Source organism: Ictidomys tridecemlineatus, chromosome 7 (assembly GCF_052094955.1).
Source record: "Ictidomys tridecemlineatus isolate mIctTri1 chromosome 7, mIctTri1.hap1, whole genome shotgun sequence".
Taxonomy (NCBI): Eukaryota; Metazoa; Chordata; class Mammalia; order Rodentia; family Sciuridae; genus Ictidomys; species Ictidomys tridecemlineatus.
Genome location: NC_135483.1, coordinates 142,883,557 through 143,154,979, shown reverse-complemented (window position 1 = coordinate 143,154,979; position 271,423 = coordinate 142,883,557). Strand labels below are relative to the sequence as shown.

Below are 271,423 nucleotides of genomic sequence, written 5' to 3'. Positions count from 1 at the left end.
CAGTCTTCTTTTTAAAATACCATGACCAGGGGTTAGGAGTGTAGCTCTGCTTGTCTATGTGAGATGCTGAGTTCAATTCCCTATATTGCCAGAGGGGTAGAGGAGGAGAAGCCATGACCAAATCTCTGTGTGCTACTAATCTCAAATAAGATTTGAGACTATTCATAATTTAAATATCAGTAAGTCTTTCATACCAAGAACAGATGTTGTCAAATAATTCTTGAAATAAATAGGTAGTAATTTTGTACTGTACAATACCATTGCTAACAAGTGTTTCTTATACTCAATAAGCTTCAGAAGCTATGTTCTCCATTTGAATGAAATACAAACACTCTTTTGGACAGAGAAAAGATATTGATCCAAAATTACATCATAATCCTGAAGGACAAACCAAAATAGAACCAATTTTAGCATCTTCAAAATATACCAGAACTTCTTTTAAATATTGTATTATTCTAAATGGGATATCTCTGAGGAAAATTAGAAGAAAGGCCATAGGTAGCATTTTTTTAAAAAAAGCGTAAGAGCTTAGGTCAGATCTACATAATAGCAAATCCATATATCATCTTTCTAATCTTGATGAATAACAAGCAGATTACCCTAGCCACTAAGACATTCACTTCCAAGATACTGTATGAGAACCCAGTGAATATTATGCAAGCATTGAAATCATGACTTATTTTCTAAGACAACTATGGAAAAAGATGCACAAAATAAGATGTATAAATATAATTTAAAAGAAAAATAAAACAAGTGCTTCTGCCTTCCCAGGGATTTGATTCAATATTTAGTTTGGGAACATTGGAATTCTCTTTCTGGAAGTTTAGGAAAACTTAAGAAAAATAGCAGATAGAGTTAATGAGGAATGCAAAGGGGTTGCTGTATGTAATGATCAAAATGTTTGCATACATAGATGAGCCATAAAGCAACAAAGGAGGTATTATATGAAAAATAATAATGTCCATAATAGAGTTGTATTTGAAGGTAGATGCCCTTTGGAATTCCCTTGACCGTAAAGCCAGACATTGTTGTGGGGCAGGTACTGGGAATTGAACCCAAGGGTACTCTACTGATGCCCTAGCCCTTTTTAGTTTTTACCTGTCCTTGAATTTGTAATCCTCCTGCTTCAGTCTTCTGAGTGGCTAGGATTACAGACATTTACTATGCCTTTTAATATGCCTTACAGTCAGACAAGGAGAGGTGGCAAAGCTACAAATGAGAGGATGCTCCTGAACTCCCATAAGGCTAGAACCAGGAAAGAGTGACCCAATGACATTCCAATCACTGTACAGGCACTTAACCACATGCCTTACCAGAAATATATCTATTCCAGGTGAGAGATGGCCTTGTCTGGAATAATTCATCTTCCTAACGAGCAAAAATATTGAGCACCTCTCTTCCCACACCAAACATACTCTTTTGCTCTAAGGAAGAAAGAGCAAAGCCCAATGAGTTACTTCATGTCTTAGTCAGTTTTGTTGCTACAACAGAATACCTTATAAGAAAATAAGTTGACTTGTCTCATGATTGTGGTAGCAGGAAAATCCAAACAGCATAGCACTGATGTCTTCCCCCTGTCTGCATCACAACATGGCAAAGAATTAAAAGGGTGAAAGTAGCATGCAAACAGACTAAGGGGAAGTGCCAGACTTGCTTTCTCTCAACCCACTTTGAAGGTAGCCCACAAGTCCCACAAGAATAAGAACTGGCTCCTAAGAGTACCAATCACTCTTAAAAACCCCAGTACCTCTCCAAGGTACTACCTCCAAATCCTACCATATTGAGGACCAAGTCTCAACATGATTTGATAGGGACAAATCACATTCAACCCATGACACTGCATCTAGCTCAGTCTGGTGAGGAAGACTAAAGACACCTCTCTATCAATGCTGGACACGACCCATTGTAACCTACTGATACACAAACTAATGGGCGTGTTATCTTCCCTTGAACTCCACAGTGTTCCCACTATACCATCACAGATCAAGGTCAGGAAAACTGCAATAGAAACTTCCCTTCTGATAAAGGACTGTTGGGGGACACATAGCAATTATTTGTCAGTAGCAGGTATAAAATCTGATGGGTCAGGCATTGTGAGAGTCCTCTTTTCTGCAATTGAGATTTCCATTGATCAGACCTGCTTCCACTCATTGGTGAGATTCCTCTTTCTTTGTGGCCTTTCTGGTGGTCTTCCATGTTTCTTACCCTCCTTAGCTACACTTATGATGGGGATTTTGCCCTTGTGGAGGACCTTAAGTCTTCACAGCCTACTTCCTGTCTATGCAAGTTTGGGGGCCAAGGACTATTGGTTTGTTAAAGGCTTATAGTTTCTTCTGCAATGTACCTTTCTCAAGATCTCAAGGATTTATAACCTATTTGTTTCAAATCAGTTCATAAGCCAGGAGGTATGCCAACATTCATTCTTAGACACATCTCTCCAAACATATCAAGTCAGGTTTAGTACATTAGAGTCTCACTCCTGGGACTCTTTCTCTCTAACCAATGACAGCTTGAAGTCATCAGACTTAAATGAGAAGATTTAATTCTTTGCTGCAGGGTTTTGTCTTGGTTGGCTTTTGGCATTCAAATCTTAATGCCTACTATAATTTGGATCTGAAATGTCCCCCAAAGACCCATATGTGAAAGGCCTGGTCCCCAACCTATGTTACTGTTGGGATATGGTGGAACCTTTAAAAGATGGGGCTAGTAGGGGGCTCTCCAAGGTAGATACTGGGTTCCTAGTCACTTCCTGTCTTTCTCTTTTACGTCCTGGCCACTTGGTAAATGGCTCCCTCTGCTGCCATGATATACTGCCTCACCACAAGCCCAAAAGTGACAGGGCCAATTGATCAATTGATCATGGACTGAAACTTCTGAAACCATGAGCCAGATATCCTTCTTCCTTTTTTTTTTTTTCTTTATCTTAGGTATTTTGTTACTATGATGGACAGCTGACGAATCCAATGTCTCTGTTATTCCTCTAGTTTAGTAGCAGTTGGCTTCTCTAACCCTGCTACTCTAGTCCCCTCAGAATAAGAGAAGCTGCTTCCCTGAGTCTCACACTTCAGAGGGTTCCTTTATCACTCCAGATCTGGTGCTCCGTACTTCTACAACATAACCCTGACACTGACAGAAGTAACTTATACCATCCAGGCCTCCGGGAAATACTTTTCTACATCGGTTTCACGTGCCATCAAAAGGAAAAGTAACTGCATGAACTTCAACCCATGAAATTTTGTGGGCTGTGTCACTGCCGAGGTCAGAGATGAACACAAGTAGTTCAGAAAGATTCGAGTCGTGGCAGTGTCTGGACGAGAAAACATATGTTAACTTGTGAAATCTTTTCTCTTGACGTAAATGCATCAGATCCTTGCACAGCTAAGTATCATTTCCCAGTTAAGTCAAATGTCCATTTTCTTCTTTTGCTGTTCCAATTTGTAGTATTGTCAAAAAACTCACTTGGTGTCTGAGAAATATTTTGCAATACTACCAATTCATTTTACTCTTAAAAGTTGGATACTTCAGCTGTAGTTGCATGAATGAAGCAATACCAACTCCCTTAATATTGGCAACTAGATGGACATTGAACCCTAGATTGTAATAAAAATTAAAAATGTTAATAGGATGTATGTAACTAAAATTTCAAAATAATATTTAATATAATTTTATTTTACCTTTCCATAGATTATTTTAAAATGCAAAAAAAGTTTTTTAGAAATTTAATTTTTTAATTTTTCACTTATTAAATTTACATTTTGATGAAAATATGTTTACATTGGTATGTTTTGATTAATTACTTAGTTTTAAATCTATATCACTACTATGAAGAGAACAGAATTATATAAAAATTGTTATAGCATAATTAGTGATTTGTTGAAATGAAGGCAAGAAAGTGTATCAAATATCATAAAATTTGTCTTAATTTTTTCTTACTCATGTAAGAAATTTATTGGTCCATTAAAATAACATCCAAAATATATGTAATAGTTATTAAACATAGTCATCTTTGTAGGGTTAGGGTTGTGTCTCAGTGGTAGAGCGCTCTCTTAGCATGTGCAAAGCCCAGGGTTTGATCACATAAAAATAAATAAATAAAATAAAGGTATTGTGTCCAACTATAACTAAAAAATAAATATTTTTTAAAAACCACAAGCTTTATAGAAATATAGTCATCTTTGATATTTTGCTGATTCTTTTTTTAAAAATTTTTTTTGTAATTATAGACAGACAGAATGTCTTTATTTTATTTGTTTGTATGTGGTGCTCAGGATCGAACCCAGTGTTTCACACATGCTAGGCAAATGCTCTGCCACTGAGCCCTAGCCCCAGCCCTGATTCTTAATCATAAAAAATATAGTTTTTATATGGTTTAACATTTTGTCATTATAGAAATACATTTGTCAAAGTAGAAGGGTAGAACATACTTTAATAGTTTGTTAGTGTGGTTTATAACATTTAAATATTGAGAAAATGGTATACAGGCCACCTTTCGTATTCCAACCCTAGACCTCACAGTCATCTGGACAAGCCTACCTAAAAGGCCTCAGAGTCCTAGGTGCTCCTGTGCTCCTGCCTGTTTGCACACAAGGTGACTAATGCTTCTTTTGAATATTGCTTGTCCTTATCCTAAGGTGGTGGAGGCAGGAGGGAGAGAAAAGAGAACTCTTTAGGGTCCCGAACGTCATTACTATACACAACTAAGAACTGGTCGTATGACTTTCCGTGAACACAAAGGGATCAGAGAATGCTTGCTCAGTACAGTTGTTATACTGTTTCCCCATCTTATAATTTGAGTTTGGGTAAACAGGGTCACATGGTTACACAGCCAACAGAATCAGAAGCTGAACACAGGCAGCTGGGGGGAGAGGCTGTCCTCTATGCTACACAAACCCTCCAGGAATGTGAAGAAATCTTGGGAAGTGCTCTAAACATGTGCCAGACATGAAATCAGCTTCAAGTTGATCTTAAGCAGTCTTCATGGACACAAGAAACCCAAGTGAGCATGTAAGAGTAAAGTTTGCAGTGTTCTGACTCAAGAACTCCATACCCACTCAAATGATCCTTTATTTGTTAGCACAAACATTACTGAGGAGATGAAAACCCACATGGCTCTGGAGATTCGTTTCCTCACCTCTGAGCAAGACACTCATTCAGAAGGTCTACGTTAGCTAAGTAGAAGAGGAAATGGATACCAGGTGCTGAGCTCGGGAAGCATTTTATTTCTTCATCATTGTCCTAAACTAGGAAGCCTCACATTTTATGTGAGATCACTCCTCCTTGGAATAATGAGAGCTAAGGGCACAGCGCCCTGTCCTACTGCTCTTAAGTTTTTCTCAATGAAATAATTTTAATTCTACATTACATAGCACTGGTGCATATGTACCCATTCACTACAATACACATTTTGAACACAAGTATATCTTTTCTTAAGAGAGCTGGGGTTATAGCTCAGTGAGAAAGCACTTGCTTAACATGGGCGAGACACTGGGTTCGATCCTCAGCACCACATAAAAAACAAATAAATAAAAAATAAAAAAGGTTAACTTCTTGGGCTGGGGTTGCCGCTCAGTGGTGGAGCACTTGCCTAGCACATGTGAGGCACTGGGTTTGATCCTCAGCACCACATAAAAGAATAAATAAAGGTACTGTGTCCATCTACAACTAAAAATATGTTTTTAAAAATAAAGGATAACTTCTTTAAAAACAAAACCAAAAAGCCCACAGACAAAAAGCCCAAGGAAGAAAAATGAATCAGAATAAATAACTCAGGAGTCAGGAAGATACCAGAACAAATGTGAAAAATAAAACCGGTTAAATGTATAGTTAAGTCTGAGTAATTATTATTGCAGGACTTTACTTGTGAGTTTAAATGGAACTGTTTAAAGAAGTCTTAAAATGGGGTAGACATAAAGTCTAAAAATTAATGATCTGAAACAAAAGCTCAAGATGGTTTCAACAAACCTTGAAAGATATGGTGTGGTGTGGGGGGAGGGTGAAATCATACTAAAATTCTTACTCTGTTCTGAAGACCGGTGGCTGTCCCCAGCATGCATTCTTCCTTTCTTGAAATAGCAGAGTTTTTAGTGGCTCGTGGCCACCCAGCTACCAACATGTGGCATGCGGGTAGGGTCCATGCAGGAAAACAAACAATGCAGAATATCTTAATATGGGAAGTTAGTTTAATAGATGTTTGAAGACTGAAAAACCAAAGGAGGAATGTTGACATAAAACATCAGAAGTTATATGCTAGAGGTAGCTACAATTCCTGGGGCTGGGGGAACAAAGAGAGAGAAGTTACAGAACCAAGAGGCTCAGAGGAAGGATCTGACTGAGCAGATGAGGGCGATGAGCCTGGTTCTCTAAGTGCTAAAAGAAGTTGGAGACAAGTACCAACTGATGCTACTAGGGAAATGAAAGGTATAACCAGCAAATGTAGAAGAAGGAAGTCCCTGCTTTCCTCCTCCTTCCTTCCAGTTTCCCTCTAGTGCCCTCTGTTGGTGGAAATGATAACAAAGTCAACTGATAGAGGAGAAATGTGGTTTGTAGAGCCCCAATCTCAGCATCAGAATCCAGTATAGTCTGATGTGGTGACACATGCCTGTAATCCTGGCGACTTGGGAGGCTGAGGCAGGAAGAAAAAAGTTTGAGGCCAGCTGAGCCAATTTAGCAAGACCCTGTCTCAAAATAATAAGTAAAAAGGGCTGGGATGTGGCTCAGTAGTACAGCATTCCTGGGTTCAATTCCCGTTAACGACAGCAACAAAACCAGTAGAAAGGTGAAAATGCATGGGAGAAACAATCACTTAATAACTGACACAACTACATTTCCCAGCCTCGCTGTCACTGGTACCCACAGGGCTCTTAACCTAGTGGTCTTCTTTATTGCGGCCCATAGGATCTAGAAGTACATCTCTCCCAGCTGTCTCCATGCCTCAAATCCCAGCCTAGCTGTGTCCAACCCTTATCTGTCACTCACTCCAACCCAGAACCTCGTTTTGAGCACCCAGACTGAACTGTTCCCAGGATGACCAGCAGTGGATATAGCCCTTTCCAGGGAAAACACGTTCCCCTTACAAAGGCCCATTGAATTAATAATGTGGAATTCTTGGGATATGTTCTTAAGGAAATAGTATTCAGATCATCATCTCTTTATAAAAGATGCATATAAAACAAAAAGAAAGTTGAAATACTAAAAAAGATACCCTAGGAAAATGCAGTGTAATAAAATTGGGGGTTTGAGCAATATTAATATCAGGAAAAGTAGCATAACCTAAGATAGTAAATGAGGCAAAAATACATATATTACCAGAGTAAAAATTGATTAAAAAATATAGGGGCTGGGGATGTGGCTCAAGCGGTAGCGCGCTCGCCTAGTGTGCGTGCGGCCCGGGTTCGATCCTCAGCACCACATACAAACAAAAAGATGTTGTGTCCGCCGAGAACTAAGAAGAAATAAATAAATGTTAAAATTCTCTCTCTCTCTCTATCCCCCTCTCTCTCACTCTCTCTTTAAAAAAAAAAAAAATATAAATGAACCTTTACATTATGACAACATATCACTAAAACATCTTGTAAGAAAGTGAAACAGATAAACTGGATCCCAAGACTTAAATTCTTGGAGACGGAAAAAATAATTAGACTTAGCTTGTCACATAACACAATTTCAATTCAACTTTTGATGATTCAAACATTAAAGTAACCCAGATTTTGAGGAACACGTTAGTAATTATTAGATGGTTATCTAAGTCTTGAAAGCCTTTGTTAGGGGAACGGATTTTCCCTTGAGACCTGAGCATTCCCTCTGCCAGTCAGTCTGGGAACAATTTAGTCTAGTTCCCACTCCATCCTGCCCCGAAAAAGGCTTTGGGTTGGGGTAAGTGACAGACAAATGTCACACAGAGGTAGGCTGGGACTTCAGGCATGGAGACCCCTGGGGATGAGCTACTCCTAGCTCCAGTGGGCTGAGAGTGAGGAAGGCCACCAGTTTATGAGTCTTGGAAGGGCTGACTATAAAGGTAAGGTTATTCCTGTTATTGGGTTTGTTGTTGTTGAGGAGTTGCTTGGTCAGGATCTGAATTGTTCTTGCTTTTGATTTTTGTGTGTGTGTGTGTGTGTTTTTTTTCCTGTATGATACTCTCTTCCTACCTTCACACCTACCCCCTTTATCCCAGGACCTTCAAGAAGGTCTCATTAGGTCTTTTCTAATGTTCCCCCCTGACTTCAGCTCCCACTGAGGACAAAGTGGGTACAGGGAAGGCAGCCACATCCTGAGAACAGAGCCCATCACCAGGAGGCTGTGGAGCCAGGGGCACTCAGAGGGGTTTTGTGGCTCTTAACTCCCACATGTATCTCCTCATGCTCTCTTTGGACTCCGGAACCAGCTAGGTGGTCAGGTCTGCCGTCTCTAAGGTTGCCTGACCAAAGAGCCTCCTGGGGTAGGCCTTACTACCAGTCCACCTCCTGCCCCAGGAAGGGGCCCAAGTTCAAGTGCCCTGAACTTGAGGGCACTCTGGGGTTAGGGTTTCTTTCTACAGCCAGAGTTAGTTCTTTGCTCATCTTTTAAGAGGTGGTATTGGTGTTGGTACTCTATCACTGACTTAGAAGAGCTCTTTGTATAACACGTCTGTGGGTACACAGGAGGAAAAGTCTCCACCAAGCTGTGGTCTCATCAAGGAAGCCCTGGAGACAAAAGTTTCCTGCTCAGAGTCTTGGCTGTTTCTTGCCAGCTGCTCCCAACCTGTCCACCCCTCCAGCTTCTGGGGATGGGAGGGGTAGAGTTAGGGAAGGGTAGTGTACATGTGGAGTGCAGTAGGTGATTTTGTGACTTTGCTGATTCTAACGGAATTCCTAAGGTTTCCCAAGGGTCAGAAGATGAGACAGTTTTGTCTCATGGGATCCAAGAAGGGACTGGGTGAAGTCTACTGAACTCTCAGGACTACTCCAATCAGCAACGGTAGGAACTGGAGAGTTGGGTGGCTTGAGATGACAGAGGAGGGAGTTCACTTGATAGAGAAACCGGCTTTCAGAGACAACAAAGATGGCTGTTGGCCAGGCGGGATGCTTGGGTCGCTGGCTTGTGTCATCCCCACATGTCAGCTAAGTCATTGATCATCATAAAATGTTGAATGCATTCAGAATTCTTCAGAAAAAAGAGAAGGGGTGGAGCTTCTGGGTTTGGTCCCCAGCTGAACCAAGAAGATCTAGATTTTGTAGCAGCAAAAAGAAACAGGAGAATGTAGTGGGTGGAATTAGTGAAGGATTTTGAACTCACCCAGATCCTGAAACATGTTCAGGCCAAATTTCACCAAGATTTCTGGAGGAGCATAGAAGCCCTGAGAAATGAGTAGCCATATATCTTGCAATGGCCTGCAAATTAGCTTAATGCCTGGGTCACGGGACCCAGCAGAAAAAAGATTACACACTTAAATTAATGAGTCCACCCTTTTTGTTTTGCTTCTTTTGCTTATGCCCACTTCCCTTCTACTTTCTACCATGAGTTGAAGCAGAGTGAGGCCCTCACCAGAGGCAGCTACCAGATTTTGGGCTTCCCAGCCTCCAGAATCTTGAGCCAAAATAAACATCTTTCCTTTATAAATTACCTATTCTCAGGTATTCTGTTACAGCAACAGAAAATGGACTAAAACAGTAGCAGAATTAGGGTTCAAAACCAGGTTGAAAGGAGGTCTTTGGGTTAATTTGTAAAATCCTGATTTGCAAAGGTATGATGGTACACTCCTGTGATCCCAGATATCTGAGAGGATGAGGCAAGAGAATAGAAAGTTAGAGTCCAGTCAAGCAATTTAGTGAGACCCTGTCTCAAAGGAAAAAAAAAATCAAAAAGAACTGGGGATATAGCTCAGTGGTAGAGTACTTGATCACCATGTGCAAGGACCTGGGTTCAATCCCCAATACTGCCAAAAATAAAAAATACAAATAAATTCTATCTTATACCTGTAATAAGAGAAAACATTCATTTTATTAAAATAATTGTTGGATTAACTGAGAGTGCTTTCCTAAGTGATCCATAATTGGGCAATTTGGTTTTTAATGAAGGACTTTTAATAATGAACTTACAGAAGACTTAACATATCTAGCCTAGGAATGATAGAAACTATTAAGTAAAGAGATAAAGTCTATTGAGTATCTTTGTTTCTAAAAAATAATTGTATTTTTGAAAGCATGAAATTAGTATTTGAAAGAATTATACATTCAGGCTGGGATTGTGGCTCAGTGGTAGAGTGCTCGCCTAGCATGCACGAGGCACTGGGTTCCGTCCTCAGCAACACATAAATGTAAAATAAAGATATTGTGTCCATCTAAAACTTAAGAATAAATATTTTAAAAGAATTATAAATTCAAAATGATTTCTCAAGCAGGTGAATATTCATACTTCTGTCTTATGTGACACTTGTTTCCTGAATCATAACCATTTCCCTGATATTTTTGAAGGGACAACAAACAAACAAACAAAACAAAATCCACTCATTTCCCTTTCACTAGCAGACAAACAATACACGGTGTAACAATCATTCTATGTTTTCATTTATACTGTAACTGCTCTAGAAAATTGGAACTAGCCAGAAAATAAATGTTAGGACCAAAATGCACTGATAGCTTTTACTTTTCAGTATATTCCTTTTTGAAATAGAAATCAGAGGACAATTTTACTGTTGAGTTTATTGAACATAACACCACCTAGTGGTAGTTGAAAATTCTTTAACCATGAAGAGCACATTCATTTCTTTTAGAAATTCTGGAACCAATTCACTCTCAGTTTATCTTACCAAGCCACCGTGCTTTAATATCAAAATATTAGAGGGCTTTGGGTTGTTTAGTTTGTTGGTTTGGTGTTTCGCCTATCATTGTAAACAGCTGGGCAGTTGAAATCCTGAGCACGGTTTATAACCAATGGGAGGGGATATATATATATAGGCTCTTGGAGGCCCCCCAAAATATTCTTCCCGGATTTCAAATTTCTTATTTTTGCAATCAAAATATTATGATAATTTGCTTTATTTGGTATATCCTGAAGTCCCTCAGAGCCCTTCTCTGTACAGCCCCAGTAGTCGCCGCCACTCTTCTCAAACCTTTATCCTTGTTTCCATCTCCTGCAGGAGATGGTTCTGTTTATTACCTCACAGAAAAAAGATAAGTGACCATACGGATCTCACTCAACTTTCCACCACTAAATCTGTACACTAACTCGTGAGCAGACCCAATTCATCTCCTCCCCTCTTGTAAGGATAGAAGAGGTGTTTTCTTCTGTTGAAGCTAGAGCCTAGTGCTTCCTTATAAGTCTGGGCACCCCTCCTCAGCCCTCATCAGGATATTGCACCACCTACCAACTCCAGGTCCCTCCACCCACCGCCTTTCCTCCCTACTGACTCATTTCTAACATGGCTATATCTCCTATCTTAGAAGTAGACAAACCTCAAACTTATTCATGGTTCCCTCTAGCTTTAGCCCTATTGTCCCTCTTAACAGCCAATCTTCTTTAAAACACTTGTCTGCACTTGCTGTCCCCAATTCTGTCATTCATTCCTTAACCCAACGGAATCTGTGCTCTGAAGGATTCTCTGCAGCATTTTTCCAAGAGTGTCTGTCTGTTCTTTACTGAAGTGATTCTGTCCCTTTTCTTTTGATCCACACTCTCCTGGATTCCCCTACTGCTCTCGCCTCCTTTGAAGTTTCTCTGCTCGCCCTTTAAATGTTGGTATGCATTGGAGATGGCCTTCAACTCTGGTACATTCTTCTTGGATATTTAATTCCCCCTCCCCTTACTGGGTTGTCTGAAAGAGTCTACATGCTATTAGTGATTGCCACGTGTACAATCACCTCATTGTTATTCAAAATATTTACATCCTTTTAACGGTTTATTTATACTCTACCTTATTGCAAAATGGAATCTGTGTGCCTTCAAAACCAAGAACTATGAGTTCTGTGTTACCCTGAACACTTTATATGAATTATCTCATTTAATCTTCACGAGATCACAAAGCAGGTTCTACTGAATTTTTTTTTCTATTTTGTAAATGAAAACTGAGTTCCTGAACAAATAAATAATTCTCTCCAGGTTACATAATTGGAAAGTAACAGAGCTATGGTTCCAAAATGGGGTAATACTTTGATTAAATTATGTACTATTCATTTCATTACTCTATTCTCCCCACCCAGATCATCAAGCAGTAATAGTTTTCTAGGTGAATGACCCTCAGAGGAACGTTGGAAACAGTCTAGAACAAAGAAGTTATTGATCAACTTTGACTTTCAAAGCAGACATTTTGAAGCCCATGGTAGGAACAACAACAACAAAAAAAAAAACCGGTAATGAGAAGCTGACTTTCTACTGCAAGAATGAAGCCTTTAAATGAGACAAGAGTTTTTACTGTGTCTCCGAACACTGAGAAATAAGCTGGAAATTAATCATAGAGAAATGAGGCACTGAGAAGAGAAACTGCAGATGTGACATGCAGGTTATACTTTCTGGCTGTGGGGAGCTTGCAGAGTTTTGGGTGAATGTATATTGGATACTCATGAAGGCCTGTTCCTTGCCCGCCTCCACTGGGGCCAACATTCTAATGCAAGGACTGACTATGCCTAGCAGATAGATTTGAAGAAACAATCACATGGGTTGTTTCCTCTTTCCCAGTTTATGGGCAGGCCAGGATGTGGTGAGAAGATTGCAAACCTCCTGTATTTGGGAGATCCCCTGTATTTGGGATGGTGTCGGAACATCATGAGCCCAGGAGGCAGATCTGCAGTGGAGAAGAGCACTGTTGAGTTTGGACAGGCCCAGGACAGGTTCATTGAAGCCAAGACTCTCCAGAATGAGAAAGAGTGTGGGTCAGAGACTCTGCACTCCACAGGAGGGGCACAAAAGTGCTGACTTAGGAGCCTGCAAGACCCGTATGGTCAGGACATTGGGGCCTCAGGGAATCTGGAACTCATAACCTGATACTTGGACAAGATCCACCAAGAGCAGCACAGAGATCCATGTACAGTGATCAGAGGCCAGATGACTCCAGTCCATCTGGGAAAAGTCCATCACGGGAAAGACCTTGAGGGATTCCAGCAAGGATGAGATGACCAACTTGGGGGCTGGGCCATCCTTTCCCCATTGCTATTATATTGTTTGAGATTCCCTTTCAGTCAGAATGTCACTTGGGAAGAAAAGCAGGTGGGAAATAGAGCAAATCCTATGGAAGATGGAACTCTTGTGCCAAAGAAACGTCGTAAACAGCAGAGACCAGCACTTAGGAGTTTAGGAAAGAAGGAATTAAGACACCAGGCATGGAAATGACAAGCCATCGGAAAGTCTCCAATGTCACATGTCTTCTTGAGCCATTTTTTTGTCTTTCTGCTTTGTCCCTTGGAGTGACCGACCAGTCACCATAATCCTGTAGCCAACTGTCCTGAGCATATTTGGAATGGGACCCTCACCCACTGCTGTTCGTTATGTTTTTGTCTTTTCCTCATTTTACCCCTTGTTTGGAGACTGAGGGTAAGAATACATTTTGGGGAGTAAGCAAGTAAAGAAATAAGTTTATTTCCAAGAAAAATAGAAAGTAAATACTTTTCAGGTACTAAGAAGTAAAGTTAGTCTCATTAAATTTGGAACGTTGGTTGTGAGAGTTCGTCTTTGCTGCTCATTTCTAGGTATAATCAATCAACTCAGGGTTAAAGTAGGACTAATCCTTGTCTGAGGGCCCATTGAGTAGTTCTGCCCTAAAATACAAAGTTCCTCATCCAGCGTATGTTTCAAGGTATCTTTATGGAGTTTTGCATCAATAGAAGTAAACCATGTGCGTGCCTCATGTTCCGAAGTTTTTGGTTGATAAGAACAGTGCAGACACCAGCAGCCTGAGCTTGTGGTAAGGCTGAGACCCCCCCCAGGCTGTCGGCCCACACTGCAGGCCTGCCCCTGGCTTCCCCTCCCTTCTCCTTGTTCATTCAGGCCTGACTTTGTTCAAGAATCAGGCCTTGTGTACTTCAGGGAACCTACCTAAGCCTATCATTGTCATCCCAACCCCTTTGCGAGGAATTATTAGTTTAGTCATGGGCTAAAATAAATTCTGCCCAATGATACATAAAGCGACAGCTGTCAGGGGTTCCTGGGAGAGTTCTGGAACAGTTGTCTACATTTGTTTGCTGGGGCTGCTGGGAGGCTGAAGCAATAGAAATTTCTTGTCTCACAGTTCTGGGGTCTGGAAGTCTGACATGAGGGTGTTTGCAGGGCTGGTTCTTTCTGAGGGCTGTGAAGGAATGATCAGTTCTAGGCTTTTCTCTTTGCCTTGTAGATGGCTATCTTCGGGTTCACATGGTGTTCTCCCTCTCTGCATGACTGTGTCCCAATTTTCCCATTTAGGGACCAACCCCACTGAATTAGAACCACTCCTAATGATCTCATTTTAACTTAATTACCTCTATAAAGATTCCATCCCCAAATAAGACTACATTCCGAAGGACTGAGAGTGAGGACTTTAATATATGGACTTAAGGGAGACACAATTCAACCCATAACTCTATCTGTTCCAGCCTTTGGACCAGGTTGAGTCTGAATGTACCAGGTTGCCCTGCCTTTTTTTTTTAAATGTCCCTGAGCAAGACATGGAGGTATCTCCTGTCTCTCTGACCCAAAAGTGTAGTCTGATAACAGGGGGACTTACCATCATTCTGAACTCAGACTATCCTTCCAAGACCAGACTGTGGGCCATCAGCATCCAAAATTGCCTATTTGGAACCTCTGTGTTCAAGCATAGCTCTCTCTGGCCCTAAACTCTTATCCTTCTTGTGCTTCTCTAATCACTCTAACCACAGGGGAACCCCTTACTTATTTCCTATCAGAGTCTCTCCTCCTTTACCCTCTCTATCTGCTCTATTCAAATAAGGTGTCATGGTGTCGTCACTTCGGTCACCTCTTTCCACAATTCTAAGTACCTTATCAAATTTTTACTTAGCAGAACCTGCCCCCTTCATTGTATTTGCCCGCCCACATCCTTGTACCTGAAGGGTACAACCAGAGGATTCTCATGGAAAGAAGGTTGGCGCTCCTGTGACATCCTGAACACCAATTTAGCTGGCCACTTAAAACCATCTTTTGGCCTTCTTCCTATAATTATTCAAATCATTCCTATTCTCTCTTTGCATAAACAGAAGTCTTCCACATGCGTCCCTGTTTAGCTACCATCCTATTTACTCTGCCCCTTCTTAGGCAAGCAATTTTCAAGTGATTTACTCTCTTCCATTCTCCTCTTTTCCACTCATGAACCCACCCTGAGTCTGGCTGTAACCCACACCCTTTCACTGAATCTGCCATTGCCAAGATTTCCTACAGCCTTTGTGTTGTCAAATCTAATGAACATTTTCCCTTCTTTATTGCCCTCGGCCTACGGGAATATTCCATACCACTGGCCTTTCCTTCTCAGACAATCTCTTCTTTTGACTCTAGGTCACTGAAGTCCCCTGGTTTTCCTTCTGCTCCTTTAGCCTCCTTGATTGCTTAAATTATTGTACTTCCAAAGTCACTGCTATAAGCTCTTTCTTTCCACCACTTGCAGTGGTACACACCTGTAATCCCAGTGGTTGGGAGGCTGAGACAGAAGAATCACAAGTTCAAAAACAGCCTTAGCAAGTTAGTGAGACTGTCTCAGAAAAAAAAAAAAAAAAAAAAAGGCTGGGGATGTGGCTCAGTGGCTAAGCATCTCCTGGTTTCAATCCCTGGTAAAAAAAAAAAAAAAAAAAAAAAAAAAAAGATGATTCCTGCATCTTGATTCCTATCCTAGATCTCTCTCCTGAGCTCCAGACTCAGGTGCTGCTGCCTGACGAATATCTCCACTTGAGTATTGTCCTGTTCATCAACTGAACCCCTCATAAAACCTGCTCCTCCTCTGTTTCTCCTGTCCCCTGGGAGTAATGACTCTGGTGGCAGACTATTTAAGCTGGTGGCCCAATTCCACTGGAAGATACTTCGACAAGTTAATTAATTTCTTTGTGTTTTAGTCCCCAAATTTCTAAAATGTAAATAATAATACTTCCTCTATCAGGGAATTGTGGTGAGTTTAAATGGGAGAATACACCTAAAAATCTAAGAATAGTTCCTGGCATATATTGTATTCTTAGTAAGTTTTAGTTGTTGATATAATTGACTAAGTAAGATTCCTAGGACTCAATGTTGATTTTCATATCTAATAAATGATGAAATTGTTTTGATTTTTTCTCCTTAATGTTCATCTGTCTCCTTCACCTCCTCTCCTTCAATCTTGGGGGATTGAGCTGAGTGATGGTCTACCACTAAGCTATATCCCCAGTCCTTTATATTTTATTTATTTTTTTTATTTTAGTGGTGCTGGGAATTGAACCCAGGGCCTCATGCATGCCAGGAAAGCACTCTATATTTTTAAGACAGGTTTCACTAAGTTGCCGAGGCTGGCCTCAAACTTGTCATTCTCCTGCCTTAGCCTCCCAAAAGATCTGGGTTTGCATGTGTGAACCCCCACACTCACCTACTCCTTAATATCTCTTGAAGCTGCTCATGAGAACTGAAAGGAGGGATTATGAGAAGTGAGGATGAACAGGCCCTCACTGATGCACCTTCATTGAGGCCACAGTTAGCTCTCAGCTGGGCAAATGTAACCACTTCTTCATCTAAGCGCTCTTGTTTAGATGTCACTTTCTCCAGAAAGTCTTCCTTGACTAGATCTTGCAATGCACAGGTCTAGGGGTGCTTTTCACAAAACTTTGATGTGCAGTGCTCAACCTGCAGAACCATTTATGGCAGCCTTTGTCCATGTGAGGCCATCTTGAAAGCCTCTTGACAGTTCCCATAGCACCCTAAACACATGTCCATCATCACCCTGTTTTAATCCTGTCCCTTCCGTTAGACTGTAAGCTCTTCAAAGGCATGGAATATCCCCATCCACATCCCACACGGGTGGTGAGAATGGTGTTCCCCTCCGTGGAATGGGCTGGCTGAGAAATAAAAGCTGGGAAAAATAGAACAGTAATAAAACCACAGAGCACAGAAAAGTTCAAAACTTTTGGAAAAGAACATTCTATAGAATCTCTTTGATGTCTCCTGATATAAATAAAGCAGGTGCAGGCTCCATTTTGTCAGAAGCTTGTTTTGTCTGGTCAGCTTGCCTGTCCTGCCCCCTCTTTTGAAACTTTTTATAATATATAACATAATATGTGATTTTAATCAATTCTACATAGTGATTAAAAATGTCCATCTTTAGGAGTTGAAATATTGGTTCCCAAAAATTTCTATTGAGAGTATATGGTTCCTGCCATGTTGGTCCTATTTATAAGTCAGAATCTGAGCAATGGGTTCATAGTTATCCTCTTCTAACAACTTTTTAAGAGAGTCTATACATCGGGATACACATGGTTTTCTGCTTATGATTTTTTTTAAGAGAGAGAGAATTTTTTAATATTTATTTTTCAGTTTTCGGTGGACACAACATCTTTGTTTGTATGTGGTGCTGAGGATTGAACCCAGGCCGCATGCATGCCAGGCGAGCGCGCTACTGCTTGAGCCACATCCCCAGCCCCTGATCATGATTTTTTAACATCTCTAACTAACTTCTTTCTGCCACATATCTAACAGGGAGAAGGCTTCCCTTCCAGTATCCCCCGTGGTTCAAATATGTGTCCCCTTCACACATGTACTGCTCTTATAGCAAAGCCTCATTGTCATTAGTATACAACCATTATTGATTTTATCCCCGAAATGAAAATAAACCCAGAATAAAACTCATCTTCATTTCCTCTACTATAAAATTATATTACCAACTACACAGCACATAATTCTGGGTAGATATAAATGTGAGATGACTGCAGCTGTGCTTACTGATCAGACTTCAGATTGGCCTTGGATCCTCGCCCAGTTATTGCAGAGTGATGTCAGATTACAACACAGTCTCCTTAAAATCCTTTAATACCTCAGTTATGAGATTAAATCCACTCAGATTTTTTTTTCATTTTCAAAATTGTTTTTAGGTATAGATGAACACAATACCTTTATTTTATTTATTCTTATGTGGTGCTGAGGATTGAACCCAGTGCCTCACACATGCTGGGCAAGCGCTCTAACATTGAGCTACCCCAGCCCACTCAATGCTTCTTAATGATAAAGTATCATCATTATAATTACCATTTTCATGTAGTAACATACAGTTACTTTTATCAAAGTTGGAAAGGTAGAAACCATCTAGAATATACTGAAAAACTAGGAAGAGAGCAGGTGTCTGTATAGCCATAAAAAAATAGAATGCACTTTAACCAGAATTCTGGTTAATAAGTCAATACCAGATTCTGAACAGCGATTATAAGGTCAGATCAAGACTGATTCAGACACACAGTAGGAAGGCACCTTGTAAATTTAAAAAAAAATAAAAAAGAGAAAGAGACAAGAGCAAGCATCTGCCCACTTAATGAAAAAAGAAACATGAAAATATAAAGCCAACACAAAAATTTAAGCAGCAGAGGACACTAGGGCTTTTTGGCACCCAGACAATCCCCTTTACACCTTTCAGTAGACCAAGGGGACATTCACTCCATCCTGCTGCAGTATGACCCTTGATGTTTCCTGTGACCTGGGCCTCAAAGAAACAGCTACATGATACTCAGCATCTTTGGTTCATGATATGGGGGATACATCTTAGAAGAGTATATATTCAATATAGAAGCCACAGATAAACATTATTTTTGACTTTTAAAATGGGGAAAAGAAGGGTTTTTAAATCTTTTTTTTTTTAGTCTACCAAATAGAATGCAAAATCCACAAAATCACAACTTTACAATAAAAGTGAATGAGTATCATTGTAGAGATTGTCCCACTATGTCAGATACCTTCACCAGAAGTATTTAGATAGTTGAACCTAAAACAGTTTTTCTCAACCAAAAGTAATTTTCCCCCTAAAGGATAGGTGGCAATATCTAAAGACATTTTGGGTTGTCACACCGTCGGAACCACTAAGTGTCATAACGTAGATAGAAGTCAGAATCTCATGCAAGAGGTCATGCTAGACCTGTTAGACCTCGTGAAATGCACAGGACACTCCCCCACCCTGGAATTATCCAGCCCAATAGAAACTGAAAAACTCATGTCTAAAGAGGTTGTTAGGGATTGGGGGGTGGGGTGGTATGTGATTGGGAAAAGACACAGGACCTAAGTGGAGACTATATATTTCTGTTAGATTTTCTATAAACTGGCACTGTGGACTCATTAAAGGAATTTTCTTTACCTTAAAATCAATGTGTGGCCAGGCACAGTGGTACACACAGATAATCCCAGTGGCTCAGGAGGCTGAGGCAGGAGGATTGTGAGTTCAAAGCCAGCCTCAGCAAATTAGCAAATTGCTAAGCAATTTAAGGAGACCCTGTTTCTAAATAAAATACAAAATAGCGCTGGGGATGAGGCTCCGTTAAGGTCTGTAGACAAGTCAAAATAACACGTGGTATTTTTGCCAGAGAAATGTTAGAGTTCATAAACAAGTCTGATTGGTGCCTGGCAAAATGCCAGAGGGAGTGGTTTGAGAAGTAACAAAAGCGAGCCTTAAGTGTAGAGATTCCTTATTGGTTGACTGATGTATCTAGTTTATGCTAATTAAGATAAGCTGTGCAAAATGTATAAATAGCTCTGTTGCCCTACAATAAAGGGCTCCTATTCCTGCTGTATCAAAGTACAGAAGTTGTTCGTCACCCCCCCCTGGCTATTCTGCTGCACCCCCCGGCTAGTCTGCTGCAGCTGGACCCCGGCAAGGCTCAGTGGTCAAGCGCCCCTGAATTCAAGCCCCAGTACTCCCCCCCAAAAAATCAGTGTGGATATGATCAATTATTAATCATGCTTTTGGCCTCCTGAAACTAATGGAGTTTTAGGGTTGGGTCAAGACTAAGAACAGACTCTTGCCCTTCTTCAAAGGGGTTATTGAGTGAGGAGGGCCCATTTTTTTAAAAAAAGAAAATTTTAGTTGTACACGGACACAATGCCTTTATTTTATTTATTTACGCTTCATGCATGCTAGGCAAGCACTCTACCACTGAGCTACAACCCCAGCCCAGGAGGGCCCATTTTGAAAAAAGACTTTCTCCCCTGATGCAATTAGATATCTATCCAATGGGGAAGGCTGAAGGGACAAAAGTATGGGGATGGATTTAAATAACAAGTCAAAAGAATTGTGTTGAAAATGAAAATATGTAAATAGTACTCATACTGTTGTCCCATAAAGCTTGCCTTCATTGAGATGAGGGTCCTGCCATGGGTCAACATTCTATTATTTCTGTTTTGTGGGTTAGCCCTCAGGATTAAATTTACACTATCTACTTGCTAGATAAGTAAAAAATGTAAAGCAGAAAGAATATAGCTAGATGATCACACAGTATCTTGCTGTAGGAAAATCGTGTGCTGTCTATGCATAACTTGAATCACTTAGGAATTTTTTGACTTTTAAAATGGGGAAAAGAAGGGTTTTTAAATTTTTTTTTTAGTTATAGATGGACACAATACCTTTATTTTATATTTTTTGGGTGGGGAGTACTGAGGATTAAACTCAGGGGCACTCAACCACTAAGCCAAATCCCCAGCCCTTTTTGTGTTTTTGAGACAGGGTCTCACTGAGTTGCTTAGCACGCACCATTGCTGAAGCTGGCTTTGAACTCATGATCCTTTTGATTTAGCCTCCAGAGCCACTGGGACTATAGGCAGGCACCACTGTGCCCAGGCTAAAATAAATTTTTTAATGAGGAATTGTTTTGAGGATTGACAAGTTAAGATAATTAAAATTGCACATGGTACATAGTAACTATAACATTGAGTACCTATTATGTGGTAAGGACTTACCAAACATAGATTACCAAAAGGAGACTAGAAAAAGAGTTTCTTTTACAAAGTAATCAATTTTATTAAGATTCTAGAAGTTGCACTGACTTCTCTATTTTCAGAAATTTTACATATTCAGTTTATAGAAGCCCTTCTCTTTTTTTCACTCAGAGTACTGAAAGAAGGATCTTATTATTTTTAAGTCTTTTCTTCTCCTCTGGATCAAGTCCCTCCTCTCCCCCAGGTACAAGGACTTGAACCCAGGGGTGCTTAACAACTGAGCCACATCCCCAACTCTTTTTTTAATATTTTAGTTTGAGACAGAGTCCCGCTGAGTTGCTTAGGGCCTCGCTAAATGGCTGAGGCTGGCTTTGAACTCACAGTCCTCCTGCCTCAGCCTCCCAAGCCACTGGGGTTGCAGGCATGCACCACTCCTCCTGGCTGGGTTAAGTTTTTAAAGCACACTTCTTTTCTTTAGTGAATCAATGGCTTAAGAATAAAAGACAAAGTATTTTAAACAATTCTAATGATCTACATTGGGAGCTTTACTGAAAAGGAAGGCAAACTTATTGGACCTGTTGCCATTTGATACGATACTTCTCAGGCAGACTGAAAACAGAGGAATACAGAATCAGATCTAGTCTACAATTGAGAGACAAAAATGAGAATTTGGGACAGAGAACTAAGGCAAATTACCATCATGCTGAAACTTTCTAGGAAGTTCCAAAAACCATAATCAAAAGAGATTGCAGCTAGGAAGCTCTTGCCCTTGAACACCTACTTTCCAACCACCAGATTCTGCGCCCTTATCTCTGCAAATAACTTCTCATTGGTGCTCTTATCTTTACATTATTGCTGAAGGATTAAAGTAATCCCACCAACTCAAGAAGCTGAGACAGGAGAATTGCAAGTCTATGAAACCCTGCCTCAAGATAAAATATAAAGAGTTGAGGATGTGGCTCAGTGGTAAAGCAAAGCAGCTCTGGGTTCAATCCCCAGTGCATTAAAAAAAAAAAAAAAAAAAAAAAAAAAGGTCCCAATGGCAGCATCTCATTGGCTGGGCCCAGGCCAAATCTCCCCGTGTGAACTCCCCAGGTATGGAGTAAGATCATCTGTCCCCTTCAGATTCTGTAGTGGGAGGGAGGTCTTACCCACCAAGACTCACAAAACATAGAAATAAAATTTGGATGCTGAGTAGTCAAAGGAACTAAGAAGCATCCATCATAGTGAAACTAGAGATTAAAGCATCAGAAAAAAAAAAAACTGAGTAAGAACAGGACAACAAACCTCTAGACTGCTTCCCCACTTGAAATGACCTGAGAAATGAAGGGAATTTTCACTGATTCAGAAAAGAATAATTTCAAATGTGTTTCCATTTCCACTGGGCAGAGTGGGATTGGAAAATACTTTGTAAGGTATATAGAGGGAAGAAAGGTCACATTTCACATAACTCACAAGGCCAAGGGAAAGCAGAAGCAACTCTAAGGACTTCTGTCTGGGAGGAGCTGCCAGCCCTTGTGCACATGAGCAGGGTATAGTTTGGACTCTGGGTCCACCTGCTGGTGCAGTTTTTCTTCAATTCTTTCTTGCTGTGTGTGTCTCATATTTCCCAGCAGTGTAGCAATCAACAAATTGGGTCCAGATGCAAAGCCTAAGTGGGTTCTCAGAGAAAGAACAGAGGAGGGGGTTGTTGATTGATTATGAAGGCATTTCTTGGTGGGTCAGGATGGGAGGCTGGAAGCTGGGTGAGTTGGTTTTTCTTTCTTTCTTTTTTGTGGTGCTGGGGATGGAATTCAGGACTTTGCACGTGCTAGGCAGACCCCACCACTGAACTGTATCTCTGTCCTCCATGTATTTTCATTTGGTAAGAACACATGAGACCCCCCCCCCATGCTGAAGTAGAGAGATTCTGTGGTTCTGAGACTAGGTGCCCAGTTGACACCAGGGTGATCAGGGGCCTTTACTTCACCCTTATGACCAAGGCAGTGAACAGATGCCTGATAGAATTGTGATCCTGCAACCTTTTGGCCTACATGTTCTTTCTCTGGACCCGCCTCTGGATCATGCCTGCAGAGGAGAGTCTTCTCACTGATTTTCTCTCTCACGGCCTGTGGCATTGCTTCTCAGTTGCCTGGGGCTTGTATGTAGTGTCCAGTCAGCTGAGTTTAATCTTTGCTTCCTAAATTCTTCATGCATCCCTTTCTCCAATTTAAAGAGCCAGTACTTCCTCCTACCTGCCTCTTTTAGTATCACATTAGGGCTTCCTGTGGCCGTGTGCCATGACTCAGAGATATGCTTAGGGAGATGTCAAACAAGTTGAGGTGTTGCTTGGGATTCACTCAGTGCTAAACAGCATCAATAAATCCCTTTGGGATTGAGTCTTTGGCTGTCAGTGCCATGGAAAGGCACATTTGGCCAGTTAGAGATTGCTGGGCAGAGAGTGGTGCTGCCATGACCAATCCCCTGGGTCTAACCACCTTCATTCAAAGGGACAATATGAGCCCCAACCAAACTCCTCAGATATTTATCTTGGCTGTGATTTTCTAAAACATAAATCCAGTTGTAATTAAATCCAGTAAAATGCATAGATCCTAAGGGTGGAAGAGGATTTTAAAGGGTATGTATAGTTATTTCCTGGCTCTAGATACACTGCATGTATAACTGGAGTTCAAGTGAGTCTGATTAGAGCCAATTCCCATGTTCAGTGGGGAAGCACCTGAGACAGTGATCTTTGAAATTTAGTGTGTTTCAGAATCAACTAGAGGGCTTGTTAAGGGCAGATTGCTGGGCCTAGGAGATGTTGATGCTGTTGGTTCAGGGACCACACTGAGCAAACCCCTGGGCTCAGGACTGCAGAAGTTTTAGGTAAGCTACCTCGTATTGATAATCATATAAAGAGCCAGGCACAGAGGTACCCAGGAAGCTGGGGCAGGAGGATTGTCTGAGGCCAGGCTGAGTAGCATAGTGAGACCCATCTCTAAAATATAAAGAAACACAATTTTAAAGAAGGAGAGTCCATTAGCAGAACACTTTTTTCTTTCTTTTTTAGAGAGAGAGAGAGAGAGAGAGAGAGAGAATTTTAATATGTATTTCTTAGCTTTTGGCGGACACAACATCTCTGTTTGTATGTGGTGCTGAGGATCAAACCCGGGCCGCACGCATGCCAGGCGAACATGCTACCGCTTGAGCCACATCCCCAGCCCTAGCAGAACAATTTTAATTAAATTGAATTTACCACATACTTGACTGAAGATCTTTAAGTTCTAGCCTTCTGGTATCTGATCCAGAATCCTTTATCCCCATATTGTTACTACATTGGATCAACTGCTTGTGTGAGACTTTTTTTCCAGTGGATTGATCAGGGCTGAGGACCTGAAGCACTTGAAAGGATCAGCCTGCTTTTAAAGACCAGAAACCTCTCCAGACCCTTCTTACATCTAAAGAAGGGTTATTGGTAGACTTCTCTGAGCCCCTGAGAAGGAGAGTTAATAGCTAGTACTTTGCATTAAAGCATTTGAAACATCTTAAAAGTAACACATTTAATAATGTGAAATTGAGCTGGGCATGGTGGTGCACGCCTGTAATCCCAGTTGCTCTGAAGGCTGAGGCAAGAGGATCTCAGTTCAAAGCCAGCCTCAGCAACTTAGCCAGGTCCTAAGCAACTTAGCAAGACCTTGTCTCAAAATAAAAAAGAAAAAGGACTGGAGATGTGGCTCAGTAGTTAAGTACCCGTGGGTTCAGTCTCTGATACCAATATGAATAATAATATAAAAATTGATCACCTAATATGTGCATTTTTGGTTTTATATTCATCTTTTTTAAAAAAATCTTTTTTAGTTTTCAATGGATCTTTTATTTTATTTATTTATATGTGGTGCTGAGGATTGAACCCAGGGCCTCACACATGCCATTGGCAAGTGCTCTACCACTGAGCCACAAATCCAGCCCCTTTATATTCATCTTTTTGACTCTAGAAAGTTTCATAATTTTCCAACAATGGCCATATATACCTTTTAAAACAGAAGAAACAAAGCTCAAAACAAACGAAAAAAAAAAATACTAGGGTGACTTTCTTGCTGCTTCCCTTTGACTAAATAAGCTATGTTTAATTAAAAATTTCTGCATTACAAGGTATTTACTTCCCCCTCCCTACAAACATGCATATATCAAAATGTCCATGGGCTGTTTTTCACTACTATGTGAATCTACAATATATAAGAAACAAATTTTCTAATAGTCATTTAATATACTATCTTCCTAGATATACATCTGTGTGTCCCTATGTGTGTGTGTGTGTGTGTGTGTGTGTGTCTATACACACACACACACACACACACACACACACATATATAATTTGCAGAACAGTTGAGGGCCTTCAGAATGCTACTTCTGAGTATATATATATATATATATATATATATATATATATTCATTTTTTAAAAGTACCATGGAGGTGGGGTAGCATTTGAGAATGAAGTTTTGTTTTGCTTTGTCTTTTAAAGGAAAAAATAGGGGCTGAGGCTGAACAAAATCACTCTCACTTCATTTTAATTCTTTTGTGTCTACTTAGCACAGGCTCATCTAGCCAGTAGTTGTTCTGTGAACAGTCTGGAAACTCTTTCTTCAGAAAGAAAATGCTCTTGCAGGTAGAATTTGCATCATCAGCTCTGTCTTATGTGTCTCCAGGGTGGAGGGGAAAGACAGAAATGAAAAGCACAACCAGGTGCATTTCACAGGCCTAATCTTAACATCCAGAGGTATCTGACATATCAGCAGAGGTTGCAGAAGTAATAGCAATTGTAAAAGTAGACTCAACTCTAACCTTGTGGTCTGATGGAAAAGTTGAGGTTAATTTTAGCCAGACCCTAAATAACTTAGCAAGACCCTGTCTCAAAATAAAAGAGAAAAAGAACTGGAAAAAATAAAAGCAGCTATCACTCCTTCCATTCCCATGGAGACTTCAGGGCAAAAGGCAGCTGCTTCTACCTTTTTTTTTTTTTTTTTTTTTGCATTGGCCTAGTGTTTGGTTATACGCTTTTAAATCTAAACAAAAATCTCCAAACAACAACAACAACAAAACCACACTGAGTCACACATATTTAGAATGTAAAAGGATAGGGAGCAGTCCTGTATGATCCATCTGTTCCCCTATGATGCTCTTCATCACCCACAGCTGTGCTGGGGAAGGGCTGGTCCTCACCCTGAGCTCCAGTCTGCAAGTCTGTGACAGGCCTTCTGTCCAGACTTCGGGGCGCAAGACAGGGGAAGTCCCTTTCCTCCTCCATGGGCTGGAGCTTCAATTATCTGAAAGCTGTTATTTTGTTTGCTCTCTGTCTCTTGTTACTCAAAAGCGGCATTCCGAAGGCCCTCAACTGTTCTTCAAATTATATGGTTGCTATATTGCTCGCTTTCTTCTCACATCCTCAGAGCGTCTCCAGCCTATCAAAGTGCTGGACATGTACTCTTCCCTTGATAAGCACTGAGCAAAGGATGAAAGGATTGTAATCTTTCTTAAATAAGACACATTAGATGTCGCATGCCTATAATCTCAGCTCCTTGGGAGCCTAAGGCAGTATGATGGCAAGTTCAAGGCTAATCTCAGTAACTCAGTGAGACCCTATCTCAAAGTAAAATTTTGAAAGGGGTTAGGGGAAGTAGCTTTAGTGGTACAGTGATTCTGGGTTCAAGCCCCAGTACTACATACAACAAAAAAGGTCCCCAGTGAAGAAGTGGAAAAGAAACCAGGTACCACTGTTTTGTTGTTGTTTATTTTGGTTTTTGGTGCCTGGGATTGAACCCAGCTGCATTCAACCACGGAGCCACATCCCCATCTCTTTTTATATTTCATTTAGAGACAGGGTCTCACTGAGTTGCTCAGAGACTCACTAAGTTGCTGAGGCTGATTTTAAACTCACATTCCTCCTGCTTCAGCCTCCTGAGCCTCTGGGATTATACACATGTGCCACCACACCCAGCTTGATCTGTTTTTGCTGTGTTTTTTAATTTGTAAAGAACAACAAAATGTATAACCAAAGGGAAATTCTGGCAATCAGGTAAGCATTATTTAAATAGCAATAGCTGTCAAAGAATCTTAATCTAAGAAAAAGACATCTGTTTCATTTCAATTGCAATTTGGGCGCAAGTTCAAAGGTTTTTTCCATCAAATCTTTGGGACAATTGACTCACCTTTTGTGATAAAATATAAAAGAGAGTTCTAAATTTCTAAAAATTGCTTTCAGAGGTATAAAAAGTCTAAAGCCTAAACACATTGAATTAAATATAAATGAATTCAGATTATATTCTTTTATGGCTCAACTGATGTTCCCTTGGAGAATAGCCTTTCTCAAGATGAGCCCCTTGTATCCTCTGATTCCCACACTGCCTGGCCATAGCTCCTTGACCCAGAGTCAGCCACTCTACAAACTGGTCTGAGAAAATCAGCTTCTCTTCACCCCAAACTGAAATGGGGCACAGAGCTACTAGCCCACTTGTCACTGGTGCTAACACTGGAGCAGCCACATGGGAGCCGTGTGTTGGAATAGACAACTTGTTATGGTCTAGATGTAGTGTCCCCCGAAAGCTTTAGTGTGAGACAGTGCAAGAAGGTTTGGAGGAGAAATTATGGTGTTAGAGTCTTAACCTAATCAGTAAATTACTCCCTGATGGGATTAACTGGGAAATAACTGGAGACCATGGGGTGTGGCTAGAGGAAGTGGTTAATTGGGGGCTTGGCTATAGGGTATATATTTGTCAAGTGGAGTCTCTCTGCTTCCTGATCACCATGTGAGCTGCTTCCCTCTGCCACACTCTTCCACCATGATGTTTTGCCTCACCTTGACCCCTGAGGAACGGAGCCAGGCTTCTGTGGACTAAGACTTCTGAAACCATGAGCCTTCATATAAATATTTCCTCCTCTATAGTTGTTCTGGTCAGGTCTTTTAGGCACAGCAGCGAAAAAGCTGACTGAAACACAACTTATCAGAAAAGAGGGGAGAAGAATGAAGCAGTTTCTCAGGAAGGAGCAGAGAGAAGAGGGCTGACAAGCTCAGAGAGATGGATAAAGAAGGCTCTGTGATTCCAGACGAGGTTTCAGATGCTGGTTGTGGTATGTCCTGTGCTCTGCCTCAATCTTCTTCCTCTGGGTGCAGTTTAAACCCCCTGTACTTAAGGAATTTCTCTGTAATGAAGCTACCTTCTTCTTTCAATGTAGACTGAAACAATCACCTTACAAGTACTTTGAATAATGCAAACAGAATTCCTAAAGAAAAATTGTTAAAAAAAAAATCCATCTTGGGGTTGGGGTTGTGGCTCAGTGGTACAACACTCACCTCACATGTGTGAGGCCCTGGGTTTGATCCTCAGCACCACATAAAAAAATAAATAAATAAAAGATTGTGTTTAACCACCATCAAAATACAAATATTTCAAAGAATCTACCTCCATAATAATTAAAAATTTTTCTATCCAAAAAATGTACAAGCAACATCAAAAGAATAACCTGAAACCGAGTGTGGTGGGGGCACATCTGCAATCCCAGTGACTCAGGAGGCTGAGACAAAAGGATTGCAAGTTCAAGGCCAAACTGGGCAATTTAGCAAGACCCTGTCTCAAAAATAAGAAGTTCTTCTGGGCACTGTGGTGCATGCCTGTAATCCCAGTGGCTCAGGAGGCTGAGGCAGGAGAATCATGAATTCAAAATATAGCCTCAGCAACATAGCAAGGCCCTAAGAAATGGACGAGACCCTGTGTCTAAACAAAATACAAAAATGGGCTGAGGATGTGGCTCAGTGGTTAAGTGCCCCTGGGTTCAATCCCTGGTTCTAAATAATAATATTAATAATAAATACATAAAAATAATAAGGTCTGGGGAATGTAGCTCAGTGTTTGAGCTTCAGGTCCATACTACTGGGGTAAAACAAAATAAAACCTTAGAAAATATATGTGTGGGGCTGGGGATTTGGCTCAAGCCATAGCACGCTCACCTGACATGCGTGCAGCCTGGGTTCGATCCTCAGCACCACATACAAACAAAGATGTTGTGTCCGCCAAGAACTAAAAAATAAATATTGAAATTCTCTCTTTTAAAAAAAAAGAAAATATATATGTGTATGACAAAGAACTACATTCCTTTTTTTAAGAACTAAATCCATAGAAAATGTAAATATTCTAATAGAAAAATCAGCGAAGATCTTAAATAATTCATTCTCAGTAGAAGAAATATAGATAACCAATTTATTGATATGATGTTCAAGTACAAAATAAACAATTGCTATTTTTTTCTTCTAGCAGATAGTCAAAGTCTACTACTATTCTCCAGCTTCAATTTTACTTTCACCTTACTCTTTTCTTAACATAACAGCCAGGGAGCATCTTTGAAATCACACGTGGCTATATATCACTACTCAAATCCCTCCAATGGGGACAATGAATCATGGGTTGGAACCTCTAAAACTGTGAGCTTTCTTGTCTGTCTTACCTAAAATCCAAGCAAGCTCCATGAGGCTATAGATTAATCTGCAGTCCTTAGCTTATAGCCAGGTATATGAAGGACACTCAATAAATATTTGTTGAAAGAATGAGTAGAAAAGGAAAATGTCAGTATTGGGCAGAGTCTGGGAAATGGTTTCTTTCATATAACATAGATGAGAATGTTAATTTCAATTGACATCAAGGATCAAAAATCTTTTTTGTGGGGGAGGGTATCAGGGATTGAACTCAGGGTCACTCAAACACTGAGCCACATCCCCAGCCCTATTTTTTATATTTTATATAGAGACAGGGTGTCACTGAGTTTTTTACCATCTCACTTTTGCTGAGGCTTTGAACTCGAGATCCTCCTGCCTCAGCCTCCTGAGTCCCTGGGATTATAGGCCTGCTCCACTGCGCCCAGGAAGGATAAAAAATTTTTTAAATGTATAACAGCCATTTTACTTTGAGAAATTTATCACAAGCAAATAATAAATTAGAACCCTTTGGACTGCAAATGACAAGAAGCCACTTGTGCTGGCTGAGGTAATAAAGGTAGAGTGATTTATTATGACACATTATATGACACATTAGGAAGGGAAAGTGGATTATGTCAGACATTGGGACAGCTTTGCCACACCAACTGTCTTGAGTCTGTCTTCCCAGCAAACAAATGGAGACAGATTTGCATGTAAAAAGTTTACTGAGCAGTGCTCTTTGAATCGATATCTTTAAGGGAGTAAGGGAAGCAAGACTGGGCAAGAGGTAAAGTTAAAATGGGATGCAATTGCAACCAATGCCATGGTCAATCCCTGAGAACTCCCTGAGAGTTTTTTTCTGTTGAGAAAAGGGACCCAGGCCTTTATATCTACATATCAACCAATCATTAGATATCGGCTGCCTGTGTTAGTCAGCTTCTCCTCACTGTGACAAAATGCCTGAGAAAAATGAACTTAAAAGGAAGAAAGGTTTATTTGTCCCATGGTTTCAGAGGTCCATGGTTGGCCCAGTTCTTTTGGGGCCTATGGTATGGCAGAACATCATGGGGGTGGGAATGTGTGGAAGAGGAGGCCACTCAGGAAGCAAAGAGAACAAGAGAGGAATGACTAGGGACAAAAATATACCTTTCAGAGGCACACATCCAATGAGGTACTGCCCCCTCATATTCTACCACCTTCCAATAGCCTATGAATTTATAAACCCATACATAACTTAATCCATTGATGAGGGCAGAGCCCTTATGTCCCAATCACCTCCAAAGACTCTACCTCTAAACACTGCTGCATTGGGCACTGAACCTTCAACACATGAGTTTTGGGGAAACATTTGAGATCCAAACCATACAACTGCTCCTAGAGAAGGTATGTGTCTTTAGTCCAAGCAGCTTCCTTCATGCAAGGCAAGTTCTGGGAAATGAATCGGTTATGAGGCATCAGGAACTGACATTCCTAGGGGAATGGGAACCTGGGTCTTGATTTGGGGTGGGGGCAGCACAGGGCCGCATCTGCTCTACTTACAGAAGGGGCCTTAGAATAATTGGAACCAAACACTTGGATGTGAAGACTCTCATCTGATTCTCTCCGTGCATCTCTTTAACTGTGAACTGTTTTCCCAGTTTCTTATTCCACATGGTTGAAGATTATTTCCAGCAGCCCCTGATTTAAATATTTTACTTCATCTTCAGAAAGAAGGTAACTGAATAGTCCAGCTGGAGTCACTGACCCTCAATGATCCTACCAAACAGGTATTGTAGAGGGTAGGGTTCCATGGTACTAACAAGGGGCACCTCCTGCAATCATTGGGATTCAAGCAGATAAAGGAACAGAGGTATGATTGCATGTATCACGCTGTAGAATCAGAGAAAAATGTCTCAAAGAATATAAGCTAAAATGTGAACAGTGGATTTTTTTTTTTGTAGTGAAATTAACAATAGTTTCTCTTTCCTCTTTTTCATTTTGCATATATATCATTGTAATTGTTGTCTATGGAACAATATTTTAGTGCTTGCAAGTAGTTTTAAAAAGGAAAAAGGAGGAACTGTTTCTGGCCTTCTACATAAAAGGGGCCACCAGTTATAGGTTACAGAAAGACTATTCATATTAAGGAATATTTTCTGGAAACTGGTGAGAAAAAAAAAATCTCGCTTGACTTTTCAGAGCTTATTCCACTGAACTGCAAACAAACTGAACAGGGAAAAAGCCAGACACTCAGCATGTATAATTAACCTTCTCACATCCTGGTGTGCCTTCATCCTCTATCATGCCACCATGCGGTAAGACTAAACTTTAAACAAAACTCTCCATTTTGCTTCTGCCAAAATGTAGACTGGGCAATGTAAACCACTGAGCAGAGTGATCCTTTGGCATGCTCCTCACTAGGGAATTCAGCCCCTTGAAATCACCATATTAACTTTCATAATTACCTCAGTGTATTCATCAATTCATTCAACTGATGTTTGCCAAGCACCCATGGACTGGGAAATGGAAAGAAAAACAACAACAGAACGCTGCTTTTAATGAGCTAAGTAAGAATCCAGGAGGTAGAAAGATAGAATGTATGTGTGTCCGTGTGTATATGAAATATATTTGAATATATACTTAAATAATTATAATAAAATGCACACAATGTAAAATGTGTAATAAATGTGTAATAAAATGCACCAAGACTATTTAAGTCAGTTTTGTTTTGTTTTGTTTTCCACTGTGACCAAAAAACTCGACAAGAATAATGTAGAGGAGGAAAAGTTTGTTTGGGGCTTATGGTTTCAGAGATCTCTGTCCATAGACAGCCAACTCCATTGCTCTGGGCCTGAGGTAAAGCAGAACCTCAAGGCGGAAGGGCTTGGTGCAGGAAGGAAGCTCAGGACTTAACAAGGAAGAAGAGGGAAGGTTTCACTTGTCAGGTCAAAATATAAACCCCAGAGGCACTCCCTAGTGGCCTATCTCCTCTAGCCACACCTACTTGCCTATAGTTACTGCCCAGTTAATTGCTATTAGTGGATTAATGCACTGATTAGGTTAAGGCTCTCCTAACCCAGTCATATCACCTTTAACCTTTCTTGCACTGTCTCATTTACAAGCTTCTTGGGGACACCTCATATCTAAACTATAACAAAGACTCATACTTGATTCACCAGGAGTTCAAAGAAAAATGAGCTACTTCTGGGTGGGGTGGCTTCCTGGGGAATTTCAGATTCAATGGATGTTTTGGGATCTCAGCTGAACAGCATCCATCTGCATATTTATATCTATATTTGATTTATGTTAACCAAGCGTCTGCATCAGCACATCCCCTCGACTGCCAAGGGCTGCACAGTCTTGAAAGTGAAACATTCTTTGAAGAACTGGTATCAAATATTTTCAAATAAATAAAAGTCTAGCTCGTGACTTAGGAGTGGAATCTTCAGGCCCTGAGGTTCTGGGAGAGTGGAAGGACTGTCCAGACTGACTCCCTCACTGCAAGGGATGTCTGGGTCTGGCTCTGGTTACTGTAAGCCAAGCAAACACCAGCTCTTCCCTAAAGGTATTGCACAAAGAGATAAGCAGGAGAAATGAATTAGCTGTTCCATTAAGTAATGGGATAAAAATGAATTTTGAATGGTAACAGCATAATGTTTCCCGTCATAGTTGGCAGGGGTGGCTTTGAGGATTATAGGAGCTTCAGCTTCCATGTGGAGGGACAAACTCAGACTCATGCACCAAGGACAGGAAAGGGGTGGAGGACACAGACATGAGTGTGCTGAATGAAGAGCAGACAGGAGGAGATTTTTCTCACTTGGGTATCTTCTTCTTTGGGTTGGGACGAGCACATTATGTCACCCTGTCTCTGGAGGTTATCTTTCTCCAAATTGCATTGTTTCTCAGAAGAAACACAGGAAACACAGGAAGACTGGTCCTATGACAGCCAGTTTCCCTTCACAGCTCAAGAGGTACCAGGCACTTAAACATTCCTGAAGCCTAAGAATCAGTCCGACCCAAGCTCAGAAAGAAAGGAAAATTAATGAAGTCACTCATGGGTAAAATAAGCACTCAACGGGATCTTATTTGTTCTACCTTAGAGTGGAATTTTAAAATCTTACTTCTCAGCAAAACAAATTTCATCCTGTCACTCATCCTATTATCTTTGACCTCTTGAAATTCCTGGGCAAGCAATGTCTGGGCATTCTAGAGGGACTGATGGTCCGATCAGCTGCAGACTCCTTTCCCTTCTTCCTCTCCCACTCTCCACTGCTTGGCCAGCTGTCTCTCACCAGTCACCATTGTCCAGAGAGATCTGAGGACAAGAGCTGCAGGTAGACCCTCCCCCAGAATTAAAAAAAAAAAATTTTAGCCCTACTCCAATTATATAACATTTCTTTTCATTGATCTGCCCAAAACGTGTAAAAATTTTCTGTTAGAATACTTTGCAAAATATTGAGTTCATAACAGATGCTTTGTAAGTACAGGTGGTTGGCTTTATTACTTGAATTTCCTCTTGTATGTTTGGACTTCTAGTTCATTATCACCAGCAATAAATGTTTTATCAAGTGAGTAAATGTTTAATGTCAGAATTAATTTTTAAAGTCATTTTTACAGCAAAATATTAGTTTAAGGAAAGAATACTCCAATGATCTGTAATCCCAGCAGCTCAGGAGGTTGAGATTGGAGGATCTTGTGTTCAAAGCCAGTCTCAGCAAAAGCGAGGTACTAAGCAACTCAGTGAGACCCTGTCTCTAAATAAAATACAAAATAGGGCTGGGGATATAAATCAGTGGTCGAGTGCCCCTGAGTTCAAACCCTAGTACCAAAAAAAAAAAAAAAAAATACTACAATGAACAAAATATATCAATGCATATGAATATGCTAGTGATAAATATTTGTCAGGGACTAGACCCTTTTATATAGAAAATTGTTCTCTCTAGTTAACCAAGAAGGGGAGCTCTGAGTTGTAAATTTTGAATTACCAGATCCACCCTATGCAGTTTCTGTGAGGTTCAAATGAAAAAAATATATGCAAAGCACATCATATGATTTCTGGCAATAATTAAGTTGGGGACAAAATTTATTAGAATTTTGTCTGGGTCATCTTTCTTACCACTTCACTCTTTTATTAATGAAAGTCAGCTGTTTATTTTGGATATAGAATGGAGATACTGAGCAGAGAGAGACTAGAACAAGAGACAGAGGGTAGAGAGGAAGATTCTTGCTTGGCCAGTTCTCAGCTCCCTTCCATAGTGAAGAATTTAGTAATAAATGAAGGTTAAGAAAGCAAACAAAACCCACAGACTAACCAACCAAATAACAAATAGGTAGGGTAGAAAAAGAGGACAGGGGAGGACAAAGGCAGGTGGGGAGTGAAATTAATCAAATTATGTGCTTATAGGAATATGCCACAATTAAAAACTCTGTTCTGCATAATTAATATAGACCAATTTAAAAAAAAGAATAGGGATGGTGCATTACAGAAAAGGCACATAGGCTGAGGTGTGGAGAGAATTTGAGGGTTGGAGCATGGTCTGCTCCAGAATGGCTGTGGACTATGGTAGAAAAAAAGGGAGAGAGGGAGCTTCAATGAGCTCATTGCAGTATAACCTGGATACCCTATTATATTCTTTGTCAAATGCCAGCGAAATCTACACTTGTTTTAATTACTCTTGCCAGATGGACGCTTACTCATTATACGAACTCTGTGCAGAGATGAAGCCACTTGAAGACCCAGAAACTATTCATTTTATGACAAACTCCATAGTTACAAGCCTGTTATTGACATCATACTTGCCCATCCCTGTGTATCAATTTTTTAAGCTCCTGTGAAGCTTCACATATGAGTTCATCACAATCATACTTGCAGTCCCAACTGAGGCTCAGCTGGACATAATAAAATACATAGGAGGTAATTTTCCTGATGTTGAATCAAGTACATTTTTGAAAAAGATTTTAATTATTTCGAAATTGAAAAAACATGACAAAACAAATGCCTGATTAAATGAAAAGAAATCCAACTGTTGTTTTGGCCTTGCACAGTAGACAAACACACCCTATAAAATAATTGAGGCCAGGTGTGGTAGCACACACCTGGAATTCCAGCAACTCAGGAGGCTGAGGCAGGAAGATCACAAGTTTAAGGACAGTCTCAGCCAATTAGCAAGGCCCAGACCTGAAATAAAAAATAAAAAGGACTGGGATGTAGCTCAGTGGTAAAGCACACCTGAGTTAAATCCAAAATATCACAAATAAAGAAAGAAGAAACAAACAATGAAAGAGGTTGTACAACACAACAGGTTGTGTTGCTCTATCACTATAACTGCCCACAGTCTTAGAAGCAAGTATCTGTGAGGTAAAAGAGGAGGGCATTGCTCTTGTGTGAGAAGAGATTTTTTTTTGTAAGGAGAGGACTTGGGTCCCTATCTTCAGAGAAAAAATCGGCTTTTATTGAATACTGTGGAAGATAATCCACATGGAAGAAGAAACACATTAAGTAATCAATCTTGCTTTACTTAATTCTAAGAATGACTCTAAAAGGCAGATGTGTTTGTAGCCTGTCCCGTCCCTTTTCTCTCCCTCAAGTTCTGTGGGTTTTCTGTGAAGGATTCACTTTATCCACAATGTTTGAGAGGACTGATAACTCATGTTAACCTGTGAATGTCTTGTGTTCACTTCTTGCCCCAGCCACAGTGATGATTCATGGACAGGCACCTAACTAAATTCAGGCCAACAAGTAAAAGAGATTCCAGAATCTGTGCAAGACTCTTTTGATGGAGAGGTGACACTCAGAAGTGTTGAGAGCCATAGCCAAGTCGGGATGGCACCTGGCATTTTGCCAGAAGGAGTGGTTGAGAGGTGATGCCATCAAGCCATTAAGATGATGATAATTAAGTTAAGCTGTGTATAATTGCTGTGACTGGATGATGCTGGATTGAAACAGGCTGTGTATTCAGTTGTATATGGACCCCTGCTGTCCGGGCTCCTGCTACTTTTGAGTTCTCGGGAACCGGTGGAGGTTGGAGAGAGTTCCTGTGTAGTGCCGGTGGGAGTTTGGGTAATAAAGTAGTTCCTGTTTGAACCTACAAGTGCCTTGGGGCAGCTCGGTTATTTTGTGCCCAGCCAGACTGCGGCATAGAAGCTCTGATGCCATCTTACAACCACAGGATAGAATTTGGAGATGCCATGATGAGGAGCAGGGTGTATGAAGATAGTCACTAGAGAAATAGAGAAGCTAGGTTCTTCAGGGACTTTCTTTGCACTGCTGAATCAGTTTTCCCTGAAATTCACCCTGAATGTAGGATTTTCCTTTCCGGAGACAATAAAATCTCTGTGTTTCCTTAAGACAATTTGAACTTCCTGACAATTGCTATCAAAAAGTTGCAAACTGATAAAGAAATGGGAGTCCAAGAAGATTTCAATCTGTCTCAGATCACACAGATAGTGAGAGAGGTGAAGTAAAGAAAGATTCAAATTCAGGTGTTTCTAATTAGGTGTTTTTCAAGATGTACTGTGATGTATAAGAAGTTCTAAGAAGGAAGCAAATAACAGCGAGGAACTTCACCTTGAGGGTGTATTGTTCATTAACTGTGTGTGTATATGTGTGTGTGTGTGTGTGTGTGTGTGTGTGTAATTTGAAAATTTGTTACCAGAGTGACTCTGAGTATGGCAGAGTACTTAATTAGCCTGCACGAGGCCCTGGGATTTGATACCCAACATGGAATACAAATTGTTACTAGAAAATATGTCGATAAATAAGAATTTGAGCCAAGAGGGGTGGTGCATGCCTGTAACCCCAAAGGCTTGGGAGGCTGAGGCAGGACAATCATAAGTTTAAAGTCAGTCTCAGCAACTTAGGGAAGCCCTTAAGCAACTCATCAAGACCCTGTCTCTAAATGAAATATTTAAAAGGGCTGAGGATGTGGCTCAGTGGTTAAGCACCCCTGGGCTTAATCCCCAGGACCAAAAAAAATGGAATTTGAGACTGGAGTTTTACATAATGAATCCAACAGGGTTCAGATAATAACCAGATCTTCTCCATCCATCCCTAACTTTTCTAACTTCCCAAACTTTCCTGCCAGCAATGCTTCTTTCATGATTTCCCAACTGTCACTTTCCTCATGCTCCTCCCTCTGACCTACACTCTATACCTCTCCCTTTCTCTCTTCTGTTTGCATAATTCTTGTTCATATCTCAAAGCACAGCTTCGTTGTTCTTCAAGCCTTCACTCATTTCATCAACTGGAAATAAACTTTCTCTTTTCTGAATTCCAGCATTTAATGCATACCCATCTTGTGGCCCTGTTCATCGTCCTATTTGCAAGTCTTATTCATGCACAAAGACTACAAATATCTTTAGGTCTGAATACATGTTTGATTCATCCTTGACTCTTTTGCCAGAATCTGGCACAATTTCTTGTATATCAAAGGTGCTACGTATATTTTGGACTGATGAAGGGTGATGGATGGATGAATTCAAATTTGTGCATTGTCCCAAATGTGTGATACAAGTCCTGTTTTACAACAGGATACAAAGGAGCTTTTTGAAAACTCTATCACAGAAGTAGACAAGTTTTGTGCCCAGACTGTGATTTTAATCATGGAGATGTACCTCTCCCCTTTTCAATTCCTTTATTTAATTAGATATTATATAATTTTCACCCAGAGTTTATAGCTATTTTGCCAATTTATAACTTACAATGTTGTCAACTTGAATAAGTCATCTTTATTGTGGACACCCACATCAACCAGAAAAACCATGGCCATGTTAGGGCCATTTCATTTGTAGCCAAATCCCCTTATATCCTCTTGAAAAAATCTGGCAGAAATCCAACTGCTCAAGTTAAATAGACATTTAGCCACACTGTGCATTAGATATGCCTGGTAACCTCAGAAAAATACATTTGAATAGAAGTGCTGGCTTAAAGTACTATGATTGTAGTACAGAACAAAAACTTCTACTTGAAAGCAGCCATAATTATTGCATTTTTGTGTAGTGTATATTTGAAATGTATTTTATTTTAAGCCTATGAAAAAATTCTAAAAGATCTGCTATATATTTACTGGGAAATAACTATGCTTTTAAAATATGTATTCACAACAAATTAAAGGCAGACCTCTTTTTACTTCCATTCTCCCCCACCCGCCCTTTTTTTGTGTGTGTATGGGGGGGGGGCACCACTCCAAACCAGTGGCCATTTTGATATTATGTCAAAATAAATTCTTTCACAAAATTTAAAAAATGGACTCTGTGGTTTTTAGAACATTCTAATGTAGGGTTCATGTAATTCCTATACTTTCATTGCCTACTGAACTAACATTTCTTCTTTGTAGTGAGCATTAACAAGGAATTTGTTATCTTGGGTCAAGGACAGAAAACCTTTATTCACTCCAATTTTAAATTCCAATTTCTTCTCCCTTTGCACCTTGACACACATACGCACCTTCTACAGTTTCCTTCTACAGTTTCTTTGAAAGTAATATACTAAGGACTAGCAGTGTTTCCTCGGTATTATGCAAATCCAGGACTGTTCTTAACCACAATAGCCACCTCCCCTTTTAGGATAATTTTGGTGGGAGGATTCTCTGCTACACAAGCAAGTACTGTGTAGGGGAACTGAAAGAGTGTTCAATTCTTAAGGTTTCTTATGTATTTTTCAAATTGAATTTTATTTCTAAGGCCCAACATTACTCCAACAGGTATCATTTAGGCACCCTCTGGTGGTCAATAGAACACAAATGATTCTCCTAAACATTAATTTATTTAAGCTTAATGACCAATTTTACAATTTATGACATAAATATTCTTTTTCTTTTCATAAATAGCTTTATGGTCTAAGTACACATTCAAGGCAAATACTTAGTTTATCAGTATATTTATGGCTTTGTACTTTGAAGGTGCTTTTATAGATCATGGAATGCTATACAAATACCAGGTAAGGTATTAAGCCAGAAAATCTGAGATAAAAGAGGCAAAAACTCACCCAGAGTAAGTGTTTAAGGAAAACATTATTAAAAACAGACCAAATTCACTCTAAACAAATTCACACGATGGAAACAAATACTTCAACTGATAACATAAGTATAGGATAGAGAGAATGTCACATATTATTACTATGTAAATAAATAATTTTAACCTTAATTGGTGTAACTGAGGAATAGAAAATGTTTCTATCACATTAGCAGAAATAAGCTGTGTAATTTCTTCTTCAACAGCAAACTGGTGCACTATTTTGGGAACTGTGCTAATAGCACTGGTATTCCTAGTGTTTAAAGCTGTGTTGACATGATAAAGTGCTATAATTTTAACTTGTTATTGTGAGGCAGAAACTGCCTCATTAATTTCAGCTTCATTCAAAACTGAGGAACAAATCAATGTTTACCAATGGGAATGAAGCTAAATGAGAAACAAAAAGAAAATCTAAAACACTTGTGATAAGTCATTAGCTTAAGATGTAGAAAAACAATTTTAATGGATTGTCTAAGTTCTGTTTAGTCAACAAAATTTAAATAAAAATGAGAAACTGTCTTAGTAAGTTTAAAATGGATTGTTCACTGCATACATTTAATTTAAATCGTGTTAAACCTGAAAACAGTTGCTCTCTATACAATAAATGCAACATTATTAGTACAACATACTGAAGGTGAAACAGCAGTATCAATGCATTAATAAAATATGACTTCTTTATTACTTGGGTATTTATGAACTTTAGATATTCAGCACTCTAAATATACTGAAGATTCAAATAAAAATGTCTTGTTTTGGGGCTGGGGACATGGCTCAAGCGGTAGCGCGCTAGCCTAGCATGCGTGCGGCCCAGGTTCAATCCTCAGCACCACATACAAACAAAGATGTTGTGTCCGCCAAATACTAAAAAATAAATATTAAAATTCTCTCTCTCTCTCCCCCTCTCTCCCTCTCTCTCACTCTTTCTTTTAAAAAAAAAATGTCTTGTTTTATCCGTAATCCAGTTAAATATTTTAAAATATTGCAGAATGGCAGATAAACCTAAAAGGGATGTAAGTAATAACCTAATCCTGTTCTTTTATATTATTAGGGGGAACCAAAAAGAGTAAATTATTTGTTTAAAAATCTAACAACGAGTTAGCAATAGAGCAAACAAATCTGGCCCTTCTAATTACTTTCCTGTTATACACAAAATTAAATCTTTGAATGAAAACATAAATGTTTTGAAAAGTCAATTCATTCTTTGCCAATCCCCTTTTTATAAACAACTGAAGTCTCCACCCATAATAATCACCTCTAAGTAGTTAACGCCCTTCCTCACATTGAATCTGTAGCTGAAAGGGTATTGCTTCATTTCCAGCTAAGTGAATAAAGAAACACCTTCAGATCCTCACTGTGTGGTGCACTATTATAATAAACCAATACTATTTTCAAGACACCACTTTGATCAGGACTGAAAGCAATTTGTTAGACCATCAAACCATTTGGAAGTCAATCAAAAGGCATCTCTTGTGGAAAGCTAGAGGTTCTAAATAGATACATGGCAACATTCACATTATAATGTTCCAGATCATACCCTAAACACAGTTGTGTGTTTTGTATGCGGGAGTACCAAGGACTTCTATAGATAAGAGGAAGGGTGGGGGTCCCCACTTGAGCCCAAGCTGGGTCTATCCCTAAGATTCAGCTTTGGGGGACTGGGGCTGTAGCTCAGTGGCAGAGCACTTGCCTAGCATGTGTGAGGCACTGGGTTCGGTCCTCAGCACCACATAAAAATAAACAAATAAAATAAAGGCATTCTGTTCATCTACAACTACAAAAAAAAAAAAATTAAAAAAGATTCAGCTTTGACCACATTTAGAACCAATGCTTGGCTATACTATGGAGAGGGTAAGTCTAAGCAAAGGATGGTTAATCTCCCCCTACCCCCATCACCCCCAGGACAATTCCCCAAGGAACAGAAAGAATTCCCCAAAAGCTCTAGCACCCAAAACTACAATGCTCTGGCAGCTTTCTAATAGAGCTGAACAAAGAAACAAAGTACTTTTCCCTTATCAACCTGGCTGGACATATAGTTCTGAGCTGAAAAGTATGTAAATAAAGTCTCTTTGGGACAAGATGCAACTTCCCAAACTCTAAGACCCAAACATGTAAAGTGGCTGAGGACAAAATATCCCCCTTGCTACTCTGCTTATAATACTAAACAGATTTTTCCTTTTAAATTCAAACCATGCAAGCTTTAAATTGTTGGGGGATGGAGGGCAGAGAAGCCCAAGATTTTCTTATTAGTTCTGCCATTAAATAGGTACACCCATTTGGGGAAATCTTTTAACCACTGGGCCCTTGTTTTTTTTTAATCTGTAAATCAAGGGAATTTGGTCCTGCCCAGTTCAAAATCCCATGGTTTATTGTGAAAGAGTTTTTTGTTTGTTTGCTAATGGGGATTGAACTCAGGGGTGCTTATCCACTGAGGTGCATCCCCAGCCCCTTTTATGTATTTATTGAAGGCTTTGCTAAATTGCTGAAGATGGCTTTGAACTTGTGATCTCCTGCCTCAGCTTCCCTCATTACTGAGATTACAGGTGTGCGCCACCACTCCTGGCTGTGAAAGTTTTTATAAAACAAATTTTAAAAGGCAAAAACTTTCTGAGATTACAAAGGATAGCTAGGGAATGTAACCTAGGACTCCTGAATAATCCACCTGAAATTGTGCAAGAACTCCTATCCCTCTAGGAAAAGGGATAATATTTCTCAAAGAGAAATTAGGTCCCCCTAAAGGGTTGAAGACCACCAGTAGAGATAGCAAATGGAGCCTTTAACTTCTGATTTATCTGGTTGCACAGCAGATCAGCAGCAATCTTTACATGGTTATAAAATCTATCCTACAAAGCCTTCTTTGGTTTCCATTTATCTTTATGAGCTGTGTGCCATTTTCCACGAGCAAAAAGGCTGTTTAAAATCCAGTCCCTTTTTCTTTAAAGACTTAAAATTCTGGGGAATTAAGATTAATTTTTATAACAGTGGCTAAAGCAAAGTCAATTTACAACTAAAAATTTCAAGCATATAGTATCTTAAACATTTGCCCATTATGCTGAATTATTTTAATATCTTTTTCTTTTCTTTTCTTCTTCTTCTTCTTTTTTTTTTTTTTTTTGAGTTAGCTGACTTGAAACAAAAGACTTGGCCCCTCCTTTCAATCCGCTTTTCTTTTTCTTTAGATGCTTGGGGTTGCTGTGAAATGATGATGAATTAACTGTGGCTCTATTGGAAGTAGTGATTAACATTTTTATAAAGATTTGATTCTCGGGATACATTAACTAAAAGATACTTATATAATATTCTTAAAAGAATTGGGTGAAATTGAAAGAAAGGAGGAAAATGACATTAGGGAACCCGAGGAACTGAAAGAAGGAATATGCATGTAGGAAGAAATAAGAACCAAAGAGAAAATCTATACGATTGAATACCAAAATAGTATCAAGTCCCTAAGGGGGGAAATAAAAAACAACAAGAAAAAAAAAAAGGAATTTCTTAAATAGGGAACAATTATAGTAAGTAAATACTGACTTTTGAAGACATTAAATGGAAACATTAAATGAAAACATGATAAGAGAGCTTTTCAGGGACATCTTTTGGCTGATAATCTCAAGGCGTTATACCGCTCGTCGTTATTTAAGGCAAAGACAGGCGAGAAAACATCGTAGAAAAAAAAAAGATGTTGCCAGTGATTATCAGATAAATAACAAAAGCTCGGGGGAACACTCTTTTGTGGCAGAGGAGTGCCAATCGTAAGGAATGCTAATTTTTCTTTAGACATTATCAAAGAGGTATAATGTAGAAAGAAGAAAATTAGCTTTAAACATCTGCCTCTTAAATTATTTTAGGTAATCCCAGATGCTTTAAAAGCGACTCCCGTTTCCCCACGTATGACAATCTGATCACAACTACTCCTGGCGGTTCCCAAATCCTAACGTGGAGGAAAGTAACGTTCAGAGCCTTGGTCCGCGCCCGGCTGCCTTCTCCCGGGCTGCAGCTGGAGGTCTGTTAACCCTGGGGGCGCCAGAAGACACTATCCTCAAACGAACCCGGTCCCCAGACGACCCTGCCTGGGTGCTTGGTCTTCACCAAGCATCCTCCAGTGACTTCTGCTTTCGAGTAACAGTTCATCTTTTCTCTTCTCCGCGCCTCCTCAAATCCCATTCAAGAAAAAGCCTGGGATTTCAGCTCAAACGCACTCCGCCCCTCCCCACCCCGGCTCCCGGCTGCCGCCTCTAGGGGGGCGCGGGCGGGTCCTCCCAACCCGGGAGAGGAGGGCGCGCCCCCGCGCCCCGCGCGCGCCCGTTGTCATGGGAACGCACTCGGCCCGGCCGCCCGAGGGGCAGGCGGGAGGCGGCGAAGCGGCCGAGCTCGTGGGAGCCGCTATCGCAAGATGGCGTCTGCGAGGCCGCGGGATGCGGAGTGAGCGCGCCCCGCCGGGGGCTCTGCGAGGCTGCTCCGCTCCCCGCCGCCGCCACTGCGGCGCCGCCTCTTTGCCTGCTACTGCGCCGTGGCCCAGCCTCTCCGCCTCGCAGGTATCGCCGCCAGCGCGCTCGCCCGGCGTAGTAGTCGGATGGCAGCGACAAGTGCCGGCTCGTCCAGGGCTAGCGGGGCTCCTTTGGTCCGGGTGCGCCCAACAATAACGCGTGCATAACTTTTTCTTGCAGCGGCCCCCAGCGTCCGGGCCTGCAGATTCTCCTACCACGCCCCTCGGCCACCCGCTCCCTCCGAGGTGTGAGCGCGTCAGGCCGATGCCGTGATCTCTGGCCCGCCAGGGAGGAGCGCGTGGACTGGAGGGCTGAGGCGAGCAGGCGGCGAGCGCCCTTACAATGGCCCTGACCCTGTTTGGTAAGTGCGGTCTTCTACCTTCCCGCGCCGCCGCAGGTGGGCCGCGCCCCACGGCTGGGGGCCCCGCGCCCGGGGAGGGGCGCAGCGCACAGTGTTGGGCGCGGGCCGGGGCAGCGGAGTTGCGGCTCCCGGAGCGCGGGGCTGGCTCCCTCGCGCCTCTCCCATTGTTTCCTCTCCAGGCAGGGCCGATGGGCGTGTGCTCCCCTGGCCAATTCTGGTCTGGGAGGCTCTGAGGTCCTGGGTATTTTGTAAATGCACCGTACTAAGATGCCAACTTGGGAGCGAAGTTGTCTAGTTGTTTCCAGACCTACCTGTCCCAAGTCGGTAAATAAAGATCCTGGAAAGTTTATTTATTATGAACAAGATGTCTGAGCATCCCCAACCTCCCCAGAATTACCCAATGCATGTGTTGCTTCCTGTTGGATTGTTGGGGGATTTTTTTTGGATTTGGTATATTACATTGGGAAACAATGATTTGTGAATTTATTATTGGTTAAAATGGGAGATGGTTGCTCAAACGAATGAGATCAGACAGAAGAAAGTTGATTGTTGGTAGATAAACTGTAGTCAAGAGAATATTTTTGAGTATTCATTAGGAAAGAAATGTTATTCTTGTGATGTAATTACTGCAACACTATTGTTTCAGTGGCTGACTTTAAGGTGTTTTTTCCCTCATAATTTGCAGTGACAATAGGTTGGGAAGAATTAAGAAGATACATTGTTTCCTTTATAAAAACAGACTGCATTACCTTACTTCAAGAAAACTCAGTATGTGAAAATTTATAGACAAAGTATTAAATCTTGCTTCTTTGGAAAGCTTAATGAAATGCAATTGTAGCTACAAGGACACAGTCTTAGTTATTCACAGTATCAAGTTTCTAGTTAGGTTTTGATTATGTCATTTGACCAGGCAGATTAGAGGTGTCACATACCTTAAATGCTTTTTGATGTAAGTACTTCAAAGTGAATTAAGCTGCTTGTATCAGTTACTTTTATTTTCTCTTAACAACAGTAAGATTTTATTTTTCTTATCTGATACCTTGTATCTAATCTGTATTATTTAGTAGAAGTGATTCCTTAATTGTGGGCTTTTGTGTACAAAAGTTAAAATGATGGCTTTATTCATAGTTGATATTTTATTTATGAGGAGCTGTTGTAGCTAACAACTGTTGTAGAGTAAGATTTCCAGTGGATTTCTCTTTGAAACTATTTCTAATTCATTTTTCTTCCTGAAGAGAGATTCTGTATTGTCAAGCTTTGTTTTCAAGAAAGTAAGGTTTACAAGTCAAGCACATTTAGAATGCTGACATCCCTGATGAATGAAACAGATAAATTGGGGAAGATAATGCTCTTTTTAAAAGTAAATTTCAAGCTTTTGCCCAGGTGGAGATGAGGAAAGAAAGCACATGGAATTTGACCTCTTGAAGAAAGTATAAGAACCTGCTCCCATCCTTCTAAATGAATAAACCATCTTAAAAATTCTAACGTCCCCTTATGGAAAATAGAATTTCATTTAAAAAATTTACTTGGTTACAATGAGAACATGTCTGTTATGAAGCACAGTACACTTGTGAACAGAAGCTGTTAGAGCCACAGCTGTTTTTAAGTGCAGTTGTAGATCACTCATCATTCATCCGGATGTCTGTTATTAAAAACTTAAATTCCTTTGCCCAAAGACCCAAGGAAGGGCATTTTGTTTCTCTTATATATCCTCACATTTGAGAATATTGAATTAAAGACAAATATTAGAGGATTTGATTCAACTTGCCCAACTCAATGTTGTTATTTTGGGGGTTTTTGTGTGTATGTGAAGAGAAATACACAAGGGTGAGAAGAAATGGATTTGATTTTAGGTTTTTCAACCTTTTAACCAGTTGGTCTTAAGTCAGAAGCACTTCATATCCCTTTATAATTATTTTGTATTGGGGGGGAGGGGCACTGGACCTTTATATTTACTTTTAATCACCAGTGTAGAGGAGCAGTGAGATGATAAAAGTTATGTGAGATGGTGACAAGAAGCTAGATGGATGTGATCTGTCAGCCATGAAGTCACAGCTCAACAGTTTCCACCTATGGCTCCCTGCCAGGTTATCTTGCATATCTTGGTTCTATTAAGTAGCACAGGGCAACAATAGACTATAGTCTAGTTCCCTGCTTTGTGTTTGACATTTCCATTTAGCCTTTTTTATCAATGTAAGGAATGGTCTTTTGTAGGAAGTTAGTGAAAGTTAACTTTGTTTTAAAAAGTGAGAGCCTCTAAAATTTCCTAATTCATATACATTCAATTGTTTTTACTTGATAAGTACAAAACCTCAAAGATTTGTTAAGTTGAAGAGTTTAGACCATTTGTCAGCCTCACTATTAATCATCTTTATTGTTTAACACACTACTTAAACATTTTTTTTGTTGTTGTTGTCAATGGACCTTTATTTTACTTATTTGTATGTGGTGCTGAGAATTGAACCCAGTGCCTCTCACATGCTAGGCAAGTGTGCTACCACTGAGGCGCAGCCCTAGCCCAACATAATATTTTTTAGTGCAAATTTTATGTTTTATTCTTTAATGGGAGAACCAGTCTTGAGTCTTTCATGATTTTATGGTCTTATTTGGGTATTGAAAATGTGCATCTTTGAAAGTTCAAAGATTTGAAACCATTTTTGTTCACCTCTCAAGTGAACTTATCTCTGAGTATCATTTTTGATATAATTTTTAAATCACTGTATTTCAAAACATTTCCAAATGTAGTTCAGACTTCGCTTACTCATTTTGCTTTTTTATCAACAAACTTCTATTTGCAGGAGACATGTTCCTTATTTAATGCTAAATAGTGATGGTACTCCATAGTTTTCCCCAGAACTATAGCAGATGCACCTAATTCAGTACCTGATTCCATACAGTTGATGGTGCTAACTCCCTAACTCCATGTGGGCTTTGTTGAAACTCCCCAAGTAGGGAGCAGGGAAGTACCTGATCCCAAGTAATTACTGGGATGATAGAAAAGTCTGTGTTTGTCTAATTTAGATTTTTTTAGCTGATGTACCTGACAGAGGTCCTGAATGGCCGTACCAATAGAACCTTAGCTGGCAGAGTTTGGTGAATAAGCATTTTTCCAGTCATCCCTTGGCGAGAATTTCTGTCATGAAGCTGTGGTTTATAGCCCTGACCAACTGATGAGATTGCGAACTGAGTAAGATCTCCAGGCTAACTGAACCTTGAATAATACTCTTCTCTTTCTGAGTAGAGTTAGTTCTGGCACTGCACACCCTACCCCTGCTTCTTTCCTTCTTATTACTATTTAGTCACCATCATTACTATTTTGGTTCAATTCTAATATTTATGTTTTTTTAAAAATATTTTCCTATCTTTTCTCAGACCCGCTGCCATAAAAGCCTTTTCATTATCTTTATTTAGCATTTATCACTACCCTGGCACAACTACCTGTAGATGTCCTTTATAAAGATCCTTTGTAGCAATTAGATGGCAGTGGCACATTTTCTGCGAGAGTTAGGTAATTTTCTGATTTCCCATATAACTGTACCGAAATTAAAATTTATTTTCAAAGAGACAAGTCAGCTGAACATTTTCAGTTTGATTTATTTGACCAAAAGCTAATATTAAAGGAAACTCCACTTGACTACTCTCTGCTGACATTTTTATTTTTTAGTCCAAAGAATATGAGAAGGTGGCCCAGTGGTGAGAGCCCATCTGCCTTTCTCTGAATGTTCTGTCTTTTCAGCTGTCATCAAAATCACTGTTCTGCAGGTGCACACCTATAATCTCAGCTACTTGGGAGGCTGATCCAGACCAACCTCAGCAATTTATCCAGACCCTGTCCCAAAATAAAAAAAAAAAAAAAAATTAAAAAGGTTTGGGTATGTAGCTCAGTGGTAAAGTGCCCCTGGATACAATCTTTAGTACCAGTAAATAAGTAAATTGATTAATTAAAAAAATCAAAAGGACTGGGGATGCATCTCAGTGATAAAGCACCCCTAGGTTTAGTCCTCAGTACAAAAGAAAAGAAAAACAAAGCCAAAAAAAAAAAAAAACCACTATCCTTAATTGAATACTTGTCTGCGTTTCTTCTCTTAACCAGTATAGTCAAAAACTTAATATGTCAGCTTTAATTTCTTTTAATGTGTGGAGATCTGGTACCATGGAAGAGTGATGATGTGATAAGGAATATTGGTGATGAAGTTTTTTGAGTCACTTCTGTCTCTGCAGATTACCATAGTGTAAGTAGCCTAATATTTGAAGAGAGAAGATAGGGATATGCATAATTATAAAAATTTGATATTTTTAAAGAGTTTTAACTTTCTTTTAGATTAGTTTTATTTGTCTTTCTTAAAAAAAAATTACCCTCAGCCTTTTAGGGTTGTTCTCTCCATGAAAATTTAATACCAGAGATATTATACTGTATATCTGCATATAGACTGGATGTATATCTGCTGTATGCATAAAAGGAGTAAGGTTTTTGACTTCCAGGTTTTTGACTCCATCGTTTTACACTAATTTAAAACAACCATAAGAATATTGGGCAGAAAATTACTGTTTGGTCATGCTTTATATATCATAATAACAGTTCTAAAGGAATGACATTAGTAAAATGTTATACGTTTTTTCTTATCAGATCAGTTCAACTTATGAATCAATAGTTTGCTATTATCAGGAGAGCAGTCATTAGTAAAGAGGATGGAGGTATAGTTATTTTTTCAATAAACTGCAATATGTAAGCTGAATGAACTCACTGAACATTCTGTGCAAATTTAACTCAAGTCCTTAAGCCTGGCCTAACTGATTTATCAGCCATAATCATTCTTACATAGAATATGATTTTCATAAGCTTCAAAACAAGACAGGAAGAAACTTAGAAGATAGGAGAGTGTGACCATGTTTTACATTTAGTCACGTTGAATTAAAAAATCAGTTCTGACAAAGTTATAAATTTATATTGCTAGTTTGGAACCTTATTTTTATAAAAGTGAATATATTAAAAACCACTGCATTTTACACTTTAAAAGGGTGAATTTTGTAGTATGTGAATCATGTCTCAATTAAGCTATAATTAGTAGAAAACTCATCTGAGCTTTAAAAAAGAAACAGTTTAAAGAAACATATTTAAAAAAGAAAGAGGGCTGGGGATGTGGCTCAAGCGGTAGCGTGCTCGCCTGGCATGCGTGCGGCCCAGGTTCGGTCCTCAGCATCACATACCAACAAAGATGTTGTGTCCTCCGCCGAGAACTAAAAAATAAATATTAAAAATTCTCTCTCTCTCTCTCTCTCTCTCTCTCTCTCTCTCTCTCTCTCTCTCTCTCTCCTTCCTCTCTCACTCTCTCTTAAAAAAAAAAAAGAAAGAAAAGAATTCTAGTTTTAAAAGAATAGCTTTATATCCAAGAATCTTTTAGAGCATTTTGGGTTTTAAGAAAGTTTTTTTTCCCCCTCTTTCTTCACTGAAGAGCAAAAAACATAATTAAAAACTGATAGTTAAAAATATTCCTACCTGTTTTCCGGGTGTTTTCAATTGAGAAAAGTAAGTACTTCTTGGGAAGAGTTAATGCTGGCAATTGAGTTATTTGTGGGAGAAGGGAAGATGAGTCAGGCCAGGCCTGTTGCCAGCTGCTTAGTGGCGGTGGCTTTAGGCCACCTCATTGTTTTAAATTCAGCTCCACTGAAAGTTGTTCCTTTCTTTTTCCACTTTTTACCTTTCAGTTTCACTGGGCTGCATGCATTTTATGGTGTAAGGCGAGCTGAAAAAGGATACAGTCCAAGAAACATCTCTACTTGACATCTCTACTCATCTCTTTTATGACCACAAATTTGGCATTTCATCAAGCTGCATCGTCTTCTAGGCTCTTTAAATGGCTAATCCTTCCTAATTTTCTCATGTCCTCCATTAGCACATATCTTCAGTTCATACTGTATGTTCTTTTTTTTTTTTTTTTTTTAATGTAGAACTTTGTCACTGTTTCCTAGCTCCTTAATGGCTGGGAAATTACTTTGGTAGAGATGACTTTAAGATTTGAGTAGCTTTTGCTATACAGGACACACAGCAGATGAGTGCTGTAGATGTCCATTTGAGGAATGCTTGACTGAAATAGTTTCCCCCGCAAAACTTCCATGGTTAATGAGTCTTACAACATTAAAGTTAAAACCTGATTTTTGGCATGTACCCATGAAGAATACCATGCTAGATATAGATAGAAATCTTCATACAACATGAAACAATTTCTCTACTGAAGATCTGAAAGAGGTAAGACATAGGGCGAGCATTTTGATTGAGGGAGTTATGCTGTAAACAAAAAGAAAGTTGAATTTTTGTTTAGAGGTGGGGCATTACTAAGAAGGGCTTATAGGAGGTGGTATAAAAAGCAAAACAGTATGAAAAAGCACAGGACATTCTGGGTTGGGGAGGAAATGGACGATACCAGTGAGAGAAAGGGACCCATGCATAGTGCTGTTTAATATTTTTGCTGAGGAGTAGCTCTGAAGCCTGGAATGTGCTTTCCTGTTTTGTGATTTGTTCACTCGTCCATTTGATGGATATTTATTAAGTGCCTAATATGTGCAATGTATGTATTAGTTCCTGCCTTCAAGGGAGATATATTTCCAGTAGAGGGGAGATAGAGATTTAAAAATTCATATAATGTGAGAGGTAGCAAGTGCTGTGAAGAAAAATAAAGAGTGAGAGTTATGGAGTTCCTCTGTCCATAGGGGTCAGGGAAAGCAAAAGCAGCAGATGAGGACAGAGAGGCAAATGGGGGAGAACCTCAGAGGTTCTCTAGGACTCTGAATCATGGTTAAGTTGTTTAGATTTTGCTCTGAGGTGGGAAACTTATGCAGGACAATCCTTCTATAGGTGACAATATAGGGGAAAGAGCTTGGATTTTGGACTAAGCTACACTTAATCCTTTCTCTGCTGAGTGTCAACTATATATATGTTCTCATCTCAGTTTTTTATGTGTAAACAGGGCTATTAATTCCCTTCTGTTTGTGTAGAAGTAAATGAGATTGTGTATTTAAGGTTCTTAGCACAGTGGTTGAAAACACATAGTTAATTTTGTCACCAATATGATTGTTACTATAAATATAAACAAAGCTCCAAGATACTTCATTTATTTGTTTGTTGCTTTATGCAGTGCTGGGGATGGAACCTTGGGCCCTGAGCATACTGGGCAAGGCTCTACTACTGAGCCACATTCCCAGTCCCTCTCCATTTTTTTTTTTAAACATCAGAAATTTATTAGTTGCTCAAAACATTACATTGATCTTGACATATCATATATCATACATTTGTTTCAAATAGGTTATGAATTCTTATTATTCCCACCTGTACAGATTACAGGATCACATTGGTTATATAGCCACATTTATACATACTGCCATAATAGTGTCTGTTGTATTCTGCTGCCCTTCCTATCCCCTTCCTATGCTCCCTCCCCTCCATTTGTTTTTAACAAGTCTGTTGATCATCTTGAAAAAAGTGGTTCTGCAATATTTCTGGGTATGTGCGCGACTAAAGATCTGCCATGTGATATTGCAATATTGTCTGAGAATACTTTGGTGGAGACAAGGTTCAGGCTGCTCACAGCAAAGATCAGACTTCCATGGTAGTGGCTAGCCACTCTGATGCTTTTGTTGTCCTTCTTTGGGAGGTAATCCAGACCAGATGCATGACTTTCCTTCTTGACACATAAATATGCAAATAACTTAAGTTCAATATCTGACACATAATAGGTGCTCAATCCAAGTTTTTTGAGTGAATAAATGGATGAACAAAGAATAAACACATAACAGTGGTGTATCATTCTGTACTTATAATCTGTGAACAACCTTGAATAAACTTAAATATTTGCTTTCACTTATCTTTTTTCCTTTATTCCTTTATTTTCCTTATTCTTTATTATTTTATGTTTTTCTTGATTAGAGTCCTCAGTTGAACCCTATTATGGTTTAGGTATGAGGTGCCCCCACAAAAGCTTCTGTGTGAGAATACAAGAGCATTCAGAGATGAAATGATTGGGTTACAGCCTTAATCTAATTAATGAATTACTCCAGTTGAATGGATTAACTGGATGGTAACTGTAGGCAGGTGGGTGTGTGCCTTTGTGGCTTATATTTTGTCCTTGTGTTGTGGAGCGCTCTCTGCTTCTCGATTCTCAAGTCCTGAGCTGCTCTCCTCTGCCATGCCCCTATGCCATGGTGTTTTATACCACCTTGTGCCCAGAGCAATGGAGCTGGCTGTTTGTGGACTGAGACCTCTGAAACTCTGAGTGCCAAATAAACTTTTCCTTCTCTAAAATTGTTCTTGTCAGCTCTTGTGGTCATGGCAGCAAAAAAACGAACTAAAACAGGCACTTAAACCTACCTCTTGCCAGGCGTCATGTTGCACACCTGTAATCCCAGTGGTTGGGAAGCTGAGGCAGAAGGATCACAAGTTCAAAGCCAGCCTCAGCAATTTGGTGAGGCCCTAAGTAACTCAGTGAGACCTTGTCTCTAAAAAGAAAAAAGGGCACCCCCTGGGTTCAATCCCCAGTACCAAAAACCCACACAAAAAAAACAAACCTAACTCTTAGAAATGGTTAATCGAACAATTAACTTCCCTACTTAAAATCCACTAGTGGTCCCATTCCATTCCATTAAGTCCATATTCCCTAGTTTGCCTGTAAGTTGTCAAGATACGATCCCTTCTTACCCACCTGTCTGGCTTTAACTCTCACCATTTCCTCCTTGAAGGCTGTTTATTAGCCATACTGAATTACTTGAAGTTTCCAGAAACAGTTTGCTCAGTGTGCCTTGGGTAGCATCATTTCCCTAGCTCTTCTTTGCCCTCCCTTGTTCTACACATCTTTCAACACTAGGCATGGATAGTCATCTCTTCAGAGTAGCCTTCCTTTGTGAGTTACCCCTTTTCTCCGTCCATAGTGCCCTATATACATCTCTGCCCTAGCTTCTATCAAGTGGAAACATAATGGATAGTTTAAAATTTTCTGTTTCCTGGATTAGATGAAGTTTTCTTGTGAGAAACTGTGCATTCCTTCTTTATCCTTACCACCAAGGTCTGATGATACCAGTTACTCAATAAATATTTGAGTGAATGGTGGAAATTATGGAGTCTACTATAGCTCTTATATTTGGGAGTTAATTATCAGGCCCAAATCTTATGATATACACCCTGTATTTTCTTTTCATCTTCTTTTTTTTTCATTTTGTTATTTGATTCAGTAATATGCCATTCTGTCATCCTGTGGTTCCATACTCCACTATGTATTCCTCAACTGCAAGTTCAATGCCTTGAATAGAATAGAAATCTCTCTGGGATCATATTCTTTGAGGTCTAAATGTAGTATTCCTAACAACCTGCAGATGTTTCTAAATTATTTGTCATAATTATATAACAAATTTCACTTCATTAAACTATTGTTCATTTTCATTTTAGTAAAGAAATTACACATAAATTTGGTTGGTTGGTTCATGTTTTACCCTGACCTTAGGGAACTTAATCAGATTGAGTAGGTATTTGGTATGAAAATGACTAACTTAACATTTTAGAGGTCTGAAAATTAAAAACAGGATAATCTTTAATGATAATAAATTTGTGTGCTACATGGACATTCCCACTAGTTTTCATTTTGTTTGCCAGAAGAGCATATATAAACAACTGTTTAAACATTGATACTTATAAGTGGGTTCAAAAAGAGTTATGCCTCTTGTTATTCTTGTAGGATACAGTGTAAAAAGATGGAAAATAATTAATGTGAGAATTTGTTTTTCTCGGTCTTGATAGTTTTATCTTCTCCCCTGGATCCTTTCTCTCTAATTACAACTATGCCTTGCTATTCCATGTGATAAACCCTTTCCTCAACTTTTTGGTATCACTATAAACATCATCATGAATTATTAATGTCTTTCCCATTGCCAAGGATTATTGAAAGACCAGTCTGTATGTCCCACCACCATTTTCTACATGTTTGTTTATTCTTTAACCTTTGTCTTCCGTCTCTTTCCAACCACAGTGCCACAGAGACATAAAATTGTTTTATCATAATTACTTATGGGTGTTTTGTGAATGTCATTCATCCCTAGTGACAAGATAAGTTGACAGCTGTTAAAGAGAAAATGTTGTTATTTGTTAAAATAGCAAGGAAGATTTTATTGAAGATGATCATGATAAGTGTTAATGCTGTTGTAAAAAGAGGGGAGAGAGAGAGAGAGATTGAGATTGACTACAACATACAGTAACAAAGCAATTTGAGGGGGTAGTAGATGGAGACATCAAAGGCTGGGGGAATTCTTGCTAACCTCACCTAACAGTATTCTTGTTGAGGGGAGGCCAGGGTGATCACATATTAGTGGTGGGGTAGGAGGAATTATATTAGATATCAAGCCCGGCACAGCAACTCACACCTGTAATCCCAGCTACTCAAGAAACAGGCTGGGGCTGGGGATGTGGCTCAAGCGGTAGCACACTTGCCTGGCATGTGTGCGGCCCGGGTTCGATCCTCAGCACCACATACCAACAATCAAAGATGTTGTGTCCGCCGAGAACTAAAAAATAAATATTAAAAATTCTCTCTCTCTCTCTCTCTCTCTCTCTCTCTCTCTCTCTCTCTCTCTCTCTCTCTCCTCTCTTAAAAAAAAAAAAAAGAAAAAAAAAAGAAACTGAGGCTGGAGGCTAGCCTCAGCAACTTAGTGAGACCCTGTCTCAAAGTAGAAAATAAAAAGGGCAGGATGTCACCGAGTGTTAGAGCACCCTGGGTTCCATCCCGGTACTGCTGCAGGAGCATAGAGGGAGGAAGATTAGACAACAAGAGTGATCAGCTATCAGAGGTGGGGGGATTTAGTAGGTGTGTAGCAGCCTTCTTGTAAAAACTAGGCTATACAGGCCTGGCAAGGACCAGGGTCAAGGTTGAGGCCTGTTTGAGAAGAGGACCCAGAGGAACCTGACTAAAGTTTGGTCAGAAGAGTACCTTGTCATAACTGTCACCTTATATTTTGCTTCTGTTCAACTGGAAGTGCTTTGTCAATTAATAGCCAACATCCAGTGGTGCTTTCTTAATTCTCATATTTAATCTTTCTGCACTCTTTGTTATTTTTGAAGTCTCTTTCTTCTTGAAATTTTTGTTTTCCTCTTTTTTCAAGTTGTTGTGTTCTGCTGCCACCCCTTTTCTTCCCTTCATCATTTCTTTGTTTCCTCTGTTGCCCTGAATGACTTCTCTCTTGCAAGTACATAAGCTTCAACAGTGAGTGCAGTGTGAATGCTCCCACCTCCATCTCCAGCCCCATTCTTCATAGGCTCCAAGTCTGTATCTGGATTGCCTGTGGACACTTTAGCACTAAAGCCTTACTGTTCATTTTTCTGTCTTTTGCTTGCCTCTGATAATTGATCAGCTGCTAACTCTTGGAGGACTGTGCAAGACTTTCACACCTATTTCTTTCTCTATTTTAACTTTATAGCTCTGCCCTTCCTTTCTGTATCCTCATGCCTTTCTCCACCCCCTGCCACTTATCAGAAAGAATCCCTTCATCTTCTGAGTTATCATTTATATCTGTAATGCGTTTTATTTGTAATGCATTCTATTCATAGTAGTTATATCTTGTCATATCTTTTCTGGGCTGATGGCTTCTCTAAGGTAAGGTCTATGTCTTTCACATTTCTGTAGCCCATTTAATGCTTGAACTTGGCACAGTGATTCACACACAGTAATGTTCAAAAAATATTTGTTAAGTGAATAAAATAGCTCTTAAACTATGGTAGTTCTGTAGTTTGTATCCAGAGTAAAAATGTTAACTATTTTTTAGATTTTTTTATTATCATTCCTTTGTAATGCTTTAACTGAGTTAGCAATAGTTTATATCTTAAAATGTCTCACATATTGTTTTTGTTGCCCAGTTATCTTATTTTCAGTCCTTAAGAGAAGTGCATAGATTCTATTACTGTGGGCTTTGTTGCTCTTGTCAGCATAATTTTTTTTCCCCAAAAGTTTGTGGTGAAATTATGGTAGCTTTATACTGTTTTATGTCTTACAAAAACCTCTTTAGACTTTCAAAGCAGAGAAGGGACAATGAACAGTATCTGTATACACAGGATTTGTTAATCCAGGTTGACAGGCTTGTTCCTTTAATGTTGCCAAGTGTCTGGTATTCAACTGGCTATAAACCTCCTTCTGGAGAGAACTTGCTGAAGGTAAAAATGATGAAAGCTTCTGGTTTGATAACTGTTCTCTGTTCTTTTAGAATTTTCAGGTCATTAACAGGAAGATGGTGAAGGGAAACACTTTCTGTTCAAGTCTCCCCTGTGTTTTTGTTTGTTCATTTTTTTGTAATACTGGGGCTTAAATCTAGGGCCTTGCACATGGTAGGCAGGCCCTGTGCCCTTGAGCTGTATCTCCAGTCTTTTTATTTTATTTTGAGATAGGATCTCACCAGGTTGCTCAGGCTGACCTCCAACTTGTGATCCTTTGCCTCAGCCTCTTAAATAACTGGAATGATTCCCATGTACCACCTGCTGGTTTTTCCATAGTCTTCCTTTCAGACATCAGTAGGTTAGCTAAGTTCATAGGATATTTGCAGATTAGTCCTGTGCTTAAAAATTGTCTTTTAAGTGTTCTTTTGTTGTTATCTCCACATTTTTTATTGGTGCATTATACATAATGGTGGAATTTGTTGTTACATATTCATACACACACACAATGTAACAATATAATTTTGCCAGTATCACTCTCCAGCACTTTCTCCCTCCCTCCTCTTCTCCTACCCCTGGTTCCTTTCCTCTATTCTACTGATTTCCCTTAGATTTTCATGAAGTTGACCCCCTTCACCCTTCTTTCCCTTTTTTTCTCTCCAGCTTCCACATATAAGAGAAAACATATGATCTTTGACCTTCTGAATTTGGCTTACTTAACATAATGTTAAAGTTCCATTCATTTTCCTGCAAATGATATAATTTCATTCTTCTCTGTGGTTGAATGAAACTCCATTTTCTTTATCCATTCATCCATTGGTGGACACCTAGGCTGGTTTCACAGTTTGGCTATTGTGAATGTGCTGCTATAACATGGTTATTCGTGTATTGCTGTAGTATGCTGACTTTAATTCTCCCATTGGTATAGCAGGGTCATATGGTGGTTTCGTTCTTTTGAGGAAGCTGCATACTGATTTCCATAGTGGTTGTTATTTGCAATCCCACAAACAGTGTAAAAGTGTTCCTTTTTCTCCACATCTTTTCCAGCATTTATTATTACTTATATTCTTGATGACTGCCATTTCAACTGATATGAGATGCAATGTTAGTGTGATTTTGTTTTGCATTTCCCTAATTGCTAGTTATTTTGAACATTTTTTCATTTATTTGTTGGACACTTAAAAAAATTTTAGTTGTAGATGGACACAATACCTTTTTTTTATGTGGTGCTGAGGATCGAACTCAGTGCCTCATACATTCTAGGCACTGAGCTGCAAACACAGCCCTTGTTGGCCATTTTTATTTCTTTTGAGAAGTGTCTTTTTTCTTTTTCTTTCTTTTTTGTTTGTTTGTTTGTTACCAGAGATTGAACCCTGTGGTGCTTAACTGGTGAGCTACATCCTCAATCCTTTTTTATATTTTATTTAGAGACAGGGTCTCACTGAGTTGCTTTAGGGCCTCTAAATTACTGAGGCTGCCTTTGATCTCTAATCCTCCTGCCTCAGCCTCCTGAGCCTCTGGGATTACAGGTGTGTGCCCCTGTACCCCGTGAGAAGTATCTGTTTAATTCATCTGCCCATTTGTTAATCTGTTTTTTTTTTAATTTTATTTTTGGTGTTGAGTAAATTGAGTTCTTTATATATTCTAGATATTCTCTGTTAGGAGAGCAGCTATCGAAGATTTTCTCCCATTCTGTAGGTTCTCTATTCAGATTCTTAATTGTTTCCTTTGCTGTGCAGAAGCTTTTTAACTTGATGTCATCTCATTTATTAACTCTGGGCATTATTTCCTGAGATTTAGAGGTCCTATTTGAGAAAGTCATTGCCTGTGCCTATAATGCTAGTAGTTGATACTATGTTTTCTTCTAGGAGTTGCCTCGTTTCTGGTCTAATTCCTAGGTCTAATTTTGATCCATTTTGAGTTGATTTTTAAAAAGTGTTCTTAATTTTGCTGAATAAAAGTTACTAAGCAAGGGACCAAAGAGCTCACATTGACTTTTTTTTTTCCAGGATGTGCTGGAATATGTTAAACTATGACCTCTGAAGAATGTAAACTCAGTGGTTTATAGGACATTTCACATATTTCTTATAATATTTCATTGAATTGTGAAAAAATTTTGATGAATTCACTTTGCTACTTCTATAAGTTGTTTTTGTTCATAATTGCCTTTTTAATCTTAGGATGGCATTTTTTAGTTTTCTCAGATTAGGGTGTTATAAAGAATGTTCATTATGTGTACAGAATATGTAGTTAAAGATGAGAGCCATTAAAATATAACTTATGTGATTTTTTTCTTAATCATAATGTTTATATAACTTAAAAGTTATATTCTTTGAATGAGAAATGATCTGAACTTGTTAGTTCATTCTTTTAGTTGAGGTTAAAAGGATAAATTATTTCAAAAGGACAACAAAAGGGAACAAGATAGATTAATTATGTAGCAATTAAGAAATCAGAAAAGGAGGAAACAGACATTGCTGTATAGTAGGAAGACTGGCAGAGCACTTTGGGGCCTGTCATCTTGAATTTTCTAGACGGGTGGAAAAATTCCCTGGTGAACCCCAAGACTTTATTTTGCCACGCCCTCCCCATCTGCTGTTCTTGGGTCTGTCCAGACAGAGGAGCTCTTGCTCTCTTTTTTATAGTTTTTCTCAACCAAGCTCTTTAACTCCCCCTCACCCTCTCCATCAGAGAGAAGACACTCCCCCCCCCCTCCCCGTGTGCGGGCCAAGTGTTCCAGCTTCAGTCAGGTTTCGGGAGGGAGCACTGATTGATTGTATGTTGATTTCCCAGGACTTGTTCCTGTGGGGTCAGACCTCATTCAGTTCAGATGCCTTTTGACTTCTCTCTTTTAATCAAGTCTTTTCTCCTTTTATCTATTTTTCTTTAAGTATAATAATTGACCTTAGGGAGAACAGAAGCATTTGAAAAATTTACAACTATTTAAAAAAATAATTTTAACTAATTAAAAGTTGATAAGGATCTCAAAAGAAAATGTCCAACATTTTCTGATCTTGTAATGAGCTGTTTTCCATTATCAGGGGAAGAAGGAAAATTGATGTATGTTAAGTTTATTAATATTAGATAATTTTTAAAAGATCTGTCCCAAGGTAGTTTTCTCATAAGTAAGGATACATTTGAAATAAATGTGAAATTTTATTAGGTTGTTTGCTATGTATAGCAGCTGTGCCAGTTGCCATAATTAGGTGGCAAGGTACAAGTTTTAAAAATTGGCATTCATCTTTCTGAGGCAGGAGGATTGCAAGTTTGAGGCCAGTCCTGGAAATTCAGCAAGGCCTTGTCTCAAAATAAAAAATAAAGAGGGCTGGTGATGTAACTTACTGATAAAGTGCCCCACATTCAATCCCCAGTATTCCAACCCCTGTCCTCCAAATTGACATCTTTTAAAATTTAGGCTTCCAGTGTTATTAAATTGTATTTAACAAATAATTCCTAGATTGAGAGAAAAAGACTTTATAGTAGGTGAATTTCATCTACTGTTATTGAAAAATTGCAGCAGTTTTTAATAATCACTATTGAGCAGTATTTTTCAAACTTAGGATTTTAAGGCAGACTTAGAAATAACAATGTAAACTGAAATGAATGATGTCTATTATTTTAAACCCTCTCATTCTGCATTTCAAATCTATGTCTCTAATTTTTGGTAGTCTGGAATTTTTTCCTAATTATAAAATTATGCCTTTTTAACGTTGTAAACTTGGATGAACTGGCATATTTATATTATATCACTTTCATACTATTTCTTCTCTAAAAAGCGCAAATCAATGATGACTTTTAATAGGCTTCCCATATGATTCACAGTTCCTGAAAAGGCTGCTACAGGATATTTTCTATCATATTGTTGTAAGGCAATTAAATATATTTGTTACTATATCATAAATAATCAATTAAAAAGCACTAAGAAAAAAATCATTAGTGACACTTGCAAAATGGTATGCTGTATGCTGATTTTATTAAAATGTGGCAGGTTGTGGACAATTAAAAGTGCTATCATATCTTAGACCAACTTAAACTTAGTCAAAATATTGTTCTCCCCCCCATTTCTTCCCAAGTATTTAGTCTTTTTTCCCCTCTTTTCTCCCATAAAAAAATTTCAAACAATAACACAGATCTCAGTTCTTCCAGTAGAGGCAGGAAAAGCAAGAAAAGTCTCTTAAAAGTTTTTCATTTCACAACACAAATTTGAAAAAAAAGTGAATACTTTATAAACCTCCAGGCATTGCTGCATCATCAGTCAATAGTGGAATTGGGATTAAGCACTATTGAAAGAGAAAACTGGGGAAGCCAGGTGTAATGATGCCTGCCTATAATCCCAGTGATTAAGGCAGGAGGATTGCAAGTTTGAGGCCAGCTTCAGCAGTTTAGCATGCCCCTAAGCAAGTTAGTGAAAGAAAAGAAGAGAAAGAGAGAAAGAGAAAGAGAAAGAAAGAGGGAGGGAGAGGAAGGAAGGGGAAGGAAGAAAAGAAAAACAGGGAAAGGACCCCCAAGCACTTATAATGTTTTATGATATAATCTTGGATGCTATTGTGTGGATTCCCTTTTCACCCCCAAAGAAGCGTCTCTGGGAAAAGAGTCCTGAAGAACAAATTAGTGGAGTTAGAAAAACATAAGCTGGGGCCACAAGTCGGATGTTTACACTGGGCAGATAGGTAACATAGACAATAGGGAATGTTCAGGAATTTCCTGAAGTTAAATGTTGGTAATTTGGACCTAGAAAAGCTCTGGGTGGGCCAAAGAAAACACATCTCTTTGGGCGGGCAGTGAGGCAACTACAGGAACCTAGTTGGTAACTCTCCTATTGTGTACTCAACTGATCTGCTATTCATCTTTGGTCAGGGAGGACAGATTATTCTAAAGATGAAGCATGAGTTGGACAGAATAGGAGAAAGGTGGGGAAGCCAGTAAGTTGTAGATTCTATAATTGGGATGCAGTGAGGGTCTGGAGAAGATAGCTGACAATCCATGATATTCTTGCCCTTTTCCTTATGCCCAGTCCTACCTTTTGTGTAGGGAAGCATTCCCATTATTCAGAGAGATACTGCATTTTTCACCTACTCATTTGGTACCACTTCTTATGATCCAGTTTTACTCACCCTCATAAACTCTCATTATTCCTGGCACATTAGTACCCTAGCCTGTGAAAATTTTGGAGAGTTTTTTTGTTGTTGTTGTTCCTGCTCAGTTTAGACTATCATCATGGTAATTAACAGTCACCTCTCCCTTTCTCTAATTCTGGATAAAATAAATTTGTCAGTAACCAGGTCTAAGAAGACAGAACATCAATATGAGACTGCTACCATCTAAATATTTGGTCTTTATAAAACCATCAAAAATTGTCTGATTCCACAGCCTATAAAATAGGATAAAAGCAGTTCTTCTTACCTCTATAAAACAGTGTTATAAAGTAGGGGCAATAAATATAATTTGAGTTTCTAAGTAAATGGCAATGCTGTGTAAATTTTGAATGTTAATATTCCCTCTTTAGTATTATATGAAATAATAAAACCATATCATTTATAAAGTCCAAGGAGAATCATATGTACCTTATGACTCTCAGGATACTTTGTGTTCTTTTGTTTTTCTGTCTTGATGTACTATATACCTTAACTTTTAATTCTGTAAACTTTTGCTTAGTAGACAGGCACACCCAGGGAATCTATGGTATCTATTCAGTAATTCCATTGTATCTTATAATTCTTGAACTTTTTTGGTTTGGTTTTCATGGAAAACAAAATGTCCATTTTTTTTTCATGACATGTTGTTCTGTAGCTTTGTTGCTATACTCTAAAATTAGAATTATTCTAACTTCTTTACTAATTAGATACTTTAAAAAATTCCTTTGGCTATCAGAGTCTCAAGCTTCATTGCATAATCTCCTCTACCCTAATCCCTGAGGATAATGTACAGATCAAATGTGTTGGTGTGACTATAAATATTTCAAGTTATTTAAAAGGATCTTACTCAAATCCACAAATATAGTTCATTACAGTCATTGATATGTTACTACAATTTTAATCAAAAGTTTTGTTTTCTTTGGACCCTAGAAAATTGACACTTTTTGATTTAATTACAGTAACATTTTGATTTGAGACTATTGTAGTGAACATTTCTAATGATTTGCTTCTGGAACTGTACTGAATAGAGTGAAAAGAGTTTCCAGGAAGCCCACAAGATGGCACTTGCCAACTTGTTTCCTCTGGTTTTTTTTTTTTTTTTTTTTTCCGTACTTAAGGAAATTCAGCAAAATGTAAGTAAATATATATAAAATGCTAAGGTTTAGATTTTTAGAAGCTTGAGTCAGAACTCCTTAAAATTGATGAGCTTCAGTTTGACATTGTGAAAAGAATCGGAACTAGATTCTAGAAATTTGTTGATGATCTTAAGGTTATTTCAAAAGTTCATTGGAATCTATATAATGGAAAAGACTGCCTCTCTGTGCTCTCTTTACCTTTTAGATGCTTTTAAAAGAAATACATAACTTTTGAGAAATGTAATCTATATGCAGCTAGTTTCTAGACTTCTTAAAATATTGACATTTACAAGGACACTGGCCATTAGTAATTGTTCTAAAGTATTTGTGTTGTTTTTCTGTTTAAAGCAAGGAATATCATTTGGAATTTCTAATTTTGATCATTAGGAATATATGATTTCAATTATGAATGAGATTTACTGAATAATGAAGGACAATACAAATCTACCAAACATAAATAATGAGTTACATTAACTTCCTTTTTACCCCTGTATATTTAACATTTAATTAATACTGATTTATGTGTTTTCTGTTTACATTAACAGTCTAGTTAGGGAAGGGAAAGGTTCTGAGATTGTCTTGAGATTGGTAGGAAAGTTTTATGTTTATTGCTTTGTGAAATTCTGTCCATATTTGTGTGTGTGTGTGTGTGTGTTTATGTGTGTGAGAGAGAGAGACTCCCCAGTACCTGGGACCTCGAACCTGGTAGGTAAGCACTCTGCCACTGAGCTATATGCCAACCTCTCCCCACCCCTTTTAAAAAAATTTGAAACAGGGTCTCCCTAAATTGTCCAGGCTATCTTTAGACTTTAAATTCTGCCTCCATGTCTTGAGTAGGTGAGATTACAGGTGTGTGCCACCATACCCATCTACTATCAGTAATTTGAATGAGGTAGCTACATGTTCATGGAAGACCAAGGACAGAAAAGTATTATCTAGTACATTTCAGGATCACAGCAGTGCTAATCTGTATCATTCTGATTTTTCTCAGTCTATTATAAAAGTGGTCAAGCTGTAGAAGCAAAGTCATGTTATGAAATAAGAGCAATAATAGGAATTTACTGTTGAAAACTTGAGTCAGACTTGCAAAAATCTAAAGCTTATAATCAAATATTTTAGAGTTGTGAAAGTACTCATTTTTCAACATCTTTTGAAGGTTTGTGAAGAAATCATTCATTGTATATGAATAAAGAGTCCTTAAAGCTTTCCTTTTTAAAACAATTGTTATATGTATTGCTGCTGTGCTTGCATAATGAATGTGTTCTGTGGGCAGGCTGTACATGGAAACTATTCCTTTGTTAGCTTGCCATTTGCTATATCAAGGCTTTAGTGTTCAGTTTCAGGTTGCTGTCACTTACATCATATCTTTTCCCACTGGATCTCTTTTTAAAAGCTTGTAAAACATAATCTCTTTTAAGTTAAAAAATTTTCATTGAGTTTACATAACCATTTAACTTAAATTAATTTCTGAACTGAAACTTCAGAAACATTGGTCAGAGAAATGTAATACAAGAGCACATGGAGGGGATATTTGCATAGCACCTAGGGCTGATTCATGCTCCAACATCTTTGAGTACTAAGATCTTAAGCCTTTATCTTTAAAATGCTTTGATTGCTTTTTCCACTCATTAAATGAAGATTGTGCTTTTATTGTGCCCATTTCCAGTTATTTTCTAATAGCTAAATTCTAAGGAAATTCTAAAACAAACAAAAAAAGAAAATCAAAACATTTTTGTATCAAACAATAGAAATCCTTGTCTTTTTCCCGTCTTTATAGTTCACATTTTTAAAAATAATTATTTCATTTATTTATTTTTTATATAGGGATCAAATCCAGTTCCTCTCACATGGTAGGCAAGCACTCTGCCATTGAGCTACAGCCCAGCCCTTATAGTCCACATTTGAAACCAAGTGAAAATTAAATAACTCAAGTAGGAATCTGTTCTTCCTGGGGCGTTTGCAATATCTCTTCTGAAAATGTACATGTACATGATTATCAAGGAAAGGGTTTGTTTTTTTAATCTGGAAAACTGGCAGACTTGTTTTTTCTGAGTGCATTGGTTTTAACATTTGAATCTATACTCAGATACATTTTGTTCGTTTATTCCTATCTCCTATCATTATTTTTATCTCCTATCACAAAATTATCTGTGAGACCTCTTTGAGTATTTTGGGGACGCAGCAAGCACTATTTGAGATAATTTTCACATCCTCCTCCTCATACGTGGTCCAGTATAACTACTAGAGTTGTACTAAGAACAGTTAAATTGTAAATAGTCATATTAATTTATTCCCCAATGATTTATAAAGAATTTCTTACAGAAAAATAACATGTAAGTGTATTTTAGTAAAGCATACAAATACATTTCAAAATAAGTAAAACACAGAAATAAGTTCAAAGCATTACTTCAAAATGAAACACCTGTGTAAGTACAACTCAAGAAATACGTTACCAGAATCCTAGATAATCCCTCTTGAAACCTCTCCCAATCACTGCCCCTTCTTGCCTTCCCAAAGTTCATCCCTACCCTGATATCTGACAGTAGATAAGTTTTCTGTGTGTATGTTTTAAAAATCTTTTCTTTCCCCTCTTTGGTGGTGGTAGTTGAATGGTTATTTGTTTTGTTTGTGGTACTTGGGATTGAACACAAGATAAGGCCTTGCTCATACTCATACTTGCTTATAAGCAAGCATACTACCATGGAGCAATATCTCCAGCCCACAAAATGTTTTTTAACACTAGAGTCTTTATGAGAATCCAATTTAATTTAGTAAAATGCTTCTGAATTTTATTAGGAGAGAATGCTGTATAGGTAAGGGAACATTGTATTTTAAAATATATTTTGAATTTCAAATTTTAAAATGGATCCAATATTTCTAGCAATGTAACTCTATTTTAAGAAGCCAAAATACTTCAATAACAGGTGAAGGTACTTGCTGTTGCCTACAGAAAAAGTGACCTACAGCAACCTAATGTTACATTTGTTTTCATTACTTATCACCAAAAGCTAAGGAGACTAAATAGATAGGGTTAAAGATTACTGGAAGACATTTCACATTCACAAACTGATATAACCATAAGTGTGGAATTTCATTGAACTAAATGCTATATGTTAAAAACAGTGCAAATTTGATATTCTAATCCATAATTCACCTATTGTTAGTGTACTGTTATTTTATAGCATCAGGAAATATTAACTATTGCTTTCCTAAGTTGATGGACAAAATGTTGATGAATCGAGTGTCATGAAAAACTGCATTAACGAATATTTAGACTCATATCTGTAACACAAATTAGGAGGTTTTTTGTTGTTGTTGTTAGATATGTTCAGGCAGTCATCAGGAAGATACTGAATAGCTTAGACATGCTTCACTTAGTAGGAGTTTTAATAGGTTGGTCATCTGCTGAGAAGTTAAATTGCTTTGTCCCAGAAGACTGAAAGTTGCTTATTCACAAGTTAGCATCTTTTACTGTCTCAAAAAATATTGGTTAAAGGAATGTTTTCAGTGACAAAAGTCATTGGTTCTGATAGTGATACACTGGCTTCTTGGGTACCCAATGGCTTTGATGCTGACAACCTTGCCATAATTTTATCTACCTTCTTTTTAGCCCTAGCCCATGACTTTTTAACTTTATCTCATATCTCTAGGTGATCATCAAGCACTTGCAAAATTACATGTCTGCATATATTAATATACCAAGACCTAATTATAAATATGCAAAAATATAATTAGGATATATTTATACAACTTGAAGTGTAAAAGACAGGTTAGATAACAATCCATTTCTTTATTAGATCTTTGTGCACATTACTAGTTATCATTTGATGATTACTGTCTCTGATTTGGTTTCCTCCTTCTGCCAGGTGTGGGTTAGACTGTATCTATAGAACAAAATTTGGCCAAATTTTACATTTAAGAAGTTTTAAAGAATTTAAATTAGCAAATTAGCTTGAGCTTCTTTTCTTTATTCTTCCTAGGTGATACATATTTTCTGTTTACTTGCAAAATAACTTTGGGGTTTTTCCTTTAAAATTACATGATTACAAATCATTGGGAGAGTGATAAATTCATCCCAGTTTCTATTCAGGTATTTCTTATATATAAAATATTAAGATTATATTCATTTGTAAGCTCAAAACAATTTGCCCATTTAAAAACTTGTATATCTATGCTTTTTTAACTGACTACTGCTAATTATTACTGACTTATTAGTTATGGTCAAATCATAACTAATCAATATTAGGAATCAATATTAGGAAACAAGGCATACTTTCATCCTAATCAATATTAGGAAACAAGGCATACTTTCTTTTTTTTTTTTAAATCATTTGTACTTTTAGTTATAAAGCTTAATTCTTCAAGCTTTGTTTTTAACCAATGATTATATTCCAATTTGAAAAGTTTTTAAATCATAATTTTAAAAAGGCAGGAAAGATAATAAAATTTCACATGTAAAAATAGGACTCTGAGCATATTTGTGTTATGGGGAACTTACAGTGGCAGAGAAGTAGAACTAACATAATGTTTAGAAACCAAATACTTGATCAAATGAAGTTATAGCAGGAAATTGAACTGATATATGTTGAGTTTGTGGTTTTTGGCTTTCAAGTAAAGAAGCAAACAAAAGTGAATACTGGTTCCTAGAGTGAAAACCTTTTTCTTTGCAAATCTTGCTGTTGGGTTGTTCTTCTCTTGATGACTGGAGAGTAGAGGTTGTATTGGTCAGTATTGCTAGCTTCTATTTTTTCTCAGAGCATTAGCTTTTATGGTTCGAGTTAACAAGAATAATATTGTAATAATATAAACACACCAACAGTTTCAGTGGTTGTTGTACAAAACTGTTTCTACTCTTAGGGCTTTTATAGTCTCCATTTCCCCTACAGAAAAGCAAGAGTCAGATAGTGAGTACAAAAATTTCAAAATTTTAAATCATATCATAAAATTACACAGTGTACCATGTTAATCCTGTGTACATTCTTAAGAGTGCTTTGTAGTCTTTGATTATAGATGATCAAAATCTGCCAACAGACAGATTTCCTAGTACAGAAAAATGAATGGAGGACTGAAATTCTGGTTAGACTCATGTTAATAAGTTGATCTTTCATTTTTTTAAAATAAATACTTAATATATAATCCAGAACTCTTTCTACTGTTCACGAATATCTTATAAAAGAAAATAATTATTCTATGTAAAAGTTTTGAGTACATGCATGAGGCCCTGGGTTCAGTCCCAGCATCAGCAGGAAAGAAACAAAACAAATAAGCAAAACGTAAGTTATTATGGTTTATAATAATTATACTTCCTATTTTTCCCATTTTTAATTTTCTTCCTAAGGTACTTTCTCTTTCATTGTTATTCTTCTGGTTCATATGTACAGTATGTTGGGTATTCATCAAATTTAGTAAATGGAAAAGCCTACACTTAAACCTATACTTTACATTAGCTGTCTTTCCTGTATGCATTAGCAAATCTATTCTAGCATCTCTTACACTATACTGTGATTTTTTAAGTGTCTTTCTTGAACCCTAAACTGTGGAATTCTCAAATTCAGGGAGTATGAGATTTTATATATATATATATATATATATATGTAAATAATTTAGCCCTAAGTCTCATTCATAGTTTGCTACTTACTGTATGTTGATAGGTAAACGAATTAGTAAATGTTTGAGATCTTATCTCATTGATGATGATCCAGAGATTTTTTTTTCCTATTGATGAAGTAGAATTTAATGAAGAGGTTTTGATATTGGAAACTTTTTTTTCTTTCTTTTTGATATGGGGTCTCACTTTGTTGCCCAGCTGGTCTGTTTTAGTATTTGGACTCAAGCAATTACCTTTTCAGTAATTGGGATTATAGTGTGAACCTCCATTCCTGGCTACGTCTGGAATCTTGATTTCATTTTGACAATGCACGTGCAAAAAAAGAACCATAAACAATAATAAGCTAAAATCTGTTTTCCATAAGATATATGTACAGTATTTGAAACTTGTAATCGATATTTACAAAATGGACATGTCCCAAGTTTATACATGACAGTGCGTATTTGGGGTATATATCTTAAAAACATAAGACTATGGAATAAAATTTTGACTCATGTTTAATTTTTATTAAAATTTCTAATACATTTTCACTATCCTTTTATTTTTTGTTTGTTTGTTTTAGAGATGAGTTTTGCTATGTTGCCCAGTTTGGCTCTGAATGCATGATCCCTCCAGACTCAACCTCCACAGTATCTGGGATTTCAGGCATGTGCCACCATCACACCTAACTTACCCTTTTATATCTGTAAATTATCCATAAAAGGAATTAAAATTTATATAAAAATTAAAAGGATTCACAGCCCTGGATGGTAATGGTGATGACTTTTTCCCCTAGCATACAGAGGGTTAATGTCATGGGTGTGATAATGTTTTGTGGTTATTAGGAGAATGTTCTTACTTTTAGCAGATCCACACTGAACCAATTCTAGGTTAAGTCCTGCATGTTTGCAACTTACTTGAAATGGTTGTGGCTGGTAACAGAAGAGGGAGGAGACAGTAATGATTGGATAAAATGTTAACAATTAATGAATGTGGATGGAAAACATACTGCTATTATAATCTTTTCAACTGTTTTTGTTGTTAGATATTTTCAAAATAAAAAATTGTGGAAAAAATACAAAAATGAACATTGGCTTGAAACAGGTGAACAGACCCTTCCCTGTTCCTTTTAATGAAAACACTATATCTATTGATTATAGTTTAGCCTGCTTCTGGCTATGTTAGCTTTTTGACTGCTGACCACTAGAGGAATACAATGGTGACATTAATAATATACATGTTTTCCACCAGTGGTTTTCTTAGAACTTCTGATACCTTTAGAAAATACTTCATTTAGCTATAAAAATGCATGCATTATTTTCCTCATTAGGCAAGATTGCTAGAATGGATAACCCCAATGGGTGATCCAGCTTGTGCCAGTGTGCTCTGTGTTGTTCTCATTTCTTATGGCCTGTTCCTATAGAAAGGCAAGAGAATTTTCTTTAAAATTACAGGTACATTTGCTGGGTGTGGTGGTACATACCTGTAGTCCCAGCAACTTGGGACTACAGGTGTGTATGTATTGCAATTGTCCTGCTGAGGCAGGAGAATTGCAAGTTCAAAGCCAGTCTCAGCAATTAATTCAGGCTTTAAGCAACTCAGCCAGACCATGTCTCTAATAAAATATTAAAAAGTGCTGGTAGTTAAGCACCCCTGGGCTCAATATTTGGTACGAAAAAAAAAATTACAGGTATGTATGTATTGAGAACTCTGAAATTTATATATATGTGTGTGTGTGTGTGTGTGTGTGTGTGTGTGTGTATATATATAATGTATATATGTTCATATGTGTATGTACATATGAATATATGTACTGAAAATTCTGAAATTTTATTTCAGAAAACTTGAGTTTTCTGAGAAGTGATATCTTTTTACTATTATTATTATTTTTTAAGTTTTTTGGTGGACACAACATCTTTATTTTATTTTTATGGGGTGCTGAGGATCGAACCCAGCACCCTGCACATGCCAGGCGACCATGCTACCGCTTGAGCCATATCCCCAGTCCTCTTTTTACTATTATTATTTATTTCATATATGTGTACATACATGAAAGAAACCCATCTCTGTGTGTATTGTTGTAATGCAAGAATAAATAAATAAATATTTTTTAAAGATATGAGGGCTGGGATGTGGCTTAAGCTTTAGTGCGCTCGCCTGGCATGCACGGGGTGATGGGTTCGATCCTCAGCACCACTAAAAATAAAATAAAGATGTGTGTCCACTGAAAACTAAAAAATAAATATTAAAAAAATTTAAAAAATTCTCTTTCTCTCTTTAAAAAAATGAATACAATTATTTCACCTTTAATTTTGAACATTTTATTGCTAGAAATCATTTACTATTAACTCATTAATATTAACTTTTAAAAGTATATGTACTTTAAAAATTTATGAGAAACAATTTGATCTAATCATTTGTTATAAACTATACAACTTAATTTATTTTTGTTATATTAATTTAAAGGTCTTATCAATGATAAATAATTCTCTCTTCCAGACTGATAAAGGCACATGAAAATGTTTTTTCTATTGCTGTCATTTCTTGTACTTGATGATTTGAATCAGATAACTCTTTTTTCATTTTTCAATGACAATGACCTTTTGTTTTCCAGTCCCTAGTATTCAGCATCCTGGAAAGCATTCTAACAATGTTAGTGCAGTAAAGCATGCGAACAGTACTTTAAACAAAATGCTTTGTTCACAGCCGCTGTATGACATAAATCATTCAGTCTGCTTTTTTGAATAACAAATAATATTGCTTATTAAAAAGCTTCTAGCTCAGCTTGGAGTTGAACAAAAGAAGACTGTAGATATTTAAGAATAAACTGATGACCCACCTTTTCATTTTGGTAAATCTGTTGGACTACAACATTTCACATGTGAAGTATATTTGGTTTGGTACAGTATTCTAAGTCCCAAAGAAGAAATGGGGGATGCGGAGGCTGGGGGGAGAAGTGATATCTTTTTACTATTTTTGGTACTGGGGATTGAATTCAGGGGCACTTGACCACTGAGCCACATGCCCCAGCCCTATTTTGTATTTTATTTAGAAACAGGGTCTCACTGAGTTGCTTAGCAGCTCTCTTTTGCTTGAGGTTGGCTTTGAACTTACGATCCTCTACCTCAGCCTCCTGAGCCACTGGATTACAGGCATGCACCACTGTGCCCATCATGATATCTTTTAAATAAGGACATTTTTGAAAAGTTCTTTAACATATGATGTCTTGAGAGTCTTCTAGGTTTTTTTGTTTAGGATTGTTACTAATTCCTATTAGCTTGTAGAAGTTTATTGAGTTTTAAGAGACTCCTTGTACTACTTTAACTCCTTCATATGGCTTTAACTAGTACCTTTTTCTCCACTGTGTCCTTGCTTGGTGTTATATTTATCTATCTATCTCTATCTATCTATATATACAGATATATAGATATATATAGATTGTATTTATAAAAATACATGTGTGTATGTATATACACACACATATACGTGTGTGTGTGTGTATGGATATGTTCACGTCCACTTTTGTTAAGTTATTTGCTTTGTTCACCATTCACCCTACATAAAATGCCCAGTAGCTTAGGAAATATTCATTTCAGAATGACAGAACGAAAGTTACTCTGTAATGGTTTAGATTATGGCATCACAAATATTCTAGAGTGGAAGTTAATGTCAGGTACCTCAAGAATCAAGTTACAAAATTTGGGGAGGTGGTAATAACAATTAATATTCATTTGTTCAATTGATATGCCCAATGTCAGACTCAATAAGTGCTAATGGAGAAGGTTTTTCTATCCTTAAAGCCCACACTTTTAACCATTGCCATGCAAACTAGCAGCAGGGAGGCAGCTCCTAGTCATCAATCCTGACACTCATGGGCCTGGTAGAAAATATGTCTCTTGACCTTGTGAGCCACTTCCCAGGAATCCTTTATCTTTACCTCCTTCCCTCCCTGCCACCTCCCCCAACTTGTCTTTTGCTTGTTTTCTTTGTTAGAAATATCCTAGAACTTTCTTTCTTTAGTTTCCCTGATCTTCATGTGTATTTTGTCAGCTTTTGTTCCAGGTTTCTGCCCTTCCTAAGAACAGTGTGTTTTGGGACTAGACTTCTAACAGCCTGAGTGGGTTCACTAAAATCAGCAGGAAGACCACAGTGCTCTGTGGAATCTGAAATACTTAATTATTTTGTTTCTTACGCATGTTTTCTGTTTTCTGATCTAGCAAAATGTTGAGTCACTATAGTTCTGTGTACCATATGTTGAAGTATATAGGCTATGATAGGAAGTAGGCATGAAGATTGGACAGCAGCCCACTCAACTGTGGAAAAGACCAATAGGCATAATCCTTGTGTCAAGCATTTTCTTTCTAATCTTAAACCCTGTGTGAATTGGCTTGTGGTTGAGCAACTGAAGGGTACAAGGCAAAGATAGTGTTAGGGTAATCCTGGATTATTAGCAAATCTGTGAAAACTCCTCTCATAATTTTCTTTTAATATTCATTGATATGAAATGATGATACGCTAGAAAAAAGAAATACAAGTGATCATTTATCATCTTTTGTATATTAGGAACTTTTTAGGGTCTCCCTTACATAAAATTTTACAAATATGCTTATGAGGATTTTTTTGCATTACGACAGATTTTATGCAAACTAAGAGGTTATATTTTTCTATTTCTAGTCCTCCAAATGCATAATTGAGAATTTTAACTGTTCCTCTGCTGGCTTAGTTTACTTTCTTGCCAGATAACCCTTGGCCTCATCACTAGACACAGTATATGTAGGTGAATACTCTAACAAACTGACTTTATGGCTTCCCTCCCTCCTTCCTAGTAGAGTGAGAACAGTCCTAAGATATTCACTTTGCTTTTTTGTCCCAATTTCCAGTTTTTGAAAGCTGCATCACAAAATCCTTGACTACTCCTCTGCCACCCACTTCACCTTTTTTTCCTCCCCATGTTAGATCACTAATTTTTTAATCCTCTCCAACAAAAGTGATTCACAGTTTAAATATTACAGGAAGTCAGAATTTCTAGATTGTGAAAAGTATATCTGCATATTCCAGCAGGAATTTTTAGCTAAGGAGAATTTGAAGTTGGAAAGGGATTGATGTTCTTTACCTCATAGGACTTTTTCATAAAATGCAGATAAGTGCCCTTCTTCAATTTGATAGATTTAATGAAGTAACCATTCTTTTTTAAGCATGGGAACCAGAGAACATCCTAAACATTTCACTGAAGGTTACACTCAAACTTCTGAGGCACAGGGAAACCAATAGCAAGGATACTCTAACAGTATCAGGAATGAACCTAACCACAGCTTGTCTCCACTGTCCTTGGAAGCTGTTCTTGAAGCTAGATGCCTCAGGGTTATTTGTATCCTCCATATTTAGCCTTGTAATAGATCTTTGTGGACTGCCCTGGAAACATTTCCTATACATTAGCTCTGCCTGTGAGGAGTTGTCCTGGCCTTTCTTTTGCTCATATGAACTTAGATTGTCTCTCTTCAGTACCTTGAGTCATTTTTCTTTGTGTTTTGTCTCTTCCTCATTGCCTTAATATTTTTAGAGGTAGTCACTGGACTTTGCAGTTTTCCTTTTTTCTAACCTATAAATCCTTTATTAGAGTATCAATGGAGGTTATGAGCATGAGATCTGGAGCTACATGGTTTCAGTTAAGTTCTGGCTGTGCTGCAGGACACTTTAAAGTGTTTTGTGTCGTGACCTGGAGTACTGGTTTCCTCATCTCTAAAATGGTAGTAGTAGTAATATCTAATTCATAGGGTTGTTTGAGCATAAAGGAAAAAATAAAAGCATTTAACAAAAGCCTGACATATTATGTATTCAATTCAACAAAATTTACTACTGTGTACTATTATTGTTTTAGGCTAATTTTTTAACTCAGGACTAATTTATGCTCTTAAACATTATTGAGAACACTATAGAACTTTTTTGCTATGGGAGTTATATGAATTGCAATTCACTATGTTTAAAATTAGAGTTGAGAAAAAAAATAAGTTACCAATTAAAAATAGCAATAAAAATCCATTATATGTTGGCATAAATAACATTTTATAAAAGGTAACTATTCTATAAAGTAGGAAGAAAACTGTTTTTCTTTTATATTTTTACAAACTCCTTAATGTCTGACTTAAGGAGTTCTCATAATTGCAGCCATCTTTTACAATATATTTTGATTGGTATATAAAGAAAATCTGGCCATATGCAGATTATGTATTTGGAAAAGAGGGAAGTATTTTAAATGCAAATAATTGCAGTTGTTGTTCTCTGATATTACACTAAAACTTGACAAATGGTAGTTCCTAAAGGTCATTTGCAATGCAGACCCTGAAATTAAATCAGTAAATACTTTGTTACCTTAAAGTCTGTTGATCCATTTTGTATTTGACTGTATCTTTTACCATATATGATGCTGTCATGCATTTGTTATTTCAAAAAGAGTATTTCATTGAATTTTGCAAATCTTCTAATGTTAACACATTTCATCATGCAATTTATTTAAAAATCATATTCTTTAATACCACCATGGATCTCATGGAAAAATCTTTGAATACTAACGATCTTGTCAAGTTTTTGATGGTGAATAAAAGTTTCCCCAGACTCTAATTTTCACTTAAAAACTTGAATTTTATGACTGGCAATAAATACTGTCAGTTATTTTCATTGAAGTGACAAGCTCACTTTGTTCATTTTTGAGAAAATATCTATCAAATACCCACGTCTGATTAGTCATAGTTTGTCAGTCATTCTTTCAAGTGAAATGGTGTTTATGAAATTTGCAGTTACTTCAGCTCACAACTCTAATGATCTTACACATGCTTTTCTTCAAAACAACCATCATACTCAGTATGCAACAGATGTGCCTCATGCACACTGCTCATTTTGTCACGTAGAATATTTAACAAGATGCATACTCAAAGGTCAAGTTTTAATAAAATTAATAGTTCTTTTAACTGTTTCATCAAGGACACTCCTAAGTGAACTGGGTTTTTGTTCACAATGAGTGTGGTGATGAAGAAGACAGTGGCAACTGATACAGTTCATTGTTTTGTGCTGCGGCACCAACAGTTGTACCCACCATCACTTTTGCATTCCCAGTGCAAATGTCAATACAGTGGAAAATACTTCTTAGTATTCATATGAAAATAGTTTTGACTTTGTGGACCCCCTGAAAGAGTCTTGGCAACTCACAAGGGTCCACAAACCATGCAGAATTCCTGGGATACAGCAATGTGAAAAACAGACAAAAAAAAAAAACAAAAACAAACAAAAAAAAACCCCCTGCCCTCATCAAGCTTACATTCTAGTGGAGTGAGAGAAACCAAAAACAACATAGATTGTTTAAATGTATGGTATTTAAGATTGTGATAAGTACAAAAGAAGAAAAAGAATGTAAAGTGCCTGGACATTTTGAATTTTTTAGGTAATGATAGGGAAGGTCTCACTGAGTAAAGAACTCAGCAGGCCAGAGAGCAAGCTGTAGAGATACCTGGGGAGAACATTCCAGACTGAGGAAACAGCTAAATGAAAGTGTACCTCATGTGTCTGATGAATGGCAAGGGAACGAGAGCCCGAAGAAGAGTAAGCAAAAGGGAGAGGAGCGAATGAATCATGAAGTGAGGGGCACAGATTATTTCGGAGTTTTGCAGGCGAGTGATTCTGGAAAATCTTTGGGTGTGCACATTGCTTGGTCTTGTGAAAATGCAGATTCCGGTTCACAGATGAGGGTTAGGTCCTATATTCTACATTTCTTTTTTTTCTAATTTTTAAAAATTTGTTATATATGACAATAGAATGCATTACAATTCATATTACATATATAATGCACAATTTTTCATGTCTCTGGTTGTACACAAAGTAGAGTCACACCATTTGTGTCTTCATACGTGTACTTAGTGTAATGATGTCCATCTCATTCCACCGTCTTTCCTACCCCCTCCCCTGCCTCCTCCCCTTTACCCTATCTAGAGTTCATCTAATCCTCCCATGTCCCCCTCCCTAACTGCTTTATGGATCAGCATCCTTAAATCAGAGAAAACATTCAGCATTTGGTTTTTTGGGGTTGGCTAACTTCACTTAGCATTATATTTTCCAACTCCATCCATTTACCTGCAAATGCTATGATTTTATTCTCTTTTAATGCTGAATAATATTCCATTGCATAAATACACCACATTTTCTTTATGCATTCATCTACTGAAGGGTATCTGGGTTTACAGTTTCACTATTGTGAATTTTGCTGCTATAAACATTGATGTGGCTGTGTCCCTGTAGTATGCTGTTTTTAAGTCCTTTGGGTTTACACTGAGGAGTGGGATAGCTGGGTCAAATGGTGGTTCCATTCCTAGTTTTCCAAGGTTTCTCCATACTGCTTTCCATCTCAGAAGAAGATATACAGTTATTGAACATTTTTTCATATATTTGTTCATTATCTCTAGCAATTAGAGAAATGCAAATCAAAACTACTTTAAGATTTCATCTTACTCCAGTCAAAATGGCAGCTATTAAGAATACAGTAAGTGTTGTCGAGTTTGTGGGGAAAAGGCACACTCATACATTGCTGGTGGGACTGCAAATTGATACACTCTGCATTTCTAACAGGTTATCATGTAATGCCAATGTTATGCTTCTCTTTGAATTGCAATCTTTGCAGGCAATTGTAAGGGGGTTGGTTTTTATTTTGAGTTATTCAGAAGCCATTGGAGAGAACCCAGAGTGACATTGTGATGTACGTTTTAACATGATCAGTCATAAATATTAATATCAGTGGTAAATCTATAATCCCTTATCCAAATCCCTAGGGACTGGATGTGTGTTAGAATTCAGAATTTTTCAGACTTTAGTAGTTAATATATTTCATATATGTATGTATAGTATATTTTATAAAACCACCATCAGTATCTGAAGCATTGCTCTAATCACACATTAATAATATTTTTGTAATGAAATGAATGAACAGGCACAATGAGATAAAGACTAAATATTCTAATATCTGTTTACATGAGAATTTTGCTGCCAATGAGTTATAGAGTCTAAAAAGTATAAAAATACTTAAAAATATACTTTCAGGGGCCAGGGATGTGGCTCAAGCGGTAGCGCACTTGCCTGGCATGCGCGCCGCCCGGGTTCGATCCTCAGCACCACATACCAACAAAGATGTTGTGTCCGCCGAGAACTGAAAAATAAATATTAAAAATTCTCTCTCTCTCTCTCTCTCTCCTCTCTCACTCTCTCTTTACAAAAAAATATATATATATATACTTTCAGATTCAGTCAGACCAGGGTTTGCTGTCAAATGAGTTATAAAAGTGCTTTCACGGGCTGGAGCTGGGACTGGGGCTGGGGCTGGGGCTCGGGCTCAGTGGTAGAGCACTTGCCTTGCATGTATGAGATATTGGGTTCGATCCTCAGCACCACATGAAGATGAATAAATAAAGATACGTGTCCATCTATGACTAAAAATATATTTTTAAATAGTGCTTTCATTTTTCAAAGCATTTGTTTTTTATAATTCAGAAAACATGGACTTTTGTTGCTGTTTTACTTCCAGTTAGTTGCTCCTCTTTTTTTTTTGTGGCAGTACTGGGATTGAACCCAGGGCCTCATGCATGCCAGTCAAGCGCTCTACCACTGAGCTACATCTCAACCCTGCAACAACTTTTTCCTTCCTTCCTTCCTTCCTTCCTTCCTCCCTCCCTCCCTTTCTCCCTCCCTCCCCCCCTCTCCCCCCTCCCTCTCTCCCCTCCCTCCCTCCCTCCCTTCCTCCCTTCCTTCCTTCCTCCCTTCCTCCCTTTCTCCCTCCCTCCCCCCCTCTCCCCCCTCCCTCTCTCCCCTCCCTCCCTCCCTCCCTTCCTCCCTTCCTTCCTTCCTCCCTTCCTCCCTCCCTCCTTCCCTTCCTCCCAGGGATTGAACCCAGGGGTGTTTAACCACTGAGCCCCATCCTCAGTTTCTTTTTTATTTTTTGAGACAGGTCTTGCTAAGTTGCTGAGAATCTCCCCGACAAGAACTTCATTAAGACAGTCTAATATGTGTTCATTTTAAGCCTTGTTGAACACAAGTGTCAACGAGAGGCACCACACCCCAAGTCCTTGATGCCTGATTCTCTTCTCAAAGTTAGAAAAATAGGTACCTATCAATTTAAAAGACAAGTTCTCCTTTCCAAAGAGTTTTTACATGTTGATATCCTATACTGTCATGTGTGCAAAGCATAGTTAATTAAAACATGCTGGGCATTTTATTATACTTTGGTACTGTCAGCATGTACTTAGAATTATCCAACTCTGCTCATTTGTGGTTGACATAATATTGCTTCCATATCTGACTTTACTTTCTTGCTTACAGCTGTGTGCAGCCTTATTCCACATTTGGCTCTGTAGCATATAATTTAAAGCAAACTTCTCTGTATTTTTCAGAATACACTTGTTTTCTTCCTTAGTGACTGAGTGATTTTCCCAGAGAGGTTCAGCTGAGCAGAAATGCATTTGGAAACTATCATAAGATTGAGGAATGCTGTGATCTTTTTCTCATCTCCATTACCTGTGATATCAAAGTATTTGTAATAGGAGCTTTTATCTTTTCTTTTACCGTAGATTTTTATGTAAAGGTAGTATATCCTATTTTCTGAGTACTTGTCCTATTGATAAAGCTTGAAGACAATGATGTAAGGGAGACTTTGAAAGGTTGCTTTAAGCTTGCTGGCAAAATGACATATTGAGTCTCATCACTGAGGAGTTATTATCTATGAGTCTGTACTAAAGGATAATGCACAGTCAAATAAGTATGTTATTTTGCCTACTCCTAGCCCATAGAATATGGTGATGGATTCCTTTTCCAAGGGCAAGGGTCCAGGTGGGCCACTGCTACAAAACTGTATTGTAGTGTACAGCAAGCATGGTTTAGAAATAATTTGTCCCAAAGGATAATAATAACAACATTGTGATTTTCCCTTGAAGAAAAGAACAAGGAAGGTATATACTGGGTCTGCTGAAGGAAGTGAGGGCATTTGCAATAACTAAGTTAATAGTCCTTAGCTGACTAGAAAGTCACCAACAAGAGTATAGTTTTTAATCTATTATTTTCCAGAATTTGTATTTATAAAAAATAAAAATTCTGTGGAGTATTCAGTGGATTATGTTTTAGTATTGAAAATTTTAAGTGCTATGAATAGTTAAAATTCTAAGTTGTTTTGTCTGGAAATGTGTTTATCATGTGTGGGTGTATATATACACATATATGTATATATTATTTTAAAATATATGACATCTGGTATATTCTTTTAAGGCTAAATTATAAGAATTTCATAAAAATCAATTTATTGCATTTTAATAATGGACATGGGATGCCAATAAGTAGAGGGTATACTTTTTTGCCAGTGATGAGTTTTGTGTTTTTACTCTTATTTTCTGGGGTGGAGGGCTTCAGGGACTATGATAATTTTACTAAAGGTATAATTTTTTTTTTTTTTTTTTTTTTGTTACCTAACAAAATCCAAATGGGAGCCATTTGGGAATGCTGAGTTTTTATTGAGAGACTTGGCAGGAACTAAATGTCTTATTGAAGTTCCTTTTTAGAAACCCTTTGAGTGAGTAGGTCTATCTGAGGACCTTCTATAAGTATGCCAGCGTGTTAGCATAAACATTATCAGAAATCACTAAATCCTGTAAGGAGAAAACCTCAAAGGTATGACTTGTTGTCTAGAAGTAGAAATAGCTGGTTGGAAAATGACCCCTGTTACCTTGCATTTGAGTCAAATGACCCAATTACTGTGTGTAGCTCTTTGTTTCCAAAAGTATACTGAAAAGATTTGAGTGAGCAGAAGGACTTTGTGTAGTCTGTTTGCTGGGGCTGCCAAGCTGGTGAGAGGAAGCTTTGCTTAGGTCTTTAATTAAAGGCCAAGCCTGAGTTTTGAGAAGGAGAGCGTTCCAAGTTGGCTTCAGTTACATTTAGGAGGTTTTGCTTGCCCAGGCTGTGGGTCGTTGGTGAGAGGTTGAGCATTGCATTTGCAAAATGTTTGCTTCTGGAGATCTCTGATGAATTTACATGTGAACACTGTAGTTGGACCTTCTCAGAAGGAGTTTTCCCTCATGTTTTAATAGTTGTGGATCATTGTTCTCTAAAGCATTAAAAATAATTATCTTTGGTTTTAAGAATAGTTTATTTCCATTACAGTTGAATCATAACACATCAGTTTTCAATCTTATAGCTATTTTAAATGACTTTTTTGCTTCTAAGGGTGAATTTAGCTGACCTGATTTGGTTGTGACTTTGTAGGGTGAATTTTAATTATCTTAGTTGAAATGCTTCTTTCCACATTTTGAAGCATTTTTCTAGGAAAAAAGTTTAGTCAGGATGTGAATGAAGTACCTAGAAATGTAGCATAGCTCATTTTATTTGTTTCCTCCTTAGTTTTGAGTTCTGTGTTATTATAATCCTTTAAATTTTACTGTGAATATGTTTCTAAGAAACATATTCCTTTTGGAGTAAGGAACTTAGCTGTTTTCTTTGTGTCATTCAAATAATAGCATAAACACTTATTTGGAATTTATAGCTTATATGAAGTCCTTGTTTTTTTAAAAATATCACTTATAATAAAAGAGTTTTGTGGTCATAAGCATGTTATCATTTTAGTGTGTCCAAATTTGGTACAGAAACAGAACATCAGCAGGTGGGGATGAATCATTCATGCTTTGCATTTGGGGAATAAAGCAGTTCAGGGACTCTCTTGCCAGGTGGTTGAAAGGTGAGCCTTCATTTGAAGGGAAGATGCTATGTTTGTTGTTAGTGAATATTCTTTTTACAGAAATCAAAATTATTTTTAAAGGTGGATATGCTTTAAAATATAAGTTTTAGAGTGTTAGCCATTAGTCTAAACTTCGTTTAAAATGCATCAGTTCTTTTGAGAAATTCATCATATTTTTTAAAGTCATAAAAGCCTTTGAGTCTAATGCAATAAAGAGCTTGAATTTAACTTTAATTTGTTCTAGAATGAACTACTTATCTTTTAAAATAAAAAGTTAATCAGGCTTAAAGTTCAAGAGTACTTGAACTTTTAGTACTGTTCTAAACCGAAGAATGCTTAAGATATAAATATATAATAGTATAAAAAACTATACATAATAAAAAGAATGAAATAAATTTTTTTATTTTCAAAGATGATTCATTTTAACATCTATCAATGCATTAGATGTAGTAGATAGGATCTAACTGAAGAAACCGTAAGAATTTATTCATTCTGATAATGATTTATTTCTCCCAAATTAGGACCGTTAAGGTATTTATAAATAGATTTAATTCTATCAATAAATGAAACATTTGGGTATCTCCTAAATGGCCCTAATATCATAAAGTTGTAGTATATTAAAGATAATATCCTGTCAGATATGGTGGTGCATGCTTATAATCCCAGTAACTTGGGGAGGTTGAGGCAGGGGGATCACCAGTTTGAGCCAGCATCAAGACCCTGTCTCAAAACAAAAACAAACTGGGGGTATAGTTCAGTGATCCAGTGATCATGGGTTAAATCTTCAGTATCACCAAAAAAGAAAGAAAAAGAAAAAAGAAAAAAAAAATTCTAGTAACTTTCACTAGAAATTTTACATTATTGTTTAAAGCCACAGGTAAATAACTTGAAATTTTTAATATTTAAAGGAAAAATGAATAATCTGTAATATTTAGAGAAGAAATACAAAATATTAAATGTAACACTAAATCTTAAAATCTGTACCTTGCAGTTTTAAAAAGTAAGGAAAATTAGAATTAGTTTTCATAAACGTGATAGAATGTTTAGATAAAATTTCCTTGATTTGAAATTCTACCAGTTAACCAAGAGAGGAAAGAATTTAGTTCCCTTTTCCATAATTCTTGAAATTCAGCCGATTCAGTTACAACAGGGAGCAGAAGACCCACAGAGATCATGAAGGCATGTTCACAGACTTTATTAAGAAGGTGGTGGCCTGGGGCAGTAGCTCAGTTGACAAAGTGCTTGCCTCACATGCACAAGGTCCTGCGTTCAATCCCCCCCCACACACACACACACAAACAAAGAATGTGTTGCTTCATGTTATGTAAGTGTGCAAAAGAGCTGTGGATGATTAAGAACCTCAGACTAGGAAGGTGAGTTTTTGGTGGTGTGTTCATTTCAAGAGTCCACATAAAACAATTAAAGTCCCTAGTGGAACTTATAAAGATATGTGTCCATCTTCAAAAAAAATCTTTTAAAATTATGTAGGCGTTTTTCTAAATCATTAGTAAAGAAGCCTTTCTCCCCCTGGTTTTGGAAGAGAATAATGCCCCAAAGCCATTCAAGAATTTATTAACTTAACATCCGTTGTATGTGATAAGTTAACTCTCATTCTTCTAGAAAGAGGGTTCCCCCCCTTGACATGGGAAAAGTCGAGTCAGGCTTGGTTCTGTTACAGAACTCTCTAATTTTGAATTTCAGGAATAGAAGAGTGGGGTGATATTTCTTTCTTCCCAGCAGGGTTTGGAAAAAATTGGGGTCACTGACTTCAACAACTAATTTTTGCATTATGAAGAGGTTGAGGCAGCTTTCCTAAGCCTCTCCAACTCCCCCTCTCAGTTCCCTACATGTCCTACCTACCCTTTGCCTCCTAAGGGAGTTGTACAAGCAGCTGTTCTCAAGAGAAAGATCCACACAAAGGTATCTAAGGTCTAAGAAAAACTCACAATTTGTAAGCGGTCTACTTCAAATAGCATCTTATTTAACTGCTGGGTTTCTGTTGTCACGACTAAAAGGCTCAGGGGTCACTCTAGTTAAACTGGGCTAACTGGGCTGCACGAAATAACCACACAAGAGACACAAATTATCTTTTTCTTTGGGATCGATGTGAAGGCTCCTCTGACCTTAAGGGTCCGCAGAAAGAGAGAGAGCGCGAGAGCACATGCTGACCCCTTTTATTGAGGAGAAGCTATTCAAATGAGGCAAGGGGTCAGGTTTCAGGGGGCTGAGTCTATCTTCATGATGTCCACTGTCAGCAGGTTGACTGACACCTGGGTAGGCCACACCCAAGGGCACAGTAAGGGAAGGGGACACACACAAGGCACTTCCATGGAAGATTCTATCCTAAACAGGGCAAGGGGTTATATTACAAAGGAACAGGTGAGCATAACTTCACCCATGGGGCTGTAGCAAGACACACTCATGCACAAGACACCGACCCTCGAACCCAAGAAGGGTGGGGAAAGCTCTTCCACATTTCTGTGACTGAGCGCCTCAGCACCCAGCCAGGGATTGTGACTTAGTCATGTGTAAGGTTGGTCTCCCACATTTAACCCTCCCTTGGATATAGACTTTAAAGGCTTATGTTATATATCACCAGGTGCTTCCTAGAGACTTACACTCCACCTTCTACCTCCACCCCAGCAAAAAAGATTGCTAGGAAAAGACTTTGATTTTTGTTTTTATTTTTTGTGGTGTTGGAGATGAAAACCCCTACCACTTAGCCACACCTCTAGTGGAAAAGACTGAGAGAATCCAAATGAGCTCTTAAGTGTCACTAGTAATTAGAATGTTTTAATATTAAAAGAACTCATTAAACTTTTCTCCCAATATAATTTGGCCACATGATTGTGATCTGTAGCATCTTGGAAAATGTCTTCTGTAATGACATAAGTGTATAAGGAAGAACAAAATAGTAAAGAATTCATGACTAAGGTGGTTCACAGTGGCTTGTGGCTGGTGTGGTAATACTGTGTTCTTAAATTCACTGTTGGTGATGGCAAGAGAGGCTACGTATTTATTAATGGTGTCTAGGTGCAAGGTAGTTTTATGCTATATGTAATACCTAACTTAATCCTTATAGTATAGTGGCACACCCTCCTCCACAAAAAATCTTAATTAAGCTTCTCCAGAAATCTTTACCATAATTGATCTTAGGACTCTCAGCACAAGAATCTCTACAAAACAGTTCAGTGTAGTTAAACTTCTTATTTCCTGTTGCTCTATCTTACTTGGCCTGGAAGAGATCAGCCCTCCAGGTGCTGAATGCTCCTTTACTAGTTTTCCACAAATATTTATGGACTATTTAATATAAATAACAACATATATGATAGTTTGTAAAAGTGTGCTTGCAAATGCAGAGTGTGATAAGAAAAACAGATTCTTTTAACTAGGCCCCTGTCCTTGGGATGGAGCTTCACAGAGATGTTTACCTTTCAAAGATAATTGGGCTCCAAAGTAACAGCTGTCAGGGGGAGGGAAGAAAGGGGAGAAGCTCTCCCCTTCTCAGGTACTGTCCTTGAAAGTTTAACTTGTCCAGAACAGTGAAAGAAAAAGCTTCTTTTGTGTGAACTTCTGCAGACTGTAAACTTCTGAGCCCCTCACCTTATATGCTGGGTATAAAGTTCTGAAACTGCCTGAACTCAGGGTTCAGGGGATTGATTACAGAGATAGCAAACCTGTGTTGTTGCTATTCCCATTTTTAAATATTTTTATCCCACTTTCTACGTTAAGAAATAAAGATTCAGAGAGGTAGTAAAATTTTCAAAGTCATACAGCAAGAAAATGTTGGTGTTCTACGAAAGCCCTGTCTTGCACAAAGTACACAGTTTTTGAGTCAGGACTTTGAGAAGTAGTGTGTGTCTGTGTGTGTGTGTCTTTGTCTCTGTGTCTCTGTTTCTTTGTCTCTCTCTGTCTCTAAGTGAAAGTGATCTCCAGGAGGCCCTTACTGCTCATAGGTTCAGGATTTACACAGGGTCTACATAGTGTTAGGGCCAACTACAAAGTTAGAGGGTTCTGTGTCACCAAGATGTCCCTCACTTCTTGCACCAACTGCAAGATGTTGCATTTAGGTTCTCTGATTTTCTAGACTCAACAGAACTCTCTAAACACTCAGATACTGGCAGTCATGATTTGTTTCAGGGAAAGATTGCAGTCAGTTTGGTCAAGAAGCGAAGCATATAGGACAGAGTCCAGGAGAAAAACAAAAGTAGAGCCTTGGCTGTCTTGTCTCCATCCAGTCAGGATGCATACCTTTCACGTATGTGTGTGTGACAGTACAAATGGAGTACTTCAACCACAGGATGTCTCCCAAGCTAGTGCTCAGAGGTTTTATTGAGACTTTATTACATACACCTGGTCGATGGGTTGCCCTTCCATTTGTTCAAATTATACTACCCAAAAACCCTACCCTAAATTATTATTCTATGGCTAGACCCAGGCAAACAGATTATGTGCTGGGAGCCAAGGCAAAGGTCAGATCTTTTCTGTGGCAAGGCTAAATTCTTCACTGTACAAGGTTCCCAGTCTGGTGCAGTGCCAGCTTCCTTCATGGGGTGTCATCCATATGGTGGATCACTTCCTTTTATATTTCAGAGCCTGACAGGGAGGTTGGGACAGACATGAATTATGAATGAGCATTAAGAGAGTGAATTTATATTCTCCTGTTATAAACCCTGGACCAACCACACATCATCCTCCTTAGAATTGGATGACAGTATAATAGCAATTGTTTATCATCAGTGAAATTGTAAAAATTACTGGAATGCTTACCGACAAAATTTTTCTAATTTTGAAAAAACACAAATGAATTACTTATGATTTTCTTATTTGGACAAAGTTCAATATAATTAGTCCCTCCTACATAAATGTACACACACACACCCTAGCAGAGGAAATGTATGTGTGCTTGTCCCCGCATTAAAGTCATGTTTCATTCTGACTTTTTTTTTTTTTTTTTAGTACTAGAGATTGAACCCAAGGGCACACATTTAGCAACATCACCAACCCCCTTTTTATTTTTTATTTTAAGACAGGCTCTTACTAGGTTGCTTACAATTTCCCTGATTTTCTGAGGCTAGCTTCAAATCTGCCATCCTCCTGTCTTAGCCTCCGGAGCCACTAGGATTACAGGCATGCACCATCATTCCCAGCTTCATTCTGATATTCTTTTTTGGGGGGGAGTGGGGGGTACTGGAGATTGAACTCAGGGGCAATCGACCACTGAGTCACGTCCCAGCCCTATTTTGTATTTTACTTAGAGACAGGGTCTCACTTAATTGCTTAGTGCCTCGCTTTTGCTGAGGCTGGCTTTGAACTTGAGATTGTCCTTGCCTCAGCTTCAGAAGCTGCTGGGATTACAGGCATGCACTGCTGCACCTGACTTCCATTTCGACTTTTTATCATCACTGGGCAAGTTCACTTGAAGTAGCATTTTCCCTAAATGATGGCTTAGTATCTACAGTCAATCTTCATTATTCATAAGTTAGGTATTTGTAAATTTGCCTACTCACTAGCATTCACTTGTAACCCTCCAACAAATACTTATGGCATTCTTGTGGTCATCTACAAATATTCACAGAGCTGTAAAAAATCTGAGTGTTTGACTTGCCTGTTCTAAGCTAGGATCAGACAAAATCCATTTCCTTTTTTCAGTTTTCACAGTGCAAAGTATCCTTTTTGTGTTCTGCTTAGTGCCATGAAGTTTGCATTTTTGTGGGTTTTTTTTTTTTTTTTTTTTTTGGGTGGTGGTGGTTGTGATGATTCTGCTGTTTAAAATGACCTCCAAGCATAGTGCTGTGAAGCTGTCTTGTGTTCTTTTTTTTTTTTTTTTTTTTTTTTTTTTTTTTTTTTTTTTTTTTAAAGAGAGAGTGAGAGAGAGGGGGACAGAGAGAGAGAGAGAATTTTAACATTTATTTATTCTTAGTTCTTGGCGGACACAACATCTTTGTTGGTATGTGGTGCTGCTGAGGATCGAACCCGGGCCGCACGCATGCTAGGCGAGCGCGCTACCGCTTGAGCCACATCCCCAGCCCCCTGTCTTGTGTTCTTAAGGGCAAAAAGGCCGTAGTACTTCTCATGGAGAAAAGCTTCTTACAGGCATGAGTTACAGTGGCTGTTGGCTGTGAGGTCAATGTTAATGAATCAACAGCATACACTAAACAAGGTGTCTTTAGAGAAACACACATAAAGCAATGCTGTTATTGATTGGTTAATGAAAATGCTGTGACTAGAGGCACACAGGAACCTAACTCTGTGTTTCCTTTAAGAGCAGTGGTTCAGTGTTTGCTGCTAAATTTAATGTTAGTGGTGATTTATAGAAAATAACTACTACAATAAGTGAGAATAAACTGTATTTGCTGCCATTACTTCATTGTCCATTTATTCATGTAATTTTTTATTTCTTCTTTAAGCAAACATATTTGAACATTTCTGGGCTCCACGTGACAGAATTTTCTCTTTATGTACTTAAATGCCCCCTACTTATAGTCTTGCTGTGTCCCTCTGACTCAGAGTGTTTGTGTGGTTTATGATAACACATCATAAATGAAGTGTGAGGTTACATTTTAAAGCTTGGGAATTGAAGGCTGAATGTTTTGGTTCCATGGCCATTTTGAGCTTCCTGTTCAACCTTCTCAATAAACTTTCTAGAATTTTTCTTGCCTCCTTGGGCAAGATTTGTAGGACCAGATTTGTCAGTGGTTTTGTATTAAATGCCAGCAGAGCCAGGGGATATGACTGGCCTTATCTTTCCACACTAAACACATGATACATCTTCCAGTTTAGTCACATAGTCTCGCAGGTGGGGCTTCTGGCTGGCAGAAAGATTCCTCAGCTAGGTGTTTCTGATGAGAAGTCAGACCACACTGGCTTGTTCCATTTCTCTAATTAATCCATCTCCCTCATGTGTTTTGTCTTCCTTCTCTTCCCACTGTCTTTTAAATCTGTACTCAACCATAATGAGGGAAATGGACTTGAAGAGCAGATGTTCACCTCCTATTCTTTGTGGTTCCCTGGAGAGAGACTCTTCCATGGAGGTGTTTCTCATTTCCTGGCTTTGATTGTCCAGGACATGTTGAATTAGGATCTGTGATACTGCTATTCTTCTCTTTTCATGTTACCAAGACCTATTACACAGGAATCCCCCAAGTGGAACAGGGGTGGGGGAATAGAGAAATACTCAACACTTCTAGAGATTAAAATTATTTGATCAGTTTGACTGAAAAAGAAAAATTCTAATGATTTCAGGGCTCTTTCAGTGAAATAATCATTAAGCCCAAATAAATAATAACTATTGAGTATTATATCACGGTTCTAAGAAATGAGTACCCGGAGTAAAAATCAATGGGTACAGTAAATTTCTTTGAACATTTTTGTAAAACTGTAGTCTAAGAAAGGAAGAACCAAGGCTAAAAAACCTGAATGTTCTTTAGTTCTTAATGCAATGCCTAGACAAATAGAAGTCAACTAATATATATTAAATGAATTAGAAATTAAAACATCTTTTTAAAATATAAATATTCAGTAGTATTAATTTTATATTTATTCTTTCAGATACAGATGAATATAGACCTCCTGTTTGGAAATCTTACTGTAAGTATACAAATAAATTTAATTGTGTGTGATATAGTGTTATAAGTAACATAAGCATATTGGGATCATTAGCTATAAAGACTCATTCTATTATGTACCCATTATTGAAAAATTAATTCACAACAAAGAAATAATTGTGTTACAAGTATTTCCACAAAATCTGTATCCTGTTGGAGTGTGTGAAGTACAACTCCTTGCAGAATTCCATGTCGGAGACCCTGAGATCACTTGCTCAGAATGGCTGATAAGACCAATGCACGGAGGAGCTGAGAATTCAAGCATTCTAACTCTTCTGATCCTCATCCTTTATATGACAAAAGTAATATATACATGATGATAAGCTGAGAAGTTGTGTTAATTAAAAAATGAGTCAAAACATGTAGAAGAAAAGTGATCTTTTTGATAATATTCTCAAAATATGAGAACACAGTTATCCTTCCTTCCTTTTTTATGATGCTGGGCCCTTGAACATGCCAAAATGATGCAGGTGAAAAGGAACCAGCATTGCCGAGAAGCTCAATGGTGGCTGTCATCTATAGCCAGGTTTTTACGATGCTAGGGCCTCACATGTGTTAGGCAAGTGCAAGAGGAACATTAGATTTCTATATTGCTCTTTAAACTTTCCATTAGAATAAATATTTCTTTGAGAGAATGGAGGTTCTTAGTCCTTTATTTTCCTTCTTTACTAGAGAATATCATTTATTAAGCAAGAGAGAGTCCTGATTTTTTAAAGCATAGAAATAAAGTTAATATAATCAAAGTAGTTTTTTAAAAACCTATGATTTTACTATTATAGAAACAGTACTGGTTTTTGTATGTTGTCTGTAGTTTAATAAGCAACCTAATATTAACATCTTTGCAAAGGTAGAGAGTTATTCTAAATATTGATGTTTGTAAATTGTTCAGATTTCCTGACTAAAGGAGCAGTAATTCAGGTTCTCATTGATTTATGTTCCCAGAATAGCAGATAATTTTATTTTAATAGGTTGCCACTTTGGGATAATTATAATAACTAAAATATGAATAGTCTGTAAATATGGCAATTGGTGATTTTTCCCTCCTACTGGAATTTGTAAATTTTTCTTTTGTGAGTTAAGTTCTTAGAATAAAAACTCTCCAAGAAACAGAACTGTAGCCTTTGGGGCAACTAGGAGGACCAAAAGAAATTGAAAAGTAACTTTCTATGATTAGATCTTGAAAAAGCAAATAATTATACCCTTTGAAACCGATGAAGATGAAGGGGAAACTTAGATCAATTCTCATGTGACAATATTGTCAGCGTTTTTCTTTATGAGCTTATCTTCATGTTTGCGCACTGAATAGGTAAATGCTTCCTGATGATAACCAGGTACTACAATATTTGTGCTTTTAATCACAGTCACCATTTCCCTTGCTCTAGTAACTTTCGATGTTCTTCTTGACTATCACTCAGTTATTATAAGTTGAGTTTTTATAGGTTACCGTACTTTCCAGAGCATTTTATTGACAAAGGAATCTAATCTTTTGAGAACTATTACTAAGAGCCAAAACACCTGGTTTTCATCTTCTAGTTATAGTGACTAATATGGAGGAATGGACTTAAGTAATCCTTCTTTTTTACAAATCATGTTTTGCCTTCACTTAAGGAGAAAGTTGATTTACATCCTTGGACTCTCAGAGCCAAATACCAGTGACCCAATAGGCTGAGTCGAGAATCATAAGTTCGAGGCCAGCCTCAACAACTTAGTGAGGCTCAGTCTCAAAAAAGAACTAATGTTGTAGCTCAGTGGTAAAATGCCCCTGGGTTTAATATACCCAGAACTCCTCCATACCCACACACACACTTTTTTTTTTTTTTTTTTTTAAATTTCAGTGCTTTCTCCCCCTTCTTTGTCTCAGAATTACTTTTCTCACATCATCTCTTTAATCTCTAATAAAACTATATTCACAGGAGGATTTTGTTTTGTTTTGATCTGTTCTAGGGATTGAACCCAGGGTCACTCTACGGTTGAGCTACACCCACCCCCTTTTTATTTTCATTTTCAGAAAGGGTCTTATTAAGTTGCTGAATCCGACCTTGAACTTGAGCTCTTTCTACTTTAGCCTCCAGAGTAACTGGATAACAGGCGTGTGCCACCATGCCCAGTTTCACAGTTGTGTGTGTGTGTGGGTTTTTTTTAGTACCAAGGATTGAACTCAGGGGCACTTAACCACTGAGCCACATCCCTAGCTCTTTTTTGGTATATGATTTAGAGATACAGGGTCTCATAGAGTTGCTTAGCGCCTCACTAAGTTGCTGAGGCTGGCTTCGAACTTGTGATTCCCCCTGCTTCAGCCTCCAGAGCTGCTGGGATTATAGGCATGAACCACTGTGCCTTGTCAGAGTTATATTTTTGATAAAAAAAAACACTCTCATGAAATATGAGCTAATGAAATATATCTAAAATTATTTTAATATGTACCACTCAGGGATTTTTGCAGCCATGGGAAAAAGGCAAAGAATACTTTTCTATTAGTAGAATTACAGGCATGACCGAGGAAGTACTTTTGTTATTTATTTATTTTTGTATTACTGGAGACTGCACTAGGGCCTCACATTTGATAGACAACCACTCTAAAACTGAGTTATATCCTCAGCCCTGTTTTTTTGTTTTGTTTTGTTTTGTTTTGTTTTATTTTTTAAATTTTCAAGCATGAAAAGTATATCTTCTTGGTTCCTCTTAAATTGTAGCATTACCCTGATGTAATAACTTAGTGATGAACTTAATGCATTCTGGTAATAAAATATTATTATAAAGAATTATATTTATTATCATTAATCACCTATATGTAGTGACAGCTACTTTTTATTGAGAACTTTCTCTGTGCCAGGGCCTATTTTAAGTCACAATATAGAGCAGTGGTGTGTCTATGTATGTTCTTAGTATATGCTATATATGTATATATACATATACACATACATACAGTCTAATTATATATGTACACAAAAAGCCTAACTGTGTATGTTTAGGTTCCCATGTTTATGTGTATGTTCCCATGGCATATATGAATGAAAATGGTCAGAGATGGAATCAATATAATGACATTCAGTTAAAATGAGTCATGCATTATCTGACAATACTGGATGTCTGGATAGTTTAATGTTATGTTGACAAAACATCTAAGTATTTAACTATAGCATTAATTTAAATTCTTTTATATGTGATTATATATTTAGAAACAGAAAAAAGTTAAATATGAACAAGTTTAAACTTACTTTTTTCAACAGCCACACATCCTATTCATTCTTTTTTTCAATTTAAATCAAAAAGCCTGAAGTAAGCAAGGCTGAAAGTAGGTCATTGGTATCGTATAATTTTCACTGATCCATTTTCAGATACACTTAAAATCATCAGCTCTGTTGGCAAATTATTTTAGTAGGTGAATTATTTCTTTTACTGCATTTAACCCTGTGGCATGAGTGAGTGAATACCTAGTGGTATGAAATGAATAAGTGGTAGTTTTTTTGTCTCAGAAATTTTGCTTTTAAGGAAGATTATATTTGAAGATAGATACTTGAAATATAAATGTGTGTGTTATTTCGAGCCTACTAGCCCTAATTTTAGTTTCAAGTTTAACAACATTGCTAATTTATATCAGATGTATGCTTTAATACAGCCACAATAAGTTAGGGAAAATAAATGGCCAGATTATAGAGAAGAGCTAAGTGTCTAGCACTGATTTGTTATAAAGTAAAAGACATTTGTGGTGGATTATGATTTTTGTTTGTGCTTGCTCTTAGACTTTCACTAAATTTATTTTTATTTGCTTTCTTTGTTTTGTTCACAGCATGATTTAATTTAATAGCAAATAATTCTGTACCAGTTTTCTTATGAACATAGAAATCAGCCAATATGTTATTTCTAATGTGTTCCTAAGTTCTACAAAAGGGAAACTAATTTTTGATTTCTGCCTTCTCACAGTATATCAGCTGCAACAGGAAGCTCCTCATCCTCGAAGGATTACCTGTACTTGTGAGGTGGGTATATTGAAACCATTACAACAAGATTCTTCTCTGTCATTTATTTTCCAAACTGTGACCTTCCTCAGAGGCTTGGTTCTTTGTGAGACTGACCATGTATACTGGTCATGTATGCTAGTTGTCATCATAAAAATTGTTACTCAAATGCATTTTTCTTAACATTTTACTCGACATAATTGCTACTCATTCAGAGACTGTTGTGAACGTCATAGAATATGATAGTGTAGTTTTAAGTGATGCTAGTATTCTTTTCAGTTAATTCATTTTAATTCAGTAATTTCATGTTTTACTCCTTTATTTTTATAAACAAAGTTTGATGGCTGGGGATACAGCTCAGTTAGTAGAGTGTCTGCCTTGCATACAGAAGGCCCTGGGTTCTAATCCCCTGCACCACAACAAAAACAACAAAACAAAAATAAAGTTTGAAGGTGTTATTATAAGATTATTGGAATGTTTTTTTTTTCCATTGAGAGAAAGATTTAACAAATCTTGATGTAAAAAATGAATAAGGCATGGGTGATTCATCAGAAGATACTACATATGACAATATATGAAAAGATTACTAACTTAGTTGATAATAAGAAAAATGCAAATGAAAACACACAGAAAGGCTATTTTCACTTTACAGCCTGATAGAAATTCAAAAGCTTACAGCTTACTTAATTGACAAGACTCTGAGAAAATAGATACTCTTACACATTGCTAATGGGAATATGAAATGTTATGGCTTGATGAGAACTTTATAATACTTAATAAAACTATACCTAAATTTTTCCTTTGACCTACTTCTAGTTTCTAGGGATTTACCCTGGTGAATTACCTGTTCACATGTAAAAGAACATACGTTACAAGTTTTTCATTGTAGGATTGTTAGTAATAGCAGAATATTAGGGAAGAAACTAAATGTGCAAAGGAGTCTGATTGAATTGAATAGAACTTAATGGTAGAAAGAATAAGAAATATAGATAGAAAATGTACATATGTATAGTATGTATGGTCCTTTTTAGTAAGGAAAAATGGAAAATAAGAAAAAGAAGCTTAATTTTACAAAAGAGAAACACAGGAAGAATTAATCAGAGACCAGTGAAATAGCCATTATAAGGAAGGGGTGGGTAGTACTGGGGAGGAGATAGGGATGGTAGTGAGACTTCTGAGGATATATTTTTATATGTGTTGTTGTGACTTTTGAGTTATGTAAATGTTTTACATATTCAACTAACAAAATTAAATAAATGATAAAAATCCTAAAATCAAATAGAAGTAGAAAAACAAATGAACATAAAAATTTATAACATAATCACCAGAAAACTTAACTATACCAACTTAGATGGATGTATTATAAGGACCAAAAAATAAAAGAGGATCTTTAGCTGTGTATAGTATCATTGTTACTGGAAATGATACTTGTATAGTAATCCTGAAATTATTTATCTGTAATTTAAAATAGAGCAAATGAGTAATTATATTGGATTTTTGTGGAACCAGGGTTCTTAGGAGATATAAAGAAGGAATGAGGCAGAGTTGGGGAGTGTGCTGGTTATTCAATTTGAATTATGCTATTTAATATGAATTTACGGATTTTTACAAAATATGTTTTCTCTCTCAGACAATGGAAAGGGTGCTGTGGTTCCATCATAAGAATGCTTAGATTTTGGTTTTGAAATATTTTCTACTAAAAGGAGCCAGAGAAATTCCTGATTTCAGACTGTGGGGAAGAAATCCTGGAATATTTTATTGTATTAGAAAGCAAGGAAACATTCATAATCTGATGGGGACATGTCAAAAAGCCACAGAAGCCTGCTCAAGGATTCCCTCAAGAAAATTTGGGACAATTTGAACATCGAAAAGAATAATGAGCTGGGCATGAGGGTGCATGTCTGTAATCCCAGCCATTCAGATAGGAGGATCAGAAGTTCAAGACCAGCTGGATCGATTTAGTGAACCCGTCTCAAAAAGGGGCTGGAATGTAGTTTAGTGGTAGGTGCTCCTGGGTTTAATCCCTAGTATATATAAAAAAAGAGAGAATATGATACTATGATAATAATTAATTTTAATACAGTGAATGAAATAACTCATAAGTTCATAATGATATCAAATGATATTAAATGATATCATTTAAAATTTTAAACTAATAATCCAAATTTTTAAAAAAATAATAACCCATCCCAATTCAGAGAGGTAAAACGAGGGGGGAAATGTGAGGTTGTTCTTTACAGGGGAATGGCAGTTAAAATGTAGAAAGAACAATAAAATTATAAAATCACTATTTTATACTTTTATTTGACTCTAATAAGATTTGTCATTAGATGTTAAAACTATTGAGCAAAAGCCTCTAAATGAATATGGTAGGATATTCACATGGTCTCAATATATTAAACCACCAATTATTTATTAATTGCAAAGAGAAAAACACATCTTTATAATGGAGAGATCTGGCAATCATGCCCTTAACTAATTTAGCCTTACCTTTAGTGGAACAAACTGACACATGCCTCCTGAGGTTATACACACTGTGTTACTTGTGTAGTATTCTATCAAAAATGCTTAACTAAAATCTAATCATGAATTATGAATCTGACAAATCCAGAATATATACATTCTCTAAGACATCTATCTAGGATTATAAATACTGTCATTATCATAAAAGGCGAAACAATGGTGAGACCATAGAAAATCAAAGGAGACAAATGAGAAGTCGTAATCAAATTTAGATTATGTACCTAGACCCTATCCTGAAGGGTTTTTTTTTTTCTGTGTATATACATACATATACACACACACATATGTACATGTGTGTGTGTCTGTGTACATATATATATTTGTAAAATCTATAAATTTTGGGCACAATTCAAGAAATTTGAATTTTGGCTATATATTAGATAAAATGTAATCATAGCAACTAACTTACTTAAATGCTACATTATTTAAAAGAATTGCTTCTTCATGGATAAAAATGTTAAAATGTCATTGTAACATCCTGTTTAAACAATACTATAGCTTTGAAAGTGTATAGTTACAAAGAGAACCAATTTACAAAATTTGGCAGAACTTTCATAAGATTGTCTTTTGAATGTCTAGTTGCAATTTATAGAGAATGTACAGTCTGGATATGTAAGTATGCAGTGAGCATGTAGTGCTTGATTGCATTTCAAAGATACTGTGCCATCATCAAGAATGATTAATTTTATATTAATAGAAACTTGAAAGTACTATTGTAAAATTTTCTATTTTGTTTCATGTTCTATTGAGACATAACTTTTTAACACTGAAAATGAGATATTGACAGTATTAACCTGAAGTATTTATTCATAGCACCATTATATTGAGAAATAGGTGTACTATGCCTTTCTCAAAAGAATTTAAGACCACACAAATGAAAAATATAATAAAAGGAATAAAAATAGAAAAATTGAGGAGTTTATTGCAATGCTGATTAAGGACAGACGTAATTGTGGAAAATTTTTTCACAGTAATAAACTATGTAACTCTTAAGGATCAGTAAAGCTGATATGATCCTGTTTTTTCCTGAACTAAATTCCTTTAATAAAAGTTCAGTTGGCATAGCATTAAGGAACAACAGTTCAGTGAAGTTCATTTCTAAAGGGCTAAGATGGTATGAACTAAGTGGATAGCCTTCTGGTGGGCCACCTTGATGCAGACACAGTGAGTAATACTGGAGGAGTAGATGGTTCTTAGAATCTCTGAAAATAATTTCTCTTGATTTTCAGCTTTGTGATGTGATTGGCTGAATACTGCCATCATCTGAGGAATGAGGCCATTCACATTCTATATTGCTGATTAAAGTTATGCATAATAAGCACTGGGAAATCAGAAAAGCCAATTGTACAATTGGCATTTTATTTCTTAAATTGAAAAATATAGTAGTCATTTTCATTCTGGTTGAATATGTTTTAAACAAAAAAAATTAGCAATCAAGTTTTTACTTAAATTTTTTTTTTTTTTTGGTACTAGGGGTTGAACCCAAAGGTGTTTAACCACTAAGCCACATCCATAGCCCATTTTTTATTTTGAGACAGGATGTCATTAGTTCCTCAGGGCCTCAAGTTGTTGAGGCTGGCTTGAACTTGTGATCCTCCTGCCTTGGTTTACCAAGCTACTACAAACAAATTTTCATGGTAAAATGGAGGGCAAAGAATGCTGCTGTTTGTGCAAAAGGACTTAATGTGGACTAACTCTCTTTTCACATTGTAACCAGCCTTATGATACCAGTGAGCAGTTCTGCTCTCTTGCATGTTGAAGTATAACATTAGAGAAGCAGGCCAAGGCAAGCATATAAAGCAGAGTTTATTTTAAAAAGGGAGAAGGGGGCCATAGCTGGTATCCTGGTATCCCAAGAAGCAAGGGTGTTTTGCCTTTTTATGTGTCCTAGGCTTCCTTTGTTCTGCTCTCTTTCCTTTATCTCTCTCCTTCCTGCCTACCTGACTAGACCTAGGAGATGCTCAGTGGAATGACCAAAAGATGAGAAGCAGATGGACTGGAGGGGCCAAGTTGGAGTGATTAGGGCAGGGAGGGGCGGGCACAATTAACAGCTCTCTATAGGAAGGGACAGTCCCTGAGACAGGTTACCTTAGCAACATGTTGGAGCAGGAGCAGGTTATCTTGATAAGAGTGGAGGAAGGGCTCTGAAGGAATTAGCATTTAAATTCCTCCATTCTCTGGATCTGCCTAATTCTGGTTTCACTTACATATTTGAATGTTGCAATCTCTAAGTTTTAAGTACCATTAATGAGGATTAAGTGTGAATGTGTAAAATATGTGTCTTTATTTTGAAAATTAGAGGTGATAGGTATTTGACCTTACATTTCTGTTTTCCCCAGTGATAATTAAACAGCAATAACTAAATAGGGATAAGTGGTCTTCTTTTAAAGAAATTATATTCATATCCAATATTATTATAATGATTGTGTTTAAAGAGACACTGAAAAATATAAACCACTAGTCCTGATGGCCTGGCTCATTCTATTAAGTTAAATTTCTATGTAACAATTAACAAGGATATCCATTTGAAATAAAGTTAAAGGATTAATCAGAGTGGAGTAGATGTACTCTAAAGTTACTTTTTCAGGGAGAAAGTTTCAGTCTTAGGCTTGATTCAATAATTATTCGATTTGGAAGATGTGAAGGTTATTGGGAATGATAAACACTAGGATAAAAATGTACTGAATTTCTAGTTAATGTTGAGCCTCAAGTACTTAACAGAGGATTTGAATCACTATGTGTTTTTCTCGACTAAATGTGGTGAGAAAAAGAGAAAAGTTAATACAATTGATAGGTTAATAGTTCTTTTTAAGTGATATGTATTAATTATCTGTTAGTTCAAGTTATAATTTAAAAAATGGATTCCATGATTTGTCTTTGAGAAATTTCCCTGACAGTCCTAAGAAAAGGAGAACTGACACCCCTTGTGTTTGTGTACATTTCACCTCTTTTCAACCATGGCAGTATATCACAGATTGTAAATTCAGGGACTGGGGATTTGTATCAAACCTTAAGGGAACTTGTATTTGGAGACATGTTTATGATTCTTTTCTTGTGATCTAGATTTAGTTCTGGTGACAAAATCCATGTTCTACTTTTTCTCAGCTGAATTTCGGCATATACTTGCAACCAAGATGCCTAGCACTATATTTTAAAACCAGAATTATCAACTATTGAATCACAAATTATTAGGGGCAGAACTTTAAAATGCAAAATATCTAAAACAATTTCACAAAAAATCAAGTTGTACTTTTTTTTTTGATCCAGAAAATATTATCAATTGCTTTTGTTACTGCAAAAAAATATATTTTTTTCCTTATCTCTCTTTTTTTGGGTGATCCTGGGTATCCAACCTGGAGCTTGCACACGTAAGGCAAGTGCTGTGCCATTGAGCTTCATCCAAAAAAGTCTAGCTTTTTTTTCTTATAAGCTGTTGTTAAGACAAATTTTGAAATCAAAACAAAAATAATTATTTTTTTAGGAATAAGATGTCCATATCCACAACTTAGTATTTTAGACATGCTTTAGAAACTAAGCAAATACTTAAAAGCTTGAAAAGGATTCTTTATAATGCTTTTACACAATGCAATTGTATCTTACAGGAGAGTTAATTCTGAAATTAGTTTAAAAACATGAATGTGTTTAGTTAGAATGACTCTTGGTAATCTCTTTTCACCCATAAAGTAACGTAACATGTTTTTGCGTATACAGCTCTCTCATTAAATATATTCAGTGAAATGCAATATATGATATAAATATTAAATATATATTTATCATTTTTATTATTAAAAAAGTGATTTTGTTTTATTATTTTATGCCAAGCACCTGGTTGAATTAAAATAAGTGTGTATGTATGTGTGTTTGTGTGTCTATTTATAGAGACCCTGGTATAAATTTCATAAGTGATCTTGTTGCTGAAAGCTTGGTCTTTGCCCCTGATGCCAACCCAATATAGAGGACATAATTTTGAGGAAAAGGAAAAAATTGTATTGCTTTGCTAGCAAAGGAGAAACACAAAGTCCCAAAGTCTGTGACTCTGCCCACAGCAGGAGCAGGGGGCTTTTAAAAATGTGATTCAAAGGCTACATTCCTGGTGCTCACCATTAGAGTTGTAATTCACTTGTTAATTTGGTAGATAGACATTTCTGAGATCTTCAGGTATCATCCCCAAAGTCAGGATTGCTTCTTTGCTATGTTTGGTATGTACGGGAAAGAGGACAGTAAGCTCTTTCCACTATGCCAGATTCTAGTTCCTCTCATCTACATGAGTATGTAATGCTAGCAGTTCTCCCCTCTCCTCCATTAATTGTTTTTCCCTTTCTACAAGATTATTCTGATCATCCCATAAACATCAATTATTTCCATATTTTTAAAAAAAATTCTCTTGATCCTTTTTTCTCCCTCTGCTCTGCTCAACTTCTTTGCTTTCCTTTGTAGAAAACATTTGAAAATATTATCTGTACTTCTTGTTTCTAATCCTGCTTTTCTCATTTTTTTCTTCCCCTACTCCCATCAGACTTTAAACCACCACAACTCTAGCAGAACTGCTTTGGCATGGTCACCTCTGCCTGCCACATGCAAATCTAACATTCTCTTGTTTATCATGTCAGCAGCATTTGACACAGGTGAAAAAGCTCTTCTCCACAATGTACTCTTCTCTCTTTAGTTTTAGGACATGGTACAGTCTCATTTTCTGGATCTTCTCTCCCTGATCTCTTGATTCTTGGGTACTGCAGGGCTTGTGATGTTTTGTTTCTTCTCTACCTATATTTACTACCTGATGATTCTGCCAGTTTGGAGTATTAATACAATTTATATTTCTAGTCCAGTCTTTTCTCCTAAATGCCAGACTATATATACAATTGTCCACTCTACAATCCTTTCAAAGACATCTAATAAACAACTCAAATGTAAATAGCATGTTCAAAACAGAACTGATCTTTACCTTCCTCCCCAAATATGCTATTACTGCAGCCTTCCAAATCTGGGTTTACTTACTTGCCGTGGCCCATATAAAAAACCAGGCATTATAATGAACTTTTTTCAAGTCAACCTACCCATGAGGCCACATTGACTTCAGCTAGTGTTATTCTGGAGTTTTAGTTCCTTGACTGTTATTATGAAATTATAAAACTTGGAAATAAGCATATAAATATTTGTATAAATATAAAATGTTTTTAATATTGCATGCAATATTTCAATTCCTAATTTGATACATTTACAAGTAAAATAATTTACAAGTAATATAATTTACAAATAATTATTTGTAAAAATACTTTACAAATAATACATTTACAAGTAAATCATTCATCATTTTTACATTCTGACTAGCCCTTTAATTTGATTATCTGAGTAATTTTGTGAGTTTGAAAAGATCATTCCAAACCATTATTTAGCTAGTATTGTTATGGAATCCTAGCCCAGAAGTTTTGTCTCCAGAGATCCCAACAGACCAGGTCTGGTCAGTTTCCCCAGAAAGAATCCAGATAGCAAAAAGATATGTGGTGGTGAAAAAGGAAAAAAATTTTTTTCAGTGTGGCCAATCCTGGGAAGATGAACCAGCCCCTGTCTTAGGGGTACTAACAATAACTCCAGGATTATATAGCAGAAGAACAATGGCACAGGCCAAGAAGTTTGCGTAGTTAAACAATCTTGGGTAAATGAGGGTCTGGTTGATCATTATTTCAGATCCAGTCATGAAGAGACCTGCTGGCCACAGGGAGGTCAGTACCACTTGGGGGCACTTTCAGTTTCTACCATGGGGTGTTTGTCTGTAGTGTTCACTGTTCCTAGAATTTGGGATAAGCTGGAAAAGGAGAAATAACTCCAAGAGAACAGATCAGAGAAACAAAATGAGTGAGTTAAAGCAATGACTGATGACTGATGGGGTCTTCTTCAAATCAAAGGAGCCCTCATTACAATATCTTAGACACCACTAAAACATCTAGATGCTGTTGTAGGGTGAGAAAAACTTTTTTACCTTCTTAGATTTTGGAGCTGGGAACTGCTAATTAAACTGACAAATGGCAGATTAACAGAAGAAAAGGTTTATTTCATATGTACATGGAATGGAGGATTCACAGAAAAGAAGTAAAAACCCTAAAAAAGAGATAATAACCTTTTTGTTAAAATTCTATTTTAACAAAAGGAAAAGAGACTAGACAAGGAAAAGGGTGTTAGGTCTGGGGAGGGGAATATATTATAGGAAGAAAATGTAAACTAAATATATTATTTATTTGGTGAAATTTTTTTATGCAGACTCAGGTCTTCTCAGGTGACACGGTTGTCTCTAAAGTTAGTCTCTTAGGGTACCTGAGAGGAGCACATATTGACATATGGAAATTTGCTTTACAGGTGTAAATTTCCTTCACAAAAAGTGAAATGTAAACCCTGCTTTTAGGGAGAGGAGGGAGGACAGAGAGCTTCTTTTATGTTTGATGTTTCTTAATCACCTTTAACTCAAAATCCCTATGCCAAAGTGGCATATTTTGGGATGACATATTCTGATCTTCACTATCTAGATGAGATGAATTAGTTTAAATTTTTTGTTTTGCATTTCCAATATTAAAAAAAAACAGGAAAGGTCATTGCTATGGGAATTTTATTTTTGAACACACTGTTTTTAATAACAGTACTATTTTAATCCTCAATGTTTACATAATTTTTAAAAATTTATAATTATTTTGGGTTAATAAAAAAATTATTTAGAATATAATGCCAGAAGCAATTGTGTTATGAAGTTGATTAATTAGACAATTAATGGAAGCATAATAGAGATTTATTACAGGACTGTTTAATAAATAATCCATATTTGTCTTGAATTGGGAAATGTAATAGACTGCCATATCATTTGAATGTGGCAAATCAGGGGTATTGGTAGAATTTTCGTCAAATAACCAAAAAAAAAAAAACTCTTTTTACATTCATGACATAGGTCTGCTGAATAAATAATCCATATTTTTTTTGGATTGGGAAATGCAATAGAACTTTTCCTTCAACCAGCTGCAAAGGTCTCATGGTTTGATAGAAAGACCATAATCTCCTCTTAAATGTTGGGGACCCCATTCTAATGTATCTGAGGCTCCAATATTAGGTTACACAAAAGATATTCTTGATTTCTATTTCAAAAGGCAATATATATATTTAATGTATGAATCACACTATTACAAATAATATTAAAGTTTCTTTTACACCTTTCCAGTTGTCCCCCCAAGGTCCTTTGTCCCCTACTTTACAGGAGGTAACTCTTTAAATTTGGTATATATGCTTCCAGATTGCTCTTGATGCTATAAATATATATTATTGTACATATCTGCTTTTTCCTAAATGATGACATGTTATCCTCATTATTATGTAACTTTTAAAAATATTTTTTCAGTTGTATATGGACACAATATATTTATTCTTTTTTTTATGTGTTACTGAATTTTGATCCCAGTGCCTCACGTATGTGAGGCAAGTGCTCTACTACTCAGCTGTAGCCCCAGCCCTGTAACTTATTTTTGTATTTAGTAGTTTGTAATTCATCCATGTTAGTCCCTGTATAGATCTACATCATTCCATCAAACTGCATATTATTTATACTACAAAAGAAGCTTATTTCTCTGTTGGAGCATATTTATTTCCATTTTATTTTTTTAAAAAAATTTGTAGTTGTAGATGAACAGAATGCCTTTATTCTATTTATTTTTATGTGGTACTGAGGATCAAACCCAGTGCCTCAAGCATGCTAGGCAAGTGCTCTGCCACTGAGCTACAACCCAGCCCTTTATTTCCGTTTTAAAAATAACTAGGAATAGTGCTTAAATGAACATTCTTATACATATTTTCATGGGTACATGTGCAAGTGTTCTTCTAGAGTAAAAACAGTATTTGCGCATTTTCAGTTTGAATATATAATATTAAAGTGTTTTTCTGAGCAGCATTTTTAATCATATAAATTAATTCTTCAAGTTAAGACCTGAATATTGGATTTTCATCTCTGAAGCAAAGGTTTGTTTTCAAGCAGATCCATGACCCCACTTTTTAGTCCTGGGACCTAAAAATAGAATAGCCATTATAGGTTACTGTAGGGGCCAACTGGCATATTTTTAGTCCAGTGAGTTTTATGAGGGAAAAAATTATGGAACAAGATCAAATCAGGTGGGATAGTAGGATAATAAATAACCTGACTATAATCTCAGCAGAAAACAGAAGATTCCTGAAAAGTATGGACTAAGAATAATTTTTAGTAAAAGGTAAAATATTGACTTTCCTACAGAAGTGAAAATGAACATGTGAAATGTTTATTTCACTCTCATGAGAGAGAACCAAGAAGAAGTCAAAGCACAATTTATATAGACTCAAGGGATACTGAGATCAATTGCACAAAGAAATTAGTTTTTCTAATTAAAATGTTACCATGCAGGAAAAAACAGATCCATGTTTTAGTTACCTGTAATTAAGAGTTTCAAAAATACTCAAAGACAGTGTACTAGGCCAGAGTCAGATATGCCAATAGAGTATACTGTAGATGATAGACAGCTTTTCATTCACAAATTTCTTCCTATACTATGAGTAAATACCTCAAAGTTGCTAAAAACAGTAGTAGGTCTGGCTGACCAGTAGGTAGATAACCTAGACTGGGCAGCCATGTTCCATGTAGAACCTAGCAAGATGATCACTGAAAAAATAGGCTTTGAAGTTGTCCACTTTCAGCCTCATTCAGATGAGTCAGTTTCACATACAAAAGGAATTGGACCTTTTTTGTCCTAAAAATTCTAGTTTTATCTTGAGCTCTACCACTTGAACAGGTAACCTTGAACAAGTTATCTAACCTCTCTGATACTCATTTTTTTCCCACTACCATATGATCCAGGAATACCACTACTGTGAATTTGTCCAAAGGAAATAAAACCAAAATATGGAAGAGGGATGCACTCCTATGTAGCATTATTTACATGGCCAAGATGTAGAATCAACTCAAGAGTCTGTCAATGATAGAATCAATAAAGAAAATATACAATGAAATTTCATATAGTTCATTCTAATATACAATGGAATAGTGTATATTTCAAATTGAATACAGCCTTTAAAACAGGAGGAAATCCCATCATCTTTGACAATGTGGATAAACCGGCAGATGTTATATTAAAGGAAATAAGCCAGGTATAAAAAGACAAATATTATATAATGTCACTGTAGGTAAGGATAGAAGATATGATAGGTAGAAAGTATGATATAAATGAAGGGCAAAGAAAAAAAGATTTTAATTCAGAAGTTCCACACACTTCTCCAGACACATCACTCCCTAAGTCAGTCTCAACCGTAGGCCTCGTATTCCCCAAATTCCTGGGAAATCTGTAAATCTACCAGTGTACATTATTTAACCCACCAACAAATAGATTAAACAAAAGAGAAAAAATGATATCTTGAGGAAACTATAATTTAGGGGACTGTCCAGTGCTTTTTGTTGATCACAAATGAAGATCACATCAGCTTAAGAATCCAGAGACTGATCAGATAACCATAAACCATCCCGAGATCACTGACTATGTCCATTCCTATATACTTCTCAATACCCACCCCTCATCAAGTTTCTTGTAAAAGAAGAGCTGGGAACTCCCAAAGCGCATCTTTGGTACACATTCTCCCTTGAATGCACACTCCTTGCTTTATCCCCAAAGGCCTCTCTCTCTTGAAGTTGCCCCCCACTCTCCCTTTAATATGTATCTCCTTTCCTAAATCAACCTCTGTCTGTACCTCTGACTGGCATGTGTGGAGATTCTTTTCTGTCACACATGTCAAGAACCCTGCTGGTCCTAAGTGGAGTTCCCTTCTCTCTGGGAGCTTCTCAGACCCTTCTTAGGAGACAACTTCTATATGGAATTTAAAAACATTGAACTCAGAAGCAGAGATCTGAGTTGTAGTTACCAGTGGCTGGGGGTGGAATGGTGATTGGGGAAATATTGGTAAAAGATATAAAATTTCATTTAGGAAAAAGAGATTCAAGAGCTCTATTGTACAACATGATAACTATAGATAACAAAACGTAACAACATATTGTATACTTGATATTTGCTAAGAGTAGATTTTATGTGTTCCAGTCACACACACAAAAAATATATATGAGATAATGCATATCTTAATTAGTTTGTGTTCACCATTTCATAGTGTATACATATAACAAAATATACTATATAATGCCTGTACATATATACATATACAAGTATATACTATATATAGGTTTTATATGCATTTTTGTCAATTAAAAATAAAAGATGAACTTTTTCATGAAAAACAGTTAAAGTGAGACTAATACTATCTTATGAAGATGAACAGAGTCATCACTGTCTGATATGGGGATTAAATGTTCTCTAAATATAACTAAAACATGGCAAATAGCAGGAGCTCAATAAATGTAGTCCATAGTGTTACCAGGTACCTCTCAGAGGAAATCCTTTTTCATGATAGCACTTAACATTACTATACTTTCTGTTTCCTTATTGTTTTCTTTTTAAAGCTGCTTTATTGTTGCTTGTCTTTATAGCATTAGTTCCAAAACAATTATGACATTTTTAGTTTTATTCAATCATGTGTCCCTTGCAGGTACAGCAATGCTTATCACATATTCACTGTTCGGCAAATATTTGTTTAATGCATGGGGCAAATGCCTTCTATCTTCCTGTCTACCCAGGAAGAATTTCTCAGGATCTATTCTGAGGCTTTCCTCAGCTCTAGCCAGCACACATGCCATGAAAGCTAGGGGAAGAGAAAGTGGTGAGGGAAGAGCTGTTGGGAAAACAGAAGGGCAGGATCGTATTGAGATGTTAACAGCATGGAGAATATGGAGTAACAGGAAGGAGAGGAAAAGGAGAGGATGGAGAGAAAGCCACAATCTGTTACGACATGATTGTGGCATTAAGTTTCTGGATGTTTTATTTTATTCTGTGAATAAAGTGATGTAAATATCTTTTCCAATTCATTACACTTTTAGAAATGAAAGATAGTTCAGTTCAACTCTTTACATACACAGCATTTAATAGAGAAGAAACAGGTTTAGAGAAGTTGAAGCAACCTATTAACCCTCCTGTGAACTAGGACTCCATATTCTGACCTTGAATCTTATATAAAGATTATATATATATATTTTCTGTAATATATGCTTTAGTTTACCTCATATACAGAATGTTTAATTAATATACTACACATTTGCATTTTCACAAATATACTTTCTTTTTTCTTCCTCAATAGGTAGAAAACAGACCAAAGTATTATGGAAGAGAGTAAGTATGAATTACCAGAATACATTTTCTCGGTTGGCATATGTAAGAGACAAAAAAATGGTGCGTTTAGTAAAAAAATAAATAAATAAATAAATAAAGGAAGTATTCAATCTTGGTGGAATTAGATTTTTTTTTAATTACAAGTATAATTATTCTAAATGGTGAAAATATTTTTAAAAAGGCAATTATAAAGAAGAAAATAGCATGGAAAAATGTACATGCAGTAATGTTAAAGATGTAAGCAATGTGAGTAAATAATTCTAGATATATATGAGGAATGTGTATATTTATATGTGTATTTTGCATGTATTAGATAATATACACACATACATATGGAGGGATGTAGTGATTTATTCTATATTTCTACCTTTCTTCCCCCAAATTTTCTATAAGCAGTGTATATACTCTTTATTATCGGGGGAAAAGAAAAAGAAAAGAAAATCATAGCTACTCAGAAACCATGGTTGTTAAGAATTTAAAGTATTGGGTAGGATGTGGTAGCACATGCCTATAATCTCAGCTACTTGAGAAGCTAAGGCAGGAGGATCACAAATTTGAGGACAGCCTCCTCTACAGCTTAGTGAACCCCTGTCTCAAAAATGGCTGTGAATATAGCTCAGTGGTAGACTGCCCCTAAAGTCAATCCTCAGTACAAAAAAAAAAAGAAAAAAAAACCAGAGGAAGTATTACCTATTTTCTCCTCCCCCCCTCCTCCTCCCTCTGCTCTTTCTCCTCCCCTGTCCTCCTCTCCCTTCTTCCCCCTCCTTCTTCCCCTTCCTCCTCTTCCTTCCTCCCCCTCCTTCTCCCCCATCCTTCTCCAGATTGAATCCAGGAGTACTTTACCACTGAGCCACATCCCCATCCATTTTTATTTTTTATTTTGAGATAGGGTCCCCCAAAGTTGCTGAGGCGGGCCTCAAACTTGCAACTCTCCTCCCTCAGCCTCCCAAGTCACTGGAATTATAGGTATGTACTGCCATGCCCATCTGAAGTATTACCTTCTAAAGGTCTGTTTTGCTAGTGGTGTTTTGCAAAATTGAGATATTATACATATAAATTGTAGTCTAATTTTTTTTCCATTTAATATTGATGATGAGCATTGCAACAGTTTTTAAAATTGGCTTTGTTTGTGATTCTACAATTGGACAGCAAACTGTACCAAAAATGGCTCAGAATGCTACTCTGATAATTTCTGAAATCTTTAATTTTTCCAAGTGTTGAGAAACAGAAATTTAGCACTTTGGAGAAAAAAAAATAAAATCACATTTTCATTATTCTCCTGATAAAATAATTTTTTTCATTATTTGATTATATCAGATAGTCATATATTTACCAGATATTTTTAAATTATTTAAAATTCTAAATACATTTTCCTGACTCTTGTGAATGGATCACAGACACATACCTGTGAATTGGGAGGAAGATGATTCCAAAGTTGAGAACTACTGGTATTCTTTACAGTGATATCATAGTGTGTATAGTCATATTCTGCTTAGGGCAGTTAGACTGTTTTTAAACTGTACAGACTGAGCATCCCTCATCAGAAATGCTTTGGATCAAAAGTGTACCCAATTTCAGAGGATTTCAGATTTTTCTTATCTGGGTTAGGGATGCTCAATCTCTACTATTAAAAGTAATACTATAAGAAACATCTTGGTGCATAAAGTTTTTTGATAGAAATATTGAGTCAACTGATAAGAATAATTTTAAAGTTCTTTACATTTTGTTGTCAATTTTTATTCCAAAATTTGTTTCCTTGAGTTTGATTTTTTTAAGGTATTGAAGGTTTAAATAAAAAACAAATAGATGTTACATGTTACTAATTTTATTAATTGATGTCATTTAAACTCAAAAGTGTGTACCAGCAGGCTAATCGAATGGTATGTGTTACTGCAAGGGATAGATAACCATCTTTTGCTTCCAGCAAATTCAAAGTGTTAGCATATGAACCTAGTTCTGAAAAATTGAAAAATTTATGGAGATGAAAACCTCACAAGCCCATTGTAAACCTAGCTGTTCTGATTGTCTTGATTTGAACATATCTATCATGAACTATTTTAAGACTGTTAAGAGAAATAGAGCCATGCCCATGAGGAAAAACCAAGATTGCCACTTATCCCTAGTAAAGTTCCTAAAGTATTAAGGTGTCATTTCAGGGCCTTTATAATTTATTACTCCAAATTCAAGTAGTTATTGTCTCATGATTTTATACCAGTGGAAGCTACAAAGTTTTTTTTTGAGCAATGAATCTCTCCCTCTACCCTCTAAGGTCTTATAGCTGGGACTATGAAATAGACTTAACAATAGGAAGATTAACAGGAGAAAAGTATACAGATTTGTTAACTTTTGATATAGTGTGCACAGGGGCATCACAGGAAAAATAAAATGAATACCCAGTGAGACTGAGAGCTAATATGAGAAGGGGAGGGAAGATGTAGGCCATTTACTCTCAGGAAAGAGTAAATGATTTTTAGGAAACAAATACAGTCCCTGAGAAGAATAATTGAGAAAGATGCTGGTTAGAGACAAAGATTTTTTTGGTGTGATGTCAACTTTTAATTTCCTTTCCTGTGATAAAAATCAGTCTTACCTGATTGATGAAATTCCTGGGGAGGGAATTGATGGCAATTGAGTTACTTTTGGAGAATCTGACTTTAGGTAGACAAGAGGAGTTCAGAGAAAGACTTTTCCTGCATTTGCTATTTTTTTAAATGCCTTCAGCTCAAAATAATATGCTAAAAAAAACATATTTTGGAGTGACATTTCCTGAATTCCTTCATTATTTTTGAGTTACTAAAAAGACATATGTAAAACTTCTCTTTAAATTGTGAATCATCATACAAGTGTAAGGTGATTTTATACTTTTAATAAATTGTCATCACTGACATTTTTCTTGTTTAATCTTTTTATGTCAGATTATTATAGATGAATTTGCTATATATATATATATAAAGGTTGTGTTATTTATGTTTATTATTCTTTTTTTTCTTTGTTAATCAGAAATAAGATTTTGACAGGAAGTGAAAGCAAGTACTGTAGTTGTTTGCTTGTGGTTTGAATATTCAATAATGCCAATTATGCACATTATTGGGCAATCATGCCAATTAAGGACAACCCAGGGTCCTGGAAAATTGCCAGCATAGACTCTAAGCCAAAATTTTAGAGCAACTGCATCAGTGAAAAGAAAGGAAATGGAATACATTTCCGTCTATTTTTTTTAGGAAGTCCATATGGTCAAATGGCTACATAAGTAAGGACTGTCCTCTGAGAGAGGTGGTTGATCATTCTTAGATGGGTGTGAATTTTGATTTTGTGGTTGGTAAATTCCATATCTACTTTCATGCAGTTCTTATCACACAAGAGAAGCTGGCCAGAGGCCAGGCCCAGGGAAACAGGAGCACGGTTAAACTCAAGCGCTTTTCTTCAATTATGTGACAGTAGTTTGTCTAGAGAAATGGAAGGGGGAGTGTTTTATAGGTAAAATGTGGAAAGTGTGCCGTTTCTGAATTGACTTTGTTGCTCAGGTTTCACGGCATGATCTCCAGAGAAGCAGCTGACCAGCTCTTGAGTGTGGCTGAGGGGAGCTACCTTATTCGGGAGAGTCAGCGGCAACCAGGAACCTACACGTTGGCTTTAAGGTTGGTCACAGACCTGCAATTATAACTGTGCTTCATTTAAATCCTCTTAATAGAGGGCTTTAAAATTTAAAAGCACCCAGCATGTAATTGAATTGGTTCATGTTTTCTTTGGACCTAATTATCATTTTAATAGCTTTGAGACCCTTTTAAAAAATTCCTTATGAATGGTGGTACTCAGTAATCAAGAATTTAAAATCTTTAGATGCATTTTTGTTGTAGCTGCTTTCTTCCATTCTATCTTATCTCTTCTCTCTTGTCTTGCTGTGTCAGTTTCCATCTATTTCTTGAATAAGGAAAGAGACTAAAAGAAAGTTCTTTGTAATTCATAAAGCTAAAGCCAGTGTCATTTCTCTTAGTTGGATCTTAGTTGAAATAGCTTTTATTGGGAGCTCTTGGCCCTTCCCTATCAACTGAAATTTGCCTAGTGTTTTGGCTGTTTTTAGTTTATAATTGTGCCCAGAAACACAAAGAATTATGCCTATAAATACGATATTTGTTCTTTAGCAATTAGGGAAATGCAAATCAAAACTACACTGAAATTTCATCTCACTCCAATCAGAGTGGCAGTCATCAAGAATACAAACAATACTAAATGCTGGAGAGGATGTGGGAAAAAAAGAGAACTTTTACACTGTTGGTGGGATTGTAAATTAGTACAACCACTATGGAAATCAGTATGGAGGTTCCTCAAAGGACTAAGTATGGAACCACCATATGACTCAGATATACCACTAATTGGTATTTATTGTAAAAAATTAAAGTCAGAATACTGTAGTGACACATGCATACCCATGTTTACAGCAGCACAATTCACAGACAAGCCAAACAATTGAACCAGCCTAAGTGTTCATCAATGGACAAATAGGTAAAAGAATATATGGCATATATACACAAGAAAGTTTTATTTAGCCATAAAGAAGAATGAAATTATGTCATTTTCAGGAAAATGGATGAAACTTGAGAACATCACGTTAAATAAAATAAACCAATTTCAAAAAGTTAAGGGTCGTATGTTTTCTCTTATATGTGGAAGACTAAAGAGGAAAAGGAAAAGAAAGGGAGGGGTCATGGAAATTGAGGAGACATCATTAGGGTAGAAGAAGGATATCGGAGGAAGGAAGGGAGAGGACAGGGAAATACCGGGGAATGATATTGCCAAGTTATATTGTTATATTATGTGTGTATACAAATATGTAATAATGAATGCCACCATTATGTACTACTATAATGCACAAATTAAAAAATATGGGGAAAAAGAAGAACAAATAATGTTACTGCTTAAGGCCAACATATGTTACTCCTCCTCCAACCACCTATGCCTATGAGTTAGCAGGGATGTCATTCCTGTCCACAAGATTTAATGTTAATTTTTCTGATAATTAGAATGATATAATTTATCATTATTTTATACTAAATTTTGAATATATTGTGTTCTTGCAGAATAGAGCTTGTCACAGTAGTTTATGAAATTTTGCTTTTTATAGGAAGTTATGAAGTATAAATTTCCCTTCAAATCTTTTTTTTTTTTTTTTTTTTTTTTTTTGAGGATTAGATTGTTGAATACAGGTGGAAACATCTGTTCTGGACAATTCAAATACCTATTCATTTTATCACTGAACTAGAAGACTGATTTGAGGCAAGTCTTCTTGGTTCCTTTATTTCTTACTCCTAACATTTTGTACTAGACTTCTGCATTACTGTACTCCAAATAGTCTGATCATCTGATTATCTAGGGTAAATAAGTCTTGATGTAAAGGCTAGAGGGCCAGAGTAAGGAAGAAAGAGGTGGGTAAAATAGGAGACAGAAATCTGCACAACGCTTTCTTCCTTTCCTATTTGTTGCTATTTTCCCTACCTTTCTCCAAGATCATATACAGGTTATAAAACTTTAATTTGAACTCAGTTTTGCTTCATGGAAAGTTCAAGTTCTTTCCATTGCCCATGTTGGGTCTCATCTTACAACAGCTGCCATGTAGTTTTCACTGGCTGACTTTAGCGAATATTTGAAAGCCAAGGATTTATTTTGAACTGACCTTCCATGATCTTCCTCCTGCTCTTATTCTCTCATTATTCTCTCATTCTACTCATGACCTTAAGTTTATCATCACTTCCTGTCCACATGACCCCACAAATCATAGAATAAAAATTAGAGAATAGGTGAACGTTAGATGGATGAGAGTGTTAATTCATAGTGCTGGGTTATATGAATTATTACCTTTTTTTGTTATAATTGAAACTCACTATAAGATATTATTTGTAAAAGGAATCTTCCTTTTGTTATTGAAAATCACAGTAAGATGTTATTTGTAAAAGGAGTTATCATGGAGGTAGAAAGAATTTGTGAGTGTGCATTGAGTTGTTTTTGTGCTAAAATGTTATTGATACTTCTCTTGTTTTAAACTAGATGCATAGCAGGGAAGTGTATATGTATATTTTTATGTGATACTGTATTTCAGTTGATGAGTCTCTTCTTTTTTTTTTTTAACATTATGAGTGATCCATTTGGGGATAACAGTTTGTCTAATTTATACCAATAGTGTTCATTATGCATTTACTCTAAAACCAGAAATGTACTGAACTCAGGGTTCTCAATAGGCACCTCAATAGCAACATGTCTGAAGCTGAACTCATCACTTCTCCTTCTAAATGTGCTGTAATATCCATTTAGCTTTGACCCTGTTATTCAGTCTGTTCCACAAGACAAAAATCAAGAAATTGTTTTTCTTTTTTTCAGGGTTTGAAGGCCCTGGTACCATTTATTTAGAAGCCCTAACCTTATAATGTACCACACACTATATCCCATATAAAAAATATATATTTTTTGCTGTTAAATTATATAAAGTTTTTTTTAAAAATATAAGTTGCTTTTGAAATTAACTTTAGTTTTGTATTTTACTTTTGTGTCCTGAAGCCATGCCTTTCTTTTCAATTCTGTACCTTTTTATAGACCTTGAAAGCACTAGATACTGTGTCTGTATTATGTAATAGTTAACTTTTTGTTTTTGCTATTCTCACACCCAATGTCCCACACATTCAAATCTTAAGTATTACTGAAAATTTCTACTCTTTTCCAACCCTAAGCTACTTGCTGGACAGTTCAATAACTGCCAAAGAAATTTCTTTGTGGCCAGCTTTGTTGACCTCTAGTGTATCTTTTACATTGTCATAAATAATTGTCTTAGGCTGGTCTTGTGGCTCAGTGGCAGAGTACTTGCCTAGCATGTGTGAGGCACTAGGTTTGATCCTTAGCACTGCATAAAAATAAACAAAATAAAGGTATGCTGTCCATCTACAACTACAAAAAAAATAAAAATAAAAGTAACAATCATCTTAAAATCTTTTGTAGATAATAAATGTAGTGTGTACCTGTAGTTCCAGCTAGTGGGGAGGCAGAGGCAGGAGGATCATTTGAGCCAGAGTTCAAGGCCAGCCAGAGCAACGTGGCAGGACCTGTCTCAAACAAAAACCAAAACAACAACAGAAAAGAAAGGAGGAGAAAAAAACATCTAAAATGGAATGCAGTGATTAGAGAAGTTGTAGGGGTGAGTAGGGTACAAGGTTTCAAAGAACCCACCTCCCTCTGTCATTGGCATCTGCCCTGCACCTCCTTCACTAGTGATCTCTGTGTAATTGAGGTATTATGTAGAGAGTGTGAAATGCATGTGTGCTGTCACTGTGGCAGTTTTCTGCAGTCAGAAAAAAAGGTTCTCACCACATGTCATGGCAGGTCCACTATGGGTAGAACCTTTCTTTCCTCTTTGTATCTTCTTCACCCACACCTCATTTTGGCCTGAATTTTAGGCCAGTCCTCATCTGGCTTTTCTGCCTATGCTCACATTGATCCCTTGATTCAGGAAAAAGTTGCTCAGTGAAAGTTTGTTGTAGAAGGGAACATGTCATTAGGCACCTGCATGTTCCAAGTGTGCAGGCTAGGAAAAGGTAATAGCCCAGGTACTTGGTGGTGATTTGTGGGTTTCAGAGGGCTTAGGATTTTCTATCTGTTGATTACAACATTTGGATTACCTTAAGGAGATTTCATGACAAATGTCATTTATTAGTAATATAATTTAAGAGGTTTATTGAAAGCATGCTTTTTTACGGTTTTCATAGCTTTAGAACTAAAGAACATTTTACGAGGTGCTATATGTTTATTCTCACTAGAATAAAAGATTGTTTAGTTTGAACACTTTTCTTTTGGTTTTTCTTCCAGTTCACGTGTTCTGTCTTCTGGTATTTTTATGTTCTGTTTTCTTTCTTTCCTTTATTTTTAGTGGTGAGGTTTGAATCCAGGACCTCACGTATACTGACATACACGTCTACCACTGAATTAAATCTTCAGCCCTCTGCTATTTTTGATCTGCTTTTAAACCGATTGAGTTCTTTTTTTAAAAAAAAAATTATTTTTAAGTTAATTTATTTATTTTAATTAGGTATATATGACAGCATAATGCATTTTGATTCATTGTACACAATTGCAGTACAACTTTTTATTTCTCTGATTGTACACACATTGAGTTCTTATTTCAGATACTGTGTTATTGTTTAGAACCAGAATTTTCATTGCTTTTTAGAAATAGTGAAATAAGGAGGGGACAAGATTTGTGAAAAGGTGATTTGAGTAATCACATGAAATGACCTTTTAAATATTTGGCATCAATTTTATCATTACTACCACTGTACCTGATAAAAATATAAACAATTTCTGGGTAGATGTGTGTTCACCATCTACTCAGAGATAATTTTTTTACTGTTTTTATCTGAAAATTGCATGCTTTTAGTTTAATTACTATGACTGCAAGAAGGTCTTTACTAACTCAACACTTTTGTTAGTTGACATTGACTTTTCCTACTTAAATAACCACAGTAATAAATAGGTGAAATTATAGCTATAGGATTAATTTTTTACTGTTGTTCCTCCTAAGTCATCCATTCAATACAAGGTACACTTGTTTGGACTCTGTCCAAGAGTTTTCTTGGAAATATACATATAGAAAAATCACTGTTACATATTTGATATGGCATAGGACTAAAGTTATACATTGCTTAGATATATTGTTGGGCTCTCTGTCAACATTGTTTCCCTTTGATAGAAGATATCCCCTTTTTCATAGTTGCTTGAGGAGTTAAGTTTGTTCATTTTTACTGAGAAGAAAAAGAAAATCTTAAGTATGTATTTTATAAAAACTAGGGAAAATGAAAGAAGAAACATTTATAATACTACGTAAATAGAAACCCTTTAAATGTAATGTATAAATTGAAAGAAAAGAAGAAAATCAGAAAGAACAAGATATTGAGATTTTCAAAAATTATCACAGAATAATTGTAGTTACCTGCTCTCACTGTTGGGACTTTGGAAGTGAAATTGTAGTTTAGATTTTAGAGTGTGACAAACCATTTTTCTAGTTGTCTGACCTTATTATAGATATTTAACCTTTTTGGACTTAAATTTCTACTTTGTAAAATGAGCATAATCCAGTTTTTCTAAAAAATAAAAAATAAAACAAAACTTTTTAAAGTCTATTATCCCACTTTTAAGAATTATATTATCGGCTGGGTACAATGGTGCAGGCCAGTAATCCCAGCTACTTGGTAGGCTACAGCAGGAGGATCTGAAGTTTGAGACCATCCTGAAAACTTAGTGAGAACCTGTCTCAAGATAAAAAGGGATGGGGCTATTCCTTGGTGGTAGAGTACCCCTACATTCAATCACCAGTACCACAAACAAACAAATCAAAAAATTATATTTTCTATCAATTGATATGCTTTCAACTGCAAGTGTTACCCAGTACTCAAAATAAGTAGACTCTACTGGCTTAAACACACGTTATTTAAGGAAATAGCTCACATAGTGAAAAATTCAGAAATGTAATAGTAGCATAGATGGTCAGTACCCCAGCGATGTCACAAAGGATTTGTGATCTTTCTGTTTCTATTCATGGCCCCTCACAACATCAGCTCCATTTTAAGGCTGGTTTTCCTTGGGGTCCAAAGATAGCTGCCAGGGCAGTCAGAGTTATGTGCCTCCTTGTTCAACCCTAGCAAGAGAATACAAAGGAGTTTTCTCTCCCTTATGCAAGTATGCATCCTTCCCTTTCCTACTTCTGAGCTAGAATATCTGCAGAGAAATGCATGTAGTGACTGCTCATCTAACTAGCATCTTCTCCCAGAGCTCAGAAATGGGTCAGCCTCTTTTGGCTTTGAGAGTGCAAAGCTGAATGAGCAAACTAAATTCAGTTTTCCTGCTTTAAACAAAGGAAGAGATTAGAGGAAGCCAGAGGAAATTGGATACCAGTTAGACAGACAAACATGGTCAATGCAGCTTAGTAGGCTCTAGTCATGATAGTTTCCTTGTTAGGCAGTGAGCATGAACCCTTCAAATCTTTTAGTTCTGGTGAACCTCTTATTAAAAGTACTGTATCTAATTGTAGCTTTAGTAAATAGTAAGAAAATCACATATGAATTCCAAAGAAAGTTTGTTTGTTTATTTTTGTTGTTGTCTTCTTTTTGAGATACTGGTGATTGAACCCAGGGACACTCTACCACAGAGTTTCATCCCCAGCCTTTTTATTTTATTTTTTAAATTTTCAGATTGAGTGTGACACTGTGCTCTGCCAAAGATACTTTTAAAGGAGACCAGGCACCAAAGTTTTATAAATTGTGTTTTGATGATGTTCCTTTGCCTATAATATTTTTAAAACGTGACTTAAGATATTATTTTCCAAACTGACTTTAAAATAATTCAATAATTAATGATAATGTGGGAAAACCCACTTGGTGTTAATAATTTTAGCTCATTGAAATCCATAGTACTTTTGACAAATATATATCTTAAAATACTTATCCCTGGTGTCACTAATATGTATCAATGCCTTTCATGGTTATCAGGGGCTTCGTTGTCATTGTTAAATTGGGGTAATTAAAATAATTCCCCAGATAACTGAGTCATTGAAAACAGCACCATTTGTTGATTATCTTCATTTTGCACAGTATTATTCAAGTCGGTCAAGAAAGAAGACATTTAACCAGGCCCTTTAAGGGAGATTAGAAGTTTCCTAGGTAGAAGAATAAGATAAAAAATGAGCATTTTGGAAAGAAATAGCCTGGCACTAATGTGTAGAACAGTCTGGATAGTTTGGTGTGTGCCAAGCTGCTAGAGGGTTGGGGGAACAAAAAATTTGAGGAATAAGTGTGCCTGGAAAACCTTGTATTTCATACCTAAGAGTTTAGGCTCAGATGGATATGGTGGCGCATGCCTGAATCCCAGTGACTCCAGAAGCTGAGGCAGGAGTATTACAAGTTCAAGGTCAGCTTAAGCAAGACCCTTTCTCAGAATATAAAACAACAGGGTGGGGATGTACCTCAATGGTAGAATGCCCCTGGGTTCAATCCACAGTACCACACACACAAAAAAAGTTTAGATTTTATCTGTAGGAAATAGGAGTCACTGAAGGCTTTTAATGGAAGGCAGTGATGGTTACATTTACAATTTAGGTCATTTTTGGAGCAGTAAGAATGAAGAGGGGAAAGGGTGGTGGTAACTGAGTTTTACCAGAGTTTCGATTTTTTCTTTTCAGTTAAACCTATGTAATTAATTTAATAAGCAGTTTTCCTTTGGCTATGGAGACATCTTCAGAAAGGTTTCTTGATTGCTTATAGATTTTATATGGCTCACTTTGACAAGAAAGTTAGCTCTAAATTTGGCAACTCAAGACGTTGCTGTTAATCTGACTCATTTTAGCTACTCTAAATTGGGAGAACACAATGACATCTGTGAAGAGTCTTGATAATCCCCAAATCCTGTGCCTGGATATTCCAGGACAGATTTGGGTATATTCCTGAGAACGCTTCAAGCCCAAAGTACTTAGAACTTTTCTGTTAAATTTATGACTAACATCAAGATGAGACTATTTGGAATGTTTTCAAATAGTGGAACACAAATGAGAACTTTAAAACTGAAAAAGCATAATGGTTGGACAAATTATATTTTCTTTTAAAAAATGTCATTTTTTTATTTGATAAATTCTGAAACATCATATCCTATGTTAATCTGAAAAATCATTATGTAGAACAATATGTTTAGCATCATACTTCTTAGGTAAAATTATGTATCTTTGGGTGTTTTTATGTAAGTACAGCAGTATCTAAAAGAATGATCACCAAAATGTTCAGTATTTATTTTTGAGCAATGAACCTTGACTATAAATGAAATGTATCAATTCACTTAACTAATTGATCAAAAGAAAGATTAGCCAGTCATAGGACCAGAGAAAGAAAAGTCATATTCCTGTGTTTGAGAATCTACCCAGGGTCTGTGTGGGAGGGGAGTCTTGGCTAACACTGGTAAGTGATGTCTGCAGCATAGAGATGAGTACCAAGTGCCATGTGGGTCTCCCTACTGTTACTCGTAATTACTTGGGTATCTGTTCTGCAGTATTTCTCAGCACTTTGGTATTATTAATAGGAGTAAACTCATGTGATCACGAGGTCCTCTTTCTACAGTGTCTCAGTGGAACACACTTTGAGAAATGTTCCATTCAATATTTTATTCACCCAGTTCCCCTTGGTCTGGACTCCATGCTTACTAAGCATCCTTCTGAATAATGACTGTCCTTGTGGTCTGTCTATAGGGAGAGAAAACTTAAAATAGACAAATTATAAAAGTCTTTGAATTATTTTCTCATTTTCAGTTAACAAATTAGTATTAAAGGCCGAGAATAGAAAAGAAAAGAAAAAAGAAAATCTACCATTTCTTCTGTTTAGTAAATTCAGATAAGCAGAAACTCCTATTTCCCTCCTCCCACTTTTCTCAGCCCTCTTTTTTTATCATTAAACCTAAAAGACTGCTTGCTAAAGTATTAAGTTGATAGAGAAGAAAATTTTAAGTGGTAGTGGCTTCACCAATTTTTTTCCTTCATGTTTTCTGATTTATTTTTTATATTTTTATTTATTTTTTTTGATGGACCAAAAAAAGACTTGCCTCCTATCCAGAGAGTGTTATGAAACATGTACCTTTGGCAACCAAGCACTGTTTCTATATATTACAAAATTACAACTTTTTTCCTACCTCTATTTGCAAGCATGACTTTTGCATGTTCTCATATCATACTTTTTTTAAACAGTTTTTTTTAGTTATAATTACCATACTAATTCAGCCATTTAAAATGTACAATTAAATGGCTTTTAGTATATTCACAAAATTATGCAACATAATTTTAGAACATTTCATCACCCAGAAAGAAACTCTATATCTGTTAGCATTTATTTCTCATTTCTCCCCAGCTCTCCTATCCCTAGGCAACCACTAATCTACTTTCATCTCTATAGATTTATACATCCCGGACATTTCATATAATGAAATCATATAACATGTGACCTCTTAAACTGAGGTCTTTCCATTGGCATGTTTTCAAGGCTTCTCCATGCTGTAACACTCATCAGTGCTTTGTTCCTTTAGCTAATGAATAATATTAGAAAAAATATTCTAGTATATGGCTATACCACATTTTCTCCATTCATCAGTAGATGGAAATTTGAATTGTTTGCACTTTTTGGCTAAACATATGTTTTTATTTTTCTTGGGTAACTAGAAGTGAAATTATTAAGTCATACTTTTAAGTAATTTTTAAGTTATCTTTTTGGGGCTGGGTTGTAGCTCAGTGATAGAGCATATGCTTAGCATGGATGAGGCCTGGGGTTGAATCCCTGGCACCAAACAAAAAGTAAGCTTTTTGAGAAACTCCAAATTGTTTTCAAAAGTGGTTATACCATTAGAGTCCTACAGTGGTGAAGGAAAGTTCCAGTTTTTCCATATCCTGTCAATATTTGTTGTTATGTCTTTTCAAATATAGACATCCTAGTGTGAAGTATTAAATAGCTCTTTATGGTTTTGATTTGTGCTTTACTCTTAAATGACATTTCATTTCTCAAATTTTTATCCTCAGCCTAGTTTTTATTCACTAGTCTCTTGTCTATTCAAACTTCAGTTCTCTCAAAAAGTATGCATACATAGCAATAGATTTAAAGCAGAAGGTAGAAACAAAAAAACAAAATTTGAGATATTTTTGTATTTTTAAGGTATTAAGACAAATTCTATTGACCATTAGATTATAGATGTAGTTGTTTCAAGTATGTTTTGGAGCTACCCAATAGGAACTCTTAAGAGGATGATCACTCTCTGATGCTCTTAGCCATTTTGTAAAGGAGAATAGAATCTGACTTGTGTATCTGCTTTGAAGTGTAGTAGGGGATACTGGATTCTCTTTTTAAGATCTGTTTCTCAGTAACCAGATACAACTCCAGAATGTGTTGATAACACATTCTTACTTTTTAAAAATGACTTGACACATCCAGACATTTTATTAATGGAATTGATAGTTGTATAAATATAACAATAGCCAGCATTTATTAATACTGTTCTAGGCATTATAGTAGATACTTTATGTGAATAGTATTTCCCAGCCTTTTTCTTATTGTAGTACCTATAGAAAAAGATGCTGTTTGGTGGTGCCTGGAGGTAAATGCACATTTGGCTGACCGTGGCCAGGCCTAGCCTAAGGACTTGGGTCATCTCAGATTCTTCTTAGCCTCTTCAAATACTGGATAAGTTGGATAGCTTATCACCTGTATCCTGTTCATGACAGGAGGTTGGGAAACTGAGTTTTATCTACAGAATAAGCCCAAACAATAGATACTAGTATTTTCTGCATTTTGCAGATGAGAAAACCAAAGCTTAACTTTCTCAAGAACAAAATTCCAAGAAGAAATATAAATTATTAAAAACAACATCTAAAAATAAAACATGTATTTCTTTTTATAAGTTGATAAGAGGTATGACACAGGAGTAAACTATCAGCTTTTAAATCAATGACATTTTTAAAATTTAGATTTTAAATTTAGCAACACATTACCATTTTTATAAAGCAGAAAAACCTTCATTCAGAATTTTTAAAGATGAGAATTTTTCCAACTAATTCTCAAGTACTAATTTCCTACTATCTACCAAAAGAGACAACTCAAATTAAATGTATTTGAAATTTAGTAAACTAAAATTCCATTATAAGATCACTCTGCAATCATTTACACTTAACAAAGTAGGGACTGAGTATGTAGCTTAGTGATAGAGGGTGTGTGTAGTATGCATGAGTCCCTGGGTTTAATCCCCAATATAAAAAAATAAAATAGTAACTAACCAAAACAGCAGTAATTCTCTATTAAAATAGCAACATAAGTGCATCATGTCATCCATTATGTCTTTATTATGATTATGAAAGCAACAGATAGATGTATTAAAAATTTTTTCAAATAAGAGGAAAGTGTTATGTGGTGATTGTGTACTACCCCATCATATGCTTCTATTTCCACTTCCTAGAGATAATGCCACTCACAATTAATTGCCTATCTTTCCAGAAATTGATCATGCAAAATGTATGCATCTGTTTTTGTATATTTTAAATGATCTTTTTTAAGGGGTGGTTAACAATAGCAGCGAAGATGATCTGTAGTCTTGCAGAGGTTTGCTCTGTTATCTGCTTGGATGCATAGTTGTATAACAAACAGCTAATGCCTGACAAAAGTAATCATTACCTTATTTGTTTATTTTGCTGATAATTGATAGTTTAAGAAAATGTTGAGTTAGATTTTTTTGAGTTTACCTTCAGTGTCTATGATGAGGGTTGATTCTTGGTGATAGAATGGACAGCAAGATGATAAAATAAGACTCCTATATTTTGTAAATGCAGTTGTGATTTTAATTTATTGTAGCTTTGAGTTCAGAATGCTGATAAAATTCTATTATATTCCTGTGAGAACAACATTGAATCCTTAGTATTTTGAAAATTTAGTATGAAGAAACTATTGCTACCGTAATAGAAAATGAAAAAAATGCATTCAAGTAAAAAATACAGTTTTACTAATGATTGAAGAAAAACAGTAATTCCTAATTGAATCTCAAAATATTTGTTTGTATTTACAGTGAACTGGGCTAAAGAGTTACTAGGTAAAGCCAGAGAATCATAGTAGATACTGGTAAAGGGGATTGAACATTTTTATAATATTGGAAATTGGTTGAAATCTTTTTTCATATTTAAGAAAAGGATCAAAAGGAACTGGGGAAGGATTGTGCTGTTAGTAGGCGTTGACGTGTGATGTACTGTGTTCTTTTGATCCAATAGCTCATGATAGGTTTAGTTGGTTACCATGGTTTCATTTCATTTCCTACAGATCTTCCTGTACTATTCGGAATAAGTAGCAAATAATGTTCTGTAAAATAATTTTTCAAAAATGTTTTTCTGTTTCTTTTAGGTAAGACTATGAATCACTTTATGGGAAATTTTCTGGATATAAGAATAGGTGATAACACAAATGACAGTAGAATTTGGTAGTCCTGCAGTATCAGAAAATTGATACTGATAAAAAGGATAGCAAATTTACCTGAAAATAGAATAGCAGATTATCAGTGCCTATAAACTTAAAAATGTTGATACAGGTTGAGTATCCCTTAGCTGAAATGCTCGGGACAAGAAGTATTTTGAATTTAAATTTTTTGTTTTGTTTTTAGGATTTTAGAATTTTTGCATATGTATAGTGAAATATCTATGGTATGAAATCCAAGTCTGAACACAATTTATTTGTTGCATGTACCCATTGTGTACATAGTCTGAAGGTAATTTTGTTTTATATATATGTATGTGTAAATGTGTGTGTGTGTGTGTGTGTATGTGTATGTGTGTGTATGATTTGTGTGTGTGGTGTGGTGCTAGAATCAAACCCAAGGCCTCAGACATGCTGTGTAAGTGCTCTACCACTAAGCTTTACACTTAACCATTATATTTTTAACACACTTGCATTTTGATTGTGATCTGTCAAAACAGATGAAGGGAGGAATTTTTCACTTGTGGCAACATTTTTTTTAAGATTTCTTTTTTTCTTTATTTTTAATATTTTTTTTAACTTTTAAAGTACAATTTAGAATCCAGAGTATATAGTAACAATAATCACAGGTCTGCATGGGTTAACAAAAATCAAAGGATAGCCTTGAATCTCTTATACATTCCTAAATGAATGTATTTATTAATGACCAGAAATAGACTTAGTCAAAGCAAACAGATATAAGACAGGTCTTCAAATAACAGTGTGGTCCTTTTGTGTCAGATACAACGTATAAAAGAGAACCCTTATTGGTTATTTTGTCAGTAAACTTACGTAAACTTTCATTTTATAACACTTAGACAAGGTTTAAACAGATAGTTCTCAGATGCCTACGTATACCTAATCACATATATTTTAGATATCTACAATATTGTTATAACCTAAATAACAGTTGTTTGTTTAACCAGTTACAAAGTAATCATTTAAGAATTTAAAAACGGTACAAACCCTAATTCCTTTGACTTAATTTACCCTAGTAATAAAACCTAAAAATACAAAAAAATTAACTTGATGGATAAGAACACATCAATGTTTTAGACTTTGCTTCATATCAGTACATTAAAGTTCAAATAATGTTTACTGTGCTAATTATACCCAGTTTAATCAAAAACAAACTTTTTGAGATTTACCTTCCATAAATCTTCTGTAACTTACTTTGACATTTACAGATTTACATCCTTATTTTTGTCCTCTTTTATCTTGGAATTTAGCCCAAGAATGCTACTTTACCAGACAAAACACTTGTTCATCAAGAAACATGTATGACTCTGAATTAAAAGAAGGGTGTGGCTAGGGCAAAGTGAGCTGGAGAGTGTGGGAAGGAGGCTACACCATTTGCTTCCTAGGGTCCTTGTTAAGATATTTGCTCTTTATTCTAAGAGCTGGGTTTTGACATGACCCAAGTTTGAATTTCTCTTTGGTTTCAATAGGAAAAAACAGCTAAAGGGGATCAGTAGTGAACACATACAAGAAAGCTACTTGTTACATTTTCTCCCTGTAACCTGTTCATGTCTGTTACCCTATGAATTTTGTGTATATTATCTGTGTGACCATTTATAATATTTACTGTTAATGTTTCCTTGATTTTTGTTGGTTTGTGGCTTTTTTTTTTTTTTTAACTCTTTTGCTAGCAAGGGATGGAACCCAGGGCTTCTCATATGCTAGGCAAGCCCTCTACCACTAAGTAATTCCCCTAGTCCTAAAAATGTTTTAATTTTCCATGGTTATGTTTTCAGTGAATCTTTTTCCAGATGATTTATTCTGTTCTTCTTTAGCTTTAGCCTAGAAACTACCATCCCCACAAAAGATTTGATATTTAGGATTTCGTAGTGGTGTTTTTGTTATATAGTGCTAGGGATTGAAGTCAGTAGAACTCTACCACTGAGATATATCCCCAGCCCTTTTTAAATTTTTTTTAAAAATTTTGAAACAGGGTCTCACTAAGATGCCCAGACTGACCTCAAACTTGAAATCTTCTGCCTCACCCTCCAATATAACTGGGGTTACAGGCGTACACCACCACACCCAGTTTATGGTATATTTTATACATTTAACTTTTTAATTCTCTACTATTTTTTTCTGATATCATATGAGTTAAATATTTTCCCAACTGTATTTTATGTTTTATTGTCTTCAAGATATTTTAGATGTCACAGAAATAAGTTAAAATAAAGCTGGATAATGTTACATTTTATATCTCTGTCCTGAAAAAAAAATTATAGGCTCTGAAAAGTCTTCTAGGAAAACAAAATAAAACACATATAAAAGTGAAAACTGATACACATTTGTTCAACTTTATTATATAATAAGCATTACCTTAACTTCTTTTGACTATAGATTAACACTAACATCTCCAGAATACTACTTATACTCTAAGTGGATTTATTTACTAGTAACTAACCAGTCATTCAAATTCTAGGTAGTACTTTCTTTTCCAATTATTGGGAATTATTCTTAACATTTTACTGCTTACCAGGTGTACTGTGTCACTTGACAAACTCCTTAAATTGAAGTTACATTTGTTTTTCCTGTCCTTAATCCTCATCAAAAAGATGTGACAAGCGGGGTGAGGTTGTGTGTCTCTGTAGCCCCAGCTACTCATAAGGCAAAGGCAGGAGGATTACTTGAGCCCGAGGGTTTGAGACTAGCTGGGCAACATAGAAAAACCCTGCCTCAGACAGACAGACATGTTTAGTCATGTAGAACAAGGTTTGGCACACTTTTTGGTAACGGATCCACTGGTAAATATTTTAGGTTTTTTAGGCCAATTGAGAATATTTCGTTATGTGACTACTTACATAGCTTCTTAGAATATAACTATTTAAAAATTTAAAAATCCTTTTTTAGCTTATCAGTCATACAAAAGTAGACAGTAGCCTAGATATGGGCTTCAGGCCATAGCTTTGTGACCTCTGGTGTAGATACCTGCCTGTGTTACTGCTACTATATTTGGCAAATCTTTGACCTCTTTACCCATTCTGAAGTTTTGACATATATACTGGCTCATGGACAAAGGAACCAAGGCTGTTAATATAGGATGTTAATGTTTTTATTTTCACTTGACTTTTGTTTTTCAAGTATAATTATTATTTTTAATCAGTGATTTTTAAAAGCTTATTTACACCATGACTCATTACATTGTGTTATTTTCTCCTGTGTGCCTTGCCTTTTCAGTTACCAAAACTTTCTGCTACCAGATCTCCTGTAGTACTTTTTCACTTAAAAAAAAAAAATCTTAGTAGCTTAAATGCACGTTTAAAAGAAAATGAGGAAGAGGGCAAGGTAGGGAGGTCTAGGAAGCAAAGGAGCCTGTCTCACTGGTAGCCCAAGAAGTTGTAAAGCAGCATGATTCCCCAGAGATTTTCTGGGAATTTTCTAAGCAAGCCCTTCCTCATTTAAAAAAAAAAATATATATATATATATGTACTCTTGATTTTTCCTATATCATTATAATAGGCAAATAAAAGCATATTTGGGTAGTAATATCAGGTAAGGGCAATATTTTAGGGAATTACTATTTACACATTTTTATTAGGTCATGTGTTTCATATTATTGTAATACACTTAGACAAGATTAATTGGCAGCAGCTTTTGGGTAGAATGTTGTCATAGCATCACTTTTTAAAAATTTTTGTGCTCAGACTTGATCTCATAGAAGAAAATCTCAGTAACAGAAGTATACTGTCTTTGCATTAATGGAAGAAAAGTGGGATTAGGTTTGACTGCAAGAAGTCAGATAAGAGCTGAAACAGATCCTTGCAAAAAAATAGATGTTTATTTATTTTTTCCTGTGTTCAAGAAATGAGACCTGAAGATATAGCTCACTGATATACATTTGCCTAGCATGAGTGAGGCCCTGGGTTAGATCCCCATGTGCCTCCCCACACTAAAAAAAGAAAGGGGGTGGGGGTTACTTCCCTATTGGTGTGGCTTTCCACAAGGTGAGAGACCCAGACTAGTTCTGTTTTGTTGCTTTCCTGTATGTGGCTTCCTAGTTTATCTCATGGTACCTGCAGAGCACCAGACTTTATATGCACATTCAAAGTGTTGAAGATCCACACCCTTCTCACTTGTTCTCTTTTAAACTCCTACCAGCAAGGCAAGGGACTCTGAGAAATGGAAGTTTCAGTCTAGGGAGCCATTTTCACCCCTGACAATCAAGGAAGAAGAGCAGAATGGGTGGTAAGGACTGGTAGCAGTCTCTTCTATGGAATGTAAAGGGTAGTTTCTGTCTGGTTTTACGTTATTTAGGAGCAGGTCATTTTGGAAAGACTAACAGCTGGTACCCTCCCTGCCTTTTTTTCACTTCACACTTCTTTATATTGATAGTCCCAGAAGAGAATGGATTGTGAATCAGGTGAAAATAACCTTTCCTCTCTAGGTTGTGGGAACTCTCTTGTTTAGCCAGCCCTCAGTTCCATTATACTTATTTTTGTTTTCTATTATAAGTTTGTTTCTAAAATAAAAGTACACACCATGGTTAATGTAGCTCAACTAGTATAATTAGGTAGGTTGATGAAATTTCATATTGCTTATGTGAAGTATAGAAAAGGGGAATTATTTTACTCCGTGCAGCTAAATTTGGAATTTATTTTTATCTTTCCAATGGAAGTAATATGTCTTAGAAATGTTTATATACATGTAAAATACACCCAAACACAGATTTATCTCTGAAGATAATTCCATCATGATCTTAAGGCAAGTACTGACATCATTTACTCTGATAGCTATTCAAAGGGAGGCTTTGCCCTGCCCAACACAGAAGAGTGGAAAAAATGTATTTTTTCCTTAGATTATAAGGTACCAAATAATAAATTCAATAAGTGTAACGAGTGATTAAGATATTGCTTGTTTTAGTAAGTATCATCTTTTCATTCCTTAAATTCAGTGGATATCAGAAACTGGAACATCCATTTTGAGTAGAAAAGAGCACCAGGTTCCAAATGATTATCTAACCTTTTTTATTCAGAGTTTGCCAGAACACACAGATTTCAGAACATACCAGTTTTAGAATTTGCCAGAATATATCAATAGAAGGAAAAAAAATTGTTTCCCTCCTTACTCCACTTTTTACGTTTATTTATAAGTCATTTCAATAAAATATACGTATGATTTGAATATTGCTAAGATAAAAATATAAATATCCTATTAGATGATAGATATATAATATATACACAGTTGGTGATACACATTAACATTTAAGTAGTAGATTCTGACATTTTACCAACAAATTCAAATTTTGAAGATTAATTGAGAAACATAATTAAGTACAGTGATTGGAAACATAAGCTAGAAGGAGCAACACCAATGACCACTGAAGGTTACATAAATAATTAATGCAATTATCTGTATTTACTCATTTACTTTACAAATGGAAAGAATGATGTGATATCTATAGAATGTGGACTTCTATATAGTGATAAATGCATGTCTTTCTCAAAATTGTGCAAAAACATGTGACCATTCAATTATGAATTGGACTTACCTATCATAAATTCCACCCAAATGTATTTATTGGTTACTAAAATGCTTTTATTGAAAAGTATATATTAAATTCATATACCTACCCTCTCTGCCCCAGCCAGATGTCACCATATGCTTTTTAAAACACTGACTTGGGGCTGTAGCTCAGTTGGTAGAGCCTTTGCCTTGCATGTGTGAGGCACTGGGTTCAATCCTCAGCACCACATAAAAACAAATAAATAAAATAAAGGTATATGTCTGTCTACAACTAAAAAAAAAATTTTAAAAAACCCACTGACTTAATTTAGTTTTCTAAAAATTAACAAAGGTTAAGAAGGGGTGGCAAGGGGCTGGGGGTGTGGCTCAAGTGGTAGCGCACTCGCCTGGCATGCGTGCGGCCCGGGTTCCATCCTCAGCACCACATACAAACAAAGATGTTGTGTCTGCCGAAAACTAAAAAATAAATATTAAAAAATTCTCTCTCTCTCTCTCTCTCTCTCCTCTCTCTCTTTTAAAAAAAAAAAAGAAGGGGTGGCAAGCCGATAATGTTATGCCTTGAAAATAAAATGAAACCAAGTATGGACTTATGATTAGAAAGAGGGAGCAGAATACAGATGAAAATGTAGGGGGGGGGGGAGAGAGAGAGAGAGAGAGAGAGAGAGAGAGAGAGAGAGTGAGTTAGAGTTGTAGTTTTCTCTTTTGCAAACTTTTGGAATACATATGAGGAAGTCATTGTAGAGTCATGTAGTAATTCTGTTTTTAATTTTTTGAGGAATCTCCAAATTGTTTTCCATAGTGGGTATACCATTTTAAAACTCTGCCAATAGTGTGCAAAGGTTCTATTGTCTTCACATCCTTACCAACATTTATTATTTTCTGGGTTATTGTTTTGTTTTGTTTTTGATAGTGTCCATCCTACTGGGTGTGAAGTGTTATCTCATTGTGATTTGTATTTATATTTCCCTGGTATTAATGATGTTAAACATCTTTTTATATGTTTCCTTGCTATTCATTTAAATCTTTGGAAAAATATTTATTTCTTTTAATCAGATTATTTTTTGTCTTTGAGTTATAGAGGTTCTTTATATTTTCTGTATTTTAACTCCTTATCTGAAAAAATGGTTTACAATTTTCTACCATTCTCTAAATTTCCTTTTCACTCTTTATTATTATTTTTTTGTATATACTTTTATTTTATCTATTTTTATATGGTGCTGAAGATTGAACCCAGGGCTGAGTGCTCTACCGCTGAGCCACAACCCCAGCCCACTCTTGATTATTTCTTTTGCTGCACAGAAGTTTCTAAGTTCAGTGTAGTATTATTTGTCTTTTGTTACTTGTACTTTTGGTGTCATATCCAAGAAATCTTTGTTCATTCCAATGTCATAAAGCTTTTCTTCTAGGAGTTTTATAATTTCAGGTATTGTTGTTTAGGTCTTTGCTGCATTTTGAGTTGATTTTTGTAAATGGTATATGTATGTTTATTTTGCATGTGGACATCCAGTTTTCCCAACACTGTCAGTTGAAGAGATTATCCTGTCCCTATTGTGTAGTGTTGGCCCTCTTGTTGAAGAGCATTTGACCATAATACATGTGGGTTTATCTTTGGGCTTTCTTGTCTATTGGTCTATATGTCATTCTTTATACCAATACCTTATATTTTTGATTATTGTGGCTTCACAATATATTTTTAAGTGAGGAAACTTGAGCCTTCTAGTTTTTGTATTCTTTTAAGATAGTTTTGCCTACTTAGGGTCTTTTGAGATTCCACATGAATTTTAGGATATTTTTCTATATTTGCAAAAGTGATGTTGGTGTTTAATAGAGGTTACGTTGAATGTATAGGTTGTTTTGTATGGACATTTTAGCAATATTAAGTCTTCTAGTCTATGAACATAGATGTCTTCCCATTTATTTGTGTCCACTTCCCAGTTTTTAATTTAGCTTTCAAGTTTATTAATATTTTTTAATATTTATTTTTTAGTTTTAGGTAGACATAATATCTTTATTTTGTTTTTATGTGGTGCTGAGAATTGAACCCGGTGCCTCACACATGCTAGGCGAGCACGCCATCACTTGAGCCACATCCCCAAGCCCTCAAGTTTATTAATATTAATCTGCTTGATAGATTAATTATGAAGCTCTGAGCCCTCATAATCCATCCATTATCTAAAAGACCCCCCCTTTGTGCATATGAGACTTTGAGGGACATTCTAGATAATCACCTCCTAAAGGCTCCGTCTCTTAACGTTGTTGCTCTGGAGATTAAGTTTCAACATGAATGTTGGAGGGGGTCACTTAAACTTTTAAACCATAAAACCTCTTCTTAAAGTTTTTGGAAAAGTTTAAGAAGGATTGATATTAATTCTTCTTTTGTTTAAAAGAATTCTCTGATCCTGGGCTTCTCTTTGTTGGAAAATTGTTGATTACTGAGTCCATCTCCTTACTTGAGTTACAGTTTTCTCTTTCTTTTTAATTCATTCTCTATAGGTTGTATATTTATAGGAATTTATTCATTTCTTTGAAGTTATACAACTTATTGTTATGTAACTTTTCATAGTAGTTCCATATAATCTTTTTATTTTTGTGGCATCAATTGTTATGTCTCTTCTTTTATTTCTGATTTTAGTCATTTGAGATTGCTTTTTTTCTAATTAATATAGCTAAGGACTTATCAGTTTTGTTGGTCTTTTGAAAAAACACTCAGTTTTGTCGATTTTTTTCTTGTTCTTCTACTTTCTATTTTGTTTATTTCTGCTATAATCTTTATCATTATCTTCCTTCTGCTAATTTTGAGTTTTTTTTTCTTAAGAGAGAGGGAGAGAGAAGAGAGAGAGAGGGAGAGAGAATTTTTAATACTTATTTTTTAGTTCTCGGCGGACACAACATCTTTGTTGGTATGTTGTGCTGAGGATCGAACCCGGGCCACACGCATGCCAGGCGAGCGCGCTACTGCTTGAGCCACATCCCCAGCCCTAATTTTGAGTTTTAGTTCTTTTTTTCTAGTAAGGTATAAAATTAGTTTATTGATTTGAGATTTTTCTTCTTTTTTAATGTAAGCATTTACCACTATAAACTTCCCTTTTAGTACTGCTCTTGCTGTGTCCCTTAAGTGTGTTTAAATGTTTTCATTTTTCTTAAGATATTTTTCTAGTTTTCCACTTTCACTCATTGGTTGTTTAGAAGTATGTTACTTAATTTCCATATTTTTGAATTTTCCTGTTTTCCCACTGCTGTTGAGAATTGGTTTCATTCCATTCTGTTTAGAAAAGATACTTGATATGATTTCATTCTTCTTAAATTTCTCAAGATTTGTTTTGTGACATAGCATGTGATTGGTTCTGGAGAATATTCCATATGCATATTTCAATATCTTACTTCCAAAGATGAGAGAACAACCATATAGGAGATCAATAAGGAAAGAATTTAAATAACATTACAGACTAAATAAGCCCTACAGACATACAAAACACTCCATCCAAAACCAGCAAGAATATATATATTACATTTTTTTAAATTCTTTTTTAGTTGTAGACAGACAAAATACCTTTATTGTATAATTTATTTTTATGTGGTGCTGAGGATCAAACCCACTGCCTCATACATGCTAGGCAAATGGTCTACTAACTGAGCTACAACTCCAGCCCCACAGATTACATCTTTACATTTTATTTATCCATTAATATAGTTTTATTTCTTATGCTTTTGTCTTTTAAAATCCGCATCAGAATTAAGTGCAGTATTTGTATATTTATCTATATATTTAAATATACCTACTTATTTTTATATGCATGGTGTAATATGTGTGTGTGTATATATATATACATACACACACACATATAATGTTTACTTCATATATTTGCGTGCTCTGATATCTGATGTTAAATACATATGTTTGTTGCTATCGCACTGAGAACCAAACTCAGGGCTTCTGAGCAAGCTGTCTACTACTGAGCTACATCCTGATTTCATTTTGCTGATTGGTATCTTAGCATTTCTTGTTAGACAGTTGTGATAGTGTTGAAATCCTCAGCTTTTATCTGGAAGAGTTTTTTGTTTGTTTCTTTCATTTCTTGAAGAACAAGTTTTGCTGAATATAATATTCTTGGCACTTATTTTCTCTTTACACTTTGAATATACTCTTCTACTAACTTTTAAACTGCAAGATTTTGACTAAAATATGTGATAATCTAATTGTTGCACCCATGTACTTCCCCCCTTTTGTTCCTAATCTTTTTGTATACATTTTTATTCTTTTCTGAAATCTCTCCATTGTTTCTATAAATACATACTAGTTAACATTTTCTCAGTTAATTCATATTTCCGTAGACATGGAGCTTCCTTTTTCTCTTGCTGTTTTCAAGATCCTCTTTGACTTTTGATAGTTTGATTGTACTACATCTCACGGTGGACTTCTTTGTGTGTATTTTGATGGGAGTCCTTTGAGCTTCTTAAACTTAGTTGTCAGTTTCCTTCCTCAAGTTACATGCAGATATAACATTTTATATAAGGGACTTGAGCATCTATCTACAAGTTTTGGTATCTGTGGGAAGTCTTGCAACTGCTCTCCCATGGGTATCAAGAGACAACTACCTAGCAAGACAGGTATTAGTCCCTTGAACATTTCTCTGAAAGCCCAAACACCATATGCATATTCCAACTCTTCTTCGTTCTTTCTAAGGGAAAAGCCACATATCGGGCATCTTTTCCCAATCACATGGAGCTGTGCTGGACTCTATGCAGCACTATAGGCACTCTATTGATGTACCAAGGTGTTCTTACTGTTTTGCTTTCAGTGTGTCCCCTGGCATCCAAACAATGCTGGTTCCATTAGCGCTATGAATCAGGAAGAAGAAAAAACTAGTTCCCCAATAAACTCTCCAAAATGAATAGTTTTTATTCTTCTCCCACCTCACACAGAAGCCACAAGCAGAACTGAGCTGAGCCAGCCTGGGTGAGATGTTATGTGGATAAAGTGAAATGGTTTTCTTTCTCTTTCAATACAGTTCTTCTGGGCTTTGCATTTGCCTGGAGTAGTACAGCTTTTTAACTGGTTTCTGATGTTCTTGTATTTTGGTCCACGTATTGATACGCTGCCCTTATCTTATTGTACTGTTGCTTTTGGTTTACTCCCACACAGATACACCCATATTGTCCTGTCTTATTGAGTCAAGCAGAATAGCTGTCTTATGAATGTCTTGCATTATCCCCAGGCTAAAAGAGCTGCCTATGGTTCTTGTTCTTCCCTCCTCCTGCTCCCCATCTGCTCTTGTTTCAGACAATTGTATTAGCTTTTGGCTCTGCTTCAGCTCTCAATTGTAGTCATTCTCCGAAACAGATTGACCCCTCCTGCTAGGATTTTGAAAATTTTCACTGAGTTCCAATAGCTATTTGCTGCCAGGTTTCGGGGTTCACTTAGAAATCTGTTCATGACTCGGGTGTTTTGATTTTTTAGTGGTATCTAATAATTCAAGGTTATATTTGAGTGTATTGAATACATTTACACTTGTATCATAGGATTATTAATTTGCTTTCTAAAAAGATCTTTACATGTTCCTTGAATACCTAGGCAGACGTTGACTATCTACAGTAAAAGTCTATTTATATACCTGTCTCTCTTTTTAAAATGAACTGAGGTCCTCCCAGGCAAAAAGAAAGTCTTATCTTGGTTTCCTTGAGCCTTGTACAGAGTTTGGCATCTACTGAGCTTATTCAGTAGAATTGCATTGAATTTTAAATTGTCAGATTTTGAACACTCCCAGTGATGACATTCTTTGCATAAATAAGAAACTACAGAAAATCATTTTTATCTAAGTATCTTTTTAAAAATTTTTTTGTTTTAATTAGTTATACATGACAGTGAATGCATTTATGTACTTTGATATACATAGATGGAATATAATTTCTCATTTTTCTGAGTGTAAATGTGGTAGAATCACATTGATCATGCAGTCACATATGTACATGAAGTAGTAATGTCTGTTTTATTCTACCATCCTTCTTATCCCCACACCCACTCCGCTCCCTGCCCTTCACTTCTCTGTAACTAATCTAAGGTGACTGTATTCTTCTCTAGTGCCCTGCCCTGCTTCTTGTGAATTAGCATCCACATATTAGAGAAAACATTCAGCCTTTGGTTTTTTGGGATTGGCTTATATCGCTTAGCATGATATTCTCCAACTGCATCCATTTACTGGCAAATGCCATAATTTCATTCTTTAAAACTGAGTAATATTCCATTGAATGAATATATATATATACATATATATATATATATATATATATCACATTTTATTTATCCATTCATCTATTAAAGGACACCTAGGTTGATTCCATGGTTTAGCTATTGTGAACTGAGCCACTATAAACATTGATGTGGCTGTATTACTATAATATGCTGATTTTAAGTCCTTTGGGTATAACATGGAAGAGTAAGATAGCTGGGTCAAATGGTAGTTCCATTCCCAATTTTCTGAGGTATCTCTATACTGTTTTCCATAGTGGTTGTACCAATTTGTGGTTCTACCAACAATGTATGAGTGTTCCTTTTGAAGTGGACAGATATTCATGATTACTTTGCTGTGTTGCTCTAGAATATATATAGCTCAGTTATATGGCATTTGATGATCTTTTCGGCCCTATGTTTTTTAAACCAATATAGATGCTCAGGGACTCAGGCTTGTGTCCCATCATCTACAGCAGTATCTTTATTTAGTCAAAACATTAGACAGTCTTGGCTCCTGCATTCTCTCTATAACTTTTGACAGGTTACTTAATCTCACAGAGAGTAGGGGTGTAGCTCAGTAGTAGGTACTTGTTTAGCAAAATGAGGCCCTGGGTTGAATCCACAGAACTGCCTCCCCCTGCAAAAAAAAAAAAAAAGTCTCCCTAAGACTGTTTCCTCATCTATAAAATGAGGATGTAATAATAATACCAGGTAGATTTGTTTGAAGGATTATATAGGTCATTGTACACACAGAACCTAACATATATTACTCAAAAAATATTATTAAAATTAACATACCAATACATTACTATTGTTTAAGCCTTTTGCTTATTCACCTTTAAAAGGCAACAGGGGGCAACCAGAGTTGTGATGATGTTCTTTGTTCATCTAATAAGTTAATATATCTTATGCCTAATACAGATGCATATCCTTTATTTAAAATGCATGGGATTAGAAGTGTTTTGGATTTTGGATTTTGGGGGGAATTTTGGAACATTTGCATATATATAATGAGATATTGTGCAGATGAGATTCAACTCTAAACACAAAATTCATCCATTTTTCTGTTTACTGCACACATAGCCTAAAGGTAATTTTATACAATATTTTTAGTGTCCATGAATTTTGTCTGTAAACTGTCATAGTAGGTCACATATTGAATTTTCTACTTATGGCATTATGTCTGCACTCAGAAAAATTTGGATATTGAAGCATTTCAGTTTCCAGATTTATATATTAGAAATGCTCAAGGTATATCTTCACTAGAGACAAGAAGCTGGATGAAACAGCCCCAGAAACAGAGCAGCAAATACAAATATGGTTTATTGCTTCTCTACATGTAGAAATCTTGGTCTGACTATATTTAAAGTCTGCTGAGAACACCATCCATCATTTAAAAATTAAATTAAAATTTAATTAGATTAAAAAATAAATAATAATTAAATTAAAATTTAATTAAACTTGGACATTCAAACACAAAATAATATATGTGATGATTCAATTTATATAAAATAAAAATTATAGTAATAATAAACAGGTAAGTGGTTGAAGGACTTGGGACAGATGGGTGAATTGCGAAAGGACAAGGGAAAATTTGGGGAAGTGTTTAAAATATTCTGAATCTTGACCATGACAGTAGTGTCTGTCAAAAACTCATTGAATTGTGTATTTTAGGTGAATACACAGTATATCATATATAAAAGATGTATTAATAAATTGATTTAGGGGGGTACCAGGGATTTTTATGAGAAAAATGCAGTATTTTGATGATTATAAATGAACACTGGATACTAAATTTAAAGGTATATACTTGTTCAAATTTAGGCTTGTGTCTCATCATCAACAGCAGTAACTTTATTTATTTGGAAATCAAAGTGTTGTTAATGTTAGGCTTCCAAAATGTGTCCTTGAAGCTGGAAGTAAATGGGAAATGACTATCTGTGACTAATCAGCACACCAGCTCCATGTGTTTATTGCAAAGGAGTCATCAATAATCCCCATTAGAGTCTATTTAACATAGTTTTGTATAAAACATTAATAATTTCTTCAGTCTTTTTCTCCCAACTTTACAGTGGGTAAAAGTAGCAAAGTGGAAGAACACACTTAGTTTCAAAAAACAATCATCTGGTTGTATTTTGATAGTGATCTTCATAAATGGCTAAACCTGGAAACCACATTTTATATTTTTAAAAGAGGATTTTAAAAATATAAAACTAGATCTTAAAACTAATTTTTCAATATGTAGGGACATGTTACATCATAGAAGGTCAACTCAGTACACTACAATAGCTTCTGGGATATTACTATATTCACATACTATACTGTATTCACATGAAATAATTGGGTCATCAAGAAAAAATATTAAATTTATTTCATATGTGATTCTTAGAATGTATAATTTATGATTAAGTAAAAGCATCATTGTATAAAGGAATTAAACAGGGATATGAAAAACATGTGAGTGTATAGATTTGTGTTTGTACATACATTTATACTAGTGTATGTAAAGAGCTCTACAAGCACTCATACATGTATAACTATGCTTTTGTATATTTTTCTTGTAGTGTGAATTTTTATACTGAAATTGCACACTGATTTTGAGTAAGATTTTAATAACCTTTTAGTAGAAGTAATCACCAGCTCTTGAATAAGACAAATCTATTTTTTAATAATACAAACATATTGATTTTTTCTGGACCTTCTCTGGTTTTCAAAGGTTAAAATATGTGGACAATACTTTTCTGTAAGTAAAAATATAAATTTATGTAGTAGATGGATACAATATTTAGTATGCTTTCTCTGGTTTAGTAATAAAATGAAAAAATCATAGCAGAAGTTATTATAATTGGTTCAGTGCATTAGAAAAATTGTCTTTTAGTGTTGATATGGAAAACAGCTTCATGTTATACAGATCATTACACTAAGAGCATTACAGATATGAATAATAAACTTTATTATGGTAATTATCACTTCTTTTTAAATTGTGTCCCATAAGATTATAATCATCTGGTTGTATTTTGACAGTTCTTTGTAACTCCCATGTGGTTTTTTTTGGGGGGGTGGTTCTGGAGATTGAACTCTGGGGGACTTAACCAGTGAGCCACATTCCCAGCCCTTCTTGTATTTTATGTAGAGACAGGGTCTCACTGAGTTGCTTAGGGCCTTGATAAGATGCTGAGGCTGGCTTTGAACTTGTGATCCTCCTGCCTCAGCCTCCTGAGCCATTGGGATTACAAGTGTGTGCCATTGCACCTGGCTCACTCCAATGTGTTTTTAAAAATTATTTTATTATTATATATAGTTGGCCAACTTAGGGGAAAGTATTAATGAAACCATTCCCTAATTCTTTTCAACAGATACTTACTTAAGGACTAATAGGTACCAAGTACTGTGTCTCTGGTACTTTAAAGGTGGGCAGAACAAACAATTGATTCTCAAGGAATCAGAATTTGCTAAAGTGTTCATTCATATATATAATATATATATATATATAAAACCATTCCCCAGAGTGATTCCTCTAGATAATATGTATTTTACCTAGGAATATATTACATATATATTACTTAGGTTATTTATATATACATATATATATGAGAACTCTGCTGCCATTTGTTATTTTTATGTCTACATCTGTTCGTATGATAGTGATCTTTATAAATGGCTAAACCTGGAAACCACATAAATTGCCAGTAATATAGAAAAATTATAGTATACATACCGTGATAGTTAATTTTATGTGTTTAAGAGACCTTAGCACAGCATTTTTTCCCATATTTAGGTGTATTTGGCTTTTAAAAACTGATTGTTAGTTCCAAGATTTTGGGAGAAGCCTAACAATTCCAGGATGATGTCTCTATTCTTAAGTCTTTTCAGTTGGGTTAATCAGATTTGGCAGAGAAGAATCTTTCATTCTCTTGTTAGGAAAGGTAGAAGCTTTCTGAGAACCTAGTAGTGAAAAGAAACAAAAGCCTCAATCTTCAGTATTTAAAACAATACAATCACTTAGTGTTTTCAGGATGATACCTCTTTCTTCAACTCTGTCTCGTGTTTCTCAATTTGCATTCTCTCTGTTTCATCCAGTCCAGAGAACAGAACTTAAGCCTTCTGCCACAGTGGGGAAAGGGGTAACATTTGGGACAGGGCGTACATGAGGCATGGAAATATCTGCTTCTTAACCAGACTTTCAACTGTCCTTCTATACCAGTTCCACTTTCCAGATCTGTTTCTACCTTTGGAAATTTAGTTAGGCAAATGGGTTTGCTTCTTCACTGGAAATTATTCCTTCTGCCAAAGAAATATCATCATAAGTTGACATGTTCTAATATTTTTGCCCCATTTTACTATTCAAAATTATATAGCAAGATAGATAAAAGCCATATCCTAACAAAGTTTGAAGTGGTAAGTATTTTAAAGTTATATATAACTATGTTCTCTCTCTGTTTATTAGAATTCATCTAAATTATTTTTTGTATTTAATTGAATGCTTTATGATATTTTTGTTTGTTTTAACCTGTCTCCCAATGGTATGTTTATGATTATATGAATTTGAGATATTTATATTTATTTCACTATTAGATCAGCTTTTTTAACTCTGGGAAACAGCACACATATTATCAATAAATGGTTTTTATATGTAGGTTGTTGGAAATACTTCTAACATCTTATTATTAGCTTAGATGAGTATGTCTTATATGTTTTGTTTTCTGTTTGCTAACAAAAAACATCTGTTAGCTTGGAGATTTCCTTTGAAAAGATATTTCCAAAGAACTTTGGCCTCAAACCAAAACTAATTCTCAGTTTTAGGAAAAAGTGAAGTAACATTCCAAAGTCTATTCTTTATATACATTTCCATTGTTTTGTGCTTCTCAACTTTTTTTTTTTTTTTTTTTTTTTAATGCTGGGGATTGAACTCAGGTCCTCATGCATGTTAGGCAAGCATTCTACCAGTGAACTACTTCCCTAGCCACAGATTGAACTTTTATGAATATGATTCATTTACTAAAAATGAGAAACGACTGAATTAAGGTTTTTGCTCATTTTTTTAAAGTTAGATATTAGAATTACACATTTTGAAATTCATCTGAATGCAACTGGGCACAGCTTTAAACAGCTTTTTAAAATATGAAAACCAAAACCTGGAATCACTGGAGTCGAAGATCCTCTTTCTAGGAAGTGGTAGTTATGCACAACAATAGCAGTTCAAGCCATATTATCTCTGTCTTTTCTTGTTACTACAGTACCGCTTTAGAGAAAATGAATCTTTGTCCTATTAAACTCTTTAAAAAAAAAAAAACAGTTTTTAAAGTTGTTGATAGACCTTTATTTTATTTATTTATAAGTGGTGCTGAGAACTGAACCCAGTTCCTCACACATGCCAGGCAAATGCGCTACCACTGAGCCCAAGCCCCAGCCCCCATGTCCTATTAAACTCTTGAGCTTATATATTTTTCAAACATATTCACTAAGGAATGAACAGCTATTGGTTAAGGGCAGGGGCAGATAATAAATATATGGGAAAAGAGGAAAAGAAAATTCTATAGAAATGGAGGGGAAATAATTTACTTTAAGAATTTTTATACATCTGTACTCCGCAGTGTAGAGGTCAGTAGTTGTCACTAGATCCATATGATATATACTATTTTCAATACAAGTCTGTTTATTTACCTTTCTCTGTTGGATTCAGAGAACACAGAGCACATGGGAAAATTGTACTTGCTTCCTCCCTTGCATTGTACTCTGTGGTAGGCCCAGTCTGTTTAACCATGTAGCATAAATTTATTCAGGGACATCCAGAAAAAAAAATTTACTCAGAGTTCTCCTTCTTTTCATTGATTGTAAAATGAACTAGGGCAGAGTTTCTCCTGTACACCCAGGATTGCGCGTTGTTGATTCAGCCATCTTCCAACCATACTTATTGGCTGTCTTTTCTGTTTTACTTTATTCTCCTTTCCTCTGTATGGGCCTAAGCAAACAGAGAAGAGAAATTACTAGTCATTGAGCTTATCGTATATGTAGCTTTGACTTGAATATTCTGATACAATCCTCACAACCACATATTGGTAGGATGAGTTATTTTTTAGACAGGAATCTGCAGAATGATTTCCCCAACTAGAAAAAGGCAGATCCAGGATTTAAATTCACATCTATCAGATACACAGTCTAAGGATTTCTGTTAAACATACAAGGGACTGACCTTTGTATGTTCCTTGCCAAACCCTGTTTCAAGGTGCAAGGATGCTTTTGCACTTGGATATAACTCTGCAATCTTATTAAGCAATGCATCCTAGTTTTTATAATGTGAAGAGATGTGGGATTCACTTGGTTTCATTAATGTCTTTACAGAAACATACATTTTCTTATAAGTGCAAGGCTATGGTACACTTTTACACTTGATCTTAGCCAAAAGGCCAAGAAGCATTTATACATACTTTTATAGTCATTTTTTAAAAATCAGTCTAAAGGTGAACATTTTTAAAATTCAGCATTTTGTGGTTTTGTATTGATTTATTTTTTTGTTTATTCCCGATTGGAGTTACCAAGGAACAGGAACTTTATAATGAACTTCCTAAAATTATACACAGTATCTGGGTGCTTTGTTAAATAATTGTTGAATGAATGACTACCATCTGCCAGCAATAAACATTCCTAAGGAAGGAGTTTTTTTTCTTTATCCTTATATCTGGCATCCTCCCTTTTATGACTTTTCTTAGGTAGAAAACACATCCATTTCCCACCCTTCTCAAAGATTTTCTGTCTGCTCTCCCTCCACTTATGATCCCACAAAGTACTACATACTTTTCAAATCAAGTCAAGGTGGTACAGTTTCTGACGCCCTATGCCATCATGCTATTCTTTATGTAACTTCCTAAGTAAAAGTGCAGTTCAGAGTAGGCAAGAAGAATGTGCAATTCCCTTGGTAAAAATAATGCTATTTCTTTTTTAAAAAAAATCAAAGTGGCTGGGGTGTGGCTCAGCAGTAGAGCGCTTGCCTCCCACGTGTGAAGCACTAGATTCGATCCTCGGCACCACATAAAAAATAAATAAATAAACAAAATAAAGATACTGTGGCCATGTATAACTAAAAAAAATAAAATTTTAAAAAAATCAAAATTCCAGTGGAAATTTGTGTGTGGGGGGGGTTGTCTTTTGAGATGAAATTTTAATTATGAGTTATTTTAGTAATTGGATAGCTCCCTTAAGACTGAAAATGTGATTGGACTGGCAGGCTAGAGCTGAAGTGCAGACTGAGGAGAAATTGGAAGTCATGAAGAGTAGTTCTTCAAGTTACTGAGCTGAGAAAGAAAAATGGACAAACTTAATCTCTTTTCACCCAACGCCCTACTAGAGCCAGAAATCCTCTCCTTGGATAGATTATGAATAAGCTTCTTGGAAAACACTAGGAAGTGCAACTTTAGACTTCCACTCTCAGTCAATCCATCCTCACTCCTTCTGAAGCCAGTCCAATCCTTTTACCTTCATGCTGTTTTCTTCATACACCTCAGATTTCAGAAAACAGTTCTAATAAGTGACTGACACCAGTGTTTGAATAGTCTGTGTTTTAAGGTCCATACTGTTGGTGGAAATGCCCACCATAAAATGGTAAGGCTTTGCAGGAGTCAAGTGGTCTGAGCACTGTTTGATAACCATACTATGTGTGTTAATTGTAAGAACTTATAAAAATATTAAAGTGACTTTCTATGTTTATTTATAAGTAGCAGATAATGTGTATGGACAACAAGTAGTATGTTAAGCTAAAAAACCTTAAAGTTTAATTTTCATATGTGAATTTTACCTTCCGAGGCTTTTAGACTTAAATTATGATGCATATTTACTTGGGAGGAATGGGTCTTTAACATTGAGGAAAGTGAAGTAGAGATCAAGAAAGTATAATTATATGGATCATTCACATGAGTGCAAATGAAGATGATTGCTTTTGAAGAACCAAAATGGATAAATTATATGTTAAAAGGTCCAGCATAAATAGTAAGTTGGACTCGAGATTACATTATTATTAAAATCTAATTTGTTTAGGCAAATCCTTTCCGATTTGTTTAGTTTTTAATTAAGCTCATTCATGTTTACCTTCAGGAGACCATGACACAGGCAGCCATTGGTGCCACTTGGCATCAGCTTTTTTTAAAGTTAGTGTACTTTCTTGCAAGGATGCTGATGCCAGTCATGCCAGCTTGGATCCACTTCTGAGGTTTGCTGCAGGACACAAAATACTGAAATTATCATCAAAAGAAACCATTCTTCTCCATTTGTTAAAGCATGTTATCAAAGCATGACTCAAAATTGAAAACAGAGTTTCTGTAGGCTGGTAGTATATGACTTACATGCCCTATATATTGCAAACATTTCTTGCCCAGCATAACCAGCAGACATGGAAGAATATGTATAAAGGAAGAACAAGTCTTTGGTCAGAAATAACGAAAGTGTGTTTCTATGCTACCTTCCCCTTGTGACTCAGGTTCTGCTCTACTTTAAATGATTATTGGCATCATACTTTGCCCTACGTGGGATTATCCTGTTAAAAGACGTGAATGCTGGGGTCTAAAGATCATTAAATATTTTACTGCAGAAAAAAATGTCACTGTGGAAATTTCATGTATTACAGCAGTAACCAATATTGAATCTGTTTTGGTAGGGTATGAGGTGTATTTTCTCTTGTTTTTTCTATAAGCATAATTTAGTGACTTAAAAAGATAAATAAGAAATAAAGTTTCCTTCTAGGAAAATTGGCATGCTTTTGGCTAGTTTTCCCCAGTTATTGCAAGTTCATTTTTGTACTCAAAAATTTAATTTTACATATTCCAAGTGGAAATTGGCCACAGCTTATTTAATCAAAGAGACATACACAAACAAAGCAATAGGGTTTTTTGTTTGGGTTTTTTTTTTTTCTCTTTTGATTATTTTGTTTCAGAAAGAATTCACTTGCTTACTTTTCTTAAAAACATCTTTCCCATTTCATTGAGGCAGATTTGGAAGTCAAACCAGAAACTTCAGGCTCTACTACGATGGCAAGCACTTTGTTGGGGAGAAACGCTTTGAGTCCATCCACGATCTGGTGACTGATGGCTTGATTACTCTCTATATTGAAACCAAGGCAGCAGAATACATTGCCAAGATGACGATAAACCCAATTTATGAGCACATAGGATACACAACCTTAAACAGAGAGCCAGCATACAAAAAACACATGGCAGTCCTGAAAGAGACACATGATGAGAGAGATGCTGCAGGCCAGGATGGGGTATCAGAGAAAAGGGTAAGCTACCATGAAACCACACCTTATCTTTTTCTGTTTGGGGGTCCTTTTCAGAAAGCCATTATTGCCAGAAGGATTCATTTTTCCACAAGTGCTTTAAGAAGTAAAATCATTTTTCTTAATGTCTTGTTTCTGTGATGCTGAGCTTTGCATAAATCTATTTCTTGTTCAGCTAGAATATGCCAGTTATACTTTTGAACTTCTGATTATCTGCTATTTTGTCAGTTTTATGGTTTAAAAAATGTTAGAAAAATGACCCCATTAAAAAAGTTGAGGGGTTTAAGTCCAAAGCATAACTTACCATCAAGTAAAAGATAATTACCATTGTATGAAGAATTGAGGGGATTACATTATGGATCAAAATTACTTTTTTGTTTTCCTTAAAGCTAATTCACTTTATGAATAGTTCTGTTGTTTAGTAAGATAATTTATTTATTCTTAATACACATGACTTAATTCAGTCTATTAATAATTATTATACTATTTTGGAGGATTTGTCTCTTTTAAAAAATAAATCTGAAAGATTTACTTTAATTATGAAAGAATTTAATTATAAAATTATGATGTTTTCTAGTTGTCATTTTATTTATGATATATTTCAGGTTAACATACTTGATTCTTTAGCAATTAAGATTTGTTTTAAAAATTGTCCCCACCCTCTCCTACATCCTGACCCCCAAAAAAGATCAAGAAATTTTTCTCTTTTATATTATGTGGAATTTAGGTGAGGGAATTTTATGTATTCTAGTTAGAACTATGTTGATTTTTCTGTTATATTTTTTGTATTTTCAAGAATCTTCAGTTGTTACATTAAAGAAAAGCAGCAGAATTTGAGCTTGGATTCTGTCACCAAATAGATTTGTGTGCAAGTAATTTAATTTCTCTATGCTTTTGATCATCTTAGTTGTAAAATTGCAATAGAAATCAAGTTGTGAGGTTTGAATGAAATAACTTGTAGCACTCAAACTTATGGCCCACAGTAAGTGTTCAACGTGAGTTTTGTGATGATGTTACTCTAACAGCCATATTACTTCAAAGCAGTGTCCTAAAACACTTGCAGTTATTTTAGATTATTTAGGTACAGAATGGAAATTTAGAAAGTTCATTATCTCGTCCAAATTTTAGTTTTTGTCAGAGCTTACTTAGATTGGTATTTTGTGGCTACATAGAAATCAATGTTTTAAATTATGGACTATAGAAAATTTGTTTAAAAAAATGGTTTTTCATATACTCATATTTGTTATAAACCACTAATTAAGTTTCAAAATAGCCAGAATTAAAAATTTTAAGTGCATTCTATATTTAATTTCACTGTCATATTTCCATTTTCTTACTGTTGTTTGATTTTCCACTCAAACATTTTCAATGATGCTTATATTTCAATATTTAATACTGACATATTTTATGCAGCTGTGCTAGAATATTTCTAAGTCAACATTTATGAAATATTTAAGTCTCTCAAAGCTAATCAGCCTAATGATAACCTATGCTAATGTATTGTGTATACTTTTTGACTCCTACAGACTTGAGCCAAAGACACTTAGCTACTTAATATTAGACCAGTCATTAACAAGGCCTTGGTTTCCCCACCTGTCGAGTAGAATAATATCACAAAGTAAGAGATGGAGGCAGTTAATGCCTAGAGGACCCCTTTTGCCCTGGGAGCCAGATTCCTTTGTATTCTTGCCACATTCATGTTATATTCCCTGGATTCTCTTGTGCTCATGACCAGTCATAACTAGAGTGAAATAGTTGGCAATGGGAAGTACATCTCTCCAGTAGGACATAAGAATTATTCAAAAATTATTCTTTCCTTTAAACTGCATGCATCTTAAATCTAATTAGCTTAAGGTCTACTCACTCAAAAATAGATTTATTTTATTTACAGGTGTCATCCAACAGGACAGGGATGATGACCTGTTCAACAGCTTGAAACATTGATTCCCTGTCACAGTGGATGACATTTGTAAGTAAAGACAATCATGTTTAATTGGTTTAAAATATCTATTGACACAAATATGGTTTAATAAGTATTTTAATGGGTCCTTACTAGCTAAACCCTGTCTTATCTGAGACTCAGAGGAAAAAAATCTTCAGGAGTTGATAATGCTGTTGTGGAAAGGATTCTAGTGTTGAAATTAAGAGTTGGATTCTAATTCTGCTACAGGAGTGGATTTTTGTGTCTTGTTGGGCCAACTACATCACTTCTAAGACTGTTTCCCCCCTTTAATGGGAAAGTTTTGAACTAGATGATCTCCAATATAGGGTTTTTACAGTCTGAAATTCTTAAGGACAGTAAATATTACAGGAAAGAGACAGCACAATACTTGAACACCCTAGTAGAGTCTTGAGAGTTGAGATCTCTTTATAGTTTATCCACCAACTAATTGTATGACCTTGGTGTCATCCTGCCTGGACTTCAGGTTTTTGGCACAAGATTAGGAATTTCCTAAAACATTTTAATTCTACAGAATTTTAATAAATATTCATTGAAAAACAGGCTTTGTGCTCAAATAGCTTGGAGAGAACTTACATTTTTAAAAAAAACTTGTTTCTTTTTTGGAGGCCTTCACTAATGATCAATTATGATTATAAATCTTCAAGAGTGCTCCCAAACTTATTTGAATTACCCATCATTATTAAGAATATTTTTGGAAAATAATATTATAAAACCCTTTTTGAGACTCTTAATAAGTTAATTTCTTTTAAATCTTTCTTTGTTTCAAAATTGAAGGATAAGAATTCTCAGTATGTATGTGTGTTTGTTGTAGTCCTTAAGTGAAAGTTGTGCATCTGAGCTTTTGTAGAAGGTTGGTTGGCTAGTATTATGACTGTAAAGATTTTCTCACCATAGGAAGTGAATCTAAATGAATTTCTTATCCCTATTGGTGGACTACTGAGGGAATGTTTTTTTTTTCTTTCTTTCCTAGTGTTCGTATGCCTTCTTTTCTCATTAACTATATACATTGCTTCTCAGCTTGAAATAATAATTGGAAACAAAAAATTATTAAAACATTATGATACATTTAATCCTGAATTATATAGCTGTCATTGAAGCCAGACTTTTTTCTCATCTAAAGTGCCTTAATTTTGCAGTTAGACTGGCCAAGAGCCCAACTTTATTAGTTATTTATTTTTATTTATCTTGAAATTGGATTTGATAGTTTCTTGTTCCAAGTAATGAATATAATATATCTACTTCAACAGATACTGGACCAATGGCATACATTAGTTCTTATGATAATTTTATATTTACTAATAATATATTTTTAAATCTCCAAAAACCAGTGCTGTAGAAAATTTCTCATGTAACTGTTAATAATATAAACTGCCAAATAAAGTATTTAATTTTCAGTTAAGAAACCATACTATGAGCCAGGACTATGATTCTAGATTGAATGTTTTAAAGACTGCTTTGAAATCACGTACGTGTGTGTGTGTGTGTGTGTGTGTGTGTGTGTGTGTGTGTGTGTGTATGAAAGCCTTTTAAATTAGAAGTTGAAATATAACTGGGGTTCTATCAAAAACTGTCATAACTACTGGAATTCTTTGGGTTCCTCTATAAAATGGTAGGAGTCTTTATCCCCTAGAACAACAAAAGGGGCATGAGCAGTCTGCTCTGCTAAGTGACTTAGTATCACTGACTTGCATTAAAAAGCCAACAAAGCAACTTGTCAGGTTTTTCATTGCTGTGATTAAAATACCTGACAAGAACAATTATAGAAGGAAGAGTTTATTTGGGGGCTGATGGTTTCAGAGGTCTTAGTCCATAGATGGTCTGCTCCATTCCTCAGGGCCAGAGGTGAGGCAGAACACATAGCAGAAGAATGTGGTGGAGGAACGTGGCTCTTAACATCATACCAAGAAGCAGAGAGAGAAAAAGAGCTCCCTTCATCAGGAACAAAATATAAACCCCAAAGGCATGCCCTCAGTGACCACCTTCTTCAATTATATCCTACCTGCCTACAGTCAGCACCTGGTTAATCCCTATCAATACACTGATTAGGTTAAGACTCTTGGAACCCAGTCATTTCACCTCTGAAAATTCTTGCATTGTCTAACAGCTGAACTTTGGAGGGATACCTCATATTTAGACCTTGATATCCCTCTTCTTGATTTTGTGCCTCCACAGTCTTTGGCCCTTTTGTTGTTGTTGTTCCTTAGTGTACTCAAGCTTCTCCTCTTGTTCTTTCTTAACCCTGCCTTTATCCAGCTCTCTCCCTCTCTCTCTATCATATTTACGTGTCCAAGTCTCCATGTTTGTCCAAGGTTAGGATCAGTTTCAGGGATGAACAGGCTATAAAGGACTATCAGAATGTGTCCAGAATCACTGACTTGCATTAAAAAGCCAATTTAGTAATTTATGATGAAGATTACAACTTCTCCATAGAACTTCTTTCAAATATTGGGTTTATGCTCTAGAAGCATCCTCCTTAAGAAATCACAGTTTTAAAAAGAGAAGTCTGTATGGCCAATATGTATTAATCATGTGATCTTGAGTAAGCAAGCCCTTGACCTTTTCCAATCTCAGCTTGCCCCAGTTCCTGATATGAGGATACAGATGCTGTTGCATTGGTGGTTATGAGTTTTAATGAGATTATATAATGTAGGTTTCCTTGGAAATGTAAAGCACTACATGAAATATTATTGTTCTCTGGAATCAGAGGACCCATCAGCCAGACACCCATTCATAGGTCTGAGTACTATCTGTTACAAGCCTGTGCTGGAAACAACATTTTCAGGTTGCTGTTTGAAGCCCATCATTTTCCATGCTTGAACAACCCTTTAAGTTCACTCCTAATTGCTTCCCAAAGAAAGTGGAGTTTCTTGGTTAATATAAGGTGATACTTCTATTTATTTTTAATTAGGAAACATGTATCTTTGCCCAAGAATATGGCTTTGAAAGCCAAAATGTGTGAGATTTGCATTTTAGTATGAACTATTATTTTAACTCTGCTTTCTCTGAATGTAAGACATCACAGCTTTCTGCTTCCATGCCCTGTCAGTGAACTTTTATTGAATTTGCCCTCCATGTTGAACCCATTAAGGTCTTTCAAATTCCCCTCTCGGTGTACCTATTCTCTTGACTCCGGCTGTGGTACACTTCTTCTTTTGCTTTTAGTATATTCATACCTCATTTTCTAAATAGTCTTTCTTGAGCCATCTACATAAACAGTTTCTTCTTGCTACGCACAAGTTATCTTGGAATTTAAACAAATTAAGAACAAGTTGGGAATATCAACCCCGTTTCTTGTTTAGTCTCTAAGAACTAAATCATCTATCAAGATTAATTGCATTTAATTCTTCATTTATTATATGTTTCCTGTTTGCAAGGAAACAGTCTGGACCCTGGAAGAAATAAAAATATGCAAGATACAGGCCCTGTCTCAAATAACTTATATTTTAATATTTCTTTGTTTCTACGTATTCATGCTTAGGCATCTTGAGCAGGATGCTAGTAGTGCATATCATCTGTAAGGTGTTACATAAGTTCAGTCAGTATTAAATTGAACTCAGTTCAACTTCAGTTTGCTACTATAATAGCCTAGCAGATCACAGAAAACACATTTATAGACAAAAAACATTAAAAAACACAAAAAAACTTTTTTTCAGAGTCATGAGTCAGAAATTAATATGAAATTCTGGCATTCCACCCCTTGTTTCAAGGCTTTCATTCCTCAGTATTGTTTCACTTCTGACTCAGCATCTTGAGTTTTATATAAATAGTTGTCAAATGACTAAATACATAAATGAGTATATTTTATGAATTCAGCCAAATTCAAGGCCCTAATAGAAAAGTATAGTAATTCAGCTTGACCTGATACTATATATTTTTCACTTTATGAATTCAGAATCTTTAAAATGTCTCTGGGAGGTGTGGAAGGCCATTTCTCATTCCATAGATAAAGCATCTGAAGTCCCCCAAAATTGTCTTTGTGACATAAAATAGTTTGTGAAGGTGGTAGCAAATACATCTCTTTTAGAATATGTCCAAAGATGGCAAGTGACACTTCCCCAAGCCCACAGCTATCATTTGTGTGTTGGGATCATCTAGACCTCACCAGAGAATTCCATGCTGTAATGATTAAAGAAAACTCCAGGGAGGCCCAGGAAATTATTTGTGTGAATCTCATCTGTCCTTCCATCATATCACCCACAGAAAGGATTAGTAATTGAAAGCCATTAGGGAAAACCAGATGGAAAGAGGAAGATGGAAGATAAACACATCAGTTCTTCAGCTCCAAAGAACCAAGCCAACAGAAGACCAAATTATATTTTTCTAAGCCAGCTGCAGTTTAGGAAAGATTTCTGTATCTGGGCCAATTGAACAAATAAAATAACTCTTAAATTACTGACTTGAGTGTTGGAAAGGAAGGAAGCTATTAGAAATTCTTCCATAATTACTGTTTCAGAGTCTTTTGCATTTTGGTGGAGAAATAATCATTACTGGCAAAATCTCCATCTATTTAACTTTTTGAAACAGGAATCAACTCTGGTGGCTTTAGGAGGGTGATACCATTTAAAGGTACAAAGCAAGATAAAAGTGTCAAGCTCTGACCTGGTGTTCACAAACTGGGCAATTCTGAAAAGAACCAGCCCTCTAATCCTTACATCAGTATCATACTCAACAATTTGGAAAGTGTAATTTTATCTTACAATTTTGCTTCATCATATTTTTCTTTTTTCTCTGGAATCATTTCTCTTTTCTACTAGTATTTGGACCTCTCAGGGATTAGAAGGTCAGAGCCTTGCTTTCTAACCTTTTGTTGAGTTATGAGAACTTATTTTTATGTGGCCTCATAAATTAGTTCTTAGCTATTTGGGATTTCCTTCAAATCACTAAAACTGGTCAAAAATGCTCAAACTGAAACATATTGCAATAATTTGACTCTGCCAACAAGAAATTATAGATGTCTATAATGGCTACTGATGTTGCTATTCTTTGTCTCCTTTTAAGTATAGATAGTCAGCCTTCCATGTCTGTGGGTCTGCATCCTCAGTTGATCCAGCCATGCAGAATATTTTTTTAAAATGCATTCTGCACACACTTTCTCCCTCATCTTTATTCTCTAAACAATACAGCACAACAGCTATTTTCACAGCATGTATATTATATTAGGTATTATAAATAATCTAGAGATGCTATGGAGTATATTGGAAGGTGTGTGAAAATTATGCAAATATAGCACTTGCATATAAGGGGCTTTGAGCATCCACAGCTTTCAGTATCCACAGGTATCCTGAAACCAATCCCCCAGGGATACCAAGGGACAACTGAACTGCTACATTATGGTTTGTCAGTCACTTGAATGAATCAACCTGTTCTGTATATTCCTTAGCTTCTAAAACCATTTAGTGAAATTCACTAAATGCTATAAGGTCTGCTGATGACCAAACTTATGTTATTAAACTTTACATCTTTGTCCAACTTAAACATTTTTCTTGATAACTTCTGAATTTTTGTAGCTCGTAGTTATTTGCCAGAACTGTTTGGTAAAAGGTCATCTACTATAAAACTTTCCCCAGAAGCAGAGCATTTTAAATAAGCTGCAGATTATTTAGCACCTTCTTAAGAGATTTACACCTCCCTTCTACTCACCCACTCAACAGGAAGGGATCCCTATCTTGGGAATAGTTTGCTTATTAACCTGAGAATGACTTTGAGCTGCTGCCCAAGTTCACAGTGAGGAAAAAACTATAGTCCCATATCCCTTGAGAAAGTTCTTTTTTTTTTTCTTGTGATGGGGAAACTGCAAATGAGCCCATATCTTCACGTTTCCAAAAAAAACTTTTCTTAAAAGTAACTTTATTGAGATATAATTTACATACAGTAAATTGTAGGTAGTTACATGTACTGTTTGATAAGTTTTGACAAATCCATATACTCATGTAACCACCATTACAATCAAAATATTGCATTACCCCAGAAAGTTTTTTTCATGCCTCTTTATAGAAAATTTCACCCCATCTCTGGCCTCAGAGCAACCACTGGTTATATTTCTGTCAGAACAAGAATTCTTTTTTAACTGTTGATATATAACGGCATCCTGTTTAATGTTTTAGTTTCTCACATTTGTAGCATTTCTTCCCATCATTTTCTTTTCTTATAAACACATCATCTGATTTTTTTTTAATACCTACCTTGCTTATCTCTGATTTTAGAAAGTAAATTCTTCAGATCATATTTCTTAGGGAAATATGAGCAACGAAGGCACAATAGGTGTGTTGCTGTGATCGTAAGGCATTATAACTTGTTGAAGATTTCAGTCTCATCATTAGGGACTCTACCTTTCAGTCTGCAGTAAAGCCTGCAATAAATTTGAGTACACAATGAGGAGGAATTCCTAGGAACCAAGAGAAAGAGGCTCTGCTGGCTGGGATATTGGGCCTGAGCCAGAAGCACTCCATGGCCAGAAGGCAGCCAGCTCTCTTCACCCTTGCTGTTCCTCTGGCCTGGGACAGGTCCCAACACATAGTTACTCATGCTCACCATTGATGAGAGAGTAGAGTGTTCTCAACTCTCTCTGTTCAAATTGAACCACATGGTACCACTTGTCTAATCTCACTCAAATGGGAAAATTGTGGCAGTGGTGTAATTCTAGAATCTCCCATGAAAATCTACTGCATTTAGATTTCTCTCCCTACAGTGTTTGAAACCATAGGGTGCAACCCACTCAAGAGTCCTATAGAATAGAATTCTCTTGTCTCAAGTTGAGAGTGAAGAATGATATTCTCCTGGATAACAAACTTCTGTGAGTGGGCTGTGGGTTATATAAAATTCTTGGAGAAATTATAGCTGTTCACCTGTCTCTCTGAGGAAAACCTGTTGGAATATAAATGGAAGAGGAATATTAATGTAGGCAAAACCTTGACTTCATAAAACTAGACTGACTTTTTTGCACATTAGTTTTAGTGCCTGGTTGCAGTACATCTTGATTGGAGTAGACCCTCCCTCCCATGATCTGGAACTTCTCTCTAAGCAAGCAGTTGGGCTCTAAAGTCTCTTCTTTTGATGCTTTTTTTTTTTTTTTTTGCAACTTGTATAATTTTTTGGCCATATTCTGGAGATGTTGTGTTTAAGGCTTGGAGAACTGGGAATACTGGTAGAAAGAGAATACCAGAGTGCCAAAGCAGCAGAAATTGTGGAAATGTTTTTCATGAAGATACACCTTTATTTCTGAAATAGAAACACTTTAGAAAAAGCTTTGAGTATCACTTTATGTTATATTTGAATTAACCCTCAATCTTCCCACCCCCAACACACACATAATAAACCAGCATTTTTCATTAGGCATTTCCTTGGAAGAAAAGATGTGGATTCCTGTGACTTTAATGGTGTTGCTTTAAGCCCATCATTAATCTCTCTGGGCCTCAGTCATAAAATGAAGGACTCAGCTTCATAGATGACCATAAGGTCCCTTCTAGCTGTCAGAATTTCCTGTCCATAAGTTCTCTTTGTTAACCCTCAAGAGACTTTTTTTCAGACTTCATATTCTTTACTTATGAGGACTTTTTGAGAGGTAGAAAAGACTGAAAATATGCAGATTTAAGTATAACTGTGCCTCTGCTGTTGACTAGGATTGGCACATAATTGTCTTTGACCTCAGGAAATGGAAGATCTCCTAGCACCCTACTACACATTTCTAAGGATTGTTAACTCTAAAAATAAAAACAGAAATAACAGCATTCATTGAGCCATTATATATCAGAAATTGTGCTAAGTCATATAAACCAGATTATCTCCCTTAATCTTTGTGAAAATCTTTTATGGATAGATTTTATTATAGCACAAGTATCTTTGGGGATGATAGGTTTATGGTGAGGTATATCTAGGGGTGTATTTTAATAGCACATCTTTTTATTTTGGAGAATAAAATCCCAGAAGAAAACCAGACCCTTCCACCAAGTGCCTTTGGTGTCATTATAGAAATCAAACATTAGACTGTGTTAATATTTAAATTGAGTGGGTCCTTGACTTTTGAATAATTAGATAACTCAAAAGGAGAAGTTGGAACCCCCCAGAACTACCTAAAGAAAGTTGAAGGAAGTATAGTTCAGATGGACCCTTGACCAACCAAGGCATGTCACTCTAGAGCTGTAACTCTTTTGTGTTTGGTTTTTAAATAAACTCTTATCTAATGTTAAAAGAATAAAAAAGATTCCATTGCACAGAATTAGAAAACCTATGACTATTGAAATTTTTAATATAGAAAAACAACACTTCTTCCTATAGTATACCTTAATTCTCTGATTGTTGTTTATAGCAAACACTACCTTCTCTTCTTTAATTATTACAGAAATGTACAAATTCAAAGACTTGTTACTTTCATAGGAACCAAACAAAAATAAATATATAACACAGGATACTTAGAAGAATGAGATCTTGGTAAATTTCTTTAAAACTTTATAATTGTAACATTAAATTATGAACCTAATTCATCTTCATATTAATATAGTCTGTTGATAACTAGAGTTTATAACATAAAGCATATCACATTTATATTTAAGATAAGTCCACAGACTTTACATTTTCAACAGATGATTTAAAATCAGGTTGACAACTTCAGGTTTTCATCATTTCTGTCTTCAAAGTGCTTATTAGCATTTCATTGTCATAGCTGAAGCTTACTTAGCTTTTTGAAACTGACAAAAGACCTCTGAGTTGACAGTCACCTCCTAAATAAACAGGATTTTTAAGGCAGTTGACATGCTTTTCAAATCAGTAGCTAGAAGCTATATATAAAACTTGCTGTAGAAAAGTTTATTATAATTTAGAGGCAGGAAAGAGAAAAACAAAAGGAAGCAAACAAACAAAACCCCTCTCAGATGTTAAGTACAACTTAGTTTATAATTTTCCATGGTATTTCTCAGAGGTAGGGAAAACAATAACAATGGATAGCTATTAGTATTTCATAATTTTCATGAAAAGAAGTTATTACTAATGATAGTACTTTGTGAAAATAAAATAATGAAAAAAATAATATAAAATGCAGGGAGAAAAGATAGTAAAAAATAGTTTTGATTTAAAGACCTAAATCTGACCAATGTTCTTACTAATAAAATAGAAATTTCTATAGAAATTTTGATTCAATAGACTCAACATGGAACCCAGACATCATATTTATCTTTCTATATACATGTTTGTGTGATTCTGTTGCACAGTAAAGGTTACAATTCTATAGTTCTCAATTTTTTTTTTTTTTTACTTAGGACCCCTTTATGCTATGTTAAAATACGTTAAAACATTATTATAGACTTCAAAAGGTATTTTGTTTATATAAGAAATAGTAAAATTGCCAAATGTGGTGGCACACACCTGTTATCCCAGTGACTGAGGAGGCTAAGGCAGGAAGATTGCAAGTTCTAGGCCCAAATCAGCAATTTATCAAGACCCTAAGCAACTTAGTGAGACCCTGTTACAAATTATAAGTAAAAAGGATAGGGAATGTGGCTCAGTGGTAAAATACCTCTAGGCTCAATCCCCAGTATTGAAAAAGAAAGAAAAAAAGAGAGGAAGAGAGGGAGGGAGGAGGAAGGAAGGGAAAAAAAGTGGGGCAGGGGGAAATGAATGAGAACGAATATGAACAACATTGCATGCTAACATAATAGCATAACTAGTAACAAAGTATTTTATAAGACATTCAAAAGAGTGGCATAGTTTTACATTTCTGTAAACCTCTCTATGGTTTAATATTTGGAAAAAATGGATTCTCATAAATCTTTCAACATTTAATCTGTAGTGATAAATTGTTTGAGTTAGAATATACAAAGAAAATCTGACCTTACATAATTTTGCAGTTGGAAGAGTTTTGTATCAGCCTTTTCAGGTAATTGTGGATGTTTTTCTTGAACATTATACCAAAACAAGTTTAGTCACAATATGGAATCTGAGACCTTATCAGTAATCATTTCTTATTTTGTAACAATGAAATAAATCCATTGATATTTCTTGAACTATGAACCTGTCAGCCATACATGATTCTGTAACATCATGTATTTGTCATTTAGAAAATACTGGTTTACTGAGTTGTGTAGCTTTTATAAAAGTTAACACATTTTTTTATACACAGTTGTTAATATCATCATTGATTTAATTAGGAAAGTCATTTAAGTAGTAGGAATCTGTCAGATTTGGGATGGGCAGATACAGATTTTCCAAAATCATAATTTTTACTTGATAGTATGAATGTTGTCATTGCTATCAGTTGTTTTCCTGGAGGTAGCGGGCTTACTTCATTCATTTTTTGTTTTTAGAATATACTAAGCACCCAAGCCTAAATAATTAAAAATTTTGTTAGCCATTCTCTCAAGATAAAAATGTCATTCCATGAGAAAGCAGCTAGTTTAACTTGCAAACGCAAGTGATTCTTTACTTTAAGACAACTCTCCATAAAGGGAACCAGGGGCCTTTCACATCGTCTGATATAAGGCAGAATGTTTCTCTTTTAGAGAGTTTTGAATGAGGAGATGTAAATCTCTAAACTTAATGTAATCTACACCAGAGGAGGCAGGTAAAAGAAAAAAAGAAACCATGACCAATGATAATTAATTTAATATGCTGTTATTCATTAAAAGTACGATATACTGGATTCAGTTCTAGACTTGATATCTCAAAATCTGATTCTTTTAAAAATGAAAACAACAAAGAAATGTTATTCTACTGATGACATGGTTTGAAATTTTTTGACTGTAGAAAAATGTAACAAGAACATCCACTTGAAGAAAACATTCTATAACTAATCCTATAGATATTTTAAGCAAGTTATTTTTTAAACAAGAGAACTTCTTATTTTAATATTTTCCATATTAAGGCATGCATTTGAAAATAATGAAACAATTTAATCATGCAATTTTATAGCAAGTTATGGGCACATAGAAGGAAAATGATCGAACTTTGAACAAGACAAGGCAATACTGGCAATTACTGACCAAATTCTCTTTCCTTCTGACATCATCTTTGAACCCAGCATTGCAGAGAGTTTTTGTCATCAAGGAATTTTCATAGCGTCTTGCAGTATTCCTCCAATAATAGTTGTCTTGGTGCTGCAAATTAATTTGAACAAGAGTGATTCAGCCATCTTTAGAACTGGAACCTCAGTTCATGGATCCTAAGCATCCTTATTTCAGGTGGCCAATATTCTCTTAACATTATAAATGTTTTCAATTCGGTATTGCCTTTAATCAGCTATGTTGCTAAGATACCTACGTTATCACAGATTTTCTCTCTAATGTGTTTTCAGTTCATAGTTTTGCATACATTTTTGCTGTCAGATGAGGAAATAATATTTCAAATGCCTTTTTCCCTTGTACTTCTAGCCAGCTGTTACATTTTAATAACCTAGCTGTAAGACCAAAAATATACATTTTCTTTGTATTAAATCTATTCTGGCAATGTAAGGAGAGGAGGCTGGAATCATTCAGACAGGCGCTCATCTGTGCATCTGAAAAATTCATTGAGGCTTATGAATGTGCCATGAACTTTGCCTGCTCATTCTTTCAATATTTGTTTAGTACCTACTTTTTCTAAGCATTGTGCTAAGGCAAAGAGAGCAATGCTAGTGTTGACAATAGCATCAACATCATCACCATCTCATCTTTGAGAGCTTTGTGCTTTCTCTGCCTACTGGATACTGAAAATACATACTTTACCTACAATCTGTCTATTCCACATGCATTATCTCTTCATCCTCTCAATACCTTTGTGAGGTACAGGTATAGTCATTGTTCCAGATTTATAGATAAAGAAATTGAGACTTAGAGCTAAGATCCCATAACTAATAAGTTGAGCTGAGATTCTTTTATCTATTATTTTTCTTTTTAGTTATGTACAACATCAGGGTATACCCTGACATAATCACAAAAGTGTGGAACATAACCCATTCTAATTCAGACCCCAGCTCTCCCCAGCGCCCCACCAACCCTCACCCACTGCCTTCCACTCCACCCATCCCTCTTCAATTCATTTACAGTTGACTTTTTTTTTTTTTTAATTACTGTCCTGTGAATATACCCAATGCTGAGACCCACCACGCCACATCCAGCATGCACATACCAAAGTTTGGTCAGAGTCTTTCTGCTGTTCTTTCCTTTCTGCCCCTTCTTCCTTTTCCTTAATCCCCTTCATTTACTCAGTACTCTTTCCTCTATTTTGATGAACCCCCCTCGCTTTTTTCTCTTTCTCTTTCTTTTATCAATTTTTTAATGTTTATCCCCCCCCAATTTTGGATTAGATTCCGCATATCAGAAAATTTATTCAATCTTTGACATTTTGGGACTGGCTTATTTAATTTGGCATGATAATCAGTTCATCCATTTACCAGCAAATGCCGTAATGTCATTCTTTATGGATCCTCCATTTTGCACGTATGTATCACATTTTCTTTAGCCATTTATCTGTTGAATGGTTCCTAGGTTGGTTCCATAGTTTGACTATTGTGAATTGCGCTGTTATAAACATTGATGTAGCTGTATCACTGTAGTGTGCTGATGGAAATTTTTTTGCATGTATACCAAGGAGTGGGATAGCTGTGTGATATGGTAGTTTCATTTCTAGTTTTTTGAGGAATCTCCATATTGCTTTCCATAGTGGTTGTACTAATTTTCAGTCCCACCAACAATGTATGAGCATACCTTTTTCTCCACATCTTCGCCAACATTTATTATTATTTGTATTCTGGATAATTACCATTCTGACTGGAGTGAGATGAAATCTCAATATAGTTTTTTTAAAAAATACTCTAGTTGGACACAATATTTATTTATTTTTATGTGGTGCAATGTAGTTTTGATTTATATTTCCCTAATTACTAGAGATATTGAACAATTCTTCATATATATGTTGATCATTTGTATTTCTTCTTTTGAGAAATGTCTGTTTAGGTCTTTTGCCCATTTATTGATTGGGTTATTTGATTTTTTGTTGTTAGGTTTTTGAGCATTTTATATATTCTGAATATTAATGTCCTGAGAAGCAGGTGGCAAAGATCTTCTCCTATTCTGTGGTTCTCTCTTCACAATCTTAATTGTTTCCTTTGCTGTACAGAAGATTTTTTAATTTTACGCCATTTCACTTTTTGATTTTCTAATTTTATTTCTTGCACTTTAGGAGGCATCACAATACCAAACCTCAGATCATACTATAGACCTATAGTAACAAAAACAGCCTGGTACTAGCAACCAAAACAGGCATGAAGATCAATGGTATAGAAGACACAGAGACAAACCCACATAAATACATTATCTGATAATAGACAAAGGTGCCCAAAAACTTATGTTAGAGAAAAAATAGCCTTTTAAACAACTAGTTCTGGGAAAACTGGAAATCCCTGTGTAGAAAGATGAAATTTGACCCCTGTCTTTCACCCAGCACAAAAGTTAACTCAAAGTGGATCAAAGAGCTGAGATGCTTTTACAGATTGTCTTGACTCAAGAGCAAACTTTTAACCGCTTAAATATAAATAACACTGAAGTTGACTTAAAATTTTTTAAAAATTATTTTAACTCTTTGTGGAAGGAGTAATTAGGCAGATTGTGGAAGAGGGCTCATAAAGTGCATCTCCCTGTCTGCATTGTTTCTGATATAAGGATTCTATGGAGTGATTACAAACTACCCCGTGATTGTGGCCTTAGAGGAATTTTGAAGTCACATCCATATTGGAAGGACAGACAGACCTGGAATGAGAAGATGAATAGAAATCACCTTTACAGTCTCTGAAGACGCTGGTAAGGAGGAAGCAGCTTCAGAGAGGGCACTGACATAGATTTAATAGATAAATTCGACCTCTGTTACAAAATGGAATTATTAGGCTAATGGGATGGAAAAATCTATTATCCACATAGTATTTATCTCAATTATGATTTATTCATTAAATATGTATTTTTTTACTATCTGGCACTTGTGAAAATCACATCTCTATTCTCTGATATTCACCACAATTTTATTAGTGAAACCACAGCACATAATAGATATCCATTAAATATTTGTTGAATGAAAACCATTTAAAAATGCTTAGTATTATGTACGTGTACTTTGAACATTTCATTATTTTCATTTAATGAATTTGTGAGGTTTATAAGTATTTATAATTTCTCAGACCACATCTCAACTACTCAAAATCCTTTTTTTTTTAGTGTTCTTCTTTTTAAATAAAAATGAATCCTGATTATATAATCACTGCATTGGTTAATCTAGAATCACTATTATAAATATTAAGACTCAATTAATTGTTTACCATTGAGATTGGGATGGTTTCCACTTTGTAAATTATGTCTATTTGGTGAATTTTAATGAAAGGTTAATTATTTCTAAAAATGGCTGAATTTGTTGATCAAACAACTCCTCTCTCTGTTTTGTGGTCCGGGGATCAAATCCAGAGCCTCTGTATAATCAAGTGCTCTACCACTGAGCTATATCCCCATCCCTGTTTATTTATTTATTTACTTACTTAGTGCTAGGGATTGAACTCAGTCAGGGGCACTTTACCATTGAGCTAAATGTTCAGCACTTTATATTTTTTATTTTGAGACAGGGTCTTGCCTAGTTGCTCAGGCTAGACTTGAACGTATGATCCTCCTGCCTCAGCCTCCCAAGTTGCTAGGATAAGTGACATGTACCACTGCACTTAGCTTTTATTTTATTTTTGGGCCAAGGTCTCACTAAGTTTTCCGGGTTGGCCTGAAACTTGTAATCCTCCTTACTCAGTCTCCTGAGTAGCTGGGATTACAAGCCTGTGTTGTCATAGTTGACTTGAGGGTAGTTTTATTCATTTATTATGATTAAAGCAACAGGAAAAATCAATGTAAAAACAAAAAAGCATAGTGCTCAATCATAACTATCATAATTCTCCTTAAAGCTCTGATAGACATCTGACAGAAGATTGTATGCACCTAAGTTAAGACTGGCATATCACTTAACCCACCATTGTCAGAAAAATAAAAAGAACTTTTAAAGTGCCAGAAGTTAGTCACCAAAACTGACTGCTATAGTCTTTTTGTTTGTTTGTTTGTTTGTTGGTACCAGGGATTGAACTCAAAGGGGCTTAACCACTGAGCCCATCTCAGCCCTTTTTAGAGACAGGGTCTTGCTAAATTGCTTAGGGAAATTGCTAAGGCTGGCTTTGAGATTGCAGTCCTCCTGCCTCAGCCTCCTGAGCTGCTGTGGTTACAGGTATGTGCCATTGCACCTGGCTTATAATCTAAATCTTGATTGTCCCCCAAAGACCCATATGTTAAAGGTATGGTCCCTTGCCTGTGACACTGTTGGAAGGTGCTCGAACCTTTAGGAGATGAGATCTAATGGAAGGAAGTTGGGCCATTGAGTGTGTGCCCTTAAAGGGGTATTGGGATCTTGGTCTGTTTCTTTTTGCTTTGTTTCCATAAAGTGAATGGGACTTCTCTGCCAATGTGCTTTTGCCATGATGTGCTGTGCCACCACAGTCCTTTCAAAACAATAAGACCAAGCGGTCATGGACTGAAACTTTTGAAATCATGAACCCATGAATGGTGCTAATCCTTATGGGATGACTGCAGGGTATTTCAAGTTCTCCTAGAGTTATACATACTAGGTCAATTTCTTTCTTTCTTTTTTTATTGTGTGTGTGTGCGTGTGCGTGTGTGTGTGTGTGTGTGTGTGTGTGTGTGTGTGTGTGTGTTGCTGGGGATTGAACCCAGGGCCTTGTACAAGTGAGGTAAGCACTCTACCAACTGAGCTAAATCCCCAGCCCCTAAAATAAATCTTTTAAGTTGATTATCTCAGGTATTTTGTCACAGTAATGGGAAGCTGACTATCACAGTGATCATATTTGTATATATTGTAAACCAATCATCAGGCTTAGAACTAAGTCAGCAATGGTCATTTTCAGCTGTAAATATTTCTCCCTCTGCTGGTTCTCTCTTTGTGAAAATCGAGCCTTATGTACGGTTTATCATTAGTCACATCACAGGTCAAGTGGTCCTATCCTTGGGGTCTCAGGAAAGCACAGGAGAATGGAGAAAGAATACAGTGTGAAATCAGCAGGCCTGAGTTTTTACCATGGCTGCTTTGATTACTGACTTTCTGTCCCTAAGCAAATACCTTAACACCAATGAATTCCTTTCTGAAAAACAAATATGAGGACAACATGAAATAGTCTATGTGACATAGCATTTTTGGAAGCAGGCTTCTGTATAAGTGCTGCTGATTTGCAGGCATTGTAAAGCTGGGCCTGAATTTTTTTTTTAACTAGATTGGCAGAAGAATACAGTACCTTAAATTATTATAAAGTAGAAATAGAATGGGATTATTAAGTCAGTTACCTCAGAAATTATTTATTCATATACAGCATGATTGTAGAATGAGACCTAAGGCTGAAAGAAATTTTCTAAGGTCTATTTCAGGCACTCAAGCCTGTTCTGAAAGTAGATAAATATATCTAAAGATAAATATAACATATCTTCCTAAAACATCAGTTTTTCTCAGTAGTAATTGGTTGAAAACATGTTTGTTTAACATGCTTAAACAAACATGGGTACATTCTAGGGAGCTTAGAGAGACTCTTCTGTGTCCCTACACATCCCTATTGGTTGCTGTTAGGGGCATTTTGGTGGAAAAGGCAGTAAAGCACTTGCCTCAGCTGGCCACAGAGCCTTAAGTAGCATTTGATTTTATTTGCTTAAGGTCGTCAGTTGCAGAGTTAAACTATCTCCCACTAACTTATCCTGTGTGGAGGAGGATGTCAGCAGGGTAGATGCCAATGTCTCGGCTTGGCACTGAATCATGAGCCACTCACAGCTTTGTAGATTCAAACAGCAATTCTTTATTCCCGAACTCACATCAGCCTCCACACACGTTCAGGGGAAATCCAAAATCTCCCAGCCCAATTCACCTACTCCACGAGGCTTTTTTCCAAATCCCATTTGAATCTCACGAGAACTCAATGGGAACAAGCAGCAGGAACACCCTATTCCCAGCAGCAATAAACTTAAACCTCCAACTTCCCTAAAACCCATATTGTCTTAAACCGGGAACGCCCTAAACTTGTCTTAAACCCAAGGACGGGATACTCCCTAAAACCTGATCAGCTCTAAACCCGGATCCTTGAGCAAGGTCACCTAACTAAAGCATACATGCAATGTCCCAGCGAATGTCCTCTAAGCAACATGGGGTACGCTGGCAAGGAAATTTCGATGCATCAATCCTACTTGGCAATGGCCCTCAGCAGGTAGACACTTCTCAATGCATTAAAATATCACCAAAAGATAGAAATTAAATCAGACTTTAATCTGTATCTTCTTACTCACTAGAGTCTATTGTTGCAAGTCTGACTTTCTGTCAGACTTTATTCTTTCTTCTCTAACATACTCATCACTTTCAGGCCTTATGCATTTGCCTCAAGTCACTCTTGAGATGTCCAGTTCCACATAAGACACAGTACATGTTTATAAAAGAAATACAATGACTATCTCTGCTATGAAGACAAGCGTCCAAGTTAAAGTTCTCTCTTAATTTCATTAGGATCATATGAACTAACAGGAATTTTATAAAATGAAATATAATTGACATGACATAAAGAGTTTGTTTTAGAAAGTGCCCAGAGCAAGCTATTTTTACTTTTTATACATCATTATCTTGTTGGCAACTGTGTGGTGTAACAGGGTCATTTCAAAGAAAAGACAAATCTCAAAGAAAAGACAAGTTTCAAAGAAAAATCTGGCTGGCAGTAAAATGGACAATTAATGCATCTCTGAATTATGTTCCTGTTTACCCTTCTTCCCAGGCAACTGTTGTGGAAGTTATATCTTTTACCTTCAGGCCACTATTGCCATTTCCATGTAATAAAACAGATTTTTGGAAGTATGTTTGAACTGCACAAGTATTCTGCATACCATGAGTCAACATGGGGCTTAAAATGAACATCTTAACCAAATTTCAACCACGATATCCTCATCAAACTATAGTTTATTTTTGTTATATGTAGAAAGCAAGATTTTATAACTTGAATTTAAATATATCTGTAACAGGTCCTTTTTAAAATAACCAATTCACTTGGGCTTTATCCTAGCCTAACCAACAGAATTGACTGGAGGAATGAGAAAACTAAAAATAAAGGGCTTAGCTTTTATTCTGATACACTTGGGTTGATGAGTGCAAAGTGTTCACTCTGTTGTAATAACTTGAAATAACCTCCTATGACAGTTTAAAATCCGAAAACTCTCCTAATCTTATCAACCCTAGTCTGCTTTTTAGTTGTATTTTCTATATATATATTACAACTGAAAGATTTTTTTTAAGAAAATAAAAACATGTATGAGTCAAAATTTTTGCACTGGATTTAAAGCCCCATGATTGATAAAGTGTTGGAGTATCTCTAATTTCACCTTCTTTATTGTTACAGAACAGTGATAGTGTTTCTCTAAGTCTTACAGATAATAGGATCAAAGATAATGGTTAAAATGAAAGATAAAAACACAATCACACATTTCCTCGAGTACCCCTAAGGTTTCCTGAGCGGTGGGGCTTGGAAAGGTAGTTCTCATGGAATCCAGTTTCAGCCTATCTTTGGAGTGAGCCAGAGAAGACTGTTGTTATGACTTTCAGCAGACAACCATCGCTGCCCATGATCCAACATATATAGTGTTGGATTTCTATATATATTAACAGATAGTTAGATAATGACAGATAATACGTTCTATTTGTTTATTCTATCTTCCCAAAGCACTGTTACTATCAGTGCATCAGGACTACAACCTACAACCCTCTAAGAACTTATGCATCAAAAAATAAGACTATGTCTTATGAATTAACTTCAGATCATGATAAGATAAATCTGAGCAGAGATGTGCAAAACAAAAAGGAGACTGATACTCATCTAAGCACTGACTTAAGGTGAGGGAACCCCACTCGATGTCCATGGGCAAGGCCATACTAGTTGTAGAGGATTCAACAGATGTCTTAACTCATTGCCTTAAGTATTGTTTATCTAACCCATTCTCCTTGTTCTGGTTCCAGTCTCACCAGCTTCTTATTGATTTTTCATTCCCAATGTAGGGGTGCTACCAAATAAGAGCATATTGGTCTGCCAAATTATGATCAATGTTATTAGTTTCATGAGCTTGGGAATAATAGCAATCTCTCCTTGAGAAATAGTCATAATCCCTTTTTATTGATAAATTAAGTTTATGAGACTGGACACTAGTCAAAAACAAAACAAAACAACCCAGCCCGTTGTAAATTTGAAGATAAAGCCATCCAGCCATTCCCACATAGACATACCCAAATCTTTCAGCACATTCTTGTGTGCTGAATTATATCAACCTTTCTTTTTCCTTTCGAATTTCTATAAAAAATATAGAGAAGGTCATAAAGTTCATTTAGTTAAGCTGGGACTTAGAAAAGTTAAATGAGCTGGCCAATATCAGTAAGAACCAGGACTGGAAACCAACCTGTGTGTGACTTCACCCCTCTCCCTAGGCATGGTATTGTTCACATCGAGTAGAAAAGCTCCCTTAAAACTTGTCGCAGGGAAAATTCATCATATTTCTCTTGTTTCCTAGAGGGCTAAACTTTTTTTTTTTGTTTGCATTGTGTTTTCAAGTGTCATGTTTAAATAGTATTATATATTAGTCTGTCAGGGAGCATGTCAGAGTGAAAAACATTTGATAGTGACAATATCAGTTTAGTGTGTTTTAAGTTTATTATACACTGAAATGAAATGCATTGATGTGCCTGATTATCATTTTTTTAGCTGGATATTACGTGAATGCTAGGGAAACAATGTAATAAAGACTGAGTTAGGAATTATGGTGTTACTGTTGCAGTAACAGAAAGATTTAGAGCTATAGCAGAGTATGTAAGAGTTTCATCTGCAACATAAAAATGTATTTATCCCAATGTAACTTAAGGAGTTTAAGAGTTCTGAAGTATAAGTCTCTAATGTTTGACTTACAATGCATTTGGAAATTTTGATTAAGTATTGAATCTGATAGATACTATAAATTCAAATTTATCAGTTCTAAAATACCTAGTGATCTGAGACATACAGAATAAAATGATCTAGAAATTTGTTCCATTGGTAACCTTTCAAATTTGCATGTTAACAATAAATAAGAGGCAGAATAGTCAAGAAGAAAGATGGAATTTGAAGTTATGGAGACCTAGATTCAAGTCCTTTCATTTTTTACTAGTTAGATGACTTTCAACAAGGTAGTTAATCTCTCTGAGCCTGTATATTTTCACCTAGAAAGTGATAGTTATTATTATCTACCATTTTGACAATTAAACTACATCTTACCTCCAAAACATTACTAATGTCATACAGTTGTCAGTGAATGGAAACCAACATATTGTCTTTAAGTATCTTACAATATATTCCACTCTTGGCTTTAATGGAGAAAAATTGGGTTCCCCTACAATTCAGGGGATAAAGGTAGGAATATTTGGTGAGTTGAATTTGCTTGAATTCATTGATCTTCATGTTATGTCTGATATTGGAGATTTCAGAAAAACTATTGTTTATGCCTCAGTTTTTAACATTTTATAGAAAATGCAGGACTTTGTTCAATGAGAACAGAAAAAGAAAGACTTAATCTAGTTAATCTATTTCCCCAGGCTTAGAGCCATGCCAGCTAGAACATTGTTCTGAGTGCTTTTTGGATGGAATGGTGACTTAGTTTAGTTAATTTAGCTTTGTGCTAATGAGTCTATGGTATTACCATGATGTTACAAAGGAGGTGGCTATTTATGTTGCATGTCTTTTCAATTTCCTAGAAAACATTCTTACTTTAAGTAAGCCCTGACTTTCAGTAGTTGGAGACTTATTCCTTTGGTTTGCCTTGGTCCTGTGTTTAAAAACCAGATGCTCGTGGGCAAGGAAGTATAATCAGTCATTTGTATGTTGGTGTGACTAATCTGCTAAAGCCCTTTCTTGTAAACAGAGTTTGATCGAATTACTCACAGTTTGAGCATAAGGGTTCATGCAATTTAGGATTGCCAGGACAGGGTAAGGTAGAAATTACAGAATGGTGGTGTTTACAAATGTCCTGAAGCTCACATTGTTTAGGACAGTGGCCTTAGGTTTTAACCCATGTCATAGTCACACATGATACTCTTGGAAATACAGGTTCTCAGATATAAGGTAAGGAAGGAAATCTGTCATATATTGGTTACTTTCTATGCCAGAAATGATGCAGAATGCTTTGCATATATTATATCATTTAATTAATTTGATATTGAATTTTTAATCTACTTTACACATAAGGAAATAAAAAACTAAAATAAATCAGGAATTTGACCAAAGACATTCCACAGCTACTAAATTACAGGGCCACAGTTATCACTTTGGTGCAGTCCCAGAACCTGTGTTTCCTCTTATACTACACTGGATGAAAATGAGAGGCTAGTTCAGCACAGATCCAGTTGTGTTACTGGATGAACAGCAGGGTGATAAGATTGGTAGATATGTCTTTATTTGAAAAACAGTGATCATGTTCCTTTCCAAGGTCACTTATTTGGCCATCCATTCCTTTTTCCTCATATTGCCCTTCTGCCACTTCACACCTTGCCATTTTCATAGTTCTCTGTTCTGCAGGTGGCATGGACAAATGTAGAAAGGAGTTGTGGAATCTGCCTATTCTCCATGCCTTTTTCCAGGCCAGTTTTCCTCATTCAAATAAATCTATGCAAGTAGCATCAGTATTGAGGGTAGGCAGAGTAAAATCTAAAGATAGGCCAGAGACTCCCAGTGAAAATAAAAGGTAAATCCTGCTGGTGTTTCCAGCAAGAATGACCTTGTAGGATATGTGCCAGATCAGCTTAGATTCCACCCAATTAAGAACTTTTCTTCTGTTATATGAGCCTGAATGAGAGGCACTGTGTTCCTAACATCTTGTTTTTATCTCATCTCATTATAAGGTAGTCAAAAGAGCTATTAGCTTTGGAGACAGAAGACAGGGATTCAGATCTTCCACTTTTCACTTCCTGTCTGTGTGACCTTGAGCAAGTCATTTTGGGAGCCCCAGGCTCTTCATCTTATAAAGTGATCATAAGTAACACTACTTCCCAGGATGCTTGTGACCAGTAAATTGGACAGTTGTATGAAGTGCTAAGCAGTGTTATAAGCAGTAATTTGCTCTTTAGCATATATTGATAATCTCCTTTTCTTTCCACTTTTCTCCCTCCTCCAAACCTTGCTTCCTCAACTAGAACATATGTCATTATATGCCTTTTTAAATATAAGATTAGAACCAGAATATGGGAAATTGCATAGGGGCCATTAGGCAAAGGGAAGAGCAAGAGTTTCCAGGCATGTTTGTGTGGTATTGCAGATTATAAATTTCCCAGAAATTTATAAAGTAGGTGTTGTTAGCCAGGCCTTTAATCTCAGCTACTTGGGAGGCTGAGGCAGGAGGATCACAAGTTTGAGACCAGCCTAGGCAACTTAGCAAGACTGTGTCTCAAAAAATAAGAAGGGCTACCACTGTAGCACAGTGGTAGAGTGCTTGCTAGCTTGCTCAAGATCCTGGATTCAACCACCAGTTAGTTCTGAGAGGCATAAAAAGATTTTATTAGCCATATTATGTAGAATAGTTAATCAAGGCACCAAGCAAATCTCCCAAGGCCAGTATTCAAACTTTTGTCTCTGATTTTACATCTCTGCCTCCCAATAAAAATAGTTACCTTTATTTGGTTTTTCTTTTTTAACCAATTATTTTTTGAACTCTTTTGTGCAAGCTACTATGCAAATTCTAGGTTAATATGAAAATGTATAAGACCCAATCCTATATAAATAGCTATATGGATAACTGTGATATAAAGCGGAATGCGATGTCTTATAATTAATGGAGGAGAAAAGCAACTCAGTGAGACCCTGTTTCTAAAACACAAAAAGGGCTGGGAATTTGGCTAAGTGGTTAAGTGCCCCTGGGTTCAATCCCCAGTACCCACTCCCCAAAATGAGGATAATATATGCCTCAAAGGGTTTATCTGTGTACATAATGGGATTCTATATGTAAAGTGATTAGCTAAGTGCCTATAATTAACAAAGTCTATAACTATTATCTATATAGATATGGTCAAGTAAATGTATGCATGAGTGACATACATTTGTCTGAAACATCAGAACATGGATAGTGGTTCAGTTATAGACTTAGTAGTTGTGTTTTGCAAGTTCATTCCCCTAATTAATGCAGAAGTGCAGTTGCTGTTGTGTTGAAGAAATAATAGTGACCAAACCCCTAATTAGTCATTTGAGAATAGCTAAGACCTTTTTTATTCTGAACTGCTCTTTTCTCTCCTTACTGCCCTAGGTAGCTGTCCAAATTGTAATTAGTATTTCTTGATTAAATGGAAAAATTAAGAAAGACAGACAATACAACTCTGCCTTGTCCACGATAAGTTTTATCTCTCAGAAGCAAAATGAATTTCCTGGATAACTTTACTATGAATCTTTTCATGCTCAGTTGAGTTTGTTACTCTAGCTAAAGGACTGGGGGTTATCTAAAACACAGGCCCTTGACCAAAAATACTCAGGAGAAAATACCAGGTTAAACATGTGATTGTTTTCTTTAACTTAAGAACTTGGTGTTAAACGTTGAGGGGAAAAATACTGTTAAACTTGCCTTTAAAGTCTCTTTTTCTGGTGCCTGCAGAGAATTGAATAAATGTCACTTTAGGCTGTACATACCTAAAGAGTTGGTTGGCCTTTATATTTTTAGTAATCACATGACAAACTAGGTCTAACCTGAAGAACAGTTTAAGTGAGGCAAAGGAATTTTTTTCCATTTTATTTCCTCTTGGAACAGGACTATTTTATACCTCATTCATCATCTACAGGTATAAATGTGTGTGGGAGGGGGCGCTGGGGTTGTGGCTCAGTGGTAGAGCGCTTGCCTAGCATGCATGGGGCACTCAATTTGATCTCCAGCACCACATAAAAATAAAAACAAATAAAATAAAGGTATATGCCCATCTACAACTAAAAAAAAAATTTAAGTATAAATTTGTAAAACTGAAACTTCTGTAGATGTAAATATTAGCATTTATCTTTTCATTAAAAATGTTTTTTAAGGAATAAAAAGGACTATAGACTCAAGAAAATAAGAACAAATTAGAGGTGTTTAGAAAAATCAATCTTTATGTTTGATATCTAACATAGCTTAATAACAGTTTAAGGAGCACTCATGCCCTAATTAAACTAAAATATACTTTGGGCTCATACCACCTTTAGGTTATGAAAGCTAAAGCACTACAAGTTGAATTAATTATTTTTGATGCTGGAGATCAAATCCAGGATCATGCACATACTCTTCCACTGAGCTATACCCCCAACACCTAACTCATTTAAATGTTGATTTTTATATTCTTTAAATAAAGCGTAACATTGGAAACACAATGGATTAAAATTAATTATTGTAGCATGAAGAAACCAAGTGAAGATTTCAGGAAACCAGAATGGGAAAATTGAAACCTCTTATATAGCACCTTGGTGAAAAGTGGAGGTGTTTATCTTAAAGAGCTGAGTTTTGAGTGTCTTACCCATCACCCTCCACTTCTGCCTTTCTACATCAGCAAAACTCCAGGGGTTTTAAAAACATAATTACTTCATCTGGGACCTACATATATACTTATTCCCAGCTGCTCTTGATCTGGTCTCAAGCTCTCTGAATAAAAAATGTTGAGATGAGAGAATTAAAATATTGACTTTACCTACTTAATTTATAGCCCCACAACGAAACTTTACATAGTAGAGACAAAACTGACCACTCTGGGGTGTTAACCATGCTCTTGATTCTGCATGAAAGTAGTATGATATCTAGTTAAACTATTTTTTAATCAAACTATTTTCAGTTTTTGTTCACTTTAAATAAAATTGGATTTTAGTTAACCTTAATCCATAATACACAAAGAAGGGGGCTGGAAGTCTAGTTCAGTGGTAAAGTACATGCCTAGCATAATGAACAAAGAAGGATATAGATCAGCCTTTTGTAAATTACCTGGTAGTTACTAATACATTAAAAAAAAAAAAAGAACTGGTGCTGTATGTTAATTTTCCTCTGCTTTTAATAGTTTAAAAAATTCATTTTGTAATAATGCATGACTCATTCATTGCTCATTATCTTCCCACTGATTTTATTTTTTTTATTTTTTTTTTCCTTGAGCCGGCAAGAAAATCTTACATGAGAGGAGGGAGGAACAGAGTGAGTTGAGGAATAGAGTACTTAAATACTGTTGCTTGATTTTCATTGGTTATCTCCTTTCTTATGGCAGCCAGTCTAATCCTGCCTTCCCCGGCAAATCCCTCCCTCCCCCACCCTCCTGCTAGAGGGTTCACAGGGTGTCTTGTCGCTAGAAACTGACTGCAAGCAGTATGTAGGCATCTTTCATTCAGAATGGACATTAATGTATTGAATAAAGAAGAGAGCTTTTAGAATTGTATTATTTGTCAAAATTGCATGTCTTCTAAAAAGGGATAAAGAGAGATGCTGAACATTTTGTATGTTAGCATCGACTCTTTTTCTGCTCAGACTCTAAGTTTTCAGAAGCTTAAATATAGAGCCCTTTAAAAAAAGAAGAAGAAGAAAGAATTTGTCTGGTTAGTCGGCTTCTTTTGAAGAAGTGCTTCATCACCCTCCTCCACCTCTCCGTGCTGTGTCCGCAGCTCTCTGTAGGTTAGGGTTCTGTGCTGGCTGCAGAATGCTCATGTGAGCTGAATAGACTCCATCGACAGACACAGACCAATACAGGTTTTCTTTCTTTTCTCTGAATTTCAAAATGCCATCCAAAGAGTCCTGGTCGGGGAGGAAAACTAATAGAGCTGCAGTTCACAAATCAAAACAAGAGGGCCGACAGCAAGATTTATTGATAGCAGCCTTGGGAATGAAACTGGGTTCTCAAAAGTCGTCTGTGACAATCTGGCAACCTCTGAAACTCTTTGCTTATTCGCAGTTGACATCACTTGTTAGAAGAGCAACTCTGAAAGAAAATGAGCAAATTCCAAAATATGAAAAGGTTCACAATTTCAAGGTAAGAATATTTGTTTTTAGCCTTTTCTCATCAGAAATGCTCATTATTTGAAATATGTAATACTAAAAGAATATCTTCTGATGTCTTTAAAACTAGGATGAGTTGACTAAAATTTTCTTGCTCTTCAGAGAAAGGAGATGTTTTAAGCCTGATTTTATTTAAGGAATGGCTGAAAAAAAGCTAATAGAAAATCATCCCCATTTTTTCTAGTGCTGTTTTAATTCTGTTTAATCAATGTATAGACACTGGTAAGTCTTGACTAATATTAAAAGGGTCTCATTTAATGATTTTGGCATTATTTTATTTGTGATGCAAATGTATCTAAATACCTTTGTTGGCTATTGCGGGAGAGGATTAGATCTTATCTGTTCATTTCTGCTAAAAGGCTTTGGATATAAGAGGCATGTTCAGTTGCATCTGGATTGAGCAGATGGTCTGCATTTCCCATAGTTTCTGTCTTTTCTCCTCTGTTAATGAATTGACCATGATGAAAAGAGGATGGCTACCGTGGGACTGTGATGCTGCTGACACTAGCAGCTTTTCCTCACTTTTTGAGTATTTGCTTTCACCTTGTGATTGTAGTTTTTAAATTATTGTGTTAATGTATTTGTCAACTGTACCTGAATCTTCTTTCATCAAGAAGATATGTGTATTGATGCAGGCTGTGTATAGATCTTTCCTGTGCTTTAGCATGGTACGAGGCCTTGAAGTTGTGTCCTTTGCATCTTAATTCAGGGAATATATAATGTGAAGTCGTGTCTAAGGAAGCCAAGCTACACTTAGGTAGATGCACTGGTATTTATATGGTAACTTCCCAATAGTTAGACAACTTCATGATGCACTTATATAAGACATGAATATTTTCATTTTAGACAAAATATTGTTAACTCTGTTAAGAAGGGACTGTTTGGTTTCAAATGGTGATAAAGCTGGAAATTCTGATCTTCCGTTTATTTATTAATTTAGTCAGCATTTATTTAGCATACAGGCTTTGTACCAGGGAAGTGACCCCAAATAGGTCCTTTTGCAATATAAAGTTAAATACATGTTAAGTCACACACACACACACACACACACACACACACACACACACACACGGCTATTTGAGCAAAGATCACATGCACACTCTTTAGAAATAGCTGTGATTTTAAAATATATCATCTCCAAAGATGTATCCTCTGATTTGGTCTGCAGAAACAGGCCTTTTAAGAGTGCCATTTAATACCAAGTCAAGTTCATTTATGTGCTTTTTATCAATATTGATAAATTTGCAATTCATCCTGATTTTTAACACCAGAATTAATTTTACTCAAATGCTAATACCATGCCCCCAGTATGCTCTGCATTTTTCACATGAGGAATAGATTATTATGATCTTTAGAACATTTGAGGGTAAAAGATTAAGTTACTTAACAAAAATATTTCTGAACTATATAGGCTATGCTAACTCAATAATATTTTCTTCTTCTTTAAATATATTTCTAAGGACCTTACCTTTCAACCAATATCTTTGCTTTAAAATGAAATAGTCTATCAGATTAAATACCAGATGGAAAATAAATCTGGTTATGAATCTAAATAATTTATGTAGGTTACTAGGCCTCAGTTTATTCTTGCCTAATATATGACCTGGTCTTATAAGAACTATTACCAGGAAAATGACCCCAAATAAATCCTTTTGCAAATATAAAGTTACATACATGTTAAATCACACACACAAAAAAAATGGCTATTTGGATTCCTCAGCAAAGATTGCATGCACTCTTTAGAAATAGCTGTGATTTTAAATATATCTCCAAAGATGTATCCTCTGATTTGGTCTGCAGAAACAGGCCTTTTAAGAGTGCCATTTTAATACCATGTCAAGTTCATTTATGTGCTTTTTATCAATATTGATTAAAAGCAAATAGATTTGTTGAAGAATTTGCATAAACAACAAGTATATTCTTTTTTCCTCCCATAGTTTATATCTTCCAGTTATTTCTCAGCTTTAACACATGACTTTATGAACAAATTCTATATGGCTAGAAAATGCTGTCTATGGGACCAGTTGTGACTCTTATTAGCTGGTACCCAAACTGTTTTAAGGATAGTTGGTTTGGGTTTTTTTGTTTGTTTGTTTGTTTGTTTTTTCTTCCAACTACATAAATTCTTCTCTGAAACTAAAACATTAAAACCAGCTAGGACTTGCTCTTAAAAACAGTGTGCTCAGGAAAGAGCTAATGTTAGTAGTTTGCATTACATATTTTCTCGAGTTGCTAATGAGGTCAGAAGTCTCAGAATTTGGTTCTTCTCATTAAAATGTTATTTTAAAAATGTGTCTGTGGTGTGGCATATATATATATATATATATATATATATATATTTTTTTTTTTTTTTTTTTTTTTTTAGGAGGGAGGTCATACTTGACTTCTGAGAATATCCCCAAAAGAATTCAGACTCTGTGGCAGGCTGTTTTTCTCCCACACAAATGCTCACTTAGAAGGTCACTGATTGTGATGTGTACGTACAGTTCAGCGGTTTGTTGTGGGGGAGAACCTGAACATTTCCATAAGGATAATTATTCACGTGGCCTTGCCAGTGACTATTTTCTGTGTTGATAACAGTGTATTCTGTCTAACCACCAGCCCACTCACAGAAGCCTCATTTCAATATGGTTTTCTTTTTTGCTTCTTGAACTGCCTTGTTATGTAATGCAGTGAGGTGGAACAGCTGTCAGATCTTTTTGGGAGAGTGGGGGGACAGGAGGGTGAAGCCAAAAGCATCATATACCTTTGGTGAAGCCCTCACACAGTGAAGCCAAATAGAGCAACTGGACCTGACTCCAAACTCTGGAGGTGTTTGAGTTTAGGGTATCTTAGTAGGAGAAACAGGAGGTTTCCCATTTGCTGTTATGTAACATGGTTTCTCTTTCTAGCTGTCTCAAATTCTGTTGTTATTTATGGGGATTTGATAAAGCATCTATCATAAAGACAGTGATGTGTCTTATGGAGGTTGTCATTTTAGAGATAAATGTTCTACATCCTTTAAAAATTATTACCATATCAGCTGTGAAATTAAGAGTGATATAAATTAAGAGTAAAATTTCAAAAAAGGTAGGAGAAAAGATTCTAAATATTTTCATCATGGAGAAATGATAAATGTCTGAAAAGATAGATATGTGACCCTGATTTGAACATTATACAATCTATACATATATTGAAATATTACATGGTGCCTGGTTCCCCATAAATATGTGTAATTTTTATGTGTGAATTAAAATTAGAGTGAAAATCATTTTAAACTGTACCCTGGGCCAAGTTCTCTTTTTCTAAACTTACCCTATCCTAATATCACACAGAGAAAAAATAAAGCCTCTGATATTTAAAACTAAAACAGTCATTCTAATCTCCACCCCCATTGAACCCCCAGCAGTGATTGCCTCCTACATTTGGAGACTTTCTAGATAGAATGATATTAAGTCCCAGCCATTGCGCTCAGGAGCTTGTTTATTATTTGTATCAACTTGGACAGATTGCTTAATCTCTCTAATCCTCTTTTTCTATATCAAAAATATAGAGTTCCTGGTACATCTAGGTACATGGTAGCCCATGTTTTGTTATTATAAATCACTCCTAATGGGATATTTTTTCTGAATTTATACCAAGAAATATATGTATACTTAAGGTTTAATCTGACTCCTCATTTTCCTGCCCAGTTGTAGAAGTCATGATGCAAAGGATAACTTGGCGTGGTGGGGCTGAAGAAAGCTCTTGCTTCTTTCCCTGCTCCCAGGCAGAGTAGGTGTTACATAAGAGTAGTGGCATTTTTCATGTACCATAGAATACAGTGAAATCCTTTTTATTTCTCTTAATTCCTCCAAATTGAACTGTTAAATGTTTTATCTAGTTTGTTGCTTAATGATGAAAACTCTATAGCAAAAATGCAAGATTTGGAATAGGGTTGTGGCTCTAGATTCAATCCTCAGCACCACATAAAAATAAATAAATAAAATAAAGGTATTAGGTCCAACTACAACTAAAAAATTTTAAAATTAAAAATGCAATGTTAGATAGAATAGTATCATAGAATAGAATAGTATAGAATAGTATCATAGAATAGAATAGTAGCAGAAGCTGGGTTACATAGGCAGATTAAGTACTTGCAAAAAAAAAAAACATTAAGAATTATAGGACAGGTGTACTCAGTGGTAGAGCACTTGCCTAGTACATGCAAGGCCTAGGAATTGATTCCTAGCACCACAAAAAAGAAAATTGTAGTGAGTAGATACTTTAACACATAAATTTAATTCTTTTTTAAGATAGTCTTGAAAATGGTGAATGGTTTTTAGTTTCAAGTACTAAAATTCTACATGTAAATGAAAGATGTGAGATATTAACAGATCTAATGTTGCCAAGATAATATGCAAGCAATGAATCCTGAAATGTGAATTGATACTATAATTAAAATAACATTATAACATGAACCTTAAACTATTTAATAATATCACTGATTCAGGATTGCTAGGATAAAGAAATAATAGTGCACCAGCCCTCCTGGCCTGTAGACCAGTTCTGCTGTTTGATAACCTGAAGGGTAGCAGGAACCAGCAGTTCTGCTCAAAGTTGTCTTTTCTTTCTCTCCAGTGTCACAGGCAAAGCCAGGCCCACTGATCTTTCATTTGATTCACATTTGAGAATAAGTACAAAAGGAATCAACAAATAAAAATAAAGCATTTTGTTTGTTTCCTTTTATCCCCCAGTACTGGGGTGAGCCCAAGGCCTTATGCAGGCTAGGGCTACATCCCCAGCCCTAAAAATAGTTTTTAAATTAATCATGAAGTTAACACTATATGATCTGTAAATTCCCATTACAGCTCTAAAATTCTCTGATTGAATTATATTGAGACACATTAGATTTGTTCTAAATATTTTGTTTTTCATAATTAAAATTTTATTTAGGTCCATATGGGGAAAATTTTTCAATATGTTGATTTGAAAAGTAACTAAAACTGTGTACAAAATAAGATTATTTTAAAACTGGTTATATTAAACAACAGTGAAATATATTCAAGGAACATGCATGTTCACTTTCTTTGTATTACACCCACCAACCATCACAAAGCCTTTTCCTTTCCCCCATTCTTCCTTACCTTTCCCCATGTCTAGTAAAATGTGTGTATCTAGTAGAAGCTCAAGAAACATTTGTTGAATGACTAAATGGGTACATGGTATGGTATGGTAGAACTGTTGTTATTTTGAAACCACTTTCATGATAGCAGGAAATTTAATACAAACATAGATTCTGCTAATGATCTTAAGATCTGTATTGTATTTTTAAAATCAGATTTCTGTGTTTTTAAAATGCCATGAAATTCAAGATCCCCATGTTATCTCGTATTTAACTAGAGAATCTCTGTGCACATAATGCTCAGCAATTTGAATATTGTTTTGAATTAAGTAATGTATAAGAAGATCCATACAACATTACAGAATGGAAAAGGCAACCTGGGATGCCTCATTAAGCTTCTGTAATAATGTCACTCTTCATTTCTGGAAGTGAATATGGAGTATCAACATAAGCACTTTGAAGGGATAAGTAATATTTTTCTCCAAGTAAGAGGTTAAATGGAATTATATATATTTCCATTATATACACACACTCTCTCTCTTCCTAGTTTTGAATGTGGGCCACTTGCAAGAGAAGACAGAAATAGCAAAAATAATTGCTTAGCATGGGTTCTCCCTGCCTAGGGCAGTCAGACATGGAAAGGGCTGATGAAGAGAAACTGGGAGACTGAACAAGATCATCTGTAAGGTCCCTGTGAGCACTGCAGTTCTGTTGCTGTCTGGTATAGTGCTTATCAGCTGCTGTGGAAGCCAGATGGGGAACAGATATACTGTACCTTTTACTTCTGCCTGTGCTGTTTGTGAGGAGAACCATAGGGACTCATTGTGCACTTCCCATGGGTGCTCAGCCTCACCCTCCTGTCCTTCCGATGGTTTGTAATGCTGATGAGGAACTGGCTGTGGCACCTCTAGGCTCAATCTGGATCATTACCTACCCCTAATAATCCAGAAAGGCACATCACAAGGCTCCTGTTGGTTTGCACATAGTTGCATTCTACTTCTTCACAGCCATTTCGTAGGGTATAGGATTTAAGTTACTTTCTTTCACTGAGGAGAAACCCACAATGTTATTTTCATGTTATTACTCTCAAGATGTTTTTATAATCTGTCTTCATTCCCCAGTTTCACAGTATTACTTCTCTCTGTGATACTGCATTGCCAATACAGATTACCATTTGTAAAACTACATACCAGTATCTTTTAGTTTCCTTCCATTCAAGTTTGCTAGTATTTCATTTTTAAAATATTTTAAGTGGACATGTTTTGAAAACACTTTCCTTTCCAGTCTCTTGGTCTGTACAAGTCCCTACCCATGTCTATGTGGGCCCAGAAAAAATACTCTTAATATACATGTTATATTACTGGAGGACATAATAACTAAATCTTTTTTTGGGGGGTGGGAATCCCATTAACAATGTTGAAACATCTTGCCCACATGATCTCTCTAATCTAAAAGCTGTTTTGGCTTTCCTGGCATGTTTTCTCCATTTCCTCATTACTCATCCCTCAAGTATTTACTGAGCAACTCTTATGTGCATACCAATCTGCTAGACATAGAAAGGGGATAAGTAGTATGTAACACATGATCCTCGACCTTGGACATACACAAACTAAAAAAGAAAGCAAACATCAATACAGTGAGAAGGATGAGGAGAACACAATAGTATTATTCATGACAAATAAAATTAAAGGTGTTTTAACTGCCAGTTTTGATGTGTAAGTAATAATGCCATATTCTTCGTGGTTCGGTATGCCATATACAAATATGTTAAATGGTTGTTACCTAAAATGACATCTTTTCTTGAAACTATTTGATAGCAAAAATAAGAATGCAGAGCAGGAGATGTAGCTCAATGATGAAGATCTTACCTGGCATGCACAAGGAATGGGTTCAATTCCCAGCACTATGTGCACACAAAGTATACAACTTGTAATAATAGAGAGTAGGGTTTTTCCTCCTATACTAAAAACCTTGAACATGAGATCTACCCCCCACCTAAAATGTAAGTGCTCAACACAGTATTCTTAACTAAAGGCACAGTGTAGTACAGCAGATATCCAGAGCTTGTTCATTTTGTATAACAAACTCTAAACATGTTGAACAGCACCCACCATTTTCCCCTCCTTCTAGCCCCTGGCAACCATTCTCTTTGTTTCTGAGAATTAGACTGTTTTAGATTCCTCATATGAGTGGACATGTAGTTTTTGTCCTTATGTGACAAGCTTATTTCACTTCACAAAATATCCTCCAGGTTCATCCCTATTTCATGTAGAACAAGAATTCCTTCTTTTTTCAGACTGAATAAATATTCCATTGCCTGCATATATCACATTTTCTTTATTCATCCATCAATGAACATTTAGGTTATTTTCATAACTTGGCTGTTGTGAATAATGCTGCCTTTAACACACAGTGCAGATAACTCTTTGAGATTCTGATTTCAGTTCCTTTTATATTTATATACCCAGAAGTAGAGCTGCTGGATCATGAGGTAGCTCTATTTTTAATTTTTCAAGCAGTCTCCATACTGTTTTCTGTAGCAACTATACCCTTTTACATTCCCACAAACACTTCAAGGATTCCAGTTTCTACACATCTTCACCAACACTTGTTATTTTGTTTGTTGTGTGTTTTTTATAGCAGCCATTCTAACTAGTATGAGGTGATAGCCCATTGTAGTTTTAAATTTACATTTTCCTGATAACTAATGATATTATACATTCATTTCCTATGCCTGTTGGCCATATTCTTTGGATAACTATTTATTCAAGTCCTTTGCCCTTTTCTTTTTGTTTTTGGAGATAAAGTCCAACTGTGTTTCCCTGGCTGTCCTTGAACCCCTTGGATTCTTAAGTGATTCTCTCAACTCAGCTTTATGAGTGTCTGAGACTATAGGCACATACCACCATGCCCAGTTTTGACAATTTTGTGGGAGAATTATTTCTTGGTTTTGTTATTGAGTTATAGGAGTTCCTTATATATTTTGGACATTAACTTCTTAATGGGTGTGTGATTTACAGATATTTTCTCTGATTTTATAGGTGACCTTACTCCATTGATTGCTTCCTTTACTGGATAGAAGCTTTTAAGTTTGCTGTAGTCTCATTTATTTTTGTTTTTGTTCTTTTAAAATGTGAGTAGATTTGTAAGTTTTTCTGATCAGGAGACTGATCAGAAACTTACAAGAACTTACAAGGTATTTGATTTATTTTGGGGAACTAAACATCAAATAAGATAAACATTTTAGGGAAGGAAAAAAAAGGAAGAATCTAATGGCTACCCTTGAAACCAAGATTTGGGGTTGTCACTTTCAAATCCCTGAGGAGGAGAGCCTGACTCTGTCTTGCCAGAACCTATACTGATTCTTATTTCTAGCATCGTGTGTGAGTCCCTCTGGCATCGGGTTACATCTAATGCAGTATTAACTACTTACAGCATCTTTTTCACCTGCCAGCTTGATATTTTAGAAAATTTATTTTCTCCAAAATTTATCCCTAAGTAGAGAACCAGCCAGGCATGTAACTTCTAACAACAAGTTAGGGGTGTAAACCCATAGGAATAACACACAGTAAAAGTCACTCCAAGCCGGGTATGGTGGTGCATGCCTGTCTGTAATCCCAGCAGCTTGGGAGGCTGAGACAGAAGGATCACAAGTTCAAAGCCAGCCTCAGCAAAAGCAAGTCCCTAAGCAACTCAGTGAGACTCTGTCTCTAAATAAAATAAAAAATAGGGCTGGGGATGTGGCTCAATGGCTGAGTGTCCCTGAGTTCAATCCCTGATACCCCCCCCAAAAAATCATTTCAGTAGTTAATGATAAGGGGTGCTGGGTCTTAAAAATCTTAGTGATTTTTAAGTATTCTCGCCACATAAGGTATAATAAGTATGTGAAATTATACATATGTAAATAACTCAATTTAGCCATTCTACAATGTGTATGTAGTTCAAAATATGTTGTATATGATAAATATGTGCATTTTTTATTTGTCGATTAAAAAATTTCAAAGAAGTTTATAAGTCACTTCTTCTAGAATTCTCTCTCTTTAGTTTATGGGTCCACATTACAAGGATTAGTTTTTTCCTATTTTGGGTACACATTGGTACTTTGGCTAACCTTATAGTCTGTTGTATCACATATTCATTCTCCTCTTCTAGATTCAACTGAGGATTAGGTCTTATTTTATTTTGCTGATTTTTAAGCTAATAGGAAAATACATATGTGATATTTTATATCTCTAGTTTCAAACCTTGTTTAATCAACAGATTATGCTGGCATAGTTCCTTGACTCTCTGTGTCAGCTTTCCCTAGAAGACCAAGAGTCTTATAAGAGGCAAGGCCTACCATGACTTTAATAAGGTCAAAGAGTATGTTTACATGCAAAAATGGATGGAATTCAAGAGCATCATGTTAAGTGAAATAAGCCAAACTCAAAAGTTAAGGGTCATATTTCTCATATGTAGAAGCTGGAGAGAAAAAAGGAATCATGAAAACAGAAGGGCGACCAGTAGAATGCAGGAAGGGGACCAGGAGATGGAGGAAGGGAAAGAAAAGGGAAATACTGAGGGATGAAATTAATCAACTTAAATTGTTACATCATGTGCATGTACAAATATATAAAAAAATGAATCCCACTATTATGTATAGTGATAATGCACCAATAAAAAATTTAAATAAAATGGGAATAACTGAAAAAGAGTATTATACATCCTAACATCTTACTTTGTTTTGTCTATATTATCAGGTTCCCCGTATCTCATTAAACTCACCATCATCATTCAATATTCATTGTGTAATGGTGCTTGACACACACACAAAATCATTGTTTTCATTAGAGAAGCCAGGGCGCAGAAAGGAAGAGACAGTCATATACAAAGGAAATGAAATCTCATTTTTAAAATAAGATCTTGGCTTTTCTAGCTGGATACTGTAGCATACACCTATAATCCCAGCTGCTTGGGAGGCTGAGGCAGGAGGATCTCAAGTTCAAGGCCAGCTTGGGAAACTTAGCAAGACCTTGTCTCAAAATAAAAAATAAAAAGGACTGGGATGTAATTCTGTGTTAGAGCAACTTGTGTGAGATTTGATCCCGAGTTCTGGGTCGGGGGGGAAAAAAAGATACTGGCTTTTCTTTTTAAAATGTTATACCACAAAACAGTTAGTAGCTGAAAAGCCATTAAACTATTTTTTTTTATATAAACACTATATCATTCAGGGCTTTTTAGGTTTTCTTTTCTCTCCTCATAAGAGTCTTCTGAACATAATAAGATTGAAGACCTATAAAGGGCCAGGGTGTTAGCCCAGTGGTGTTATACTTCTGAAGAACCCTTCTTCAGGGGGCCGGGGTTGTAGTTCAGTGGTAGAATGCTTGCCTAGCACATGGGAGGTACTGGGTTTCATCCTAGCAACCACATAAAAGTAAGCAAACAAACAAATAAAATAAAGGTATGTGTCTATCTAGAAAACCCTGCATCATCAACTGTTTACTTTTTACATTTTTATTTTCTTTGGAGAGCAAAATAGTATGTTTTGTACAGTGCTAACCAGATTTAAATAAAAAGAATACATCTAGTTTTTGGTCCACGGGAGGCAGAGGCTTCTTGTCATATTAGGTGACCATCTCCAGGGGTTGTATTAGAGATGCTGTCTGGGCTATCCATGTGAATCATTTTGCCTGAATCTGGCCTAAAATGTCAGGTTCACTTGTTCTCTTTTTTTAGAGCTATCTCTGTTTGGAGCTCCTACACATGGCACAGCCCTGATCTCTGCATACTTAGTAAACATGCCCTTGTTCATAAAGAAAAGTCCATCTCTGCTAGTTTGCTTTACTTGTTTTGAGAGCTCATTGTTCCACTAATATATGACATTGCTTCAGAGAGAGAGAGAGAATTTTAATCTATTTAGAACCCATGAATGATATTTAACATTTGGGAGACTTTCATTGCAAATGTCAGAAGGCCTGATCCATGCTAACTAAGGCAAAAAGAGAATTTATTGTATCACACAGTAGGAATAGTCCAGCATTAATTGAAAATATCCATCAACTCGGGATCTTAAAATACTCCCAGAATCCTGTCTCCCAACTCTCTATTTTTAGATTACCTCTTATGACAGACAGAGGCTCCAGCTCTGTCTCCTCCCAGATTCCAGTCCACTGCAAAGAGACTAGGTTCTGGGCTTAGCAGTCATTCACCCAGTTATATCACGTGCCTGTTTCTGCACCAGTAGCTCCAATCAGGACAGTGGAATATGCTGATTGGCTTAGATCTAGGTTATATATTTACATTAAATATGGAAGTTTCTAAGGCCAACAATGAGAATGAAGGAAGATGTGATTAAAATTTACATACACCTAATAACATGTTCAAAATACATAAAGCAACAACTGAACTAACAGTGAAATAGACAAGTCCACAGTTATTGCTAGAAGATTCAACATTTCTGTCAGTGATAGAATAGGTTAAAAGACTTAAACAACAGTATCAACCAATTTGACCTGATTAGTATTTATAGAATATTCTACTCAATAAAATCATAATATACATATTTTTCAAGTAATGACAGATGCACTAAATAGACAGTATTCTGGGCCATAAAACAAGTATCAATAAAATAAAAACATTGGAATCAAATAAAACCTATCCTCTTACAATTAAATATTAAATAAGTATCTGAAAATTTTCTAAGTATGGTGTATTTAGAAATTAAATAGTATATTGCTCATTTAGAAATTAAATAGTATATTGCTCAATAACATGAATTAAAGAAGAAATTATAAGAAACATTAGAAAATACTTCTGAGAAGAAAAATATTAAAATTTGTGGAATATGGTTTAAAGTATGGCTTATAGGGAAGTTTATACTGTTGAATGCTTACATTAGAAAAAGGGGAAAAAATCTTAAATTGGTGAACTAAGCTTCCACCTTAAAAGACTAGAAAAAGAACCAATTAGACCAAGTAATGGAAGGAAAGAAACATTAAAGAGCAGCAATCAGTGACATAGGAAAATAAAAAATAACAAAAACAGAAAAATTAGGATCTCTTATTACTAAGACTTTTAAGAGGATTTTAACCACATATTTTGTGTAGATTTGGGGTTTTTTGGGGGGAGGGGGTGCAGGTGGTAGTGGTTGTTGTTTTGTTTTTTTCAATGCTAGGGATCAAAGCCAAACCTTCACTCATGCTAGGCATCACTCTACCACTGAGCTACATTCCAGCCCACATAGTTTGATAATTTCCCATGTTTAGTGAAACCTGTTTCCTGGTGTCTTATAGAGATGCCTGCCTTCATATTGTAATGTGTGTTGACAGTGCCTCTTAGGACAACGCTTCTACAACCAAGCCAAAGAGAAATTGACAGCTGATTGTGGAAATGTTAAATTAGTGCAGACTTGGCTTCAAGGAACTGTGGATTGCAAAGTAATGTGGATTAGTCTGAGGCGTTTTTTGTTTCTCCGTGTTCAATTTACCTATTTGTAATGTAGTATAGAGGTTTTCTGTCACTCAGCTATTAAATGTAAAGTGCTTTTTATTGTCCAACCAGCTGGTCCATTTATTTTCTTTTCCTATTATACCTACATAATGTAACTTTAGAGGATTGGTATTTTGAGGTATTGATTGACTGCGTTGATTTTTTTTTTTAACTACTTATATTTGAATGCAAACTCATTCATCCAAGTAATGAAGCTGACTTTCAAAGAAGTGTTTTAGGTTATGACATTTGATATTTTAAAGCCTTTAGTATGATTCAATTTAGAGGTAAAACTATTAGAAGAAAGGATTTTTTTAAAGAAATTAAAATTACAGATTGTATAATACTTTAAACATCCATAGTTTGAAATGAAAAGTGTTTCTGAATTTCCTGTTGTAATTATTATATTTTGTTATACAATCTGTACCTTGTCACATGATCCAAAAAAAATAGATAAAAGGATTGCTTTGAGAATTTTGATGTTTCTACTTCCTGAAGCCTGGGTTTCAAATTGATGATACTGTCCCCAGCACCACCAAAAAAAGAAAAATCCACAGAAAAACAAAACACTCTAGTTCAAATTGATAACCACTCTTTCAGCTTAGAACAGAACACTGGCACCAGAAACCATGTCTGTCTGTGTTGTAGCGTTAAAATGGTTGTATATGATTCTGAGCCAGTTCACTATCTGTGGCCCACTTATAACCTCACTGTGTTTGTGCTGCAGCAACTCGGCTTTAACTGTAGAGTTATTTCTCCTTCACTGGCATAGCATTGCCTGGGGGAATGGATAGATCATGAAGGACTTCATTAAATAAATAAACAAACAAATAAACTCTATAAGTAAGACCCTATATCAAATTATAGTGGATGCATTCTCATGAGTGGAATTGATCATTCATTATTTATCTACATGTTTATTTAAAGTAGTTGTATTTCATACACCATTTAATAAAGAACATTTTCAAAATGTTCTTCATGTGGAAGGAGAACCATACTACTATATTGCCCTAAAAATTGCCATGCTGGCATAGTAACACCAGTGTTATTATAGTCTGGCCAATATTTTCCCTGTAATTACTTCTCATAGCTCAGGACTTCATTTATTTGTGGTATGGTCAATGGAAGTCCAGTAGCCTTTTAAGGCATTTCCCTCAATTTTGAACTGTTTTCTCACTCTTGAAACATTATATCACCAATTTTCTGTTATTTGTCATCCTGATCAAAGTGATGCTTCTGGCTGTGTTAACTTGCACAGTTAAGTATGTGCCTTACAGAGACCCACAAATCCTCCCCTGTATGATCATCTCCTAGCAGCTCCTCACAGAGAGTGACAGTGCCTGGGCCCTGCTCCAGCCGTCCAGGGAGACGTCTCCTTCACTTCTCACCACTCCTGGCCACTGACTGTGCTCCTCCTCCTATTCCCAGCACCTGCAGTTCCAACCATTGCCTAAAGCTATGCTTCAGCAAGTACTTGGCACAGTTCTTCCTTTCCTGCCGTGGTCACCACATTACACCCCCATTTCATCAGAATGGCCAGCATAATATCAATGCTAGTGACTTAACTCTACTTAACCTCACTGTGTTTGCTATAGATTTTTCTCAAGAGTTACAGCCAGTAGTCTTGATTAAATTTAACTAAACAGGCAGGAAGATATCACCTTGCTACAAAGACACTCCTATTTAAGTACTCTTCCCACATTTTTTGCATGACCTCTTACACAATTTCATGCATTTTTTCATATCATATGAATCAAAAAGTTTAAAACCATCTGGAAAGACTGCCTTTGGTCACTTAAAAGAGTGCATCCTGGTTGCCCTAAAGATAAAAATGGGGGTGGGAGGGTCTTTCCTGCCCAGCTCTCTGCTACCTACCTTCCTTTAGTTTTGATTTTGATCATCTGTTCTCTCTCTTCGTGGCCCAATACCATGTTGGAGAACCAACACAACTAAGCTGCAGCTGAAATGTCATTGCCACCTTTCCAAGCAGAGTTTCCCGGCCCCTACATGTTCTTATGTCCAACACCATGATTTACACTTGCAGCAAGCTTTGCAAGCATATTCCGTTGCTGTTGCATTTATTCCTATTTCTCAAGGGAGGGTGTTTGGTTTGGAGAGATAATGAAGACAATCCTGAATTTATCTTTTTTTTTTTTTTCTGTTTCCTTTATTGGCATTCAAACTGGAGGTGTGAATGCTATAAACGTGATGAGTACCAAGTGCTTTAGTTTCTTTATATAACCCAGGATTTTGGTCAGCAGACTCAATTGAGAATAGCTGCTGTTTTTACCAAGGTCAGTGCTCAGGAGATGTGACACTGGCCTGTGTCCTTGAGCCCCTAAGTATCCCATCCACCTCATACCCTGTTCTTTTCAGCCTGGTTCTGACCAGTGCCATCACTGATTGGACTCTATTCAGTAATCTAGTCTTTCTTATGAATTGATAGTTATTACATGGAAAGGAGTTGTTTCAGGCAAAAAGCAATCCCAAGTGCCATGATAATAAAGTTGTATTTTTTTCCAGTTGCAAAAAAAGAGGAGATGGCTTTTAAACTAGTTGGTTATGTCCTTTGTTCATTAAGGTATAATTCCTGCTGTATACTGTCACTTTCATTTGTCAAGGTAGCCTAGAAAAAATATCTGTGGCCCACTTATAAGGTTGCTTTCTTTGGTACTGCCCCTGATTTCACTTACATTGTACATACTGGCATTGATTGCTCTTTTGAATTGTCTTAACAAAATACCCTTCCCAAAGCAAACCATTTTTGTAAATTGATGGAATGATTTGTTTAAATACCAGTAAGGAAAAAAATAGTGCCATCTACAAAGGAGTTGGTTCTCTCCCACCTTCCAAAACCAGTGTGTCTTTAAAGTGGTACAGTCAATAACAAAAGCAGAGGTAGTTTCTGCTTGTAAGAAACAGTAATGACTTGGTGGAAGCAATAGAATAAAGTAAGATGTTGCTAGTGTCTCATTCATCATAAGATCACTGTCCGTAAGCATTGGTTGTACGAAACACAGGCAAGGAGCCAATTCTTCATTGTTCAAAAGGCCTTTTAAGAGGCAGATGGAACATTTTCTTGGTTTACATCCAGTGTTAGCAAAATTCTGTTATTAGATTTCTGGTCCACAACTAAGAAACTGTGATAGGAAAAGGGAAAAAAGGAATATGAAAAAACTTATAGCCATGGAAAATGAGAAGTGAAAGGAAAACTAAAACAGACTTAGAGAAACACAAAAATTTAGGGCCTTTAATATTAAAAATACTGTAAAAATGACAAAATGATGAGTTTCTATATCACACAATGAGTTTCCATTAGTTGTGTATATTGTAAAAGATGCAGTAGTTTTGATTCCCCAAGCACTGACCAGATCTCTGATGGGCCTCTACTGTAGGTAGGTCATTCTGACCATTCCTTGGTAAGGTATCAAGTTTTAAGTCCAAATCCCCATACTCCATGTGACCCATTCCAGGCCTCCTTACCCCTCTGTCCCACCTTCTCCTTTCTTAGCATCCTCCTAAGCAGAAAGAGTCCCTAAGGTGCAATAATAATTGTATTTTGAATGCCCATTGTATTTTGAATCATTTTTAAAACAGATAATTAAAATACAACCATATCTAGTAAACAAAATTATCAGCAAATGTCAGTGCCCACAGACTTGACTGCAGGAAACAACACCTGTTTTACTTGTGCTAGATACAGAATAACTAAAGAGCATTTTTTTTTTTAATACTGGGGATTGAACTCAGGGGCACTCGACCACTGAACCACATCCCCAGTCCTATTTTGTATTTTATTTAGAGACAGGGTCTCACTGAGTTGCTTTAGCACCTCGCTTTTTGCTGAGGCTGGCTTCGAACTTGCAGTCAAGTTGTGCTGAGGATCGAACCCAGTGCCTCACACGTGTGAGGCAAGTGCTCTACCACTGAGCCACAACCCCAGCCCATAAAGCTATTTTTTAACTGACACTTACTTACACATATTTATGGGGTAACGTCTGCTATTTCAATACATTGTATAGTGTGTATATAGATCATGGTAATGGCACATCCATCATCTCAAACGGTATCATTTCCTTGTGCTGGGAACATCAAAAACCTCTCTACTAGCTGTTTTGAAATACACAATCTACTGTTGTCAACCGTGGTTACCCAGCTGTGCTATAGAACATTAGAAGTTTTTCCTCCTCTCCAGCTACACTCTTGTACCTGTTAATCATCCTGTATCTCCTCAACCCCTGGTAACCACAATTACCTCTTCTGTAAGATCAACTTTTCTATTGTTCCTCCATTGTACATGAGGATATGCAGTATTTGTTTGTTTGTTTTTTGTTTGTTTTTTGTTTGTTTTTTTTCCTTATTCACTTAACACAATGTCCTCCAGATGGAAGAGCCAGCCTAAACTGTTAATTTGTGCAGTTGCTTTTTTTACGTTATCTTTCCTGAGTTGGTAAAGTATGTGACATCATTGATAATATAAAACTCAATATTAAATGAAACATTTTGATATAGCTCAAATTAGAGCAATTACCCTTTCTGTAAGTAATGTCACTTCACGCTTTCTTTTTTTAAAAAATATTTTAGTTGTTGATGGACCTTTATTTTATTTATTTATATGTGGTGCTGAGAATCGAACCCAGTGCCTGAAACATGCTAGGCAAGCACTCTGCCACGGAGCCACCACCCCAGCCCACTTCATGCTTTCTTTAATGTTCTTGGCACTGGTGTAGTATGATTGTAGTGTCAACTTTCCCCAGACTCTTCATTTGCTTCTAACAGAACTGACTTCCCAGTGTACCCTCTCAGAGATGGGGACCCCAGCACTCCTGCACAGCCATTGTCTTTTCCCCCCAACTCTTCCTGTTCAGCACTAACCATACTTTCTGGATCCTGTCTCCATTTGACCCCTGGGAACCTGCTTCATCAGTGACCTCCTCTTTCCCATTAATCCTCAATCAGCTGTATTCCCTCGCCTTCATTCTACCATCCTCTTCCCCAATTCACTTCCAAACCTGTTCCTCTACTTTTGCATCTGTTAATATCGTCCTTCCCAATCATGGGCCCCAACACCCTCATTATTAGACCTTGGGGGAATAAAGAAGACAAAAAAGCTACAATAAGCAAATTTATAAACTGCCCCGTGTCATGCATGGAGACATAGAGGTCACAGAACAACAACAGTTCAAAAGAGGATCCAGTTAACTTTGTTATACAAATTGTTTAGTAAACTTCTGGTGCTGCAAGGCCTATCTCTAGGACAGTTTCCTAAGGGTTACATAAGTTGCCTTCTAAATAAATAAGAGGGGAAACAAACAAACAAAAGCCACTAATGGCAAGATGCCTTTATTCTAAAAAAAAATAATTTAAAAAATTAAAAAGCTGTCCAAGCCAGGCTAGGTGCATGCCTGTAATCCCAGAGACTCCGAAGGCTGAGGTAGGAGAATTCCAAGTTCAAGGCCAGCCTCAGCAACTTAGTGAGACCCTGTCTCAAAATCAAAAATAAGAAGGACTGGGATTTAGGTCAGTGGTAAAGCACCCAGGGTTCAATACCCACTACCACTCCCCTAAAAAGCTGACCAAGAATCAAATACATAAATAAAAATTTCCTAACAGTTGCTTTCTGTGATATGTATACATCCTGCAATTAAAAAACATGGTTCCTGCAGATCATTAAAATCCTTTCTATAGCAAATGTAATATGAAGAAATGTTCCGTTGCTTTTCAGAATGCCACATTTGCCACTGTTTTCGGGAAGGTGAGGAAGGAAGTGAGTTTTCTATTAACATCTCAGTAGTCAATGCTGTTTGCCAAAAGACTTTTTGTTTAAGTAAAAACAAACAAAACACCATCTACTCTTATTTTCACTTCCCATTGTAACTTTCAGACAGTTTACATGAGATCACTGGCAGATGCAAAATAATTCTTGAGTCTCTGTTTTTGTTTTTACTTCATTTGTATTCATCTTATGAAGTAAGTAATGCTGGTTTATCCTGAAATGTGGCCAGTTTGTATCCCAAAGACTTTCTCTAAAAGTAATTTTACAATTCTTTAATGATTCCATGACTAAATAAGTTTTTGCATGAGTCAGTTCTACCTACTTCACATGTTACCCTCTGATTGCACACTTTATCCAATTATATTCACTCTGAGGAATAGAGACAAGCACAGGAACATCACACAGAATATGACTATTGAACTTAGGCTCTGCTTCAGCAACTCCAGGAAATGCCTTCAATATACAGACCTGGAACATCATTAACAATCCAGAAGCGAGCAATTGTGTCTGCATTCCTGACCTTTTTTCCATGAAAGACAAAAGGATTTATGGCTACTTCTCAAAATTAGCATAAAATTTTGTACTCGAGTTCACTTGGCACATTGTCACATACACCTACCTGGAATGAATTCTGCGTGATCCACTGCACCCTTATTTGGATATTTTGGCCAATAGCAGTATTTTGAATTCTGATAAACCATATTTCACTGATTCTTAATAAGCATATTTTATTTTACATCTTAATATCCTGAAATTGGAATTTATCTTATCATGAGTTATTTGTAATTTAATTGGCATGTTTTTACTAAAGGTAAAATAATGGTACATTACATTTATGGCCTCTCAAGTTTGAAGAAATAAGATATATATAACCTACACACACCTTAGAATCACTTGGTTTCTAAGATCTAGTCAATAATATTAATATAACAATTACCAAAAAATGACAGTCTTAGCTGTGAATTGCATTATGTTCAGCAGCTGTTTGACAGATATTTATCACACTTTGTGATTTTTACTCTTATTCTTTCTGCAGGAGAAAATCATCTTGAGTAAATTTATTTTGATACCTATTAGTTATTTCTTTGTACTTTCCTTTTCTTTCATTTTTCTCTTATATTTTCAGTCAATGTGTACTCAGAAATCTTTAATTGTTAGTGATATTATTCAAGATTTTTTTCTCTTATTCTTTAATGTTAGGGTTTGAATTCACTGCTTCCCTAGCAAATTTTCACCAGAGTTAAACTAGAATACTTTCTTTTTCTGTATGTAAAAATCTGTATGTATCTTAGCATTTTTAAGATCCTTTCTGCTTTGGGAATTCCTTTCTTAGGGAAAAAGAAATCAAATTCAGTAAAACCTTTCTGAGTTGGCATGAACAGTGAATAATCACTAAGAGTTTCTGATTAACTATAGCTTCTGCAGTTTCTAAAATATTTTAATTCTCTTTTCCAACATAAATGCTAAGCATTTTGAACAGAAATTGCTCTTTTTGATGATTTTGTTGTGACCAGTCAGGGTCACCTTTACCATCTGTGACCCATCCTTATGAATCCAAACATACTTGATATTGCTTCTTATCCTTCTTCATGTCATAGTACTCAGAAATGCCAGAATTTGTGTTAACACATAGATGAGGCTGCTTGGACCTGAGGAGACTCTTTTTGGAAAATTCTATCATAAAAATTGCTTTCCACAGTAAATTGCAGAATATTGGTCTGATTTATCACCACTTCTAAAACAAAGAGGAATTCAAGCTCTGAAAAACATTGTAACTACTTACTAATTCCTCTCAACCAAAGTTCTCCTACATGTAGCCGTATTGCCTTTTCAGTACTAACTTGGCTTATATATCAGGGCTTTGATGTGAAGCGTCTCCTCATCTGTGTGTTTCCTGTCTCCCCACTTCGCCTCTTCTTTTTCAGGTCCATACATTCCGAGGACCACACTGGTGTGAATACTGTGCCAACTTCATGTGGGGCCTCATTGCTCAGGGAGTGAAATGTGCAGGTAAGAGCATTTCCCTCCTCTGAGGGAGTCAGTTGTGAAGCGATTTGCGAGGCTCTGGGAGATCCATCTATACCTACAACAGACTGCGTCCCTGTTCACTCCAGCACACATGTGGGTGGCTGCGATCTCAGGCCACCACTTTGGAAATTAAAATTGTATTTGCCCTTAACTGTCTTGCATTTGATGGGCAGAAGACTAGGAATCTAGTCTAGTATTAGTCCACTGAAGAGAGAGATGTTAGCTTGTTTAAAAAGCCCAATAAAAGGAGATAAAAGTAAGGCAGTTATATTTAATACTTGCCTTTGATGTTGCAGTAACTAAATTTATAAAAATGTTTTTTTTAAAAAAGCAGTGTACCAGGACCCATGATTGTTGCCTTGGAAACTGAATCTTAAAGATAACTTGCTAAGCTGGATTGTCCTTACTAAATTTTTTGTTAAATCAAACCTTTAAAAAAAAGTCTGTGACTTTATCTTGAAAGATGGCTACCAAATTCTGAAAACAACTTAGTCACTAATATTTTATGACATTTTGAAATCTTGAATATATCAAATTATTTTTGTAAAATATGACCATCATATTTTAGATTTGAGTTGAGAAGCTTTAAGATTTACACATATGCCCAATACAAGAGCACATTTTTAAGACAGCTTGAATCTGTGTTTTCCCAGATTATAATTCTAATTAACCTCAATAAATGTTATTTTCTTCATTCTGTTAACATATGTATATATGATACATACACACATATGAAGGATTTGTTGAAAAACTTTGTGAAATGAAGTAGTTATTGATATGTGAAACTTATTTGTATAGAACAAATATACTTAATATTGGCCATTTATTCAAACTAGTCTATATTCTAGCATAAGCTTTAAATGATCATCTACATTTTAAGTATATAGTATTTGATCATCAAAGTTTCTTTTTGCTATCTAATTTATAAAACTAAAATATCTTCTTACATGTCTTTAAGCATAAAACTTTATGCTAAAAAAGTACACTAAAAGTAATTTATTTCAAAATGGTAACTGTAGTAACAGACTTACCACTGCAAATATCTCTATTTCTTTGTGGCATGATTTTTAAGTGGAATATTTTTGTTGTCCATTATGTGCAGAAATTTCTGAGGCCTGATTTTTCATATTTCTAAACATTTTCTTTGAATAGCAAAGTACAGTGTGCATTGCATGTGAACATCTCAAGTCACTCTTCTTTCAGTTATTATTTCCTAAACATCACTAGGGCTTAGTAAGCTTCCAGGCACACATCATTAGCCGGCCAGCTTAGGACACTCCCTGCTGTGGAGAGTGGGTTAAGAAGGGTGCAAATATAAACTTTGAACTGGGCAGAGTAGTCCATCAAGGCTCGGGGTCTAGTTTCAGAGAGTCCATGAGGAAAACCTTATTATTATGGCTGAGTTCTGGGGAGTCAGAATGAGGAGGCTTCCTTACAAAGGCTGTGGGTATGCCTGTGACTGGAAGAGAACAGTGTGGAGCGGAAAGTGTTGATAGAGTCATAGTATTAAGACAGTCTTCCTCCTGGTTTTCTAAAGGCAAGTGAACTGATCTTTCAAAAGCAAAAGTTGCCTGCTCAAGGAATAAGGGTCTCCATTAGCCTGGTTTGCTCTTTGAGACATCCTTGACCAGCTGATACTCCACAACAGTTTCCTAAGCAGTTCATGACCATCACTACCTTATAAGCTTTCCTTTCAGGACAGTAACAATGTGTGCCATTTATATCTCGAGAGAGTGAAGGCCATCTACATAGGCGTTCTGCGTCAGCCATCAGCAGAGAATTAGTACAACACATACATGAATAATCTGTGGTGATACACTACAATCCTGAATCATATTTGAAAGAATGTTTTGGAACATCTCTCACAATAATAACTGTGGGAAAGGAGAATGACAGTGATCCAACCCCCTCCCCACAGCCACCCACACTCATAACCTCTGCCTCTTACTGGGAGTGAAGGGCAAGAATTGAAGGAAAAGCCTTGGAATTTTTCATTTTATTGTTGTTTGGGGGGACTTGAATAATAATATGTAATATAAGCACACGTTTTAAAATTCAGAGGTTGCCAGGCCTAGTGCACACTTGGAATCCCAGCAAATTCCGAGGCTAAGGCAGTGGGATCGCATATTTGAAGTCAGACTCAGCAATTTAATGAGGCTCTGTCTCAAAAATAAAAAGACCTGGGAATGTAGCCCAGTGATAAAGCACCCCTGGGTTCAATCCCCGATACAAAAACAAAAACAAAAACCTCAGAGGAGTCAAGATTTGAATTAGTTCTCTTTTCTTTGACAACTGATTACATTTGGATTGACAGTGGGATACTTAGGTCTGAAGGGACTCTGAGACTCATCTGTCCTTTGAGCCATTTAAGTTATTTAAAACAACGCAAAGAATTAGGAATTTAAAGAGAGAACACACATTCACTATGGTAGGCATTGAATAAAGGTCCCCAAAGACTTCCTCTTCCTAATCCCTGGAACCTGTGCCCTTCAGGGCACAAGGAATTTTGCAGGTGAGACTAAATTAAGGATATTGAAATGACCTGGTTTGTCAGAGTGGACCCAGTGTAATTACAGTCACAGTGTCTTAGTGAGGCAAAAGGACTGAGGGTCACAAAAAGGTGATGTGTTCTGAGAAGAGAGAAAATGCTATCAAGGTGGCTCTGAAGATGGAGGAAGGGACCATAAGCCAAGAAATGCAGGTGGTCTCTAGGAGATAGAAAAGGCAAGTGAAGCAACTGACTGTCCCCCTGAAGACTCCAAAGGAACAAAGGCCTGCTAACACCTTGATTTTAGGCCAGTGAAACTGATCTTGAATTTCCAGCCTCCAGAACCGAAGGGTAATAAATACCTGTTGTTTTAAGCCACTGATTTTTTAGCAATATGTTATAGCAGCAATTGGAAACTAATACAACAGCCATTAAACATTGAAGACATTATATCCAAAGAAAAATGGAAGAACTGCTGCCTGTCAAACAATAGATGTATTTATCTGCTTTTGATCCCTAAGATATCTTGCTTTGTTCTGGTTCTTTTTCTTTTTCTGAACTGAGGACAGAAGCCAGGGGTGTCTTACCACTGAGCTATATACCTAAGGTCTCACTAAGTTAGTTGCTGAGGGTCTCGCTGAATTACTTCAGCTGGCCTCGAACTTTCTACCCTCCTGCCTCAGCCTCCTGAGTTGCTAGGATTACAGGCATGTCCTGTCATGCCCAGCTGTCAGGAATTTTTAAGAGAGTGTTGGCCAAAAGGTACAATTTTGAATCCTTCACACCCACACCTTTTTTCTTTAAAAGTATTGGGTGCTGTCCAAACCATCTGGTCTGCAGTATTGCTATAGGAATCACATTGAATCCAGTTACTTCTGTGACAGGCAAGCTGCCCTTTCAGGACTGAATGCTCGAGGCTTGCCACTAAGCACACTTCAGCCAAGGACAACTGAGGGAGCAACAGGGATGTTCATGGAAATTCTAATCATTACATTGCATGATCTTTTCAAGACCCAGCAATACCAGGGTGATATAGGAGGCATAAACCATCTCCTCTGCCAAAGCCTCACTCTTATATCTCCTGTAAGGAGGGTAAATTAATGTCTCACTGCAAGGGACTAGCTGCAGAACTGATGTTCTTCTTGCTAAACTATTTATGACCCAAGAAGGTAGCCTTTAAAAAGTAGGAATCAAAGGATGGTCATTCAGATCAATTAGTTTCTCCCAATTGGGGTTTTGTTTTGTTTTTCCTTTCTTTATAAAATGTAAGCTTACAGGTTAGAGTAACGTATCATTATTATATAATCACTGAGATTGTTGTCCCTTCCCAGAAAAAAACATTATCCCACCAGCATTCCTGAAATGCTTTTATTTTAGCCTTATCAGAATATTAACAATAAATTAAGAATGATGATCATTATTTTAAGTTTTGTTTTGTTTTCTTGGCAGTGCTGGGGATTGAACCCAGGGCCTTAAGCATGCAAGGCAAGCACTCTACCAACTGAGCTATATCTCTAGCCCCTGATCATTATTTTAAATCCAACATTTCAACTTAGCATTAGTTACTGAGATGGCTTCATATTTTCAGCGTATTCTTATCATTGCTGCCCCCAAATAGAAATAGCAGTTTTTTCCTAAAAATAAAACCTAGTATTTCAAGTACACAAGACTTAATTTTTAGGTGGAAGAAAGACATAGTGATATTTTTTATTACATCTTTGATTATACTTCAGCACAGTTGTCCTTGTAAGTCAATAAGAATTTGGTAAGAATTAAGTTTCATGTAGCCCCTTTTTATTGAAAGCAATATTTTCATAAATATGTCAAAGAACAAGGCATTCCTCTTAATTTTGCTTATGAAAGTTCATTGCTTGTGATGCACATTTAAATATGAGCTGTTCTACTTTTATGGGGTAAACATAAGAGATACATTTAAGAATAAAATTCATTAGCTTTAAGTGTAGCTCAATAGTAGAGTGCTTGCCTCACATGTGCAAGACCCTGGGTTTTATATGCCCCAAAAAGTAAAATTTATTTGTAATTACTTAAAAATGAACAGGCATAGAAAAGAATAAATAATTATCCTTCCTTTCAAAACATACATTACCATAATTATGTTTTCCCTTAATCCTATCAGTAGAATGTAAATGATATCAGCAATTAACTTCAAAAAATAGGTCTCTATTCTAGATATGCATTATATATATGTATGTATGTATTAGAAATATCAGGCCCCAGAAAATAGGAAAAGAGCCTGATGTTAGTAGTCTGAGTAATTGAAATATTTGATTAAATGCAGAATAGGATGATTCAAATTTTTTATTCCTTCTTTCATATGTTTATTCTGTGCTTATTAACTTGAGAGATTGGGAGAGGGAAAATGTGGTTTAATGGTAACATAAAATAACCTGCCAAACCAAGAGATGCAACAAATGAAATCTTCTATGGACTTTCTCCCAATTTATAGTGTAGAACTTCCCTGGAAGAAATGGAACTATATAGGAGTTATATGACTTTAATAAATAATTATGAAAACCAAATAAAATCTTAATGGCAAATGAAATATTGATATACTGCTAGCCCCTGCAGCAGCAGTTTTCAGGACAGGCTCAAGCCTGTTGTATTGCATTGTTAAGGATAGAAAAAAAAATGCTTTGTTTTAATGCTTTCTTCCTTTCATGTGGTTTTCTAAAGGACTTCATCATATTCAACCTAGTCAAAACTTTGGCCTTGAAATTTATTGCTAAAATTGAGCATAATATATTTTCCTAGGGTTTTATATTATTCAAAGGAAAAGGAATATTAGTTCAGAAAACATTGCCCTTTTCCTTAAATACCTAAATCTGAGCTCAATCATCTTACTTTATTCAGTTTTTACTGATTCACAAATAAGTTTAGGAGCCTGCTGATGTTTAAAATGAAAAATGTCTCCAAACATTTTAAATATGAGCTGTTAATATCAGACTATTGTGCCACTCAGACTTTTTATATGAATGCATCAAAATTTTTGCTGTTTGACTTTCTACTGGATTTCCATTTACAGTTTATGCATAGGGAAAAAATATGACAAAACAAAAATATAATGGTTAGGCTTTGTAGAAGTCCTATGAGATACAATCATCCATAAGTGAAGACTCATTTAGGTAAAATGTAGCAATGTTTTAAAACTTAAGTACATATGACAATGGATACATCACACATTATCAAATAAGAGATTAAAAATAGCAAATTCATCTTCAATGCTGAAAAAATACCTCAAAGTACATGGTGTGCTACTGGCAAAAGAAGTAGGAATGACTCAGTGGGAATAGCACAGGCTGGGATCAGCAGTTCCTCTCAGTTCTACCACTTTGCTCCCTGAAGAACTTAAACAACTCGTTTAGTACCTTTGAAGCTCATTGTCTTCATCTGTGAAATACGTTGTTACCAAGGACCCTTTCCAACCTGAACTGTGGCCTATGTGTACAGACTGAAAGTGTGAAGCACATCTACACTACTATTGAATTAGGAAACTTTGCTAAATTTTACATTTTTGAAGCACCATGTAAGAGTTCTTTCAGTTCTGGACAAGATGGATAAATGTATTTCACTTTATTTCTTCCAGTAATTATAACCATCCCCTTGCCCCTCCACACACACACAATAAAAGAGACCCTAAGCAAAAAATTTGCATCAACTGTGAAGGTCTCTAAAAGTCAGAGAAAATAAGGAAGACTCATAGGAACCTCAGGACTCAAGGAACAACCCAGCAGCGAGTTCCATCATAGTGTTTTTTGTTTGTTTATTTGGGTTGTTTTGTACCTCTATGTATCTCAGTCTAGACACTGTGGAAGCCCACAACCCATAAATGCAACAGGCAGGAAGAGCAGAAAAGTCTGGTTTTCCTAGCCAGTGCACTGGGAAAAGGTAGCCCAGCAGGACAAAACCTTTAGCCTTACCTACTGTTCTCCAGGTAAATACCACCCAAAAAAAAACCGTGTTGCTACCCTTCCCCAGTGGTTGCAGTAGCAGCAGTGTCTGTGGCTGCAATGTTTTCCAACCCTACCCTAAGATAGTAGGGCATGCTCTTCTGTGAATCTGTGGGCAGAGCACTAGCCTCTATCCCTACCTTGCAGTAAGAAAGTGGCACCCCTCCTTGGCTGAACCTATGGGTAGGACCCTGACTTTTATTCACACCCTATAGTAGAACTAGCACCCTCTCAGCCTAAGTCTATGAGCAGTGCTATTTTTATCTCTGACCTGCAGAAATGAAGCAGCTGAGACCCTGATCAGAACTCTGTCCTCCCTGCCCACTCTGTAATTACATGCAAAACAGCATTGCTATCCAGTCGAATTTTTAGGCACAGCCCTGAATTCCACTATACCTGCAATAACTAGGTGATGCACTATGGATAATGTGGAATAGAATCCCCATCATGTGGATAACATATTAGTGAGGAAGGCAAAAATAGCAACCCAAAGGTTTTTTTAACTAGGTTGACATCATAGTCTACAAAAGATTCATAGTCTACAAAAGTGAGCCCAGACATTCATTCTAAATCTAAAGAAGTTGACTACCTGCTGAAACTGAAAATTTAAGTAGGAACAACACTCAAAATATCTAAAATGCAGTTCTTATGCCAAGAACCAGAATATCTCGACTAACTGAAAAAAGGCAATTGTCACATGCCAACACTGTGATGATATAGATGTGGGAATTAGTCAAGAAAAGCAACTAGACAGGCGCAGTGGCACACACCTATAATCCCAGCAGCTCAGAGGCTGAGGGAAGTTTTCGTGAGTTCAAAGCCAGCCTTAGCAAAAGTGAGGTGCTAAACAACTCAGTGAGACCCTGTCTCTAAATAAAATACAAAAAGGGCTCAGGATGTGGCTCAGTGGTCAAGTGCCCCTGAGTTCAATCCCCGGTACCAAAAAAGAAAAAAGAAAAGCAACTAACATAAAAATGTTCCAGCAGACAGTGATGAATACTCTTGAAATAAATGGAAAAAGAAGTAGGAATTGTCAGAAAAGAAATAAAGATTTAAAAAAAAAAAAGGCAAGCCAAAAGGAAGTTTAGGGACTGAAAAATGTAATAACTGAAATGAACTCATTGGATCATGGACTGAATAGCAAAATGAAGATAGCCAAGGAAGAGTCCATGACCTTGAAGACAGGTCAGTAGAAATTATTTAACTCAAACAAATGAGAGAAAATAGGGTTTTAAAAGCAACCTGCACCTCAGAGACCAACAAGATGGTAACAAAGGTGTAACATTTATGTTGTTGGGGGCCATGGAAGAGAATGAAGAGTAAGACTCCAAAGATATTTGAAAAAATAATCAATGAAAGCTCTCTAAAATTGGTGAAAACAGAGAGAAATAGTACATTACTTGAAGATGCGTTTATGTAAATGAAATCATTAAGAACCATGCAGATGTGGAAGTCAGTATCCTCAGTTATCCAATCCCTTTTCAGGACCTTACATTCACATCTGAAAAACATAGAATTGACCTTGACTTCAACTTGGATTCTAACTTTAAGCTGACTATGACAATGACATAACAAACCTCAGGTTACTACATTGAAAAGTCCTCTTATAATGCTGTTTCATTCTTCTAAATAGAAACATGATCACTAACACAATTTATTATATATAGGTACTATACATATATTAACATTCAAACCTCATGAACTCTAACACTAATATTATTCCCATTTTACATAATGAAGGCACAGAAAGCTTGAGTCATGCACTCAAAATCAACACAGTTCATAGGTTCTAGACCAAACTCTAAACTATAGAAGTTATCTAAAACATTAAAATGTTTCGGAGAAAGATGGTCTTTTAGGTGCACATTTTTGTCATTGCTTTACCTTATGACTGAATCAGAATCCTTATATATTTAATACAGATGTCAAGAGGAATCTGAGTTGTGGTTAAATAGTCATTTGGACCTCATTTAACCATACAGAATAGTGCCGCATCATTTCTTGAACTAGTATAGCTTGAACTCTTCACTCCGGAAACCTTTTTATAGCCAAAGAAGCAGTGGTGGTGGTGTTTCGACAGAATTAGAACAGGTGATACCATCTCCTGAGTGTTCACTTACACATCAACCCAGCTTCCCTCCACACCTACCCTGGCTTTGCACATGGGAGACATACATATGAACTCCCTCAGGTGCCACAGGCTTGAAGTTCTTTTTTTGGCCGTGTCTAACATGAAATGAAGAAACAATTCCATTTATGGGTTGTCTAATTTTCTTCGTATTGTTACATCCATTAATAACTAGACTGCAGCTAATAAGTTTTACCAGAGCTTGTAATGATAATGATGCTCATCAGCATTTGTCTAGTTGTGCAATATGCAAAGCATCTGAACACAATGGCTTAGTCATTTTTATAACAATTCTCTGAGATGTGTTTTGTGCCCCACTCTTTCCCAGGAAGAACAAGCAGAACTGAAGCTTACCCAAAGACCACATTCATGATGGCATTGTATAGTTTTCAAATTGATTTGATTAAGACCTGGCTGTATTTACCCTACTTGGACTGGCTTTGCAAAAGATCAACATAAAGGTTTTATAAACTTAAGAACAAAAAGTGACATTTATTTTAGTAGAATTATTTATTCAGCTATAGTTTATCACTCTTCAGTCTAATTTTGCGAAATATTTGTATTTCTCTTTATCCTTTCTAAAATCTCACCATATGCTAGCTGAAAAATAAAGTGTCTCAAAATATTAATCAGAAAATGTTTGGGTTCTGGCATCTTAGAAGTTATATAGCCCATGTGAGTGTGGTGGCGCTTGCTTGTAATCCCAGTGACTCAGAAGGTTGAGGCAGGAGTATTGCAAATTCAGAGCCAGCCTTAGCAATTTAGTGAAGCCCTAAGTAACCTAGTGAGACGCTATTTCTAGATAAAATATAAAAAGAGCTGGGAATGTGGCTTTGTGGCTAGGCACCCCTGGGTTCAATCCCTGGTACCAAAAAAAAAAAAAAATAGAAGTTGTTATATAGCCCAATAAAATTATAAAGCAAAGGAGTAACATTAGTAGAGGCAATATGATAGGTATTTAAATGTAGATTCTGGAATCATCCATAGGCTTGAATCCCATCTTTACTACATACCTTGGGTGAATTATTTAACACCTGTGTGCTTGTTTTTTTCAGATACAAACTGAGGAGAAAAGTTTCTATTTCATAGAGCTTTTGCAGTTTAAATAAAACAATAAATATAAAGCACTTGGAGCCATGCTTGGCAGTAGTAAGCCCTAATTAATGTTAACTAGTGATAAAAGGAACACATAAGTTATAGTTATTCTCAGGGACTAGATGAATTCTATACAATCTCATATCTAGAAAGGACTGTGAATAGATATAAATAGGAGCAACACTGTTTTTAAGAGGGCCCTGGATATTCTTTGGGAGGTCCAGTCATATCAAATGTATTGAAATATAGCCTATTTACATTAAATATAGTTTTTATGTAACTTTAAAGAAATTGATCTTTAGTTAGCTTTCTCAACTGGTTTTCTGCTGCTATACAACAAAATACTATAGACTGGGTTGTTTATGAAGAACAGAAATTGATTTCTCACTTCTCTGGCATCTGAGAAGTCCAAGATCAAGGTTCCATCACCTGGTGTGGCCCTTCTTGCTGCATCCTCACATGGCGGAAGGTGGAAAGTCAAGAGAAGGTAGATGCTTTGTCTTCACATGGCAAGAGGGAGAGGACCATCCATATGCCCGTTTCTAGTACCCCCTGAAGGTCCCACCTGTCAACACTGTTAGTGAGTTTTATAGAAAACACACATATTCAAACTATTGCATTGCTATTAGGCACAATGTTATTAAATGTCAACATTTAATTAGACATTTATTAATTTTTATTTTCTTTTCCTCTAATATGTTCCTGGGGTCATATGGCAGGTAAATGATGAGTCCTGAGCTAGCATTCTAGCCTCCTCAGTTACAAAGTTTTCCAAGAGGAAAGAAGGGAATATTGTTTCTGCACCCCAAGGGAATGCTTGACACTGGTTCTCTTTGAAATCTCATTCAAGCTGGAGAGTCTTTTGCTAAAAAAGACACTGTAAGATGCTCAAAACTATAAATAATAATGAATTTTTCCTTTTTTAAAATTGTTTTCTTAGATTGTGGTTTGAATGTTCATAAGCAGTGTTCCAAGATGGTTCCAAATGACTGTAAGCCAGACTTGAAGCATGTGAAGAAGGTGTACAGCTGTGACCTTACAACACTCGTGAAAGCCCACATCACTAAGCGGCCAATGGTGGTGGACATGTGCATCAGGGAGATCGAGTCTAGAGGTGAGGTCCTTTGGCACGGGCCATGATAGTCTTGAATCACCACACTGCAATTCCTGATGTCACTCCTCAGTGCACAGCAGTGCTGTCTTCTTCAGTAAATTGGGGGAAATGCTTTCAGGATGTCATATGATCTCAAAGTCTAGAATGAATTAACAAGTAAACAGCTTGATTTCAAGGTACATTTAACCTGTTTAAGAAAAATATGCTTAAAAATATGTTCATAGATGGTGGTTCTAGTCTGCAAAAGTAGATGTATACAGATAAATTCACTTTTCAGACTTTGCTTTGTATATCCAAGAAGCAAAGATATAAATGCCCTATTAAAACTATCCAAGGCCAAAAACTAGAACTGCACCCTGATTAATTATTCTTTCCCACATGGGAAAAAACCTGTTACAGGCCTCAAAATACAGTTCATCTCATTTTTCTGTTATGTAAAATAATTTATAGTAAAATTGAGGTGATGAATTATTTCCCTTAAGACTAACATTATTTGATCTAATTAGAATGAACAAAATTATAAATATCCAGGTCATAGTAGGTCAGTTTTTGTTTTTTGTTTTTAACCAGAGATTGAACCCAGGAGCACTTAATTACTGAGCCACACTCCCCAGTCGTTTTTATATTTTATTTTGAGACAAAGTGTCACCAAGTTACTTAGAGCCTCACTAAATTGCTAAGGCTGGCTTTGAACTCATGATCCTCCTGCCTCAGCCTCCTGAGTCACCGGGATTACAGGCATGTGCTACCGTGCCTATCTAGGTCAGAATTTTAAATATCTGTGAAGAAAATGTCTTTATTTTAGAAGAAAAATGTGAAAAGGTTTCTAGTCATATCTATTTTATTTTTCTTTCTTATGTATTATCTCCCCAGCCTGAAGTATGGAGAGAAGTTAAAATTTGAAAAGAAGGATACTGGGGTTGTGGCTCAGTGGTAGAACCCTTGCCTAGCATGTGTGAGGCCCTGAGTTCAATTCTCAGCACTACATATAAATAAATGAATGAAATAAAGGTGCAGCTCCCAGGGTTTGTTTCTTCCTCTATTTACTTATGTACTTATTTTACAGGTCTTAATTCTGAAGGACTATACCGAGTATCAGGATTTAGTGACCTAATTGAAGATGTCAAGATGGCCTTTGACAGAGGTATGTTCCTCAGCACTGTCATTAACTCAGACAGTTACTATGCCAAAACATCACAATTTCTAAAGTATTTTCTGCATTGTTTTTCTGAATCACTGATGATCATTATGCCCAAAAGAAGACTTAACTTACGGTTAATTTTTGTATTAGTTCTAAGCAGTCAACTGTCAAATTTCAGAGTGAGAAAACATAAATTTTTAAAGTATTGCTATGGTTTGTGTATCCATGGCTGGTCCATGTTTACCAAAAGACATACAGATCAACTAAATATACCAAAAACCTAGAGGAAAGGTGGGGAGGATCTAGTCATTGTAGGCCTCAGCTGTCACAGGCCTCAGTCAGTCTGCTGGCATCCGTGCTTCCCTGGGCACCTTTGTGTGCTGAGATCCAAGTTTTGGCTCATGTGTTAGGGCCAGAAAGCTAAAAGGAACTGAGAAGCTTCCGGAATAGGACCTCCTCACTGTGGAAGGGGTCAGTCAGAGATGCTCAGTGGGGCTTACTTTTTCAAATAACATTTAGAATTATTTCCATGGCTCTCCAATGTATCTTTCCTTTGAGTACTGGAATAAGGTGGTTATTGGTTTTATTTTAATAAATGCTCTAAAGGAAAATATTAGTAACGAGGGAACATAATATGCTAAGACAGGTGAAGGATGCTAGAGATCAGAAGAGGCTTCCCCAAAGAAGAGCTGTTTTTGCACTTACACAATAACTTGAAGAACAGGAATTGCCTGTATATGGGTAGCAAAAATAATAACAACAACAACAACAACAATACATGTGCCATCACTTGGAGACTAATAAGTGAAAGGAGAGTGGACGGAAATATCATGAACACAGCAGCTTCCCACAGATTTACTGGAATAGTAGAAGGTTCCCTAGAGAAAAAATGACTCGTAGATATTTGAACAGGATCCTTGTTATAGAAGAGAGGAGAACTTTCCTCTTTTTCCTTAGTAAAAATTTTGATAGATGTGATCCTTGCCTTGGTCATTTTTCTGCCTTCCTTTGGGCTCTCTCAGCCCCTTCTCCAGGTCCTTAGGACCCCAGCACTTACATGTTGCCTCATGCCCTCCAGTGAAGAAATCTATATTGCCTTGTTTCCAGAAAGCACTCTATCCCAATTTGTACTGCTATTGCACATGATTTTAACTTAAGTGTGAAGGAGAGACACTGGCGATCAAATTCACAACTGTGAGTATCTAAAAGACTGAAGTATTTGCAATTTTTAAAGAGGCTGGATTTTAAGTAGCTTTAGGTTTTCAGAAAAATGGAGCAGAAAATGCAGAGTATTCGCATGTAACCCCTCCCTCATGCCCACAGTTACCTTATTATTAACATCTTGAATTAGTTATGGTATGTTTGTTAGAATTGATGGCCCAACACTGTTGAATTATTAAAGTTCCTCCATATCTTTTCGTGGCTTGATAATTCATTTCTTTTTATTGATAAATAATATTGCATTGTATGAATGTCCCATAGTAAATTGGTTCACCTATTGAAGGACATCTTGGTCACTTCTAGTTTTTAACAAGTATAAAGCAAGGTTACTGTAAACACTTGTGCATAGGTTTTTGTGTAGACAATAGTTTTCAGCTCATTTGGGTAATATCTAGGAGTGCATTGCTGGATTGTATGGTAATATAAGAAGCTGCCCATCTTCCTAAGTGGCTGCAGCATTTTGCATTCCCAACAACGGTGACAATTCCTGTGCCTCCAAGTCCTCACAAAATTTTGATGTTGTCAGTGTTTGAGACTTTAGCAGTGAAAAGTCTACTTTGCAATCTGTAGAAATCTTTCTTGAGCCAAGTGAAATAAAATAAATCTAGCCTAAGGTCTAACTTAGAATAGATCTAATTAAGTCTTTAGTAGGTGAAAATTCAGGTTTTATAACAAAGTAAAGTACTAAATACAGGGCAGTGCAGAAGGGACTATTCTGAAGAAGACAGCCTTGCTTAAGAATCTGAGGGCCCAGCAGCACCTTCAGAGTCTGCTTGGATTTTATAATGCCTTCTCTTCTTGTAATTTCAATTAAAGAGGTTTTTTTTTTTAGTTTTGGCTTTTTACTTCTCACTGCCTCCCCCACCCCCATGCTCAGGCAAGATCCAAATGTTATGTGTGGGAGCCTGCTGTGTAATGAAGGGGGTCTTTTGCACTAGGGGTCTTTCATAATAGGGAGTACCTCTCTGCTGCTCCTTTTCACAAATTTCATATAAAATAAGGGGGAAAGTACTTACGCTTTATTCCCCTGGGAATTTCTTCACTTTAGCCTTCTGCAGCTTCCCTCCTCCACAATTAAGCATGGAAAAGTAAGTAACTTCAGAAGAGAAAATTTAAAAACAATTTGCTATTTCACTGAAAATTGGTCATTAGTCCTTAAAACCCCAGCACTTACATGCTTACAGTAGGGATTTAACAGTCATGTTGTAGACTGTTTTGTTGTTGTTGTTTGTTTGTTTGTTTGGTGCAAGGGATTTAACCTAGGGGTGCTTACCGTGGAGCTATACCCCAAGTCATTTTTTTTTTCTTAGTTGTAGATGGACACAATGCTTTCTATTTTATTTATTTATTGTTAGTGTGGTGCTGAGGACTGAACTCAGTGCTTCACAAATACGAGATGAGCGCTCTATCACTGAGCCACAACCCCAATATCTCCAAGTCATTATTTGTTATTTTGAGACAGTCTTGCTAAGTTGCTGAGGCTGATCTTGAATTTGAAATTTTCCTGCCTAGACCTCCCCAGTTGATAGAATTATAGGTATGTGCCATGGCTGCACACTGAGGTTGATGTTAAAAACTGAAGCATTTTTTTAATATCTAATCATGTACAAAAAAAATGTCATGTATTAAAACAGTAAGTCTAGATATTTACTTTTGTTTCTTTTAATATCCTCAAAAGATGGTGAGAAAGCAGATATTTCTGTGAACATGTATGAAGATATCAACATTATCACTGGTGCACTTAAACTGTACTTCAGGGATTTGCCAATTCCACTCATCACATATGATGCCTATCCTAAGTTCATAGAGTCTGCCAGTAAGTATGCATGCATATGTCCCCAAGACTTATGAACTGCCTCCTTTGGTAACTTCTTCTCCTGGTCTTCCTGCTGAGTTTCTTAACTATATATTATGAAATATTTCTCCTTCACATCTTCCATGGTTTAATATATTTGCAAAAAATTTGCACTTTTCTCTAATACAGATTATCTGTGATTTTTACCATAAGAAGGTTCTTTGGAATGTACTAATTTTCCAAATAAGCTTATACGTTAGATATGAATCAACTCTTTTTTAAAATACAAGTTAAGTAGAAAAGTGTAATTTAAAAAGTGAGACCAACTGACTTGTTCAACAAAAATCAAAATTATTGTTTCTCAATTCTTATTCTCAGTTTTTGTACTTACCCTATATGTGTATGAGCTAATGCTGACCACTGACAGTTCACAGTCTAGCCCTGGTCTGCAAATCAGACTTTGAGGAGCTCTAATTTAGATCAAGAGGACTTTTTTAAAAAATTCCAGTTAATATAAAAATACCAAAAAAAAAGTAAAGTTTCATTTGCCAAATTTTATTTATGCTGTAAAAATCATACCTGTAATTCACATTTCACTTTCTAACGAGGGAAATTTTAACAGATTTTAAATGTTGGCATTACTCTTTTTAAAAACCATATGTTGTCTTCATCTTTAAATAAGAATATCACTTCCTTAGTAACACTGATTTGCATTTTTCCCCCCAATACTGGAGATTGAGCCAGGGGCACTTTACTACTGAGTCACAACCCCAGCCCTTTTAATTTTATTTTGAAACAGGGTCTTTTCTAAGTTACGCAGGCTGGCCTCAAACTTGCCATCCTCCTACCTCAGCCTCCCAGTAGCTAGGCTTACAGATACACCCCACCACACCAGCTTCTGATTTGATTTTTGACTTCTAAGTTTTAAAGTACAAAATTCCTTTGTCCTGATTTTTAGTTTCCACGTTCAGAGCTTTGGTTGAGAATTTTTGTGGTAAGGTTCTTGGAGCCCTCGTTTCTCACGGGTCAGCTCTCATGAGGAGAACCGCCGTGAGAATGACACTGATTTACAAGTTAGACAGCACAAATGATTCTAGGTCTCCTCCATAGGGATTTAACTCCTCTCATCTTGGTGCTGATCATCCGAGGAAGCTAATGGGCTCCTGCTTTGTGGAGTAAATGTTCCCTAGAGAGATGCTCAGTCTGGGCACTAACCTGGAAAGCACTTCCCCTGGGAAGGGCTGCTCTGTCCAGTTTGCTCTGACCCCAGCCCAGCACAGAGTGGACTGTATTAGTGTTCTATCACTGTGTTGCTTGGGACTAAAACTAAAATTTGGCTCCGTGCCTAAGCCAAGGGCAACAGGGAGCAAAGGACAGGGCAGTGATTGAAACCCATTCTGGACCCCACATGACCACCTTATGCAGGGAACATCCAAAGCTCCTTGCTGGATTTTGGCCCCACAGTTCTAGATTACTTCTTTCCCCACACCTACCCTAGTCACTGAGGAAAATCTCCACTTTTATTATTCTTCCAAACCATTTGCCTTTGCTGTAGAATTTGTTTCTGAGGCAGCTTTCCTGTGGGAAATCAGCAAAGCCCCCTTGTCTTGTTCCTCAGAGAGCTTTTAAAATCACATAAGAAAGTAGCTTTCCTAAATCAAGGTAGAAATGCTTCCTTATTGCAATTTCATCTATTTTAACAAGTGATTTCTACAACTCCAAAAAGCTTGGCATAGAACCTGTACATAATATGAATGTGCATGGGGCACGTCTGACAGTGATGACATTGTGGGACATCATGTCCTTGTACATGTCTTTTCCAGCAGTGGAGTCTATTTCTTTCTTTAGATACATAGACATAGCCATGTGTTAAAGGAAGGAAAGAGATGTTAACAGTCACAGAGCACATAGGAGGTGCCATGAATCAGACCAGTCACTTTATATCCATGGTGCCATTTGGAAAGGAAATCTGATTCACATTGTTAGAAGTACCCCTGGCAATCAAACCCACTTCTGCCTCTTGCTAAAGCCCTTGCTCTGTCCACTGTGCACACTGCCTGGCCCACCTGAAGGGACCAGGAAAACTTAAATAAGGAAAGAGGAAGGAAGAGGAAGCAGCCTTTCCAAGTGAAGGGCAGTTGGAATGACCCCTCCCAGTGCAGTTATCTTATCTCAACTCCCAAAAATGTCTCTGACATTTATTAGCATCCTTTGCCAACAAAAGAATCAGAGTTCATGTTGAAACTTCCTTTTACAAAAGCCAGTGGATCTCTGCTGTTGTGCAGCCTCCCTTGGAGACACTCAGTGTCAAAGCTGGGAGGGAGAGGTCATAGGACATGAAAAGGGATGCCAGTTTGGAGAAGGCCAGGTCATCCTGTCTGCAGACTGTGTGGCCTTGCTGTGCCTTGTACATTCCCCTCTGAACCCACTGTGCAGTCTAGGTCTGCCCAGCCCATCCCTCTTGCTCCCCACCCCCTGAGACACTGCTGCCCTGGAACACAAAGGCATGACATCTCTACATAATCTAAATTCATACGGTACAGGGCTTCTGACAGGGCACACTCAGTAAGCCGGCATTAACAGACGCTCCCTGTTCACTGTGAAACTACACTCCCATAGGAGAGCTCCTGGCAGGACAGTGTAGGGACTGGTCCTCCTGCCCAGGATTCAGAGCCTTCTTCCTAAGAGATCTTAGAACAGCCACATGAGGACCAGGTACAATGACATATGCCTGGAATCCCAGTGAATCCCAGCAAGTATTTAGATATTCTAAGGGGTCATGTGGCTGCACTTCCTCAGCTCATACAATCATTTTGAAATGCCCAGTAACTGTTTTTATAGGCAGCCAGTCTGCTGGTGGTGGACAGAGGTAATGGTCGTAAAGCTCTGCTCCTATACAACAGAAACCTGCCTGCCTTTAGTGCCCTTCTGTTAGCAGTGGCATTAGTGTCACCTCATTCTATATTTGGTGACAGCTGATGGTGGTTGTTCATCTCTGGACACATTCCATTTTGTCTGTCTGCCTCTTAAATTTTGCTGTAGTTTTCTTATGGCCAATGAGTTGTGTCGCCTAAAAAAAATGGTAATGGGCAGTACTTCTAAGTGGAGCAGAACATGAAGAATGAATTCCACAGCAGAATCCCTTGTCCATTTGGTCCTGGCATATTCAGTGTATTTAGTCATATATGCCCAAATTCATATTTCCACCATGGAGATAGCAGCACCCTCTCCCTGAAAACCAGGCTGACCTGTATCCAGCACGTCTGTTGCACGTCTGGAGGGCCTCCCCAAGGGACCCCACCACACGCTGACTACCCGTGGTCCTGGCCAAGGCCTCAGTGCGTGGAGGCTCCATATCTCCGTTACCTAAACCCAAAACGTGAATCATTCTTGATTCTTCTCTTTCTCATACATCTCTGACTGGGAAATCTTGTGGACTGTACCTTCGATATGCACCCATAATCCACCAGCTTCTCACCTTCACTGCTACCACCTGGTTCAAGCTACTGTCATTCTTCCCCTGGATTTCTGTGACAATTACTGGGATGGTCTTTCTGCCTTTACACTTGCCCTTCCATAATCTGTTCCACATGGCAGCCAGAGAAGAGAACTGTGAAAAATGATTGCCCAATCTTGGTGCTTCTTTGTTCAGAACTTTGCAATTTTTCTGGATAAATGCCAAGTCCGTGGAACTGCTTACAGCCACTGCATGACAGTACCTGACCCACCCCCTCTCTCCTGAGGCACACTTGGCTCCCCACGTCTCCTCAAAGACACATTCTCCTCACATGCAGCTCCTCTGCCCACAGTCATCTTTCCTCCTCCACTCCCTCAAAGGCTTTACTCAAGGCCTTTCTCCTTGAGGTCCTTCCTGACCACCTGTTTAAAATCACAAACCCCAAGCACTTCCAGGTCTTCTTACCCTTTTTCCATAGCACTTACTTCATTCTAACATGCCACACATGTAAGACACCATGTTCGGTGCTTTCTGGCAGCCACCCCGTGAGCAGGGGATCTTGTTTCCCAGCCCACCCACACTGTCCTTAACTTTACACTATTTCAAAGTTCTTGCAAAGATTCATTATAGAAATTAAAAGGAAAATCTTTCAATTTTCAGAATCATGTAGCCTCAAATTAACTAGCCCTGTGGTAAAAACAAAGTAGTTTTCCATAGTAAATAAAATTTTCTTCTCAATTTTAGAAATTATTGAGTTTCTATGCCTGAGATAGTACTGGTGTTATAAATTGATACCCTTTAAAGGCCTAAGGTTCAAAGACCATACAGTATTTATTTTGGCAAAAGGGAAATAATATATTCTTCATTGCAAAGAAATGGACCAGGAATTATGAGGAAGGTTTGGGCAAAAACTGTAAAATAATCAGTTTCTTTGAATTAAAAAGCTTCAGTCACTATTCATATTCTGAAATTTATCAAATCTGCTCTGCCAAAGGTAGAAACTTCACATTCATCTTACTCCAGTGGCAGATTCAGACATTCCTGTTGAGCTGGCTCATGTTATAAGACAGAAAGATTAGGATTTGGGGCCTTTGGGGGCAGGGTGGCCTTGTGTCTTGAACATTATATTCTGGTCAGACATAGCCTTCCCAGCATTTCAAGGCTGCTGTCCTGATTAGGATTAGTAGCATGGGGTCCTGTTGCAATTGCATTGAAACCCAGCATTTAAAGGCACCCCATCTTCCTGGCATTCAGGTCGAAGCCAGCTTGTGCTGTAGTGCTCTTTTAAGAGCACAGAATTCCAAAAATGTCATTTGTTTCTAATAATAGACATGATTGATGAACTAAGTGTAACCTGTGACCTCAAAGGAATGTGCTGGGTTTGGGGCCCACATAAACTGAACTGAAATATCTTAATGATGATGTTTGCCTTCAAGGCTGTCATCTTTGGAAGAGTCACATTATTTCAGGGATCCCACCACCATGAACAACATGTTACTGCTTTCAAGGCTGCAGTGTGTTGTTCTGAATATCATGAGTAATAGGAAGTGCTCATGCTTTGAAGATAGATTTAATATTTGTATACAGCACAAAGAATTTAAAACTAAGTCTAATGAATAAAGCCAGTAAATATTGGATGATGCCTTTCTTGTTTTAAAAAGAAAAAGGATTATATATAGCTCATGGTAGAGTGCTTGACTAGCATGCACCAGGCCCTGGGTTCAGTCTCCAGCACTTCAAAAACAAACAACAAAAAGATTTTTAAATATAAATATCAATTAATAAGACTTTCCCAGGGGGCCTCAGTGGACAGTGATGTAGCATGGTTTATATACAGTCATTGAAGGGGGTTTTTAAGATATTTTGACTAATGTGCCACCCCTTACATGTATCTGTAATATTTTAAGGTAACCTCATTTTAATGAATTTGAGTGTAAAAGGTTTTATCTGTGTCTATACATCTAAATATTTTTATAGTTATATCTATATTCAGTGTCCAGTTCCATACTTGCCAGACTCTTAAGACACTCAAATGAGAAAAAAAAAAAAGAGGGGGGGGGTGCTCACATTCCAAATCCAAGTAAACAGTGTTGCCCCATTGAAACTCAGAGCCTTTGGAAATCTGGGACTTGAACCTTAAAAATATTCACCAAAGCTATGTGCAAGGATCTTGTGAGAAAACATTTCCTACTAGTTTTAGAAGAGTATAGAGAACAGAATTCAATAGCTAGTTGTACCAGTCTTCCGCTAAAGAGTTTCTCCTTGGTTTTCAACTTGCTGTTTAAGAAATTATGGATCCTGATGAGCAATTGGAAACCCTTCATGAGGCACTGAAACTCCTGCCACCTGCTCACTGCGAAACCCTCCGATACCTCATGGCACATCTAAAGAGGTAAGTGACAGACTTGGAGTCTTACTCTTGTTTTACATCCAGTTATTAAGAATAAAATGGAAGGACAATTGATGGGTTGAATGGATAATTGCGTAACTATATTGTCCCTTGTGAGAAACCGTACTATTTGAATGCTAAAAATATTCTGTACTACAGTCCCCAGTGCAGACCCGATTCTGACATGAATGTATTGGCATTTCCAGGATGTTTACAAATATGCTAGAAATACCAATATTCTGCCAATGCACACACTAATTGTCGTGGAAGGGCAAAGTGTTGTAGCTGTAAAGACAGTAGCACTGTAAAGCAAGAACAAAGCAACTTGTGAGGTGGCTTGCTCACTCTCTCCCTGCTAACTAAAAACATCAGAGTTAGTGATGAAGTTTTAGATTGTTGAATTAATGTTGTCATGGCTGAAAAGTGGTGTAAAAAATGATGGGGTAATGGAAGAAATAAAAAATTAAATATTTCAGCTAGTTTGAATTTAATGCTTTAAAATGATTGATAGTGATGAAGCTTTATTTCCTGCTTAGTCATGCTTGATCTCTACCAGTTGAAGTAAAATTCTCACAATTATATTGTTAGTGGCTTTAGGGTTTCAAAATATAAAAAAACATTTAGAAACAACAATATCATATGCCCAAAAGGCAGAGTTATCCAAAATGATATTTTAGTCACTCATGAAGTTTACATTTTCCCTCTTTAAAAGCATCATTAAAACCTTTGTTTAATATGCTTACATCTCCTCTTATAAATTCATTTGTTTCCTATTTGGATGTAATTAAGTGCTCCACACTCAAACAAAGGAATAACTCTGAAATTATAGTCTGTGTTATTGCTGTGGTAGTAAATGATTAGAAACAGACTTCCTGATGGTGTCATTTACTCTGAGCCATTTCCTATTAGTATTGCAACTATTCTCTCCCTGCACCCAATAAACTATTCAGCTTGCAGAAACACGCCTACGAAGCAAGAGAGCCAGGGTAGAGGGAGGGCAGATGGGACAGTCATGGTGACTGCTCTACTCCATGCAAATGCACCCCTGCATCTATGGCTGGGGCAAGAGAATACACACAGAACTGAACTCATAGCCCAGAGCATTCACTCAGGAGTGAGTCTCTGTGATCCCTGGGAGTTTGAATTTTTTTTTTTTTAAGTAGACACAATACCTTTCTTTAAATTTATTTGTTATGTGTTGCTGAGGATCAAACCCAATGCCTCACACATGCTAGGCAAGCACTCTACCACTGAGCTACAAACCCAGCCCCCAGGAGTTTAAATTCTTCATTAGCATAATCTACTTGAGGGAAGTCAGTACTTTGAAATTACAGAGAAGAACAGAGAAATAACCTGGCAGAAGATGATAAGTGGGCATAAACCTTTACTGTGAATCTCAGTTTGTTTTAGCACTCAGGCATGATGAAGAGCCCCAAGTCATGTGTTCCTTCACTTGTATTTTGCAGGGTGACCCTCCATGAAAAGGAGAATCTTATGAGTGCAGAAAACCTTGGAATTGTTTTTGGTCCAACCCTTATGAGATCCCCAGAACTAGACGCAATGGCGGCATTGAACGATATACGATACCAGAGACTGGTGGTGGAGCTGCTTATCAAAAATGAAGACATTTTATTTTAAATTTTTAATTTCAAGGGAAAAGAAATGTTTTACAGATGAAGGAATGTTTTACAGTAATTTAATTGGCTCCATTAGCTGAGTTATTTCTTGGTTAGAGGTTTGGGCAAATAACCACATTAAAATGAAGGAACTTTCTGTCGTTTCTGTAGCACTGCTCAGCTGTCCTTGTAAAACAGTGAACACATGCTTTCCAGTTCTAGTAATCCTGGGTGTTTATCATGTTAAGAGAAACTCAAGCTATTGCATGATTACCCCCTACTTGGTAAGGAAACCCCATACCAAGAAAACAGCAGACCTGCACCCGCACCGCCTCCCCATCCTGGGTAGTCAGTGGTTGTGATCCAGCATGTTTCACAGAGTAACCTGTTGTGACTTTGCTTTTGGGGTCCATGCCTTTGGTTTCTGATGCTTGTATAAACATGCACACACAAGTGGATAAACAGCACCCCTGGCTGTCGCATTACTGTAGACTATATCATATGCCAACTCGCCACAGATGGTTTATTTCCAGTTTTTCTTAGCTCTTCTCTAACATAGTACTTTCTTTCCAGCAAAAGCAAAATGTGTTTTCAGATTCGTTACTTTAATAAGTTATCCTACCAATAAAAATGTACAACACAGAGCATCTTCTGTTAAATTATCTTTGGTTTTCAGTTGTAATTTTGTATTTTTATCTGGCATGCATTTATTAATTTATTAAAATTGGCTTTTAGAAATCAAAAATATTGATAGTTTTATTTGGGGGGGTTGCCATGAGTGAGAGTATTTGGGAAAATGTGGCCATTTATCTAATACTAAGTACTTTCCTCTCACCCTTTTGTTTACTATTAAAAGTTTTGTGGTGAGTTCCTAAAATAATAATTTAAAACTGCTTAGAATCATAACATTCATTCTTTGAATTTATTTTTCTTCTCATATTACTCTGGCAGAACTCTAGAATATTTTTTCTACTTTTTTGAGAGGGCAAGGTATAAGGTCCCTCTGGATTCATTAGAAGAAGAAAGAAGGCTAATTTAAAAAGTGACCATTTTTAATAATAATAAGTTGTTCCTTTATTAAGCCACAAAGTTTTGGGATGTTTGGTTTTATACCTGTGTTAACCAAAAGTGAATGTATGGCTATCATATACTTATTTAGTTATGAAAAATAAGTTATACAAAAAATACATTAAAAATAGGAATAAAAAGCTGAGATAAACATGAAATAATTAGCATTTTAAAATATTTCCCCAATTATTATTTTCTTATACCGTTATGTACCTTGGCTACAGGCACAATATACACAAAGGCCAGTGGATGAAACCCCTCTTTTACATAGTCTTATTGGTTAATTGGTTCTCCTTCTAAGACACTGGCTTTCAAAGATTTCTTCAAGAAAACAAATATTCAAAGGATAAAACCAGAATACAGAAAATATTAGTAATACAGAAGCAAGAAAACTTGCCATTTTGTTCAAGACAGCTAATGGTTTTCCGATTCTTATTACAGGTTCTCTGTTAATTTCATTAATCAGAACTGACAAACAGTGGACCACAAAAATTTTATATAATCAATAAGACTATGTAAAAGTGACTTTTTCTAATATTTGGTTTGTTGGGAATATCTGGGGTTGACTTGCCTTGAGACACCCCACCACATGGAGTGAGTCCCACCCTGTTTACACGAATGCCAGGAACCCAGGATCTGGGCAGTACTGTCACTAGCCACCCATGTGGCTTTTTGCATATGACTCTCTAGAGTCTTTCCTGGTCTAGCAAATGAGCACCCATCTAGAACTAAGTTCTACTGTAAAAAGTAAGACAATATTAGTAGCCAGGCATGGTGGCACCCACACCTATAATTCTAGCTATTCAGGAGGCTGAGGTAAGAAGATTGCAGTCTGAAACAACATAGTAAGATCCTATATGAAAAAAGAAAGGTAAAACAGTAATAAGACATTTATGAAGTTTCAAGACTACCCCAAAGATAATGGGAAGTGAATAAAACATGAAGTTTTTCCAACTCCATATTTTCACCTCTAGGCTATAGTGAAAAGTTGGTGATACACTTTCAGTAATGTTTACACTGAGAAAAGTGTAGTTACTTGGCATATTCCATCACAGCTATCTTCTCAAATACACTGATAAAAGTATAGAGATTTGTTATATATAACAATATTTTTTAGAGGCCACTTAAAGGCACTATACATTAAGGCCGTGCTTTTGACCCATGAAATGCACTTGCCAGAGAAATCTGATCTAATGAACTATCCCTGAGAGGTAAACCCACCACACTGCACATGCTCATTGCTAAACTCTGATCTCTACCCAGTCTTCTTTTTGAAGAAGAAATTCAATTGGGAAGGAATACATTTTATCAGAATATGCTCACCCTGGTTTTTTCCTAAAAGAACTGGACATGTAGCTCAGTGGGAGAGCACATGCTTGGCATGCATAAGACCCGGGTTCCATGGCAGATGTGCTCTCTGGGAGCAGTGGCCCACACCCTTAATCCCAGCTACTCAGGAGGCTGAGTATAGGAAGATCACATGTTTGTGGTCAGTCTGAGCAATTTAGCAAGGCCTATATCAAAAAAAAAGGGTTGGGGATCTTGCCCAGTGATACAGTGCCCCTCAGTTCAATTCCTGGTATCACCAAAAAAAAAAAAAAAAGAGGGTATACTCTCTAGAACTAGAGGTATATCTGAAGGGAAGGAATACCTATGAAGATACCAACGCTCCTTGCCCTGTCTTAGTAAATATTAAGAAGATGTTCAGAGAAAGTTTTGAGGCCATCTGCAGACATGGTTATTGTTGGCCATCTCTGTGAAAAGTGCCCTTGGTTGCTTTTCTAACAGATGGTGTGGGGCTTGTCCCCTCAGGGCATGCCAACACAAATCATAGCTCCCTAAGCCAAGAACACACTTGGATAGTTGGGTGGCCCTTCCATGAAATAAAGATAAATTCCTAGCCACTCAGGGAGGTTTGCTCAATAATTACCTGAAAACTTGTATACATGTCATTCTCAGGAAGTGGGAAATTTCTTAAATCATGACCTTTTGGCAAGGTGCAGTGGTGCAGACCTGTAATCCCACTGACTCTGATGACTGAAGCAGGAGGATCACAAGTTTAAGACCAGCCTAAGTAATTTAGTGAGACTCTGTCTCAAAAAGAAAAGAAAAAATCCTGGGTAGCTCAGAGGTAGTCTCTTAGGGGAAGAATAGATGTCTATCAAAATTTCTGTTATTTAATGAGCTCAAAGGGAAACCCTGAGGTTCAGGGTTCCAATCATTAGTTTTCAGTTGTGCTCCCCGAATAGTGCTGGGGAATCAAATCCACGGCCTAGCACTCACTGAGCCACATCCCCAGTTTTTGTGGGGTTTTTCTTGTTGTTTTGTGGTAGGTTGAACCCAGGGCCTTGCAAATGCTAGGCCAGTAACATACAAGTGAGCTATATCTCCAGCCCCTCCCAGTCATTTTTTTAACAAGATTTGTTTGGCGTTTATCACCCCAAAGTTAATTAGGTATTATAGCCAAATCCACTTGAAAAACAGAAAGTTTTTTGTTTTGTTTTGTTTTAATGTACACTGGAAACTCAGGGTACCCAAATTTCTTCTCCCACCTGTGTATTCTAGTTATTGGAAAGTTAACTTCTTAGGGAAAGCTTTAAGAGTTTCTATAATTTAATTTACTGGAATAGGATTAAGGGACACACTTCCTTCCAGGAGCCAAGACAGCTCCATTCTTTACCTGTATCCTCACATATCACACTTCCACCTCACATCGGGGCCCCTCAGACTGGATCGGCAGGCATTGTGGTGAAGTACAGGAGACCAAGAAGGGAACAGCATTGTCAAAGGCCCGTCAGCCTCTCTAATTTTTAGAGATCGAGTTCATACTGGCACTGTCTTTCCAAATTAAAAATAATAACAATGATCAATTCCTACATTCATTGGCACATCTGCCCTGCTCACTCCACTGTGGCTTGCTGTGGGCCAGGGTCCATGTTAGGACTTGGGACAAGAGCAGCTTCAGTTCTCATGAAGTTCACTGGGTCCATTTAACCCCAGTCGAGCTTTAATTTTGAACTTTCTCTCACTGCATTTTGTCCCCTCTGGGCCTCAGCACTAGACATCGACAGAAATCTCCACGACAGCCTTCCTGTGGGAAAATGGGAGCTCACCATTCTATTTGGTACTTAGAAGTTGACCTTAAACATTCCCTTGAAAGGAGATGGATATGAAAATGACTTCATCAGATGCAGTGAATTCACTTGGAAATTATTAAAAGCATAGCCACCTGGCTACCTTTTCCTCTGGGAGAGTGCATGCTCTCTGTACTGGGACATCACTCACAGGAGAGCTCCACTCCATCCCCCTGGGGGGCACATTAGTCCCTCATGTTCCCTCACCAGATGTGGTTAGCAGCCCCATTGTGTCCTGGCAACTCCTTCATTCTGGCCAATTCCATGCACAGTGGATGGTCATTCTGCAACAAGCGATCAACTCTACCTCACAACTTGGAGTTTCCCTGTGGTATACAGTTACTACCCTCACTGTCCAGTGTGTGATCACCAATGGATGCCAGAAACCTTGGAGAGTACCAAACCCCACATATACTATGTTGTTTTCCTACATATACATACCCACATACACTAATTTAATGCCTTTCTACCTTGTCTAAGCAGTTATTGGGCTCGGTGGCTGTAGCTTTTACAGTTTGAGATGTGTCAACCAAACTAGTTTCTTTTACCTTCTTCACAATTTCACAGATAGATTTGTTCTTACCATACAGCTCAGCAACCTCAACATAAGATTATCTTTCCTGAAGCAAGAACTTTTACTTTTTCAATTAAAGGAGGCAATTTATTGCTTCCTTTTGGCATATGCAAATTGCCAGTATCATTATACTTGCACTTGGGGACCACAGTCAATCTGATAACTGAGACATCTACTAGATGACTAGAATAGAATACCCTGGATGGATACGCTGGACAAAGAGATGATGAACATCCTGGGTTGGAGCAGAACAGCTTGACATGTCATCATGCTACCGAGAAGAGTCTACAATTTAAAACTTGAATTTTTTTTTCTTGGAATTTTCCATGTAATATTTTCACACAGCAAGTAACTGAAATTTCAAAATGTGAAATCGCAGATAAGAGGGCACTCTACTGTAATAAGAAATACATTTTTTTTTGTCTCCAGTTCCTGGCATAAAATTTCCCCGGAATTTCCTGAGTGACGAGAGCATTTTTTTGCTACTCATAATGAGCCCCTTTTGATTGAGCAGGAAGTGACTTGGGGTGGGGCTCCTAGATGGCTTCAGGATGGAGCTGACTGTAAGAAAAAACAAGTGATTAGAAGTTTGGAATTTTCTGCCCCACTTGTTGACCTCTGGGAAGGGAAGGAGGTCCTGGAGATTAAGTTCTACAAACACTCTTGAACAACTAGAATTGATGAACTTCCAGGGTAGACGGACACATTGAAGCTCCATGCTGCTACCTGCCCCCCATAACTTGCCCTATGCACATCTTCTATTTGGCTGTTCCTAACTCATGTCCTTTATAGTAAGCTGATAAACATAAGTGTTTTCATCAAGTCATCACATCTAAGGAGGGGGTTGTAGAGACCCTTGGTTGGTAGCCTGTCAGTCAGAAGTACAGATGGTACCCAGGGACTTGCAACCTGTGTTTGAAATGGGGGAAGTCTTATGGGACTGAGTCCTTTAACTTCCAGCAGCTGACACTAACTCAGGGTAAATGACGTCAGGATGGATTTGAATTATAGAATACCCAGTTGGTGTCTGGACAGTCAGAGAACTTGTTGGTACAGAAAAAAATCCACACATTTGCTTTCAGAAGTGTTGTGAATATAAATACCCCACTGTTACATAAAAACTTACAGCAGGAGGTTATTTTGGACTAAATTCCTGCAGGAAGGCCCCCAACAGACCAGGCTAAAAATCAAAATGGAGTCTCTCAGGCTACAGTTCCCCTTCACCAAGTTGAAACTAAGCTGTTTATCTAACCTGTTTGTCTAAACCATAGTTTAGAAAAACTATGATTAGAGAAATCCAGATTAGAGAAATAACAGCCAAATTTCCCAAACAAGCCAGTTTCAATTGAAATGTTAATGAAGTTCCTTCTTCCCTAATCCTTATACACAGGATTGTGTAAATATAGGTAACCTGATGTTAACAAGTTATTTTTCTATCATTCTTCCTATTCCCAGCCGATAAGGAAAATAACTTTAAAATGACCAATCCACATTTTGATTTTGTTTTGCTTTCTTCAACCTTTTTCTCTCTATAAAACCAATTCCCTTGCTCAGTTCATTGGAGAACTATTCTGTTTTGTGAAATAAAGTGTTTGCCTGATTCTAGAATGGAAAATAAAATCAATTGTTATGTCTAAATCATTGTAATTTTTTTTCTTTAACATCACTCACCACTTACCTAAAAGAGACTGTGACAATATTTATATTTTCCAAATAATAAAGAAGGGAAAAAAATCTAAACTTGTTGTTTTCCCTCAGTTTTATGTAATCAGGGAATTAAGTTATAACATCAAATCCTCTAGCAAGTTTATTAATGAAGGTTGTATTAATTCTTATATTACAAACTCAAAGTTTGTTGGTTTCAACATTCTTGCCTTGAAGTCATTAGGACCTCAGCAAATGCTTTAATAATTTTTAAAGTATTTATATTTCACTAGTTCTGTATATCACACACAGATCTCAACCCAGGTGATAGACTCATACATATTGGAACCAAATCAAGAGAGAACTAAACTAAAAGATTACGATTCATCACCCTATATTGCAAGGAAAATCCTGAGTTTTATTGTTCTCTCCTGAAGATATTATATTTTTAATACAGTTTGCCAGTCATAATGTACTTTACAATGTAAAGTTTCCCTTATTTCTTATTCAACCAAATAGCAGAAACACCAACCAGAGGGTTAAGCGCCATGTCGCTGACCTGAGGTTTGGAGTTCTGGTGACTCTTGGAAGTATCAGGGGTTTTATTGTTTTCAGATATATTACAATTATATTGCAGCAGGAAGCATCAGTATGTAAGGCTAGGAATCTCAGGGTTTTTCTAGTTCTGAAGCATAACCACTTAGCCGCTCATACCACTGTGGTAAGACACAAAAAAAAGGTGAGAAAGACATGTTTTTGAGACTAAATGATACAGTGGAAGAAATGAGCAAAAAGGGCCTCCTAGAGGTAAAAGGGCATAAAACTGGAATATTCTTAAAATATAAAAAGATCTTGGTTACCATTATATCAAGCTTAGATCAGTTGGTTTCCTCTGACATTTCCACAGGTACCACCTGGGCACCATCATAGGCTTGCACATGCAACAAAGTCAAGTCCTAGCCTGGTGTCTGGATGCCTCGCCACACGCAAGGACATTTTCCCAAAACAGTTTTGTTGGGCTGGGGATGTGGCTCAAGCAGTAGCACGCTTGCCTGGCATGCATGGTGTGCTAGGTTCAATCCTCAGCACCACATACAAATAAAATAAAGATGTTGTGTCCACCGAAAACTAAAAAATAAATATTAAAATAAAACACAGTTTTGTTTTGTGCTGTTGGAGAATCAAACCAAGGACTAAGGCAGTTTTTATTCTTTCCAAAGGAAATATATAAGAATAAGGAATAACTCATTGATCTTTTAAAAATTATTACATTCAGACTATGAGAGGAAGGAGGCGAGGAGGGAATGTAAAGGGCAAGTTCAAGCACTTCAGCACCAGCCTGTCCATCCTGGGTTCTGGGATTGTGGGAAAAGGCTCTGGATCTGCCCAGGAGGCACAGACTGTAACCTGCAGTGTTAGGGCTCCAGGCCCTCAGGCTGTTAGTGGCCTAGCCCTTCAACTAGACTCTGCTTTGACCCACTGCCAAGGTTCCTGAATTTAGCATATTCATGGCCTGGAGAACTTGATAAAGTAGTTTTCTGGGCCCTATTTCCAAATTTCTGTCTTAGGAACCCTGGTATCAGACACCACCCCCACCCTCCACCCCTCCACCCCACCCCCAATTGCATTTCTAACAAGCCCCCATGTGATTCAGACAGCTGGTTCCAGGATCACACTCTGGGAAACACTGGCCCAGGGCCTCTTCATCCTGGTTGTCCATTAGGAACACCTGAGTGCCAATGAATTAGTCTGGGCAGACAGGTGCCAGGTAATGGTAATGGATCCCCTGTGCTGACTACATTCAGCTTCATTTCCTATTGGTGTTTTCAAGTTCACTGATGGCTCATTCTAATCAGGTTTCATCAAACAGCAGATATAGAGAAATTTCTATATAAAGACCCTAGAAACAAGAGGCAGGACACAGCACAGCATGCAGGACCATGTGGGGAGGCACCAGGGTCAGTTGTCAAGCAGAATGGGTGAGGGCAGAGCCTGACATCACAGAAGGCAGGGAAGGTACCCCAAGTTTAGAATCAGCTAGTTGACCAATTCAGTGGGTGCTGGGCCATAGGAGTAGTCCCTGCTTGTCTGGTAGCTGGCCCTTGGATAGGGGCAATATTGGCTTGGCATATGAAGGCTTGATGAAGGGGATTATTAAGGGTATGGGCTCTGGATTGGTTGACTTGGGTATCAAAGGCAACTTGGAAGGGGAGTCCTTTGCTATCTCTAGGAATTAACTAGCCTTGAGAAAGGCAGTCTCTCTGGGATTGAGGCCTCAAATACTAGAGCATCAAGAATATAGAAAATAAGAAAACATAGTCCATTCAGTAGGCTCCACAACTTCCCTTTCTAGTCACCTCCCAGGTTCTGACCTAAGTCTGTCTCTGTCCCCAATACCCCTCTTTCTTATTGAAACTGTACTCTAGATTGTACAGCTTACTTAACCTAAATCAGAAAAAGGAAATGAACCTTTATCAATTGTCATAAAAATCATGAGAATGAATCAGTGAACACCTACATATTAATTAAAGCCCTTAATTAGGAAGAGTAGGGAAGTTCCCTAGAAATTAATAAAAGACATTTTTATGCAATAGGCACTAAACTCAAGGACCTTACTACCTCAACAGGTGGTTCATGTTGGAAATAACTTCAGGGAGAACTGTGTATTTCCTGGACTGCATTCGGTGAGCCTACTGTTCCATAAATGTGACAGATGTGGATTGTTCTGAGAACTATGATGTCTGAGCTCAGGAACATAACACCCCCAAACTAGCACTTTGACATGCCCTAGAAACTGCCTCAGAGTCAAGCTCCCTCTAACCTTGACTTGTTTCTACCTCAAACTCAAGAAGACGCTCCCTCTGAAATTGTGTCACCTGCCTTAAGACCTCAACATCAGTGAGAACACAGTAGCCTTCCATTGCGCCCTAAAATCTCACTCTCTATCACAGAAAAGATGACAGAATTGACCACACTTGGACTGATTGTCATGGGACAATATCTTCCTCATGGGTTCATTCCAACTCTTAAAAGAATCATTCATGACCCAGGTGTGGTGGTGTACACCTGAAATCCAAGAGACTCAAGAGGAGGGTCACCAGTTTGAAGTCAGCCTGGTCAACTTTGTAACACTCTGTCTCAAAGTAAAAAATAAAAAGGGCTGTGGATGTAGCTCAGTGGTATAGCAACCCTGGGTTCAAACCTCAGTACCACGGGGGGCAAAAAAAGCATTCACAAGTTGTCCCTAACTTAGTCATTCTCCCTAATAATCATTTACTGTCCCTAAAATTGCCTACATTTCCTTTTACCCTGTGATGTGGGTATTTAAGCTTCAACCATCTGGCCTTGAATTTCATGTTGTATGTGAACCCCATGTTTGTACACATTAGTAAATTCACAATGGCTCGTTAGCTCCTATTGATGTGTCCACTGGTGGTTCACTTCAGGGAACCTTGAGAGGGGAGAGGGGAAGCTTTCCCTTCATGGACACCCTGCATCAGCCCAGCACAGCCATAGGACTGAGAATGCAGACCACTGTGTCAACATGGCTTCATTGTTTATTCCAGGAGATCTTTGCCCAAGGAAGATTATAGCCCAATATTTCACTTTTACTTCAGGAATTTCCTGCTGATGAGTTTGCCTGAAATAGCAGATGCTGGGGGCCAGAGCTTGCTAACCAAGCACAGCTTACCTGCCAAAACCTTCAATATCCTGCTATGTTCACCAGTCTTGAACTACCGTAGTCCTTGCCTTGAAAGGCACATCTTCGCCCACTTGAGCCCAGAACCCCTGAAACCCTACAAGATTCTCCTTGATGTCCCCATACTGAGACGTAGCTTAGACACTGTGGCACTCCCTTACTGCCTTGAGTTCTCATTAATTTAATATTGTTCTATTATGTGACCTGGTATTATACTGGGGAACTCAACATTATTTCAAGAGCAAAGGGGCTTATAATCAAATAAGCTTGGAAAATGCTAAATACAGATTCCACTGTTATGAAAACTATAATCACGTTAGCATAATAAGACTTCAGGAAAGTTCTGCATTTAAAAGATAGGAGATTAAACACACTGGCATCTTGTGCAGGAGAATCCTTCTGCAAACCTACTAACTTCTCTAAGAACATTTTTTACCCTTAACATCAGTTTTTAAAACATGGATTTAGGTCCACTCTTTTATAATTCATGACAAATTAAGGGCCCTGACCAACTTGCAGTTAATGTGAGTGAGAAGGCTCCAGGTTCTCCATACTAGAGGTGCCCTTATTCAACAAAAGCCTCTGTGCTAGGCTGGCACCCTGGCTCCTCTAGGTAGGAAAGATTCTTTTTTTTTTTTTTTTTTTGCTTTACTGGTAATGGGACCCAGGGTCTCACACATGCTAGGCAAGTGCTCTTCCCCTGAGCTGCATCCTCAGCTCTTTTTATTTTATTTTGAGATAGGATCTCACTAAGTTACCCAGCTGGTCTTGAGCTTGCAATCCTTCTACCTCGGTCTCTTAAGTAGGAGTTTCCACATTCTTAATGAGAATTCCCTGGAGCTCACCCATCTGACTGCAGATGGCCACCACAGAAGGCCTCCATCCACTGTGTCTGAGCAGAAGAGCCAGGAGGTTTTCTCTCTCTGGACTCCCAAAGCCCCTTGAGCAGCCTGCCCACTGCCTGCCACAGGCTCTGTGCAGAAGGAGTGCTCAGAGACGCCTACTCCTGGGAGATTGGAGGAAACCTCCTTCCAGAACCTTCCTGGCTGTCCCATTCAGGACAGCTAACTGCCCTATCATTTCCACTCTGGAAAACCCCTGGTTTTGTCTCAGCTTCAGGAGAAGAAATCAATAAGATATCAGAACATTCTAGGATTCAATGTCCTGCCCATGAAATAAGTGTGTAAGCAAAGACGTTTATTGGCCTCACCAAATCAAGGTTACTCAAAATACCAATGAGCGTTTTACAAGTGCGATCCTTGAAATGTTCTCATTAAGGATCACTGTTGACTAGCATAAAATGCAGGTTTTTCAATATCAATTCTGATACTAAGTGATAATTTTCTCCTGTTTGATATTATAACATTCTCTTTAGTTCCAATAAAATAATTTGAATAGAAGATGGTATAGATTAAGATGGAAATTCCCATCATCCTCCCATCTAGAGATAGCTTACTCAATTATACCTGTGTGTTTCAGTTATATAGATACATAAATGTATGCAATGCAAAAGGTAAAAACGTGTAAATATATGCTATGCATTTAGAGTTATATATATTTCTCTGATTGTATATGTACCCTTGATATAAAAAACGGATTCATTTTTCAATAACGAAGAATAATTAATCACCATTAATATTAATTATAGTGATTAAAAGGAAACATCTGTTAAGACAGGCTGGAATCCAGAGCTCTGGCTGGGTGTAGTGAGATAAAGCAGAGCTGCCAACAGGAGGAAGTTTAATAAACCACTTGGAAAGAAGGGACTGTGGGAAGGAAGAAGCAAAGGAGGAAAGCAGAAGGAAGGAAGGAGAAAAGACAGGCATGATCTAAGACACTCAGGCGAGGCCCTGCAGCCTGGGTTTCTGGAGACACTCCCCACCCCCACCCCCACATGCTGTCTCATCATTCTGGCTCTCTGCTGCTTTCTCAGATTTCATAGCAATCCATCTGCAGAGGAAGCCAGAGTTTTTTATTTTTTTTTTTTATTATGCTGCAAAACCCATGCTGTTTCAGGTCTACTGAACTGAACATGGGCTATGGCAAAATTTTCCCCCGCCTCCACCCCATGAACTGCTCACTGTTCTTTCTTCTTGTTCCAGCTTTATAAAGGGGAGAATCGAGGGTTGGTGTAAGGTCATTCTGAAGGAGAGTTGAGAATTTCTCATAAGGAATAAATGCCCAGTGACCCTGCATCTTCCCAAAGCGGGGTATCCAGGAGCCTTAGTGGCAGCCCAGCAGAAAATGGCCCAGCTCAGCTTTAACCTAGAAGCAGAGAAATTTGCAGTCTGCTGGAAAGAGCTTCCCCTCCCTGCCAAAGACCTGCTCAAATGCAAGAAACGGCGGTAAACGGCTCTTTTCTTCCTGGTATGTTCTTTGCACTGAAAGCTTGTCCCAATCAAAGAGAATCCAAAGGGCACACATGCTAAGTTGGTTCTTGGAATGCCCAAGGCATTCTATGATGTTGTGGGGAAAGGTTTCAGGCTTGCCAATTATAAAGACTGCATTGCTGGAGGGATGAGGAAGATACTGACCAGCCAGGAACTGGGGCCCCTGAAACACCAAAATTAAGGCTTACTTTTACACCCACAACCCTGCAAAGCTTTCCTGTGGTCAGCAGGGGAGGGCAGCAGCAGGGATGATAGATAGGCCACTCCCATGGGTAAGAGAGGCTTAGGAAGCTGAGCAGAAAGGGGCAGGTGGCCTTGTTCTGTGCTAACCTTTCCAAAATGCTATTTGAAAATGGTACTGAGAGTGTGCATTGGAAGAAAGCACTCGTTCTGAAAGATGGAAGGGGTGGATGACCCCTTCAAAGGGGTCATGATGTGGGTTCAAGGGAATCATGCATTAAGGATCTAATCAGTACTGGGGTTTTTAATTGAAAGCAGGACTCACTGTTCTTGGGATTACCAAGGGTTTGTTTTGGTTTTCTGGTCATTTTGAATGACCATTTTGAATCCAATTCCCTTATCCCAGTTCCCTGGAACTCCAGGAGGCTTCAGGTATATTGCATTTCTATAGGACAACAACTTTCCTGAGTCTCAGTGACTTTCAGGAGGAGCTGAACTCTGCCTCAGGTTAGATGGATCTCCAGAATGTCCCTGAGAGACTAGAGCCATTTGCCAGCCCCAGCCCTTGAGGCCGCCCTACCACAATAGGTGCTGTCATCCATGTGCTGCTGGGAGGGGCTGAAGAACAGAGGCTTACCAACGGGTGGGTGACCTGGCAGGGACGTGGTTGGTTGCAGTGGAATCAGGTTGCCATGGGGATGAGAGGTTTTCAGCTCAAGCTGTTTGAGAAGCAAAATTTCCATTGTGTATATGTAAACATACTGTAGCATCTTTGGTTTTTAAATTCTTTTTCAAGTAGCATCCACTGTGGGTTCATACGTTAAAGAATGCATGTGTCTGTGTGTATGTGTGTGTATACATATATGAAATTCCCCAGGGCACAGCTCCATGGAGGGTGGCTGGTTTCAGCACTTGTTTGGGTGCTAAAACCAAAAATATAGAAAGGAGGGGGCAGGGATACTTTTCCAGAAGCCCCTGAGTCCATCCAGTCTGTCAGGCATCTCTGCGATATTGCCAGGGGCCAGCCAAGGACTAAGATGAGCACCAGAGATAGGTCCAGGACACCAGGTAGGCCCAGGACAGTGATACAATAATCTCTTCTCCCCCTTCAACCTTTTTTTTTTCTTTTTTTAACCCAGGGGCACTTAACCAGTGAGCCACATCCCCAGCGCTGCCTTCAACTTTTGACAAACTTTACTCACAAACCAAAGTTCCTTCATTTTTCCTTATCCCCTCACCCTACTATGGATCAGAATCTGCTTATCAGAGAAAACATTCGGCTTTTGGTTTGGGAGGATTGGCTTATTTCACTTAGCATTCTCTAGTTCCATCCATTTACCTGCACATGAACATAATTTCATTCTTCTTTAAGGCCAAGGAATACTCCATTGCGTATATGTACCACATTTTCTTTATCCATTTATCAGTCGAAGGCCATCTAGGTTCATTCCATAGTTTAACTATTGTAAATTGAGCTGCTTCTGTTTAACTTTTTGAAGAGCTGCCAAACTATTTCCCAAGCAAGCTTCTGTGTACTTTTGATGAATATGTTTCCTAGGATAGATGAGAATTGTTCTCTAATGGAATTTGGCATTAAGCATAAATATATAATATATATATATTTAATTCTCTCATTCATACATCAGTTTTTTTTCTATTTTTCTCTGAGGGTTTCTGTGTGTCTTCTTGGTTCAATTTTCTTCTATTGAATTGATTACATATAACATATCTGAGGATATCACTGAATTGATTGATAATCTATTGATTCATTGACCTAGACTGGCAATAATTTGGGCAGGGCAAATTCTCCTGGTTTTCCAAACCCTTAAGCCACCTGGCGAATCCAGCAACACTTGAATTCCACTACCCATTCATGGGGACCTTCATCACCCTCTTTCACCCCACAACCCGTCTCCACCCAGTGTACCCTCAGGAACTCAGAAGCTCAACCAGGCCCCCACAATTCCCTGAGCTCCTTCTCAAGACTGCATGGTACTGCGGTCTCTATTGCCTGCTCCTGCCTTTTTCTTGATTTTTGTCTTGAAGAGAGCATATTCCTACCCTCACCTTACCCCACAGACCAGGGGATTGGGCTAAGACTAAGCTCCTGGAACTTGGTAAAAGAGCACACTGACAGATGACTGGCCATAGATTTGGATGAAACTGTTTGAGATCCTGAAATAAAAACAGCCTAAGAGGAAGAAGAAGCTGTTCTAGATGTTCCAGACTTGGAGACTGCAGGATCCTTCTGCTACATTTTGCTTCTTTTCCTAGTATTTTCATTGTGAATATAGCATATATTTTTAAAAAAATACTTGGGGGCTAGGAATGTAGTTCATTGATAGATACTCTGTATATAACTCTGAGCAGAGAGAGAGAGAGAGAGAGAGAGAGAGAGAGAGAGAGAGAGAGAGAGAAATATGTGTAATGATAAACTTTTACACACACATATATATTTTTTTCAGTTGTAGTTGGACATAGTATATTTATTTTATTTATTTTTTTATGTGGTGCTGAGGCTCAAACCCAGCACCTCACATGCACTAGGCAAGCACTCTACTGCTGAGCCACCATCCCAGCCCTGTAATAATAAACTTAATGAATAATTGGAAAGATTAAGCAACGGAATATGGCCCAGCTCTCCAGGACTTCCCATCTACTCTGGGAAACCCTGGCCAATTCTAACTCCTTCCCTCCCCTTTAGCCCTGTTCCAAATTTCATAATTAAAAAAATTTTTTCCCATATTTTACCACTCTTGTATGCAACCCTAAATTATGATTCCAGTTTGCGTGTTTCTGATCTTCACAGAAATGAAATAATGTTATATGTATTCTATTTGGGTTTGCTTTGCTTACTTGACTTTGTGGGTCACATTCATATTGTTGCACCTTACTGTAATTACTTTGTCTTTACAGATGGATAGTATTCCATTGTACAGATATGCAAAATTCATTTAGGACATATATGCTATAAATGCTGATTGTCATTGGGTTGTTTCCAATTTGGGGCTATTAAAAAAAAAAAACACTCTGATGATCCACCTTTGCTCCGTCTCTGGGAGCAGAGTGCATGCATAGGAGTGGAATTGTTAGATCGCACTGTGTATCTTCACCTCTACCAGTGAACGCATATCAGCCTGTTTTCCTAAACAGTTATGTCATTCTCACCCCTGCCCTGGTGAGAAGGTGCCTGCTGCTCCCCTGCTCTCCAACACTTGCAAAACACTCTACAAATCCATATAGGCTGGGGGCTGTTTATTCACTCTACCAGAGCTAAAAATGTTTAACAGGGGGGCTGGGATGTGGCTCAAGCGGTAGCGTGCTCGCCTAGCATGCGTGCGACCCGGGTTCGATCCTCAGCAGCACCACATACACCACATACCAACAAAGATGTTGTGTCCGCCGAGAACTAAGAAAAAAATAAATAAATGTTAAAATTCTCTCTCTCTCTCTCTCTCTCTCTCTCTCTCTCTCTCTCTGTCCCCCTCTCTCAAAAAAAAAAAAAATGTTTAACAGCCATTCCTTGACCTTGGCAGCCTCCCAATCCAGGGGCTGTTAGAGATCCTTCTACAGGAACTCCAGCCCCAGTTTCAGGGTGGCCAGGCAAGAAGGACCCAAGGGCACGTTGCTGTCACCCTGAAACTGTGAACTCCAGCTACAGACCTGGCCAGGAGGTCATAAAATGTACATCAGAGACTCAGGATACCACTGGCTGTGGGTTTACAGGGAGCCCAGGTGTCCCCTGAAAACTGCTCTCTGCTCCCTGCTGAGCTGCACAACTATACCACCCTGGGCTTGGCAGCTTCAGCATGACCAGGGCTGAAGGGTCAGCGCCACTTGGTTCCTGCCAGATGGAACTCTCCCTTATGCTCAGAAACTGGGGCTGCCTCGGGAATGGAGCAGAGATGCTATACCAGACAAACTGCTATACCAGAATCAAGTGTGTAAGCAAATAAAAAGTTCATCAATGCCTTTTCTTGGGAAAAAATCATGTACTTCCTTATTATAACTTCAAGCCATAGAAGTAAGTGCAAAGAACACAAAATCACTTCAAATTCCACCACCTAGAAAAAGCTATCATCAACATTAACAATATCTTTCCACATCTCTCTCAGCGCAAATATATGGGTGGAAGGATAGATAGAGAGATATGTGGGTAGATGAGTGGACACAGGTTATAAATACAGCCCTAGAAAAAACCTACTGTACATGTCACTTTAAAATAAAAATATATTCCTCTCTTTAAAATCTAATATTTGTTGCCTTTTCCCTCTAATTACAAGAATGAGACATTCTAAATGCAGAAACCTGGAGATCAAAGAACACAAAGACAAAAATAATCATTTATATTCTACCACCAGAAGATAACTATTAACATATCTGCATACATGTATATATACATATGATATAGAATAAATTATGTTCTCTCAAAATTCATATGTTGAAGCCCTAACATCCAATATGACTATATTTGGAGACAGGATCTTCAATGAGGTAGTCAAGGTTTAATGAGGTTATAAAGGCTCTTATCCAATAGGATTGATGCCCTTATAAGAGGAAGAGATATCACAGCTTGCTTTCTCCCCTTGTGCAAGAGGAAAGGCCATGTGAGGACAAAGTGAGAAGATGACCATCTGCAAACCAGGAAGAGAGTCCTCAATAGAAACCAACTCTATTAGCACATTGATCTTGGACTTTAGAATGGGAGAATATAAATATCTATCATTTCAGTCACCATCCTGTAACTATTTTGTAATGGTAGCACAAGCAGACTAATACAACATAAAATCAATAAATGGTAATGTCTTCATCAACATAGCATAGCAATACAACTATCATCCAGCCCCCATATCACTTTTTAGGTTTTCAGAGTGTCCAGTGGCCAAGGACTCCCAGGCAAAGCCAGCTCCAGATCCTGGGCTGGCCTATGCAAAACTGCAATAGCAGTTCCAGAGGCTCAGTAATGACCAAATTCTCCTTGTACCCTGTCAGGGCTCAGTAATCACCAGATTTCCTGCTGCCCAGTTGGAGCCAAAAGGAACCAGAGGACCAGCCCTCACTTGCTAAGTGGTAAGTGGTAGCATTTTGTTTCTCAGATTGACCACAAACTAAGATATGCACGTGTTTCAAAATAGCCCAAGCAGACCATTAATATAGACAAGCAGTATATAAATCTGCATCTTCAGAAAAGATCAATGGCAACAATTCTAATAGTAACTAACACAAGTTTCTCATCATGGCAATAAACTACACCAACAGTTCTCTGGCTGGGTCTCCAGAATGATGACAGCAGCTCAGTGCACACTCACAGGTCATAGCCATTCAAGGCTGACAAGGCAACATGTGAGGATTCTCACCAGGCCCTGGCCCCAGTCTGCATGGACCTGCCCTCCTTCTCAGATAGGAGTCATACAGCCCTTACTCCTTGGATGCATAGTCAGCCTTTCATATCTACAGGTTCTACCTGCAAATCCTTCTATGGATTGGAAGTATTCGGGGGGGAAATTCCAGAAGTTTCCAAAAAGCAAAATTTGAATTTGCCACTCACCAAGCATTATGTTGAGGCCATGTGAATGAAGTGTTTTATGGGGACAGTGAGCTGCGGCCTCCCAGCATCTCACAGGTTGTCTCTCTCCAGCACCAGCTGGAGCATGGTTCCCCTGGAGCCCTGTTTGTGTACTGTGTAGTTAGGCCTATGGTGGCTGCACCTGTAATGAACACATATGAACTTTTTTTCCTTTGGCATTATTTCCTAAACATTACAGTATAGTTATTATTTACATAGCATATGCATTCTATTAGGTATCATAAGGAAACTAGAGAAGATTTAAAGAATACAGAAGCTTGTGCAAAGTTATATACAAATACTATGTCATTTTATGTAATGGACTTGAGTATCCACAGATTTTGGTACGTGGGGGGTGGGTCCTGGAACCAGTCCCCCACAGACACTAAGGGACTTAATGGTGCTTAGTGGTAGTGAGAAGGGTGACTGAGGATGGATACTTTCAATCCCAATCTAACCTGAGTAGAACACAGGAAAAGGGAGGTATGGAGTTCCTGAAGGGAAGTTCTTCAGGACACTGGGAAAGGCTCTTTGGAGCCTGGCTGAGACACATACGCTTAAAGGATGGTCACCAGCTGGCATTCAAAAGCTCACCTCCCTGGGCATCTCTCAGAGCCCCGTCCCACATCTCAGAGAATCTTTGTCCCTGGCCAGGTGGGACAGCCTCTTGTGTGTTAACTAAAAAGCACAAATGAGCCAAAAGTTGAGGCCAAGTACCTCACCTCCACAGCTAAAAGGCCTTGAGTCAAATTTTAAAACAAGCCAAGTGTGGTATGTTTACCTACAATCCCAACAACTCCAGAGGCTGAAGTAGGAGGATCCAAGTTTGAGGTCAACCTGGGCAACTTAGCTCAGACCCTGTTTCAATATAAAAAATAAAAAGAGCTGGGAATGTAGTTCAGAGGTATAGGCCTCCTAGGCTCAAGCCTCAGTACTGCAAAATAGTAACAATAATGATATTTTTGAAAATCATTTAGGAAATAGACACGATAAATAAAAATCTGCTTAGTGTTGGGAGCATATATCAGTGGTACAGCCCCTGCTTAGCAACATAAGGCCCTGGGTTCCATAGGCAGCACTAAAAAAAAAAAAAAAAAAAGAAAGGATAAAAAAAAATTGCTTAAGTCTGCCCAAGAGTTAGCTCAATGATTTATTTCTCTCCCCTTTGGGTGAGTTGGCCTCTGTGTTTATACCACTTTCTCAAGCACCAACCAAGACCCATGCTTTGGTGAAAGGCCTTTAAAAAGCTTTGGAAAGCTGGAGTTTGAACTGTCCACCTTCTTCCTCATGCTGCAGAGAGCCAAGGCTGTGTCTAGGTAATGACAAGGCCTTGTTCATTATCCCCAGGCTCTAAACCCTTACTCCTTCTTTCCTGGTGCCCCTTCTTACCCAAGCCCTTATATGACCCCTACACTCAGGGCACCCACCTTTGCATGTCCTTACCATTCTCCACATGGGCATCAAAATATCTCCGACTTCCATCCTTAGAACTGCCCCACAAGCCATCCCTCAGTAACCTAATGGCCAACTCTGTGTGAAGGGCTGGAGTTATTTATATATTACCATCCCCAGGCAGTAGGACTGCATTTCAACAGAGTCCTGGAAAGCAATGCTATACTCTAAAAACATGGCTCCCACAGGGAGTTGTATGTCCCAAGTCTGGTTGTAGGGACCCTGCTGTGGGCAAGCAGGACACAGGGACCCCTGACATATAAGGGGCTACTTACTCCCTCTATGCCTGAGTTCCATGGAGCTGGGTGAGGGGGACCAAGGAAAGAGGGTGCTCTGCACTCCTGCTCTGGGCCCTCTATGTGGGGGTGCACAGCAAGCTAGCTCTGCTCCTCCCAGCCGCAGCACCAGCTGGTGAGCGCTCCAGATCTTTCTCTAGCCCCCATGCCACCTCCTCCTCTCACCTAAAATGGGAGGAGAGGGGGAGGAAATGCTGCCTTTTCCTCCTGGGCTGAATTTATCCCAACTGCATGCAGACCGGCTGCGGAAGCCAGGGAGAAGATAAACAAAGAATCTTGTTAGAATTTTTCAAAAATCTCCCGGTGTTTCTCAGCCCACAGTTTTCTTTCTACCTTGCTGGGGGAGGAACTCTGCCTGACTCCTGCTGCTCCGAACTGCATCTGAGGGGCAGCCTCCTGCTCCCCGGCAGCTTTAGACCTGGCTTAGATTTGTGTCACATGTTGGGAATGAGAGCTTTGACAGGTGCTTGGCATTTTCTAACAGTTCTCACCTTTGTTACGCCTACTAGTTGGCTACTGCTGTCAGCCACCAGCTCCCCGCCTCCTCCCCAGAGCAATGGTACACTGATTTTGCCTCATTCTGTCCTCACTCCCAATGGAGATGGCAACAGCCAGGGGGAGAAAGGAATGAAGGGCACAGATGTCCGCCAAGTAGAACCATCAAGCTTGGAACCAAGACATAGGACGTAGGGGCAGGAAGGGAAAGCTCAGTGGGCCTTGTTAAGTCTTCATTGGGGACCAAAGTGTTGTCTGATGTTTCCTTCTGGAAAGTGGTTGAAGCAGCACCAGGACTCAGGCTGAGTGGGTGTTTACCCCCCTTACTCTGGGGCACAGGCAAGTGGATGGGCTTGGCCACTCAGGGACCCTGGACTTAAGTGAGGAGTCACAGTCTTGGCAGGGCCAGAGGTAGGAACCATTGCGGCAGAAGGGATGCAGGTGGGGCCCTGTGTCTGCAGCAGTATCACTGTCCAAGGGCCGTGAAGTCCAGCAGTCCACCGCAGGCACTATGGAATCCTCACAAGATGTCCTCCAGCCCTCCCTATGACTCTGAGCCCTGTCCAGCCACTCAACATGCTCCTTTTCTGCTTCCATCAGCCCAACCTCATTGCTGCTGCTTACAACTGAAAGCTCCAACAAATTTCCCAGACCTCTGGGCTCTGCTTCCAGAGACTTCTACCCTGCTTTCTACATGCTTTCTGCCAGCACAAGGCCAGAGTAGGCTGACTGTACCCAGACTAACTGAGCACATCACCCATCAAATTAAAGGGATACATCCAGATGTGTCATCTTTCTACAAGGCCCTGGGCTTGATCCCAACACTATTAAAAAAAAAATCATCCAAATTTTGAATGGGTCCTACCACCCTACCTCTAACAGTGGGTTTCCCCCATCAACCAAGTGAGAAATCCAGGACTGGCATGTCACATAGGCAGTTGAAGACATCTGATACATGAAGGCCACCAATCATTAAAGTCAGATGTCTGAGAAGCCCAACTGAATCTCCTGTTCGGTTTCTGATCAGTTTGATTCAAGCCCAAGTGGTCTAGTTGGAGGTTATTTCTAAATGGGGCTTTTGTTACTAAAAGTAAAGTCTCCAGAGCCTGGACTGCCTCTTCCCACCTTCCCACCTTACCGGGAAATGGACAAAGCCAGTTACAGCCCCACTGTCTCTTACCATCCACATCAGGATGATGGATAATCACCACAATCCTTTTGTAATAAAAAGTCAAAAACCAGGCAAGTATTTCCTTTTGCATTTGCCCTTTTGTGTTGGCATTTTTCTCTCTGTCCAGCCTTTAAGTGCCTGCCTGGCAATATTAATTATTTAAACTGACGTGGGTAGGCCGGCCAGAACATTCCTCTGTGCCATGAAATTACTGTTTGCTTCTGCTGTCAAGGGTCAGAACATAAGACTCCTCAGAGAGCAGTCACATAACAAGAAGAAAGTGTTTTTGTGTGTGTGTGTGTGTGTGTGTGTTTTTTTAATCCTTAGATCTGTGGGAGGGAGCTGAGGCGGTACCATGAGGCTCAATTGGAATTTAAACCTGAGTGACTTATTTTGAATATCTCTGGCCTCAGAATGGAACGGTGCTGCTCCTAGATGAGAAATCTTGAGCAGAAAGAAGCTGGTCTCTGATTTCTAATCCTCTAAGTCCCTGTAATTCATCCACCAAGGGGGGCTCTGAAGTCAGCAGAACATGAGGGACCTGAGAACACACAGACCCCTGTGATCCCCAGAATCCACCTTCCTGATGACATCCAGATGTGTCATCTTTCCACAGGTCTGATTAGCTGTAGAACGTGGTATTTCCATGTTCCTGGGATGCATCTGAGTTAACTCTGCTGCTAATTGGGTTTGTATCTGGCAGTGGTGACATCAAAAAAAGGTTTTGTAGTCAATTATGTTCTCCTGGAACACACAGGAAGGGGTTGTCCTGTCAATGCTGAGGCAATCTCTTACCTTAATGAGCTGCCCCAGACAAAGGCACAAAAGGACATTATCATCCCTGAGTACCTGTCTTTAGTGGCTTCTGTTGAACAAGACGTTGAGCTTGATCCGGGCACCCCTGCGCTGGCTTTCCTGTGCTCTCAGATGGCCCGCTTCCCAGGGAGCACATCTGAATGTGATCAGGTGCGTTAGAGCCACTTTTAAAAAAATCATCCCCAAGGAAATGAAATGCACACATGCTATTCCCACAGTCTAATGACCCAGCACTTGGTTTAACTGCACCGAAGCCAGGAAATGGCCACTTACAAAGCCAGTTACAGCCCCACTGCCTCCATAACCCAGCCACATGGCACACACCTGGAGGAAGAGAAATGGAATGCTTCCTGCCAGGTTTTTTATTCTGGTCCAGAACAAATTATTCTTCAAATGTCTTAACATCCTGAGGGTGGGCGGAAGTGATACTTGGTTCTGTCTTGTGGAAAAGATGGTGTGTTCATAGAAGAATCATCTAGCTAGCTGGGTGACTGGGGGTGGGCTACTGGCGGTCACTCAGGAGAAACAGAGAAGGCTGGGTTCTTTTTCCTCTCCTTTTTGCTTTGAGTCTTGATGGGTCAATTTTTGCCACTTTTTTAGAATAATGGGGTTTTCCCAACCTCTGCTCCAAGGACCTGGAGGTATTTCCTGCACATAGAGAAAATGGGAAGGCAGGGAGAGTTCCATTATTCATCACTCAACTACAGTCAAGCCACCAGGACCTGGGAGTGGCCTGGGAGGAAGTGGGCTCTCTCTGGGACAGGGACCTCTAGGCAATGGGGAGCCACAGTGGGAGTAACCATCCGAGGAGGTGGCTTTAATCACAGAAAGCATTGGGAGAAAGCCAGGTTGCAGTCAGTCCGTGGTGAGGACAGATTCCATCCAGGGCAGGCACCACCCAGTATGTGTCATGCCAGCCCAACGCCTGGGCCTGAGGTCAGCCAATGCTGTTCGCCTTCAGGATCCCATGACCTCCCTGTAAACGGGACGCACTGTGGTCTGGCCACTCCCGCCATGGGAACTGGAACTGCACATTTCCTGCCTTTCATCTTTGGTAGTGTTGGGGACGAAAATGTCAAAACAAGCAAAACCACGGCCCCACCACTGGGGCAAGGGGCAGGGCTGTGGCTCCGGGGATGCAGAGAGAGCTCCAAGAGGCTGTGCAAAGCAGATGGTAGAGAAGGATGACAGGGAAGAGCCAGGGCTGTGTGGTGCCCGGTACTGTCCACCGGCACCAGACCAGAGGAATTCTGTAGGCTGGGGACAAGGAGGTAGCCGGAGAAGGTGCACAGTTTGTGTAGGGACATTAGCTGTGCTTTTCAGAGCCAGATCGCTAATTCTGGTTATTTCCTGGCTGATGCTGGGAAAGTTTCACAGGGGAATTTCATCACAGCTAGAGTGCAAAGCCCACCCTTGATCTTCTGCCAGCGTGGATTTTCAGAGATGAGTTGGCTTTGAAAAGGCAAATTCAGAGAGCATAAATGCAAAGCATGACCACAACAAGCAGAACATTTGAGTAATGATATTGCTTTTTTTAAAAAAAATCAAACATGTCAGAATTGATGCCCCCAAATCGGGTGTCTTTGTGTCATCACCTTAGAGGTGGCAGGGAGAGAAAAGAATCTGCACTTATTCCATTCTGATCCAGGGGGAAAAATTACTTAAAGTGTGAGAAAATTCAGAATACTACATATGGAGGTACTCATAGGTCTTTATAGGACGCAGCATTGCCTGCCTTACTGAATTTTCTCCCTAATTCCAGTTTGTTGTTGTAGTGGCACGCCCTCTTCCACAAAAAATCTTAACTCGGCTTCTCCAGAAATCTTCACCATGGCTGATTTTAGAACTGTCAGCAAAGAGCCTCTACAAAAGAGTTCAATGTAGATTAACTTCCTATTTTCATGTTGCCCTATTTTACTTGGCTGCTAACCTGGAAGAAATCGGCACTCCAGGTGCTGGACACCCCCTTACTAGTTTTTCACAAACATTTATCCAGTAAAGTAGTTTGTAGAAATGTGTAAACAAGGCCTCTGGCCTTGAGCTGGGCTGCACAGAGATGTCTACATTTCTAAGATAAGAGAAGTTACCAATTGAGCTCCATGGTAACAGCTGGCAGGAGGAGGAAAGAAAGGGGAGAAGAAGCTCTCCCCTTCTCAGGTGTTGTTCTTGAAGGGTTAACTTGCCCAGAACAGTGAAAGAAAAACATGCTTTTATGTGAATTTCTGCAGATTGTAAGCTTCTGAGCCCCTCCCCTTACATGCTGGGTATAAAATTCTGAAGCTACCTGAACTCAGGGTTCAGGAGATTGTTGATTATAGCAAAAGCTGTGCCCTCTGAACATGGCTGCAGCCAAATAAAACTGTTTCCTGCCATCTCTGGTGCCCTACCTCATCTGTCCCTACAGCATTTCCCCTCCCCAGGCCCCCACTCCTTGTCAACAGCCAGGTTTGTCCTTTAGTCTTTCATCTTAATGGTGTCACATCCTCTCCCAATACCAGGGCTCATGCTATGACTCAGTCCACAAGGACTCCCAGGAAGTGCCCTTGTGAGTGGCAACAATCTCTCTCATTTCCAAAACCCACTTCCCAGTATTCCCTTTGAATAAACAGGCCCTTGTTCTCACTTTCTTAGCTTAGTTGATCTGACTCTTTCTTTGCCCTTCCTATTACATATGGAAGGGGGCAGACTATCTGTCTCCATCTCCAAGGAGGAATTTCCATATGTAACTATCAGTCTTCATACATACAGGCCAAGAGAGAGCTCTGGTGTAGGTCAAAAAGGGATACACAGACATGGTACAACTGGTGGGGTTGTACACAGAGCTGGGCACTGGGAAAGTGTCCTTGGGTAACTGTTTTAATGAATAACAAGATCCCCCTTAACCCACATGCCAGTGACCCTTCAGAAGTGCAATCCTCCAAATTTGCCAATATTTTTCTCTAGGAAACATAAGCCAAAGGCCAGTCTCTGGTTAATTACAAAAGAGACAGAGCTTTAAGGGCACTCTGAGTAGGAACAGGCACTTCAAGCTTAATCCAGAATGAATTACATTAGGCCTGGAACCAGCCTGCTTGGAACCAAACACTATCACACCAAATCTCAAATTAGTGAGCTTGTGGTATGTTTCTTCCCAAACAACTGTCTCCTCAAAGCAGGTGGGACGGGGAAAGAGAAATGGGTCTTATAATGAGATAACAGTTGTTCATCCAGGACGTGGGAGGCAGATCACCCTCAGTCCCCTGAGTCCAGGGACAGTCTCCAACTCAGATCAGTTGCTCATGTCTGCCTGGACTCCATGTGTTTCTAAGAAAGAGGGAGGGCAGGGAAGAAGAAGGATCTGAGGCCATGTATGCTATTTGGAGTCCTTGGCTGAAACTGAAGAGTCCCCTGGAATCCTGCTGTGTGCTTTCTGAGCTCAGGGTTCCCAAACCAAAGCTGCTGTTATCTTTCTTGAAATGAAAAGTAAGCAATATAAATTTAAATTTCACTGAAACAACATTGAATACTTCTGAAAGCAATTTCACAGAAAAACAGAAAAGCCCTGCACAAAATTGGTACAACCATTATTCCTTGGACATTTAGCACAGATTGGGGGGAGGGGATAAGGCACTGCATTGAGTTCACTTAGAAGACCAGATATCTACAACTGTATGGAATTCCAGCAAGACATGAACCCTCTGAAGAGCAAGGCCTCCAATTTTGCAGGATATCTGTGTGGGCTAAATCCTTTCCCTTGCAGAGGTTCTTGGAGTTTCACTTCTCAAACATGCCTGCAGGTGGCACTCTAACAGCAGAGGAAAGAGGAACACATCCCCCCTCCAAAAACCCCAAAGATTGCAGGCCACAAACATCACCCATCTTCTTTGAGGTCTTGTGCTTTAAACATTCATGTGGATATTGCATTTGTATTTATTTTCTCAGAAAAACCAGGCTTTATTTTGTTCATCTGTTGAAACCAGTCTGTAGCCCTGGTGGTAGACCACATAAAGACAGGAACTGGAAGTCTGGACCAGGGTCAAGGGTGGGAACTGTGTCTCAGAGCAAAGACTGGATCTGAACAGGGCTGTGTACCAAAGTGGGCAAGTTGAGGAGGGCAGAGGTGGATGGTAAATGTTGATCCTTGTCAAAGGTAGGGACACAAGCACCAGGAATTGGGCAGTTCCATGTCAGCTCTGCAGAGTAATGGGGGGGACAGGTCTTAAGAGGACATTCTTATGCTATGGGGCACTCCTGCCTAGTGCAGGCTTAGCTGAGGTTGGAAACACTTCCTCAATGGCTCTGCCTACACTCAGCTCACTCCATGTTTCTGGGGATCTCATTTGTCAGGATGGGTCCCATTTCCTTGGATCAGAGACTTCCTTTCCTTTCTTCCAACAGTCCTTAGAGTTCCTGGTCAATGACAGAAGATGTTGAGAATAGATGAGAGCAGGTTGCAGGTCACCTTGCCTGAAGAGTGTCATTACATTTTTTTCTCTGTGTCACCAGTAGGTTTCTGATTAGAAATCTGACAGCTAAGCAGACATACTTCTTAGTTTACAAGTTGTTATTCTATCGTTGTAAGTATTAATCAACATTTGGATTTTAGTCATAACATAGATAATGCATAATTTTGTTTACTTCACAGAAAAATAAAGAATTGGCAGCACATTAAATAAATGGTTAAATTGACTAATTTTCCCCCAAGTCTTTACTATAATCAAAGGTCCAAGCAGATGCACCACATGTATCCAGGGGCTCCAGAACCCCACCCCCACACCACCTGGAAACTGCCAAGTTCCCCCCCCCCCAGAACTGTGGGGGGGGGGGGAAACTAAGCTAGTGTTTCTAAGGCATTGAGTCAGAGAGCACAGAAGGGACTCATAAAGGTTGACAATTTAAATAGTTACTGATCATGGCCATATACTAGGCTTACAAGGTTAGCATACTTAAAATTAACATAAAAAATGAAATAGTGCTCAAATAAAATTCTGTCTTGGCTAGCCAGTCTTGAAAAGTCTAGATAGATAATTATGGAGCTGCCACTGTGTTCTAATTTGTTATAAGGCTTCTACAAGAAAAAAGATGGTGCAATGCCATAAATATTTAAGCCCATCTACACTCTTTTCCACTGACCTGCAGAATATGAAATAAATTCCATCAGTTGTATGGTCCCATACAAGGCCCTTCCTCTTCATCCATAATTAGCTAAGCAGCCGCAAATCCAAATTACATCGGATTTAAGAAACATGAAAATGAGATTGTAAACAATCTCACAGTTGATCGCTGCACTTGTCAAATTTATCTTGCATATTGCAGGCTTTCTCTAAAGAAAGTTGCTCATGCATTTATTATTCTGCAGGTTTGGGGACTAAATGAGAACATGTTTGATCACCATCAAGTGCAGAGACCTCACAAGCACATTTCACTGTCTATCAACATTCCTCCACATACTAGGGATTGAACCCACAGCCTCACAAATGTTAGGTAAGTACTCTACCACTGAGTTACACTCCAAGTCCTTTTTACTTTTATTATGTTTTGAGATAGGGTCTGCCTAAATTGCCCAGGCTGGCCTCTGCCTTGCAATCCTCCTGCCTCAGGCTACCGAGTAGCTGGGATTATAGCATGAGCACCACTGCACACAGTATTCAGAAACTCTTAATGAATCCTCTTTGATTTCTGCCCAATTTTTACTCAAAGGAAATCATGCCTTGGGCTATTCCCTAGATTACTAGCTCTTTGATATTTGGCCATTATTTTACCTAAAGGGATGTGCAAATCTTTGTTAGAAACATACTCTGATAGCTAATGGACTACTAGCACCATTATCTTAAAGGACAGGAAGAGAGACAGGAGATTCCATTAAAAATTCCAACAGTATTTTTCAATTTCTTGTATTGTTTGTTTTATGATATTCCAAGAGCCCAACAAACTTTTATCTTTGGCAGTATTTTAGGTGAAAGGACATTGCTCATCATTTTCTAATGTAAAATGAACATAGTAATCATCCCGCTAAGTATAGTCACCGATTTCATTGTGCTTCCTGCACCAGAGCCATCAATTCCACTGGAAGTGAATAGGAAAATCCCACTGTGAAAAATGCATAAAGGGTGAAAAAATGTTTAAATGACCTCTTTACCAATGCAATGATTGCTTTGAGAAAAGTCTTTAAAAAACAAAATTAAATTTTTAAAAGGATCTGTGTCTGCTAAAATAAATATTATAAAATACTGTAGTTTAGTGTAAGTTTTTTTCCAAAGTGAATTCTTCATTAATTTTATTTTTGATAATTCCTGTCATAGTGTCAACAGTAGAACATTTTTAGTCCAAATTAAAACTAATTAAAAGTTATTCAGGGAACACAAGTGAATAACAATGTTTAACAGTTAGCACCTCTCAGAATAGAAACTCAGGCAGCTGACGGAATGGAAGTTGAAAAACATTCATGGCTTGGACTCCTCCAGATCACAGCAAAGACTGAAGTTTACTTATGTAACTGACTCAAATCCAGGATCCTACGTGGTCCAGTCTTGGCACTGATGCAGTCCTGAAGAAAAATAGAATTGAATACAAATCTTTTCTGTCTCTTGAAAAAATGCCAAAGGTAGGAGTATATTTTAAATATCTAACAAAGCTTCTTTAGAAAGAACATTTGGACTTCTCTCTCACTCTCAGTTTCTCTGACCAATTCTCCTCTATTTTCCCAAAGCCCCTGCAGCCTGGGGCTTTTCTCTCTGGGTCCCCCTTTCCCTCAGCCTGGCTTCTTCATTTATCATTCAAATTGACTTCCTCAGGCCTCCCCAGCTTCTTCAGTTTTCCTTCAGTCTGCAGTTACTCAGACTCTGTATCACAAAGAAAAGTTCAAAATATACTGGGTGTTAATGGCAGCTGGAGGGCGTAGGACACGTTTGATTTTATATCAAACTTATTTTTCTTGGTTTATGTCTGCCCCAGAGAATATGAAGAGGCAGCCATAAAAGAAATTTGCTACCAAAGCATTTCTTGCATTAATCGAGGGGTTAGATCAGGAGTGTCAGTGGCCAAGGCCTACCTTCAGACAAGGCACACAGCTACCACCCACCACTCACCTGGGGGCAGAATATGCGCCAGAGACCATGAGAGATGTTATCTCACTTGTTTTAGCCTTCTAAAATAAAAATTGACAGGAAAGTGAAAATTAACACACACACACATACATAGATGTATGTATATATATATGTATGCATGTGTGTGTGTGTGTGTGTGTGTATATATATATATATATATATATATATGTATATATCCTAATGTGCATATGTATTTCCAAAATCAAAGCATAGCTGTTGTATAGGAAGCAAGAAGCACCACCATTTGAGCCTCCTCACCCTCTTCCACCTTCCCTCCTCCTTCCCAGCTCTTATGGACCCCAGTGAAGGGGCTGCTGGAGCACAATTTGAACCAAGAGTGTAGTGGACACAGCACTATGTTTAGAATCAGAAATAGCAGATTTCCACTCTGGTCAGCTCTGCTCCTTAGAACGTACTGGAGCTTGTACACCCGTGACATCTCCCTTGCTGGATTGCTGAGACTGAAGTAGGAGACAACAGGATTCTCCACAAATGGTGATTTCCTCCCCTGGGCTCAGTACCCTTCTAGGAAGGACCGGGAATGGTCGGTAGACAGACCATCCTTGTCTGCACAAAACACAGCACCCTGATGGGGGGGACCCCCGGTGAGTGGGCGGAGCCGGGTTTTTACGTAATAGGAAGGCGCCGGGTGATCCGATGATGACAGATTCAAAAATTACCAGGGAACTCTGGGGCTGGAGAGCATGGCACGGACCTTGATTGGGGTGGGGTGCGGGGTGGGGGAACTCGAATAAAAAAAGAACCTGAGCATTTCAGACAGAGGCAGGTCACTTGGCGTGAACTGGATGGAGTCTCCAGATTGAAGTTTGCATTTTCAAGTGAACTACACCTGGCCCTTGAGCTGATCAGTATGGATTCCTCGGAACTGTAAGCTGTAGCCGGGAGGAGAAGGGCTGGACTCTGGGGCTGAGAGCCCACCCCGCCTATATCCCCGCCATACACACTCTCGCTCTCCAGCCCCCAGCGCTGGGCATGAAACCAGGGCCTAGCGCATGTTAGGCAAGGGAAGGCCTCCAGAGTCCCTGGGAATGCACCCGAGTCGCCTCCCTGCAGAAAAGATCCCGCGGCGCGAGCTGGCTCTCGAGATTTTCAGGAGACCCGGCCTAGGGCACAGCAAGTGGTTTCCTATCCTCTGCTCAAAGACCCTCCTCATTCCAGAGGGCACAGATGCTCTGCCACCACTTTAATAACGGTTTGTCGCCACCTGCTGGCCGCTGGACTGCAGCACTCCACACTGCACCCTGGGGCCTCAGGCTGAAGGATGGCCTGGCTCCTGCACCCTGCCACCCAAATGGGGATGCAGCCTGAGGGTTCTTTCCAAAGTGACATTAGAAGAAGCCATAGTTATCCCATTCACCAAACCACACAAGAATGTGGACTTAGTTAAAGTGACACACTTTAGGCGTTATTAGTCAATTATAAACACTTTTGGAGTTATCTGATTATCTAGTGTGATTTACCCTATTCTTTTAGTGTGTGTGTGTGTTTTACTAGGGATTGAACCCAGGGGCACTTTACCACTGTACTATATTCCCCTCTTTTATTTTTTTATTGTTTTGAGACAGGATGGCTTTGAACTTGTGATCCTCCTTCCTCAACCTTTCAAGTTACTAGGATTATAAGCATCTACCCTATTCTTGAATTAAGCTTTAACTCCATTCATTCTCTCATCAACAGTGATTTCCCGAACACCTACTACATGACAGACTATTTGCTGGCTACAAGCTGAGGACACAGTGAGGAAAGCTAAGCAAGTTTGCAGTCAGAGAGACAGATGTTCATCAGATAATTGTACAAATAAATGTAACAGCATGCAATGGTGATATGTGTAACAGAGAAACAGCTGTGGTCAGAGTAGGACAAGATGACTTTGGCTACATCTAAATAGAGATTTGGTCTATTTTTGGTCTCTATATGCACTAAAGTTGTTTAAGTATTTTCAACTAAAAGTGAAAGTACCGTGTCACCTATCAGGAAATTGAGCTGATTTATATGTATAAGGATGTCCATTGCATCATTATTTATAAAAACAAAAAAAACTAAAAATTAAGGAAGAAAGCATTCAAGGGATAAGGGATTGGTTAAGCAAATTATGGTACACTCAAAAAAACCAGAATATTCTGCAGCCATTAAAAATAAAAATGTATTGCTACATTATTGACTAAGAACATATATATTATATATTTTGCAAGTTTTAGAAATGTATATATAGTAAATCTCATTTGGGGGGTGGGTGGATATTAGGGATTGAACTCAGGGGCACTTGACCACTGAGCCACATCCCCAGCCCTATTTTGTATTTTATTTAGAGACAGGGTCTCACTGAGTTGCTTAGCATCTCACCATTGCTGAGGCTGGCTTTGAACTCTTGATCCTCCTGTCTCAGCCTCCTGAGCTGCTGGGATTACAGGCATGCACCACCACACCCAGTAGAAAATCTCATTTTTAAAACTCTTTATATTTTATTTCCATTTCTTACTACATAATTGACTTTTTAAATCATTAAATTGGGCTTTTATGATGATCATAAAATTATGTTATTTGTCTCATCCAAAAAGGGCACAAAACAAAAATATTCTTTTAGTCACTATTTATTTATTTTGAGGGTGCTGGAAATCAAAGGTTCATGCCAGGCAAGTGCTGTACCACTGGGCCACCCCCCACATCCAGATTCTTTAGACTCTACTCCCCACTCCAGTCATTTCTTTGTCACTCTTTGCAGTGAAGCCCCCTCTAATTTCATTCCTCTTAAAACCTATCCTAGCCAGGTTTTGTACATGTCAAGGTCACCAGTGGCCTCTGTGTTGCTAATCTCCATAGTCACTTTTGTCCTCATCTCACGGGCCCCATCAGCAGCATTTGACACAGTAGACCATTCCCTCCTCCTTGTACTGGTCCTTCACCAGGCTTCCAAAGCTGTCCCTCTCTTGACTTTCCTCCTGCTTCATTGCTTCTTCCTTCCCAGTCTTCTTTGCTGCACCCTCCTATTCTTCCAAACCTTTTTTTTTTCTTAAACACTTATTCTTTAGTTGTAGGTGGACACAATAACTTTATTTAGTTTTTATGTGGTTCTGAGGATCGAACCCAGTGCATGCTAGGAGAGAGCTTTTCCTCTGAGCCACAACCCCAGCCCATCTTCCAAACCTTTTAATGTTAGCTCTTTTTTTTTCCCTACCTACATTCATCTCTTTGACCTTATCCAGTCATAGCTTCAAACAACACCTCATCCAGTCTAGATCCTCCTAAGCTCCTGACTCATAAACCCAACTCCCTACTTGGATTCTAATAGACACCTCAAACTCATCATGTTCCTGGCACAACTCCCTGGCACATTTCCTCCTTAAACCTGCTCCATCCGATCTTTCTTTCTTCTTGGTACCTAAAACTTTCCTAATGCTCAAGCCAAAATCTTATATATCATTTCAAATTCTTAAATGCCTCTCTCTCTCCACCCCTCCTACCCCGCCCGCCCCACTCCCTGAACCAGTACGGGGGATTGAACCGAGGGTTGCTCTAACACTGAGCTACATCCCCAACCCAGCCCACCCCAACCTCCCTTTTAAAAAAAACTTTTTGAGAAAAGGTCTAGCTAAAGTGCCAAGGCTGGCCTGGAATTTGTAGCCTCTTAGTATCTGGGATTACAGGCATGTGCTACCAACAAGACTGGCTCAAATGTCTCTCTCTCTCTTTTTAATTGCATTCCAGATCCATCCTTCAAGATTTCCTGTAGTCTTAGTGTCAAAATATATTTCCTGGCTGGTTGCGCTGGTGCACACTTATAACTCCAACAACGTGGGAGGCTGAGACAGGAGGATCACAAGTTCAAGCCCAGCCTCTGCAATTTAGTGAGACTCTGTCTTAAATTTTTTTAGAAAGCTGGGGTAGGGGGATGCTGGGGTATGTAGCTCACTGTACCACTGGGCCACCCCCACATCCAGATTCTTTAGATTCTACTCCCCACTCCAGCAATCTCCTTATTTCTTTGTCACCCTTTGCCGTGAAGCCCCTCTAATTTCATCCCTCTTAAAACCTACACTAGCCAGGTTTTGTACATGTCAAGGTCACCAGTGGTTACAAGGTCCTAAGGTCACAACTCCAGGTTCAATCCCTAGTATCACATACCATACTTCCTCCAGAAATAGTCCTCCATCAAATAAGATCCAACCAGGGAGATTCCAGGGTCAGCTTCAAGGACACCTCAAATTAAGACAGCATTTTTCTCCACAGAGAATATATGTATATATTCTCCCCCAAATCTGATGACTTCTCACTTCCTTACTGTAAACCCTCTGGGCTAATCCATCATTATCTACCACCTAAATAACTACAGTAGCTCTTAATTTGTCTTCCCAACAGCCTCTGGGCAGCTCAGGAGTCAATTGTCCTCTGAGAGCATATGTTAGATGATGTCACTCCTGGGCTGGAAACCCTGCCCAGGCTCCTCATCTCACAGAGCAAGAGTGTTGCACCCTCTTCCTAGGCTACTCTCTGACCTCCTCTCTCCAAGCCATCATCCCCCTTAGGGATGTTTTATGGAGTTCAGTCTGTCTGTAATTCTCCTCCTTCAAGTCTTCGTTCAAATATCATATCCTCAACGATGCACACCTTACCCCACTTTGTTTACTCCTCGTGTGTGTGTGTGTGTGTGTGTGTGTGTGTGTGTGTGAGAGAGAGAGAGAGAGAGAGAGAGAGAGAGAGAGAGAGAGAGAGAGAGAGAGAGAGAGAGATCAGGGATTCAGGATCAAATCCAGGGCCTTGGGCATGCTAGACAAGCACTTACCACTGAGCTACACCCAGACCTCACCATGTTTAAAACTGCAATTCCCCAGCTGTCCTGCTCCCCTTTACCCTGTGGCTAGCTGATTTCAAGGTAGAAGCATCATGGTGGAAGCACAAGGCCAAGGAAAGCTGTCCTCCTCATGACAACCAGGGAGGAGAGAGAGACGGGCAGAAGGAGAGGGACAGAGAGAACAAGGACAAGATATAGCCTTCTAGAGCACACCTTTCTGCTTCCAGTGACCTACTAGATGCTACCTCCCACAGCTTCCACAACCCAATAATCCTATCAAATTATGAATCAATCAATGGTGATGAGGTTAGAGCTATTGATCCAATCATCTTCACAAAGGTCCCACTCCCTAACACTGCCCGATGCACTGGGGACTAAGCCTTCCACACATGAGCCTTTCAGGAACATTTCTAGATCTAAACTATAATACTGTTTAATTAGATGTCTTAATGGCCTTTTGTTGCTGCAAGTCCTTTTTGTATGTTATCATGTAATTTGGGGGGTTCAAAATCCAGGGCTTCATATTTCCAGATTCATTCAATTCCTTTTCATTTCTGTTCTTTTGAACCAGTCAGTTCCTGACTGAACTCAGTTCTTTCCTGTATTGACTTGCTAACCAAAGCCAGGAAGAGTCAATAGGCATGAATTTTGTGCCAACCCCTTCTTCTAGGATCACAGGCTAAATGAACACTTTGCTTACCAAGTAATTAAGGACAATTTTATTAAATAATTTGCTACTATATAATACAAGTCATCATCTTTTCAGCCTCACCTGTAGATTTTTTTTACTTTCTCTAAAGCGCTATATATTTTAGAGTTTATTTTTAACCAGAGGACTCCTGTACAGGGACTAAATTTTGTATTAATCATGATAATACTAGCTGCTGTACACATAAATTTAAATGGCTGCACATGATAAATGTTTTGTTCTCATTCATGAAATAGTGCTATGAGGAGAACAGAGCAATGGAGTGCCCTTCTCCATGTGGTCACTCAGGGATCCAAGATGTTCTAAGCAAAGCCATCTTCCACATGTGGTTTCCAAGTTGCCTTGGGGGCTGTGTCCATTCCTGCCAGTCACAAGTCTAGAAGGGCATGGATGAACTCTGGTATGTTTATGAGTCTAAGAAAAATTATCTTCACATTTATCTGACCAGAACTCAGTCACATGACTCCACATAGATTAGAGAGGCTTGCCAGTTTATATGAGGGATGTATTTTCTGGCAAACAGTCACAGTGGAAGGGAGAGAACCAATTATTTTATCAGACAGTTTGCTGGACTCCTGCAATTTACATAGAAATATGTAAGTAATGTGAGCATGCAGCTTTCTCCTTTATCCTCCAAGCCCCTGCTCTAATTATTTGTTTGGTCCCACTGGGGTGGGCGATTTGTCAGGATGCCCATGTCCTTGGGCATGAGGTGAGAGACTTTCCTCACCTGATTCCGTCTAGGAAGGAGTCACAGAAGGAGCAGGCTGTGTATCTTTAAAGAACTGCTTCCTGCTTCCTTTGACCTCAGTCTTGCAAAGCAGCTCAGTTTGGTAAAAAGTACTTCTTGGAACGAGGAATCACTAACTGCTGGTTCTTAGGAATTTAATAAACAAAGAAATTGAAAAGCTGAACCACTCTGTTCTTTGCTTCCTTTAGTGAGAGTAGGCAGCAAATGGGCGGAAGGAAGCAGGAATCAGGAGCCACTGCTGATGTGGTGGGCACTTCTTCCCAGTAATCTCTCTGTGGTTGAATAACATGGTACATGGGAGGTGGGCCTTTTGCCCCAGCTAATGGCTCACAGGGAATGAGTCCTGCCTGACACAGACAGGGGCTGGAACAGCCACTCGGGGGCCAGAGAAACCAGTTTTATGAAAGACACTGACTTTGTTAAAAGCCAAACCCAATCAAATATAGACCTCTCCAGTGGCAGATTCAATACCAACCACACACTTCTGTCACAAAGGCTCCAGGCGTGCTCTGCCTAACCCTGAAACAGGAAGTGCATTTTCATGTTCAGAGAATGTAGATGTGCGTGACTAAGGAGGATTACACGAACAGCTGACATCTATGCATACCCAGTGACCCTAATTGAATCAATGCACATAGGTGGCATTCTAGTTTACACAAAAGGAAGGGGTTGCTCACCACTTAAAATAATTCCTGCAAGTTCTTCCATTAAGAACTGATTCTTGGAGCTGGGGATGTAGCTCAGTGGTAAAGTGCATATTAGCATATGAGAGGCTGTGGGTTTGATCCCCATCACCACAAGGACAAAACAAAACAAGACTCATGATGTATTTAAAATATAACAGCTTAGCTGAGGCTTGTGATGCACTCCTGTAATCCCAGTGGGCCAGGAGGCTGAGCCAGAAGGATCACAAGTTCAAGGCCAGTCTGGGTAACTTCATAAGACCCTATCTCCAAATAAAAAACAAAAAAGGACTGAGGATGTAGTTCTATGATAGAGCACCCTTGAGTTCAATTCCCAGTACTGGGAGGAAAAAAAAAACACATATATACATATGAGATATAAATAGGTATACATAAAATATAGCTCACACTCAGCTTGTTAAAAATACAGCAGTCGTGTAAAAAAAGTCACACCTGTAACTGCATAAGGCCCTGAGCAGCTCTAGGCTCTAGGGCTGAGGACAGACCAGCTGTCACAGCCATAAACAGGTGGTGTAAGACAATAGCTCCACTGAGCTGACTGGCTTTCCAAGCCCTCCAGCAGCCAAGTGTCCAGCCAGAGTGTGCCAGGGAGGAGCACAGACCACCACATTGCTCCCAGTCCACAGCAGCACCCACAGCCCATGGAGCCTCGGCCTCTCCTCCTGTTCCTTGGCCTCTGCTCAGGTAAGCACCTAAGGTGGGGGGGGGTTCTTTAAGGTTGAAGAACTAGAGGCCCCGCCATGCTTCTTCAAAAGGAACGCAGAACCACAGGGCCTCACCAGCCAGAGGTTACCCTTTTCAGTTTCTTCCTGATGTTCTTTGATTGGGTTTTGAATACAACTTTTTAGTTCATGTTATCCAGATCAAATAGGAACTGCCCGGTCAGAGACATCCGGGTCTCTATCAGTGCCTGGTGTCCTGCTCAGCCACAGGGCCTGCCTTATAGAACTTGAAACATGGTAGACCACTGTCACAACCTGGGGATACCTTCAAATTTGAACAATGGGGACCTAGCGCAGCAACTTCTAATCACAAGTAATAGAGTTAACAAAGCCGTTAGTGGCTCTAAGAGAATTCTGATAATGAAGAGGATTGATTGACAGATACATGTGCTAGAAAGAGAAGCCTCCTAATAATTGTAACCAAACTCTCCATAGAGATGAACTGTTTTGTAATTTTTTAAATTTCTGAAGTGAAAAATGTCCATATGAAGGCATTCCTGCTATTCTTGGGGGGAAAAAAAAGGATGTTACCAAATGTAGGTGTGGATTTGAATTGAAGCTATAAAAACTTACACAGCCCTTGACCTGACTCTGCTCTGGAATGTGTCACAACACAGCAGCTGAAATATTATCCTGAATCCCAAACTTCCGATACAGGGAAATAGGAGATGTTTGCTGATTGCTTCATGTAAAAGTTTACTGGTGATATCATCCCAATTGAGAAATAAGGTAACTTACATTCTGTGATTTCTTTAATATTGCTCTGATAAGCACAGGACTCTGGACAAGAGGTAAAAAGCTATATTATTAATTTTTTCAATAGCAGGGTTGAGGGAAATAGTTTAAACTCAGCTAAATTATATCCTGTGGGATTTGGACTTGATCCAACCTAAGCTGGCCTGGTGTGTATGAGTGCATGTGTGTGTGCATGTTCAAATAACACACTCAATGAAAATTCCTAAGCGATATGCTTCTATAAAAATACTTAAGAGATCTCTTAGGATACCAAAGACCTCTAAAAATGTGTGTTTAGCTATGAAAAGAAGTTTACAATATGTATTTTGATCAAACCTAAATTTTGCTAGTATTGATTCTCAGGGGTGGTTCATAGAAATTTAGAGCTAGATCAGGCATTCAAACACCTCAATTTTTATTGTAAGGAAACAGACTGAAAGATAGAACTGACCTGCCCAAGGTCACTTAATTTATAAATTTTGGAATGTGATCGGTTGTTTGTTAGATGCATAGTCTGAAAGCAGCCTGAAATTACCAAGGTAGCAAGAGACACAGCATCAGAGATTAGAATTACCCATGGTGGGGCTGGGGATGTGGCTCAAGCGGTAGCGCGCTCGCCTGGCATGCGTGCGGCCCGGGTTCGATCCTCAGCACCACATACCAACAAAGATGTTGTGTCCGCCGAGAACTAAAAAATAAATATTAAAAATTCTCTCTCTCTCCTCTCTCACTCTATCTTTAAAAAAAAAAAAAAAAAAAAGAATTACCCATGGTGACTAGTAAGAGTCCAAAAGTCATTTTGCCCAACCCAGAGGCTCTTCCTTACAGAGAAATACAAGTTGGACCAGTATGATACAAAAAGCACACTTGGAATTATGGCTCAATCAGTCCTCTCTGGGTAAAATGCTCATGCATATCAGAACACTTTTTCTTATGATAGCTGAACATATAATCATCACTATTCTATTTACACAGCACCTTTCATTTCAACCTCTTCCACCTTTGTAATCCCAAGTAATTCATTGTCATCTTTCTCATGGCATCTAATTTTCCAACTCATTCACGGTTATTTATGTTAATGACACATGTCAAACTCTATGAAGACAGAAAGACAGGATTTGTGCCAGATTCACCTTTGAATATCTCCAAACTTCTATAGCAATGCTCATATATCTCCAAACTCCTATAGCAATACAGCAATACTCAACAAATCTTTGATGAATGAATAATGTTACACCATCTGACTAAAAATTACCAAAACAATCTTGCCAAAAGGGAGACTCTGACATGATCTGTTTATTTTTATACTGACTTTTCATGAAAGTTTTTTACTGTGATTCACTGAATCCATGAAGAACTGACCTAACTCTTCAAACCATATTGGAGTTGGGAGGGGATTCATAAAATTCTTCCTTTGAATGTTATAAATATTCGTCCCTTTAACCTGTGCCAATGAAACCAATCCATGAAATGGTGTGTTATTGCTGTTGAACTGGAATAAACAATCATTTAAGAATAAGTAGCCCAGGACAATGCCAAAACGACAGCCAAGAGGCTCAGCGATCCACTCCAGGGCCCAGTCCCTGTGGTGGGTGGGGCCTGGGATGGACAAGGCATGGCAGCCAGGAGGACTGCCATGTCCCAAAGGCTCAGTGAAGCAATTGCAAAAACTGTATCTTTGAACTACACACTCCCTTGGAGAGTTGCAGGTGGCATTTGGGGGGGTGCCATGTGGAAGCTCTGTGGAGTTATGTACCTTGGTATCCTTGGAAGCTTTGGTTTGGTAGCCTGGGAATTTGGGGGTTCAGAAAATTTGGGATACTAGAAATGAAGAGGTAGGCTATGTCAACAAGGGTTCTCTACCTGGAGTCCATGAAGACAACAATAAAGGTATTTAAGCTACACTGAAAGCTTCAATAATCTGTATGGAAATGATACATTTATCTGTAGGGAGGAGGTAAACTGCCTCTGCTATAATCCCCCCTCTAACTGGCAGGGGAACCAGGGATGGATTGCTCAGCTCGGAACCTCAGTTTTTTTATCTGTAAAGTGGGGGTAAAAAGTAACCTGAAAGGATCATTATAAGGATTCAAGGCAATAATACAAAGACAGGGGCTTGAAGAAGACTCTCTGGGATCATTAAAATACATATTTTACAGAGGGGTGAAAATGTATCAATTCATTGCATTACAATGATTATTTCAAGCAAATCCAAAGCCCTAGGTGAGAAATCATGGTTGAGAGCCTGGGCTCTGGGTTTGTATTCTTGAATCTACCACTTATGAAATCTGGGCAAGTCATTTAACCTCCCTGTGCCTCAATTTCTTCATCTGTAAAGTAGAGATAAGAGTAGCATCTAGTTGTGAGATTTGAGTTAGTATGTATTAAGTATATATATGTATATGAATATCTGGCATATAACAAATTGTTGTGTTGGTTATTATTTTCATTGACTAATAAAAAGAGAAAATATATAATTACTTTTTATTTAATAATAATTTTTTACAAGCTCTTCCAAATGTAGAATCAAAGTAGAAAAATAGTAAAGATTACAGTGGTGCACACCTGTAATCCCAGAGGCTCTGGAGACTGAGGCAAAAGTATCGTAAGTTCAAAGCCAGCCTCAACCACTTAGTGAGGCCCTAATAACTCAGAGACACCCTGTCTCAAAATAAAAAAAAATATATATATATATATAAAAGGGGGCCAGAGATGTGGTTTAGTGGTTAAGCGCCCCTGGGTTTCATCCTTGGTACCCAAAAATAAAAATAAAAAATAACCTATCTTAGAGGCTAAAAATTAATACTACTGGGCAAAAAGGGAAAGCATCTCACTCATTCAACATTTAAAATTTTCTTGGCCTACGGAGAAGTTCTGGTGGCCTCAGCAATAACCTGCGGAAAGGGGAGATCTGGTTACATGAACCAGGGTAAAAGGATCGTGTGTCTCCTTCCTCTAATCGTGTGTCTACTACCCTGAGCAGATAGTCCTTCGTTCCTGGGTGGCTTGAGTTACAAAGCTCTTTCACAAGACACTTGCTGGAATTTGGAACACATTTTCTCCCAGGAATAAATGTGCATGTGGTTGTGAGGTTCCAGCATAGCCACACCACAACCCGAGATTAAGAGTTGGTGCAGGAGCACGCACAGGTTCTGCTCAAGAGTTCTGCCCTCTGGCTGCTCAACCTTGGACAAGTGGACCACCTTCTCTAGTGAGATGTCTGCCCGCCTCATCTGAGGCTGCTAAAGACCATAGAACTTGCTGGACAGAGAAGGGCTGTCTTTGGTGATGCTGCTCTCTATCTCGAAGGAAATGTAGAAAAGATGGAGTCACTCATGTTTCCAACAAGAGCCCTCAACTCCAGTCAACAAAGCACAGGGTTTTCACTTTTTTAACAACTTAACTGAGATGTGTATCCCCCAGCAGTGATGGCTTAAAATTATGGTAAAACACACATTGTATGAATTTATCATTTTAGCATTTCAAGGTGTACAATTCAGCAGTATTCAGTACATTTACAATGTTAAATGATATTACTATTAACTAGTTACAGAACATTTTCATCATCCCAAAAGGAAAATCTAAACCCATTAAGCAGTCACTCCTTAGACCTCAATGCCCACAAACCTCTGATCTCTCCATTTCTGTGGCTTTCCCTATTCTGGACATTTCTACAAATGGAAACGTACAACACGTGTCCCTTTACATTTGGCTTCTTCCACTCAGCATGATATTGTCAAAGTCCACCTGTGCTGTAGCATGGATCAGTACTTTATTCCTTTTGTGGCTGAGTAATGTTCCATTGTTCAGATCTACTTCAATTTGTTCATCCATTTATCTATACACCCTGACTACAGTACTCAGGGGTGCTATAGCACTGAGCTATACCCCCAGTCCTTTTATTTTTTTTTTTTTTTGAGACAGGGTCTACTAAATTGTCCAGGCTGGCCTTAAACTTGTGATCCTTTTGTGTCAGCCTCCTGAGTAGCTGATATTACAGGTGTGTGCCACCTCACCCAGATCATCCACTTATCTATCGATAGACACTTGAGCTGTTTCCACCTTTTGGATGTTGCTGTTATTCTTTTGGGTATGGTCTTAGGGGTAGAACTGCAGGATCATATGATAACTTAGATTTGCTGAGAACCTGTTACCTTACATCCCCACAGTCACATGGGAGGTTTCAGCGTCTCCACAGCCTCACCAGCACTCATTACTTTCCGTTTTGTTAACCACGTCCCTCCTGAGGAGTGCAATTGAGCACCTATTTTTGACTGTTCATGGCATCCTACGATCTGAGGCCACCTTGTCCAAGATTTCACTATCCCATGTGAATATCAGTTCTGAAACACTGACATTGGCTTTTTTGTGGACCTTTCTTTTTGTGTATGCATATTCCTGGCAAAATTTGATTCAGCCAGGGACTATATTAAGGAATGTCACCTGTCCAAAGTACAAGTGGTGTGATAATCCGCCATGCCAACAACTGCGCTTGGAAAGGAGCTTAAGGCAACAAAACCTGCACCCAGGAGCCCTTTGACAGAGGCCCCGCCTGCCTTCCGAGCTCTGGTTTTGCCTTGATCTCCTTGTGTTAGTGAATAGAGGGTGGGGGTGGTGTCTGACAGGGTTTGTGTCATTTGCTTCTCAGCTGGTCTTGTCCTGGGCTCCGAACATGAGACCCGTCTGTTGGCAATGCTATTTAAAAACTATAGCAGCGTGGTCCGGCCAGTGGAGGACCACCACCAGGCTGTGGAGGTCACCGTGGGCCTGCAGCTGATACAGCTCATCAATGTGGTGAGACAGGGGCCCTGGGGGGGCGCGTGGCACCCACCCCTCACACCTGGGGGCACTCTCCCTTCTGGTTGCCTCTCCATTCCCTAAAGAGGAGACATTTTCTTTTTTCAGGATGAAGTAAATCAGATTGTGACAACCAATGTTCGTCTGAAGCAGGTAATTCAGCATGATAACTGCATTTATGTTATTTTTATTCACCTTGAAATTAAACCTGGGCCCAGAGGAAATCAATTTAGGTACATACACTAAAATGTTAAAAGTAAGGATTTTGGAATGATGGGGATATAGACCCTGTTGTGTTTTTTTTGTTGTTGTTGTTTTGTTTTTTGTTTGTTTGTTTGTTTTGTTTTGTTTTTTAAACCCAGGGCTTTTTCTATGTTATGAATTTGCTAGGGCTACCATAACGAAGTACCACACTCTAGGTAGCTTAAACAACAGAAATTTATCATCTTACCATTTTGGAGTTCAAGGTCAAGATGCCAGCAGAGTTGGTTCCTTCTGAGGGCTATGAGAGAAGTTCCAGAACTTTCTCCTTGGCTTGTAGATGAGATCATGTTCACATGGCTTTCTCCCTGGGTATACATCTGAGAGACATAGATGTTTTTAAATTTCCCCTTTTTATAAGGACTCCAGTTATATTGAAGTAATGCTTACCTTAACAGCCTCATTTTCACTTAGTAATCTCAGTGAAGACCCTATTTCCAAATAAAGTCACATTCTGAAATACTGGGAGTTAGGACTTCAACATATGAATTCTAAAGGGACACAATTCAGCCCATACCTTTGTGTTATCCCATTTTGCCACATTGAGCCAGATAATCCCAGTGACTCAGGAGGCTGAGACAGGTGGATTCCAAACTCAAGGCCAGCAACCGAGTGAAGACACTGTCTCAAAATAAAAAAATAAAAAGGACAAAGATGTAGCTCAGTAGTAGAGTAGTGCCCCTGGGTTCAATTACCAGTACCAAAACAACAAGCACAGTAAAAACAAACAAACAAACAAAAAACCAAATTCACTACATTGGGCATATATATATATATATATATATTTAGTGCAGGAAAATATATAATGCTTTTTAGAAATGATTTTGCCTGCTTGCCATAAATGTTTGCATTAGGGCCAGTCTCCTTTCCTGAGGGTGGACAGTGTGGCTTGGTGGATCTGCCACCCTCAGCTGTGTGACCTGGGGTCTCTTTGCTTCCTTTTCTGTAAACTAAGGTCACTAATCGCTCTATAGGACTGTTGTGAGGACTGGGTCCAGTACTTAGTACCCATGCGCACACTTTGTTGTTACTGTTGGCTAAAGTAAAAGCTGAATTCTGAATCAGACTTTCCTTATCCAAACATAATTTCTGTCCGTTTCAGAATTACTGAGACCATGAAGGCTCTTCACCCCCCCCCCAAACATTTTATAAGATGTTTTTGACTTTTTAATTGCTTCAATGTCTTCATTTCCAGCAATGGGTGGATTACAACCTAAAATGGAATCCAGATGACTATGGTGGTGTGAAAAAAATTCACATTCCCTCTGAAAAGATCTGGCGGCCGGACCTTGTTCTCTATAACAAGTAAGCAAAGCAGACAGGCGGGAGGGGGATTCCTGGGGCAGGCGGAGCCCCGTGTCCGCACGGAAGGGCTGACTGCAGCCTGCTTCTCACCACGTTAACATTAAAGAACCCTTAAAAACCAGAGCCACGTTGACAGGCCAGGCAGTGCCATATGGTGTCTCATGTTACGAATAGAAACAATGATCAGAGCCAAATTGGATCAAGACTGTGGGTGGGGAGCATTTAATCCCTGAGAGCTCCTGAGGGGTGTGTGGCAACCATCCAAAGCACCCAAACTTCTTATCCCCAAGTTCCTTGGAATCAAATGTCCTTCCTACCTAATCGGTCTGTACCCCCGAGGTTGATAACTCATCGCGTCCTGAACGTCATCCTGACACTGATGGTCCAGAATGCCTGCATTGCCCATCCACCAGGTCCCATGACAGACTGCCTGTTGTGAAATTATAATGTGATTCAAGACACGCCGCTTTAATGACACGTTCATTATCATATGCCCTTCATTTGTCAGGGAATGTTCATTTCAAAGAGCATCCTCCCCAGACAGGAGCATTTGTCGTTGGCCTAGAGGATTTACAGTCTGACATCACTCCATGTGGGTCTGGGGAGCAAGCTGTGCGTTCCAGCAGATGTATGGGGTGTGTGGGGCAAGGGCCAGTGGATAAAAATGATGCACTTTACGGCAGCCTACCCAGCTTTGATTTTCTACTACATGTGGTCCAGTTATACTTACGTTCAAGTGTGAGCCAAATTGCCCAATCAGCGATATAAACTTTTTGGACAAATATGCTGACATAGCAGAATCTCGATGTTCAGTTTCTTTCAGGCAGAACCTGGGAGAAGCAGTTAAAGTTCTCTGGGCTTTCTGACATGCTTACTTAGCAACACCCTGGTGGAGAGAGAACCTCAGTTTACCTGCTTATTGGGAGAGACTAAGACAATCTTTTGACCCTCTGCTCTTTCAGGAGGGTCTAATGCCACACAGTTCTCTGGATTAAGAATCCTACTTCAGTCCCAAGGAAAAAGTCGGGGAAAGAAAAATCTCTTGTTTTACAACAGGAGGGATCAATACATGCCATTAAGTCCCTAAAATCCCATGGGGGCAAACCCCACCCCACTGATTTAACTCCTACTCTAATACTTCCTGGTGCCCAGTGTCCTAATCATGCAAGGCTTGGTCACTGAGCTGCACCTCCAGCCCTCAATACCTATTCTAATTGCCTCATTTTTTGCAAAGTCCCTTGGACACAGTCTGTTTATGGAAGAATGTCCACTGAATAAGGCCTATAGAAGTGGCTTATTGCTACTTTTTAGTACATACCATGTTTTTCTTTTTAATTTTATTTTTTTGCAGTACTTGAAATTAAACCCAGGGCTTCAAGCACGCTAGGCAAGTGCTCTACTACTGAACTACATCTCCAGCTCTTTTATTTTGAGACAGAGTCTTGCTATATCATCTTGGCTAGGCTTGAACTTCTAATCCTACTGCCTCAGCCTCTCAAATAGCTGAAATTAAAGGTATGTGCTACTGTGCCCAGCTCCCTGATTTAAAAATATATATAGGGCTGGGGATGTGGCTCAAGCGGTAATATGCTCACCTGGCATGCGCAGGGCGCTGGGTTCGATCCTCAGCACTACATAAAAATAAAATAAAGATGTTGTGTCCACCGAAAACTGAAAAACAAATATTAAAAAATTCTCTCTATCAAAAAATAAATAAATATATATATATATATATATATATATATATATATATATATATATATATATCTCCACCATTGGAAAATCAGGAAATATCATATAAAATTTAGATTTTTAGCCTGTCTAGAAAAATTCTACAATAAAAAATGTGAAAAATTTGGGGCAGGGCAATGGCTCAATGACACAGCACTTGCCTAACATGCATGAGACCCCTCGGTTCCATCTCCAGCCCTGGGGCTGGGGGAGGAAAAAAAAGAAAATATTTGACCCCAAAAATGTATGTTTTTTCACCTTCTGACCAAGAAAAAAGCCAAATATCTGGCAACAGTGGGCATCTACTCCCACGTGGCCATACGCAGCACTGTGTAGGGGCTCCTTCTTCATATCTTACCTGCCTGGCCCTTAATCTGAGTTCATGATCCCACCCCACTGGATAGATCACCTTGCCCTCCATGCTGGGGATTGAACCTGGGGCCTCCTGCATGCCAAGCAAGACTCCACCACTGAGACACACTCCCAGTCCTAAATGGTTCTTAATGTAACAGACCCCTTGCCACAGTAAGGAGTTACTGGAGAAACATTTTATTTTAAATTCCTTTGCTTTCAGAGCTAACTCTCAAAGTATATCCTGAGGATATAGGTGGATATGAACATTACAAATATCACTGAGGACAGAGAAAGAACATCTGAGATGCAGTTATACCCATGTTACCTGCTATTTCTTTAAACCCATAGATTCCCACTTCCTTCCCAGATAGTCTAACTCAGAGCTGACTTAAATGGTGCTCGGGAATCTGCATCTGTAATAAGCACCCCAGTGACTCTTATTATCAGACAAATCTGGGAAACACTGCCATAGATTTAAAAAGCAACACAACCAGAAAGCAAGCTTCTATAATTAGTACTAGAATAATTAGCAGCTGTCTCCTCTTAATATCTGCAGGCAGAATGGAAGGCTCATCTGTCACTTGGAACCCTTTTCTTCCCTTATCCCAATTGCAGTGCAGATGGCGACTTTGCTATTGTCAAGTTCACGAAAGTGCTCCTGGACTACACGGGCCACATCACATGGACACCTCCAGCCATCTTCAAAAGCTACTGTGAGATCATTGTCACTCACTTTCCCTTTGATGAGCAGAACTGCAGCATGAAGCTGGGCACCTGGACCTATGATGGCTCTGTGGTGGCGATCAACCCGGTAGGTAGGGACTCCGTGTGATGATGCTGGTTTCAGGAGAAGTGTGGTTCAGGTCTCTGACTCTGCCCCTAGATAACCACAGGCTCTCAGAACCAGTTAAAACTTGGGAGGCTCTTGTCTGATGGTTCTCAGTTGGTTAGGAAGGTTCTTGATGTGCTGCTTATAAGAACTATCTTGGAACTGAAAGAAACTCCTTATGCCCAGCACAGTCTCAAGAATTTTGATTACATCTGTCTGGAATGGGGCTAAGTAGCCAATGTTATAAATCTTGAATATGGAGCCCAAATGAAGAATCCCAGTAATCTAAACTCCTTATGTTATGGGAAAGGAGTCCAAGACCCCAAAGTGGAGGTGGCCCCAAGTCCCTCCTGGATATGTGGCCCACAGAACTGGGGATTATTACCTTATCACGGCTGATTACAAAACCCTGCCCTCCCCTACCCCCCAGATAACTTGGCTAGGGTTTCCAAACTTCATCTCATTTTTCAGGAAAGTGACCAGCCAGACCTGAGCAACTTCATGGAGAGTGGGGAATGGGTGATCAAGGAGGCCCGGGGCTGGAAGCACTGGGTATTCTATACCTGCTGTCCCAGCACCCCCTACCTGGACATCACCTACCACTTCGTCATGCAGCGCCTGCCTCTCTACTTCATCGTCAACGTCATCATCCCCTGCCTGCTCTTCTCCTTCTTAACCAGCCTCGTGTTCTACCTGCCTACAGACTCAGGTGGGTGCTGTTGCCATGACTGTTAAAGTGAATTGGTCACCAACATCTATTTGCCCAATACCATCTGTGTGCCCAGAAAATTGCGGGGTAAGGTGTGTGCTCAGAGACCTCCTCATGTCACTTCCTCTACAAAGTTGCTTTCCTTCGATGGACTCTTCTGGGCATTGCTCCTTTACTGAGTTTGCCACTAGAATATCACTTTTGCATGTCTGTTTCCAGATGGCAATACCTTTACACATGAGACCGTACTTCCCAAGTGGCAATTCTTTCCCACATATCAGCCTGGACAACTTACTTACCTCCTACTGAGTAATCCCATCTGTGATATAATTTCATCAAACACCAACAATCTACTGAACAGGGGACGGGTACCCATATGTCTGCCAGCAAGTCCCTACTCGTAAACAATTGATGGCAGACAAGCAGGAGGAAAAGATGGTACAGACGCCCCTCAAACTTATGACAGGTAGCAATTTTATCCAACTGATTTTTTTAAACTCACAAAAATTTAAATCTAACTGTTCAGAAAGGGGAAAATATTATTCACTCATTCAATAAAGACTTGTTGAGCAACACAGCAGGGACACAGTGGAGAATAAGGCAGGAAGATCCCCCCCTCCCCCCCCCCCCCCCGCTGAATGTATGTATGTTCTCATGATGGTACTCATTTTTTTTTTCATACTGGAGATTAAACCCATGGCCTTGCACATGCTAGGAAAGCACTCTACCTTTGAACTACATTTCAGCCGTTTTTGTTTTTGATTTTTAGACAAGATTATGTTAGGTTGCACAGGCTGGCCTTGAACTTGCAATCCTCCTGCCTCAGCCTCCCAGGTAGATGGGATTATGGCATGTACTACTGTGCCCAGTGATTGTACTAGTTTTTAAACAAATGATTGAACCCAGAGGCACTTAACCACTGAGCCACATCCCAAGTGCCACTCCTCACCCCCGCTTTTTAAATTATTTTTTTTAGTTATAGTTGGACATAATACCTTTATTTATTGATTGATTGATTGATTGATTTTATGTGGTGCTGAAGATTGAACCCAGGGCCTCGCACATGCTAGGCAAACGCTCTACCACTGAGCCACAACCCAGCCCCTCCCCGCCTCTTTTTTAAAAAATATTTTATTTAAGTCTCAATGAGTTGCTTATGGCCTTGCTAAGTTGCTGAGGCTGGCTTTGAACTCATAATCCTCCTGCCTCAGCCTCTAAGTTGCTAGAAGCTTCCTCTTCTTCTTCTTCTTCTTATTTTTTAAAAATAGTTTTAAAGTAGATGGACACACAGTACTTTTATTTATTTATTTATTTATTTATTTATTTATTTTATGTGGTGCTGAGGATTTAACCCAGTGTTTCACATGTGTGAGACAAGCGTTCTACCACTGAGCTATAACCCCAGCCCCAAATAAAGCTTCTTAAAGTAAATAAAGAAAACACTGTCAGGGAAATATGGAAATAATTAGTGTCTATAAATATTCAATTATTTATGCTTGAAAAGCCTTTAGGACAATGACTATATTATCCTTGGTAAACGTTAGCTATTATTTATTATTAGTCAAGAAATTGTAGCTTGATAAATATATTTACAATTGTGACTTCTTCTTCACTTTCAAAGGCCTTCCTACCTAGCAGGTAGAGTGGACAATCTCATGTTGCCTCCACTTTCACCCAGTGTTTATGGTTGTCCCTTAGTATCTACAGAGGATTGGTTTCAGGACCCCAGGATACAAAAATCTGTGAATGCCCAATTCCTTTATATAAAATGTTGCAGTATTTGCATTTAACTTATGTGGTCCTCCCATATGCTTTACTTTTTAAATAGTTTTTATTGGTGCATATCAATTATACAGATAGCGGGTTTCATTGTGGCATAATCATATGTGCATATAATAAAATTGATCTATTTCATTCCCCGTGCTTCCCCCTGCCCACCTCTCCTCCTTCCCCTGTTCCCTTCTCTCTCCCTTCTGTTTTCATGAGATTCCCCCCCCATCATCATGCTTTTTTTTTTTCCTTTCTTTTTTCTCTCTAGCCTCCATATGTGAGAGAAAACATACAGTACTTGGAACCTGGTTTGTTTCACTTAACATATTGCTCTCCACTTCTATCCATTTTCCTGCAAATGACATCATTTTATTCTTTGTGGCTGAATAAAACTCCATTGTATATCTATACCACATTTTCTTTATCCACTCATCTCTTGACTGACAGCATAACTTGGCTATTGTGAATTGTGCTGCAAGAAACATGAGTATGTAGGTATCTCTATAGTAGGCTGATATTAATTTCTTTGGTTATATACCAAGAAGAGCTTTAGCTGGCTCATATGGTGGTTCTATTTTTACTTTTTATTTTTGGAAGGACCTCCATATTGATTTCCATAGTGGCTGTCCCAATTTACATCCCCACCAACAATGTGCAAGGGTTTCTTTTTCCCTAAATCCTCACCAGCATTTATTCTTACTTACATTTTTTGATGATTGCTATTCTGACAGGGATGAGACTGAATTTCAGTACAGTTTTGATTTCCATTTATTTCCTTCACAGCTAAAGATGCTGAACATTTTTTCATGTAATTATTGGCTATTTGTATTTCTTCTTTTGAGAAGTGTCTATTCAGTTTATTTGCCCATTTATTGATAGGGTTATTTGGTGGGATTTTTTGTCATCATTATTATTATTATTTTGGTTTTTATTTTGTGTATTAATTCCCTGTCAGAAGAGTAATTGGCAAAGATTTTTCTCCTATTCTGTAAGCTGCCCCTTCACTCTCTTTACTGTTTTCTTTGCTGTGCAGAAGCTTCTAAAATTTGATGTCATCCCATTTGTCAAATCTCGTATTATTTTCTGAGCAATAGGAGTCCTAATCAGGAAGTCATTGCCTGTGCCTCTTATCTGAAGTGTTTTCTTCTAGCAGTTTCAGGTCTTATACTGAAGTCTGATACAGTCTTAATTGATTTTTTAAAAATTTATAGTTGTTGATGAACCTCTATTAATTAATTTATTTATATGTGGTGCTGAGAATCTAACCTAGTGCCTCACACATACTAGACAAGTGCTCTACCACTGAGCTACACCAGCCCCAGTTTTAATTGATTTTTGTACAGGGTAAGAGACGGGGATCTAGTTCCAATCTTCTACAGATGGTTATCCAGTTTTCCTAGCAACATTTATTGAAGGTTCTCTTATGTATGCTTTTGGCACCTTTGTCACGTATCACATGGCCATAGCTGGGTTTGTCTCTGTGTTCTCTATTCTCTTCTTTAGGTTTACATGCTTTTTTTTTTTTTTTTTTTTTTTTGGCCAGTGCCATGCTTTTTTTGCTACTATGGCTCTGTAGTGTATTTTGAAATCAGATATTGGTCTTTTTGCTCGGGATTGCAGTGGCTATTCATGTGGTTCCGTTTTATGCAGTTTAACACATTCTGCTGCAGAAGGAAAGCCTGCCACCCTGAGTCTGCTTGCCAACCCATAATCCCTCTCAGCTCCCTAGGTTCCACCAAGAAACAATATCCTGGGGCATGAGATGAAGTAGACATTTACTTCTTGGCACCCTCTCATAGAAAATCTTGCCACTTGTCATCATGGGTACAGTGAAGGTCATGCAGGAAATTATGCAAGAAAAAAAATTTCTACAATGATGTTTCATGAACATGAGTCACATTCCTTCACCTTTGGATTTCAGTGGTAAATAAGTTTGCAAGGGCTGCCGTGACAGAGTACCACAGATTGGGTGATTCAAACAACAGACATCCATTTCTCACCATTCTGGAAGCTAAAAGTTGAGATCAAGGTGTTAGCAGGATTGGTTTCTTCTGAGGCCCCTCACTTGCTCTGCAGGTGACTGCCTTCTCCCATGCCCTCACATGGTCTGTGTCCACATTCTCTCTTGGAAGGACACCAGTCATATTGGATTAGGGACCCCAGATAACTTCATTTAAACTTAATTACCTTTTAAAGGTCTTATCTTTCAAATACAGTCAGATTTTGAGATCCTGAGGTTTAGAATTTCAATATATTGGGAGGGGCCAATTCTGTCCATCATGGTGGATTGTTGGGTTTCTTCTTTTTGTCTTCCCAGGAGAGAAAATGACGCTGAGCATCTCTGTCTTACTGTCCTTGACTGTGTTCCTTCTGGTCATTGTGGAGCTGATCCCTTCCACCTCCAGTGCCGTGCCCTTGATTGGAAAATACATGTTGTTCACCATGGTGTTCGTCATCGCATCCATCATTATCACCGTCATTGTCATCAACACACACCACCGCTCTCCCAGCACCCACGTGATGCCCGAGTGGGTGCGGAAGGTGAGTGCGGGCGGCACATAGGAAGGACACTTCCAGGTCCCCCCTTAGACAAGAGCCAGTGTTGTTCTAGCCAATACTTGCGACATTTAGAAACCTATGTCCTTTCTGGACTTCAGGGGACTTGGGTGAAGAACTTTCCTTGTCTTCTTTCTAGGGACAACTCATGAGAGAGAAAGGAAAAAAAAAATACCAGAATTTATAAAGCACATTCTAAATTCAAGTTTAAAGGATCTCTTTGAATAGAGATGAATAAATCTCCATCTTTTTTATGCTGTGACATTCTTTAAGATTTCCATTTGTGTGTCTTTCAATTTGGGAACAAACTTACTTATTTTTGCTAGTAAAATCATCAGCTGAGAATAGAATGAGATTTAGAGATGGAAGAGGGGTGTTAGGGTTTAGATATGATGTGTCCCCCAAAAGTTTATGTGTTAGACGATGCAAGAATTTTTAGAGGTTAAGTGATTGGGTTATGAGAGCTTTAACCTAACCCGTGGATGAATCCACTCACAGGGATTAAATGCGTAGTAACTATAGGCAGGTCGGGTGTGGCTGGAGGAGGTAGGTCACAGGGGTTGTGCCTTTGGGTTCTGTATTTTGTCCCTGATGAGCAGAGCGCTCTCTCTCTCTCTCTCTCTCTCTCTCTCTCTCTCTCTCTCTCCTTCCATGTCCTGAGCTGCTTTCTTCCCCCTATGATGCTCTGCCTCCCTCTGGGCCCAGAGCAATGAAGTAGGCCATCTGTGGACTGAGGCTTTTGAAACCTGAGTGTCAGATAAACTTTCTCAAATTGTTCTTGTCAGATTTGTGGTCACAGTGGCAAAAACTGCTGACTAAAACAGAGGGCTTGAGGAAATAACACAAAAGTGAGGAATTTTGTCTCAAATGTTTACATTGCTGAATTTAAAAATGTGCTGACATTTCAAATCCCATCCCCTTTGGTGCTGGGATTAAGCCCAGAGCCTCACACATGCAAGGAAAGCATTCCACTACTGATCTACACCTACAGCCCAAATATGTGCTCTTTTGGATAAAACTTCAGAGACACTAAAGCCTAGAATCTTTATGTCATAAATTGCCAGAGAAACTAATGGTTACTATGTACTCTTTGGAGGCAATTAGCAGTCCTCCTTGACTCCTGGCAATACCCATGTTGCAGTTTCTTTATAAAGAAAGAGAAGAAAACAGTCTACCTACTTTGGGGGACAGAAATTTATACATGAGGCAAAGAGCCCTTTCTTTAACTAAATGATCCTGGAAACACATTGCTAGGACCTTTCTGTTGTCTCCCTGGTGTCTGGTGTCCTAAAAGGTTGCCGGCTGCTCACAGGCTCCCTCTGGTGGCAAACTTTTCATATTACAGAGTCATCGCGACCACTGTAATTTGACACAGTGGTTATGAAGGAGTGGATATGAAGGAGTCTTTGGGAACATCTAGTATGGTTCTTTTTGTTTTAAAGACAAGGAGCCTGTCAAGGTTGAGGCTGAGATACGTTGAATGACTTGCCCAAGATTACGTTGATAATTCAGAGTTTGATGTTTGCCTGTGTTGACAATAATTCTCATGCATGGATTGCTTTTTTATTAGGTTTTTATCGACACTATCCCAAATATTATGTTTTTCTCCACAATGAAAAGACCATCCAGAGATAAACAAGACAAAAAGATTTTTACAGAAGATATTGATATTTCTGACATTTCTGGGAAACCAGGGCCTCCACCCATGGGCTTCCACTCTCCCCTGATCAAACATCCCGAGGTGAAAAGTGCCATTGAGGGCGTCAAGTACATCGCAGAGACCATGAAGTCAGACCAGGAGTCCAATAACGTAAGCTCTGCAGTTTGAAATCTTCCCCTCTGGGTTTAAATGATCAAATACATGACTGCAGACAAATGGGTTTGGTTTGACAGTTAAGCTAGCATTCAAGATGCAGGCACCAACCTAACATGTTCCTTCGGGACCACCTCTAGGTCACCTTAGTAACTCATCACGTTGTGAATTATTATTCAAAAGTTAAAGATCCTGCCAGCCAAGGGATGTGGAGGGCTTTGAGACCTACAAATTAAAGGACCCATCGATAATATGTAGCATGAACTCTAAGTCTCTAATAATCACCTTAGTGGAATTCTAACACTCTCCCCTCTCCCAGGCGTCTGAAGAGTGGAAGTATGTTGCAATGGTGATGGACCACATTCTCCTGGGAGTCTTCATGCTTGTCTGTCTCATCGGCACTCTGGCTGTGTTTGCAGGTCGGCTCATTGAATTAAACCAGCAAGGATGAGAAGTTGCATTGAGCCTAGCTCTGCCCCAGGACCCACCAGAGCAGAATAAAACGAGAAAAGGAGGATTTGTATACTTAGACATATTCTCTCTCTTATCAAACATGACGTTTTCTGCACTTATGATTAATAGTAACGATGTCCATTTTTATGAGGTCATGGTCTCTGGGTGATTCCCCTTTGCTTCTCCCTGCACTTCTGCCGTGTCTCCCTGGAAAGTGAATCCTTCTCAGTAAATGAAACTGGACCCTTTATAGAAGTGTTCATTTCCAAATGGCATCTGGAAGAGTTTTGCCAGATAGCCAAGATTTTCTGTTGTGTTATTGCTAATTGCTTTCTTTGTTGCTCTTCTTTTTTCCTCCTCCTCTTCTTTTTCTTTTCTTTTTTTGGAATGGAGTCCTTTGCTTAAGAATCAGTTTTGTATCTACCAAGAAATCCCCATGTACCCGCCCCCCAAAAGATTAACCATTTGATTTGCAGAGCGGAAACAATAGAAAGAAAATAAAGTAATTTCTAGAATGACCATGGAAATGCAAACAGCCTCAAAAATCTATGTTTTAAAAATAGATTTCTAAGAACTGGGGTGTGGGGGTTTCCTCAGGTGTTTTTTTTTTCTTTTTTTTTTTGTGTGGGGGTACTAGGGACTGATCTGAGGCCTTGTGCATGCTATACATACCTTCTACCACTGAGCTACACCTGAGCCCTAGGTGTCCCAATTTAACAGGGAACCTGGTTTTGATTCTCAAGTTTGAAGGTAAACAGGTGGCAACATTATTGAGCATGAGTTGCAGGTACTATGGGAATCATCTCACCTATGTGGTTTTATTTCATCATAACAATTTTCATACCATCCCTGTAATGGCCTTATTTACAAAGGAGAAAACTGGTTTCAAGAAGGTTAAGTTTGACTGTTAGTAGAATCTGAACTGAGATTTGAACCCAAACCTTGAGATTCCAAAGCAACTCAGCTGGTTCAGGCATCTGCTCGCTTGCTCTCCTGTCACCCTTGCCTTGATCAAGACCATTCTGTGACTCTGTTCAGTGTTCTTGAGCACTTCAGCCTTAGTGTCAACTATCTTTCCACCTTCCCAATTTCATTGCCTGCATTTTTTTTTCTCAGTCTTTACATCAATCATTGGGGTTCAATTCCTACAAATGAAACCAGAAATGTGTGCACACATGATCACTATTTCTAAAGTTCTGAAGAAGAGAGGAAATGATTTTTCTTTATTTTTTTAATATTTATTTTTTAGTTTTGAAGTGGATACAATATCTTTATTTTACATTTATGTGGTGCTGAGGTTCGAACCAAGGGCCTCATGCATGCTAGGCAAGCACTCTACCACTGAGCCACAATCTCAGCCCCAATGATTTTTCTCTCTGAAGTAAACTTCCAGTCTCAATATAGTTTACCCTAGAATGAGAGAAACCATGTGACTCTGGGCTTAGAAAAGGCCTTCAGAACATCAAACACACCCGACCCATGTCAGCTCCAGGGACAATGTTGACTGGTACAGACAGAGTGCCTGAGCTCAGGTGGCTTCTGGCCTCCAACAGACTCCCCATCACATACTTTTAGAAGGGTGGGGTGGGTGTCCTCATTGAAGGATAAAACTGTTTCCCTATTTTAAAGGTAAAATAGTTTGGCAGTTCCTCAAAAAGTTACACACAGAGTTACCATATGATCCAGCAATTCCATTCTTAGTATAGACCCAAAGGAATTGAAAGTGGACACTTGAACAGACACCCATAAGCCAATGTTCAAAGACGTAAATAGCTAAAAGAAAGAACAACTCTGTGTCCACTGAGGGTAAATGGCCAACAAAATGTAATGTGTATTGTTAGAGTCTGTGAACAAGTCTGGATGGCGCCTGACATTTTGCAGAGGGAGTGGTTTGTGAAGTAACGCCAGCGAGCCATTAAGTGTGGAGATTCCTTATTGGTTGACTGCTGTATCTAGTTTATGTTAATTAAGATAAGCTGTGTGGAATGTATATATACCCCTCCTGTCCTACAATAAACTGCTCCCACTCCTGCTGTATCAATCTACACAAGTTGCTCGTCACCCCCCGGTTATTTTGCCCAGCCAGCCGGGCTGCGGCAGTGTATACAATACAGTATTATTAAGCCTTCAAAAGCAATAAAATTCTGATCTATGCTATAATGTGGAGAAACCTCAGAAACATTATAAGTGAAATAAGCCCGAGGAAAGGACAAATATTCTATGATTCCACTTATATGAGGTACCTATAAATTTAAAGAAGCAGAAACAAAATAGAGGTTATCAAAAACTGGGATAGGGGAATTGGGGAGTAGGGGGATACTATTTAATGTAATCAAATTTTTTTTGGGGGGGAAGATAAAAATGTTCTGGAGATGGAGAGTGGTGGTGGCACTAAACTGTGCATATATTTAACACCACTGAGCTACATACTTAAAAATGATTAAAATGATACATTTTATGTTCTATATATTTTACCACAATTTTTAAGAAAAGAGCAAACTAAAGGCTCGAGTCCCTGATCACCAACTTTAGAGAGAGAAAAGACTAAAAAGAAAAAAAAAAATCACCTCATTCCCTACACTCACTTAAGTTAGTCAAGTAAACCAGGACCCAGAGAAGTGGCCTCCCTTGGGTCACAGAGCTGATAGTGACAAACCAGGTCTGTGAACTCCTGCTCTCATCCTGTTCCTGTTACATCAAATAATCCGCCCCCCCACCCTGGTCCTGGGAGCCAGCAGGCTTGGTCCTGAGTCGACAGAGCAATGCCACAGTGTGTCCTGCATCGGCCCAGACATCAGTG

General features: G+C 37.7%; 2 protein-coding genes across 5 annotated transcripts; both read left to right on the top strand.

The window, feature by feature from the left end:
- Positions 1-43,625: 43,625 nt before the first annotated feature.
- Chn1 (chimerin 1) lies at positions 43,626-214,788 on the top strand. 4 transcript variants are annotated; one of them, XM_005324616.4, is made up of 14 exons: positions 43,626-43,780; positions 43,913-44,093; positions 88,432-88,470; positions 92,412-92,467; positions 106,202-106,233; positions 109,758-109,871; positions 142,966-143,254; positions 171,174-171,251; positions 191,529-191,613; positions 202,251-202,424; positions 203,491-203,568; positions 206,465-206,602; positions 212,325-212,430; positions 213,894-214,788. In XM_005324616.4, the coding sequence occupies exons 2-14, from the start codon at positions 44,075-44,077 to the stop codon at positions 214,063-214,065; spliced, it is 1,380 nt and encodes a 459-aa protein (XP_005324673.1). In that variant the 5' UTR covers positions 43,626-43,780; positions 43,913-44,074; the 3' UTR covers positions 214,066-214,788. The 4 variants fall into 4 exon arrangements, with proteins under 4 accessions (XP_005324673.1, XP_040150434.1, XP_021581610.1 ...); XM_040294500.1 differs by lacking the exons at positions 43,626-43,780; positions 43,913-44,093; positions 88,432-88,470; positions 92,412-92,467; positions 106,202-106,233 and adding an exon at positions 109,449-109,483; XM_021725935.2 differs by lacking the exons at positions 43,626-43,780; positions 43,913-44,093; positions 88,432-88,470; ... (2 more) ...; positions 109,758-109,871; positions 142,966-143,254 and adding an exon at positions 145,197-145,220.
- Positions 214,789-244,306: 29,518 nt separating this feature from the next.
- Chrna1 (cholinergic receptor nicotinic alpha 1 subunit) lies at positions 244,307-269,142 on the top strand. Its single transcript, XM_005324615.5, has 9 exons — positions 244,307-251,272; positions 256,694-256,839; positions 256,951-256,995; positions 258,299-258,408; positions 261,109-261,304; positions 261,794-262,031; positions 266,119-266,342; positions 267,928-268,167; positions 268,490-269,142. Exons 1-9 carry the CDS (start codon positions 251,230-251,232, stop codon positions 268,619-268,621), a joined length of 1,374 nt encoding a protein of 457 aa, XP_005324672.1. The 5' UTR covers positions 244,307-251,229; the 3' UTR covers positions 268,622-269,142.
- The last annotated feature ends 2,281 nt before the right edge of the window (positions 269,143-271,423 follow it).

Coding starts and splice junctions, on each gene's coding strand:
- Chn1 (XM_005324616.4), top strand. Junction 171,252..191,528: donor AAAAGGTTCACAATTTCAAG/GTAAGAATATTT, acceptor CTTCTTTTTCAG/GTCCATACATTCCGAGGACC. Junction 203,569..206,464: donor CAAGATGGCCTTTGACAGAG/GTATGTTCCTCA, acceptor TATCCTCAAAAG/ATGGTGAGAAAGCAGATATT.
- Chrna1 (XM_005324615.5), top strand. CDS start 251,230: ATGGAGCCTCGGCCTCTCCTCCTGTTCCTTGGCCTCTGCTCAG. Junction 261,305..261,793: donor CTGTGGTGGCGATCAACCCG/GTAGGTAGGGAC, acceptor CTCATTTTTCAG/GAAAGTGACCAGCCAGACCT. Junction 266,343..267,927: donor TGCCCGAGTGGGTGCGGAAG/GTGAGTGCGGGC, acceptor CTTTTTTATTAG/GTTTTTATCGACACTATCCC.